Source organism: Lissotriton helveticus, chromosome 3_1, assembly GCF_964261635.1.
Source record: "Lissotriton helveticus chromosome 3_1, aLisHel1.1, whole genome shotgun sequence".
NCBI lineage: Eukaryota > Metazoa > Chordata > Amphibia > Caudata > Salamandridae > Lissotriton > Lissotriton helveticus.
In genome coordinates this window covers 1,001,431,649-1,001,720,006 of record NC_136061.1, presented here as the reverse complement: position 1 = coordinate 1,001,720,006, position 288,358 = coordinate 1,001,431,649, and the positions used below count along the sequence as shown (strand labels likewise).

General features: G+C 44.1%; 1 protein-coding gene across 2 annotated transcripts; it reads right to left on the bottom strand.

Annotated features, from left to right (window-relative positions):
• Positions 1-75,866: 75,866 nt before the first annotated feature.
• NFE2L2 (NFE2 like bZIP transcription factor 2) lies at positions 75,867-248,236 on the bottom strand. 2 transcript variants are annotated; one of them, XM_078681515.1, is made up of 5 exons: positions 248,043-248,236; positions 122,515-122,784; positions 104,412-104,507; positions 101,873-102,064; positions 75,867-77,630 (listed from the first exon to the last, which is right to left on the bottom strand). In XM_078681515.1, the coding sequence occupies exons 1-5, from the start codon at positions 248,082-248,084 to the stop codon at positions 76,431-76,433; spliced, it is 1,800 nt and encodes a 599-aa protein (XP_078537641.1). In that variant the 5' UTR covers positions 248,085-248,236; the 3' UTR covers positions 75,867-76,430. The 2 variants fall into 2 exon arrangements, with proteins under 2 accessions (XP_078537641.1, XP_078537640.1); XM_078681514.1 differs by having other exon boundaries at positions 101,873-102,091; positions 248,043-248,231.
• Between the last annotated feature and the right edge of the window lie 40,122 nt (positions 248,237-288,358).

Below are 288,358 nucleotides of genomic sequence, written 5' to 3'. Positions count from 1 at the left end.
CAGGCGCTTTAGAAATCGCTAAATAAATAATAAATAAATAAATAAGAAATTATTAAATATTAATAAATGTTCGAAAAATGATTTTAAATTGAACAATTAAAAATCAGGTATATTTTTATTTATAAATCTTTTATAAAATAAAAAATGTTTTATGTATATTTAATTAAAAAAATTATTTTATTTTTTAAATAACAAATTATTAAAATTAAAAATTAAAAAATAGAAATATTTAAAGAAATAATACTCTGGTTAATTTTAAAGAAGAAAATAGAGATTATATTTGAATGTTAAATTTATTAATAATTTTCAGAAGGAAAAAAAAAATAATTATAATTAATTATATAAATGTATTAATTATTACAATTATTTTGGACTCTTAAAAAATGATAGAAATATTTTAAGAAACATTATTAGAAATTTTCCCACGGTTTAACATTGATTTCAATGGACGGTTTAGTCCTTCGTTTATTTCAATGAATACTCTATAGTAACCCGCGGAACTGAATAGCAAGGTCCAAAAACAACAGAAGAAGGAGGGAGAAGATGGAAGCAAGACTAGCATACTGGTAAGTGATAATAAACATAATTTATAGTAGTCTTAAAAATATTTTTATAGTAACGATAATAAATTTAAAAAGTACAAAGACCATGACGTTAATGTTTTAGTTTGCTTTATTATATTAAAAAAATGTCAAAAATTAATATACATTATTATTAATATTCTCCATATTTTTATAAATCTTTTTAGAAATAATACTATAATAAATTTTAAAGAAGAAAGTAGAGATTATATTTGAATGTTAAATTAATTACAATTATTAATAATTTGCAGAAGGAAAATAAAATTAATTATAACTAATTATATAAATTTATTAATTATTTAAATTATTTTGGACTCTTAAAAAATGATAGAAATATTTTAAGAAACATTATTAGAAAATTTCTCACGGTTTAACATTGATTTCAATGGACGGTTTAGTCCTTCGTTTCTTTCAATGAATACTCTATAGTAACCCGCGGAACTGAATAGCAAGGTAAAAAAACAACAGAAGAAGGAGGGAGAAGATGGAATCAAGACTAGCATATTGGTAAGTGATAATAAACATAATTTATAATAGTTTTTAAATTATTTTTACAGTAACGATAATAAATTAAAAAAGTACAAAGACCATGACGTTAATGTTTTAGTTTGCTTTATTATATTAAAATAATGCCAAAAATGTATATACATTTTTATTAACACTCTCCATATTTTTGTAACAATTTATATATAAAAATAATATTTATAATAATTAATAACTTGAGAAAAATAAATGTTTAAATATTAGTCCTTTTTTTATCTTGGTAGATTTTGATCACGTCGTTACGTTAACGTCGACGTTACCGGCCATCTTGGATAGCATCGATTGCTGGAAGCAGCTGGAAGCTGATCTGCGCTCAGGTAGGAAACTTAAATAACTTTATTAAAAGTAAAAAAAATAACAAAAGGTATATATATTGTAATGAAAGGATAAAGAGAGGTTGGGATGTTAAAAAAAGTTATTTAGTGTTTGTTTTTAGCATGTCGCCGAACATTTTACTTGTATATGCCAACGTCGGGTTATGTTAGGATTAAAGTAATGGGTAAAGATGGAAAAATAAATAAGTGTTTATTTATTAGAAAAGATTTTGAACGTTTAGGGGTCCATTAGGATGTCGGGCGGATTTCCTCCGCCAGGCTGGCGGTGGCTACCGCCAGCCTGGCGGAGGAAATCCGCCCGACATCCACAGCCCAAATCCCCCCGGCCATATTAGTATGGCGGGGTGGACCGCGGCGGTGAGAAACACCGCCCGCATGTTTACCGCCCCGGTCGCCTGGGAAAGGAATGCGGAGACTCCCTGCGGGGGCCCGTTGCGGGCCCCCTGGGAGTCCCTGGCTTGGGGGGTTGCACATGGGGGGTACCTATGGTACCCCCCCGCATTTCAAAGTGCATCATGGCAGGCACCGCACGGTGCCTGTCATGTTGCACTTATAAATGCACAACGTGCACGTTTAACAAGGCGGCGGGCGGAGATTACTGCTCCGGCCGCCGCAATGGCAACAATACAGGATGCGCCCGCCTGTGTGGCGGGCGCATCCTAATGCACATTTCGGGACCCCCGCCCTCGAGGCGGGCGGTCCCGTTTCCCGATTGGGTGGCGGGCGGGCAAAGCCCGCCCGCCATCCTAATGGCCCCCTTAATGTTTTGTGTAGAGATAGAAATGTATTGCGATTGAAGTTTTGTAGAAGAGAAATAGGATAGTTTTGTTATTTTAGCAAAATGATTGCTTTTGGCTTGATTGGTAATAAATTAAACAGTTTTTTTGAATTGCAAGCGAAAAAAAAAAAAAGGAGGTTGATTTGTCATTACATTGTTGTATTTTACGTTTTTGAGGTTTGATTGGTTGCATTGGTTTAATATTTAATAGGCCAGAAATTTCAAGGATTTATTTTGCATTTTCTTTTTGGGAGAAATTGGAATGAGATACAATATGATTTAGTTAGTGAGAAAATATACAGTTAGGATGTGATGTTACATAACCAAAATAAATTACTTTACAGGTTGGGAAAGTCACATTTTGCTGCAAGGGATTTAAAGAAAAAAAAGAATGCAAAAGGATTCGGGCAACGAAGACGGATTTGCTTACAAGAATGAACATTTTCTGTTTGAAAAAGTACAGAAAAAAGAAAAAAAATGAAAAAATTAAGTTATGATTATGGATGTATTTTATGGCACGTACATTATTTTATTACTTGTAAAGAAGAATGCATTACTCAGGAAATGCATGTCAAATACTTAAAAATAAATCTTTAAGAAAAAACCAGTTTTTTTTATTACAAAATTCAAAAAAGCATCATTTTGGAATAAATAAATGATAAGGAAGGTAAAGATATTTTTTAAAGAACGTTCAAAATGTTTTCAAAAATAAATATAATCCATTTTAAATGCAATGGATAAAAAAAGTTATTTAAAAAATAAAAAGGAGAGGAGTGACTTATCTTTGGATTGTAATGGTTTTTTTAAGAAAAAATTACTAATGGATTTGTCTATATTGGAAAATAGAGGAACAGAAAAGAAGAAGACTTCTTAAGGTAAGGGATCCCGACGAAAATTAATTTAAAAAATGTTTTAAAAAAATGCCAATTGAATTAAATGTGAAAAAAATATTTTTAGGCAAAAGCAGGAAAGTAAGTTTGTGAGAATTGGTTAGAAATGTAATATGTTAGCAACATTTTCAAGGTAGTCTAATGCCACACTCAACGAAAATTGTTGAAGTACAGTCAATAGTCTCTCGGACATCTCCTTAGTTTGCTTAGAAGGTCGTGGATTTAGGCTACCTGTTAATGCTTGTGCAAGTCTCATTTCTTGAAAACTTTGCTCCTTCTTCAAAGTTTTCAAAAAAGAGTAGAAATTTGGATGATGTTTTCCAATTGTATGACCGAAGGAGTTGTGCCATCCCTCTATGGCATTGTTTGTTTTAGCACCTCCTTCCAAGCAGGTTGAGTAGCAGTTCCACCACTCCACATGGAAACGTGGCTTCCTCCTGCGACCCGATCGGCTTAGATGCCCAATCCATGTGTCTTCAAAGAAATTTAACAAGGGAGCCAATTTTTCTTCATTTTCGACATAATATTCTGATTCAGAAATTGCAGTGTAGTACTCGTCTACACTTTCAGGAGGTACAAAACAAAGTGCTGTTCATTTTTTTAATTCTACTTGTAGTTTGCTATCTGAGCAGTAATCTGAAACCAGGGATGTTTTTTTGTAATTTACGCCAATATGCCTGGGAAAAATGAAAAAAACATCCCTGAATTTGGGTATCCACGTACATTTTGTTGATCACATTGATCATAGTCAATTCAAAATCTATAATGATTTCCTAGGACTTTTCCCGGATGTTTTCTCTTTAATTACTGACAATAATTCAGTGTAGGTTGCAGATTGCTTATCTGGTAGCAAACTATACACTAAGGGAACTACATTATTGTTAATCTGTGCATGAATGCTGTAAATTTGAGTGAAAGGATGGGGCGTACATTTAAACGTCCCATCCATCATCCAAATTTCAGTATTCTCTAACTTAAAAAGGTTGCGGGGAGTGCTAAATATTAGAATACGTTTAAGAGGGTTTTGGTTGTCATAGAGTAAGAAAGGTTCATTAGAGAAAGATAAAGTAAGTTCTTGAGGAATATCTATGTCTGCAAAAGTTTGAGGGGTAACTGTCTGAGTGTTACTTGCCTGCTTTTTACGTTGTATAATTCTACGCAAATTGGGTATAATAGGCATATTACAAGCAATATGACCAGGGACATGCTGTGCAACCTCTCTTAAAATTCTACCAGGAGTTTCATTGGAGGTGGATGCAATATCTTTCATTTCGTTTATTGTTTCACGTATTTCTATCTCCATTGCAGAGGCAGAGTGGTTATGTTCAGTTGTTTTTATTATGTTGTCACCAACAGTAACCGCTCTGCCGCTGCAACGGGAAGAATAATATTGCACACACCTCCAATGTTTCCTTGGTGCACTTATCCTTTCATTACAATATATATAACCACAATGTTTGAGAAGTCTGTTTCCTTTCCTGGATTTAATGTAAGATGCTGTGGCCTGGCTTGACATTATCTGTTGAAAAAATGAAAAAGGGAATTTTTTTTAGAAATGTATCATTATTTTCTTTAATTATACAAATTAATAGAGTTACAATAGTAAGTAGCAACCTTACACTATCCAGCACTTACCCTACTGATGCACTTTCCTGGAGTTATAATAGTAAGTTGCACCCCTACACTATCCAGCACTTACCCTACTGATGCACTTTCAAGGAATTAGAATAGTAAGTTGCACCCCTACACTATCCAGCACTTACTCTACTGATGCACTTTCCTGGAGTTAGAATAGTAAGTTGCACCACTACACTATCCAGCACTTACCCTACTGATGCACTTTCATGGAGTTAGAATAGTAAGTTGCACCCCTACACTATCCAGCACTTACCCTACTGATGCACTTTCCTGGAGTTAGAATAGTAAGTTCCACCCCTACTCTATCCAGCACTTACCCTACTGATGCACTTTCATGGAGTTAGAATAGTAACTTAAACCCCTACACTATCCAGCACTTACACTACTGATGCACTTTCCTGGAGTTAGAATAGTAAGTTGCATCCTTACACTATCCAACACTTACACTACTGATACACTTTCATGGAGTTAGAATATTAAGTTGCACCCCTACACTATCCAGCACTTACCCTACTGATGCACTTTCCTGGAGTTAGAATAGTAAGTTGCACCACTACACTACCCAGCACTTACCCTACTGATGCACTTTCATGGAGTTAGAATAGTAAGTTGCACCCCTACACTATCCAGCACGTACACTACTGATGCACTTTCCTGGAGTTAGAATAGTAAGTTCCACCCCTACTCTATCCAGCACTTACCCTAGTGATGCACTTTCATGGAGTTAGAATAGTAAGTTAAACCCCTACACTATCCAGCACTTACCCTACTGATGCACTTTCCTGGAGTTAGAATAGTAAGTTGCACCCCTACACTATCCAGCACTTACCCTACTGATGCACTTTCATGGAGTTAGAATAGTAAGTTGCACCTCTACACTATCCAGCACTTACCCTACTGATGCACTTTCCTGGAGTTATAATAGTAAGTTGCACCACTACACTATCCAGCACTTACCCTACTGATGCACTTTCATGGAGTTAGAATAGTAAGTTGCACCCCTACACTATCCAGCACTTACCCTACTGATGCACTTTCCTGGAGTTATAATAGTAAGTTGCACCACTACACTATCCAGCACTTACCCTACTGATGCACTTTCATGGAGTTAGAATAGTAAGTTGCACCCCTACACTATCCAGCACTTACCCGACTGATGCACTTTCCTGTAGTTAGAATAGTAAGTTCCACCCCTACTCTATCCAGCACTTACCCTACTGATGCACTTTCATGGAGTTAGAATAGTAAGTTAAACCCCTACACTATCCAGCACTTACCCTACTGATGCACTTTCCTGGAGTTATAATAGTAAGTTGCACCCCTACACTATCCAGCACTTACCCTACTGATGCACTTTCATGGAGTTAGAATAGTAAGTTGCACCACTACACTATCCAGCACTTACCCTACTGATGCACTTTCATGGAGTTAGAATAGTAAGTTGCACCCCTACCCTATCCAGCACTTACCCTACTGATGCACTTTCCTGGAGTTAGAATAGTAAGTTCCACCCCTACTCTATCCAGCACTTACCCTACCGACGCACTTTCATGGAGTTAGAATAGTAAGTTAAACCCCTACACTATCCAGCACGTACCCTACTGATGCACTTTCCTGGAGTTATAATAGTAAGTTGTACCCCTACACTATCCAGCACTTACCCTACTGATGCACTTTCAAGGAATTAGAATAGTAAGTTGCACCCCTACACTATCCAGCACTTACCCTACTGATGCACTTTCCTGGAGTTAGAATAGTAAGTTGCACCACTATACTATCCAGCACTTACCCTACTGATGCACTTTCATGGAGTTATAATAGTAAGTTGCACCACTACTCTATCCAGCACTTACCCTACTGATGCACTTTCATGGACTTAGAATAGTAACTTAAACCCCTACACTATCCAGCACTTACACTACTGATGCACTTTCCTGGAGTTAGAATAGTAAGTTGCATCCTTACACTATCCAACACTTACACTACTGATACACTTTCATGGAGTTAGAATATTAAGTTGCACCCCTACACTATCCAGCACTTACCCTACTGATGCACTTTCCTGGAGTTAGAATAGTAAGTTGCACCACTACACTACCCAGCACTTACCCTAATGATGCACTTTCATGGAGTTAGAATAGTAAGTTGCACCCCTACACTATCCAGCACGTACACTACTGATGCACTTTCCTGGAGTTAGAATAGTAAGTTCCACCCCTACTCTATCCAGCACTTACCCTAGTGATGCACTTTCATGGAGTTAGAATAGTAAGTTAAACCCCTACACTATCCAGCACTTACCCTACTGATGCACTTTCCTGGAGTTAGAATAGTAAGTTGCACCCCTACACTATCCAGCACGTACCCTACTGATGCACTTTCATGGAGTTAGAATAGTAAGTTGCACCTCTACACTATCCAGCACTTACCCTACTGATGCACTTTCCTGGAGTTATAATAGTAAGTTGTACCACTACACTATCCAGCACTTACCCTACTGATGCACTTTCATGGAGTTAGAATAGTAAGTTGCACCCCTACACTATCCAGCACTTACCCTACTGATGCACTTTCCTGGAGTTATAATAGTAAGTTGCACCACTACACTATCCAGCACTTACCCTACTGATGAACTTTCATGGAGTTAGAATAGTAAGTTGCACCCCTACACTATCCAGCACTTACCCTACTGATGCACTTTCCTGTAGTTAGAATAGTAAGTTCCACCCCTACTCTATCCAGCACTTACCCTACTGATGCACTTTCATGGAGTTAGAATAGTAAGTTAAACCCCTACACTATCCAGCACTTACCCTACTGATGCACTTTCCTGGAGTTATAATAGTAAGTTGCACCCCTACACTATCCAGCACTTACCCTACTGATGCACTTTCATGGAGTTAGAATAGTAAGTTGCACCACTACACTATCCAGCACTTACCCTACTGATGCACTTTCATGGAGTTAGAAGAGTAAGTTGCACCCCTACACTATCCAGAACTTACCCTACTGATGCACTTTCCTGGAGTTAGAATAGTAAGTTCCACCCCTACTCTATCCAGCACTTACCCTACTGATGCACTTTCATGGAGTTAGAATAGTAAGTTAAACCCCTACACTATCCAGCACTTACCCTACTGATGCACTTTCCTGGAGTTATAATAGTAGGTTGCACCCCTACACTATCCAGCACTTACCCTACTGATGCACTTTCAAGGAATTAGAATAGTAAGTTGCACCCCTACACTATCCAGCACTTACCCTACTGATGCACTTTCCTGGAGTTAGAATAGTAAGTTGCACCACTACAGTATCCAGCACTTACCCTACTGATGCACTTTCATGGAGTTAGAATAGTAAGTTGCACCCCTACACTATCCAGCACTTACCCTACTGATGCACTTTCCTGGAGTTAGAATAGTAAGTTGCACCACTACAGTATCCAGCACTTACCCTACTGATGCACTTTCATGGAGTTAGAATAGTAAGTTGCACCCCTACACTATCCAGCACTTACCCTACTGATGCACTTTCCTGGAGTTAGAATAGTAAGTTCCACCCCTACTCTATCCAGCACTTACCCTACTGATGCACTTTCATGGAGTTAGAATAGTAACTTAAACCCCTACACTATCCAGCACTTACACTACTGATGCACTTTCCTGGAGTTATAATAGTAAGTTGCACCCCTACACTATCCAGCACTTACCCTACTGATGCACTTTCATGGAGTTAGAATAGTAAGTTGCACCCCTACACTATCCAGCACTTACCCTACTGATGCACTTTCCTGGAGTTATAATAGTAAGTGATACCTCAAAAATTTTCATCACTTATTCTACTGAGGCTATTTCTTTGCATTTTATAAATTTTTCTAATCAACTTTTGCGTTTTGTTTTGCGGATTAGATGTGTTTATTTTTCTAAATTACCTTTGATTTTTGGAGTTTCCTTATTTGTCTTCTTCCTGGTCTTCTGATTTCTTTTTGTTTGGGCTTCTTACTTGATTGCTCTTTCGAGTATTGCTTTTCAGGCTTGGCTCTAGAAAAACAATTGGACAATGTTTTAAATGTATTATAGATGTTTCATATTATTTACATTTTAGAAGTTTTTGAAGGTGTGCTAAATTACTAAATTAATGTGTTTTATTTTAATTTTATCCAACTGTCGCATGTTCCTGGAATTAGAATACTCAGTGGCACCACTACACTCGCAATCAATTAACCTACTGATGCACTTTCTTGGATTTAGAATGCTACGTGGCACCCTTACACTATCCAGCACTTACCCTACTGATGCACTTTCATGGAGTTAGAATAGTAAGTGGCACACTTACACTATTAAACAATTACCCTACTGATGCACTTTCCTGGAGTTAGAATAGTAAGTTGCACCCCTACACTATCCAGCACTTACCCTACTGATGCACTTTCACGGAGTTAGAATAGTAAGTTGCATCCTTACACTATCCAGCACTTACCCTACTGATGCACTTTCATGGAGTTAGAATATTAAGTTGCACCCCTACACTATCCAGCACTTACCCTACTGATGCACTTTCATGGAGTTAGAATATTAAGTTACACCCCTACACTATCCAGCACTTACCCTAATGATTCACTTTCCTGGAGTTAGAATAGTAAGTTGCACCCCTACACAATCCAACAATTACCCTACTGATGCACTTTTATGGAGTTAGAATATTAAGTTGCACCCCTACACTATCCAGCACTTACCCTACTGATGCACCTTCCTGGAGTTAAAATAGTAAATTGCATCCTTACACTATCCAACACTTACACTACTGATACACTTTCACGGACTTAGAATATTAAATTGCAACCCTACACTATCCAGCACTTACCCTACTGATGCACTTTCCTGGAGTTAGAATAGTAAGTTGCACCACTACACTATCCAGCACTTACTCTACTGATGCACTTTCATGGAGTTAGAATAGTAAGTTGCACCCCTACACTATCCAGCACTTACCCAACTGATGCACCTTCCTGGAGTTAGAATAGTAAGTTCCACCCCTACTCTATCCAGCACTTACCCTACTGATGCACTTTCATGGAGTTAGAATAGTAAGTTAAACCCCTACACTATCCAGCACTTACCCTACTGATGCACTTTCCTGGAGTTATAATAGTAGGTTGCACCCCTACACTATCCAGCACTTACCCTACTGATGCACTTTCAAGGAATTAGAATAGTAAGTTGCACCCCTACACTATCCAGCACTTACCCTACTGATGCACTTTCCCGGAGTTAGAATAGTAAGTTGCACCACTACAGTATCCAGCACTTACCCTACTGATGCACTTTCATGGAGTTAGAATAGTAAGTTGCACCCCTACACTATCCAGCACTTACCCTACTGATGCACTTTCCTGGAGTTAGAATAGTAAGTTCCACCCCTACTCTATCCAGCACTTACCCTACTGATGCACTTTCATGGAGTTAGAATAGTAACTTAAACCCCTACACTATCCAGCACTTACACTACTGATGCACTTTCCTGGAGTTATAATAGTAAGTTGCACCCCTACACTATCCAGCACTTACCCTACTGATGCACTTTCATGGAGTTAGAATAGTAAGTTGCACCCCTACACTATCCAGCACTTACCCTACTGATGCACTTTCCTGGAGTTATAATAGTAAGTGATACCTCAAAAATTTTCATCACTTATTCTACTGAGGCTATTTCTTTGCATTTTATAAATTTTTCTAATCAACTTTTGCGTTTTGTTTTGCGGATTAGATGTGTTTATTTTTCTAAATTACCTTTGATTTTTGGAGTTTCCTTATTTGTCTTCTTCCTGGTCTTCTGATTTCTTTTTGTTTGGGCTTCTTACTTGATTGCTCTTTCGAGTATTGCTTTTCAGGCTTGGCTCTAGAAAAACAATTGGACAATGTTTTAAATGTATTATAGATGTTTCATATTATTTACATTTTAGAAGTTTTTGAAGGTGTGCTAAATTACTAAATTAATGTGTTATATTTTAATTTTATCCAACTGTCGCATGTTCCTGGAATTAGAATACTCAGTGGCACCACTACACTCGCAATCAATTAACCTACTGATGCACTTTCTTGGATTTAGAATGCTACGTGGCACCCTTACACTATCCAGCACTTACCCTACTGATGCACTTTCATGGAGTTAGAATAGTAAGTGGCACACTTACACTATTAAACAATTACCCTACTGATGCACTTTCCTGGAGTTAGAATAGTAAGTTGCACCCCTACACTATCCAGCACTTACCCTACTGATGCACTTTCACGGAGTTAGAATAGTAAGTTGCATCCTTACACTATCCAGCACTTACCCTACTGATGCACTTTCATGGAGTTAGAATATTAAGTTGCACCCCTACACTATCCAGCACTTACCCTACTGATGCACTTTCATGGAGTTAGAATATTAAGTTACACCCCTACACTATCCAGCACTTACCCTAATGATTCACTTTCCTGGAGTTAGAATAGTAAGTTGCACCCCTACACAATCCAACAATTACCCTACTGATGCACTTTTATGGAGTTAGAATATTAAGTTGCACCCCTACACTATCCAGCACTTACCCTACTGATGCACCTTCCTGGAGTTAAAATAGTAAATTGCATCCTTACACTATCCAACACTTACACTACTGATACACTTTCACGGACTTAGAATATTAAATTGCAACCCTACACTATCCAGCACTTACCCTACTGATGCACTTTCCTGGAGTTAGAATAGTAAGTTGCACCACTACACTATCCAGCACTTACTCTACTGATGCACTTTCATGGAGTTAGAATAGTAAGTTGCACCCCTACACTATCCAGCACTTACCCTACTGATGCACTTTCCTGGAGTTAGAATAGTAAGTTCCACCCCTACTCTATCCAGCACTTACCCTACTGATGCACTTTCATTGAGTTAGAATAGTAAGTTAAACCCCTACACTATCCAGCACTTACCCTACTGATGCACTTTCCTGGAGTTATAATAGTAAGTTGCACCCCTACACTATCCAGCACTTACCCTACTGATGCACTTTCATGGAGTTAGAATAGTAAATTGCACCCCTACACTATCCATCACTTACCCTACTGATGCACTTTCCTGGAGTTCTAATAGTAAGTGATACCTCAAAAATGTTCATCACTTATTCTACTGAGGATATTTCTTTGCATTTTATAAATTTTTCTAATCAACTTTTGCGTTTTGTTTTGCGGATTAGATGTGTTTATTTTTCTAAATTACCTTTGGTTTTTGGAGTTTCCTACTTTGTCTTCTTCCTGGTCTTCTGATTTCTTTTTGTTTGGGCTTCTTTGTTGATTGCTCTTTCGAGTATTGTTTTTCAGGCTTGACTCTAGAAAAACAATTGGACAATGTTTTAAATGTATTCTAGATGTTTCATATTATTTACATTTTAGAAGTTTTTGAAGGTGTGCTAAATTACTAAATCAATGTGTTTTATTTTAATTTTATCCAACTGTCGCATGTTACTGGAATTAGAATACTCAGTGGCACCACTACACTAGCAATCAATTAACCTACTGATGCACTTTCTTGGATTTAGAATGCTATGTGGCACCCTTACACTATCCAGCACTTACCCTAATGATGCATTTACCTGGAGTTAGAATATTAAATGGAAACTCTACACTATCCAACACTTACCATACTGATGCACTTTCCTGGAGTTATAATAGTAAGTGGCACCCTTACACTATACAGCACATACCCTACTGATGCACTTTCCTGGAGTTAGAATAGTAACTTGCACCCCTACACTATCCAGCACTTACCCTACTGATGCACTTTCATGGAGTTAGAATAGTAAGTGGCACCCTACACTATCCAGCACTTACCATAGAGATGCACTTTACTGGAGTTAGAATAGTAAGTTGCTACCCTACACTATCCAGCACTTACCATACAGATGCACTTTCCTAAAATCAAAATACTAAATGGCACCTCTACACTATCCAGCATTTAAGATACTGATGCACATTACTGGAGTTAAAAAAATAAGTTGCACTTATACACTATCCAGCACTTACCTTAATGATAATCCTAGTTTTTGTATATGTTTTTCTTTGGCTTTATTTGTCGACTGGTATTCACAGTTTTTGTTCTTGAATGAAGGACTTCAGAAGATAGATTTGAGTATCTAAAATGTATTCAAAACATTCCATGAAAATCTGATTTTTATTGTTTCTGATTTAATGATAACTGACAAGTTTTAAATGATAAATAATTGTTATCTTCAAAATATTACATACTTTCTTAGTGGCGCATTTTTAATGTGTAGGAATTATAAATAATTTTCCAAATTTAACTCGTGCTTTCTCTAGAATGGCATTGTATTGAAATAGTTTTAGTAATAATTTATTATAAACCGTCCCACAATTTTTTCAACAGCTGCACTTTGTAGATGTTGGATTTGAATTAGAAAATGTTATATTATGTCACAATTTATGTACTGTTGCATTTCAAGTAGTAAAATCAATATTTAAATCCGTTTTTTCGATGATAATTTCTTTATTATTTATACTTTCATTAAATATGAAAAAAATTTACCTTCTTAAAATCTAGACGAATGTATTGCGAAAATGAATGGATTTTTTCGTAAACCAATTTGGTATTTCTGTGTGAAAAAAATAAATTAAAGGTATGGATTATTACATCTGAAGGCGTGTAAACTATCTATTAATGTGTTTTGGTAAATATGAAAAATAGTACCTTATTTTAAATCTTGGTCAGAAGTGTTGCTCTTTTGAAAAAAAAAATATTTTGAAAAACTGGTTTATTCGTCTAACTTGGTTGGAGAACTGTTACTAAAAAAAATAATATTTTTTGTTGCTTAAAAAAAAATATAATATTTTTCAGAATCGAATACTTTCTTTAAAAAAATTACGTTTTAATATTAGTAACGTTTATATTTTTATTGGATTATTTAGAATTATTTGTAAATAAATTCAGGTATTTCCTTAGTTAAAGGTTAAAGTTGTATTATTTATTGTATTTAAAAAAATATATTTATTACTTATTGCTGTTTAAACGCTATAATAAAACATTTCTTTACTTCGTTTTCTTAACTTACTTGAATGTCATGTAAAAAATGCTTCAAAGTTGTCCACTGTTGATATCACGTTGAAGAGGTCAGAGAGTCCGCTTTTGATGTCTTGTCAGTCTGGGAGTTGATAATCAACTGACTTAAAAATGGTGTCTTGCTCGTATTTATATCTTTTACTCAGTAGCATCAATATTTCTTTAAATTATACCGTTATTTTTCAAAATGTATTTTCTTTCATTCAATGTGGAAACGTATAATTTAAAATGTTGTGTATTGAAGTGATGTTTTGACAGTTTCGTTTCTTTTTGGCATCCATTTTGATAATAATATTGATCTTTAATGTCATGGAAATGGTAGATGGACTTCATTTTAAACTACAGTGCATAAAATGGCGGATCTCTGTATGTAAAATGTTATTGTTTTTGAAAAATGTATATTTTTCATTTATTTTATAAACATTTACACGTTGTTTTTAAAAGTAAATCGTTCTCTTGGTGAAATATGTGAATTTTCTTAAATACGAGTATTAATTTTGTTACTCGAGTATTAATTTTGTTACTCGAGTATTAATTTTAAAATCTCTGTGATTTCGGGGCATTTCCGTGCAGTTTATCTCCACATTTTAAAACACTTCCCCACCCAAAACCCCTAATTTCCCTGCATCCCGTCCCAGATTTTATATTACAAAAAAATATATATATTACTTAAATGCGTTGTAAAAGTATGCGTTTTAATGGATTTCGTTGTAATGGTACTTTATCATCAGTAATACTATATTGCGTTGTAATAGTATTCGTTGTAAAATATTGCGTTGTAATATCTTATGCGTTGTAAAAAATGCGTTGTAAAAGCATGCGTTGTAATAGCATGCGTTGTAACGTCATACATCCAGGCGGTTGCGTTGCTCTGCCCATGGCCTATTGGTGTCTGTTACGTGCACCAAAGCCCATGTGGTTTCAATTATCGTTCCCAGACACGGGCGCGATAATTGAAAGCACATGTTCGCTGTGGCGCGCGCGCACCACTCGCGGGCATGTTTTTTTTTTTAACAACAGCGATCGCGAAAGCGATCACTTTCAGTGCCGCTTGTTTCACTGGTGACGTCCTCCTTCGCTGCAGTCTCCGTCTCATGGGAGTGACTTGTTTCAGTTACTCTGTGGGTTTCACCCGCCTTTCGCCAGAGCACAACGAAACTGCTGAACAGAATTGGCGAGTGCGCCCTGATCTCTTCATCAGACCATGGAGCAGGGAGGAGACCCGAAACGATCGGAATACACGACTGTGACCGTCCAGGAGTTGCGGCCGGGACTCAAGGGTCCCCGGTTTGAGGAGTTCCTGCTGCCCCTGAGGAATCTTCCCCAGAGCCAGGTCTGCACTGCTGTAAGTACACCGGGCCCTTAAGGACTCTACTCCTGTACTGTGTGCGCCTCGGGAAGGGGGGGCTGTGGTGACTGTTGTTTTTCTTATAAATAGTGCGCTAAAGGGGCAGGGGCAGTCTGGTACTAAATGCCTGCACTTCTTTATGAAAGGAGAGTCCCCGCACTTTTGCATGGTTTTATAAGTTTGTAATCCTAGTACTCACTCAATTTAGTGCATCTGCAGACATCCCATAATAGACTTCCTGCTGGAAAACATCTCAGCTCCTTGAGACACCCCTTGAGTACCTGCAGGGACCAGATGTAGCATCCCCATAACAGTTACAGACACCCCAAGCACCAAAACCAACCCCCATCCTTCCGTCCCACCGGGAAAACACATCAACAACTCGTTGTGGTGTAAAACCGAATTTCCATGAATGCTGAAACAAAATATTTCAACTTTCAAATTAGTAGTATTGTGTTGTACCTTGTCTCAGTAAGATATAACTATGTAAGGTGTCTAGTTTGAGCTGGTGAATCTGACTCTCCCCAGTTACTCTTTTGGGATATTAACACCATCTTGGTAACATTATCACCTGTTGATTTTTAAATGCAGCGATCACCAGCAGATGTCCAGTTAACGTTTGCAGAGTGTTTGGCGCAGCATTGCCTTCATTATTTATTCTGTTTAGCAACTTTTGCTCTGCTGCTACTTGAAATGGTTTTATTGGTGGAACCTGCTTATTATTTAGCAGATGGTGGATTATGTGGCAAGTGTGGAAAATCCATAATGCTGTGGATAGCCTAGAGGTATTGAGGAATTACAGTGATTCTGGTTAAGTTTTAGGGTTATGCTTGGGCTTGGTGTTTAACCAGATCTTTGCCCTGATGTTCTCTTTTCTAAGATTAGGAATACTAGGTGCATAAACTTTGGCCACCTCTTAAATGTGTTTTTTGTCAGAAATGCGACGTGTTCTTGTTTTGAATAGATTTGTGTGGCTGTCTTCCTCTGGTGCTGCAGGAGACAGGAATCTACTATTAGCAAACACTAGATGGGTCTTTCAGACTGTATATAAACATCTGTATATAATCCACACTGAAGCGCTGTCACCGCTTCCACACGCTTTTTGCATGTCAGTGTGCGCCCTTCTTTCGCTACTGAAGTTGTGCTCCACTTTGCACGTTTGCACGTTTGCACTACTGATGGGCCGGGAGTCCTGTTAATCCCTTAACAGATTATGGTGCTTTTTGCTAAACTTGCTTCTCTTTAAAACATTCTAAATTACAATTTCAATTAAGACACATAGAACCCATTTGGTCCGACAAAAAGAATAGACAGGAAAGGCTTAAATGGTTAAATGTTTATTTTCATGTTTTAGTTGTACAGAAAACGAGTAATATAGTCAAATCAATTTATCAATAAATCAGAGGACAAAGTAAATTAAAGTACAGAATCAAAGAACGTCTTAAAGCCCAGGATAGCAAAATACAAAGTATATAAAGGGAGAAAAATCCTGCAGAGACTCGCCTCCGAAGGTCAATATTAAAAGGCCTACTACACATCTAAAACAAGCATTTGCAATGCAATAGGTCTCGCATTACTGAATGTTTGAGCTATTGGTGTTGCATTATAATTATCAATGCCAATAGCTCAAACTTTAATAATACGAGACCTATCACATTGCAAATGCTTGTTTATCATGGTGGCCACCAGTGTTTGATAATTCCAAAGCGCGCTTGATGGGTGTAATTATTGTCACGCGATAGAGTATCATGTAATACCGGGGATTATCATACCCATGTTTGGTCGTGAGACATGCTTGCAGATACGTGAGGCATATTCACCCATTGCTCACACACATTCATACAATATTTACATACTGATTACCCCTTTAACCCCTTCGATGCTGATGACGGAACAGTTCCGTCATCAGCATCGGTTGGGCTGTGCTGATGACGGAACCGTTCCGTCATCAGTACAGCCCTGGGGGGAGCGCTGGCGCTCCCCCCCTGGGGCATCGATCCTGGTCGTTTTAGCAGGGGTGGCAGCGGAAGACTTTCCGCTGCCACCCCCTGGCCCCCCCACGCTTCCTGGTGACGTCAGCGCACACAGCGCGCGCTGACGTCATCAGGAAGCGCTGGACGCGCTGGAAGCCATTTGTTTCCAGCGCGTCCAGCAGCTAGGTGAGTGTTTGCGCTCCGGTGGGGCGGGGGGGGGCGTTTTTCGGTGCCTTGAGGCATCGGGGGGGGGAGGAAACTGTGTTTCCTCTCCCCTGATGTCCCAATGCAAGGCATTCCTGGTGCACGATCGCGCACAGCGTCGCGATCGTGCACCAGGAATGCCCCACTAGACACCAGGGATTGTTTGTTTTGCCGCAATATTGTGTAGGAAGCGACCCCTTGGGCAAGGGTCGCTTCCTTTTTGGGCCCAATTATTTTTCAGACTTTTCTGCCCCCCCCCTCCACCCCCGGGGCAGATCGGTCGTTTTTTTGGCCCATCTGCACCCAGGGGGGGGGCAGAAAAGCCCACTAGACACCAGGGATTTGATTATAATTATAAAGGAAGCGACCCCTTGGGGAAGGGTCGCTTCCTAGTAGCCCATAATTTTTTTTAGACTATTCTGCCCCCCCTGGGGGCAGATCAGCCGTTTTTTGGGCCACATCTGGACCCGGGGGGGCAGAAAAGCCCACTAGACACCAGGGATTTTATTATATTTATAAAGGAAGCGACCCCTTGGGCAAGGGTCGCTTCCAGGGGGCATTATAAATATTGTAGACTTTTCTGCCCCCCTGGGGGCAGATCGGCTGGTTTTTGTTACCGTTTCTGGACCTAGGGGGGGATAGAAAAGCCCACTAGACTCCAGGTTTTTTTTTATAGGGAGCGACCCCTTGGCCAAGGGTTGCTTCCTTGGGCCCATTTGTTTTCAAAAGTATGTTCTGCCGTGTCTTTATTTGGCCTCTCTGCCCTCCGTAGGGTTGCTTCCAGGGGGCCCACGTTTATAATGATTTATATTCTGCCCCCCTTGGGGACAGATACCCCATTTGTGACCTACCCTGTGACATAGCCTGTTGTAATGTGTGTTGTTTTTGTTTCTTCTAATATGTATTTTTTTTGTCTCTTTAGATTGTTGCAGTGTGCGGTTCCGTTACTGGTGGTTCTGTTGTTCTGCTGTTTCTGTAGTTGCATGTGTTTGGTAAGAGACCTCTTTTTTGTTCAATTGTAATGGAATTGTTTATTTTGCAAAGTGTGTAGTAATACGAGTATGTTTGGTTTCTGTTTTTTGTGATTGTAAAACATGTTTTGCATTTGTTTTTGATGTGTCCTTCTGTAGATGTAAGTTTTATTTTTCTTCTTTCTAGTGGAATATCGTTGCCTATTTGCTGTGTCTTTGCAGAGTAGGTCCTGGTGAGTGTAGTTGTCTCTTGTAAGTGAATTGTATATTTTTTCTAAATCTAGATATTTGTGATAAAGGCTTACATTTTTTATCTTACTTTGCACAGTGTTGGGGTTGTTGAGTTGTTTGTGCAGACTCCTTTATTTGTAAGGATAATGGCTAGCCGCCGGATTACTGCTCAGCAAGTTGTTGGAATGCTTTTTGATTCTTCCTCTGACCATGGTCCAGAGACTGACTCTGATTCTGAGCCAGAGGTGGGAGGTGAAGATTCAGGTAGTGAGTTTTCTCTACACATGGCTTCATCTGATGATGAAGACACTCTGAGTGCTGATGAAGCTACTTTTGGTGTGGATGAAGTGCCTGTGGTTGCGGAGGACATTGCTGTGCCAATAGTGCCGCAAGAGACATCTGGGCTGCAGCTTGGGGCTGCTAGACTTCCAGTTGGTATAGAAAGGAAAGAGGCAGCCTGCGGCTGCAAGACTTGACGTTGAAAGTTCTGACCTCTGGATTGCACCAGGCATGGTGCAGCCGGCATTGCCTGAATTTACTGGTGTTCCAGGGTGTAGGGTGAACACTGAAAACCTTTTGCCTATTGAATTTTTCAAGTTGTTTATAGACGATGTGTTTTTGGCAGAGATTGTAGAGCAGACTAATTTGTATTCAGAATTTTTTTTAAGGGTGAACAGTGCCAGCCTTAAGCCCCATGCTAGAGCTACCCGGTGGACTCCCACAAATTTGGAGGAGATGAAAAAGTTTTTGGGTTTAACTTTTTTCATGGGCTTGCTTAGGAAACCATCAATGGCTTCATATTGGTCTACTAGTCCCTTGATGGCAACAACTATATTTCCGGCAGTCATGAGTCGTGATAGGTATTTGCTTCTGCTTCGGATGATGCATTTTGTTGACAATAGTCTTGCTTTGCCACGAGATCACCCTGATTGTGAGCGTCTTTTCAAGATTCAGCCTGTCATTGATCATTTTGTTGATCGATTTCCTGAGATCTTTTATCCTGGTAAAGAAATTGCAGTGGATGAGTCTTTGCTGTTGTTCAAGGGCCGCTTGGTATTTCGGCAATACATTCCTAGTAAGAGGGCACGCTATGGAATCAAACTGTATATGCTGTGTGACAGTGAGATTGGATATGTCTCTAATTTCAGGGTGTACACTGGTAAGGAATCCAGGATTAACCCCCCTGGTTGTCCGTCGACTTTTGGAGTGCCTGAGAAAATTGTGTGGGAACTTGGTCGTGGATTTTTTAACAAAGGCCATCATTTGTTGTCGATAACTTCTACACTGGTGTGCGGTTGTTCAGGGAATTGGCCAAAGTGGACACTGTTGCTTGTGGCACAATCCGCTCAAACCGTAAAGGTTTCCCAAAAGAACTTGTTTGTCGAAAGCTTGCTCGGGGACAGTGCAGTGCATTGCGTTGTGAGGAGATTCTAGCTGTGAAGTTTTCAGACAGGAGAGATGTCTACATGTTGACTACAATACATGATGAAAGCACTGAACCGGTGACTGTTTGGGGTCAGGTTGTAGAAGCGCGCAAACCTGTGTGCATAATGGACTACAATAGGCACATGGGTGGTGTTGACAGAGTAGATCAGAGGTTGGAACCGTATGCTGCTCTTCGTAAAGCTTACATTTGGTACAAGAAGTTGGCTATCCATCTTTTCCACTTGGCAACCTTTAATGCTTTTGTTGTGTTCCAGAAATCTTGTCCCCAGTCAAAGATGACTTTTGTAAAGTTTCAGGAGTCTGTAATAGTCAGCCTTGTTTTAGTGGAACAGGCAAGTGTTCCTAGAGTTGGAGTGGTGGAGGATGTTGCCAGATTGAAAGATCGCCACTTTGCTGATCAAATTCCTCCTACAACCTCAAAAGACTTTTTCAGTCGGAGATGTAGAGTCTGTTGGTGAAGAGGTTTGCGGAAGGAGGTTCATATGTACTGCCCCGACTGCCCTTCAAACCCCGGGCTGTGTGTACCTGCTTGTTTTAGATTGTACCACACGCAAAATAATTTTTGGGAGCATCCATGAGTGGTAAAGTGAACTGGTTGGTCTTTATTCTTTATAACTTATTGTTCAGTTTTAAAGTTGGCATTTGTGTAGTCTTTTTAGATTTAGTTGTTGAGTTAGTAGATTTGTATCAATTTGCAATTTGTTTTTGTTTCTCTTTTATTTTAAAAAAAATCTAAAGTATGATGTTGGTTTGCGTGTAGTGTCCATTGTCTGACGGTGTGCATGGTTTGGCGCTTGGCTGCCGGTGTCTGTGGACTGGTGCTTGTCTGGCGGTGTCTGTGGACTGGTGCTTGGCTGGCAGTGTGCGTGGTCTGGCCTTTGGTTGGCGGTGTGCGTGCTCTTGCGCTTGCCTGGTGTTGTGTTTGGATTTGTCCTTGGCTGGTGGTGTGCGTGGAGTGGCGCTTGGCTGGTGGTGTGTGTGGAGTGGTGCTTGGCTGGTGGTGTGCGTGGAGTGATACTTGGCTGTCTGTGCACGGAGTGGTGCTTGGCTGGCAGTGTGTGTGGAGTGGTGCTTGGCTGGATGATGTGCATAGAGTGGTACTTGGCTGTCTGTGCACGGAGTGGTGCTTGGCTGGCGGTATGTGTGGAGTGGTGCTTGGCTGGATGGTGTGCGTGGAGTGGTACTTGGCTGTCTGTGCACGGAGTGGTGCTTGGCTGGTGTTGTGTTTGTGGAGTGGCGCTTGGCTGGTGGTGTGTGTGGAGTGGCGCTTAGCTGGTGGTGTGCGTGGAGTGGTACTGGCTGTCTGTGCACAGAGTGGTGTTTGGTTGGCGGTGTGTGTGGAGTGGCGCTTGGCTTGCGGTGTGCGTGGAGTGATGCTTGGCTGGTGGTGTGTGTGGAGTGGTACTTGGCTGTCAGTGTGCGCTGAGTGGTGTTTGGCTGGCGGTGTGCATGGTCTCGTGCTTGGATGGTGGTGTGCGTGGAGTGGTGCTTGACTTGCGGTGTGTGTGGAGTGGCGCTTGGCTGGGTGGTGTGCATGGAGTGGAACTTGGCTGGCGGTGTATGTGGAGTGGCGCTTGGCTTGCGTTGTGCGTGGAGTGGTGCTTGGCTGGTGGTGTGTGTGGAGTGGTACTTGGCTGTCGGTGCGCGCTGAGTGGTGTTTGGCTGGCGGTGTGCATGGTCTGGTGCTTGGATGGTGGTGTGTATGGAGTGGTGCTTGGCTTGCGGTGTGTGTGGAGTGGCGCTTGGCTGGATGGTGTGCATGGAGTGGAACTTGGCTGGCGGTGTATGTGGAGTGGCGCTTGGCTTGCGTTGTGCGTGGAGTGGTGCTTGGCTGGTGGTGTGTGTGGAGTGGTACTTGGCTGTCGGTGCGCGCTGAGTGGTGTTTGGCTGGCGGTGTGCATGGTCTGGTGCTTGGATGGTGGTGTGTGTGGAGTGGCGCTTGGCTGGATCGTGTGCGTGGAGTGGTACTTGGCTGTCTGTGCACGGAGTGGTGCTTGGCTGGCGGTGTGTGTGGATTGGCGCTTGGCTTGCGGTGTGCGTGGAGTGGTGCTTGGCTGGTGGTTTGTGTGGAGTGGTACTTGGCTGTTGGTGCACGCTGAGTGGTGTTTGGCTGGCGGTGTGCATGATGTGGTGCTTGGATGGTGGTGTGGGTGGACTGGCGCTCGGCTGGCGGTGTGAGTAGTTACTGTCTGTTGGTCACTACACACACTGCTAGTTGAGTGACACTCCACGCAGTCCATCATTTTGTGTAGTTGCAGTGTCAGAAATGTGGGCGTGTGAAAGTGATGGGCCCTTGAATGGCGCTGTCTGCTAGTGTGAGTGTTGAAATGTGATGGGTCCGCGGCTGGCGGTGTGAATGTTTTGTATGTGTCACACGTACGAAAGGTGTATGAATGGCCTGTAAAGAGGTTGGTGCCTTGACGTGGCTTTACAGCTCACAAGCTGTGAGTCAGTGGTTCAGTTTATCATACTTTCAATTATACGCAGTGTATTTCATTTTTGTGAAATTACTTGCGAATACAATTGTATGTACTGAATCATCACTCACCCTTGTGCCAAATCCAACCAGTATGTGTGTGTGCTTGCGGATTAGATGGCTGTGCAGTAATATTTGTCTTTTTTCTCTTTCTGAAGTGGGGTGTACCTTGTCCCTTATTTTGATTGTTGTAATGTGTTGCTTTTCCTTCCGGATGGTGTCAATGGTCTGGTTTGTATCAGGTATGAAAGGTGCATGAATGGCCTGTAAAACGATTGGTGCCTTGTCGTGGCTTTACAGCTCACGAGTTGCGAGTCACTGGTTCGGTTTTTATGCATATATTTATTGACAGAGCATTTCATTTTTTTGAAATATCTTGTTAATAAAATTTTATGTACTGAACCATCACTCGCCCTCATGCCAAATCCAACCTGTATGTGTGTGTCTTTGAGGAATAGATAGCCATGCTTGAATGTTCGACTTTTGAGTAACTCTGTTAAGGTGTACATTATAGCTATAAATAACTTACTAAATTTAGATATTATTGTTTAACCATGGGAGTATATGGTCATGTCTTTCTGGTGAATTCTATTGTTGTTTTTTATCCACAATCTCCTGCAAACTTGAAATTGTCTGTCACAATTTCCATGCAATATTGTCCCAAGAATCGCACACTCTCAAATTGAAAACTTAATTCATTCAAAACAATTTGGTTTGCAAGGGGGTTCCCATGAGTTTTTGGCCCGGGGCATTGCGGGCATCTTTGGAAACTACCAAACTCAAACAGTTCTGAAAACTAGACACCCGGGGAAGTCCAGGGAGGTATGGCATGCGTAGGTCCCCCAATGTTTTCCTACTCAGAAATCCCTACAAACCTTAAATTTAGGTTAAAAAAACACTTTTCCATACATTTTTGGGTGGGATCTCCCTGCCGGCACAAATGTCCTACCACCCAGCGTTCCCCTTGATCTCCCGAGTAAAATGATACCTCACTTGTGTGGGTGGGCCAAAGGCCTGTGACTAAGGTGGGGTGCTTAATTTGTCAAACCTAAATACTACATTTTTTTTAAATTCATTTTTAGCCTGTTCTGCTTTGGGACATTGTCACCATTGTCAAAACCACCAGCTTTTGCAAGAGGGGTTACCTGGATTTTTGGCCCCGTGCTAGACGGCCATCTAGGGAAACCTACCAAACCCACACATTTCTGAAAAGTAGACACCCGGGGGCTTCCAAGGAGGTATGGCTTGCGTGGATCCTCCAACGTTCCTTGACCCAGAATCCCTTGCAAACCTCAATTTTTTGCTGAAAAAAATCCGTTTTTTCACCCTTTTTTGTGTGGGAAAGCGTGGCATCACTGGGCTCACACAAATTACCTCCCACCCAGCGTTCCCCCAGGTCTCCCGATAAAAATAGTACCTCACTTGCGTGGGTAGGCATAGTGGCTGCAACAGGAAAAAATCCCAATTCGTACGGTGGAGACTTAAAAATTACCTTTAGTAAAACTATCTTATTTTTTGAGGGGGTCACCTGAGCTTTTGGCCTGGGGCTTGGTGGGCATCTTTGGAAACTACCAAACCCAAACAGTTCTGAAAACTAGACACCCGGGGGAGTCCAGGGAGGTATGGCATGCGTGGGTCCCCCAATGTTTTCCTACCCAGAAATCCCTGCAAACCTTAAATTTAGGTAAAAAAAACACTTTTCCATAAATTTTTGGGTGGGATCTCCCTGCCGGCACAAATGTCCTACCACCCAGCGTTCCCCTTGATCTCCCGAGTAAAATGATACCTCCCTGGACTCCCCCGGGTGTCTAGTTTTCAGAACTGTTTGGGTTTGGTAGTTTCCAAAGATGGCCGCCGAGCCCCGGGCCAAAAACTCAGGTGCCCCCCCCCCCCAAAAAATCAAGGTAGTTTTGCTATAGGTTATTTTAAATTCTCCACTGTACGATTTGGACCTTTTCCTGTTGCAGCCACTATGCCTACCCACGCAAGTGAGGTACCATTTTTTTCGGGAGCCCCGGGGGAACACTGGGTGAGTGGAAATTTGTTGATCCACGCAGATTCCAGAACTTTCCACCACAGAAATGTGAGGAAAATGCAATTTTTTTGTCAATTTCTTAGCTTTGCAAGGGATTCTGGGTAACAGAACCTGGTGGTAGGCAGTCGAGTCACCCGATCCTGTAATTCCCCTGGGTGTCTACTTTTCAAAAATGTATAGGTTTGCTAGGTTTCCCTAGGTGCTGGCAGAGCTAGGGTTCAAAAACAAAAGGTAGTCTATTTGCCCAAAAAGGGCACGATTTCACTGCGAAATTGGGGTGCGACCCCGTTGCGTTTTGTGCTGTTTCCTGTCGCAGGCACTAGGCAGACCCAGGCAAGTGAGGTACCATTTTTTTCGGGAGACCCGGGGAAACGCTGTGTGGGTGGAAATTTGTTGACCCACGCAGATTCCAGAACTTTCCACCACAGAATGTGAGGAAAATGCGTTTTTTTTTTATTCTTAGCTTTGCAAGGGATTCTGGGTAACAGAACCTGGTGGTAGGCAGTCAAGTCACCCCGTCCTGGATTCCCCTGGGTGTCTACTTTTTAAAAATGTATAGGTTTGCTAGCTTTCCCTAGTAGCCGGCAGAGCTAGGGTTCAAAAACAAAAGATAGTCTCTTTCCCCAAAAAGGGCACGATTTCACTGCGAAATTGAGGTGCGACCACGTTGCGTTTTGCGCTGTTTCCTGTTGCAGGCACTAGGCAGACCCAGGCAAGTGACGTACCATTTTTTTTGGGAGACCCGGGGGAACGCTGGGTGCGTAGAAATTTGTTGATCCACGCAGATTCCAGAACTTTCCACCACAGAAATGTGAGGAAAATGTGTTTTTTTGTCAATTTCTTAGCTTTGAAAGGGATTCTGGGTAACAGAACCTGGTGGTAGGCAGTCGAGTTACCCCATCCTGAATTTCCCCGGGTGTCTAGTTTTAAAAAATGTATAGGTTTGCTAGGTTTCCCTAGGTGCCGGCAGAGCTATGGTGCAAAACCTACATCTAGGAACTCTGCCATAAAAGGGTCAATTTGTAACTGCAAAATTGAGGTGTGACCACGTTGCATTTTGCGCCGTTTCCTGTCGCAGGCACAAGGCCGACCCACACAAGTGAGGTACCGTTTTTATCGGGAGACTTAGGGTAATTCAGATTTGTAAATCAACTGTTATTACCAATTGAGTTTTCATGCATTTCTCCCTTCCCAATGAAAGACATTGTGTAAAAAAAAAAATCTTTTTAAAAAATGACCAATAATTCTCATGCTAGTATGAGTATTCCTAATTTTGAAAATGTGCGATTATATACTGTTTATAAACTCTATAATCTGTACCCAATCCAGAAATACATAGGTGTCTTTCATACAGATTTTTCCATGTATACATTTTTCAAGAAAAAGTGCTCTATAACCAGTAAATAAAAAAATACCATTGCAAGTTGCTGCTCAGTTTTTGGATCTGGGTTCGTCGGGTTCTTGGTGAAACCACAAGTCCTATATATCCCCACAACCAAGAAAGTCTGACGGATGTAACGGTATATTGCTTTCCAAGAGCTCAAAATTACAAAAAGTTATAGGTGAAAACGTTGAGACAAAAGGCTGTTTTTTTCAACAAATTTTCAATTATTCCAATATTTAACTGTTAGTTTCTATAAAGAAACCTTCATGGATTTAGACAAATGACCCCTTTCTGAATTCAGGATTTTGTCTACATTTCGAAAATGTATAGCTTTCCAGGATCCATTATTGCTTTCAAACTCATTTCTACCATTAACTGGAAGGAGGTGGAAAGCTCTAAAAATAGCAAAAATAGGCTGTGTCCCAGAAAAATGCCAAAACTGTGTGAAAAATGTTGGTTCTCTGACAAAAGACTGTCATTCCCTAAAAGCTGAGAAAATGGAGATCAGCCCCACAAACCCTTTTTTGATAACATTTTCAGGGAAAACTCCAGAGGCTTTCATTTGCAGCCCGTTTTTCCCATTTTTCTGAAAAAAACAAAACTTTCACTATATTTTGGTTAATGTCTGGGACCCCTCCAAGGGAATCCACAAACCCTGGGCACCTTTAGAATCCACATGATGTTGGAAGAAAAGGACGCAAATTTGGTGTGGATACCTTATGTGGTCAAAAAATTACAGGGGCCTAAGTGCGCACTACCCCAAATCGCCAAAAAAAGGCTTAGCACAGGAGGGGAAAAGGCCTAGCAGCGAAGGGGTTAAAAGTAAAGTTTTGCCTCATCGGCTGTCCCCGCGGTCTCGAGGGGGAATCTCTGTGGATATAGAAAGTTACAGTGAGCCCCGTTCGCGTTCAACATACCTTGTGTTGTGCATGTCGAAGCAGCAGAGGAATACTTACATTCAGTCCCCTTCGTTCTGGCCTTTTACCTGCTCTGCCGCAGGATGGACGCCAGAGTGGTGTTAGGCGGCGTCCATCCGGTTTAAAAGTGCTTGCATGCGGACTCGACTGGAGGGGGGGGGCGTGAGGTTACTTTGACAGACAGCCACACAAGGGAACAGAGTCTCAGACAACTAGAAATACTGCAGAAAGAATTCCTGTTTGAAAGACTAAATGCGCCAAAGCAACATTACCTGCCAACATAGAGGAAGTGGTAAGCTTCTCTTGCCCTGACTTAGTTGAAGGGAAGAAGCTAGATGGGTTAGGGAAGAGGCAGATGAAAGGGGGCTGGGATTACACGGACCTTGGTGTAGCACAAACATTAGCTAAATATTATGAATAACAAGAGCGTCAGACTGGATGTGAGAGAGGAAGACATTAAAACCTTCCTGGAGAAACTAGACATCCCCACCCTGGGGGAAGTTGAGAGGGAGGTACTAGAGTGTTAAAACTCCAGGCCCCAAATGATTCCCAGAACCGCTCTACAAAAGTCTCTCCACAATAGTCGGACCTTATTTATTAAATATGTTTAAGGAGGCTCGGGAACTATGGACTGAGGGGCATATTATCAAGACAGGCGATAAAATGATAGCTGTTTTAGCGGCAGATAACTGCCGCTGTAACAGCGACAATGGGCTTGATAATATGCTCTATAGAATTCCAATTGAAGCCCATGTTAGATGTCCTTCACATTTAACATGGGCTTCAATTGGAATTCCATAGAGCATATTATCAAGCCCATTATCGCCGTTTTAGCTGCAGTTTTCTGCCACTAAAACGGGGATAATTTTATTGCCTGTCTTGATAATATGCCCCTCTGTCCCCAGATTTAAGACACATGACTATTATAGTGATGCACAAAAAAGATAAACCAAAATGAAATTGTGCCTCATACCACCTAATCTCCCTACTTAGAGTAGAGACCAAAGTGTTGGCTAGCATCCTAGCAACAAAATCAACAAAGAAATATCGGTCTTTGTGCAGAAAGAGCAATCTGGATTCATGCCCAGAAGCTCTACCAGTCTTAAACTGGAAAGTTCCATAATTGGCTAGATAAGGCAAAGCAGGCAAAGGAACACCTGGCTATAATGTCACTACATGCCTAAAAAGTGTTTCTTTTGATTCACAGGTCATACAAGTTTGCCTCAGACACCTCCTATATTGGATGATGTTTTTACTCACTGTAACAATCTGGCTGAGTTCTTTCAAAAGAAAATTCAAAACATCTAACTGGCTTTTCCGTGTTCTCAGCCCACCATTTCCCTGACTGCCCCAGTTGAACCAATTGTAGGAACTCAAACCCCCTCTATCACAATTTCCTCTCCTTGATCCTACCTCACTGGACTTAATTATGGCAAACATAAAATCGGGCTCTCCCATAGATCCTGCTCCCCTCCAGGCCCTTACCTTAGTCGCAAATACTAATCGCCCTGCAATTCTTGACCTGGTGAATTCCTCTGTCTCCTCAGGTGTAGTGCCATTGGCCTGGAAATGCGCAATGGTTAAGGCTCTTTTGAAAAAACCTAATCTTGACCAGGCCAATCTGGCCAACTATCGTCCCATCTTCCTCCTGCCTTGACTGAGTAAGATTCTAGAGAGACATGTAAACAATACTCTTGTAGCCTTTCTGGAATCTAATCATTTACTGCACCCCTCCCAGACTGGGTTCCGTCCCAGCTTGGCACTGAGACTGCTCTCCTTGCAGTGACAGAAAAGGCAAGAAGGGTTCTAGACCAAGGGGGCACTGCAGCTATTATCCTTCTTGATCTTCGACACTGTTAACCATACCACTCTGCTCTTCAGACTCAAGAATTCTGGAGTGTCCGGCATGGCAATAGAGTGGTTGCAGTCTTTTCTCAGTAATCGTTCCTTTAAGGTTTTAAGGGAGATGCCGTCTCCAACGAGTTTCCTCTCAGCTGTGGGGTTCCTCAGGGCTCTGCCCTGAGCCCCACGCTGTTTAATGTATATACGAGACCCTTGGCAGAGATTGTCCATCCATTTAGCATAAATATCATCACCTATGCAGATGACACTCAGCTCGTGGTGGCACTCAACCACCCTGAGGAGTCATCCAGCACCCTAGGCTGTTGCCTAGAGGAGGTTGCCAAATGGATGGAACTCTCATGCCTTAAACTTAATGGCAAATTTGAAGGAGTAAATGGTCATCTACAGTATTAATTAGCAACATCTGACCTTTCGATGTATTGGTTTCATTAATTGAACTCCTTGTTGGCTTACTTTGTCTATTCATTTATGGAATTCAAGTGTATATAATGTTTTGTCTTGTTTAAAAATATTTTAGTTTGGGATGAATGATATTGATAATTCATTTTTTGATTTAGTGTTTTGTTATATGTATATCTTTAATGGTATTGTACAGTATTGTAAATAGATCAATGTACAGTGGTCTTTTTTTGCATTTATGAACTTTGAAAAAAATAGTCTTTAAAAGAAAATATAAAATTGGATGGTATAAATGAAAATACTTTGTCAAACTAAAGAAGTTGTGGTTTGACCATTCGAAATAGGTTTTAGTAAAAATAAGGGTGGAGTAGGCATCTCTGTTTTTTCTTGTTAAACTTAATGGGGAGAAGATGGAGCTTATGCTCCTGGGTACCTCCCCTTCCTTCAATACGGCATCTCTTTGGCCAGATTGCCTAGGCCCGGCCCGGCCCCTAAAGACTAGATCAAGAGCCTTGGTATCTGGATTGACCATTCCCTCACGTTCAGCGAAGCTTTCTGCAACCTGCTTTGGGCTACTAAGGATGCTTTGTAAGGTTCTTCCCCTTCTCCCTTTCTATGCTAGAACGATCATGGTTCAAGCTTTGATCCTCTCTTGCCTGGATTATGGGAATGCCTTATATTTGGGAGCTCCACAGTATACCATCAGCAAGCTCCAAATCATTCAGAACTGTGCCGCCCGTAGACTTCTTCAGATTCCTCGTCGGCAGTCCATTAAACAAGTACTAAAGAGCTTGCACTGGCTGCCGATCAGGGAAAGGATCCAGTTCAAAGCTATGTGTTTGGTTCAAAAAGTCTTCTGGAAGAAAGGCCCGCCCAAGCTCCAATCTCTCATCACTCCCTATCAACCAAAGAGAGATCTACAGGCATCTGTCTCTTTTCTTGCTCTTCAACCCAGAATAAGGAGGGTCAGATGTGGCGGGCGCTCCTACTGATATAATGGGGCCATCCGTTGGAATGCTCTTCCACTTCAATTGCGGAAAGAGCCAAATCCTATCTCATTCCGCATGCTTTTGAAAACTTGTCTGTTTTAGTTCTGTATTCTTCTCTATCGTTATGTCCCCTGTACTTGTCGGCAGTGCTGGGAGGCCTCCAGGTAGCCATCGTGCTTTATAAATGTCATTCCATTTAACATGTTTAACACCCTGCAATGCTACATCTTTGGCCCGAATGTATGTAAATGGGCAGGGCTGATGTACAAGGCCCCAACAGCCGCAGTTATAGTAAATTATGTGATGTCCTTGAGTGCACTGGAGCAGGGTATGAAGCAGGGAAGCCAACTTTTTTGCATTGTGTATTGACCCTTTGGCCTGCTGGGTTTGGCAAATGGAGACAGAGCAGGATGCACCACAGAAATTGATAGATAGGCGGAGATCTTACTGAACACAGATGACATACTTCTCTACAGCACTAATCCAACTCAGACATTATCCAAATTATTTACTCTGTTCGAGAATCCTTATTTCCACTCCTATCAGAGGAGCATGGACCAAGCTCAGATTAATTCCACTAAATTAGTGCCCATCTGCTGCAATGCAGGACTATTTCTATGTCAGGAACGGAGGCTTGGATTATGCTTCTCTTTCTATGATGAGAATTTCACAGCAGCCAATCAAAACATATCAAATGTTAAACTGCATATCCATGAGCCCCAATAGCCCACTGTCCTATTCAATCATAGGGTTCATGTATATGTATGTATATGTATATATATATATATATATATATATATATATATATATATATATACACTTTTCCAAAAATTGCTCCGTCTCGCTACAAGTGGCCCTGTGGGAGGTGGCGCGCACTCCGGCCGAGCACGCCGGTAATTCAATTCAGCAAAAAAGTTCCAACTCGCAAACGCTCTCACAAACTGACATGCCACGCCAGGATTCACAGTCCAAGGGTGTTTATTCACACCTACAACATGTTTCGGCTTGAGACAAGCCTTGTTCACGTAAGTGTGGATGTGTGCAGAAAGTGTTGATAAAGTTACAATGTATGGACATGGAAAAAGGACAAATGTCCCAGCATCTAATGGCAGACATCTTGGAACGGTAAAAAAATAATATATATAAACTTAATGGTAACATTTTGTTGAATATTTAAACTAAAGCAAAATTGCATATTTTTGCATACATTTTTTTGCATATTATTGTAGTAATGCTGTTCCAAAGTTGTCATGTGTGCTAATCACATGTTTACATCGTGAATAGTGTACACATGGTCACAGGAGGGTCAAGTGACTCTAAAGAGAGTTGGCAGTTAATAGGTCAAATGCCCCATTGCCAATTGCAAAATCGGAACCCACGAACAATGTAGAACGTTGTATTGTCCAGTAATTAGGTAAAATACCTTACAACGTCAAAGTCGGAACAAAGTCCTAACTTGCCAGGTGTCAATAAAGTCCTGCAATGTCCCATTGCTTGTAACAAATGCCCATCTGGGCGTGCTCAGTGCAGTGACGTGATAATAGTAGAAGAGGACTAAAACAGGCCGTGAAAGTGAATGTGGTGACATGGCCCTGTTCCCCATCTGTATTCCTGTTAACAAATTTATAAAACACAATGTGAATTAGAACACTACAAAAAGACATTTCATAAATGTATACACACCATCAACAAACAAAATATAACATTAAAAACATGGAGAAGACTGTGCTAGAGGAAAACACAAATCAAATTAATTCCTGACAGTACATAGAAGGGAACTAGGACTTTCAGTTGCACTGTCTGGTGAGAGATGGGGGCATGCAGATGTGACCCTGAATAGGACTAAGATATTGCTTATCATTAAGATTCCTTAAGATGGACTGCCAGCTCCTCATCCTGATTCAGGCCCCCGGGTACCTTGGACTGGAAATTAATGATATGTTTGGATTCAGTCTGCCTTAACCTCAATACTCTGTTCCCACCCCTGGGGTTCCTGTTGATCTGTTCTAAAATGAAATAACTCAACAGTGCAGGGTTAGAGAAATGCTTGTCACGAAAATGCCTCGCCACAGGATATTTCTCATCATTGTGTGCAATGGCACGATAGTGTTCCAAAATACGTTTCTTGGCATGAGCAGTTGTGCTACCAATGTACCAAAGCCTGCAAGGACACACGATTACATAAACCACGTACATGGTACTGCAAGCGAGAAACTGAGTAATCTTTCTCTCAACTCCGTTGTATTCAGCTTTCTTCACGTGTGTGCTATTCTTACAGGCTTTGCAGTGGCCGCACGGAAAAAGACCAAGGCCTTTGGTAGTAGGGTAGATGGTAATATCACTGCGCACGCACAGGTCTCTGATGTTTCTCCCTTTTCTATATGTGATACTGGGTCTGTCCGGAATAAATTCTCCTATGATGTTATCACTTTTTAATATGTCCCAGTTCTTTCCCAGTATTTTGTGTACCTGTTGTGACTCGGTGTTGTAGGTACACTATGGGAGAAACTCAATACGTGGAAAGATAAGGCATTCTCGAATGGGAGGAATATAGGTATTTTAAAAATGACCACCCGATCCTTCCTGTCCTTTATTTCCTGCCCCAATTACACAAGAGCAGAGACAAGCCTCCGGGAAGACCTATTGTGTCTTTAAGAGGAAGTGTTTCTGAACATGTGTCCAAATATGTGGACCACTATTTACGTGACTGGGTCCACAATGTGCCCAGCTACATAAAGGACACTAAAGATTTCCTCACCAAATTACAGAATTTGAAGTGGGATGTTGAATGCCATCTCATCACCATGGACGTCCAGGCCCTTTATACCATCATTGACCATCAACAGGGCCTGGAAGCATGCAAACATTTCTTAGATCCCCTTCCCCTCGCTACAAAGAGCACAGCAAAATGCTACTTGAGATGGTAGAATTCTGTCTCCTGAACAATTTCTTCCTTTTTGATGGCACCCTCTACAAACAGGAGACCGGGACCGCGATGGGTTTATGCTTTGCTCCCAGTTTTGCAAACCTCTTTATGGGGTACTGGGAGCAGAAGATCTTCATGGACCCATCGTGGTCGGAACATCTAGGTCATGTTGCCACCTGGTGGCGTTACATAGATGATCTCTTTGTGGTGTGGAGAGGATCAGAGGAAAGAGCTAATTGCTTCATTGACCTCCTGAACATCAATAATTATAACATCGTTCTTACCAGCAACATAAGTAAGGTCATGGCTGAGTACCTTGATGTCAGAATTGACATCAAGGACAATCTAATCCACAACTCACTTTTCAGGAAAGCCACTGCCGGCAACAGCATTCTCCATGCCCTTAGCAGTCACCCTGAGACCTTGAAGTGGAGCATTCCATTTGGTGAGCTGCTAAGGGCAAGAAGAAATTGCAACACTGATGAAGGTTACCAGCGCGAAAGCACTGAAATGCTGGAACGGTTCAAGAGCAGAGGATATCCAGCATGGGTTCTGAAAAAAGTGGAAGTCTGAGCAGATGCAATCCCTAGAAGTACCACACTGGAAAACAAAATATCTGATCAAGACGAAAATAATGTGAACAGTACACGTCTCATTCTAAGGTTTTTTTCGGCCTTGGGGGTCCTTAATGGACCCCCTGAGAATACCTAGGGGGTCAGGGAGTCTCCACCCTGCCCCCTTCCCATGTTCTGCCCCTTTGGCTGTCCAGGCAATAGTGTCTTGCAAACGTGTGCAGCGAGGCCCATGTAGCTGCCTGGCAAATGTCCTGCAAGGGCACTCCTCAGCCCAGGGCCGTGGTAGTCGCCGTGGCCCGTGTGGAATGAGCACTTAGTCCAACAGGGGGCTCCTTCTTAGACAAGGAGTAACACGCCTGGATACACAAGATGATCCACCGCATGATGGTCCGCTTGTGCACCGCCTTTCCCTTCTTAGCGCCCACGTAACCAACAAAGAGTTGGTCATCCACCCGGAACTGGCTGTGCGATCCAGATAGTAAGAGAGAGCACGTTTTGGGTCCAGACGGTGGAGCCTCTCTTCCTCTTTTGAGGGATGCGGAGGCGGAAAGAAGGTGGGCAAGGTAATGGACTGCCCGATGTGGAAGGCCGTGACAACCTTGGGCAGGAAAGAGGGTCTCGTCCGCAACACAACCTTGTCCGGATGGACAGAGAGGAAAGGAGGTGTAGAAGAAAGAGCCTGGAGCTCACTCACTCTCCTGGCAGAGGTGATGGCAACCAGGAAAGCAGTCTTCAAAGTAAGAAGACGGAGAGGACAGTTATGGAGCGGCTCAAAGGGAGCACACATCAAGTAAGTAAGTACAAGATTCAAGTCCCACTGGGGCATCACCAAAGGAACAGGAGGAAACATGTGTGTGATGCCCTTCAAAAACCCATTTACAATTGGGGACTTGAACAAGGAAGGCTGATCAGGTAGCCTTAAGAAGGTGGAAAGGGCAGAAAGGTACCCCTTGATAGTGCCCAGAGCAGAGCCCTGCTGGGCAAGAGAAAGAAGGAAAAGGAGAACCTCAGAAAGGGGTGCAGAGAGTGGATCCACAGCCTTTGCTGTGCACCATGCCACAAATCTGTTCCACCTGCAGGCGTATACTGACTTTGTGGAGGGACGCCTGGCTGCCAGAATGACAATACAGACTTCGGGAGGCAAGTCAAATGGCCTCAACTGTCGCCGCTCAATCTCCAAGCTTGTAGGTGGAGACTGGACAGGTTTGGGTGGAGGACTGTCCCCTGCTGCTGCGACAGAAGCTCCTCCCGAAGAGGAAGACGAATCGGGGGATCGACTGACATGCTGAGTAGCTCGGGATACCAGTATCTTCGTGCCCAGTCCGGAGCCACAAGGATAACCTGGGCCCGGTCGCGCCTGATCTTCGTCAGCACTCTGGGCAGAAGTGGTATAGGTGGAAAGGCGTACAATAGACCGCAACTCCACTCGTGACGAAAAGCGTCTCCGAGCGAGTGCCGCCTTGGAAACTCCAACGCACAGAACTGGTGACATTGCGCGTTGTCTTCTGTGGCGAATCGATCTAACCAAGGCTCTCCCCACTGCTGAAAGAGACCTTGCGCCACGTCTGAGTTCAGACGCCATTCGTGATCCATCATGCACCGACGGCTGAGTTCGTCCGCCCTAGCATTCAGAGAACCTGCCAGGTGTTGAACCACAGGGTCACGCCCTGATGTTCCAGCCACTGCCAGAGTCGCAGAGCCTCCTGGCATAGGGTCCACGACCCCACCCCGCCCTGTTTGTTGCAGTACCAAATGGTGGTGGTGTTGTCCATGAACACCTGCACTACACTCCCCCGGACAGAGGGGAGGAATGCCTTCAGTGCAAGTCGGATCGACAGCAGCTCCATAAGATTGATGTGGAGCCGGGACTCCGCCAGAGACTAGAGGCCTCTGATCTCCGCCTCTCCCATGTGGCCCCCCAGCCCAGGAGGGATGCGTCAGTCACAACCACGTGCTCCGGGTGGGGTAGGGAGAGGGATCTGCCACTGACCCAATCGCGGTCCGTGAGCCACCACTGCAACTGTCTTGCAGTGCCCTCCGAGATGAAGACATGATCGGACAAGTTGCCCTGATGCTGGGCCCACTGAAACTTCAGGTCCCACTGCAGAGCCCGCATCCGCCACCGGGCGTGATGCACCAGAAGGATGCAGGAGGCCATCAGCCCCAGAAGCGGTTAGGATAAACCCGAAACTGCGCCGAGTCTAGAACCGCTCCGTTGAAGAGGAGCTTCTGAGAGGAACACAGGTGCGACTTCGGCACGTTGATGGAGAACCCCAGCAAGTGCAGGAGGTCGGACGTAGTCTGGAGGTGGCTGACGACTGTCTGGGGCGAGCCCGCCTTCAACAACCCGTCATCGAGGTAGGGGAAGACTGACACCCCTAACCTGCGCAGATGAGCTGCGACCACCGCCATCACTTTCGTGAACACCCATGGGGCGCTGGTAAGGCCGAAGGGGAGCACGGTAAACTGAAAGTGCTCGTGGCCTACCGTGAACCCCAGGTAACGCCGGTGGGCTGGCAGGACGGGGATGTGAAAAGTCCAACGCTACCATCCAGTCTCCAGGATCCAGGGCAGCTAAGACCTTCATGGACTCACAGTGTGGAAAGAAGACTGATATCGAAAGAAGCAAGATGGATCTTTCAAGAATCTAGCGAAAAAGAAGGACTTAATTAACTTCTTGAGTGGAATAAAGTTAACTAATCCCTATGCCTGTGTAGTCTCGTTGTCCATGAACCACTGCACTCCAACCACGATACTCCTGCACTCGTGATGTAAACACACTCTTTCCACGCTATCATCATAAGTTTAGCTAAACTGTTTGGTAATTGGCATTGGTGATGTGTGAGATCCCCTCAATTGGTAAACCATACAACTAGAGGGTTTATGGTGCATATATAGGCCTTCAGACCATATCTGGTCTATGCCCCCATTTTTCTTTTAAAAGTTCAGATGTAGCCTGATAGGAATAAGGGAAAATATCTAGTTGGGGTATGAGAAAAACCAAAATAGGACTAAACATCACAGTCGAGTATAGATGTGGCCACAGCAGCCTTGGTATGAGCACGAGTTGTATATACTTAAAGATGGCGACCATGCAGTTTGAAAGGGAATGAGTGGTCTTCTATGTCGAGATCAGACTTGTATAGGAAAACCCTTAACAATACTCTTGCTAGTCACGGGAATACCTAGACACTTGAGCGTGAACGTCTGTCATGATTATTATTCCCAACACAGCATTTTGCGAGTTCCCGGGGTTTTAATTATTTTAACTAGCTTATCGCCACGTTTCAATCTGTGAGCACAAAGTCAGGGAGTTACACAGACACTCTATTCTGCCACATGTGAAAATGTATAAAACGACATAACTTGATAATTGTGATACATGTGAACCATTGTGTTTGAGACATTCCAAGATGGCTGCCATAAAATCTAGAAACCCCTGTGAATGTTGCGAAGATCTGACTCACTGTAGGAAACACGTGACAAGGGACCGGACACGCCTCTTGGTTGACGAGCGTCTCTCACTTCCCCTTTTTAAATTTGTCGCGAGTGATGGCATCTCGAGACTGAAGAAGATAACGCAGGCGTCTCGTGGTGTGTCGGTAAGGAGAGGGGGTGCTGCATCCAACGGAGGAAATATGTTATTTTGAGTAGCAACCTTCTCATGATTATACTTTTGCTAGAAGTAGCAGCAGTGGGTCCTAACATGTAGGAACTGTTGTTTATAATGCTGTTCTCACTTTTTTAGAGAAAATATCCGATTCCAAAGGGCGACTCACAACGAGGGGTGCAGCTCAGAACGAGAGACTTTTTCCTCAAATTTTTAAACAAAATGACCTACTGGCCGGTATGAGAACCCTGGGCTCTGCATGGGTAAATACTAATTGATGGTTTCTGTGCAATTGTTGTGTGACATGAGTAGTAGTGCCAAGAGCAGGTTTGTTCAGACGACTTATACACAAATTTGTGTTTTTATTGACAGTCTCAACTTTGGTGTGTTTAACAAACTTTTGCAGTGGTAAAACTCTATAGCCCTGAAGAAATTGCCTATAAAGTCGTGAAAGGCAATGAAACATGTCGGCTAGGTTTAAGTGGTATGCATGTCTAGCAACCAACCCTGCTTTTTAACTGGGGAGGTGGCAAGAAAATAAAGAATAAAAGCAGTAGTAATCGTGCACGCCTTCACATTTTTACTTTCACTCTTATTGTTTTTGTTTTCACTGCACCCTTATTATTCTTTGAACACACTCACCTTTGGCTTGATGACCGCCAATGATGAGATCAGGGCATACCTGGTGAGTACCTATCAGGTATCCCGTTGGTGGTTCGCTCGTGAGGGGTCATCTAGCCTTTGCACATTTTTCTTTGCAGCAGTATTCACTACTGTGGGGTTTTTTGAGACTGTCTTAATTGGGTCTTGAGCGTCATATTAAGAGGCAATACACGAGGTACTCTCTACCCCAATGGTAATTAAAAGAAGGGGAGAATCATTTTTTGCAAAATTGCAATAAGAGTGATTCGTCGTAATCAATGTACAATTGCCTGTGAGTATATTGTTGTATATGTAATTACATGAGTGGAGGACGACCTGGGTTCTAGCTTTTCCCTCAAAGCTCCTTGTTGAATATATGGTTTGGACGGCGGCAAAGCCGTGAGAGCATTGTCACAGCTACATCACCCAGTTTTTTAGTTTTTAGTGTCTTTTGTACCAGACTGTACCTCTTGACACTACATTGCACAGAAACTTTAAGTTGCCAAGAGAATGGATAAAAATTGCTTGGCATTTACAGATGAACAAATAGCTGCCATACTTGCTGGCCCTTCGCTGTTCTCTGACACTCCCTTGCTGAACAATCCTTCAGCAAGGGATGAATGGGAAAAGCTTAGCAATTTAAAAAAGAAACAGGTCAGGACTGCCCTGCATGGGGCCTTGATGACCGAATATTACAGAGCAGGAGCCTCCCCAGTGAGCCTGATTGTGAGAATAGATCCTAGAATTTTTCTTGACAACAATAAATTCAGGTTGGACTGGAGCTATATCTCTAATTAAATGTACGAGAGATTGGCTCATTCTCATAATTAGTACAGCACAGAGATTGAGTGAGGAACTGCTTAAGGAAATTCTAGTACTCGAAGAGAATATTAAACGGGATACCACCTTCACCAATGTCAAAGAGCATCTGAGTAAGATCCAAGATGACCTGAGTGGTTATAAAAACTACATGGTGACCCAAAAAATCAAAGGACTTACACGCAACCTTGAAAAATATACACGAGTGGGCCTTTCCATACGTTAGTGATACTTACTACCAATCAGGCACAGAGCAGTACAACTCGAGTGGCCAACGTAGGGGGAGAGGGGGTAGGCAACAACAGAGACGCACTCCGAGTAACTGGACGTTTGATAACACGTCCAGTGAAGACGAACCAGACGTACCACCACAAAACAACGAAGACCTGGGAGTTCTACTGAGATCTTTTTTAGGTCGGGCCAGCACAACAACAGAGGGGGAGGGCATCAAGGACGAGGGAGGGGACGAGGCAATTCAGCACCTCAATGGCAATCACACTCCCTGAGAGTGACTCGGAGCAGAGGGAGACAACAATTGTAAATGGCATCGTAGTAAATCTCTCAGACTATACTTTAACAACCAAAGAGAAAAAGGTGTTGAACAAAGGCCTGGGCTTTGTCCCCACTCCTAGCCATGATGCATTTAAATGCAGAGTTGAATTCCACGACACAGTCAGAAAAATAAAACTGAAAAGTTCTTCTCTAATAAAACACAAGAGAGCCCAGATTTGTTTCACACTAATCGTAGAAGACCCTCCCAGTTTTGTCCCCCCAGTGGTGCCATTGGGCCTGAAGTGGCAGTTTTTGAATCATTAGTACTACAAGACATTGCAAACTTCAAGGAAAACAACATGAATACGAAGTTTAAGAACATGTCCAAAAATGACTGGGAAGCGGTAAAAAGCCTCCGGAACAATCCGCTTGTAACGATTAAGAGTGCAGACAAGGGTGGAGCAATAGTCGTGTTGAACACAGCAGACTATGAGGCTGAGGTCTACCGTCTCCTCAACGTTCGAACCAATTACCAACCATTAAGTAAAGATCCCACACAAGACCTGTTGAAAACTATAAGAGCAATGGTTGGTACTGCCAAAGAGAAAAAATGGATAACGGTGAAAGAAGCGGAGTTCCTGATCAATGACAAACTCAGGACTCCAGCGTTCTATATACTCCCCAAAATCCATAAGGCTACATGCCCCCCCCCCCCGGACGCCCAATTGTTTCCGGGATACAATCGGTCCTTGAGCCTTTATCCCAGTTCGCAGACTTCTTCTTACGTGAATCCGTGATCACTCAAAAATCGTTTGTTAAAGACACCATGGACATCCTCAACCTAGTTGGTGGGATGGAATTCGATCAAGAAAAAGAGTTTTTGGTAACGATAGACATCGAATCTCTCTACTCCTGTATCCCCCAAGACGCTACCCTGGTGGCAGCAGCGCGTGCTCTTGGGGAAGAGGAGTGGTTTTATGATGTCCCCCAGACTTTCGTACTTCAATGTATAGAACTAGCCTTAACCAGAAATTACTTTGGATACAAAGAAAAGCTGTTCTTGCAAACCACGGGGACATCCATGGGGGCCACCATGGAACCGAGCCTGGCCTGCATTTATGTAGGCCAGTTCGAGGAGAACGTCATCTATCCTCCATCTAACCCCTTCCAGAGGCATCTCCGTCTCTGGAAGAGATATATTGATGACGTGCTCTGCATTTGGACAGGTGACGAACTTGGTCTCCTGGAATTTCTAAACTGGCTAAATAGTCAAGATTTGAGCCTCAGATTTACATGGAATTACAACCAACAATCTGCTATATATCTAGATTTAGATATAGAAGTTGAGGCAGGTTGGCTCCAGACCCGGGTATATCAAAAACCCACCGACAGGAACTCACTCCTCTTGTATGAATCTTTCCACCCGAGGGCGTTGAGGGATAACCTGCCGGTGGGTCAGTTCCTGCGTTATCGCAGGAACTGTTCATCCACGGCGGCATTTGTGGAGCAATCCGAGGACTTAAGCAAGAAACTGCAAGAAAGAAAATATCCAGCTAAGATTATTAGACAGGCCAAGAAAAGAGCTTTGAACACTCCTAGAAGTGCCCTCCTGGAGAAAAACCATAAAGAAAGGGAAGAATGTGTCTCTGTAGTGATGACTTACGACCCCCTAGCGACCAAAATCAGGCAGTCCATTCAAAAGCACTGGTCTTTATTGTCAAACAACGACTTCAAGATGCCTCCCCGAGGTTTGCTTTTAAAAGGTCTAGCAACCTCAAAGACAAATTGGTCCACACACGAGCCCCCACAGTCAAATCCGCTAGGGAATGTGCCCTTCCTAAAGGCCACTTCCCACGTGGGACATGCTCTGTATGCCCTTTAACCAAAAAACAAAAAAAACTTGAGCGTCACCTTAAGATCAGGGAAAGAGTGGTTCCTTGGCCAATACAGTAACTGCAACACCACTAATGTGGTCTACAGATTACAATGTGAGTGTGGCGAACCCACACCCACAAACCGGAAATAAGCGGAAAAGACGGCGGCGGCCATCTTAAGTGGGGCGCACGGATGCACAAGTACACAGGGGGAGACCGCAAAGAAGGAAGGGGCGCTTCGCATAAACTAGCCCCCCCCACGGTGCCTATCTAAGCAACCAAAGTGAATAAAACTAATAGGCAAGGACCAGGGGGCACACGAGCGCCACTGCCGAAGTTCGTCGTCATCACCGGAGGCCATCTTAGGAGAGGCCAAGACGAAGATCAGAGCTATAAGGAACCAGGAGCCAGGAAGCAGAAGGCAAATCGCACATACAGCACAACAAGCACAAAAGGAAGTTTGCTCGGAGAGGGAATACCCGAAGAAGCAGCATTCCGAACAAACAACCAAGCAAGTAAGCCGGCGGCGGCCATATACGTGAAGCAGGAGTGGCGCAAATAGCGAATAGGTGGAAAAGACAAAGCACCAAGCTACAAACAACAAACAAAACAAACGATAAAAGGGCGTGTGGCAAGGCATCCACACACACCCAGCGGCGGCAAACACACATCCATTCCCAAAACCAACAAGCAGGGTGCCAGGCATATCAGCCTCTCTCCCACCCAACACAGCTGCGAGCAGCAGAAGTCCTGGCGTCCGGGAAAACAAGAACAAGGACAGTGAGGTGGCCAAGCAGGTTCGCCTTTGGGGGCAGCACAAAAGACAAAGATGTAACACCTACAAAGACCAGCCCACAACAAGGAAGCCAACAGGTAGACCAACAAAAGAAGGACAGGCTATCCATCTACCTGGAAAGAAGAGGTTTTGACAGGATGCAGGGCAGAGAAGGCAAAGTGGTCAGCGACAACAAAAAAAATAAGGAAAGACCTGGTAGACTCGCCAATCAAAACAAAGACCAACCACAATACTGATGCAGCAATGGACATGCTCCTCAAAAAAAATAACGGAAGCCAACGACCTGGCCAAGGCCACCAAGAACTCTATGGATAACGTCCAGCTAGAACTCACCGCAATACGTGCAGACCAGAACAGAATCGCCAGCAAAGTAGGAGAGGCGGAGAGAAGAATAAGCGACATAGAGGACAAAGCAGTCACCACAGACAGAGACGTACGCTATATCTCCAAGATATCTAGCGACATGCAGAGGATGCTCGCGGAACAGGAGGACAGAAACAGAAAAGGGAACATTAGGATCCTGGGGGTGCCAGAAGATGAGGAAGAGGCCGCAGGGTCGTGTGCAGCATTGCTTGAAACCCTAATCCCAAAACTGACAGACCTCAATTTCGAAAGAGCTTTCGAGATAGATAAGGCATACAGGGTACCAGCCATGAAGCAGCAGCACAGGAAAGGACCAAGAACAATCATCTGCAAGCCCCTACGAGCAAATCACACCGACGCCATTTTCGCATTTGCGAGGAAAGGTCAAACACTCAAATGGAATGGTCAAAAATAATTATCACCCAAGACTTCTCGAAAGGAACGGTAGAAACCAGGAAAGGCTTCCTGGCACTGAGAGACACACTGAAGAAAGCCAAGATCACGTGCAGCTTTGCAGGGCCAGCAAAAATGAAGATAACTGACAGAAGAGGCACGCGCACTTTCGACGACCCTGCCGAGCTACACAGATACCTCCATGAACCAGAGCCGGAGGAGATGGAACAAACTAGCCCTGAACAGCAAAAAGAAGGGTATCATCAGATGGCCCGGAAACTGGGGAAAACGCGGAAGCAGGGCGTCGATGAGAGACTCAGACATAAACCCGAATACCCGAACAACGTCTACCTCAATACGTCAAGCGCAGGGGCACTAGGGACAATCACAAACAAATACCTACCTCAAGACCAGCAGAAGCAACACACCCGCGATCTGATCAGCACCAAACCTCTCTGCAGCAGCGCAAGGGCACAACGCTCTTAACAACATATCCACCTCAATGAACACTGTACTCTGAACTATCTTATTATCCTTTGAACTCTGAACTAGAGACTACTACCTACAGTATTATGCAACTCTCAGGATGGAACCACTGATGGGCAGGCCCCAGTGATCTGTAAAGAATATCCTTTTAACCAACGCACAGCGCATAAGGGGGCGGGGGGACTAAAGAACCCGGGGGGGTGGGGGGCCGAAGACCGTTGCTGTCGCACGTCTACAATACGTTGACGGGGGGGCGGTTGGTGGATGGGTATGGGGGGGGGGCCGGGGGGGAGGCCATGCAGCACAGACAATCACATACGTGTGGAGTTACCTATTCTCTTTTTCCTTCTTTTTCTTGTCCCGACACACATCCCCAATCCCAGCCACACCCCGGGGGGGGGGGCTTGACTACTCGAGATGGGAGGGAGCATCTGCGGTCCCACACCGGGAGCGATGCACCAACCTAAGCACCAGCTCAGAAAGCAGCGATGTACCCACAGAACCATGACCACACCCGCCACACAGGGCCTAGCACAAATAGCCGCAGACATCAAGATGGTATCCCTGAACGTCAAAGGCCTCAACCACCCCGTCAAGAGACGGAAGACATTAGAATATTTAAATAAGCTAAAAGAGACAGAAGACATTAGAATATTTAAATAAGCTAAAAGCAGACATATACGTCCTCCAAGAGACCAGAGTCTCCACAGAGGACGCAAACCGGCTCAAGGCAAACTGGAAAAGTGAGGTAGTATGCTCACCAGCCGTGAATAAGAAGGGGGGAGTGATCACTATCATTAGCAAGAGAGCAAAGTTTAGGGTCCACAAACACCAAGCTGACACAAAACCCAGAAGGCTACTCACATGCATCAAAAGAGGGGAGGAGACAATGCACATAGCAAACATCTATGGACCGAACGCTACAGACAAAAAATTCTGGGAAGAGATAGAAAGCGAGCTCAGCAACATTCCACTGGGGGAACTGTTAATCACAGCTGGAGACATGAACCTAGCTATGGACAACGCCACAGACAGACACCCACACAGACCGAGCCATACAACACAAGAACAGAACATACTCAAAAACCTATGCGCCAAACTTGCACTGTCAGACCCGTTGAGACTACAACACCCCAGCGCCAGAGAATACACTTTCTACTCGAACCCACACAACTCATATAGCAGAATAGACTATATACTCATGTCAGCCACACACACACACCTGACAGACATAACAGATATAGGCCCCATAACAATTTCAGATCACGCTCACATCTCCCTCTCCATAAGCGGGAAACACAATGGAACACCAAGCCGTAGCTGGCCCCTCAACAGCGACATACTAGAAAACCCTACAAACGTCACCGTAATAGAAGAGGCTATTAAAGAATACCTAACATTTAACGACACAAAAGACACCGAAGTCACCACCCTGTGGGAAGCACTTAAAGCCACAATAAGGGGGAGACTCCTGAGCATCAAGGCAAGGATGAACAGAGGCAGGAACAAAACAATTATAGAACTGGCAGGGCAGATAAAAGAACTAGAAAGGAACCACACCGCAAATTTGTCAGATAGGAATACTCTAACGACACCCACAAAGAAGAAGTACGAACTGAACAGGATACTAAGTGAGAGAGCATCCATATGGATTTACAAATACAGATCCATAATCCTATGCTCAGCAAACAAAGCAGGAAGGGCTCTAGCAGGGTACCTAAAAGCCAAACAAAGGCAGCACTCGGTCGCAGCAATTACGGACAAAAATAACAAAACACACACGGTAAACAAGCAAATCCTTGAAACGGTCAGGGGTTTCTACAAGGAACTGTACACAGCAGACTCATCACTAGGAGCGGACGGTGGGGCAAGCCTGCTAGACAAACTAGACCTGCCCAAACTTAGCAACGAACAGAGAGAGGCGCTAGAACAAAAAATAACCAGTGCGGAGGTAGGTATGGCAATAGACGCTCTGAAAGCAAACAAAGCCCCAGGGCCGGACGGATTCACGGCGCCATTCTATAAACAGTTCCAACCACTGCTAAGAGATACAATGGTTAGAGTATTCCAGAAATGCGCGGAGAGGGGCAGCATGACCAACTCAATGGCGGAGGCAAACATTATTGTCATCCCCAAAGAGGGAAAGGACCCTCAGTTCCCGCAAAACTACCGGCCAATCTCTCTAATAAACGTTGACTGTAAAATCTACGCTAAGGTTATGGCTGCAAGGCTAAACACATATCTCCCCCTTCTCATACACAAATCGCAAGTGGGATACCTGACAAACAGACTCTCACAAGATAACACCAGATTACTCTGTCACCTAATAAACCGCACCGCAAACAGCATGGAGAAGGCAGTCATGATTGCGCTTGACGCGGAAAAGGCCTTCGCCAGAGTCTCGTGGCCATTCCTCGACCAATGTATGCGCAAATTCGGGCTAGGGGAGAAATATAGAGGCATGATCATGTCACTATACAAGAACCCCCGTGCACGAGTGGTGGTCAACGCATCCACGTCGGAAACATTCACCCTAGGCAGAGGGACTAGGCAGGGATGTCCACTATCACCGGGACTATTCCTGCTAGCCTCAGAGCCGCTCCTCCACATGATCAGGATTAACCCGCGTATAACAGGAGTGCGAGTAGAAGGACAGGCCTTCAAGCTGGCGGTGTACGCCGACAACATCCTGATCACCACCTGCAACCCAGAAGAATCAATAGAAGCCCTGGTACAAACAATCGAGGAGTACGCACATGTCTCAGGATATAAACTTAACCGGGACAAATCCGAATGCAAGCCTATGAACTGCCATACAACGAGGACAGTCCTAGGAACGTCTGGATTGGCGTGGCAAACAAAACCCCTGAAATATCTGGGCCTCCTCTTCGGAAGGGACCTCAGATCTACCTTAGACCACAATGAGGAGGCAATGCTGAAAAAGATCAAGACCAAGCTAGAGACATGGGGCACCAAATTCATTAGCTGGTGGGGCAGAATCGAGGCGTTCAAGATGATGGTCACACCGATGCTAAATTACTTGCTGAGCATGCTGCCACTCACCCTAACCACAGACTTTCACAAGCATATAGATAAAGCAATCAACACATTCCTCTGGGGTGGAAAAAAGGCCAGAATCAGCTTAGCAAAGCTCAGACTAAAGAAAGAACAAGGAGGACTAAACCTCACGAACTACAAGGCCTTCCAAATGGTATGCCTTGCCAAACAGGGAATACACTGGGTCGCCCCTACACCAGAGTACGTGCCGGTCTGGCTCGACCTGGAAAGGGGCATCCTGGGGGGGTCAGACCCGATCATGGCACTAACGGCCAACAGACACCCAGAAGCAAAAAACGCGATACTCCGTAACACAAAAACGGCACTACTAAGAATAGACAGAGAACTAGAAGTCAGCATCAAAGGTTCCAAATGGGAATCAATATGGCACAACCCCAATGTAATGTACAAAGGGAAGACTCTAGACAACAAAGAGTGATACAGCAGAGGAATCATGGTGCCGGCCCAACTAGAGGTGGGAAGCAACCCACTCACTTTCGAAGCACTGCAGCAGACGCACAAATTACCAAGCAAAGAATTCTATGAATTCCTCAGAATCAAAGCGGCCATCACCAAAGCAAACCTCTCGAAACACAAACCCACCATCATACAGTACTCACAGAATCTAAACAAGACAGGCCACCAAACAGCGCAGATTTACAAACTCATCACACCACGCACCACTACTCTAAACAACAAAACAATAGCTTTCTGGGAAGGGGAAACACAGAGACCACTAAATGAAGAGGAGAGGGCCAGACTATGGACATCGGCATCCAAGAACAAGATAACCCCACAACTAGCACAAACAAAATACTGGATACTACACAGGCTACACTGGACACCAGCGAAGCTAGAAACAGTGGGTGCGAGCGAAAGCGACACCTGCTGGAACTGCCACAAAGAAAGGGGAGACCTAGCTCACATGCTATACAATTGCACCAAAGTCAAAACCTTCTGGAACAAAGTCTACAACCTCATAGACACGATCACAGGTTGCCAAACACAACGTGGCCTAGCAGGCATAGCCATGGCCTTCCAGGCCCCCCAGCTTGATTCCAAGGAAAACCGCGAACTAGTCGATGTGCTGCTGACAGCAGCCGTTAAAACAATCCTGAGGAACTGGAAAAACACTAGCAAAGCCACTTTCAAACGCTGGTTCAACTGGGTAACATTCCTACGGGGGGCAGACAACATCACAGCCAACCACCAGGCGGCGAACCACTCAGCCAGAGGAGATATGTGGGATGCCCTCGACGCCCATCTGAGGCAGTAAGAACCCCCCCCTTCTTTTCTTTCTCTTTCCTTCTCTTCTCTCTCGTGCTCCACTGTAAGCCAAACGGTACACATTTGTTGAAACTGCCAAGAATTGTGACAACTGTTCTTTTTCTGTATATGTAAAAATTTATTTTCAATAAAAATCTTTTGAAATAAAAAAAAACTGCAAAAAGAGACTTGCTGCAGATTTCCATTCTAACCCGCTACCATCCACCTTCCATTCTGCGCTTTTACTCCTCCCGCCTCATTTGTTCCAGAGACCGTTTTCACGTGATGTTTTCCTTTTTCTCTGTTTTCTATATAGTTTCGACCAGACGCTATTGGAGCCCTTAAAAAAAATAGCACTTACATTGCACAAGGGCACGTTCATTTTGCTTTAGGTACAGGGAGATTACGTGACTTGCCCACAATCCCACATTGGTTGTACTGTTTTTTTCGGGAGGCGGCACATGTTCCACGTCCCTCCGTGCACAGTGCCTGCCTGCTGGCCAGACAGACTGCTTCATCTTCTGCACGGCACAAGTCCTAAAAAAAGAATTGGGGGGACTCTCCAAGTTAGGTGGTGTCACAGGAAGTGACATCACAGCAGGAAGTGACACCACGACAGGGAGTGACATCACGGCAGGGAGTGACATCGCGGCAGGGAGTGACATCACAAACAGGGAGTGACCACATATGCAGCAGATATATCATTTGCACGTATTGCAAGATTTAACAATTGAAGCTGCTCAGTACTTAGGCCTGTGACTTAAGGTCCCTGTATGGAGGAATTTAGAGCCCAAATGTGGATGAAGTTTGACATACAACTACATTAGTCAAGCCATTAAGTGCTGTAAGCGAACCATACTGCCAAGTTTACAGGATGCTTATGTGTAAGGCTCCCCATTTTCACAGATTTTTACAGATAAATACAGACAGAAAACAATATGTTTCCTGTCTGCATTTATTTTTAAAAGTTGATACAGAAAATTGTTCCACTTTTAAGTGACTCTCCGTGCTGTCTTTCATGAATTATAGGCCAGCAGCTGGACAGTATGGAAAATTGCAACACCTCGTATTATTTCTCTTCACAGTTCTTCTTTCTCGTTTCATCTCTCGCCTCTCTACATTTCCCTCCTCGCTGCATTTCACTCGCCGCATTATTTCTAGTCTCACACGGGCAGATTTACAAGGCTCTTGCGCCAATTTTGTATCACATTTCCCATGTTAAAAGTGACGCAAAAGTGGGGGAAGGTGCTTGTAAATCTGCCCCAGTTTTTATTCCTCCCTCCTCAATGAATTTTCTTCCTCGCTGTATTTTCCGCCTCTTTTGATTTCCCTCCTCTTTTTATTTTTCTCGTCGTTGTATTTCTCCCCCCGACCCCACCCCGCTCCTGCCACAGATTCCTTGCTTTCTAATCATCAGCTCCCTCTGTGGCGGATCTACCCAGGCTCACGCCCTCTACTTCAGGCCTAAATCTCTTCATCATGAAATCGGAATACTTTCAAAGGTTTTATTGTGGTGCCGAGGGTCTGCAGCGCAAACATTAAGCGCCCTTTTTCAGTTCCAGCAAGGTGACTGCTTCGGGGAATCATAGGTTTCCTGCACGCGCTGGCAGTTTATCACCAGTTTATTTAAGCGTCACCTTGTGCTGACTTGGAGCATCTGTGCGATCAGAGAAAGTCGTCTGCAGGGCGTATTCACGTTTGTACATCGCTGTTTGGGTTTTTCCGGTTCCATTCTTTCCTCAAAACTGAGCTTCAAAGAGTTGCTAGGTATGCAACATGCAGAGTGGAGATGCAGGGGCTCCAAAGAGTGAAAAAACAACAAAGCCACATCCACAACTAAATGGTCTTTTAAAGACCTGTGAAGTGCTCAGGTGCAGCTGTGTGGCAGCCTGCCACACATGACAGGGAGGGGGGGCGGGTGTGGGACAAGTAACTCACCATCTTAGATGGTCCAGCTTTTGAGCAGGGGGGGACAGCGTCCACCCTGTAAAATAAGTGGGGGGACGCCATCCACCCGCATGGTCCCCCGACTCAAGCCATGATCTTCTGCCATTTTTCTTCAGTCAGCACTCGTTAAAGCAGCCGGCTGTTCATGGAGCATAGCACATGCTGCCTCTGTGCACCGTCTGGCACTGCACTCCTTGTTTCACAAGGCATGTTTATTCACTTTTTGCAAGTTTCTGCAGTCCCTAATTCAGCCCTGCCATTGCTGCTTCATCGATTGTTTAAACTGCAATGTTCTGTGAGTTTCCCAGAAGGGTTCGAATGCCAGAAGATTGGCGCAGCTGTGCCAGGCTGGAAGTTGCTGGCACAGGGGTTGTCCTGATAGCACGTACTGCCCACTGCACTTTCCTTTTCTCCTTGAAATCAGCAAAGAGCTCAAATGGAATGATCTCCAAGTGCACTACCGCCCGGCCCCACCCCACACGCTGCCCAACAAGGTATCTGCTTGTTTTATTCATTTTTTTAATGCAGTTTTTTGTAGGGTGGTTGGGGGAAGTAATGAACAGCAGAGGGGCTTTGCGGCCCGGGGAGCAGCTGCGCAGTCACCTGTTCATAACAAAAGACCCCATGATCTCTGGAGGGAGTCAGGCTGTTGGGAAGGAGGCTGACAGATGGTGTACGGGGTGTGGCGAAGCGACGGACATGTTTTGTCTTTTTTTGGGGGGGTTTGTTATTGCGTGGAAGTGCTTTTTTAGGTCTCGACTACAGCATTGCTTTAGCAATGCTTGTTTGTTTGAGATTATAGTAAGGCTTTCAAAAGTCTACCCAAAACTGCGGATCGGATACAGTTCATGTGAGCCAGGCGCGTGCACATCTCCAGCCACATCCCACACCATTTGTCTGAGCCTTGGCATCAGACTTCAAAGGAAGCCGCTCCCCCCCCGCCCAATGCCAGAGATTGTTTTAAAAAGAGCTGGAGTGATCTTAATGTAGAGTGACTTTAAAGATTGCACAAGTGCATAACTTTACACCAAAAACCGAAACGGACATTGATCGAATCCTTGAGCCAGAAAATTATATGTGGTCCCTTAATCCACAGCCTTGTCCCCAAAATGCAAAATAATCACTGCTGGTCTCTTCTGTGGCTAATGAATAATTCTGCTTTGATCATCCCCTTTTAGCCTCTTGCAGAATAGGTCTGTGTCTCCTCCGACCCCTCTCGGCCGCCGCGCTCTGCTCGCAGCAGGGCCATGCTTTGTTAATTGACTGTGGGATTGTTCGGCCTGGTTCCCAGCTAGAGGTATTGACAAAAATGCATGTCAAGGAAGGAAAATGTAACCTTTCACGGTTGCTTATCAAATGACGGTTAAAAAAAACCCCCACCAAAATGCTTCAAATTCCTGAGCGGCCTGATCCTCTGTTCGCCAAGTGAAAGGTGCAACTTGATGAAGCCGGGCAGGGGACCTCCTGCACGCCACCAGATAATGCCTTTTGTTGCTTGAATACCCGGAAATCTCAGGCGGGCAGTTCACATTTCCCCCTCTGCTGAACCTGAGAAACCATACAAATGAAAGTTCACGCTTGTTTGTCCGAAACAGTGGTTTCTTTCCTTTCTCTTGCTTACATGTTTTTTTTTATACCATTTTTTTAAGACGGGTGATGTTCGGAGATCGGCTCACGTCTATTAAGAATCTCATTCTCAGCGTTTATTTAGGTGGGTCATAGGAGGATTACTCACAGCAATGTCTATTTCCGCCCATGACAGACAGACAGTCTAGTCTCTCTGTCTGTCTCGTTCTCTCACACACAAACACACACTCTCTCTCTCTCGATGGATTTTAATTTAACTGCAATGTAAAACGCCACAATCTCGCTCTCTGGGCATGACTTAGTAGTTCGATATGAAACTAATAAATACATTGTTAATCGTTCTTAATGCCGGCTTTTTCTTTCTGTAATGTATAGTAGAAGTCTCCCGTGGACCCGGACACCATACTAATAGTGCCACTTGGCGGTATGCACACTCACAGAGCCACGTGATGGGGAGTATACATTGGCTTACAGTCTGGTCAATTTGATCCAGCATTTGAAACTGGTTGTCGAGTGGTATTTCACCATGATGATAAGGCTTTGATTGGCAGATGGAAGAGTTCTGAGGCAATGCACAGCATCAGCACGGTTCACTCCTGACCAGTCTGGTCTTTTACTCGCTGAACCTGAGGGGTACCATGCCCATGAAGCCTTATTATTGCTGTATTTTATCATTCAAACAGCAGACTGGAGGGTAATTTCTTTCCATGTACAGACCCCCTGACACATTTGCTACTCCACTGATGCCAATGAGGGTTCACGTCCACAACCACCACGTCCACAACCACCACGACCACCACCACCACCACCACCACCACGTCCACCACCACCACCACGTCCACCACCACCACCACGTCCACCACCACCACGTCCACCACCACCACGTCCACCACCACCACCACGTACACCACCACCACCACCACCACGTCCACCACCACCACCACGTCCACGTCCACCACCACCACCACCACGTCCACCACCACGTCCACCACCACCATGTCCACAACCACCGCGTCCACCACCACCACATCCACCACCACCGCATCCACCACCACCGCATCCACCACCACCACATCCACCACCACCACCACATCCACCACCACCACCACATCCACCACCACCACCACTACGTCCACCACCACCATGTCCACCACTACCTCCGCCTCCACCACCATCACAAGGCCACTACCACGTCCACCACCACCAGGTCTACCTCCACCACCACCACCACATATCCACTACCACCACCAAATCCACCACCAAGTCCGCCACCACTACATCCACCGCCACCACGTCGTCCACCACCACCACCATGTCCACCACCACATCCACCACCACCACGTCCACCACCACAACGTCCAGCACCACAACGTCCACCACGTCCACTACCACCATGTCCACCATCGCCCTCACACTATCTATCGCCCTCACTCTATCGCCCTCCCTCTATCTATCGCCCTCCCTCTATCTATCGCCCTCCCTCTATCTATCTATCGCCCTCCCTCTATCTATCTATCGCCCTCCCTCTATCTATCACACTCACTCTATCTATCTATCGCACCACCACAGCATCACTCAGGGGCACCACAACATCACTATGTGCTACCACAGCATCACTGAACGCCACAACATCACTTGTCGCCGCCACAACATCATTCGTCGCCGCCACAACATCATTCGTCGCCGCCACAACATCACTCGTCGCTACCACAACATCACTCAGCGCCACCACAGCATCAATCTGTGCAACCATTCAACAACAACTGGTTCATGCTTTATTACAAATGTCACAAAAATATGTTAATATTTTAATTCTGTTCTTGGATTTTCATCACAATAAAATACACTGAACATAATATTTACAAAAGTTTAAGCTATTGCCATTATAAATTACAATAGCTTTTATTTAAGTATTAATTATTTAAAAAAATTAAAGCCATTGTTATTTGTAATATCAATACATCTAAGTCACGTAAATACAACACATATTGCATTACAAATGCTATAGGTGTCACATTTGCGAAAGTTAAAACTATTGGCATTGTAAATGACAAAGCTATTAATTTCGCTATTTTCAAAACCAACACATAAATAAAAAATGTGTCATTTACAATACCAATAGCTCAAACTTTCCTAATGCGAGACCTATTGCATTGCAAATGCTTGTTGTGACTGGGAGTGCGATAACTTGGTGTGAATACCTCAGCTTGAGGCTCAAAGGCTTTGTTCAGCTTGGCCGCGACCATGTTTTAAGTGGAGGTGTCCTCTTCAAACATGGCGGCGCCCCGATCACAGTTTCTAAGCAGGGTGGGTTGTTTGTCTGGCACTTGCTCAAAGAATTCTTTGTTGGAAGATCACAGCTGCTAGAACAGAATATAATGGCAGTATACATAGGCACTGACTCCATGTTATTGTTTCCCCCTCCATCTGATTCGAACATGGATTACCAGGACTGAGAGTTCATCGCAATCTTCATGCTTCTGTTAGCCCGAAGCAATGAAATTCGATTCCATTTGTCTGCGTTCTCCTCAGCAACAGCCTGTGGAGACTGCCTGAAACCGTGACTCCTAACATGAGGGCCTGAGGCCCCCTACAGGGCCATGTGCCTGCATCTTCGACTGCTTCTCCACAGAGAATGCACTCAGGGTGATAGAACGGACTTCATTCTAATACTGTCCCACAGAACCACGGCAGATATCAGTGGTCTGATCACCAGTAGGTGTCCTATCTCTGCCTCTAAAACTGACTAATACGATACTATGTGCCAAGCCTCCCTCACCATGTGCCCGAAAAAGACCACCTGTTATCGGATAACAAAGGTGGGCCGACCAAAAGATGGGTTTGCAAGCCTCCGACCACACCAATGGCCTCTTCCGATAGAGACCCTGCTCGACTGTTGAAGAAGGTGAGGACTCTGGACCCTCGGGCGTTCCACCGATTCAGACACCGCCCAGCCTGCCTAGAGGCGGTGTTTCCCCCAACTGTGACCAGTAGGAAGAGGAACAAGGGGCTTCACCATTTTCGGGTTACAGTCCGCTCCGAACAGCTTTAGAACTGACTCTTGTCCCTGCTCCGGGCTTTGACCCTCTTGGGTCACCGAGACCCAAGGTTCTCTACAAGCTTGGAGACCTTTTGAGCAGGTACCCTAGGTGCCGGCACCAAGGCAAACCTCCATGCCGAACCCGCAGTCCAATCTGAGGTCGCCACTGATGCTGAAACTGTCATCGGCACTAAGGCGGACTCGGACGATCAGGAGCAACCATACCTACAGAGACTGCAGGAGCAGCTGGATGCAAAGTAAAAGCAACTGTTCATCCATCCACAGATAGGGAGGATCACCACGAAGCTCCCTTCAACAACACCCTTGGAGATTTTATCTCAGAAATAAAAAAACGGACTTTTTCAAAACAGCTGCCATTGGAGCCGTCTCCAGCTCCTAATCCTAAAACACAAGGATAGGCACACCATCCTTCTCCCTTATGTTCCAATTCTTCCTCCTTTTCCATCTCCTTCACAGGCTCCACCACCTCCCAGGTTGCCATCTTCATTGCCTTCCCTGTCACCAGTGGGGTACCTTACTCCGCCTCGCATTAATGAAAGTTTTAACTATTGCTGTTGCATTACTATTTGCAATCACAATAGCTCAAATGTTTAATAATGCCAGACCTATTACATTGCAAATGCTTGTTATCACTAGCATTCACGATTTTACTTGAGTGGAGTTTCTCACTCAGGAAACCATTTTTGGCGATTACTACATTTCACCCCGGTCTGATTTTGGTTTTACCAACCGTAGCTATTGTCTCTTAATGTACTGGTCCTAGTTGGCAACACAGTGTCTCCCACAATAGAACCGCCTCAGCATATAGGCATGTGAGAGGCACTAGGTGCACAGGTTCCATTTGAAAAAGTTACTTATACATTCTATTGATATTACAGCCTTGAAAAAGTTGCCTAAGACAAAAGACATGTCTTCCAGTGTACAAAATGCAAGCAAAACTGGATCATTTAACTTTCAAAAATAAATGGACCTGCTCCCACCCATTAGCAGACCTTTGAAAGTCTTTTTAGTGTTCCGGCTGTACTTAGATCTACTCTACTGATTCGGGACAACACATGAAGTCATTGCTACAAAAGTTATTTATAGTATATTGTTTATCATACTATACTGTGGTCACTAATAAAGCTATTTTAGGGAAACAACCGCTGTGGTGTGTACCCGGTAGGCAAATACATGTAGTACCTTCTTACGTATGGCTTGGAGGCACTTTTAAATGTCTTGCCAGCCTGATGAAACCAAAAATAAATCATAAATAAAAATACATACCTATATAGAGGAGCTTTCGGATAGCCCTCCTTTTGTCTGTTCAACTGTCATTTATATTTTGCTTCCACAGCGACTTCAGTCGTTGGCTGTCTTACACTTAGACTAAGAGCATTGTTTCCTTAGTACATGTTCACACCTCAAAAGAAGTTATCTTCAGTGCCATGGACAGTGGGCCAATTCTGCATGCACATGGCCGCTACGTTTAAGCAGCAGCAGGTTTGTTTTAATTATTTTCGTATTTTTATAGCATTTGCTTGCAGTAAAAAATGTAGTCACTGCACCAGCTTGCCAAGGCCAACTTTTAGCTTTGTTGAATATGGATTTCCTGCACTTATTGGCAGTCACTAGGAACAATAACAAACTAACCATGTACATCATCAGGAAATAGAATAGGCATTGATTTTATATACTGAAAGCACAGTAAACCCTGCTCATACAAACGTGATGGGCAAGTATGTCAAAGAACTCACCCTTTGCAAAAACCAAGTTTACGATATCTACAGGAAATCTGAAATATTTTACAATGACAATTCAAAACATGCTCCTATTTTAACAGCTTGAGCCTTCTTCCGGTCCAGATTGGTGAAGCATACTAATGCCCAACTCGTATACTTTGCTTAATATGTCTCCTAGGCTTCTTTGTGGCCTGGAGCTACTTGTGTGCTACATACGTTTCTTTATGGGCAGCACAGACTTATTTAACCTGCCCCACTAGCTTTGTTTGATTGATATTTAGGGGCAGTTTTTGTTTCTCTGCCTTTAAGCACTCACACATTATTTAGAAGTCAGCATAAGGTGCATTAGTACTCAAAGGATTAATGAGGAACTCTGTCTGTCATGCCTCCATTTAGAGGTATTAAAAGTTCATTTAGAATGCTGTCCTCCAGGACTTAACAAGTCAAGTCATTATACTTTTATTCGACACATGTATCATAAAAAGTACAAACATATAATACACACAAATATAAAAAACAGTTCATTATTTACAAAAATACATATAAGAATTATGTGGAAGACTTGACTTGATAAACATTTTTTAAAATCTTAGTCCTGATGATCCATGCACAAGATAAAAACTTTGCAACTCCACAAATAATAACCATGGAAGTGGTGTTGGAAATAAGAATACGTAAGGCTGATTTGTAATCTCTAACACCAAGATTCTTTAGAGCTGGTTTTAACCATTTCTTCCTAGGTAGAATGTATGCCTTACAGGCAAAGAAAAAATGGCCCAATGATTCTTCGGGATTTGCACACCCTGGACATTTTATATCCTCTTCCCTCTTATTGTTCCATCTAGATGTGAAAGTTTTGAGGGGCAATGTTCCATGTCTAAATTTGAGATATAAGGTCCTTTCCCGAGGAATTTGAATAAAATCCAGGAACAACTCCAGTTTTAAGGTGCATTTATGGGTCAAAAATGTCTCGGTCAAATGGCCCCAGTTTGGGTTTTGTAATGCCCTGGCCTCTATCCAATCCCAATATAATTTTTTCACCACTTGTTTTGGTGGGGGTGATTGGGATTCCCAAGCATCTCTTAAACCCACATTTGCTGCAAGGTGTTTTAGGGCATTTAGCCACTTGATTTTGCCTGAAGTATTTAATTTTAGCATTTCATCTAAAACCGAGGCATAATTAGCTAACTCTGGGGTCCTCCTCAAACGGACCCAGTATAAAAGAGGGCGAAGCTGGAGGATATCCCGAATAGATTTTCTACCTAGGTCTAAAAATAGCAGTTTAAGTGGTGTGGAGGAAGGAAGTGATACCAGGTCCATCAAACTTATTCTCTGATCGAACGTGGTCTTTGGTATTCTCATTGCCCCACAGTTCCGAGCCATATACAGCTGAGGCAATAGCTTTACCCTCATAAACAGATAGGGCAGGGGAAACTGGCCTACTCACAGAGAGACGTTGGTTTTTTAAAATAGTGCCGGAAACCCTCTTAAGATTTAAAAGCATTTTATATATATGGGGTTCCCATTTCAAGTGATTATTAATCCTAACACCAAGGTAATCAAACTCTTCGACCACCTCCAAGGGAGATCCATTCAAGGTCAAATGGATATTCCTATATTTCCTCTTGGTGGTCATAACCATTAGTTTAGTTTTAGTTGTGTTTATTGTGAGACCCCGTTCCTGACAAAAAACACTAAACTGATCAAGAAGGGTTTGGAGGCCTGTGGGGGTTTTAGATAAAAGCAGGGTGTCATCGGCAAAGAGGAGCGATGGCATTTTCTCCCCAGCCACAACTGGGGCGTCGGCTGGTATCTCTTGCAGATGTTTCACCACCCCATTTATAAAGAGGGAGAATAAAGTGGGGGCCATCACGCACCCCTGCCGTACCCCTCTATTAACAGGTATACTCTTGGTGAATTGCCCCTGTGTCCCCCAGCGTATCTTCGCATAAGTTCCCTCATGGAGTTTGATGATAAGATTTAGCAAATAGAGTGGGAAACCCATATCCAATAGGACATTCCAGAGTTTAACACGGGGTATTACATCAAAAGCAGTTTTAAGATCAATAAAAGCCAGATAAAGGCTCCCTCTGGTAATTGACACGGTTTTCCAAAAAACTGCACAGAATCTAAAAACTTGGTCAATGGCCCCTACATTGCTTCTGAATCCTGCCTGAAAATGGGACAAAATGTTTTCTTCCATAAGCCAACCCTCAATCCTATTTACAATTACCCTACCAACTACTTTTTGGACGACATCAATTAAACTAATTGGTCTGTAATTGGCAGGGTCCTCTCTCTCACCCTTTTTAAAAACAGTGACAACTTCTGCACCCTTCCATGAATCCGGTACTTGCTGGCCCAACTGGATGAGGTTCAAAACATTTACAATAAAATCAGCCCAAACCAGTGGGTTAGACAACAGTAAATCACCCGGAATTCCGTCCGGGCCAGGTGCCTTACCCGATTTTATTTTAAGAATGGCCTCCTGTACCTCACGGGACGTGAAGAATACCTCTGTAATGCCATCTTTCCGATGGACCGAAAGATCGGTGCCAATTATAGTAGATGCTAGATCCACTTCCAAGGAGTCTACGCCATATAATTTCGAGAAGTGGGAATACCACTGGGTCTCAGTAATATGGTTGGAAATAGGCTCAGCGCCTCGTCTGTCAATGACGTTAATCAGTTTCCAAAATGCAGTAGCATTTTTCCCATGCGCCGCTTCCTTTAAAGCCTGCCAGTGATCCTCTTCCCAATCCTTTTTGGCTTTCGCAATACTAATGCGATACTCATTTCTAGCTAGTCTAGCAGCTAAGGCATCCTTATTTTTGATAGCTAATGAAATTGCTTTCCTTTTCCCTCTACAGGAGGCAGTATACCAAGGGTTCCCCTTTTTTTGTATACATTTAATCAGATCACCACCCTTGTTTTTTTTAGAAAAAAACATACTGATCACCCATATCAGGTATTTATACTTGGTTGCCATCTCCAGCCCCTGAAGCTGAAGTACAGTTTGGTTCGCTGGTGCCAGGGCAGATGAAGCAGCTGAAACTAGAGCCCTAATAATCTCAAGTGTCCCTTCATTACACTGAACCACATTCCACTTAATCCTGCGATTACAGTTAGAGGGGACTAGTTCTTTAGTGATCAGCTCATTTTGAACCTCTTCACCAGTATTGTTTCCCCAAAACATACCCATGCAGAGGGGATTATGATCACTATCAGCCCTCTGGCTGACCTCCATATCAATTAGATTGGCCCATGACCGTACATCCAAAAGGATGTAGTCAATCCGTGATGGGCAGCCTATTCGATTAAAGGTCATAGCGCCCATACGATCAGATGTGGTACGGCCGTTTAGGGCCCATAGGTCGTAAGCGGACACCAGGGCATTCAGCTGAATGGCTCGAGCCGACCACTTCTTAATTGGGGCCAAAGATAGGGATGGAATTACCTGGTTTCCTTGTTTCATAAAAGAGCCCAAAAATTCATCCTCATCGAGAGGCTCAAATGTACAATTAAGGTCACCTCCCACTAATACTGATGATTTGGAAGGGAGAGCTGAGAGTCTACTATCCAGCAACTCCAGTATTGGAGATGATTGGCCCCCTGGGAGCCCCCTAGCATAGATACAAAAAAGTTCAAAAACATTCCTGGCGGACTGCCTTTTAACAGTTAGATGGAGAATATCATTACAGGGGACATAATTAACTGTAACCTCACAATTCAGGTCTAGCCTAATCCAAATAAGTAGACCACCTGATGGGCGCCCTCTCCCAAGCTGTGTTGCAGGGACAAAAAATGTAGAATAACCCTGCTTATATTCTGGCTCTACACACCAGGTTTCCTGGAACATGCAGATATGGAAATCTTCTAAGAAAGTGTTCCATTCCGGATCGGGCAAGTTTTTCTTTAGGCCCGCTATGTTCCAGGACAAGATTTTGACAATGGAAGGGGACAGCCTAGGTGTATCCAGGACGGCATGAGAAGCAACATCCACTGTCAAGGGGTCTGGAATAGCGCTGTCCTGAATGGGTACTACCTCCCTAGCAGTAACAATAAAACCTCCATCTACAGGAGTAGGTACCCCACTGCCCATGGCAACTTCAGTACTGTGGGGTGATGGTCAGTCCACTTCTTCCAGCCCACTAAATCGATTATAACAGGGGAATAGAGGGTAGTTGAGCTGTGGGCCCCAAACTTCTCCATAGGACTGTGTAGCTCCCTTCCACTGATTCCCCCTCCTCCTATGGACTAGATTCCATCCTTCCTCTACAGGCATTCCCCACTGTTGCTGATTCTGGTATGTACCACCTCTACCTAAACCTTTCCTAACCGGCCTCATCCAACTCCATCTAACGTCCTCCTGCCCCTCTTGCACATAGAAAAAAGACAGGGGTTTAGGTGATACCACTGACTTGCTGTCACAGGGAGGAGAGGAACAAATAAATTCTACAAGTCGCGGGTCCTCAAACGTGATGACGACACAATCACCCTTTATACTTTTCTTTTTCCCACCTACCCAAGGTGCCCGTTCTACCATAAGTATATTCTTATTTAGGCTAGGTGGTGGAGGGTAATTTTTGTCAAGCCAGTGGCATATTTTATTTTTAATCGCCCAGAAGGGCTCAGAGGTGGACATTGGCAGCTCAGGAATCCCTGTCAGAACGACCACATACGGGCATGCATCAGGTGGTAAATTGATGTTACGTCGCAATGTGGTTTTTCTGGGCTGTGGCGGGGCAGTACTGGGGGCTGGGCTGTTAGGGGTCTTTCTGCTCACTGCACTAGGGGCAATTCCATTCGCTGCACTCGAGCATGTAGAAATGGAGGGTTTAATATTATTCACTGTGCATGATACCGGTAGAGGGGAAATAGAGGGGGTAGTTGTAGGAACCGGAATACTCCTCGTAGGTGGATTTAAGTTGGTACTCCTAATATTAACAATCGGTGGAGCAGCCACCGAAATAGGGGGACCAGGGGTAGTCAATCTAGGGTCTTGAAGCGCTAGAATGGTAGCTAGATGTTGTTCGATGTTGGAAAGCCTATTCTCCAGTGGCGAAAGCAGGGATTTTAACAAAGTAGACATAGACTCCATTAAGGAGTCAAGCCCATCCCCTGAGCTGGATAGTGTATCATTAGATCCACTAATGTCCAAAATACTGGCCAGGCTGCTATCATGAGTTATATCGCCTGGGACCCCTAAAGATAATAAATGGGGAGTGGAATCTAAAGGATCAGACTCTCTATGATCAGTGGGGGCCTGAAGAGTCCCATCATTTACTATCGACATACCTGTAGTCTCCCCCCTAGGATTAGAATCCATAGATCCTTCTGAGAATATAGCGGGATTGTCTGTTAGAGGATTTGTTGAGTTCAAAATATTTAAAGTTGCCATAGTAATGTCTGGCCCACCCGTCTTCGAAGAAGCTGTATCGTCGTGATTAATTATTACGACTGGTTGGGGGATGTTAGAAGGTGGTATGCTAGTAACGGGGGCATTGCTGGAAATTAGTAATTGGCAACTAGCAGGAGTAGGGTCAATAATGGGCAACCCAGCAGGAGCAGCAACAAGGGTGATCAAACTTTGCGGTGGGGAGTGTATCATGGCAATATTGCCCAATGAAGACCTTTTTGCGTGAGCAAGGTCCAATGAAACCCTCCTTTCCATTAAAGAGATACCCTGGTCTATCAGAGAGTTTGTTCGAGAAATAAAATTATCTAGTGTACCAATAACTTTTTTGGTTTTGTCGTTTCCCGCTCTCTGACTCCTAGTTTTGCGAGTGGACATCTCTAACAGCGTAGAAAAAGCAAAGAACAATAAGAATATCACAACAAGTGACCCACAGGTTACAATGAGCACAGAGGAAACAGATTGGCTATACAAAGAAAAATAACCCCAGAAGCGTCAATCCAAAAGGTGAGGGTAAGAGGTAAAATTAGGGTGCGCCCAGACCAGACACTGCAGACCACGGAGGGCCACAGAGGGCCCGCCCTTTGCCCGGGCTTAGCCCCGGGCGCTCCCGCGCAGCGAGGGACTCACCAATATATAGTCATAAATCAATAGGGCGTGGTGGGGCGGGGCGGTCAGGGAGAGCGTGGCCAGGTGTCTCGGCCAGAGACACCGGGACTCCTGGGAAAGCGAGTCCCGGGTCGCGCTCGCAGCCCTGCCGCCTCACAGCCTCACAGGATCCCACAGGAGCAGATGGGTGCAGGGAACACCAAAGAGTCAGGCAGGTCAGTTCACAAACGAAGCGGGACCCGCGGAGCGGGTACCGCAAGGTGTGGGTCGGTGAGCCTGGGGCAAGTAGCAGCGCCGGATTCAAATCCCAGTTTCAGCAAAGGAGTGTCCCCAGGACTTAACCATGTATGTATCTCTGTCAAGGACAGAAGCAAACACAACGAACAGAAAGAAGCGAAACAGAAAGAATGAGCCGCGCTCAGAGAGAAGACGGCAAGACAGGTCCACAGCGATCCCTGTGAACCCCCCTCCTGCAGAAATGTGCGTGGGTGCGACCCTCAAGTGGCATGCGTGGGCATCCGCGCAGCCGCCGCGGTGATCTGCCTTTCTTTTTCGTTTCACAAGTTTTGGCCGCCGGATCAAAACTGATCGGGTCAAAGCGCCTGTTGCAATGCCCTAACCTTGAGAAGGCATCGAGATAACTCGTCGGATTAACCCACCTGCTGCAAAGATCTGTGCGACTGTCGTGTCATAGATCAGATACCTTTTAGGGAAGCTCATGTGGTTGTCGCACCTGCTGGGGATCTCTTTCGATCTCCTGCAGAGCACAGCGTGGTGGATCGCTGGCACAGCACGTGCTGCAGAGATAGATCCGCGAGCAGGACGCACTGCCACGATTGACGGAGTCTAAGAAAGCCAGCCGAGCGGGTTGGAGTTCCTGTTGCTATTGCCTGCGTGTAGGCTTCAGGCCAGGGGTTCAGATCCCAGCAAGTTGGTTCAGAAGGTTAGCATAGGTGTAGGTATGGGTAAGATCATCAGGTGAAAGGTTACGATCCAGTAAGACAGCTCGGTCTGTTAAAGGTCCTGTTGGACATATCTGGGTCTAGCCTCTGTGTCGCACGTGGGGGCTGCAGATTGCTAGCTGAGCAGGTTAATGAGCCTGCTGTAGAGACCTCCATGTAACTTCCAGGCCCCTGAGATGCCTCGGCTGGCAGTGCCTCTTCTCAGACGAGTGCCTCGGTCGTAGAACTACAAATTGATGCTTGGGATTACCACATATCTAAGTGCTTGCAATATTGAAAGATAATGAAAAGGGAAGTAAGTATGTAAAGTGGTAAATGTGTTATTGGAAACCAAAAGCCGGTCTCCTCTACCCACAAATCAGTAAGCCCTCTCCACCCCAACTCACACACTGGTTTTCTGACAGTCACTCTTTTTATGAATTAGTGTTTTCTAGTCATGACTATGAAAGAGGGGCGAGGAAAAGAGGGGTAAGGAGTGGAGTTTGAATGGAAAGGGAGCACAGACTGACGGATTACAGCTAACAATGCTTTTTAACAGCCAGATAGCGAGCCTACACTTTGTCTGCAGGATGATTTCAACTACGCAATGTCATGCTCACTGCACTGTGTCTGCCCTCAGCTGCAGCATGCACTGCTCCACTCGCTGCACTCTCTCACCCAGCATCTCATCACTACCTTTGCCCTAACATAGTCACACTGGATTTACCCATACACACTACCCTTGAACCCAAAACACCCTTGCTCCAACCTTATCGCATTGCGTCTTCACCAGTTCATTCACTTACCTATTTATCCATCAGCCCATCCATGCATGCATTTACTCGCACAGTTATCTGTGCATCCATGGGCTTTGCCCCTCACATTGCTGTTGCCACCTACACACTGCCCTTCTTTTTAGGCTTTGAAGCACTTGCCCATTCATCTAGCCTTCCATTATGCACTCTCACACCTATTCAATCATTCATTCAATCACTGAAACATTCTTGTATCCACACACTCCACTGCCATCTTAGGCACACAGTTAACGAAGAGGCACTTTCACTTCTAAGCCGGGTCTAATGGCGCTTTCGGGGTTTACGTTTACACTCTGACAGAGAAGAGTTGCATAGCTTTGCTTTGGAATGGGAATGTAAGGAATAGATGACAGGCACTGCTGGAGATTAACCCCTTCCAATGGTGGGAATGAATCCCTATCCACGGTGGAAATTGAGAAGGGGACATCCTCAAAATGTAATAGGAGCATAGGACAGGAGGTTTCTCCTTGTCAAAAAGAAAAGTATTTTAAAGTATAAATGTGTATTTCTAAGCAGTTAGAGCTGCATAGTGAAAGGTACGCCTTGTAAATGTATACGTTTAAATGCCTATGCATGCGAGCACCTCTGAAAAGCTGCAATTGCAGCTTTTCTGAAGTATGGCTGGGATTTACCACAGCCCTGCACTACTTGTGCTGCATGTCAAGACTGGGGGTAAACGGCAAAGAACTCCAAACCACGCAACCGGCCTGCCGCCTCACTGCCCACTGAAGGGACCCACCGGCCGTGCCCCTGCCCTGCTGGCACCTCCCTGCTCCGGAGTGTGGGTGAGGCAGGGCTCGGTCATCGGACAGCTGGCACTGGAAGCAGGACTCAGGCTGTCCAACGGCCAGACACCTGGGGTCCCCTCCAACACCACTGCGCTGTTACCCAGTGAAGTATTCTAGGTTACAGCCCTGCACACAGGCACATCCCTGCTGCTCAGAAGACACTCTGCACCTCAGCAAAGGGAAAAATCTGGAGAGAGGTGAGGACAGGTGTGTGCAGCCAGAGTAAAGTGACAGCAACCACACAGAGAGAGAGAGATAGAGAGAGATGACCACCATGCCACCCACGCAGTGACCTGAAGTGCTTGGTTTGTTCTCTCCATCTCCCCGCAGCCCACCCACACATGGACCTGAAGTGCTTGGTTTGTTCTCTCCATCTCCGTGCAGCCCACCCACGCATGGACCTGAAGTGCTTGCTTTGTTCTCTCCATCTCCCAATAGTTGTACCTTTGCAAATGTAGTTGCCATTTCAACAGAAAATGTACTTTCTGTAAATAACAGTGCGCTACCTCTCAAGCGCTCCAAAATGCACTACCAGCTTCATACCACACTCAAAACATTCTCCTGCTGAACGGGCATGGCACATTTGCCACACTTGTTTTTTTGTAGGACACTCGGATTTTTCAAAGTTCCTAGCGTGCGGACCGGGGTCATTAAAGCATGGGGGAGACGGGCACAGCATTGGTGGGAGCAGACAAGGTGCTGGGACAGAAGGGGTTAACTTAAGGTCATAGATTGTGTGACATTGCACCTGGCGGATATAGAATGAGCAAGGGCACAGAGGGAGTGACGGGACAGGATGTCCTACCGACCTTGGAGCTGGGGAATCAGGTTTGGGTCTCGGCTTCGGCTCAACAACCTGTGATTCTGGGCAAATTACTTAATCTCCCCGTGTTTATCAAAAATTATGTGTATTGTGATTGGTGTTCATGTAAAGCGCTGCAATACCTTCTGGTCGAGTTCGCGCTATATAAAAACTGCAGCAACAAAAAAAGCGGATGATGGGGTTACAAGTACAAACCGAGTGGTATGCGCATGGGGGAGTGTGACGCAGTGGTAGACGGTGCACAGGGCAGGGGTGCCATAGAGTGCAGGAGGGCAGAGAGCCCATCATAGCTCAGTGAAAGTGGGAAACGTCGCAGAGTGGGCGTTTTGTTTTGTTCTGCTTTAGAATATGCTGTAGAACCTTGCATGGTCATTCTGTGGTTATACTGAATAAGCAGCTACCTATGTTATGCCATCTATTAATGTAATAACTGCACTTTCACAATTGCTTTATTAACCTTCCTGCTTTCTCAAATTTGCTTGAAAATGCACGATTTTTCTTCTTTTTTTTCAAACTTTTCTTTGGGGGGGGTAACCCCCCCCAAACCGCCCTTTTGGGGTTCGGGATCGCTCGCTGGCTACGGTGCTGTATGCAAATCACTTTGCGCCCCATCACTTTGAAACGTCACCCACCGCCCCTGAAATTAAGTTCCCTTGGTGGACACTTACACTTAAAAATCAATCTGTGTAAACCTTACACAGATTAGATCCCATGTGTTAGAATTTACACATTCCTAATCAAAACTACATTCATTAAAAAGGTGGGTAAGAAACTAATATTTTATTTTAATAAAACATTGAACATCCTGCTAGTGTGCATTAACCATACAATTTTTCACTTTCCAAAATACAGTAAGGGACTATTACCCTTCTATGTTTTTGCTGTGTATTAGTTTTTTTTTTTTTTAAAACACATACACTTTTATCTGTTATATTCTAGCAAATGGGCTAAACCTCATTTCTTTTATATCCACTCCCCATCACTTCAACTAATTGTATTAACTCGGGGATAAAGAAGGGGGAGAGGGGAGGAGATCATGACCAACCCCTCACTATTGACTTTAATTAGTTGAAACTGAAATTAGTTGAAACTGAAAATTTCAAAAATTAGAAAAATAAATAAAGACTACAGTTCCGATGTGGAGTTACCTTATCTCATGTTATTCCATCCTCTCATATGTCAATCTGGTGGGCATATCTAGATCCCTATACGTAGTTCCTTACTGAATTTCGGAAAGTGAATTTCAGGACTTCTGTTTAGTTTGCAGTTGGAGAAGCCAAGCTTGCTTTCTGTTAAGTTATGATGAACATTAGTTGATATGTACGGGACAGTTCGATTTCCCTACTGTAAAACAATTATTTAATTGTATTTGCCAACAGGAACCAAGAGAAATTGGCAACCAATCAGTGCCTTTAAATAAGAGAGACGTATTTGATTGTCTTGAAAAAGATGGAATATTATATTATGGAACGCGTCAACGCTTCATTTTGCACAATCGAGGGGGAACAGCTCATCCTATAGATAAAAAACATTAAGTACATCAAGGATCAGCCAAGAAAAATTGTCAACCCAGATGTGTGACTCTATGACAAATTATACTGTCTGTTTTTTGTCTCTCTGTGTTTGCTTGTCATTATATATTTTGTGCAACCTTGGTATAGAAATGCCTTCTATTGTTTAACAAAAGTATAGATATCTGGTTTTTAATTCCTTTTTTGATGAGATATTGTTCTGTGTATTGCCAAATCATTGTACATGTTTTTATATTGAAAATGAATTTTTAAAATTGTATGCTTAATGCGCACTAGCAGGATGTTCAATGTTTTATTAAAATAAAATATTAGTTTTTTATCCACCTTTGGAATTAATGTAGTTTTGATTAGGAATGTGTAAGTTCTAACACATGGGCTGTAATCTGTGTAAGGTTTACACAGATTGATTTTTAAGTGTAATTGTCCACCAAGGAAACTTAATTTTCTACTAGAAGGAGGGTTCGATCAAACAGTTTTATCACAGCTGTTTCCAAACTAATAAATATTTGAGTACTTAAGTTCAGTATGGCAGGGCAGCAGGCCCATTCGCCTAAGTTTAGAAATACCGGTACAGCCCGCAGTGCCTGTCGTCCCGTCGAGTCAGCAGGGTGTGATTTCTGCCAGTAGGCAAAAATAAGTGTCGGTGGTATCCACCAGCAAAAATGAAGTAGTCTCCGACCCTTGAAAGCAGTAAATCACAGACCACTTCCATAACAGAAAGGGGATGGAGAAGGGTTTGTTATTCCAAACTTTCCATGGCGTTCTCATCTTGGAATGCCCACTTCCCATCCCGAGGAGATTAATTCACCCAGAAAACTTTGTAAATGCTTTTAGAATTGTAAAATTGACATGTTAAATAGAACGAGTAGTGCATGCGCGCGTGCCACAGCGAGATATCTGGTTTCAATTATTGCGCCCGTGTCTGGGCACGATAATTGAAACCACATGCCGGCCGTGCGGGTAACTGACACCAATAGGCCATGGGCGGAGCAATGCGCCCGCCTTTGGCCAATTGCGTGCTGTCTGTTAAAAAGACGCACGCAAAGGCCAATAGCGTGGCCAAAAACGAAAAGCACATGCACAAGCATGTGTGATTCTTAGGTTAGTTTTAGAAGCCCCTACATGAGGTCTTTCGCCAGAACAGCGCATGCACGCTGTTACAGGCTCGATCTAAAAAACTGTAAACACAAAAAAATATAAAACTATCCCAAAAACCCAGACACAACAGCCCAGTTGATTAAGTGCACTCATTTTCAGGCAGCTGTGCACATGTGAACAGGAAAAATGCTATCACTCATAGTGCAAGACAGCCAATGGATGGAGTGGGCTGACCCACTGTCCCAGGTTGTATGCCATGTTGCGCGAAGCAAAATGTGAATGGCCCATGAACAGATCAATGAATGAATATGTTTAACCAAAAGTCCCTGTATATATGTTATACATATATATTTATCTGAAAACGTGAGGCTGATGAAACAGCTTAATGGGTCTATAAGCCAGATCTAAAGAAACAACAGTCAAAGGTAAACTACATACCTAGGGATAGGGTAAGGATTGGGTTATGGTTAAATGATTGTCTCAGTTTTACATAAGTGTTAGGGTCAAGAGTTAAGATGGAGACTAAGGCTAGAGACAAAGTTACCATTAGGTAAGAGACAATGCTAGGGTTGGGGTAAAGGAGAGTGGCAAGTTTAGGTCAGGGCATGGGTAAGGGGTATGGTCATGTTAAGAATAAGGTCAAAGTTATGGTTGGAAATAAAGAGTGGATGAGGTAGGTTATGGTTAAAGTTTCTAATCTGGCTCAGAGAGTTAAACCCTCATTTCCCGTCTACTATGACCTTAGTTTGAATCTTGGTAAAGCCAAATCAGCCTCCCAAGGTCATTAAATCGAATTCCAAGAAAGAGGGTTATAAGAACCGAAATAATAAAATGTTATTTAAATAGAAAAACGTTAAACATGTAGCACTACAACATTAACACGTTATTGCTAGTGTTATTAGTATAGGGGACCTATTACAATGTCAGGAGACAACGTCTTGGAAAAGTGACGGTCCGATCTCCGGTAGGCGGTCCCAACTGCCTCATTATGATGGGACCGCACCGACATTTTCATATGACAGCATGTGTTATGGCCGTAAACCGGCCTTAGTACATGCTCTCATTGGGAAATTTGAGGTGGTGTTAATCACTGCACCCTGTGCCTGCCAAGGGGTGCAGGGATTAACAGGGGGGCACCATATGTGCCCCCTCGGCTACCAACCGGAGGCCGCAATGGAAAGGTGGCCTGCTAGGGGCCCCCAAACATGCTTGCTGACAGGGTATCCATGTTGGAAAGGCCGGCATGGTAACCCTGCCGGAAACCATGCATCATAATCCGGGCGGTGTTACACTCCGTTCATTTGGACTACAAGCCGGGTACGAAGGGCCGACAGGCTCCTTGAGCCCGTTAAAAGCCAGTAGGAATGACCGGCAGGTTTCAATTTGGACCGACTCAATCTAAATCAGCTGGTCGGGATTGAAACCGAAGATGTTGGTAGTAAGGCCTCCGACCTGAGGTCAGAGGTCTTATGACAGACATTGTAATAGGCCCCATAATGTTTAGTGATCAAGTTAGGTTTCTGACTGTCACAACTTTTCAACTAAAGAAATAATTATCCAATTTGTTTTCACTGAAATGTCAATTTCTTTGCAAGCCTAAGGAAAATCTGTCTTATCTGGCTTTATAAAAGGTTTTCATTGAAAAGATTTCTCTGAAATAGTTAATACCTGAAATGTACTAGATGGAATGACATAGATCCTCGATCCTCGCAGATGTGCCCCTTTCAGTCATTTCCTCATTTGTGCTTTGGTTTTCCCATCGTTATTTTGTACACATACGCTAAAGGGTTTCACTCTTCATCACCTCTCCACCCATACCTACCATATGTAATCAAAACTTCTTTTTAGGTTGTACTGCCTACCTTTTGGGTCCTTTACCAAAAAGAGAACATCCCACAATGGCAGTTCAGTTGGGGGCCTATGAAGAAGCACATACTCATCAGCTGTCAGGAAGTAACTGACAAACATTTTTCCACCTCACCCCTACATTCTAACTATACAGTCCAAGTTAGACAGTTCTACACTCTACCCAATCTCACTAAGGTAGGATACCACACACCTTCCCCCCTTAAACTTCACAATAAAATATAAGCATATAAACATTTATGTTACAATTTGATAGTAAAAATAATGGGTGCACACCAACATAAAGACGTTTCAAACAAAGTCTTTCATATGTTTAGGAGGCAACATGGCCTACCCACTTCTTCTCAAATCAGAGAAGACATGTTTCTTACACCCAATACCATCAAGACTTTTGGTACCATTAGATACAACCGCCACTCCCCTCAAATTCCAGAAGCAATTATCACTCAATTTGACAGCGTTGTGAAGTAATTTGAACACTTTGAAAGGTGCAGAAAACTTGGAAGAGCCTCCCTTTTTGGGGAAGCCTCACCCTCACCCTCACCTTCACCTCCCCATACTTTTACCTTTGTTGGCGAGACGGCATGTCTCGCATCAAAATTGAACTTCCACCTGGGATACATCATAGTGATCGACTTCCGACCCCTGAACAACTCAAAACGCATCTTATTACTGAATGAACGAATGAGAAGTGAGTCAGTACAGGTTCCCGCTTTCCTCAATTTCTAGACATCCAGTCCCTGTTCTGAGCTTCTAATATTTTCATGGACTCCTTCAGAACTATGTTAAACCTCTCCACCATCCTGTTAGTCCCGGGATGATAGAGAGAATATCTTTTATGTCTGATACCGTGTTCAGACAAAAATACTTCCAACTGAATACCATTGTCTGTCAAAATGCATTCAGATAAACCTTCACTATTAAACAGAGCACTAAGGAATACAATAAATGTCCGCGTTCTACACTTTTGAGCTACAGAAATCTCCGACCACCTTGAATACATGTCAATTAAGACTAGAACAAAATACTGTCCATTCTTACAGTTTCTAATATATCCAGAGGTACCTCTTGCCAGGCGTTTACTGGTTTCTCTCTCACAATCATAGGCTGAACTCTGGTCTTACACACCTTGTCGCTTGAGACATACTCGAATCTTGTACTGCTCTCTCGACATGCACGTCAATCCCAGGCCACCAAAAGTACAAGCCAATTCTCTCCTTCGTTTCGGAAATCACCTGGTGCCCTTGATGTCCAAACTGGACAATTTTTCCCCAGACCTGCCTTAGAGGTACCAATCTCCTGCCTTGCCAGAGAAGGCCATCCTTGACAGAAATTTCATCACTCACATTCCAATATTTCCTGATTTCATCACCCACAACATTCCTAAGGGACCAACCACCAGAAATGTGCGCCATGATAGCCTTTAACACCATATCTTCAGCTAGCAAAACTTTCCAAGTGTCTTCACTAATCACCCCTTCAGTGATTTCACAAACGCTTCAGTCCTCCAAGTCCCACAGGTCTTCCTTTGAATCACGTTCACTTTTGGTCTGTATAGTAAGAAGCTGAGACAAACAGTCTGCCACTTTGTTCTCAATCCCAGGAATATACACCACCCTGAAGTCGTTCTCCTGTAAAGGGACCACCCACTTGCAGATGTGAGAGGAAATAGCATCCAATCCTTTTTTAGAGAAGACTTATTTTAGTGGTTTATGATCAGGTCTGACCACAAAGGTTCTACTCTAGACAAACCTCTTGAGCTTCCAGATATCTCAGTATATACAAAGAGCCTCCTTCTCAGTTACAGAATATTAATTTTCAGGCAACACTACAGCCCTGGACAGAAACATTTTAATTTCCTGTCTTTCCTCGTTAACTTGTTTGAAGACTGCACCCAATCCCTTGGCACTGGCATCCGTAACTAGGATAGATTATCTCCCAGTGTTGAAGCTTCGCAAAGAGGGAGCATTGCACAGTGCGTTCTTGACATCTTGGAATTCATAATCACAACGTGGACACCAAGAGAACTGGACACTCTTCTTTAAAAGTGCTCTCATTGTGTACGTGCAACTAGCAAAAATAGGTACAAATGTTATTTATTATTCAGCCATACCTTAAAAAGTGATAAAGTCATCTCTGCAATTAGGAGTGGGAAATCCCTCAATCGTTTCCATCAATTGATTCTTAGGTTTGAGGACATCCTTGGTAAGTTTGTGACCAAGATATTCAATCTTGGAGAGCTTAAACCTGCATTTATTCTCCTTTAATTTAGGTACCTTCTCTTTAACCTACTCAGAACCTGCTTGACTCTGTCATCATGATCCTCTTGCGTAGCACCAAACAATAAAACATTGTATCTTTAAATCTTCACCCCAGAAACACCACCCAAGACATATTCCATGGCCCTCTGAAACACAGAGGCAGCAGAGTTTAACCCAAAAGGTAACCTCGTGAATTTGAACATACCAAATGAAGTAATAAAAGAAGTCTGATTTATAGAGATGTCACCTAATTTAATTTGAAAATACTCTTCCTGGAGGTCTAGGATTGAGAGAAAACACAGTGCCATCAAGTAATGCAAGCATTCCCGCACTGTTATGGAGCAGACACTTACCTGCAACCATGTTCTTTTTAAGACCCCTGAGATCCACAGAGAGCCTTATTTCCCCAAAAACTTTGCGCACAAGGATAACTGGTGCAAGACACTCAGTCGTCTCTGTTTCAACAATCTTACTCCTCAACTTGTTAAGCTCAGAAAACAGAGTCACAAAAAGTCAAAGGCACACCCCGTACCTTGCAGGACACTGGTACGCCCCATCTTTGAGAATGATCTAATGGGAGTAGTCACTGAGGCAACCTCATTTTTCACTGAAGACATCTTCAAACTCTCTGTGCAAACATGTGTTCATGACTTCATTCTCACTCCCCAAAGTGTTAAATTCCACCTCAGATTAAGTCTTCTGCATGGAAGGCCTTTCCTTCACAATGATGCTGGGCTCACCACTAGGATCTAACAAACCTTCCAGGACACCTTGGTGAACCCAACTAATGATACTATCTCCTTTACACGAGACATAAAACGTTCCTGCGGTCAAACGACCTTTATACTCAAGATCACTCCAGAAATATCCTCACAGCTTTATTAGCTGACCGCCAAAAGCTAGGGTTCTAATGTCTGCCCTCAATAACTGAACCTTTCCTTTAAGTTTCTCTAGATAAAATGTATTGGTTACCAGCGAGATCTTGGCACACAAATCAAGCATACTGACAGGCTGGCCACTGACCAACACACTATCAATGGGGTCTTTGTTTTTGTGAAGTACCACCTCACCACAATGCAACTCATCATGTTAACAGACACAGTCATTACTCTCATCAAATCCCACCTCCTTCACACGTTTGGTGTTTTTGGTATGATTTGCAGTACTTAGCAAAGTGTCCTGTCTTGCCACAACTGTCAACGGAATAGGAATTGCCTGGTTTATTACAGGAATTGTCTAATGTCTTTGTAGAGGTCACAGTTATAGCTTGCACCTTCTCAGAGCAATGTACACCGTTATCTTTCTTCAGCACCTCAACACAGACGAGAGTCTTCAATACAGTTGGCCACCAGCAGAACCTTATCTAATTTGGGGTTGTCTTTCTGCCACAGGTCATCTTTAATTCATTCTATGTTGCAACCCAACATAAACTGGTTGCGTCTTTAAGGGGATAGTGAGTGTGTTGACAACAGTTCTTTCATATCATTAGGCTGAATCCTTGCTCATATGAATTTAGTCGAAAGTCCATTTTATGTAGAAAAGGCTCTTTATAAATTTTTAGTAAAAACATGAACATCCAACACGTGTTTCGCCCCCCACTGGTTGCGTATTCACTCTTGCAACAAGCCTCAAACTTGCAAGTAGCACCCAACTTACACGAGTCTGTGACATAAGACTCAACCGATTCCTGTGCCTTTTGCATACATCTTCCGAATAATTACTTAGCCAAGCATATGTCAAACTCATTAAGATTGTCAGTATCTCCACCACTTAGGTCTGGTAAATGTTTGAAGCCTTCTTGTCCTTCAGGTCCCAAACACTGCAGCAATAAAGAGGTCTACCTCTCAGCACTTAGTAAGACACCACATATATATGCGTAATGCAAAACAACTTGCTTCCACTTAGCCCCCCTAATGGATGGTTCCCCAGGATTAGACAAAAAGAAAGGTTGAGGATTAATGTTGTGCATTCTTACAAACAAAACAGTCATTAGATACCAGGAGAAAAGCCCAGGACCTAAATAACAGAACACCGGTGTGAGACTTCTACACCCAAGACTATACACAAACCATCACTCTGGTGTGTGGCTAACACCCGATATCTACCTGAAAAAAAAAAATCATGAAACGATCCTCCCGCCTTCAAGGCAAAAGGTATAAATACTTGTACACTAACTAGGATTTCTTTAAGGAAATAAAATGTTCAGAACACGCAATATCATCAAAGTTCACTGAAATGAACAAATTGATATGCTGGAATGGTGTGCATATCACTGCTAAACCACTTGTACGTGTTAGATGTCGATAAGGATTTGATCAGTAAGCACAAATGATGGTGTTCATATCACCGCTAAACCACATGCAAGATATGCAGTAAAGGTGTGACTATCACCGTATAGAAAATGGAGGTTTAATTCCGAAAGAGCAGCCTTTACGTTTGTTGAAGGGAAAATGGATGGTGGATGCCTTTGGAGGCATAAAACTTAACTACCAAACTGTGTGAGAGGATATGCAGCAAGGGTGTGGATATCATTGTACAACCACCTATATAGGCGTGTGGCTTAATTTAGGAACACCTGCTTTACTCAAGTGAAGCTCTCTACAAACTGCATGAGGAAACAGCAATAGCACATGAAGAGTTGTGAAGGCTCTATACTGGATCACCCTCATTGCCCCGCAACAAACAAAAGCGCACATGATGATGTACCTGCGTTTCACAAAGTGTCCATCATGAAGAGACTTCCACATGTTGCCCCCAGCAACTAACAACAAAGAATGACGGGATGCACGCACATGATGACGTGTCGGCACTCAGTCAGCGCTCCACTGTCCCAAGAAAAGAATCCCATAGGCCCGCAAACAGCACGAGATAGCTGTGCAAGTCAACCCTCAAGTGAAGGAGGCGTTCGAGCACGAGAGTGGGTAGGAAAACTGCAGTTCCCACAGGGAACGGGTATAACCCCAAATAGAACAGTAAAGTTCTGGAACACACAATGAGGTTACTAGTGTAGTTGGTAAGTGTTGAGACATTTCTTTCACACGTGTAGACAGCAGTTCTCCATTTCACACACCCTTCTCCAGCACAGAGATGGGAAATCTTCAACTTTAGGGCTGGGTGAGGCCCCCAAGATTGTCGCAAATATGAAGAAGCAGGTACTCAAGCATAGGGTAGAGCAGGCACTTTATCAAGATACAGCTCTACATGACAAACGTCCTATCTACAACAGCTGCCAGGAAGTAACTGACCAGCATTATTCCACCTCAGCCCTACATTCTAACTATGCACTCTAAGCTCTACAGTTCTACATTCTATCCTAGCTCACTAAGGCAGGATACCACAGGGCCTCTTCAGGTGGATGAAGGACTTAGCATGCACCAAGTCTGCACTACCATATTCCTCTACCAGGGCAGCTTAAGGCACACCGGTGGGCAAGTGACGAGCTAAATTCTATAGAGGTTTTAAGGTTTCTAAACTCTAAATCCTACACGACATGAGCAACAAATCCACTCTCCTAAGTGGCTAACATTGATCCACTTAACACTATGCCATGCACAAGACATTTTATCATTCTCTCCTGCCATACCCCTATCTAGTAGGCTGCTAAAGAAGCTTGAAACCACTATACAAAATCTAGCTACTTTGGCATGAGCTCCGCCTCAGACAATACTAAAATTAAACCATGGCTACATTGCAGAACAACTGTACTAGGCCACACTACTTGCCAAATGACCCATCTACTGCGGATTTTACATTCTCTTCTAAATCTGTTGATACAATTCACTCCCTCTTCATCTAAGCTGGCAAAAGCAGGAGGCCCTTGTCTATTGGCAATTATTTCTGGATTAATTTGTAGTCGAGTAGGAACATTAGAACAACAGTTAAACAGCAGTTAACAATAAACAAAATAGCAATGCATTTTTGTGCAAGTTATGATAATATGCGTACTAGAACCTAACAATGTAATAAAAATGAATGGGGCAAAAATGTCTTTTCTCCTTTATTTGCACCACTGTCTGTACTAAAACAAAGAAAACATATTTTTTTCAATTTTACATATATAAAATGAAACATTCTACATACAATATCTTGCAAAAAATTATGCTAAAGCTTTGTAAAGATCAACTTTCTTTAATAAATCTTTGAATATAAGAAAAGATAGGAAATGTATATAAATAAGATGCATTGCGCTATTTACACTTTTACGGCAACTAACCAAAATGGTCCTTTAAGTACTGTTTTTTTAACGGATATAAAAGATTACAGATTTTGCATACATACATATCACACTACTTTATTGCATTTGTAGGTTTACTTCAGTATTTATCATACACCTGTTAACCTTGTTATTTCTTGTGTTGCATAGAATCTTCTATAAATGCGTTATTTAGCAATTGACAGCACAGTGAAATCTACTGGTGCAGCACTACAAAGCACTTGGTCTGAAAAATCAATCCCTTCGGCATACTCATTCAATCTGCTTAACAATTTTACCCCTTACACCTCTTTCGGCTTCCTAACACCTCACAAGCACCAAAAGCACACAAAAAATCAGTCTCTATTATTTTCGGTTTTCCTGGTTTTGGGAACAAGAAATACATTTCCGTCTTTTGTTTGCTGCAAGGAGTACTCAGCAGGAGAGTATGGATTGCCATCCTCATCGCGAAGTTGGCTGAAGACCTCAATATATAGGACACTCAGCTGCTCTTTCAGAAGTTGAAAGTTCTTGCTGTACTCTCCTTTTTCAGCAAGCAATTTATCTTTCTCATCTTTTAATTGATCCAAATCTTGCTCCAGCTCGACAATGTTTTCCAGTTTCCGTTTTCGACAATTTTGAGCTGCAACTTTATTTTTGCCTCTTCTGCGTATGTCGCGTATGAGTGCAAGCTGGGCATCATTTAGTTGGTGTTTAGACATAAGATCATTGAAGTCATCGACTGGAAGGTTGATTATATGGTCTACAGAAAAAGGTATCTGCAGAACTTTTGCTCGTTCAGAATCTCTTGTAAAACGAGCTTCCAACCGACTTGTATATTTGTCTTTTGTAAATGGAGATCTGTTCGGACCAGGACTAGCTGGAACTTCTTTTTTTGGTGAGTTTTTTAACTTTGCACCCAAGAGCTGCTTCTTTACCATCTGAGATGGTGATGATGGATAGGCTGAATCTTCTGCAATTAGTAATGGGTGCATTTCAGAGTTATTTTGCACCACGCTTGGTGGAGCACTGTCCATATCTTCCATTTCAGAATCAGTGTAGTTGTAAGGGGCATCCCCATACAGAGATGAACCGCTAGAAGGCCCCGGTGAAGCTCTGTTCGGGCTTTCATTCACTGAAATGCCTGAATCTGAATCATTAAATGATGGTGTGTCTGCTGACTTCTCTCCATTGAAGGCTTTACACAAAGAGAAGTCTGAAATGTCAACAGGTTCATTCATAAATTCAGTGAGCAAATTGTTACTGTTTGGGGTTGACATGCTCCCACTTGCTTCTGCTTCCATGAAAGGGGTGTACACCTCGTCACAGGGGTTCAGTGGTTCACTTTTCAAATAAGTCACCTCTTCTACTGTCATGGTGCTGGTGAATGAGCCCACAAAATTTGATTGAAAAACGGGATCAGAGTCAACAATTTCTTTCCCAACCAACCCCATGGGATTGTAGAATGAATAGTTCTCGTCAGTCTCTGGTGGCTCGGCTTCTTGAATTGGGAATATGTCGACATTAGCCAGGTTATCATTTTCAATATTAAGACACTAAATGAAAGAAAAAATAATACAGATTAAGAACAATATATCAAACACAAGATGCAAAGTTTATCCCTCAGTGATACCAGTTAACTTCAAAAGTATATGCCATTAAAAGCAGCGACCCTCTGAGTTAAATGTTCTACACTGAATAATCACACTGCGCAAACAACTTATTTGGGCTAGATTGTTTTGGAAGGATCATTGCAATGGACATGTGACCCACCCACACAACTACGTAAATATTTGTGATTATAGAAAAAAATCTAATCTTCAAGTGATGTCAACAGTGCAGAAGTCAACGAAAATACCAATTTACATTTAACATTTAACATTCATCATCTTTCAAAGTGTGTACAATGAAGGAGAAAGACAGAAAGGCTCACTGAATGGTTCTTGCTCAAAAGGTGCCACAGAAGCATTTTTGCTTACAATCTATTGACCTGTAACTGAAGAGGCGGGTCTACATAGAGGAACATGAAAAACGTGCTGCTGCAGGGATGACAGTATTTGACAATCAGTCACTCCTCTTTTGTAGCCAAAACCTAGATCTCATCTGAATTGGGAATTCAGGATAGCACACCACAGAGACACCTGCAGAGCTGATCGCCCTGCTTCTTGTTTTCTGGATAGATCCTCTTATGTTCTACAACTGTCACATATGCGATGCCTATACCTGGCTACTGATGTTGCTAGTATGGATGTAACTATTATCAAGGACTCAAACATTTCCTATCCTACTCAAGCAACTTCTCGAGCGCATATGACACGTAAGTTGACCTAAGGGGAAGAAATGCCCTTATCTGGCATTGTACAAGGCGGGAAGGAGACGGTGGCAGTGTCTCCAACCCGCTTGCCGGTCGCCTCATGTAAGGAGAGCGTGTGGGGAATTGGTACCAGCATAATTTTTAAAAACAAACAAATGTAATTTGAATTGTGGCATTATTTTACTGACATAACACGAAAGTGTATTTTTAAAATTGGAGCGCATTGCTTACACCGCACACACTCACCAAGAAGAAACTCAGCTTCCAGATATCCTAGCGTGATCCTCGGTGGGTGAAAGCGCTAGGCTGCCGCCTCCCACGGTAACAAGGGGGTGGTAGGCTTTCTACTCACTTCCTGTACACTTCCTGGTCCACTGGGAGCGGTTAGCGCTCTAGTGGATCCACGCAGCGGTATATAGGCGGAGCGCCTGGAGGTGCTCGCTGCGGGAAGGAGACGGTGGCAGTGTCTCCAACCCGCTTGCCGGTCGCCTCATGTAAGGAGAGCGTGTGGGGAATTGGTACCAGCATAATTTTTAAAAACAAACAAATGTAATTTGAATTGTGGCATTATTTTACTGACATAACACGAAAGTGTATTTTTAAAATTGGAGCGCATTGCTTACACCGCACGCACTCACCAAGAAGAAACTCAGCTTCCAGATATCCTAGCGTGATCCTCGGTGGGTGAAAGCGCTAGGCTGCCGCCTCCCACGGTAACAAGGGGGTGGTAGGCTTTCTACTCACTTCCTGTACACTTCCTGGTCCACTGGGAGCGGTTAGCGCTCTAGTGGATCCACGCAGCGGTATATAGGCGGAGCGCCTGGAGGTGCTCGCTGCGGGAAGGAGACGGTGGCAGTGTCTCCAACCCGCTTGCCGGTCGCCTCATGTAAGGAGAGCGTGTGGGGAATTGGTACCAGCATAATTTTTAAAAACAAACAAATGTAATTTGAATTGTGGCATTATTTTACTGACATAACACGAAAGTGTATTTTTAAAATTGGAGCGCATTGCTTACACCGCACGCACTCACCAAGAAGAAACTCAGCTTCCAGATATCCTAGCGTGATCCTCGGTGGGTGAAAGCGCTAGGCTGCCGCCTCCCACGGTAACAAGGGGGTGGTAGGCTTTCTACTCACTTCCTGTACACTTCCTGGTCCACTGGGAGCGGTTAGCGCTCTAGTGGATCCACGCAGCGGTATATAGGCGGAGCGCCTGGAGGTGCTCGCTGCGGGAAGGAGACGGTGGCAGTGTCTCCAACCCGCTTGCCGGTCGCCTCATGTAAGGAGAGCGTGTGGGGAATTGGTACCAGCATAATTTTTAAAAACAAACAAATGTAATTTGAATTGTGGCATTATTTTACTGACATAACACGAAAGTGTATTTTTAAAATTGGAGCGCATTGCTTACACCGCACGCACTCACCAAGAAGAAACTCAGCTTCCAGATATCCTAGCGTGATCCTCGGTGGGTGAAAGCGCTAGGCTGCCGCCTCCCACGGTAACAAGGGGGTGGTAGGCTTTCTACTCACTTCCTGTACACTTCCTGGTCCACTGGGAGCGGTTAGCGCTCTAGTGGATCCACGCAGCGGTATATAGCCCTCGCGCCCTTTCAAGCGCGCAGCGATCGCGCGCAGCCCCGCCGAAGACCCGCCAAAGAGCTGCCCGTCTGCGCCCGTCCGCGACAGGACGGGGCCAGGGGCCACAGCCGTTGCGCCTTCTATATTATCACAATCAGGTATGAATCCACACTTTGTCACCTACTCTACTCAATCCTTATTAGCCCTAAAACCGCTGTCCGCATGCAGCACGAAAATACCATGGCATACTGTGGAGGGAGCCTTTTCTTGTTTAGAATGTCATCATCGATTGCTCTGTAATCACAGTCCATCTGAAGTAGAAGCTCCCGCAATAAGGTTGAAGTCTTTCCTTCTTAACGTAAGATCCCTGCCCAAACACCAGCATGAGGTATGGGATCTGATACACTCTATCCAGCCAGACATATGTTTCATCACTGAAACCTGGATGAAGCCCCACACCATCACTGCTGTAACAATGGGGATCCCAATCGGATATAAACTCAAACACCTAGATAGAGAAGGGAAGACTGGCGGTGGCCTAGCAATCATATATAAGGATGACTTAAGGGTCACTGTATTTTCGCAATATCAAAGTCCACTACTTGAAATCATGTTTTTCAAAATTGATCTTAAAAGCCACACATTTTGGAAAGGAGCTCTGGCTTATCGTCCCCCAGGATCAAACCCAGACTTCCCCCTCCTCCTCCAAGAGTTGCTAGCGCCCCAACTAAAATCCAACGAAGATTTTATCCTTCTAGGGGATTTTAACACTCATGTAGATCAACCAACTCTACCTGAATCTCACTCCCTTATCACCGACCTGTTAAATCTAGGTCTAGAGATAAAAAACACCGGACCCACGCACAGTGGTGGCCACACGCTAGACCTTGTCCTCTCCAACTGTTCAAAGATCAACTGTCTTCCAGCAAGAGAGATCCTATGGACAGACCATTTTCTTCTACAATTTTCATTCTCAATCCCCAAAAAACTTAGTAACAAAGGACCCTTTCCTCAGACCTGGCGCCGCCAATGGCACAAAATCTCCTTAAGTAACCTACGGGAAATTTGGGTAGAACCCACCATATTAGCAGAAGACACAGCAGACACAGCACTGGAAAAATTCACAGGCTCAATTAAGCAAGCCATTGACACCCTGGCCCCTTTAAAGCTATACAAAGAGTACCCCTCTTCTAAACAAGAAAGTTGGTACACTCAGGAGCTAAGGGAGCAAAAACAGAAATGTAGGCAAGCCGAAAAAAAATGGAGGAAGCATAAGACTGAGGAGATTAGAGCGGTCTTCCGTCTTGCTCAATCCATTTACTACAAAAACATCAGAACGGCCCGAAAAAAATCGTCTTCTGCAACAGCTGGAAGAAGCTGTTAACTGCCCTAAGGAGCTCTTTAAAATCCTTCAAAACTTCATCAAACCCGCCGCATGTGAGAGCCCTGAGGAGTTCTCACAGATTTTATGCGACGACATATCATCGTTTTTTGAGAGTAAAATAAACAACATATATGAGAAAATAGTGGCCGCCAATAACAGCATGAACAGCATGAGCGATATCAATAAGATCACATCTCTAACTCTGCCTAAAGATAACCCACACCCATTGTAATTTTTTCCCCCCATTGAAAGTACAGATCTTCCTCATCTCATTACTCACATTAAATCAGGATCTCCAAATGACCTCCTCCCTGCCAAGATGGTTCCACCCCTGATCCCTCTCCTGGGCCCCTTTATACAAAAGATTATTAATATCTCTCTTACTAAAGGACGTGTCCCGGCAGAGTGGAAAAGGGCGGTGGTAAACCCAATACGCAAGAAAGCTGCATCCCCATGGACCGACCTCTCCAACTTGCGCCCCATCTCGCTCCTGCCACACATCAGCAAAATAGCTGAGAAGCATGTGAACACCTATCTGTCACAACATCTCGAAGCGACGGAGGGCCTGGACTATTCCCAATCTGGTTTCAGGCCGGACCACAGCACCGAATCAGCCCTCCAAACAGTGACCAATAACATCAGAATGGCACTGGATGGAGGTAGCTCTATGATCCTGGTGCTGTTGGATCTCTCCGCCGCTTTCGATACGGTGTCTCACAAAGTGCTTCTTGAACGACTAAAGGGCGTAGGACTGGAGGGAGTGGCACTGACATGGATGGAGAGCTTCCTGTCAGGCCGTTCTCAAGAGGTCAGGCTGGGCTCCCACAAATCCATCCATAGAGAGCTCAACAAGGGAGTGCCACAGGGCTCTTGCTTAAGTCCTACACTCTTCAACGTGTACGTGGCCCCCTTGGCCACTTTAGCAAGATCATTTGGGTTTACACCAGTGTCGTATGCGGACGACACCCAACTCCTCTTTCCCTTTAAAGATCTAACTCCTGCAATACAAACATCTTTTGCAGAGGGGATGAAAGCAATATCCACATGGATGTCATTAAATTGCCTCCAATGTAATATCGGAAAAACTGAGGTAATGTTGTTTGGGCATGCAGCAACACACTGGACACCGGATTGGTGGCCCCTGGAATTAGGCCCTGTTCCCAGCCCTAAAAGCATGGTGAGAAACCTTGGAGTGTTATTAGACCAGACACTCACCTACAAGGACCATGTAAACCAGGTGGCGAGCACCTGCTTCCAAGCTATTGGAATGTTAAGAAGAGTGTTCCCCTATCTGCCAGACTGCCATAGGAAAACACTCGTGCAGGCATTAGTCATCAGCAGAGTGGATTACTGCAACGGCCTCCTTCTAGGAGCGAACGAAGGGCAGCTCAAAAAGTTGCAAGTGATTCAAAACACGGCAGCGAGGGTAGTCCTCAATGCCCCTCCTAGGACTCCCTCCCTCCCTCTGCTGATTAGGCTCCACTGGCTGCCAGTGAGGGCACGAGTACATTTTAAGACATTATGCACTATCCACAAAAGCATGATAGGCAAAGGCCCAAAATATCTGGCCAACATCTTCCTGCCCTATGCCCCTGGACGCACCCTTCGTTCCGGCAGCCAGCAGCTTCTGCAGGTGCCCAGAATAAAGAGGTCCAGACAAGGAGGGCGAGCTCTGGCCCATCTTGGACCAAAGCTCTGGAACTCCCTACCTTCTGAGATGAGAATACTCACTAACCATCTGACCTTTCGTAAGGTCTTAAAAACGTACCTATTCCCCAGCATTTGATCCCTCTCTGTTTATATGTACTACCCATATCTATCTGAGGATATTCTTACTGGCAAAGCGCGGAGATACCCCTTCGGGGGTCTATTCAGGCGCTATAGAAGAATATAAAATAAATAATAAATAAATACAATCATGGAATGTGGTATTATGACTCCAGAAACAAAATGATGACTATTAATGGCTAGCACTGTTTCTATTACTGAAATGGACCATGCAGATGACAGTGTAAGAGTCTCCCAAGTCTCTTCTAAGAAGACCACTGATATTAATATGGCTCATGTATCGTGATAAATATTGATTTATTCCGGTGTACAAGACAGCAAATTTGTGAATTATCCGGCATATTTAAGCAAATAAAATTGCTGTCCTTTGGATTGAAATTATTGTTCTTAATAAGTAAAAAAGCTTTTTGGCCTACGCTAGATCTTCCTTTTTATAGTACTGGAAAATATTACAATGGGACGTCTTATTTTAAGGATGTCAGACAGTTCTATAACTGTATAGGATCTTATGCCAGATTAGGGAGGGATGTATAAGACGAATGGATGGAGTAGACACAAAAAAGGGAGGAATGCCCATAGTAAACCAATTTTGCTGGTACTGGTGGTAAAACTACCAGAATGAATCCTGTAAAACAAGTTTGAGAATCTCAAAGGGAACAGAAATAGAAGGTAATAACCATGCAGAAGCATTTCGTCTACAAGAGCCCCACTGGCGAGTATTCCCCTAGAAGAGTGAGGCAGATTTGGGATTGTGTCCATCTTATAGTTCAAATTGGACAAATCTAACTTATTTTACGTGGAAAGCTTGGCTGGAGAAAATGGCTCACCAATAGAAAATCCTCCACACAGTGGGCATCCAGTGTGTTTAAATACAGGGAATAAGGAGGGCTGGCACTTATGCTACAACTATCTCAGATGGTCTGCATGGATTTGATAAAGTTGTTGTCCCTTAGCTACTTTACTTTTTCTATTGTATTTGTCTTGTATCTGTTTGGGCGATATATTTTTCAAAAGCCTAGATGGACATCCAAGTAGTCTAGCGTTGGGTGGAATCAGTACAAGAAGAGAAGAATCAAAATGCTACAGTATGGGGGAGACGTTTTCAAACCTTGAGCTATATTTCATGGTTGCACGGTTGCAACATGGAATGGAATGGATGGCACAGAAGGAGAATTGAGGAAAATGCATCCAAAAGAAATTAAGGAACTCCCTCTCTACTACAATAACCTATGTCCCACAGTCTCAGAAGTGGTGCATTTGATCTGGAACAGAGTGGGCAGGAACATACAATTATTTTAAGACGTTTGCCTAATGGCCATTTTTTAAAATGACTTCGGGAAAGCTTATGGAGGTAATAATACTGGGCACTAAGAAAGAGAAAAGGAAAACACAGGAGGAGTATATCTTCTTGGTAGACAGGATGAAAATATTAATTGTAATAAATAAATGTGAGGAATAAGTACAAGAAGAAGTGCATGTCGCTAAAATATTATACAACTGAAGTATTTGAAAAGGGCATCTCTAACACTAGAAGTATTAAAGAAAATAAACTAAATTTCTAACAAATCCCAAAGGGTAACATACCCCAAGAGCAAACATCTATCATCTACCATAGAGGATGGAGCTGTAAGATTACATGGAAATTAGGGCAAAAGTGGCTTGCTGTAGAGTTCACAGACCTTCAGAGCAAAATTTGACGGAAGATTTGTATTTAAGATTAATACAGAAGAAAAAGAAGGAGAAACATTTAGCTTCATTTACAAATCGGAATCTCTTAGCAGTAAAAAACCTAATAGCTTTGGTATGGAAATGAATGGTGGGTCTGTCTTCTGCAGACTGGATCAAGTGAAATGGACACCAGGAAAGCTAACTTTGATCACAAATATAGCAAAGTCCAGTGCACCAATGTTAACCCCTGCTGGGTAATGTTTACTGGAGTTATCTAAGTTAGATGCGTTACTGAAGTCAACACATGACCTAAAGAAGCATGAAATAAGCCTTAGCCTCAAACACTGCCATCTACTGGCCTCTTTTCAGGATGCACACACGATTGTACAATTTAAGTTTCTGGAGAACATACATTATGTATACTTATTTAATGCAGAACTGATTAACGAATCACTAAAGTTGCATTAATTAACAGTGCTCGGACAGGCGTCTTTCTGGGAAGGAATACTTTGTTTCTCTGACGTCCTACAGCTCCTCAAAGAATGACTGCAAACAAACTGCTGTACACGCACTTCATCACCACGAGGAAGATCGGGTTCTTTCCAAATGACAGATTAGAATAGTTTACCCATGTGCTCTTATCAAACAACAAACAAATGTGTCATGCGCATGTGAAATCCCTATTTTTGAAAAGCAAGCCTATGTAAAGAAAGGATAAAAACTGCATTAGCTTCCTTTAACTCCAGAGTTTGATACGATGTAACATAAACTGAAATGATACATCTAAGTTTTCAGAGTCATTTTCCTCAGATGGCAGTAAAACTAACAAACAACCTTCCCACAAGTAAGAATAGACTTCGAAATAAATGGAAGTCTCAATACAGTAACAACATAACAACGTGCATTTATGACACTAAGAAAAATAGTACATTCCTGGACGACACGGATTCGATGATTAAATATATCACACATCATCTAAATTAGTATATTTTAATGAACAGTAGCACAATAGTTTAGCAGCCCAATAAATCGGTCTTAAATTAAGTACAATTACAGCCAATGATACCTTATATAGCAATTTAATACACCGGAAACGGACTCCTGATCTAACAGAAAGAACTGTAGTGATCCCCAGAAGCAGCAACAGGATGAGTTACAGAGGTGTAAATTTCCATCACTTCATTGAAATACGGAACACTTTAAGCCAGATCCATGTATATCCCATTTGGAAAAAGATCACCCAAAAGGTCAGTTTCCATTGCTTATTTCCGGAAGGTTTTTCCAAGTGTAAGTGGGAGGAGAGTATTACATTCTTTATTTGTTACAGGGGTGTTATGTAGAATAGCCCCGGCCCTTCTTGCTGTATCCCATCAAGCCCAGGTAGGTACTCCTATCACATCGACATCGTCCCTCTGTGCATTAAGCTCTTTACATACCGCTTACAGAAGCAAGCAGGGCTCAGCTTCCCTGTGTTTGGCCCTTTCTTGCATAAATGGGTGTCTCTGCACTGAAGTACTTTAATGTCTGATATTCATGTTTCTGCCGCAGTCAGACGAATGTTATGTTTATCAATTATTTCCTTTAACTGGTCTGGTCTCGTGGGTGGTTAAAGGTATCTATTTTCTGATCAATAGTCTGTAAGCTCTTTTTAATTTATTTGATTAATGTGGCTCCTATGTTATCTTGGGACTCGCCTTACTTCTGCTGCTGCTCTTACAACTTCCTGGCCCCTGCAACTCATCAAATTGGTGATTGTTGTGTTGCCCATCTCGTCTAACATTGATTAAGTGTGTCCTCCCATCAAACTAGTCTGTTCTACTGAGTGTTCTTTCTATCAGGTGCTTTGAGCCACAGAGGCACAATATATGTGAGAAAAAGGTAGTGCCATAGCCAGCCAACTCCTGTTCAGCCACCATGTCACTAGCCACTGTGAGAGTTTTTGCAGGGCTAATGATGCACAAGTTAAAGGAAAAGCTTTACCACTATTCAGATGTAGGAGTATGAGGGCTTGAACAGCAGTTTTGCAATCGGTTTTTGGAAGAAACGGGTTGACTTTCTTTAGAAGACAGAGCTAGTACTAGGAAGCCTTTGCTTTTTTGGCACTGTGTTCCTTAAGGGTGAAGTTGGTGTCTGGGGTGAATGACTTAAGCAAAATTGACAACTGATGGACAGAATGCTGAACAATGTAACCATTCACCCCTAGTCACAAAGATCTGGGTTTGCTCACCACGCCACCCAAGTTTGGACTCAGCCATATGAAAATCAGTCTTGACCCTGTTCCTCATGGGGACAGTCTAGCACGAACTGCAAAGCCAGGTACTCCCTGAACCAGAAACAAGTATCCTGGGACCGGTTTCGAGTGGACCTGGCTCTACAGTTCGGGCTGGACTATTCCCATAGGGAACAGGGTGAAGACTCATTTGCATATGGCGGGGTCAAACTGGGGTGGCATGGTAAGCAAAAGAGCAATGGATTTAACCCAGGTTTTTGTAACTGAGGGTGAATGTTCACATTGTTTGATTCATAAAAGGGGGGTGGTGATGGACAGAGCATCTGAATTAAACAGAACACTCATACCCAGTCAAAAGATCAGGGCTTGATCCATCACCGTTTTTTAGCACATTGAAACACTGTCATACGAAGTCATGCAAAATTGTGCACGTGACCGTAAAATTCTGAGCAGTATACTTAAAGCCCTCAAGTGATATTAGCCATCTAATGACTGTACATGCAGAGGAAGTGAAGGGGATTGCGTAGGTGGTGACATGCGATGGCGAGGGGGATTGAGTAAGTGGTAACAGGTGCAATAGCCAAGCAACCGTGTAGACATCAGGTTCGCATCCAAGAGTGAAATGATACCATAGCTGCGCAAGGAATGATTAATCCCGTAAGAATTGGGAGGGCGAAGGACAGAAAAGAAAGATGGGCAAAAGGGGCATGCAATTGTTCGCATTGAACACAGCTTACCGCGGGACGCCGTATAGGCTTAGTAGTTACAATTATAGATTATGGCGTGTTGCCACACCTATGAAGAAACATAACACGGGATTAGCCAATAAGCAGGAGATACAAAAACACCATGCGGGCTAAAAGAATATTTTTTTACCCGGGAACCGCTATTGCGGTATCACAATGTCAGGCAGTTCTACAAGGAAGCAGAAGGACGTAGAGATAATTAACGATAAGCCCAGTGGGTACTGAAGGGGTGTAAGGATATAGGATCAGCGACACGGCAAATTGGGCTTACCGTATCCAGTAAGGGTACAGGTCCTCAATGGGGGTCCTTGTCCGTCGTGGGAAACACCTCGCGATCAAAGAGAATTCATGCTGACGACAGAAATGGAGGTATTCCTTGTCACGTGATAACAGTATAGCCAATAGAGTTACAGGTTGGGAATTGCGGCCATATTAGCGTAGTTAAGAAGTAATGGTTAGAAAATTGAGAACGATCAGCCAAGGCTGAATGATGTAGGTACGAAGGGGAGTGACTGTATTACTTCTGACCACTGTTGCGTGGCAAACCAAAAATGGGGGCCATAACAGGTAAATTGTATCAATTACCCCAATAAAATTACAGATAAAAATTGGCGGTCATATTAGTAAAGTAGGTGAGGTGCAAAAATCGGCCAAGGCTGAGTGGTGCAGGGGAAGTGAAAAAAGGGGGAAGTGAAAAAAAGGGAAGCAGAGCGGTGACAATTAATCAAATGACAATATGACATATGGCCACTATTACAAAACAAGACCCTAATACAAGAGGACACATCATTATTTTAGTACATCATAGCAACACAGAATAAGATTTCTAGAAATCAAATTAATGAAGTCCAGTCCTCCATCCTGTTAAGGCCACTGTGAAGGCTTTTAGTTTTCAAAATCCAAGAGAGTTCTTCCTTATTGAGGAGACGTTGTAGATCCGCCCCATGAGGCGGCAACTTGATCAAGGAGATGATTGTCCACTTGAAATCCAACTCAGTATGTGAAAATTCAGTAAAATGTTAAACCAAGGGGGCATTTGGAGTCTTGCAACGTATCCTACTCCTATGTTGACACATTCTCAATCTGGCCTTCTGGGTTGTCTGCCCTATGTAAATCTTTGCGCAAGGACAGATGATTGCATATATGGCATTTACGATATTGCAATTGGAAAACTGTTTCCGTACATGCTTAACATCATTGAAACAAAAATCTTTGCCCTTCACAGTAGTGTCACACATTGAGCAATTACCACACTTAACATGCCCAGTCAGAGGGGGAAGACCCCATATGTTATCCAATGTACCACTCTGGGGTGGGATAGGCAAGGCTGCACGAACCAGATGGTCCTTAATATTTTTGGACTTTTTAAATGCAAAAAGGGGTTTTTCAATTGAAGACGCCCTGCATTGACCACCGGCCAATGTTTCTTGATACTCTTGGTTATAGAATTCGAGGCAGGGGAAAAAGTGGTAACACAGACCAGCCGGTTCTGTGTCCTCTTGGTTTTAGGTTCAAGTAGTACATCCCTCGGGCAATACCACGCCCGTTTAAGAGAGGAACGGATTAACTTCCGTGGGTAGCCTCTTGCCCTTAACTTGGAGCTCAGAATTTCTGCCTCCTTAAAATAGTCCTCCTTCAGATAACAATTCCTACGTAGTCTGAGGAACTGAGAATATGGCAATGAATCTCGAAGGGCACGTGGGTGGTGACTTTGGTAATTTAAAAGAGTGTTCCGTTCGGTAGACTTTCTGTATAGACTCGTGATACGGTGACCATCCTTCTCCTGTATATTTAGATCTAGAAACGGAATATTGGAGTGACTGGTGGATAGCGTGTAAGTTAAACCACTACAGTTACTATTCAGCCAATGTAGGAATGAAGGAAGTAAATCTTCAGAATTGATCCAGATCATAAAAATATCGTCGATATATCGCTTCCATAGTGTGATACCACTATGGAAGGGATTAGTAGACGTCAGAATACGTCCGCATTCCAGACTGTCAATGTACAGAATGGCCAGGTTAGGGGGAAAATTTGCCCCCATAGATGTTCCTTTGATCTGGCCAAAATATTGGCCATCAAACAGGAAATAGTTTTTAGTCAAACAAATTTCGAGTAATTGTAAGATAAACAAAGTGGGAATTTGATGGGGCCTAGGGCGTTTGTTAAGAACATCCTGAATGACATGGATAGAGTCATTTTGAGGGATATTGGTATACAATGACTCCACATCCAGAGTACAAAGTACACTGGACGTGGGGTCAAAAGGATACTCCTCTATTATATTAATCATATGCATACTGTCACGTATGTAATATTCTAGGAAGAGGTGTGGCGCCGCGGCCAGGGCGACTGACTCCGGAATCTGGGGATCACGGTTCGATCCCGAGCACCGGCGGCAGATTAGCCCAGCACCATGTGACTCTGGGCAATAGCTTGATTAATCTTCCTGATGGCCCCCAGCGCCTAGAGACCTTTACGGGTGATTGTGCGCTTTACAAATGTGGATTTACTTCTGTTGTTGGTACACAGTCTTTGATGAAATGATTAACAAATAAGCCTAAGGGTTCTAACGCCGAACCACAACCGGACACTATGGGCCTTCCAGGTGGATGCTCGGCGTTTTTATGAACCTTCGGGAGTGTGTATAACACCGGAATCCTTGGTGATTTAGCATTAAGGAACAGATACTCCTTTTTACTGAGAAAGCCAAGGTCCAAACCTTCAGTGGGAACCTCAGCTATCAATTTCTGTATGTCTTTAGTTGGATTTTTTGAAAGTTTGACATAATGTTCTGGATTATCAAGTTGACGCTTAATTTCAGTCTTGTAAGTGTCCAAATCCTGCATAACAATACCTCCGCCCTTCTCGGCAGGTTTAATGATAAAATTAGGATTGGATTTCAAGTTTAATAACGCCTTCTTTTCTTCCAAAGAGATGTTATATGGAATGAAAGAATGGCGTTTTTCAAGGTTGGTTATGTCATTCAAGACAAGCTTCTCAAATGTGAGAAGCTCAGCCGGGACCATATTGCCCTATACAAATAGAAGGTATACTGGCCCTCAAAATCATAACTTGAAACCTTGGGGTCGCTATAATAAAAGACAAACATTTGTTGGCTTTTCCGATACCTCGGCTGAGTCATCTGACAGCTCAGACCAAAGTGAAACACCTGGCCCTTCCAATAGGGTTCCTTTTTTAGCCTGAGGCCAGTCAGACCCCCCAAAGAGAGGGAAAGCCAAGCAACCACAGCGGTGGCCTTATCCACCTGGCGAACGCAACACCAGACGACAACACTACCAATGGTAGATTTAAACATCCCGCGGATGGCTCGGTCTAATGAAGGGCTTGAAACTGTACCCTACAATAATACGCTCCCAATTTTTAATCTTACACAACATCTATTGTCCAACAGTGAGCTGTCCTTGTTAAGTAAAGGACTTTCATTTGTCACAACTACTCGTCCGAATTACCTGGAAGTTCAAACCGAACTGCTTAGGTTTTTCCGCAAATTGAGTTTGCATGCCTTCTTCTTGTTAAATCCTCAACCTTTACCAATCTCAAGTACTCCTTTCAAACCACCATCGACTTTCTCACCAACGGGCAATATGGTCCCGGCTGAGCTTCTCACATTTGAGAAGCTTGTCTTGAATGACATAACCAACCTTGAAAAACTCCATTCTTTCATTCCATAGAACATCTCTTTGGAAGAAAAGAAGGCGTTATTAAACTTGAAATCCAATCCTAATTTTATCATTAAACCTGCCGATAAGGGCGGAGGTATTGTTATGCAGGATTTGGACACTTACAAGACTGAAATTAAGCGTCAACTTGATAATCCAGAACATGATGTCAAACTTTCAAAAAATCCAACTAAAGACATACAGAAATTGATAGCTGAGGTTACCACTGAAGGTTTGGACCATGGCTTTCTCAGTAAAAAGGAGTATCTGTTCCTTAATGCTAAATCACCAAGGATTCCGGTGTTATACACACTCCCGAAGGTTCATAAAAATGCCGAGCATCCACCTGGAAGGCCCATAGTGTCCGGTTGTGGTTCGGTGTTAGAACCCTTAGGCTTATTTGTTAATCATTTCATCAAAGACTGTGTACCAACAACAGAATGTTACATACGTGACAGTATGCATATGATTAATATAATAGAGGAGTATCCTTTTGACCCCACGTCCAGTGTACTTTGTACTCTGGATGTGGAGTCATTGTATACCAATATCCCTCAAAATGACTCTATCCTTGTCATTCAGGATGTCCTTAACAAACTCCCTAGGCCCCATCAAATGCCCACTTTGTTTATCTTACAATTACTCGAGATTTGTTTGACTAAAAACTATTTCCTGTTTGAGGGCCAATAATTTGGCCAGATCAAAGGAACATCTATGGGGGCAATTTTTGTCCCTAACCTGGCCATTCTGGAATGCGGATAATATTCTGACGTCTACTAATCCCTTCCATAGTGGTATCATACTATGGAAGCGATATATCGACGATATTTTTATGATCTGGATCAATTCTGAAGATTTACTTCCTTCATTCCTACATTGGCTGAATAGTAACTGTAGTGGTTTAACTTACACGCTATCCACCAGTCACTCCAATATTCCATTTCTAGATCTAAATATACAGGAGAAGGATGGTCACCGTATCACGAGTCTATACAGAAAGTCTACCGAACGGAACACTCTTTTAAATTACCAAAGTCACCACCCACGTGCCCTTTGAGATTCATTGCCATATTCTCAGTTCCTCAGACTACGTAGGAATTGTTATCTGAAGGAGGACTATTTTAAGGAGGCAGAAATTCTGAGCGCCAAGTTGAGGGCAAGAGGCTACCCAAGGAAGTTAATCCGTTCCTCTCTTAAACGGGCGTGGTATTGCCCGAGGGATGTACTACTTGAACCTAAAACCAAGAGAACACAGAACCGGCTGGTCTGTGTTACCACTTTTTCCCCTGCCTCGAATTCTATAACCAAGAGTATCAAGAAACATTGGCCGGTGGTCAATGCAGGGCGTCTTCAACTTGAAAAACCCCTTTTTGCATTTAAAAAGTCCAAAAATATTAAGGACCATCTGGTTCGTGCAGCCTTGCCTATCCCACCCCAGAGTGGTACATTGGATAACATATGGGGTCTTCCTCCTCTGACTGGGCATGTTAAGTGTGGTAATTGCTCAATGTGTGACACTATTGTGGAGGGCAAAGATTTTGTTTTCAATGATGTTAAGCATGTACGGAAACAGTTTTCCAATTGCAATAGTGTAAATGCCATATATGCAATCATCTGTCCTTGCGCAAAGATTTACATAGGGCAGACAACCCAGAAGGCCAGATTGAGAATGTGTCAACATAGGAGTAGGATACGTTGCAAGACTCCAAATGCCCCCTTGGTTGAATATTTTACTGAATTTTCACATACTGAGTTGGATTTCAAGTGGACAATCATCTCCTTGATCAAGTTGCCGCCTCGTGGGGCGGATCTACAACGTCTCCTCAATAAGGAAGAACTCTCTTGGATTTTGAAGACTAAAAGCCTTCACAGTGGCCTTAACAGGATGGAGGACTGGACTTCATTAATTTGATTTCTAGAAATCTTATTCTGTGTTGCTATGATGTACTAAAATAATGATGTGTCCTCTTGTATTAGGGTCTTGTTTTGTAATAGTGGCCATATGTCATATTGTCATTTGATTAATTGTCAACGCTATGCTTCCCTTTTTTCACTTCCCCTGCACCACTCAGCCTTGGCCGATTTTTGCACATCACTTACTTAACTAATATGGCCGCCAATTTTTATCTGTAATTTTATTGGGGTAATTGATACAATTTACCTGTTATGGCCCCCATTTTTGGTTTGCCACGCAACAGTGGTCAGAAGTAATACAGCCACTCCCCTTCGTACCTACATCATTCAGCCTTGGCTGATCGTTCTCAATTTTCTAACCATTACTTCTTAACTACGCTAATATGGCCGCCATTCCCAACCTGTAACTCTATTGGCTATACTGTTATCACGTGACCAGGAATAACTCCATTTCCGTCGTCAACATGAATTCTCTTTGATCGGGAGGTGTTTCCCACGATGGACAAGGATCCCCATTGAGGACCTGTACCCTTACTGGATACGGTAAGCCCAATTCGCCGTGTCCCTATATCCTTACACCCCTTCAGTACCCACTGGGCTTATCGTTAATTATCTCTACGTCCTTCTGCTTCCTTGTAGAACTGCCCGACATTGTGATACCGCAATAGCGGTTCCCGGGTAAGAAAATATTCTTTTAGCCCGCATGGTGTTTTTGTATCTCCTGCTTATTGGCTAATCCCGTGTTATGTTTCTTCATAGGTGTGGCAACACGCCATAATCTATAATTGTAACTACTAAGCCTATACGGCGTCCCGTGGTAAGCTGTGTTCAATGCAAACAATTGCATGCCCCTTTTGCCCATCTTTCTTTTCTGTCCTTCGCCCTCCCAATTCTTACGGGATTAATCATTCCTTGCGCAGCAATGGTATGGTTTCACTCTTGGATGCGAACCTGATGTCTACACGGTTGCTTGGCTATTGTACCGCTCCTGTTACCACTTACTCAATCCCCCTCGCCATCGCAGGTCACCACCTACGCAATCCCCTTCACTTCCTCTGCATGTACAGTCATTAGATGGCTAATATCACTTGAGGGCTTTAAGTATACTGCTCAGAATTTTAAGGTCACGTGCACAATTTTGCATGACTTCGTATGACAGTGTTTCAATGTGGCTATAATTGGTTACAAGCATAGATAGGTTGACATGCTTACAACTATTTTAATCTGCTTTTTTTGTTTTTTGTTTCCCTTCCCTTCTTATTTTGTTCGTGATTGATCCTATTGCCAAAATAATCCCACAGTGTGGGCACTATGTATAATTGTGTTAATTAGGCAATTTATTGTTGTCCTGAGGATGAACCTTGTATTTTAATTGGGTTCGAAACGTAGTCGACCTTAAATACACTAAATGCATAACCATCATGTGATTTAACAGTTGCATATGTGTATAGTTTGCATTGTCTGTCTATGATTTATGATATTCAGACCACCTGAGATTTGCCTAGAAATTTCCCCTGTCCCCTTTCCCTTGAGTGTGTTAGTTTGGCACCGGCTGGTGTCCCACTTTTATCACACTGATTTTTATATGTATTCTTCTTAGTGGAAATTAAATTGTCCGGCTGGACATATGATATAGAACTATTTAGTCTATATTTATCTGGATTCATCGTTTCTTGCTTAGGGACCATTGTCTCCGTTGATACTGTTCATTGTTCTAGGCAAATAAAAGGAATTCTGTCTCTGTTGGGTTCATCTTCAGGCAGGTCTGGATGACGTGCAAGCAGTACAGCGATGAGTTTTCAGATGACCAGCCAATGGTTCAATAATATCTGCTATTTAGTCTTGGATGGCAGAGCAAGCTTCTCTTGTGGCCGTTAGGATGTACAGCTTTGTGGTGCCCACAACTCTCAGAAATGTAAAAACAAGTCCTAAACAAAAATTAACCATATGCTAAAACGATTAAAGTAATTTGCGAAAGAAAACGTGGAAGGTATAAGAAATCCGAGAAAGACAACACACTAAAGTAGGCTTACATCAACACAGATTGTCATAAATGGAAATGGCAAAGAAAATATGTAGAAGGTCCTACTGAAAGTCGATGTTTAACACAAAAACGTAATGATCTAATAAAGACTGTTTTTACCCTAAAATGTATGGCTTTGAGAATTCTTGCTTTCACTTTCACTAATAAAAATTCTTAATATGAACCACCTGGAAAATGTCAAGAGGCCTACGTTCTAAATTTGATGGATAGTCAAAACAGGCAACGTTAAATATAATCCTATGCCTGGGAACACGTGTTACAACATGGCAGTTGACCTAATGGGCAACCATTGCAGCATCAGTTTTAATGTTTCCAGGACTGCAGGAACAATGCACTACAAAACTGCTCTAACCCGATATGTGAAGAAGCGACATACCTGGTAAGATCAAGAATGATGAGCTAGTCGTTCACAGCAATTCTAAGAAAAAGTTACTTACCTCCAGTAATAATTGCTCTGGTTGATACTCTATCAAACTCCAGATTCCTCATCTGTTAAATAATCCCAGGCGTCAGACTGGATCCAAACACTTAAATGCTCTCAATGTCGATAGGGGGAGCGGACTCCACATTGGCGACGGCGCCAAGTTCATATAGCACCCACCCACAGTGTACCAACGCTAGTTTCCATCGTTTTTTGCTGCCTTTAGACGAATAGATTGAGCAACATCCATTGAATAAAGTGCAGTGCATTGCACTAATAGCACCCTTATTAAACTGTCTCTGCATAACCATGCATCAGTGGGGAAGTGGATGGAATTGGTGAGGAACATGCAGGTATATGGAGTATCCAGCAAAAAGATCATTACCGTAGTAAGCAAAGCTTCCTTCTGATGGAAGCTTCTACCTGTAGATTCCTCAACTGTTGAAAAGATTTTCAAGCAGTACTGAAACGAGTTGGGTCGATGGCTGATTAGATGAGGAAATCTTGCAGCACAGATCTGGCATAATGCTCTTTCCCATGCACCTCTGAGTCCAAAGTATAGTGCATAGTAAGGGTGTGTAAGAAAACACATGTGATTGCCTTGAATATCTCCGTAGCAGGAACCCCACTTGCATGAGCTGAAAATGCTGACTTGGCCCGAGTCAAATGAGCCCTAATTCCCCCAGGCAGTTTCTTTTTAGCAAAGGCGTTGCACATCTTGGTACAAAGACTTATCCAGCAGAATGTGGACTGCTTCTGGACCGCTTTGTCTTTTCTACTGCCACAGTTCATAACAAAGAGCTTATTATCTACTCTGAAGTCTCTTGTGCTGTCAACATAGAAACTGGCTGCCCTCCTAGGATCCAGGCAATGCAGTCACTTCTCCTCTTTTGTTGGATGGGGCATATCATAAAGAGATGGAAGGATGATGGACTGACTCAGGTGAAAGGGGGTAAGCACCTTGGGGTGGAAAGCAGCTCTGGTTTGTAACACTAGTCTGTCAGGGGAAAAAAGTGTGAATGGCGGACAGGCACATTGTCAACAGGGGCTTAAATGGAGACCCCTTTAAAAAGGGGAGAAGACAGTAGGGAGATGAGGATACACATTAATATTAGTCACTCCCTTTGTATCACAGACAAGGCGACAAAAAAGCCCTTGACGAAGCCCACCACACACCCTCTTTGGGCTGAGATGTAATGTAGCAACCTGAAACTTCGGGCAAGAGAGACTACAACTCCCACAATGCACTGGACCACCTGGATTTGGGCAAACCCTCGAAGGGCTCGATGGCCAGCGATTCTTTATATCTGGAGCATCAGGATTCTTTGGATCCGGCAAGTGTTTTTACCTGCAGGTTGCAGAGGACTAGTGCCACTAGTCCAGGGGAGACTCAGGGTGCTTCTGGCTTCCACAAGAGTCCCTCTCTTCAGAAGTGTTGAGTTTTAGCCAAGGACGAGATTCGTTCACTCAGTTCCAAGTCTGTTGCCTCAGAACCAAAGTATCCCTCTTTTGCTTTGTGCTGGCGGGCAAAGTCCTGTTGTCGGCGACATGGCTCTCCTCTTGGTCCTTCTTTGAAGTAAGTTGTTCAGATCTGAGGTTCTGGTATTGGGGGGAGGGGAGCTGAATAAGGGGTGTGGGAGCTATTAGCCAATTAGTAGCTAGTTCATGAAGCGAGTCTGCCCCAGAGGTGTTCTCATCCGGTACTGTAGGTCACCTTTTCTATCCAGAACTCACCATTTCTGCCTTCTAAAGATGGCAGAATTTAATTGCAGGTATACAGACCAGGCTGCCCACCCGATAGTTGTGGCCAGACTTCTTGAGGTGTACACCTCCTGCAGAGCTACTTTCCCTCCTTACCTGGGTGCAAGCATGCCTAGGGGAAGCAAAGGGCCGTTTCTTCCCCCGGGGAACAGCTCAGAAGCATATCAGAGGCAGGGCAGCCTTTGAAACTCACTGCTCTTTCACTAGCCAGCTGGGGAGGAGGAAGGTGTGGCCTTCTTCTGGCCCAGCCTTTGATTCTGACTCCTGGGAGTGATCACACTGCCTGGCAAGAGGTCAGAATCCCGCCTTGCAGCAGCAGACGAGGGACAACATTGCTTGTCAGCCAGAGCACGGTACAGCTGGGTGCAACCAGGGGGTAACCTCCAAGATGCCACCGGGATGCAGGCCACGTCACCCAGGACATGAGAACCATGTCACGGGTGAGAAGGCACTTTGTTTGATACCAAACATGACAGATTTTAGTGGTACCATAAAGGAGCTGCCAATCTCGAGAGTGCCCGGTTGGCAGCACGTTATCGTATGGACCACTAACATATATAGTGGTTTTCAATGGGGAATGCCAATATAGGGACAAACAGGTTTGCACTTATATGTCCACACCTTTAATATAATGGACCCTGCCTCCTGGGCTGAGTAGGCCTACTGTTGGGGTGCCTTACATACAATAACAGCAGTTTAGGTGACTGTGCAACACATGGTGGAAGCACAGTGGAGTTTGAACCACTGCTGAATTCCGCAATGGCAGGCCTGCTGTGAGTAGATTTCATGGGTCGCCTAGCGTGGCATAAAACCACCGTACTGCAGCCCTGGGTAGCCCTGGTACCATATACTAGGGACTTATAAGGGGGTAAACCTTTTCACAATTTGGGATTACCAAGTCAAACATAACAGCTTTAGGACAGAGTATAGGGTGGTAGGGTCTGGGCAGCAGACTCCAGTGCACTATCGGAGTCATAACCATCAGCATTTGGAGCAAAAAGTGCAGGCTCCCCATACAAAAAGAGGCACTTTCCTACAAACATCAAGGCAGCTGTTGACTGCAGATGGTGTACCGCCATCTCTGGCAATCCGTACTAGATCAGCCAGAAGTCCAGGTACGAGAATAATGGGATCCACGACTATCCGAGATGTACACAACCAAAGCCCTCACCTTGGCAAAGAAATGGGGTGCCAATGTCAAGCTGAACAGAACTACTGTAAACTGTTAGTGCATGGAACCCACCACAAAATGCAGGTATTTCCGCTGCAACTGCAGGATTGAAACATGAAATAAACGTCCTGCAAATCGAGTGACACAATGCAGTCTCCCATTTCCAACACTAGCTGGACCGAGCTAAGGTCAACATTTTGAACTTTCAAATAAAAATGAAGAGGAGGAGAAGGAAATAATAGAGTGCAGAGTAACTCTTCCTTTAGTTTTGCCTCTTTCCGTCTGAAGAGGGGATTTTGAGGCTGCTGCTACTGGAACCGAGCTGGTCACTGGCTGAAATTGAAGCCCCAGGGAAAGTCTTTCGAAGCTATGAAGCTGCCTGTAGAACCTAGCTGCCGCCCTGCTAGCCTTGAAGTGTTCGAAAGCCTAACTCGCTTGATCACTGAAGAGCCAGGTGCCGTGCAGGGAAGATCCAAAAGGGTAGCCTGCATGTCAGAGGAAAACCTTGATGCACGTAACCAAGCAGGCCGGCCGCCTACGATAAAGGACCCAAGGCCCAAGTCACCAAATTGGCAGTGTTCAGTCCGGATTTATTTAAATGCCAGGGGATATACTGCCATTCTCGGACAACCTCAGTGAAATGCCATCTGAGGTGTTCAGGAACATGAGACATTACGAACGGAGCAATGCCCTACAGAGCATGTGTACACATGGCAAGATGGCACAATGTGTTCAGGGACTTGAGAGCCATGCTGTCAGCCAAGAAGATTTTCTTTCCCTATGCTTCTAGGCACTTGGATCCCATGTCAGAGGGGTTAGTAGCAAAGGGTTGCAAAACTTTCCCAAAGAGCAAGATGCCTGAATCACCAAACGTTCAGGCTTTGAATGGGCTGACAGGAGGGCCGAATCATAAGGGGCAGGTCGATAATATCTTGCCACTAACCTTACTTACAGCTGCAGGAAAAAGGTTTCTCTCAGAATGCAAGCACCAGTTCTAGCAAAGAGTCATTAAAAAGTAGGAGTAGTTCATAAAAGAGACCTTAACACTGCAGAACCTCAAACACGATATTTGTCTTCACCTCAGTCAATTGAAGGGGAAGTTCAAACACCTCTGCAGCTTTTCGTACCACATAATGGAAGGATGTGACCTCCAGAGGAGGAGGGTCAGAATGAAAATCCACTTGTAAAAGTAAGGCCAGTAGACTCTAGCGCTGAGACCGTAGTGTCCAGATTCAGTCTAGCCTCATGCATACTAAGGAGGTATATGTCTGCCCCAAAAGACTTGTATTAGGGCTGACCGGATGAAAGAACAACTTCTTTGTCGTATCTCTATTCCTTAAAAAGCCTCGAAGTCTCCCATCTGGACCTATGCTCTTCTGAAGGATGCACTGGGTCTTAATCTTAAGGGCCCTACAGTGGCAGAGGCACCGAGATTGGCACCAGCAGTGGCCGGGAAAGCAGAGGAGATGGCATCTGCAGCCTCGAAGCTAGAGCTATGATCGGTGCTGTCAGCTGAGCTATATAGCGCTGCACTAGAGAGCAGAAGTGATGCGGTATGGCGCCAGAGGCTGACAGATCGGGTTGAATGACACCAGGACCAATGCAAATGGAATGAACACAGAAATGCCACGAGGTCCCATCCCATGGGGCCTGAGAGGATGCCACAGGGGTCTGCACCCTGGAGACAAGTCTGAACATAGCGTTGAGGAATGCCACTGGATATGACCCAGGAGGTGGGAAAGTTGGAAATGCTGGTATTAGCACAAATAACCTATCGAGTTGGACCGGTGCGGCCAGTGGCTCTGGGGGCAGGGTCGGGGGGAGGGGGGAGAGTGTATAATCAGCCGGTTCATAGGGCTGTAAGGACTCCAACTCTAGTTCAGAGGGTGACCATCCTTTGGGAGTTAGATGGTGCTGAGGTGACTCACATTTGGAAAAGTGTTTCCTCGGTTTGCCCACAAAGCATGCAAAAAGAACAATTGATGGACAGAATGGAGAACAATGTCATACATTCACCCCAGTACAGAGATCTGGGCCTAAATCCATGCTTTTTTGCTCACCATGCCAGTCCAATTTGGACCCAGCCATATGCAAATCAGTCTTGACCCTGCGCCCAATGGGAACAGTCCAGCCCGAACTACACGGCCAGGTCCTCCCTGGACTGGAAACAAGCACCCTAAGGCCGGTTTCGGGCTTTTAGCCCTCATCAGGCAGGATGGCTTGACTCCAGTGGCATGGAGAGCACGGGACCCACGTCTGGGCATACCAGTCCCACTCAGGGTGACAAATGCAAAAAAGAAATTGATGGAAAGAATGCAGAACAATGTCATACATTCACCCCAGTACGTAGACCTGGGCCTAAATCCATCGTTTTGTTGCTCACCATGCCATTCCAGTTTGGACCCAGCCATATGTAAATCAGTCTTGACCCTGTGTCCAATGGGAACAGTCCAGCCTGAACTGCCAGGCCAGGTCCTCCCTGCATGACATCGGTGAACTCGAGCAGGCCCAAGATCGATGCCGGCCAAGTTTGTCCTCCTGAACCTGCACCATGAAAAGCTTGTTCTACCTCTCTTTAATTGCTGTAGCCTGCATACTTCGGCAGGACTCGCTTGACTTGGCATCATGGTCCAAAAGCAGGCAGATAGAGTGAGGGTCTGTGATGGACATCTGTCCCTCTCAGTACCTCGAGGGCCTAAAGTAAAGCCTGTGCACTTTGGGGGAGATTATTTAGCACTGCACAAAATTGAAAAAAACAGAAGGATTTTGAAGCGCTGAGGCATGAAAACTTTAGAAGAGTGAGCTTTGGATCAGTGCAAAAGGTGCAGCAAATAAGGGAACAGACATTCATATGCCAGGATGAGCGCTATATGGACTCTTTAGTGTTGCCGGATGTCACATCCGGTGTCAGTGCCGACATGGTGTCAATGACCCCTACATGCTTTGAGAGCTCTGAAGTTTCCGGGTGCAGTCTGACGCCTGGGATTATTCAAGAGGTAAGTAATCTGCAGGTAGAAGCATCCATCAGAATCAAATTTACAGAAGTGTCAAGATGAACGGTGGACATTTTTATTTTATATTCATGGAAATTAAGTTACCTGTAGCTCAGGAATGGACAAAAGTTCTTCCCAAACTTGATCAACTTCATTCATTGCAGCCTCCACGACAGTAAGAGGATCCTGAAAAATGGGGTCGGGATCAATTGTGACCGTTTGATTAGGAGTGATGAAGACTGGCTCGCTTTCTGGACAGGAATCGAGAACCAATGGTTGAAACGTGCTAGCAGGAGCCTGCAAAATATGATGCAAAAAGCTTTCCTGTAAAACAAAATGACCAGCATACTTTCAATCAGCCATTTAACATCAACTATAAATGAATAACAGTAACCGTTGTCGAATACCCAAGTTACTGAAATGTTGCAATTAAAACTTATTTAAAACCAAAAAACCTACAAATTAATAATATAGCAGCGTGATGTCAGACACCCTTGATCACCCACAGAATCTTCCTCGAAAAACATGGGACAGGAAAAAAAATTCTCAACACAAAGACGAGCCTGCGGACGGGTTGCACTCACCTACCACGGAGCAATACCACTTCTGCACACGCCAAAAAACACGTTCCTATCCTTGAACTCTTATTAATGTACAGCAAAAAATGCACATAAGTCTTTAACATGGTGTTATTTCTAGTCCATTGATCTAGTAAGAAACTGCTAATGCCCTCAGACATACACATTCTAAAATGAACTATCATGAATTGAATCAGACATTTTAGATTTGACTCTAACATTTGACAATGGGCCTACTGCCCCTTTATGACAGCATATTATTCACTTTGGCTTGTCCCGTAAGCAGACCAGTGAAATCGCACCAGATGTAAAATGAGCTTAACCTCGTAGGCCCTCGTTAAGAGTCAGATGGAAAGGTATCCCACCTGGCGATATAGCCACGCCTGATCACCACTAGTCCGATGTTTCCACACACCAGTTTTCCAGTTGATGGAAAAAACCAAGAACCAAGTTTTACCATCTGGTAACTTCAATGAGTAAAATCGCATGAAGCTTTAGCTCCAATGGAAGCCATGTCCCTGACCCGAGCATTTATTTTCAGCATGGGGAGGATATGTATTGCTTTTTCCTTTGGCAGGGAATCTTTTCCCCCTTCCCTGCAAATCCCCATTACCTATGTAGAGTCTGCATCCTGCTAGTACCGTGCAACTTGTAATGAAGCCCACAATATCCTCCTGAAATCCAGAATGACTTACTCCTTCGCTAATCCAAGCTACACAAAATGAGACAATTCAATAATAATCTGTAAAGCAAAATAGAGGTGAGGAAATTGTGATATCAGTTAGGTGGGTTACACTAAAACCCAGACAAACATTGCAAACCAAGGGTAAACTGGAGGAGATCAAATTTTCATTTGACTAAGACCTGAAATCGGCGGAAATTCTTCTTGCCCCACCACACTGCATTCACTGAGTCTGCTGATCTATTATGAACAAAGTGATCAGTGCAGGACATATACCCGCCGAATGGAAGGTGGCATCCATCCTGCCCCTACTGAAAAAAAGCAATCGTGATCCACAGAAACCGAGTTGTTACAAGCCCATCTCCAGAATTCCTTTTACGGCCAGACTACTTGAAAAAGCACTAAATAACGAACCGGTGGCTTGCATGGACAATCACAATTTGATGGATCTTTCCCAGTATGGTTTTATAAAGGCTCATAGCACAGAAACAGCCTTGCTTGCCAACTCAGAGGAACTCAGATGGATCATGGATAATGGCGGTCAAGCCGTCTTGATCTTACTCGATCTCTCGGCGGCCTTTGACACGTTCAACCACACCATTTTAATCAACCGACTAATGGAGTTAGGAATACGTGGCGCAGCTCTGACCATACTTTCTAACTGACAGAAGAAACCATGTGGCTTTGGGCAACTTTAAGTCAAAACAATTCAGCTTGCCCTGTGGGGTACCGCAGGGCTCGTCACTAAGCACCACCCTTTTCAATCTATACATCACCCCTCTGGTCAAACTAATAAAGCCCATAGAGGGCCTGTGTGTGCCTTACATGTGCCACTTTTTTTTAGGGGGGCCTTAGGCACCCGGGCATTACCTAATTTACCATTACCAATTAGGTAATCGAAATTTAGCTAATGCAAGACCATTCTCACCAATGGGCCTTGAGGCCCATAGGAAAGAATGGAGTCATAATTGCAAATAGCGATTCCCTAATTGCATTTGCGATTCTTAAGGATTCACAATTAGAGAATCACTATTTGCTCTCTGTTTTGTTGCATTGTATTTTGCGATTACCAAAGAGCGATTTTGAGGGGGGAAAAAAATCGCTATTTGGTAATCGCAAAATTAAACTTTGATGCATGTGCCCATAAAACGCTTAAGGACTTTTACCGCCAGCTGGCAATTTCAGGTACCCTCTCTATGCCAATGTTGGTCCGACATATACTCTCTCACATTGCTACCTTTGTTGGAAGCAGACTCATAATGTTAGCGAGGCTACACGGACAAAACAGAAAAGTTGTAGAAATCTCATTCCAATACTAGAAAGCAAATATAACAAGTTAGATTATTTTTTTATTGTTAGTGTTCTAAACTTTAGTAAGATTTACCTCTTCCTCAATGACAAATGGGAATGAGTCTGCTAAAAGTTGCATACACTCAGCAAATGACAAAGCACCATCGCTTTGTTGCAACGGTTGTTTATTCTGCAAGTAAATAAAGAAAAAGAAATTTAGAATGGCAAAACCCAAACACTCATTCATTTTTTATTTTATGTTAAATTAATGTTCTGAACAAGTTTCAATTAGAGGAAGTAAGTTTTCACCAGAGAATACATCCAGAAGATTCATCATGTTATCTTGATGTTTAGAGAACATTCCATTCCATTTTTATTTGCATGTTTTATATCAAACCTAGCATGAGGAAGGTTCACGAGAGTAGTTTTAATAAACGGAATTAAAGAAAGTGGTCACATTTTGTAACAATAGCCTATATTGTCTTCAGCAAATAATAAAAAAAAAAGTAAAGTGCTTATTACACAGAGCTACAATGCACCAGGGTATCTGAGCACATTTGAACTGTGGATGTTATTCTGAAACCGGTCATGTAAAGCGCACTACTTACCCGCAAGGATTTCAAGCCGCTGAGAGAGGGGAGTGGGGGGAGGGGGGTGGGTGCTGTTGTTACTGGTCGAACAGCCAGGTCTGGAGTCGTCTCCTGAAGGTTATAAGGTCTTCGGTTTGTCATAGGTTGAGGGGGAGGGTGTTCCAGGTCTTGGCGGTGCGGTGAGAGAAGGATCTGCCTCCGGCTGTGGTTCTACAGATGCGTGGGACGGTGGCCAGGGAGAGGTCTGCGGAGCGGAGATTCCTGTTGGGTACGTAGAAGGAGAGCCAACTGTTGAGATAGTCTGGGCCGGTCTTGTGGAGTGCCTTGTGTGCGTGGATCAGGAGCTTGAAGGAGATTCTTTAGTTGATGGGGAGCCAGTGCAGGTTCCTCAGGTGAAGGGTGATGTGGTCGCGGCGCAAGACGTCGAGGATCAGGCGTGCAGAGGCATTCTGGATTCTTTGCAGTCTGTTGATGAGCTTGGTCGGGGCTCCGGCGTAGAGGGCGTTTCCGTAGTCGAGTCTGCTACTGACTAGGGCCTGGGTGACTGTTTTCCTTGTGTCTGTCGGGATCCATCTGTAGATCTTGCGGAACATACGGAGGGAGTTGAAGCAGGTGGAGGAGACAGCATTGACTTGTTTGGTCATGGTGAGTTTCGAGTTGAGGATGACTCCCAGGTTGTGTGCGTGGTTGGTAGGTGCGGGGGGTGTCTCCAGCGATGCGGGCCACCAGGAGTCGTCCCATGCGGAGAGGGTGGGCCCGAGGATGAGGATCTCAGTCTTGTCTGTGTTCAGCTTAAGGCGGCTATCCTCCATCCAGTCGGCGACGGCCTTCATTCCCTGGTGGAGGTTGGATTTGGCGGTGAGGGGGTCCTTGGTGAGGTAGATGATCAGTTGCGTGTCGTCGGCGTAGGAGATTATGTTGAGGTAGTGATGTCGGGCGATGCGTGCGAGAGGCGCCACGTAGACGTTGAACAGCGTCGGGCTGAGGGAGGATCCTTGTGGGACGCCGCAGATGATCTCGCAGGCTTCGGATCGGAACGGGGGAGGCGGACTCTCTGGGTTCTGCCGGAGAGGAACGAGGAGGTCCAGTCCAGAGCCTTGTCTCGGATCCCTGCGTCGTGTATTCGTGTGCGTAGTGTGCGGTGGCAGACGGTGTTGAAGGCGGCGGAGAGGTCCAGAAGGATGAGGGCCGCAGTCTTGCCGTTGTCCAGTAGGATCCTGATGTCGTCTGTGGCGGCAATGAGGGCGGTCTCGGTGCTGTGGTTGCTGCAGAATCCTGACTGGGAGGGGTCCAGGATGCGGTTGTCTTCGAGGTAGCGGGAGAGCTGGATGTTGACTACCTTCTCGATGACCTTAGCTGGGAACGGAAAGTGAAAAGGAAAGCCAAATAAAATCACATTTTACACATATTGCCAAGTTTCACCCATAGAGAAACTTCCCTTCACCAAAATCCTTGAAATGATAGAGAGGAAGGGTTGGACAGACAAGCCCCCATAGGCTGCCATTATGTCGATGTCAATGTCAAACGTTCTTATATAGCGCACATATCACCGTGAGGTCTCATTATGTGTCTGGAAAAGGGATAACGTGCCTTTAAGGAACTCCCCAGAGACCCTCGGTATCCCAGGATGCACAGCCAAAGTCCTTTTACTTTCAGTTCTTTTTGAAGGTGTATAAAGCAAGGCCTGTAGCAAACATCATTTTCTCCACCGGGGAGGAGGGCGGGAGCTTATGAGTATAACAGAGATACCCCTACTACAGAACTGGAGTTACAGGTAAGAAACAACTCCTTCTGTAGTAGGGGATCTCTGTGTATAGTCATAATCTAGTAAATAGAATGGCAAGCCCATCCCAACAACCAATCCGGCGATGGAGGAAAAAAACAACATCACTACTGTGCAAACAGATTTGTCAACGAAGCCTGTCCAACCTGAGCATCTGCCCTGGCATCAGAGTCCAGACAGTAGTGCTTAGCAAAGGTATGGACCGACTTCCACGTGGCAGCCCTACAGATATCTGCAATGGGAACATTACGTAGCAAAGCCGTTGTCGCTGCTTTGCCCCTGGTAGAATGAGTCTTTGGTTTACCCCCTAAGGTTTTGTTAGCTTTCTGATAACATGACTGGATACAGGACACAATCCACCTCGAGATGGACTGTTTTGAGGTGGCAAGACCAGTCCTGACCGACCCATAATTGACAAACAATTGGTCTGACCTACGAATGTCCATGGTCTTATCCAAGTAGAATTTCAACACCCTTCTGACATCCAGGGAATGCAGAGACCTTTCCGCTGGAGTGGAAGGATTTTGGAAAAACTTAGGTAAAGTTATAGTCTGACTGACATCGAAATCAGAAATCACCTTAGGAAGGAACTTAGGGTGAGTACGCATCACAACCTTAGCAGCATGAAATACAGTATAAGGTTCTTGGCAACGCAATGCCTGAATTTCACTCACCCTGTGGGTCGATGTAATGGCCACGAGGAAAGCCGCCTTCCACGATAAGTGCTGCAGTGAAGCCTTATGAATAGGTTCAAAAGGTTCCTTCATCAACCTGGACAGCACCACATTCAGCTCCCATGAAGGCAAAGGACGCCGAACAAGAGGAAACACTTTCTTCAATCCTTCCAAAAAATCTTTCATCACGGGGATCTGAAAGAAGGATGTCTGTGAAGGGCATTTTCTATACACAGTTAATGCTGCGAGGTGAACCTTAATAGAATGAAAATTAAGGCCAGACTGAGACAAATGCAAAAGGTATGGAAGAATTACATCTTCCTGGCAGGTTGTCGGATCATAGTTCTTGGAAGTGCACCAGATGCAGAACCTCTTCCACTTGTAGGCATAGGAAGTCCTAGTGGAAGGTCGCTTAGCCTCCTTGAGTATATTCATGCAATCGTCAGGCAGATTCAGGTGTCCATATTGCACTATCTCAGGAGCCATACCTCCAAACTCAACGAGGAGAGGTTGGGGTGCACCATCTGGCCCCGGGACTTCGTGAGAAGGTCCGGCCGACACGGCAGCCGCAGGTGGGGTAGGAGAGACCTGTGAAGCAGGTCCGTGAACCACCACGGTCTGAGCCACTCCGGAGCAATGAGGATCATCTGTGCTCTGGACTGAGACAGCTTGATGAGTACCGCCAGAATCAGGGGAATGGGTGGAAAAGCGTACAGAAAGCTTTCGACCAGCTGATCCATAGCACGTTCCCCAGAGTCCCCGGTTGGTAATACCTGGAGGCGAAGTCTCTGCATTTTCTGTTTTCGGCGGTGGTGAACAGATCTACGTCGAAGATGTTTCCTAGCACTTCGTCGTTTAGAACCCACTCGTGGTTTTCTTGCACCAGCCTGCTGAGTGCGTCCGCCTGAGCATTCTGCACACCTGGCAGATGGGTAACCGTTATCATTAGTCCCCTGGCTAGCAGCCAGTGCCAGATCGCCGGTGCTTCTTGTGACAGTGTGCGCGATCTCGAGCCCCCCTGCTTGTTGAAGTAATACATTGTGGTCGTATTGTCCGTCTGTACAAGCAAGGAGTTGGTCTGGAAGGACGGATGAAAGGCCTTCAGTGCCAAGTGAACAGCACTGAGTTCCAGGAAATTGATGCGATACGTGGATTCCGCTGGGGGCCACGTTCCCTGGATCTGTAGATGGTCTGGATGCGCTCCCCAGCCGTGGAGAGAAGCATCCGTGACGATAGTCTGAATGGGAATGTCCTTGTGTAATGGAACCCCTTTGAGGAGATTCTCTGCTGAGCACCACCATCTCAGGACTGTTGAGCGTGAAGGGACAGCCGGATCCGGTCGTCCCAGCTCCCCCGCTTCTGGTCCCACTGATCCTCCAGACATTCCTGCAGCGGCCTCATGTGGAGGCGTGCGTGTGGCATGAGGAAGATGCAAGAGGTCATCGACCCCAGTAGAGAAGACACCGTCCTCACTGTCGTAGATGAAACAGCTATGAGAGCCTGAGCCTTCCGAAGGATCGATAAGCGTCGCTCCTTCGAAGGAGACACGCTTGCTGAAAGAGTATCGATGGAGGCTCCCAAGTACTGTAGGCACTGGACAGGAGTCGGAACAGACTTGGACATGTTTAAGTGCAACCCCAGTTGGTTCAACAGAACGGCCGTCCTGTTGAATTGCAATTGCGTTTCCTGGAAGGTGGAGGCTTTGATCAACCAGTCGTCTAGGTACGGGTAGACAAACACCTTGTTCTTTCTGCCACCACCGCCATGCACTTTGAAAAATTCCTGGGTGCAGACTTCAGTCCAAACGGTAGTACGGTGTACTGATAGTGATTGGCGCCGAATAGAAACCGCAGGAACTTACAGTGTTTTCCTGCAATGGGCACATGGAAGTACGCATCCTGTAGATCTATTGCGCAATGCCAGTCTCCTCTTTGTAGCTGAGGATAAATCTGGTGCAAAGACAGCATGCAAATCCAGAATGGGCCAGAACTCGTTTTTGTCCTTCTTGCGCACCAGGAAGAACCGGGAGTAAAGGCCCTTTCCCCTTTGAGACAAAGGGACGTCTTTAGTCGCACCTTTTTCTTAACAGGGTATCGACCTCCGCTTGGAGCGCGCGCAGCTGGAACTGCAAGCGAACCGGTGGAATTGCTGGAGAAGGGCTGACAAAACGAAGACTGTATCCATTGCAAAAAATATTCAGCACCCACTTGTCCTGAGTAATTTTTCTCCACTCTGCCAGGTAATTTTGCATGCTTCCCCCCCACCGGAGCGGGTAACAGACGAGGTGGAAGTAGCACCTCAGGGCTTAGACCTAGCCGGGCCCTTGTTCGCCGAGGAGGACTGCTGGCCGCCTCTGCCCCTCTGACGCTTCTGGAAAGGTGCCGCTGGTACTGCTGCTGCTGTTGCTGCTGGCCAGCTTGACGACCTTGTCCTCGCTTCTGGGAACCATATCTCCTCTGGAACGGACAGAAGGACTTCCGTTGTTCCTTTGGTTTCTCCAAACCAACGGCCTTCAATGTCTCTACTTCCGCCTTCATGCGGGCCATCTCATCCGCATGCGTCCCGAAGAGGGTCAATCCAGAGAAGGGCAAATTTGCGACTCTCTGCTGCGCCTCCGGTTTGAGAGAGGTAAGGCGCAACCAGGAATGGCATCCTACATTAATGCCATGGCAATAACCATGAGCCGTCAGAGGAGAGGCGTCCACCGCAGAGCTGATGACTTGATTGGAGACCATCATGCCCTCGTTCAATAGCTCCTGGAAATCTTCCCTCCTATCCCTCGGGAGGAGCTCGATAAACTGTTGCAGAGACTCCAACAAAGCACGGTCATAGCGACCCAAGAGCGTCGAGGCACTCGCCGCTTTCATTGATGTGGCAGCCGTACCGCAAACCTTCCGTCCGGCTGAATCCATCTCACGGCTCTCCTTGTCCAGAGACACCGTAGAAGACGGAGTAGTAGCATGCTGTTTCTTGGCTGCTGTCACGATGACAGAATCCGGTACAGGATCTGACCTCAAGAACGCCGGATCAGAATCCGGGGGCCTGTACTTCTTTTGCAGCCGAGATGGAGTCGACTTCACCGAAGCCGGGGTCAGAAACAGCTCCATGGCCGATTCCTCCAGTCCTGGCACCAAGGGCAACAACGATGCTGTTTGTGCAAAGACTCAAAGATCACAGAGGTAGATGGTGTGGGTACCGTCAATGTGATCCCTAACTTTGCTGCCCCCCTCAGCAGCACCTCCTGAAACATCACGATGTTGTCCACAGATGACACCCTCGTAGGAGGGGAATCCGATAATGTTTGAGAATACCTCCGGTCACTCAAAGAGCCCGTGTACCGGGACCACGACCTGTCTCTCCGATGGCGGTGACGAGACCTTGTGGAGGAGCGGTGTCTACTGCGAGTGCGATCCCTTCCTCTAGACCATGATCTAGATCTCCTGGGCTTCGCCGGAGCTGCCGGTCTTAGAGGAGGCAGAAGCGGAGGAGTTGGAACCGGAACCTCAGGCCGAGGTTGTGGAGGTCGGGGAGGCAGTGGAAGAGGAGGCAGGGGCGGTGTAGGAGGCGGTCAAAGTGGAGGAGGAGGACGAGGAGGAGGAGGAATCGTTGCTGGAGGAGGAGGAAGCTGCGGAGGAGGCATCCTCGGAAGCAGCGGTGGAGGTGTAGGCGTCCTGGGCCTAGAAGGGGAGTAGGTCCGTGAATACTCCGATTCCGATGACCTCACCACTCTCCTCTTCTTCTGAGCAGGCCTCAAAGAAGATGTTCTGGAGGCAGACCTCTTTTTGGCCGAGCGCCGGCGCCACCGCGACCGGGAGCTCGCCGATAAAGACAGACTGACCACTGAGGCCGGGGACACTGTCCTGGTCCTTGAATGTCTCCTCGACGTCGATTTTTCCTTCCTCGACGTCGACCTCTTCGACTTTCTACTTCTCGACGTCGATCTTCTAGACGTCGACGCACTCCTCGACGTCGAATGTCTTCTCTTCGACGTCGACCGTTGTGTCGATGTTGAACGGCGGTACAGCCTTGACGGCGAACGCCACCGCCTCCTGGACTCATCTCGACGTCAATGGTGTGTCGACGCCGGTGAAGTCCTCGACGTCGACCTCGTCCAAGGTCTCGACGTCCTGCCCCTCGATGTCGAGCGGGACGCCGCTTGGACCCAGAGCCCTGGGTCGACGGAGAGCAGATGGTGGTCATACCTCTCAACGCAGACGTCGAAGCTATCGACGTTGACCGGGATCTGTGCCTTTTCTGGGCCTTTTCGTGACTGGGGAGCCCCCCCACGGGCCAAAGCACGGGCAGAGGATGATGACTGAGTCCCTCCATGCCCAGAAGGCCCACCTAGCAGGAGCCGGAAAAAAGTACTGAAAGTAAAAGGACTTTGGCTGTGCATCCTGGGATATAGAGGATCTCTGGAGAGTTCCTTAAAGGCACGGTATCCCTTTTCCAGACACATAATGGCAGTCTATGGGGGCTTGTCTGTCCAACCCTTCCTCTCTATCATTTCAAGGATTTTGGTGAAGCGAAGTTTCTCTATGGGTGAAACTTGGCAATATGTGTAAAATTTGATTTTATTTGGCTATCCTTTTCACTTTAAGTTGAAGTACTGGCCAGTGTAGCCTTGTAATTATAGGCTGCATTATTTGTCTTTGATTTTCTCTTAAGTGTCTATGCAGGACTGCAAAGAAGACAGCTTAAGAGATTATTTTTGATTGCTCCGGGGTCCCCGCACATGGGTGGGACTATTCACTAGATTATGACTAGAACAGAGATCCCCTACTACAGAACAGGGGGCACGTGGTAGAGAAGGCAAAACAGACAGCGGGGCACAGAGGGCAAAGCTTCCCTAACTACAAATCCTACTAAAACAAGCGAAATAAAGTGAAAACGGGCACCGAATAGGGGTTGTAGAGCACAAACTACCAGACACACTGCGGCGGGATGAGGACACCAGCAGGCTCAGGAGGGCTCGAACCCTGCGGTGAAGGGCTGGCAGGCTTCGGGACGAGGAGAGCGCCGCAGAGCACTCTGGGAGAGTGAGATCCTGGGACCGAGGTCCGAGGACTCACCAACAAAAGAACAAGGTCAACCGTGATTCAAACCCAATCGGGTTCAACCAAGCCCTTGCATTGCTATTGCAGCTACTGTAGTATTTCATATGCCAGATGAAGCACTAAGTGATTTCTGAGAACGCATAGCATGCTACTCTTCACAAAATGGACCATGAGTAAAGGCCCAATGAGATGAATATGGACACTGATGCTCTGCCCACCTCGATAACAAATTTCACAGCAGGCAGCCCCATTCCCAGTCTTCACTACAAAGTGTTAGTAATGTCATGCATAAATACACATTGTGTGCAAAATCAACCGTTAGAATGCATATATTTTTTTAACTTTTAGATGTAATGCTTCTTGCGCAGATGCCAGGATGTCATTGTTTGTTTGGTCTGGCTTGACAGCACAGCTCTCTGCAAAGTCTTATTGATACCAACTCTTTAAAATAGACACAAAAAGAGCTTTGGCGCTTTCCAGATAAGTATTACTGTCTCTTCATGCTATTGGCTGTTTGGTTGACCATTCTGCCTCCCATCAAGTGCGTGCACTGTCCTAAATGAGGGACCATTTTATAACTTCAAAAGAAAACTGAATCAATTCACTTAACATTTGTATCTCACAGGTGCACTGCATACAGAAAGTAATGGGTTGTTATTTTGTTTAGTTTCACTGCAGCAGGCTTTTGTTAAATATTTTAGTCAGAACTGAAACTGCAAGCCAGAAGTCTTGGCTCTGCTAATGCGTGTTTTTATAATATACATTCCAAGCACTACTTATAAATCAGTACAATTATGTGTTTCTCTGACAATTCAACAACATTCTTAGAACTCCATTACTAAATCTCAATTCCAGGTTTTGTTGATTCCCCCTATACATTGCTTGCTGTTCACAGAAGGCAAGCAGCAATTTCTTGCGCCTTAGCAAGTAATTGATGGCTGAAAAGGAACCAGTCACGAATGACTACAGAGAACCTCTGTTATTCTTACAACAGGAGTGCACAGGGTATCTTCGGCTATTTTGCAGATCCCTGCAGTTTATCCAAAAGTAGTGTTGCGGTAAAACAGTCATGTGAATTATGCCAGTGGTGACTACACTTAGAGATACTTTTCTTTAGGACCACTTCGCCTATCGTACAGCAACTTAATGGAACACAGAGGTGTTTGTTTTTTCAAAACTCTACTTTCTGGCTAAATAGTATGCAATGGCCAACTTAATATCACACTATGCATAAAGCACTATCTAAGATAAAAAGGAACGGGGAATAAACATGAGCAATAGAATAGTATCATATCAAACTTAAAACCTCCATCAAATTCTCTACTTAGATAGAAGACTGTACTTCTGCCCATTCTATGAAGCACTATAAAAAGCATCGAGGTCATGAAAGGGCTGCAGGGTGATTTCCAAGTATGATGCACATCAGGGTCGCTGGACCAAAGGAACAGATTCTTCAAACCTTTCAAGTTATATCAAATGGAAAAGCTCTCATGTAGATGGATGTCTTCCTTATGCTATAAGCGTGGGTAGTAAAGTTCGACTGAACAGGTCTGCATGTACAGCATACGAACAGGATAGGGTGAACGGCAAAAAGAAAAGGGTTGTACATTTTTAATATGCACGCTCCAGATCCATTTCATTCGAATAAAAAAAGATGCTTCCAAGGAGGAAGCCTACATTGTTATGTGGATTTCAATGTGGAAGTTCAGAAGCAAAGCTGCGTTCAGAGACGGTATACAAATATAGCTGTGTCTCGTGATCTGATTTTTTTCAGACACCACACACACAGTGATCCCTGTAACAGTGGTTTTGGAGCCTGGCAGGTGTTTGCTTAGCATACTCAGTCATCAACTGATTGGATCTAAAAAGATTTCCCTGAGCTGGTAGCCAGAACCCAAAACCTCTTTTTATTCAAAGTTCTCATTAGATTTTCACGCTAGGGTGTTGCACAAAAGCTAACTTCTCATCTATATTTCAAGTGATGGATGGAGTGGACTGAAGCAAGTTTATTAAAGGCAGATAATCACAAAAGGTGTGCTATGTAAAAACAACTTACGCCCGAGCATGACTAGATGAACAAGTTACTTACCTTCGGTAATGCATTATCTGGTTATCTAGCCACAGACCCCAAACCTTAGAATACTCCCCAGGCATAAGACTGGGTCTAGAAATGTTAAAGCAGTTCCCCTGTGCGCCAGTAGGTTGTGTAATTTGGCTCCAAATCAGCATCATCTGCGTCGGGAGTGACGTGTGCTGTGCCTATGTAGGCGCAACCCCAGCGTGCTTTTCAAGACTTTTCATGCCAGAAGCACGGAGGCAAGAGGCACACTGGCGTACAGTTCTTAGGCCCTTAGAAGGGTGACCTTACACTGTAATCTCAGAACAAAGAGGGCAGGATGGTCGGTAAGGAATCTGCTACTAGATAAGGGTTTCTACCAGATCAGGTCTTACCTATAGTAACTCATTCATCTCATAGAGACTTCTAGGAGCAGATTCTTTACCTTAGAATAGATACCCAATCAATATTTCCCTGGAGGTGGGTCTGCGAAACATATTTTAGACCAAAAAGTCATGCAGGACCAAACAGGCAAAGTGTCTTTCACGACAGACCTGACCATCCAGAGTAGTGCTTTGCAAACGTGAACAGAGATGCCCACGTAGCAGTCTGACAGATATCCAGACATCCAGGACAGGAACTCTGTGAGCTAATGCAATGGTCGCAGCCTTGGCTCTTGTAGAATGTGCACGCAATACATCAGAGGGTTGCTTCTTGGCCAATGAGTAGAAGATCTTTATGCAAAGCACTATCCATCTTAAGATGGCCCATTTCTTCACAGCCTTCCCTTTCTTGGCTCCAACATGCTCTACGGAGAATTGATCGTCCATCCTAACCTCTTGAGGATGGTCAATGTAGAACGACAACACTCTTTCTGGGTCCAGGCAGTGAAGTCTCTTCTCCTCTTTAGAAGGGTGGGGCGGAGGTGGGCAAGGTGATGTTTTGGCCTACATAAAAAGGTGTCACTACCTTTGGAAGGAAGGAATCACATGTTTGAAGAACCAGTTTATCTGGGTAGAAGGTGGTTTAAGGAGGGTGAGCAGTGCCTGCACTTTGCTGACCTTCCTGGCCGATGTTATGACCACTAGGAAAGCCATCTTAATGATTAGCAAAAAGAGTGGACAGTTGTGCAGCAGCTTGAAGGGAATGCATATTAAAAAGATCAAGACTAGATTTAATTCCCACTGGGGCATGATGAATAAGACGAAACGTGTTGAAGTCACAATGGGTGACTTGAACAAAGCAGGCTGGTCTGGTAACCACAAAAATGCTGAAATGGCTGACAGACAACCTTCAACTGTGCCCAGAGAAGAGCCCTGTTGGGCCAATGACAGAACAAATAACAAGTCTTGAGAGAGGGGTGCAGAGAGAGGGCTGATGTTCTTAGATGCACACCATGCCATAAATGTGTCCCAATGGCAGACATATAGTGTCTTGGTGAAGGGTCGCCTGACTGCCAGAAAAACAATCCAGACTTTGAGAGGAAGGTTGAATAATGTAAATTGTCGACGCTCAATCTCCATGCATGAAGGTGGAGGGTATGCAGGTTCGGGTGGAGAACCCTCCCCCAATACTCTGACAGGAGACGCTCCCGAAGATGCAGCCTGACCGGAGGACCAATGCTTATACTCATGAGCTCAGGAAACCAGATTCTCCGTGCCCAATTACTTGTTCCTGATCGCCTCGAGAACTCTGGACAGGAGTATTATCGGCAGAAAGTTGTACAGGAGACCAGAGCACTACTTGAGATGAAAAGCGTCTCTGAGTGAGACCTGCCTTGGAAACTTCAGCATGCAGAACTCCGGACATTACATGCCCTCAGTGGTGGCAAACCGATCAAACCAAGGCTCTCCGCATTCTTGAATGAGACCTTACACTACCCCCGGATGGAGACACCATCTGTGATTCGCTAGGCAGCGACAGATTAGTTCATCCGCCCTGGTGTTCAGAAAGCCCACACAAGGAGATGAGGGACGGAGCGCTGAAACTTTTCAGACACTCACCACCTGTCACAGATCTGGGTTGAATCCATCATTGTTCTTTAGCTCACTTCACCAACCCCGTTCAGACACTGCTACATGCAACAGACTTGACCCTGTGCATCATGGGAACAGTCCAGCCCGAACTGCTAAGCCATGTCTTCCCTGGACTGGAAACAAGCATCCTGGGACTGGTTTCAATCCGAAAGCCCGCCAGGTGATGAATCAGCAGGAAAATGCCCTGATGTTCCAGCCATGTCTAGAGAAGCAGGGCCTCTCGACGAAGGGTTCACAACATCACCCCTACCCTGCTTGCTGAAGTACAACATAGTGGTGGTGATGTCCGTGAACACCTGCACCAGCCTTTCCCTTAAGAAGGGAAGAAAGGTATTCAATGCTAATCTAATCGCCCAACGTTCCAACAGGTTGACATAGAGCCCTGACTAGGCCAGAGACCAAAGTCTTCTAACTTCACCTCTCTCAGGTGGCCACCAAAGGGTGACACGCTTGTCACTACGGTCAGCTCTGGCTGGGGCAGGGTCTGCCACTGACCTAACCACAGTTCATCAGCCATTACTGCAGGTCTTTTGCAGTTTTCTCTGAGATCTGGACCATGTTGAACAGACTCCCCTGATGCTGTGTCCACTGGAACATCAGGTCCCACTGCAGAGCCCACCTATGCCAACGGGCATATGTCAGTAGTCGGATGCAGGAAGCCATGAGGCAGAACAGCCTTCGAGGCAGTCTCACCGAAATCCAGGAAAGAGGCTGAAACATCGGTATCATAGCATGACTATCCTAGATCTGCTTAGATGAAAGGGATCATCTGAGAAGGGAGTCAGGTGTGACTTTAGGCATGTTGATAGTCAACCCCAGCGAGTGCAGGAGGTCTGCCATAGTCTGGAGGGAGTCGGGAGATGACTGCCTGGGTCAAGCCTGCCTTCAAGAGCCAGGCACTAAGATAGGGGAAGACTAGAACTTCCAACCTCTGAAGATGTGCTGCAACCACTGCCATCACCTTAGTTAACACCGAGGGGTGCTGGTATGGCCAAATGGGATGAGGGAAAACAAAGAGTTCCTGGCCCAACATGAACCGCAGGTAATGTCTGTATGCAGGCAGGATGGGGATGTGGAAATACGTGTCCTGCAGGTCCAACGCCACCATCCAGTCTCCCGGGTCTAGGGCAGTCAGGTCCTGAGCTAGTGTTAGCATCTTAACCTTCTCCTTTTTCAGGAAGAACTTGAGAAGGTGCAAGTCTAGCATCCTACTTGGGCACCAGAAAATAGCGGGAATAGCAACTACTGCTGAAGCCAGCACCTTCTCGATGGCTCCCTTGGATAGGAGAGCCAACACTTCCTGATTGAGCAAGGAGAGATGGTCCTCCTTCAGCCGGTTATAAGTGGATGGTATTGGTGGAGGGTGTCCAGAAAGCAGAAGGAGTAGCTCCTTTGTACAATCTGTAAAACACACTTGCTGGAAGTTATTGACTGCCAGTGGTGCATGTGATGGATTATCCTGCCTTCCACTGAATGTCCATGTTGGTATGAGGGCACACTAAAGGGATTTGGAGTTTTTAACTGCCGGGGGAGATGTGGACTGAGGCAACCTCTGGCAAGGGGCCCCACATGGTCTAAGGGAATTGCATCCACAACTCCGAAAAGACTAGGAAGTCTGTTGCCCGTGGTTGATAGGTGGGCATAAACGTGGCTGGGGGCTCTTCCGTAGCCACGAAAAGGGAGGAAGGTTGACTGGGGTTGGCGAGGGGACATGGAAAGGCCCAAAGACCTGACCGTAGCTTTCCTATTCTTAAAAAGCTCCAGCGCTGAGTCCATCTTCTCACCAAAAAGGCGAGAGCCAAAGGGCATGTTCATAACCGAAAAATCAGCAATTTTCAACCAGGCATGGCGTCTAGCGGCAACCAGTGCTGAAATTGCTCGGCCCACTGAGTCGGTCGTATTCAACCCGTATCTGATGCTGAACTTTTCTGCATCTCCGTCATCTGCAATTGCTGGTGACAGTATTGCTCAGGCCTCCTCTGATACAGCCGGCAGCACTTGAGCAACCAAATTCCAGATTGTATTTATCATATTGGCACAAGAGCACGCTGTGTTCAAGCACTGCAATGGTAGGCTGGTGGAAGAGAACATACTGGAGAGGGTATCCAGCCTCTTGGATTCCCTATATGGTGAAGTGGTAGGGAATGTATGGGGTTGACTCGGGAAGTGGAGGCTTGGGCCACCAAGCTTGCTAGGTTGGAGTGCTGGGTGAGGAAATGGGGGTCCAGAGGAGTGGGGCTTCGATGTCGGGCTATCGTCCTGTGCACAGGAACCCCTGTCCATGGCTTGGACCAGGCCGTTGCCAGACATCGGGAAGGGCTTTATTAAATGAGATTAAGGATTCGGAGGGGGGCAAATCCCGGTTAAAGTACCTCAGTCAAGATGTTTGTATCGACTGCCACTGAGGGCAACTGAAGGTCCAAGACATCTGCCACCCTTTGCACCATCATTGTGAACAAAGCATAGTCATGGAAGGGGGTAAAGACCAAGCCAGTGTCCCATGAGGTGTCTAATCCACAGGTATCCACCAGTTCCTCATACCAGTTGTCCTCTGTGTCATCTAGGGGATTCTGATAACCATATAGGTCATCAGAACCCTCCCATTTGTCTACCTCTCCAGGCCTATGGAATGAAAAAGGCACTGGCTCCAACTCAGAGGGCACAGTCCCGGTCAGCGTCAGAGCTGGCATCAGACAAAGCCCATTCAGCTCTGTGTCAGAGTCAGGCACAAAGATGGGGATGATACCACCTAGGGGTGTGGCCGCACCAGGAGTGCTGATACAGGAGCTGGCGTTGAGGAAGGTCACGATTTCGTAGGTGGTGCCTCTACAGATCCACCACCTGATCCAAGGGGCCCGACTGACACTGAGGGTAAACTGGGAATCCAGTTGGGCGCCCTCCCAAACCCACGGGCGCAAATGCACTACAAAGGGGTCAAACAGCCCAAATATGAGGTTCATGGCCTCATAGAACTTTTTTTAGTTAGGCTGGGGTCGCCCCGGCTCCAGGATAGTCAGTGAGGCGTGGAGCAGACCCTGGCAAGGGCTCTGTCAAAAATAGCATGATGAAGTCAAAGACCTCGTCAACGTCCTTTGACTCCTTCTTTCGGTGGGGCTTACCCGACGACTTGGATCCACAAGACAACTGTTGGTTTTGGCTCCGTGAGCGGTCCCAGACTTTTTGCAAGACTGGGATCGTCCATTATTGGGCGGCTAGGAGCTTGAGAAAACGCTCCTCTGCGCTTTTAGGTGTATGGCACAGCAGTCCTAGCAGGCATTATAGTCGTGGTCCTGCTCCAAACACCAAAGAAAAGCGTGGGTGTGTCACAGACTTCTGCCTGTGACTGGCAACACATGGTTGTTTCTTAGGGGAGATTCCTAGAACACAAGGAGAAGAATTCTTAAAAAATTGATGACAAAAAGTCTATAAATAGCTAGTAAAATTTTGATGAGGGGGTAGTGCTTCACATATCTGTGCTGAGTTGCGCAGAAAAACAAAGAAGAGATGTCAGCAAACTGGTATGGCGCATGGTCCACGCAGACACAGAGCTGAATGACTCCACCTACCGGCATGCAGGTGTACTGCTCGAAAATGTTCAAATCCTATCTGACACCTGGGGAATACTCTAAGGTAAGGAATCTGCAGCTAGAAGTCTCTATCCGTTTAAAAAATGTCTTGCATGGATACCAAGTTTGAATAGAATGAGGAAAACATACTATTTCTACAGCAATAGTCTCATAACTTTAGAACCATTTACATCTGCAGGCAGTGCTTTGAAATACTAAAATGTATTTTGAGGGTTATATTTCAGGTCATGTGTAATCCATCTTTGACAGTCGCCTGTCAATCTACGAAATGTGCAACATTCAGTTCTCCTTTTAGCTAGCGAGGAGTGATGTCTTTGCTCTACTGGGCAGTGATGAAAAGACTACTTATCAATGCTCCAAGTGGCTCAATGCAACAGCTAAAACATGAAAAGCATAAATATTTAAAACGTACTGTCCCAGGTGTGGACACGAAAAAGTTATGAGTTCTGTTGTCTATGCGGTATGTCACGACCTTTGCAAGATTTCATGATTTCCAGTGTGCTGCTAAAAGGTTAATAGGATGCTTTGTCATGGATTTTTCGATAGATAAAAATTGAAAGAGGACTGTCTATTCAGAGGCAATATTGATTCAGTCAACCTCAAAGTCTGACTTAATAAAATTCGAGAATAAAAAGTACTGAAACTTACAAAGAGTTTAAACGTTTGTTAAATGTACCTGCCATTAGAATATTTGGATGTGTCTGCAGCAAGCTGGCTGATAGAAGAGAGAAAAAAGCTGAAAAAGGTCATTGATATCCTTTGCTGCCATATGCCTACCATGTCAAGGCAAATATCCCTAAAGTGTTGGTATCTTGTATCTGCCTAACATTTAGGAGTTGAGGTTTAATGTAACTTGCTAAATAGTTATTCAACACAAACTTTCCTTCTGATGAGAGGCCTCAGAAATAATAAAGGATCAATAGAGAATGGGGGATGTTTTTATCTAATAGTTTGACTAGGGGATAGGAGGTTTTGGGCAGGAATCTTGAGTCCATATGAACACCTCAAATGATCTTTTGCATTGAGTGCATGAACTGCTGGACGTATTTTACGATAGTTGTTCTTGTCTAAGACTATATGCAAGCTAATCTCTTCCTTACTAGCGCTCACCATGCTCTGAGTGTCCTAGATTAGACCAATTCAGGGTATTCTCTGTTGGTCATAACAGTGGTTCAGCAGAAGCATCACACCCAGTAACTGGAGTGAAGAGTTAACAAGTGCAATTACTTAATTTGTAGTGTAGGGTTCTAAACCGCTAAGAAGCAGGGAATGCGCAATTTCAACCATCAAGTCTCCTACCCATGTGGAGTTAAAGAGGAAGGTCCCAATCGGTTCCCACAACAGACAACATAACAAGAAAACAAAACAAGATCTTGATCAAAAGCTAAAGCCCTCATACTCAGGACTCTTATTTGTCCACTATTATTTGTCCACTGCACAGGATTTTGACTGCATCTGCAGAACAGAAGGGGGAGAGGTATCATAGTAATGGGGGCATGGGGTGTGCCACAAAGGAGTCTGGGTGTATTCTGATAATTTTCTTCCACAAACAACTCCATTATGACATGCAGGTGCTCAATACTTTATAAAAACATCCAGAATGATTTGGTAGGTCTCTGTGTTTCTTGCAAGGCATTATAGTTTAGATTTTGGGGTTTAGGTGTTGTATAAAAACACTCAAACTTCTGATATTTTATGTGAAAATTGAACATGAACACCATCTGTCATTTGAAAACCAATCCGATTTCAATTCATGTTTTTGGAGAAAAAATATTTAAAAAAAGAATTTGGAGCAGATCACACGAAACTTTTAACATTGACTCCATTCAACTGCATGGCGAAAAAATATAAGGCTCTGTGACTCTTAAGAGACTACCAGCCATGTGCAGCTCCCTTGTGAAACAGTGCTATTAAGCCAAATGAGATTGGGAAAGGAGAGCCATTGCCTGAAAACACAATTCGGTTGAGGAGCTCACATTTTTTAATTGATTTCATCTGGTTTATCTTCACTGCTATGAGGAGTAAAAAAGAATAAAATGAACACAAAAATGAATTCTAAATCAAGGGAAAACAACTCAAGTGAAAAAGTGATATGAAGAAGATGATCAGTGTAAGAGAATACGATGGCCACTTAAAAAATAGCTAAATCTAATCTAAGTCTGTACGTCACAGTTAGAAGAATGGGGCAATTTGAGAAGCTGGAGGAGAACTGCTGTGAATGTGTAAGGTGTTGAAAATGACATTGGAGGATGATTTTACTACTAAAATATTAAAATCAAACATTATAGATCTCGAGGATATGTATAAACAAAAAGATGAGTACATCTCTCCTTGCCTACCTCAAAAATGAAAGATTTAATAGTTAGTCGCACACTAAGACAAATGGAGATCCAAAGAAACTTTGCTTATGTTACCTGTAAAGAACTGTTCGAAATGCTGTCAGTATCCGCTTCAATATGCTGAGGTGGCAGGATGGGAACAAATTCCCCTGTCTCTTCATCTAGCTGAAGCTGAGCCAGTAAGGCTTTTTCTTGATCTCGTTGAAGTGCTTCCAAACGCTCCCGCTCAAGTTTTTTCTGCTTCTCCAATTCATACTCCTTCTGTCGATGACAGTAATCGAAGACTTCACGCCTCGCTCCAAGATCTATATCTTGTCTCCAGAGAATGTCAATCAAATCAATTTCCTGTGTAATAAAATGAAGAAAGAATATAAGAACATACAGATCTAGAATATACTGGACATTTACCAAGCTGATAGTAGTTATTTCATCTTATTTCATAGACCTGCTTAAACGATCATAACTATGCAATACTGCAGAAATGTTCCTAGTTCAATATATTGAGATGTAAAACTATAAAGAACATAAAGAGGAGAGCAAGAGGTGCTAAAACAGTCAGGAAAGAAGAGGAGTGTTGCAACCGATATTCCCCTGTCTCTCATAGTCAACCCTTGTTCACCGTCACTATTTTGTTTAGAGAAATCATCAAAAGGGTCCAAGACAACTTAGACAGATTCATGTTACGAGAGGCCATTACAATGTGACCAACGAGCACCACAGTACTAATTTCACATGTAGCGGATAGTCAATATTTTTAGGTCGACCCTATAGCGGCAGCAAGCATGCGCTGCTTGCCATGCGAGGCATTTAGTAATGAAGCATGGAGTGAAAGTTCTGCCCACTCCCCCGCCCATCTTTTTCCTTGGCTTGTGTCTTTGTCCTTACTAAATGCTGCCTTCTGAATGGTTTTTAGGCCGTCAGTCTCTCCTTATGACACCCATATCGTCATTTGTATCCTTCCATGGCTACTGGCCTCTTTACTTCAAGTGTTGCATGGTATGTGGTACTTAGATTGTGAGCACTATTTTCTTACCATGCCTTCCTGCCCTCCCACCTACCTGCACTCCCGTTGTTCCATTGTTCCTGCCTTCTCGTCCCCCTACCCGCACTCCTGTTTGCAATGCAATAGGTCTCGCGTAAACGCGAGTCCTATTGCATTGCAAATGCTTGTTTCTACAAGTAGTCATTTATCCTTAATCTAAACACAGTGTGTAGTTTACGAGAGAAGGGATTGAAGCAAGGAGGCGTGGTTGTGGTTCTGGAAAATCTTAGATTTCTTTTCGGTATAAAACTAACCTTTTCTTTTCTGCGCTTCTTACACAACTATTCTGCAGCAGTGGTTTAACCCTCTATACCAACTTATCGGGGTTGAATGGGCACACACACAACCGCCCCTTCCAACTCCCATCCTTCGTTCCTGTCATGGTTGCATGACACCGCAACCCCCCCCACCCCCCACACCTCCCCCTTCCCCATCTCTATATATAACTTGCTGGGATTGCGACTTGCAAATTGCACACAAATACCTGCACTAACACCCCCCCCAATTAACTTGTTCAGTTTGAGATTTACAAATAATATACACCGGTCATGCATTAACCCATTGATCTTTTGTGTAGGATTTAACCAGAAATGTGTGGCATAAACACATAGCTACAGGAACTTCATACACATATGATTTCATTGTGATCTCCGCCTGCCAACCAACTGTTTTCCTCCCAAGACCACAACTCCCAGTGTTCAATTGGTATTTGTTCCTGGCACGTGAAGGTGTGGGTGGCGTGTTCCTAAACGTGGCCAGTAGGAACGATGGTGGCGTAGCCCGTGCAATGAGCATGTGCCGTATTTATGCAGCTTCAAGTCAATCGAGCTAGGCTCCCAACTCCATGAATGAAGCCAGTGCCAGGGACCGGAAAATATAGGAGTCATTTCAAGGTAGTAAGGACACCTGCGTAAGTGTATGTACCTGCAGCTTTATGGGTGTGATTCAAATATAGCTCAGCAGGTTAGTGTGCCTGCTTAGTCATTCTGTGTGAAGGTCACAGTGAAGTATGAATGAATGATGGGGCTGAAGTGTGCGCGGCCTCTGGAAGGTTGCGGTTCGTAGTGCTGCAAAGCTATTCTTAAAAGAGTTTACTGCTTGGCGAGCTGACGTTATAAAGGGAATGCTACAAGGCCAAGAGACATTGCCCTTTGTGGCGGACTCTGCATCTCCATGTGATGGCACGTGCCGTAGAGAAGCATTGTGTTAATGGCTTAAGATCACCAAGTCTGCCTGTAGATACAATATTGTCATCTATTTGTGTGACACCCGTTGCTCACCTGGTGGCGTTCACTGAATGGCCACTGGTATAGCCACTGCACCATTGTTTGCCGTTTTCCACATTGGAGGCCATGTAGCAAAGATGCCGACTGATCTGTAACAACAAACTGACTATGCTGATACATTTGACTTTTGTATAGTGCTTGCACTCAGGCACAGTGTACGTGAACTAAAGCACATCCAAAGCCTGGGCAGAGATCAGTACACCTACAGCCAGCTGCTATCATTTGATCATCCTCTTTAGAATCTGTGAACACCAAAAGCTCAGATGCATTGGGGGACCTGCAGCACATGCCTTAAAAACATATTTTCAACCGTCTGGATGTTATCAACTCTTATGTATCCCCATACCTCACTAAAAGTCTCGGAGACACACTTGGCCTGATAAACCTTAATTAGGGTTCGTGGGCGGCCAGGACCCCAGCCTCTAAGCAAAGCTTGCAATGACAGCATTGGCCTTAACAAACTCTCCTTTCTTATAAGAGATCTAGGACTTCAATTTTTATTGCAATCAAGCAATACCCCAACATAAGAGAAGGCCGGGAATTTAGCCACAGTGTGATTATCCAACTTAAACGTTTTTGATCTGGTAGACCATGGTCGCACTACCATCACATATTACATGGTGAAGTTAACCGCATGATCCAAACTGGCCATAAATGCAACAAACCTGTTCAGTAACAACTGTAAGCCGACGGCGGTCCTAGCCATGAGAACCGTATCGTCAACATACAGTAGCACCGGAACCGGTCTCTTCCCCACCCGTGGCCAATCGCTCTCCACAGAAAGGTGGCTTGCTCCAAACCATTAAGATAAAGAGGAAAATGAAAAAGTGCAAGGATACACCCCTGGCTAGTACTGAAAGGGCGAGTGCAAGCTGAACCCTGAGAATACTGCACAGATGCTGAAGTATGGGCATGTAGATCTCTTAAAAGAAGCAAATATCACAATATTCCCCCATCGCGAGAAGAAAGCACCATAGCTTTTCAGGAATAGACTCAGAGCAGGCAACAGTATACGTGTTTATAATGAAATAAAATTCAAGCATTGGTGAATTGTGGATCTGCCGAGCCTAAAATTATATTGTACATTAGAGATTAGATTAATCTCATCCGCTCACAAAACAGCATATCTCTAAAAGCACCCTTCCCAAAACCTTTGCAACGGCATCAATCAGGGATATCGTCCGATAGCATTGGGGATTATCTTTGTACCCCTTCGTGAATACAGAGGCAATTACAGCAAAGGACAACAAGGGTGGGGCCCTCCCTCACTGCAGCATTTAAAACCATTGTCTAAGCAGGATCCCAGATCTTAAGTTCATCCAAAAACAAATCAGGGGGATCCCATCAGGACCTGGGGCGCTAGTTCGTGATAGTGCCAAAAAACCCCGACTGCCTCTTCCTCCTTTTGTATTGAATATGCATCGTCTTGTGCTTAGACAGCTATTTATAATGCAAGAACAGGCACAAGATATTTACTCTGCAATCTTACTTTTATCTCCATATCTAAAAAAATTATTTGCACTTTAAACGGCATCAGAGTATTGGGAGCTCACCTGTCTCGATTCGTAAATAACTTTTAGTCTTTAGGAAATTCTCCACCCCATTGGTGTTTGGAATAAAGATTCTCTTTACATAGCCCGTGTTAATCTTACCAAACCGCATTTGACATTATGGGGGTTTCTTTGATTTCCAATGTACCATAATCACAGAGAGGCTATTAATATCGAAATGAACCACCAGATAAGGGCACTTCTTGGTCTAAGCATCAAATGCCTATAACTGTCCAGAAGAATAGAAACTAACATCCTGAATTAAAGCAACTCAGAGTATGATCTGTGTGCATGAAAGAACCTTTTCCCAAAATTCTTTTAGCCCTGGCATCTCCAAATTATATGGACCCATGTTCCAGGTTCTAAACATCTAGGACTGTGATTGGAGATATTTGGTTCCAATTATGTAATATTGGTGGAGTTTAGTATTCCAGCCACTGTGCATAGATTTGCATTTGCTGGAAGTTGGATTCGGTTATCCTTGCTTCTTTCAGCCATTTATTCTGTGCTACTCAAAACAGTTTTTCAAAATCATTTCGGGAGATTCGCAACCATCGTACCCGTCTCGAGACGTTAGGTAGATTAAACAGATACCCAACTATTACTCTGGAGGCTTTAATTTGTAAAGTAATATGTTAAGGTATATATTTGATTTGTGAATAGGGAAGTTTGTAACTTGAGAAAGTTGTAGTTTAGGTCGACCAGTTTCCCAGGGAATTAACTCACTATTTATGAAACAGTCCCCTAATTTCCTGAGATCAGCTTTCTCTCATCTCATTTCACCATGAAGATCTTGAGGGCATAACAATTTAAGCGAGTTCCTGCACGAAAAGCAAGGGTTTGCAAAAATCTACCCAGTTGGGTTTGTTTTCGCATAAAAAAGACGGTTGTGCAGTATCTTACCAATTTAGGATTTTGCACTCGGAGAGTTGGGGTGGGGGGTACATATAGGTGAAAATCCCACTCTTCATCCCTTCTAAAAATAAATTTGAATATATTAAAGTTGACTAAATTGTCAAATCTAGCATTTATTATTAAGAAGGTTGTAAGATAATATCCCTTTCCATCTGGAGGAGTCAGCCCTGCTTCTTCCTATGTTAAGTTACATTTTCGCAGGCTTAGCCATGATATAGGTTTGTTACTAATGAAACTATTGATCTGAGCGCCAATTTTAGAGAATAATTTTATTAGTTAAGTTGCTTGGAACTGCCATGAATAACAATTTTAAAAGAGAGAAAATTAGCATTTTAACTACAGTTACTCTGCCTTTAATGGAAATTGCCAGCTTATCCCACCTGTCTAGCATAGCTTTGATCTTATGTATAAGGTGGGTATAGCTTAGTTTATATAGATCATCATATTGGGTAAACACTAACCCTAAAGTACTTTTATGGCTTCCTGTGATAGACCGATTTAAAAAATAGAGGCAGTAATTTAACATTCGTATTAAAAAAGTAGGGCTGAAAGATGAAAATGAAAATGCGTCAAAGATTATTTAATTATGCTACAATCGGATTGAAGGTACAGCACCAAATTGTCGGAGTACAGGTTCAGTTGAGGAGCACCTCACCTTTTCTTGAGACACAGACAGTGGTTCTATAAAGACTACAAAAAAGTGAAGGTCTGGTGCCTCTGGCGAGCCTTATGTTGTCTGCAGCTCCTCGATTCAACACCAAAGACTTAGTTGACCCCTCATATATAGAAGTAATTAGCCTGATGAGCTGGTTGGGAAATGACATTATCTCCAGTACTTTAACCTTTCTGCTTACAATGTCAAACGCCTTCTCTGTGTCTGCAAAAATACTATTGCTGGAATTTTATTTGCTGTAAAATAGTCAATGGGTTCTACCAATAAGTGTGTATTGTTATATAAACAGTAAGCAGGGATAAACCCATACTGGTCCTCATTTATCAAGTTAAGAATTACCTCTGAGATCCTTACCATTAAAATGATCATACAGATTTTATAGCTTGCGTTTAACAGAGTTATTAGGCTAAAATAATTCACATTTTCTAAATGTTTCCAGTCTAATTTCAGAATTTGATTTAACAGGTTTATTAGAGGGATTTTTTATTGTTGAAACGGAAGCTTGATTCACTGTTATCGGAAAGACATCTTCAACTGCAGCTTTAATTGGATAAGCAAAGGGATTTCGGCTTGAGCTAAAGGTTTTAGATATAGATCTCTGTAGGATTTAAATATTCTTTTAGATTTGGAAAAATGCTGAAAGTAGATTGTTTCGATTTGTCAACTGTGTGAGACCAATGTTCCAGTATTGGAGTCTCTAATTTTAGAGACCACATTCTGGGTTTTTCCAGGCTCTAGACAGCCAGGCCAAGAGTATCCCACTTAACTCTTTCTCCTCATACATCTGTTGCCCAAATCTTTGGGCATTAAGAACATCTTTTTCCAAGTAAGAAATTCTGTAAATGCAATTTTGCGGATTCTCTAGCTAGGTAATTCTGCCTGTGGTAGTTGATCAAGTTTGGCCTCGGCTAATTGGAAAGCATCTGACAGTGCTTTTTATTTGATTATCTCTAATTTGTCAAGATTAGCTTGGAAAACAATTATTTCTCCCCTCCAAGTTACATTATAAGCATCCCAAATGTTTCAAATTGAAGCAGAACCCTTATTTTCATCAAAGGAAAGTCGAGTTCAATTGCCCAGGTCTTCCCAAAAAGATCTATTAAAGAACAAACTCTATTTAAGGACCATCTTGATGAAGGAGCAACTGTGAAAGGGAGCTCTATCTCTAAGTAAATTGCTGTAATATCAGAAAAACAATTTGGGATAAAATAGGTTATAGAATTTGTTACTGTACTGCAAATAAGAAAAAATCAATTTGAGAAGCAGACTGATAGTGAAACAAAAAAAAGTGTTTGTCTATCATAGGGGCTGACTGCTCGCCTGGGAGAAATTAAGCCGAGTTAAGCCTTTAAAGAGCCCTAGCAGTTTTAAGATGCCCTTCCTTTGTACCTGTTTGAACTTACTTATATCTTATTCCGCTGACTAAATAACATTAAAATCATCTCCAATTAATATATTCTGTCAAGAGCCTACTAACTGAAGTATTAAATCATAAATAGTATCTGGGTCATCTACTATATGACCGTAGAATGAAACAACAGTAAAAGTAGATTGATTCAGTGGTATTTTCACAATGGCCCACCTCGTCCGCTGCTGTTTGGACTACATTGTCAAAACATTTCTTGCGGCCAAGAACTACAACACCTTTATGTGCGGCAGAGACACATGAAGTTGCTAACAAATGAAATGGGGCCCAATTAAAGTACTTTCCGTTTGTTTCTTGATATGGCTCTCTTGAATAAGCATAAGGGTAGGTAGCCCTTTGCTCTGCTTACCAGGCTAGATTTATTTTCTGTTTTCAAAAACTGTTTAGGCCATAGACACTTAAAAAGATAATGTTAAACTTTAATGATGACATAAGCGTAAAGTTAATTGTACCTTATGGTCGAAAGGACGGAGCACACATCTTAAGTAGCAGATCTCAATGACTGCTCTATTATTCTATGAACCATACAAAGATTAAACCATTCTTGCAGGAAATCGTCCTTTCTACCTTCTGTGACACAAATTGCCAGCATAAAATCGGCTTGATTAGATGGAGTTTTATCTGGGACCTCAAGACAACGGCAATGATTAAGTGATTAGATCCCAGGTGATCATAGTGAACTAAAATCTGATAAAGTTAAACTCAGCTTGGTTAATTGTAAAACCATCCAGGACTCATAGAGCCTAACAGGGGAAGTGAAAAAGCACTTGAATAGCATAACAAACTACATTTTTAGCTGTTCACCAAGAATTACATTTAAAAGTAAAGCGCAATGAGGAATAGAGCCACAAGCAGCACTGTAGATACTCTTTGGTGTCAGGGAACATGAGAGGAATGGGGAAGTCTATTTTTGGCTCACCAGGAGAAGCAGGTGGAGACCATGGAGGGAGAATGAGAGGAGTCCTTTGGGAAAAGGCAGTGAATGTGCCAGGGTACCTTAAGGGGTGCAGGGTAAGGAGTGGAGGAAGAGGGGCAGGACCTGGGCACCTCATTTTTTGGGATCATCAGACACATCCATTTTCCTGAGGCTGGTCCAACACACCATTTCTGGATTAGAGACTGGTTGTAGTGGGGATTCTTATTTGAATATAGCATCACTTTCATTAAAAGAAACTTCAGAACTACTGTTGATCCCCCTCTTTCACAGCAGTGCCCCGAGAAGATAATGCATAGATGAAGAAAGAACCCTCAACAGATCTTTTAATATGCATTGCACAACTCTAAATTGCACCTCTCTCAGCATCAGGGTTCCTTTCACAAGGCTATGTTACAGAGAGTGTTACTCTATTGAATGTGGCCTCATTCTGTTTAATCAACAGAATGAGCATACTGGCTGTTGAGTTGACAGAAAAGATGGCTGTTGCATCAGTTTTATGCTTTTCAGGAGATCCACCAAACCAGGAATAAAGGGCCCTCCCCAAAGATTTACAATTAGTACTTCTTCAAGTTATCCCTATCCTCTCCCTCACATGGAAGATAAACTAAGATACAATTTAAGCGGAGACCAAGACCGCTACACCCACTGGGTTCCTTTCATCATCTCAAATTTTTAATGATGCTGCATCACAGCACGGGTGCCACGCCTCGTAGAATGGTTCAGGTGAAGAACAGCATGCTTGAAACCAAGCCTCGCTATTTGGTTCTTTACAACAAACTTCTTCCTTACTGCCCATTTCGTAGCAGACACGAAAACAGTCTTGCTTGTTGCCAATAACTTCAGGAGTGTGGAATTCCTATAGTACGAGGCCCAGGATATATTGTTTGGGTTCAAGGACAAGTTTTCAAGTAGGCCCAACCCTCAGCAGCAGCACACCCTTTGGCTGCCAGTTCACAGTACCACATTATGAATCTGGGAAGGTCATTTTCTGCAGTTAAGGTAATAATTGTGTCCATTTGTTAATGCTGTTCGAACTTGTATTCATGGTTCATTAATGCAAAGGCTTTATTGTTAGGACGGGCGCACTAAGGAAGCGTTTTAAGCTCAAACTACACTGCTGACAGTGGTTCCAATATTAAAATGTGCACGCACGACTGCCAAGTTCAAAAATATAAGGCTAAGTATGATGCTCCCAGAATGCTCTCCAATTAGATGCAAATATTTGAAGAAGCTTGAAAGCAAGATCGATGAGTCTTTGCTTTCAAAATAGAATGTTCACAAAAAAATGCAACTAGGAAGACGTTTTAATAAACTACTGTGAAATTTTAGGTACCATTTCTTTAAAGCATCATTTAGTAAAATGTGTTGATGCATGGAGTATTTCCAAAAATATTCCTAATGGAAAATCAGTGCAACCAGTTTCTACAAGAGGATGTGGTCTAACGACTTGAGCGGTCGACCTCGAAGCTGGGGAACCGGGTTCGACTCCCTGCAGGGATGCTCAACATCCTGTGATTGTGGGCAAATCACTCCCCGTGCCTAACAAAAAAATAAAAATAAAAATGTGTCCGTCTGTAACGCAACTGGTGCTCATGTAAAGCGCTCTCATACCTTTGGGTCGAGTTCACACTATACAAAACAAAAACAAAAAAAAGAAGATTATGGGAAACATAACCAAAAACAAACAGTGGCAAAGCCAATAATTACAACATTGTTGGTCAGCATTTTGGTTTTACCAGTTTGTTTCTTGTTTTTACATGGTTTTTGTAAAACTTTATTGTTGTGGGAGGTGCTGGGCCACTTAACAGGCACAGCTTGGAGGCGCTATATGCGTAACTTCGCATTTCAGTGCGGTGATGCGGACCACCACACGGAAATGTGTTAGTCTAACGCCCTGAAGCGTGATACTTGGCAGAGCTGTATTTTTGTCATCCATATCTCAGTGAGAGGCCCGGGCAGAGAGGATTTCCTTGCAAAGTTAATGCGGCTTGCTGACTCCCGCCTCCAGAGTACTCCACGGCTGCCATCTTCCCAGAGGTTGTCCTTTTATTAAAAACTGCACGCGTACTCTCTTTCCCGCCTTCATGCGTGCCTAAGCAGAGGAAAAAGTTTATAATTCTATATAACCATTGTAGGACGACCATGTGGTCAGCCAAGCTCAAATAGAGATTTGTGAGTGTATAAATAAAAGCGAGTCTAAAGGCAAAGTTGTTTAGCAGTCTTACAGAACTGTCAAAACAAAATTCCGATAGTTTGTCTATTGAACAAGCCCAAATTATGTTCATATAAAACAAACGCAGAAGAAACAGCACTAAAACATTTCCTCATTTTGGCCGCATGACGAGTAATGTTATTTTTGAGTTGCCAGATTGTTATCTGCCAAAGGAATCGGGAATGATAGGAAATTATTCAAACTGAAAATTCAGCTGTGTTCAGTTTTGCAGCAGTTACGAACCCACTTCTGAAGGATATCTCGCTAACTTTCAAAAGAATATGCACTGATTCTAGTGCAGTCTAGCACGGACGAGTGGTCAGAGGGCTGAACTCTTCCTTTTCCGAAGAATGCAAAGTTCTGTAAAGGAGTGTGTAGGGCTTGGGTGGGTGTCCTGACTTGGAGGTTGCTGACATGAGGAATCAAGAGGCAAGGTTGTGAATGGCTGATGTCAACCTAGGTAAGTAGTATTATGGTTAGACGTTCCAGGTCTTTTATTAGGTGCTTTAGCTCGCTTAGTCATAGCTAAATCTGTGTAGATTTGTGATCAGAATGTTAATATAGCTTTAGAGCCCGATGTAGCAGACTCTACCAGCCATTAACTCGTTGAGTGCTCATGACGGCTCCCGGCCGTCATGAGTCATAATAGGCATGTGCTCATGACGGCCGGGAGCCGTCCGAACGTTGCCGCTCCGCCCACGCGGTATTAATTCCCTGCCTGTGCGAGAGAATTAATCAGTGGGCGGAGTTCGGACGGCTCCCGGCCATCATGAGCACACGCCCACCGTGATTTATGACGGCCAGGAGGCCGTCCTGAGTACTGGAGCGCCACGCCCAACCCCGCACCCCCCTCGCATCGCGGCAGAATTTGCCCCGCAGCAAAGGGGTTAAAGGCCTGCTCCAGCATTAAAGGCCCAGGCCGAAGGCAAGGGTCTTCAAGAAGGTAGCAGGCCTTTAATGGCCGGTATAGCCTGCTATGTCAGGCACTAAGGCCAGTAGAGCATTCCGCCCCTAGAGGGTCGAATGTTCCAATTTGTTAAACAGGGGCCTCACGGAGCCCGAGGGGGTTGAAATACCCTTGGGCTCTGTGATGCCTTTCTTCACAGCAACAGCTGTGAACAAACATTGGAATGGTGATGCTCAGGGCCTCTACCGGCCATTATAAGCCCGGAGAACTCCATTGTTTTCAATGGAGCGCTCAACATTCCAATGTTCGAATGGGTGTTTATTGTTTGGAAAGAGAATTTTCTCTAATGAAGTCAAACACAAATGGTCTTTTACATCCACCCAATTAATTTCAATAGGGCCTCAAAAAACCTACAGTACTGAAAGATTGTTTACGAGCTAATAATGTAGAACAATGTACAGAATCAATTTAACGTGTTATGATGTTCAAGATGTAAATGGATTATAAAGCAATGTAGGCCTCATCATTTTCATCATTCCAAGAAAAACGTCCCACTAAATATGGAGGTAAAGAAGCAAGTATTACAGTGAAGGATCCCATGTCTATCCCTACAAACTGATGCTAGGCTGCTGATATTATTACAGTACTAAAAAGGACTCATCTTGAGATGGAAAATTAATGTTAATTCTATCTAATTTCTCCTCTCCCACGTCATAAATTTCGAACATTTTCCAGCCGCTCAAGAGGGTCCTATAACATTTCTTCAAAAGGAGTTTTCTCTGAATTAAACTACATGTGGCAGTATTTAGACTCTCATCCAACTACATTTGTATCACCTGTCAGCGGACTTCCCTTCAGGGATTCCCTGGAGAGCAATTTATGAGCAGGCAATCACCATCTCCAAATAATGGGTTGTAAAATACTGGAGGAGAGAGGATCTCTTGTTGAATGAGAACCATGACAAATAAGTAACTATTTTGGCAAGGAGTTCGGCCAAGAATCTCAAGCTTAGACTAGATTGCCATAGGGTATCAAAAAATGAAAACTACCTTAAGGGGTGTGTGCCTCAGCAGAATTCAGTTGGTACATCAGAGTTCAATGAACAGTATATGAAGAAGGTATGGATGGACTTCAAAGCTGATGTGTGAAGATTTGCACAACAGATACACTCACTAAGAGAGACACAGCAGAGAACGATTCGATTTCTGATATCATGTACTAACACGGTAAATCCACCGTGGATGTGTCTCCTTTGATAGAGCTTGGACATGCATACCACAGCATTGTAGGCAAACACTGACATTTCTCATTAACGTTAAGCTAATCCATGCTCTGCTAGGAAAGACAGAATTACACACTCACATTCGGATTTAAATGCAAATCAGTGCCACCTTGGATTGAGAAGAATGGTGGAGACTAAACACCACTTTGCACCTATTAAAATCAGTACGCAGATCATCTACCAACAATGATTTGACTTTCCTAGAAAAACACAAATTCTCCTAGATAATATCAGAAAGGCTACCACATTAGTTCAAAAGACATTCATCAATATGCATTAAACTAGCTCTTATTAGCAAGGGCAGCATCAAACTATTCAATCCAGTCGACAGCCAGGGGCCGATGTAATTACTGGTGGAAATATTCGACTGAAACCATCCTACAAAGGATAACCTACAATATACTATCTCTGTCTCGCAATAGACAAGACAAGAACACTTGCAGAGCAATACTGTAAATCTGACTTTCCCTAAGAAGCTTCCGTTTGTAGCAACATACAGTGTTTTGAAGCGGATTTTCCATGTCTTGTTTGAAGCTACTAAACACCTGCAATACAGTAAACCAAAGAAAAGGCCCAGAGCTTTCTCCCGAAAATCAATAGGATTGACCTGCTCCCGAAACATCAAACATAATATCCCTTTTGTAATTAAGTTGTCATAAAAGGTTGCCTAGCCTCCCACAGGATCTCTATGAGGTCTGGAAGCAGCTTTCAATATATGTTTGGTATGACTTCAAGGACCAATCCGTCTATATCAGTAATGCTGGTTGTGATGACTTACCCCTTCATCCTCATGTAAACCTGATCTGAAGTGTTCCGTGAAGATGCAGAATGTCTAAAGATCATATTTGCCTGATCTATATTAAATGCCATTAGATGAGCTATCCTGAAATACCAGACAGTTGTATCAATGACTATCCTACACAAGCTTATGGAAAGAGAGTTGCTTAAGTACTTCTGATTCTGGACGTGAAGCATATCAATGAGCAGATCTGCACCCAACACACTCCACTGATAAAACATGAGTTTATCACCACTGTAATGTATTTACTTTTTCCCAATAAATCTGTGCTTCGGGCATCCGACACCTTACTGCCACAGCAGAGATATTCCGCAGCAGAGGAAATGGGCATGAGAAGTCCTCAAATAAAAAGAAATCGGGCTTCACAAAACCGGTTTTGGGAAATCACCCTAACCGGTTTTAGGAAATCACCCAACACAGCTCTCGCCGGGAATACAAAATGAAATGATGTGGTCTGTAAGGACGAGCCCACTGAAGACAGTGAAATCATATCAGCCGGAATATTTAGGGTTGGTAGCACTAAAGCTAAAAGTACTAAAAAAATTAAATCACAGAAGTGCAGCACATAATCTACCGATGTTCATCATGCAGTGATAATGGGGCAATGCATGGGAATACATCATCTATGATTATGTTTTCATGAGCATATGGATATGCAAGTTAACTTAGTCCAGCTGTAGCTGATTGGACTCTTGACAAGGCTTGTGATCATTAAAGGATCCACCGACCAGTGGCAAAACAGGACGCCCCTGTCATTGGGGCAGAAGAGATTACCCCCTTGGTGACTACCAAAACAGAGGGTGGTCCAAAACATGTTGTGCACGCCTTGTAATACACAATTGTGTCTGCATTGCACCCTACTTTGCAAGATCTTTAAATGTCAATTTGAAGAACCACTTTTGGCTTTGGTGCTGAAGGTCCACAGTCCACTGTCTCAAAGCTGCAATACACACAATTTTGATTGGAAGACCAGACAGTCACTAGGAGCATTTAGAATAAAACCTATATGGAGTGTTGCCTCTCTCTGATGATCTCATTTTCCCCTCTCCTGCCACATGGATTGCTACAGTAGGGAATTTAGGAGCTAGTGCACACTACGCAGTAGTCAGAATGAATGCGATACTGCTGGAAAGGGACTTGTCCATGCCATTCTGGACTAATAATCTGTGTAATTTTACATAAGAAAATAAAGAAACAACGTTATTCCCAGATTTGGTTTTGTGGTATCTATCACTTTAATTTCTGAATTAAAGCTGCTGTGTAAATGGAGGTGGGCAGGCCTCACCAAAACTGAAGGACCAAAGTGCCCGTTTGAACCCTATGAGACGATTTCCTCATTTGTTGGTGTGTTCGGCGTTCCGGCAACAATGATAACAGCCTTGCGGCCTGGAGCAAGATATAGAGCAGATCATGGTATAATGCACTTTGGCTTTAACCGCATGCGTGCGGCGGTTATTTTTGCACTGTGCGGCAATTTACAAAAAGCCGCGTTACATGACGAGCGGAGCTCGTCATGAGCATGCGAGCGGCGCAACTCATGACGAGCTCAGCTCGTCATGAGCATGGAAGGGGTTAAGAGCCTCGCTGCTGGGGTCGCTTTGAAACCAAGGTTACTGCATACGTCGGAGGTTTCTCTTCATGAGTGCTTGTGAAGGTCTCTACACAACAGGCTACTCCACTGCACTAACACTGAAGGGAGAGAAGAGGGCTGGCGTGGTGTGTCTCTACTTTAAGGGGTGCCTGGCAATCATACAGCCCTTGAAGCACAACTATTCAAAAACAAAAATAAAAGTAAGAGACTGAAGATGACAAGTGTTTATAAGAAAAAAAGGAAGCAAAACTCACCACAAATAGGGGGAAAATCACAACAGTCCTTCAGCTCATAATCAGTTTACAAAAACAGGAAATGAACAAGAGGGTTAGATGTGGGTGTGCAAGCGGGGGCGTGGGGTCCCAGTATGTTCGCTCCCTGAAATCACATGATATTGGAGGATGAATCAGTTCCCTACTGTAAACCAGGGGGCAGCTAGGTACCCACGAGGTGGCACCATACAGGAAAGTCTTCTCTGGTACTCTGTCTTTATTCAAGTGAACACACTGTGTTGTTCTCTTTTCCACTTTACTATTTTCCTTAATCAGACCTTAAAGCAAAACTAAGGTCACTGCCGCCTTCACAAAATCAATAATTGTTTAAAAATGTGTATTAACACATTGTTGAATTAATTCTTAATAACAATGCAATAAATAAGGCTGATCTCAAGTGAAACAGCGAATCCGCTACAGAATTTCAACTAAGTTTGATCAGAGTTTTGTCTCTCACTAAACACAAGATGAATTTATGACGCAAATCTTTGTGGCTTTTGTCATGCGACTTTCTCAACAATCCTAGCATCTGTAGTTTCCTCAATCGTGTGCAGTTTTGCAATATACAATAAACCTTATATTCGGCAAAGAGGAAGTAACAAAATTAAAGAGGGAAAATTAGTAACACACAAAAACACTACATACGTACACGTCAGGATCTATAATTAGTTGTCTATATGTATAAAAAAAACAGGCAGTCAGACCAATCAAAACCACTTTTAATTTGTAATAGTCTTCTTACATCATTTGCAAAAGGTTCTCATCATTCAAAATGACCCCCGAAAACATTAAAGGAATTATGAAGAAATTATTTCTAATGGCCCACACAGAGAACCAGACTGGAAATCTTACTCTGTTCCTATTGAACGTTCTGCATATTGGCAGACTGAGTTTATGGTGACTAACCTGTTCTTGTCCTTCGGCTATCAGTTAATACCAACTGTCTGTTATCACAAACTATTGGAAACTGCTGCCACGGGACCAGAAATCAACACCTACGTGGCAAACAATCGCACCAGGTACCATGTGTGATGAACTTCAGTTCATTCTCTGGGGACCTTGCAAATTTCCATAGTTTCCAGATGCTCTTGGGAGCCAACAGCTGGCGAAAACTTGCCGTGTCGAAAGGCACACAAGCGCTCTTCGTAATAAGAGAGAAGTTTTAAACAAAGATAACATCTTCTAACTCTTATGCCCATCTCTCTCTTCTTCCCAAGGACTAGATACTGATCATGTTGAGGAAGCCTTGAGAGATTTTGAGTCCAATTACGACTCAGGCAGTGTGGGAGCATGCCACCATGCCACCATGCCACCATGCCAGCCCCCTGCTCTCACACTGCAATAGCCGTATTGGCACTGCCTGCAAGATTACAAGTTTCCTTGTGTCTGTCGGGTGGTGCTTTGGCAGAGCTCATCAAAAAGGCACCGCAATGGGAGCGCAAAAGGCAGTTCCTGCACGGCGTGGACTGCGCAGTCCATGCCGTGCAGGAAAGGGGGTGAATGCACACAATGGGACCCAACATGTGCCCCCCTGCAGGCACCCCAGGGCCCTGAGGAAACAGAGGGCCCCATTTGTTTCTTCACGCCACAGTTTTCATGGCAGCCTCACAGCTGCAAAAACCGTGGCAGCGAGGAAACTCCTAACATGTTTGGCGGTGCCGCAACGGCACTGCCAGCATATTAGGGCATCTCACTGCCGCGAGATCCATGATCCCCGGCGGTTGTGGCAGTCCCACTGCTGTTAATTGTAATACAGCTGGTGGACCGCCAGTCTGGCGGTCCGGTCCAGGGACTGCCAACACTGGTTCGGCAGTCCGATGGACCGCTGAACTCGTAATCAGCCCCTTAGTGATTTGTGTGCTTTGTTAAAGAGGACATATTCTGCATCAGTCCTGGATGAAGCATCTCCATTGAAATGCTCACAAAAGACAACCAGAGTCACTCAAATGGATGTCGACTTTCTCCACTTTAACATGCTTTTGGAAAAGGAGGATATTGCCTTGGCTGTGATGGGAAGAACACTGGTATAATCTGCAAGAAGAGCTGCTTGGATTTCATAACAATAAACCCTGCAGGACAACATAGGCCTGCATTTGTGGTCTGAGATGCCGATTACCAGTAAGGTAATATGCGACTAAAATCTAGTGAAATATTTTTATTTTCTGGGCTGTATCAAGACAAAACCTTAGTGCTAGACTCACGCATGCTGGCTGCACACCTTAGAAGCAAACCATGTCTGGTGGTACCTTGCTAAACAAATCCAGGTGGATGAAGCAAGAAACACTAAAATACACGGGTCTACAAATCTATAAAAAAAGGAAACTATTTTTGTGTATATTAGGGGCAACTCTAATCAGGTCTCTTTAGACCTTTTAAACAATTCTGGTGTAGGATAGGAAAAGCACAAGAGAGACACACTCCACCCTTTGTGTAAATAGGTCCTGACAGGGTTCCACTTTTAACCCCTCCGAGGCGCCGAACGTTCCGCGCTGGTGCGGAACGTTCTATAGCATGGGCGGGGCCGGAACATTCAGCGGACGTGCGCAGCACTACCGAGGTAGTGCACGCGACGTCCGCTGAACGTGCGCCGCATTGAGGGGGTTAAGAACCAGTACAAAGAACAAGATATACCATTACATCTTGTGTTGTTTGTAGAGAGACACGGTGAACCACTTTCTTCAAGACCGTAGAAAAATGGTTCTTTACTTGTGGTCCGGGGACCCATTGGGGTCTATGAAACCTACTCAGGGGTCCATCGCTGCTTAGAAAATTAATTATTAATAGATTAGTAAAGCGTATATAACTAAAAAAGAAAAATGTACAATTAGAGGCTAGGATTTGAGTTAGTATCCTCAGAATGATTCTTGGGAACATCAAACAAGATATAGTATAACTGATGAGTGACCTCATTTGAATTTAGAAAAGCTCCAACTTTCCAATTAAAATTAAAATGTTGATTTGTTTTATATTTGTTTGTGAATTAAATAAAATATTTAACCATTTGTTTGATGAATACTTGTTTATGTGTTGTTTTGTGGTTCAAATAATTGAAAATGCTTAGGCCGGGGTCCCTGGATTCCAGTTATGACTCAGTGGGGGTTGGGGGGGCCACTGGATACAAGTAATGATTCAGTGGGGTCCTGTGGATCCAGCAGTGATTAAGTAGGGGTCCACAAAAGCTGGGGCGACTCTTCCATGTGGGTGGAGGAGCGTCGCCCCACCGCTTTCTTGCAGTGCGAGAAGCAGAATCATAAAATGGTATAAATACTATTTTATGTTTTTGCTTCTAGCACTGTGAGAAAGCAGAAGAAGGGTTTGGTTGAGGGTGGGCGGGTGGGTCTGCTGGAGTCCAGGGGAGGAGTGGCTTGCCCAATGTTGTGGGAGCTGACTGACTGGTCGGCCCAAGGGCCGACCAAACCAGTATTGCACACTCTCCCTTTTCTCCATGTAGAGTGCATGGAGCCTACATGTAGAAAACGGCCTCTCCGTAGACACCTGTGTGGTCGGCGTTCCAGCCAATCACAACGCTGCCATAGCAGCGTTGTGATTGGCTTAGGGGAGGTGAGGGAGGCTGCCTGCGGCTGATTCCTGCGAGGACGATGAGACGCGGGACCGGACTGCCGAAAGTATGTTTTTTAATTTTATTTAAAATGAATAACCCCACGCCCCCTCCACCGGCGACTCATGCCGTCCGCGACTGCATAGAAGTAGAAAGGTTCAGAACCACGGCCCAAGGACATTCAGATATTAAAAGAAGTTCCAATCATGGGGGCACTATCTTTTGCAGCAATCGATGGAAGAACTAGTTTGGATGATAGAAACTGCCATGGATGAAGGGTTATAGCAGTGCCCATTGTGATTAGAAGGACGTTTGCCTGTATGAGGCAATTTTGCTTCTCTGAGAGGCTATTTCTTTAGAACGCCTACAGCCCAATCAGCTACCTGGATGTGCAACCGCCTATTCTCAGAGAAAAGGGACTGAAAAGAAGTCTTTGGCTTTAAGACTGACAATACAACGGAGACTGCGTCTTAACATCTGAAAGCCTAAAGTATTTTTCTACAACTGAAGGGGGGGGGGTGAATATATAAAGTAATTGGTTACAGAGTTCTAATCCATGGCAATTCAGGAGGTAAACTGATCATAGTTTAGATGAACCCTTTACCCAAATGAATGGACTGCAAAGACCAAATACTTAATTATCTTCTAGAGGAAAAGAGCAAGTGCTCTCAGCTCCTTTAGACATAAGACAGCCATCACACTGTGGGTATGAGTGGATCAAAAACACCTTCTGATGGAAGATAGCCAGGAAAAATGCCAGTGCCAGGTACTTGGTTTGTGCAGGATGGCTGAAAGTAAAAAAAAAAAAAACAAGACTTCATCGTAGCACCTTTTTAGGTCTTCCCTAGCGACGCAGCGCATGCGCTGCTCACTTGCGAGATCTATTGTCGTCGATTTTTCTTCCAAACAGGGACAGGAGATGTGCACGCGTACGAACAGGAGATGTGCACGCATACAGGTCACGGCGTTTTTTTCAGCACAACTTGCGATGTGCACGCGTACGGGTCGCTGCGTTTTTTTCAGTACAACGTGCTTTCGTTTTTGCTTGTTTATGTGGGTCCCAAGATGGCAGCAGAGGCAAGTAGTACTTGAAAAAAAGGTCTCTAACTTAGGGAAAGGCAGGACAAGTGCTAGAAAAGCAGCGTGACCCCACCGTGATGTGTGCCGCGCCCTCGCCGGGACAAGAGGTGGACAAAAGACGTCAGGGCCTACAGCAGCAGCTCAAAGGATCCCAGTGCCAGCTCGACATAGGCTTGACGACACTGCCAGCAAAGGAGGCACCGCAAGAAGCGTCACAACAGTAGCGAGGACTAGAAGCAAGTCATGCCCAAGTGTAACTAGAGCCCTGTGTAATGTTAACCCCTCAGCAGAAACACGTCACAGCGAACAACCACGGCCCAACCTTGAGTCAGAGACCCGTCACAATGATCAACGACCGCCAGAGCCCGAGTCTGACACACTTCACAGTGAGCCCCAAAGGCTGCCACAACGCGAGTCAGAGACCAGTCACAATGAGCAACATTTGGCACAGCTACGCGAGCATAAGGTATGTCATAAGGAGCAAGCACGGTTGCAGCCACGCACGCTAAGAACACGTCCAGTTCAAGTGCAGCAAGGAACGACGTCCAGTTCACGTTGCATGGAGCAGCACCAACTGCCTGGGACTCAGACAGAGCCTCAGTCCAGGCCCCCCTCTAAGAAACAGCGGACAGTGCGGCTCTAGCTAGCCCTTCGGGACCCCACGGAGGAAAGCTGCGCCGAATACAGATATCCCGAGTTACTGAGGGCAGCCCGTCTTGGGGGCTCGGGCACACCACAGCTAAGGGATTGAACACGTCAGACTTATGAGCTACAGGCTCAGAGTGGGTGTTGGAAGTAGTAGCAACTTGAGTGGGTTCAACGGGTTTCGCAGGAGGGCTCTCTTGGGTCTGGATGCAGTGCTCTCCGGGTTTGGTGGGGTGCTGTAAAGTCCTTTCCTGTTCAAGGGCTAGAGGCAGCTCAAGCGGGTTGTTGGCCAGGCAATGCCCCTTCCATGATTTGCAAGCATGAGCTTCTGCTTTTACTAGGCGCATAGGTGGGTTTTTGCTTTTTTGTGATGTTTTTGGGAATTGTGTGTGTGTGCCAAGAGCTGCGGTTAGTAGGCACTGTAAAGTGCAGTAACTCAGTGTGTATCTGTGGTATAGATTGACGCAATAATGTGACTTCTGTACAGAGAGGGACCAATGTCCTCTCACAATATTGTAAGGTATTGCCAGAGGTGGCAGCCTGATTTATTACTAGAAGGGAGCGGAGTCCCTTTACTGATACCTGAGGTGAGTGGCCTATTGTTTTCGCCCTTGTAAAGTGATAAGTACAGCTGCACTCTACATTAATTTTCTGTGTACCCATGTGTAGCGCTTGTATGTTGGCATACCGTCCGTGTATGTCAGAAATGTTCAAGGAGTTTGTGTGCTATTTTAAACCAATATGTGATGCAGAATGTATTGTGATATAGCAGCGTAGGTACCGTATATAAAATGGAGAGACAGGAGTCGTCTTCCAGATGGGCTAAGTGAATTGCAGATCCCTGATAAAGACTTAGCTTTTTGGTAATTAATGAAAGCAGTGTGCGTTAGGATAGGTAACAGGGGTATCTTGGAAGGACAGTGGTGTTTCCTCTCCTGACTTATGATCCGCTAATGGTGCTACATACAAAAGCTAGCCGTTTTGGCAAGTGTGAAGGTTGGTCACCCAGTATTAACAAAACATATCTGAAAGAGCTGTATGAAGTATGGCTCTAGATTCCATTCAGTGTGTGCGAGGTTATCCATGACAAAAGGAGTGCACCCAACAGGGTGTAGGAAGACTTCTGTGATCCAGGGCTAGAGCCTCTGACTACCAGTTTCGCCAAGGGTGTGAGGGACTATTTACCCTAGACTGCATCCTGCTGTTGAGTCTGCCTAGAAAAGTGGACTGCTGATCGAGACACACTGGAGTTGTTACTGCAAGTGTCTGCCCAGCTGAGCAGGATAGGATATCTGGGGTCGGCTGTATCAGGGTCATGGAGGGGCTCACTACTGGTACCACTACACAACAAGCATTTGCAATGCAATAGATCTCGCATTTGTGAGAGTTTAAGCTATTGGCATTGTAAATGACAATGCCTTTTATTTATGTTTTAAAAACCAACACGTAAATAAAAGGCATTGCCATTTACAATGCCAATTGCTCAAACTCTCACAACTGCGAGACCTATTGCATTGTAAATGCTTGTTTTGATTGCTGGTGGAAGCAACAAAGAGGACATGTAGTGGGGGGCACTGACAACAGATGTTGTGAGGGGGGGAAAGGACATGATGTGTCACTTTTTCTTGTTTATTGCAGGTGGGAAGAGGCAACACGGAGGGTGGGGAAGTTTCAGTCAAGAGGGAGAGCGAGTCAGGGCAATACGGATAATGGGTGGAGTGAACAGCTGCGAGGCAGCACAAGGACAAAGGAGGGCAGGAAGGGAGCTAGCTGAAGGACAACGGAGGGTAGGGGCAGCCAACAACATGGACTACAACAGAATGAGGAACAGCAAGCAACAACAAACACAACAACGGAAAGAGGGAGGGCGGATGGTGACCAGGACCGACAAGAACAGCAACAGTAGGAGAGAGGGAGGTTGAGGGCAAGTGACAAAAACGGATAGAGGGAGAGCGGGTGGGAGAGGCAACATCAACGAGAGAAGGCGGGTGGAGGGTAAGTAACATGGAAAAGGGAGGAACACGTGGGGGGGAGAAGTACATGAGAGAGCCAACTGAAAAAGACACACTTTGGTAGAGTACTTAAACACAAAGAAAATAGTAGCGAAAAAAGTGAGTGCTACAATCTTTAAAAGAAGGGTTTACTTTGACACTAATAGCCGTACCCATTGGGTACTCATAGTTCTTATCTATTACAGTTTGTCCTTCATGCAAAGCGAATACTGAGATGGGGTCGGTTGAGGCAAGGGTACACTAATTTCTTTCGATTTATGCAAAGCTTGCAATATCTAAGAAACATTGAATGGCTAAGCCACATAGGGCACTAGAGGGCCTGCCTTCAGTCACTACACTATTTTGGGCTCTGTGGTCTTTCAAGCTAGTATAGTAGCTACGGGTGAAAAGAGGACCAGGGTGCAACTCTCATGTATCTATCCTTCAGTTTTTATCTTGGTACATACCGTTTATGCCAAGGCCACCAACTCCTTCCTAACAATTACCTTCACATCTGTAGATTGCTACTCCTACTCCTCAGGACCCCTGGGAGTTACAATGACTCAATGAATTCTAAAGAAGTACCAGTAATATTATGATTGACTGAGAATATTCTCTCTCTCTCTCACTGCAATTAAAGGATTTGTCCAACTAGTCACGTAGGAGATGTGATTCTGCAGTCCTTTACAAGTTCTCCAAGGCACTCAAGAAACTAAAAAGTATGTTTTTCTATGAGGTTCAAGTGCAATATTTGAAAATACAAGTTGGATGGGGAAAAAGAGGGACATAAGGAGTGCAAGCAAGTTGCTAGTAGGTAGCTAAAGGCAGGACCATGTTTCCATAGGAAAAGCGTTTTTTGACTTGCTGATAACGTTGGCTCTGTTTGACGACGCTTCACAAAATTTCCCCCAAAAAGTGTTCTAGTGATTCTAGTTGTGCATGTAAAGTTGCGGGGTGATCCATGAAGCAAGGGCTGAAAAAAAGGGGGTGGGGTAAAAAAAAGTGGGTTTCCCATGTTAATTCCCATAGCTTAGGGATTTAAAAGTACAGCCCAAACTGCTGGACAGGATTACACCACATTAGGCAAAAAGGTAGATTTTGTTCAAGAGATCACCCTTTTAAGTTATTTTGTGTAAATCCATTCAGTAGTTTTGGAGATATTAAAGGAAATCCAAATTTGGATGTCTAGAGGTGCCGATCCTCCGAGGATCCGACAGTCCCTGTGCTAAAGTCGGAATGGCTTCCAACACTTCAACCAGGAAGTGTTGGCAGCCATCTCGGGACTTGGCCGAGTTCCCCCCAAAAAAAGGTTAAAAAAAAACAGTGAGAGGGTAGGAATACCCTGATCTCTTAGCTCTGGTCCTCGTGTCCCCCAGGACAAAAAAAGACTTAAAAAAATATATATTGCCAAGAAATCGAGTCGCAAATCCACAGCAAAAGAACAAAAAAACACAAGCGCACTCTTCCACGCTTGCTTATAGCCCCCAGGAGGGCCATGTCCCTGGGACATATGGGCATTAAGAAAAAATTACGAGGTGAATGCATGGGGCCCCACTTCTAGGGTTATTTTTAGTCCCAGGTACCACCACCTCCCCAAGGCTTTATTTAAATATTAGAGGGGGCCGCACAGAGCCCCCTCCTCCTGCTCCTAAAAGCCCCCGGGACCACCATCTCCCCAGGATTTTTTTTCAGCAACGGCAGGTGGCCATGTGCCCCCGCCCCGCCCCCCCCTTACTGGGTCTTTGGTATGGTGGGGGCCGTGCGGACCACACGGGCCACAGGGAACACCACCTCCCTGGAGAAAATTCAATTATAGTAACGGGAGGAGGATCGCGCACCCCCCACACCTCACCGGTCCCTATATAGCCCCGGGGACCACCACCATCTCCCTGGGGAAGGCCTGTGAAAGTAGGGGGTGTTGCGTGGCCCCATCCTGGAGCCAATAATGGGCCAGTGGACTGCCACCACCTAGGGCCGGCTCCTGCTATGTCCACCCCCGGTACATAGCGGTTTGCTCTGACTTGGCGGGAGCTTTGGCGGGAGCTTTGACGGCTCCTGTCAAGTCAGAGCAAACACTAACTCGGCTCCCAGTAAGAGGGAGCTGTCAAACAGAGTTTTTGTCTGTTGCCCTGCCCGCTGTCATGTGGACAGGGAAACAGACGAAAGGATTGCTCAAACACAGAAGGAGATGCATGTTTAGCAGCTCCCTGTGTGTGGGAGAAATGCCGGCTCCCGCTGGAGGTGGGCGGCAGCGACCGTGGGGATATTCAACCCCTCCATAGTCCCAAATGGTGCAGACTGGGTGCCCTGGTTGGACTCCAGAGCACCCAGCATAGCATATCGGGCCTCATGGGATGGGATCCCATGGACAAATTCAGCCTGGGGAGGGGCACTGCACGGCCCCCCTGCCCATATTCTTTAGTAGTATGCAACGGTTTTCCTGCCTTTTCCCCAATCGATGGACAACTTAACAAAAGGACCCCAAGCGCGTTTCCAGACAATTTTGGTGACATGTTGTTGATCCAGAGGAATACGAGGACATCTCCATCAAGCGAAGAAGCACTTACTTCATTTAGTCAAGAGGGAGTACCCTTGTTTGGTGGCGATTCACTTCTTTGTATTCTCGTCGTCTTCTCAGGACGAAGATTCACATTATCACAGATTTGTGGGTAAAGACGCTCAAGGAATAATGATATCGCTAAAATTACATGCACACAAGGTTACTGGAAATATTAACTTGTGGTCCTTGATGCAGCTACAGGGCAGAATATGCACGAGACATTTAACCAACGAGGTAGCACTCACTAATTAACCAGATGAAAGTACAAGTTTTCGCCAAAATTGGGAACTCTTCTGGGAAAAAATTCGGTTCAATTCTGGCCCTGGTGTGCATTTCACAGAAATAAACCCTCAACTGTAAGCACTTGCAAACATAAACGTAGCAGGTGCCCCAGCTGAAGCTTCACTGCAGTTCGGCACAAAAACTCCTAGCTTCTTGGGCTTGGCAAAGGCAAATCAAATGCGTTTCCCCTCGTATTTCACGTTGAAAAACAATCTGAAATACTTAATGGAGGTGAATGGATTGTTGACCTAATGGAGGGCAATCCGATTTTTAGTGACTGTGACGAGTCGTTTCTTTCTTGTCGTCTCCTGGTGAGAGCAGAGTCCCTGGTTCTCCCTTTTAAATAACCTCAGGTCCTTATTAAGGCCATAGGGCAGTACAGGGGAGTTTCACCGATGTCCAGCAGAAATGAACGATTTGGGGTGCGTTCTCAATCTCTTCCTGTTCTTTCGGTTAGACTTTGATGTGCATCCCTTTCTCCAGGTCCCCCCTTCACAGCATCATCTTCACCCTGAGGATTACGACCCTGTTTGTGGTGATGTACGGGTGAGTCCTTTTTGTACCATACACCTATTGCCTGGACTGCCCACATATTGGCTCGACTCAGGCAAAGGGTAGGCAGTATTTTTCCACATATATCATGCATAATTGTGCATCCGACACAAATGCAGTCAAAATGCTCACAAAGGAATGGATACATATGGAAAAGTAATCACCACCGCTGCAATATCCCTGCAGCCACCTCACTTGTAATACGGCAGTCGGGAGACCGCTGGTGCTCTGGTCTCCTGGCAGCCACAGTGTTTGGGCGGTCGGACCGCCCAACTCATAATAAGGGCCTAAGTATGCACCTGCCCAAAATCCATAGTGTCACTCACACACCCACTTACACACATAGGCACTCACAGACTCATACAGCCACTCACACATCCCCTCATACACACACTCACCAGCCTATGTAGCCACTCACACAAGCACTATCAAAGTTTACAGGTTACAGTTAGAAAATAAAATTTAAAAACATAGAAATTGACTGAAAAAAAATTAAAGTTACAGGGACGTTATAGTTAGGAAATAGAATTACAAAAAAACATAGAAATTGACTGAAAAAACAAAGGTTATAGGGCCGTTATAGTTAGGCTCAGATTTCACTCATACAAAACCATAGAAATTCAGAATTACAGTTACCAGAGCCAACTATTAATTACGCCCCAAATGACATCTCTGATGACATCATCCACAGGACCTCTCACACACACACACCTTTAGAATGTCTCTTACATCCCCTCCCACACAATCACTCACATACCCATTCACAGACCCATACAAGCACTCGCACGCCCACTCACTGATCCATTGGGCCACTCACATATCCACTCACCCATATACCCACTCACACAACCACTTACTCACCCATACAGCCACTCATGCACCCACTCACTCACCCATACAGCCACTCTCTCACCCATGCAGTCACTCGTGCACTGAATCAGTCACCCATACAGTTACTCACACACTCATACATTTACTCACACACACTCACTTATTCATACATATGTTACCACGTGTTCACTCACTTATACAGTCAGAAATACAAGTACACACTCACCCATTCAGCCTTTCTCGCATTTACTCACTCAGTCACACACACCCACTCACTCACCCATACAACACTTATGCACCACTTCACTTGTACATCCTCACATAGCCACTCGCTCACCCATACCATAGCTAACACACCCAAACACACACCAGTACAGCTACTCACTCACCCACAGTCACTCAGACAGCTACTCACACATGGATACACAAAGTCACTCACACAATATGTATTACAAATGGTATCACTCATTAGTAGTACACAAACCCCTAGATTCATCAAAGTCCCCTTTTGAGAGTCTGTAATAGCGATTATTAAGGAATCGCTATTACAGACTTGCAAAACGGGATTCATGTAAAAATCGAAATTTTTATTGCGATTCCTACAGCTTCCTTGTTTGCGATTAGCTAATTGCTCATCGCAAATAAGGAATAACTCCCCATTCATCCCTATGGGTCTAAAGGCCCATAGGAATGAATGGGAAGACATATCAATGTGCGAATCGCTATTAGTGATTCGCCTTTTGAGTTTGCGATTTCAAGGCTGCAGGGGTGTCCAAAGGACACCCTGTTGCACCCCTGAAATGACATTGGATGCTGGTGTTACGCACACACATGTCCCAAGGACATGCGTGTGTGTAACATACAACTTAGAAAAATGCACTTAAGTGCATTTTTCTAAGTTTCCGCTATTTACCACGAGGTTTGACTTCGCGGTAAATAGTGGCCCAAAATTGCGATTTAAATGTTTCATGAATTGCATTTAAGGAATCTCAAATAGTGATTCCTTAAATGCAATTCCTCGCACAATTGCGAATTCTATAATAGCGATTTTTGCATTTGGGATGATGAATTCCAAATTAAAAAATTGCGCTCGCAAGGGGCCAGATTCTCAGAATCTGGCCCTTTGCTAGCCGATTTTCGTTTCATGAATCTGGCCGAAAGTTTACTAACTTAACATTTGTAGTATTTTACTACACATCTTTAACACTCAAACTTTCAGAAAACACTCGCAATCACTGGATGATGTCATCAGTGATCTCCTTTGAGAGGTCATTGGTGAGGTCACTGAGCATGTCATGAGTGATGTAATATGTGCGTTCATAAGCAATCCATTGCAAGGGTGCAAGTTATAGTTAGCTCAGATAAGTATAACTGTTGAATTTCGATGGTTTTGTACGAGTGAAACCTGAGCCTAAATATAACATCTCTATAAGTCTTGTTTTTTTCAGTGTATATATATATATATATCACACACATTGTTCGCTTAGTAAATGCCGTAATGGGTTCGGTAAGTTTTGGGTCGCTATTTACTGCTTTCAGGCTTAGAGCGAGGTGAAGAGCAGAAACTACAAACGTAAACATGAGTCTTGTTCATGCTCAATTCCAGCCTCTGCCTACTTGACTGATGTGACCAGGGCGTGCAAAGGCAATCATAGGGCAAGCCAGGGTACCAGCTTTCCTTCCCCAGCACACAGCCAATGAGAGAAATTGATATCATCTTTTTTGTCTATTGTCCATTTAGGGGGAAAAATACACAGAAAATGGGATATGTTCCCCAAAAAGACACCCCTATCACCCCAAAAAGGACCAAAGGGGACAATAAACATCACAGAAACACTTTGGCTGCGTAAGGTTATATATGGGCATGCACTTTTGGATGTTTGTGGGTATGCTAACCGCCCTCCTTCACAATAGAGGTGCCATTTGTCACTACTGCCCAAAACTATTTGCGAAGGGGAAATCAAAGCCCATTTACAACACGGTTTTTCCAATGTTACTGACCCAACATGCTGTTAAATATACTATTTCCCTTAGAACAACTTTAGGGAAAGAACCAGTCCTTTATCGAACGTACTTTTAAACCACGTGTTTTAACAACATTATTGGACCAATATGGCAAATATCAACTGCAGATATTAGCGCATGCACCACTACAGCAACATCGACTTAGTAGGGCCAATAGGTACTTACCAGATCAAAACTGAGGGGTCCCAGGGGCGCTAGAGGGCGCACAGCGGGATGGTTGACTCGTGAGTCAGCTCCGCCGGACGGGTGGCAGAACAGCGGCCTAAACCCGCGAAAAATACCGCCGGAACTCCGAAAATGAACACATGATGTATCGGAAAGTGCTACCTAACGACTGATGTAGCTGAATCTGGGAAAAAAGTAGAGGCGGCGGACATATCACAGTGAAACGGTGCAGGAAAGCGATGTGTGCCAAGATGGCGGACCCCGATGCTTGGACCTACTGACTACCGTGGTTGATGGAGGACCGGGCAAGTGTACTGTCCCGAACTGCCTGCAGCATAAAAGCGACACGAACAACCTATGCCCTATCACGACTGCGCCGAGGAGCCACGGGCTTCACAAACACTGAATGCCGGTTTGCGTTCCAGGAACCACAAGATGGCGGCTGCAGTGGAGCGCAAGATCTGACGAGCATACGTGAGTAAGCATCGGGACCTCACCGGGACCCAACAGCGTAGCCGCTTCGACAAGCAGGTGCATGTGGCCACTACCGTTGGGAAAGAACGTGCATGCTGGCTGGTGCAACACAAAGCGCGCCCCTCGATGCACCTTGAGGACCGACAGGCGAACCGCGACGCTGATGAGGCACCATCAGAGGATAGGAGGCGAACTTTCCTGGGCGAGGCTGCAGAAGGTGAGGCGATTCAGAAAAGGGGGTGGTGATGAACAGAGTGTCTGAATTAAGCAGACCACTCTTACCCAGTCCAAAGATCAGGGCTTGATCCATCACCGTTATTTAGCTCACTGCCCCATCCCAGCTCAGAACCTGGCTATATGCATATTAGTCTGTCCCTGGCCCAGTGCATCATGGGAACAGGGCAGACCAAACTACCAAGCCAATTCTTCACCAGAAAGGAGACAAGCTTCCGGGGACCGGTTTCTGGCATTACAGCCGTCGTCGGCAGAAGGTGAGGCTGCACATGTAGACTAACACGGCAGGCTACTGAATGCGAACTACACCAGACGGCGCGCAACTATAAGTTAGGCGCCACGAGTACAGGAGACGACATTTGCTGAAGATGCATGCGAGAGCTTACACTCTGGACCCTACACTGGCACACATAGAAGTTCCCGAGCTCATGTGCTGAAGGATTCACCCCCAGCATAACAAGCACAGAAGGAGGTCCTATAGTGGGAGACGCGAATCCACGGAGAACTACCGCGCGATTCTACTGGCAAACCGTCACAAAGTTCCGGCGAACGTGTTGAATGCCTGATGAATAAAACAGGACCTCAGTGGACAACGAACACGCCTCACGAGATTCGAACACTGTCACTGCAGGGAAAGCACGGCGTAACGCCCTATCGCGCTGCTGTACCATGGGGAAACCAGAAAAGCAACTAACTAAACTGCAGTTTGAGGCGAGAAAGCAACCAAAAAACACTGCGATGACGTCGGACACGGAAGGAGACAGCGAGGCATGCGATGGGACAGGCATGGAGACGGTCCTACGAGCTATAAAACAAAGCCTACAAGAAATGAATAGTAAATTAGACAACGTGGTACTGCGTGTGGACAACATGGCCGCCAAACTTGATAAACATGGCGAGCGACTGGTGGAGGCGGAACAACGGATATCAAAGGTGGAGGACGAGTCTAAGTCCACAACTAGGCTATGTGGCGGTATGGAAAAAACTCTGGAGATATTGCGCGCAAAGGTGGAGGATCAAGAAGCTAGGTCCAGGCGCAACAACGTCAGAATAGCAGGCCTGCCGGAGTCCACAAACACGGGCAAAATGGAAGACTACATCGAGAAGTTGCTAAAAGAACTGTTCGGCGCAGAGCAATTGTCATCGGTCTTCCTTGTGGAACGAGCGCATCGCTCCTTGGCACCTACGCCGAAACCGGGAGCACCACCGCGTGTGATAATCGCCCGTATGCTCAACTACAGAGACAGGGACACAGTTCTTAGGCTGGCCAGGGAAAAGGGTGACATCACATATCAGGGAAACACCTTACAATTTTATCCTGACCACACCATGGCTGTGCAACTAGCACGCAAGGAATTCGCGCCTGTAAAAAATAAATTGCGTGAACTAGGCGTTGAATACGCAATGTTATATCCAGCAAAGCTCAAAATCACCAATGCGGGAAAACCCGTGGTCCTCCTCACTGTCCAAGCAGCACATGAATACGTCAAAACACTGGGACGACGACGAAAAGCACGAGACCGAGAGGACCGAGGCAGTGACAACGACTGAGTTGACAAAGGGCTCAAAATCACGCCGATGTGAAGGACTACGCTCTGCCAGACACGCCACAATTTTGGTATCGGTTCTGACAATTATTATTATTATTATTATTACGAGTTTTAATATAGCGCCTGGTTACCATAAGGCATCCCCGCGCTTATCCAGAGAATAGCAGCGTCACATCAGCACCAGAAATCAGGCGGGGAACAAAAAAGTTTTCAGAAGTTTACGAAAACGTAAAAAACTTGCTTCCGAACGCAGGTACAGAGGGAGGGAATTCCACAGGGTGGCCACCTTTATGGAGAATCTACGTCCACCAGATCTTTCTTTCCTCACCCTCAGAACCTGCAACAGGTGTTGATGGTCGGAGCGGAGAGAGCGGGGGGCCTTATAGGATTGGACCATATCCTCAAGGATAGGTGGCCCTTTCCCCTGTAAAAGTTTGTGGGCTATACAAAGTGACTTAAATTTAACCCTCTCCCTAACGGGAAGCCAATGTAGCGCCTTCAGTGCAGGGCGAGCAGACTGACGCCTCGGGACGTCCAACAGAAGCCTAGCGGCCGCATTCTGCACCTGCTGCAGTTTATTTAGTGTACCTTCCGGGGCACCCAGAAACAAGGCATTACTAAAGTCCAACCGCGAGATGATAAGCCCCTGAATAAGTAACCTCCTAGAGGCTGCTGGCAGTAGAGGCAAGATCTTCCGGGCTGAGCGGAGCAGGCCAAAACACACGCCTGAGGTCTTTTTCGCGTGAGTTTTAAAGGAGAGGTCCTGCTCAAGCCACACCCCGAGGCTCTTGATCTCCTGCTTAGGGGTGGGCGCGGGTCCCAAACAACTGGGCCAGCTGCTGGGAGATAAAGAAGGTGATGAGTTCCCCAGCAGCATCAGTTCCGTCTTCGAGCCGTTAAGCTTGAGGGCTGAGCTACACATCCAAGTAAAGATCTTCTCCAGGCATGTGTGCAACCGGTCGGGATGGTGGGTCGATTGAGGGAGGCCTACTACCAGCTGGGTATCATCAGCATAGCTGATGATCTTAATACCCAGAGGCAGTACCACCCTCTTCAGGGGGGCCATGTAGATGTTGAATAAAGTAGGGCTCAACGAAGAGCCCTGTGGCACACCGCACTGGAGAGGTACTGAGGATGATTTCTCCGGTCCTTCCCATACCTCAAATGACCGGCCTTCCAAAAAGGAGACGAACCACCTGAGGGCCATCCCGGAGACCCCCACCCCTGACAGCCGTCGGAGAAGCACCTGATGGTCTACGGTGTCGAAGGCAGCACTGAGGTCCAGGAGGATCACTGCCACTGATCCCCCTGAATCCAAAATGCTCCTTGCACTCTCCACGACTGCCAGCAAGGCGGTGTCGGTCCCCTGACCAGGACGGAACCCAGTTTGAGAATTGCCCAGAAGGACGTTAGACTCCAAAAAGCGTGAGAGGCGACTATTCACCAGCTTCTCGGCCACCTTACTGATGCCGGGAAGCAGGGATATAGGCCTAAAATTGGCAAGGTCGGCTGGGTCCAAGTTCGGCTTCTTTAAAAGGGCCTTCACGACCGCACCTTTCCAACTAGGGGGTACTACTCCTTGGGCAAAAGACAGATTTATGAGGTCCGTCACCGGCCCGCCGATGGTATGAGCCACCTGCTTCAGGTATTTCATGGGAGCAGGATCTTTAGGAGAGCCACTTTTCATAGATGTTAAGACTGTGAGAACTTCTTCCACAGTAACCGGACCAAGAGAATCCAGTTCCACCAGACGCACCCTGGATTGAAACCCTGGACTGTCCCACGAGGAAACGTCCTCCGTTAGTGGAGGAAGGGAGGCAAGGATGTTATCTATTTTGGTTTTAAAAAAGGTGGCCAGCTCTGAGCATTTCTCAAGTGGGTCCTCGTGAGTGACCTGAGGTTCGGGAGCTTTCAACAGTTCTTTGATGACCCTAAACGATTCCTTCGAGGAGTTGGCCGCAGAGCCAATTCTCTCCGTGAAGAATCCAGTTTTAGCTGCCTGAATAGCAGACTTGTAGGTACTAAGAGCCGCCCGATATTCTCTACGGCTCGTTTCGCTCCAGTCTTTCCTCCAGGACCGCTCCCGCCTCTTGCAACCCTTCCTTAACATTCTCAGTTCTGGTGTATACCAGGGTGCCGATCCTACTCTCTTACCCTTAACAAGTTGGGAAGGAGAGCATCCAAAGAGTTGGTGAACCAGATGTTAAGGTTCTCGTCCGCAGCAAGTGGATTGAGCCCCGGGGGAGGTCGTGACGCCTCCAAATATGCCGCCCAGGTGTTCGCTGGGAGCCTAGACCAGGCTCTGTTCCAGATGGAGGCCCTAGGGGCCAGCGCAGCTGAAATATCGAACTGCCACTGGGCAGATACCATAAAGTGGTCTGTCCAGGGTAAAGCCATCGACGGAAATGCACTGAGGCCCACTAAATTGGAGAGTAAAGGGTCCAGCAGGTGGCCCTTAACATGAGTAGCACCCGAATTGGCAAGATAAATCCCAAATGCTTTGAGATCACCTAGCAGATCTACTCCCAGGGGATTGAGAGGGTCGTCCAGGTGAATGTTGAAATCGCCTAACATAACGAAATTACCCGTGGACGAGGCAAGGAGAGCAGTAGTTTCCAAGAGGGAATTGAGAAAGTTACCCAGAGCGCCCGGAGGTCGATAGATAAGCAAACCCGCCAGAGATGCGGTAGGGCATAGGCGAAGAGAGAACTGAAGGCTCTCGCAGTCGCTCACCCCTCCCTCCTGGACCTTACAGACTAATGAGTCCCTATAGAGGATAGCAGCTCCTCCTCCCCTCCCAACAGGCCTATCCTGATGTAAAATAAGATAGCCAGGGGGGAGTGCTCTAACTATATCGGGACCCGAGCTGGAGGAGATCCAGGTCTCGGTTAAGAATAACACATCCAGCTCGTGGTCCAATATAAGGGAATTAATCTCAATAGCGTGGCTAGGCAACGACCGACAGTTCAGCAGCGCGATGGAAAGTGCTGATTTAACGGAGATCGTTTCCAGACCCACACTACATGCTCTGCACGTCAGAAATGGTGGTGACCCTTCCCGGGCATATTTACAAGAGGTCGGGTGGCGAGTCCGGCGTGACATGAGGTCTTCCCTGCCATACCTGATACGCGAGCGTTGTGGCTCCAACGGATCTTGCACAGGGACCAGCCCTGAGCCCGTCTGGGCCCGGACGGGCACAGACGGGCTGAACTCTGGCGTAACTCCGGCGTCAGTACGGCGTCCCCGCAGCGCGTACCCGCTGCGCGTCAGCATGGCTACCTAAATACTTTCCTCCAGAGATCGAGGAAGGACTTCCACACGCGCTGCCCCACTCACCCAAGATGGCCGCCACAAGTTAGGGCAAAGGACCCGCAAAGCGCGGTGCTTCCACAATTAGAGTGTGAGTGAGGGGACAGAGGAGGGGGTGTAAGAGGCCAGGCGATTTAAAATCAGGGGGTAAGTGAAAAAATAATATTTAACCCAAATAGGCAAAACAGGTAGGTTAAAAACAGAGGAGCTGCCACAAACAAGCGCTGCGTGAAACGCGCTCTCGCCAGAATAGCATACTTGAATCTACAGCGACACGTGGCACACGGCGAGAAAACTGAGGTATTTGGCCTACATAGACTGCGTATAGTGGTGCCTTATGAGCGGATCCGGACTGCGCTCTGGCACCACGCCCGCGACTTGAACAGTGAGTAACCTCATGGTCCGCACCGGACAAAGGGTGATGGAGGGAGGAAGAGATTGGGGCACGCTTCCTTGATAGATTAGCTGCGAAATACTGAGGATACACTGCGCTTCATGACAGATAGTTATGTGTTGTTGCATTGGCTGCCAAGAGCGATTGGCGGGAGAAGTGTGGGTTAGGCACACATAAATTCAGAGAACTGCATATGCACCTGTCCACATTCACTATGTGGGTGGAGAAGTGTGTACCTGGCGACACCCCCAAGCGGGTGTGCCCCTATTACAGTTCTATTGACTGTTCTGTTACTTTAAGGGGATGACTTTGGCAAAGTTTGGGTGCTGAAGTGGGTGGGGGGAGGGAAGAGGACTTGGGGGATGTTCGAACTAATTCACTGTGTCTGAGAAGCATTGCGACCTCTGTTATCGCCACGAACACTGCGAAACACTGTACACTGCAACCTAGACTTGGGCATTACCAAATAATTGCACCCACAGCATTTTGTCACATAACGTATCAGGATAACTTCACACCATTCTGACATGACACGATCCACCGCACTGAAATTCATCACAGGGCATTACCAAATAATTGCACCCACAGCATTTTGTCACATAACGTATCAGGATAACTTCACACCATTCTGACAAGACACGATCCACCGCACTGAAATTCATCACATGGAACATTCGAGGGCTGGGAAATCCGAAGAAGATACGTCAGATTTTTGCCTACTTTGATAGATTACATGTAGACATAGCCTTTCTTCAGGAGACACACTTGGCTGCTAATACCGACCCCACCTTGGGCGCTAGATGGGCAGAATCTGTTACCAACTCACACTACTCCACGTACTCTCGAGGTGTCAGCATTTTAATACGGAAGGGGGTACACTTTGAGATCTCGGCCGTACACAGGGATGCCGAAGGGCGAAGCGTTATTGTCATTGGCACGGTGAGACATCGTCAAATTGCATTGGTGAACACGTATGGCCCCAACACAGATGACCCGGGGTTCTTTGCGAAATTATGGCAAACCATAGCCCATCTCCAGATCGAACACATAGTATGGGGTGGAGATTTTAACATCGCACTACGAGATGGGTTAGATAGATCACCGAACACGTTAGAACCGCATACACGCGCGAGAGCGACACTACTTGATGCACTAACTGATTTACAGATGACTGACATATGGAGAGTTCAACGCCCAGGGGAGTTACTAGCGACACATAAAACTGCGGCACACAATAGCTGGTCTAGGCTGGATTACTGGATAGGCACGCGGGAGGTGGTGGCATGGAGCATCTCTGTAAGCCATTTGCCGAGAACACTATCGGACCACAGCCCTGTGCTCTTGGCACTGCAAATACCACACTATGAACCTTCGCCCTTCACATGGCGGTTTAATGCTGAAGCTTTGCGAGACCCGCTATACACGGACACTATCCACAAAGCAATAGTGGAATACTTTGATCTAAATTACCTACGACGGAAGATCCGTGCCTCCTATGGGAAGCTTTCAAAGCTACATTGCGGGGAGTATGCATTAGTACTACCACGGGCATTCTGTAGATATACGGCAGCAATTGAGCAAGCGGGAAAAAGCTATACAAGCACTAGAACAGCGATATGCACAGACTAGGGACATCACATTGTTGGGGAATATCCAAGCGCTCCTGCAGGAACACCAGCAATTTGCAAGAGATTAACTAAATTACATAACCAAGCGCAAGACTGCCAGAGTATATGGAGAGGGAGGTAGACCGGGCAGGGCACTGGCCGAGAAAATATGCAAGGGTAGACCGCCACAACATATCACCACGCTCAAAACTCGAGAGGGAGCAATCACACGTGACATTAAAGTCATTCTGGGTGAATCCATGACCTCTTATGGTCAGCTGTATGAGGCACGTCCCTCGATGCCACAGGACGACATGCTGACATACATGGCAGATGTAGAAATCGCGTGGCTGTCGAATAGTCACAGAGAATATCTGGCTCGCCCTATCACGGTGGAAGACGTTGTAGACACTATCAAACATTTGCCAAACGGCAAGGCTCCAGGGCCTGACGGATTCACAATAGAATTTTACAAGGCTTTTGCGGATCTATTGGCCCCGCATCTGGTCCGGCTTTACGGTGCGGCACACGAGGCGCAAACTCTACCGGCGTCTATGAGGGAAGCCATGCTGATTGCATTACTAAAACCAGGGAAAGATGCGGAACGATGCGACTCTTACCGCCCCCTATCCCTCATAAACGTGGACACGAAAATAATAGCGAGCCTCCTGGCTGCGAGACTCAAACCACTAATGCCACTACTGGTGAGACCGGACCAGTCCGGCTTCATACCGGACAGGTCAACTACACACAACACGCGCACACTTTTTGCACTAGCCCATTATCTGGCACCAGAGGTCAAAGCTGTGGCGGTACTTTTAGACGCTGCTAAAGCGTTCGACACGATAGACTGGAAATTTTTACACACAGTAATGATACGGATGGGATTTCCTCCTATATTTACACAGTGGGTCTCCATGCTTTACACGAGCTTATCAGCACGTATCCGGGTTAACAAACATGTTTCAGAACCGATTGCAATATGTCGCGGGACGAGACAGGGATGCCCACTCTCCCCGATGCTTTTTGCTTTAGTATTGGAGCCGTTGGCTTGTAAAATTAGACAACATCACCACTATTCGGCCATACAACTCCCGACACGCCCCATACACATATCATTGTACGCGGACGACATGGTAGTTTATGTCAAAAACCCGGAACAGCACCTCAACCCATTATTGTGTGAATACATAAAATATGGCCACTACTCTGGACTACAGATAAACTGGACAAAATCCCTCGTCCTGGCGTTGACGGACAGCACTGCCCCGTCCAAAATGGATTACCCACTAGAGTGGCAAGATGAACCTACCAAATACCTGGGAGTATGGTTTCATAGGGACCCAGAACTAGTCATTAGAACTAACTATGGTAGAGTGATATCGTCTCTAGAAGATAAAATCAAACGGTGGAATAGCTTGCCACTGTCATTAGCGGACAGAGCTGCTATTGTGAAGATGGTGTTGCTGCCCAAGTTCCTATATCTATTTGCTAACATCCCCATTAGACCTCCGGCAGAGGTGTTCCGCAACATTAACAAATTAGTACTGAGTCTACTCTGGGAGGGTAAGCAAGCTAGAATAGAATTGCAAACGATGACGCTACCGTATGAGCGGGGAGGTTTCAAGGTCCCAAACATGTATCTATATTATCTCTGCGCCCAGGCGCAATTCGCGCATTATTGGTTTCACGAGATCCCCTTTCTAACGCATGTAGCGGTGGAAACGGGCGATGCTGACCCAATCCCATTAGTCAACATATTGACACATAAGCGACCTAGAATACATGACCGAGACATAAATCCAGTGAACACCACCATTGAGGCTTGGAAACTGAAGGGTAAGGCAGCTGGCAAATTACCACTGTATGCACCGAAGCTCCCGCTGGCAAATCACCCAGCTCTGTCGGTCACTCAGGAACCGGTGGGGATGGACTTGCTGCGACATGCTGGCATTGACACAATGGGGGATTTGTACAAAGACGGGGTTTTTCAAACACTGGACAAACTGCACTATATTAATCATCCGACATTGTTATTTAGCTTTAACTATTACAGACTACAGAGAGCAGTAAGGGACCATTTTACTACTTTCCCGGAGGAGCCTCAAACTCTGGCCACACTGCAGCTGATCCTGGCGACTCCTACCGCCACACACCTGGTGTCCAGATTATACATAAGTTTGCAGAGAGACATAGGGGGAAACACTGAAAAGATGAGAGGAAAATGGAACACACTATTGAACGACACGCTGTCTGAGGAGGACTGGGAAACGACCTGTTTACTCACCAGTATGCTAACACCTAATGGAAACCTTAGGATAATTCATTATAAATACAAACATCAGATGTACTACACACCTGAGAGACTCCATAGATATGGTTTACGTGAAGATTCGAGATGTGTGAGATGCCAGCGAGAACACGCGGACTTCATACATCTAGCCTGGCAATGCCATTTGGTGACAGAGTACTGGGTGCGGGTGGTGCAGGCAATCAGTGCAATGCTTGGGGAGAAGCTCGACTGCACGATTAAAATCTGTTTGTTAGGCCTTGTCCCGCAGCTCAGAGCGAAAAAGCGAAAGTTTTGTGTGATTGCTCTTTTAATGGCTAAAAGGAGGGTTGCAATGCATTGGAACGGGAAAATGGGGCCAAAGATGAAAGATTGGCTAGAAGACTTAACATACTGCCGGGATACACTAGCGACTTATGAGGAGGACTTGCCGGCTGGCTCACGTCCTAAAGACTACTGGACGTATCTGAGGGATTATCTGCAGGCGCACTCAATGGTCAGTGACGAATGATACCAATAGAATGGATTGTCATATAGATGCTTCAGGGGTGCACAGTTTTGCCATCATTAGACTGAGGAGGGAGAGTGCTGTGACGCAGTGATTAAAGTTAAAATGGTTCTTGTTCGTTTCTTGTTCTTAAGGTTCCAGATAATGATAAAAAGTAAAATGTAAGAGAAATGATATGCAATAATGAATGTGATGCACTGCATTAACATGTAAATGCTGATTGATACAACGCCGCCGGTCCTATGGATGTCGGCTAAATGGCTCTGTACATCTAACACTGCCCTACACGTACTGTCTACGAATGCAGCCGGCCTGTAGAGGTTGTAGGCGTGACCTTGTGAATTTACCTGCGAAATGTGCAATAAACGACTTGCACCAATAAAAAAAAACAAAAAAAACAACAACAAAAACTGAGGGGTCCCAGTGTATTACGCTCATCACTACTAGTGGCTATGACTATCTCGTGCTGAGATCCAAGTTTGCCCTCATACAGCGTTACTTTGACATCTCTGTCATGTCCAGAGTATTTCTACCTCAACCTTACTGCGATTATAGGACTATGCACACGCCTTTATTTTGTCTTTCTAAATACATGTACAGCACTGGGCACAGTCGGCCTATATACTCTTATAGGTGTCAGACGATCTTGTTTTGCAGACTAGGTAATGCCATTTATTCAAGACATGTAACTATCACCCTTTTTGCCAATTCAAAGCTATATAAACTGTATTTTACTTCTCCATAGCCCTGAAGAAATCCATGTATCTGAGGGACGAAACAAGAGTTTTATGGCTGTGGAGGTTTTTGCATTGTAATGTGCCATCAAAAAAGAAACAAAAAAAGAACATAAACAATCATTAACACTCTAACAGAAATGTTGTATATTTCAATTTTTAGGCATAAAATATATTTAATTGTGAACTTCATAATTTCCAAACGCAGGACTATTAGTAGCTGCTACAGGCCAGTAGTGGAGGGGCAGTTTAAAAAGAAAGAAAAAATGGGGGGAGAAGAGATTAAACATACTTTACCAGCAGCCGCCTCTACTCCGCCCTTCTTGCTACAACGCAGGAACCAGGAAGCACACAGGCACTCAGACGCCCTTAGCCAATCACGACCCTGCTGATTGGCTAAGCTTCGTGATTGGTCTGAGCTCCATGGTTCGACGCTCAGATGGAGTCTGGGGGCCAGTGCAGTGGCGGCTGGTGACTTTTGAAAGAGGTGGGGCATAAAGGTTGTGCGTGAGTTACCGGCGGCAAGAGAGACTGCCGCCAAAAGAGTGGTTCAGGGAATTTCCCCCTAAGAACATTTTGAAAAACAGAGTGGCCAAATGGTGCATTTTCAAGCAAATTTGAGAAAGTAAGTTGGTAAATAAATCAATAAAAAGATTTCATATGATAATGACATAGTAGCTGCTTATCCAGTATATCTACAGAACTTCATAACAGACCTTGCGATAACACCTCTGAATATGCTAGTGAAGCATCTTACATCTGATGCTGCGATGGCAACAGTACCTCGTTACAGGAGCAAGACTTACTATGTGTCAGTGGTGGTTGGTGAAGTCTGACAGTAGTGAGCTGAGAGGGGGGGGAACAACATTTTTATGGAAGTCCGTGGCGATTTACTGTACATTTTTTTATGGGGTTATATTAGTTCTCAGGCTGATTGACAGAACGGAGTTAAACATGTGGAGGCCAGGCAAAGTTATATTCATTTTAACAGCAAAGTGCACTGTTTACAATATATATTTTGTGAATGGGGGAGAACAACGCTGGCTCCTTCATAGGCCTAGCAAAAAAGAGCCACATGCAGGCAAGTCTGCATCTGTAGTGTTTAAAGAGGAGACTCCCTTGCCGTTACCATAAATAAAGTCAAAATCCGTGGAAGTCTGAGACTTTTGACACATCAGCATGCTACCATAAGGGCCTGCACTTACCCCAATTATAGAGCATATGTAAAGTGACAATAAAGACAAAAGAGAGTTGATCAGGCCTCATAACCACAGAAGCTTGAAAACACTGGAGTTTACAGTACCCTTTGATTTATAGCGAAGCGAGATTCCCTGCTCTTCACAAGGGCGAACAAAGCACACTTTTTTACTGTTCGCTCCATTGAAAAAATTAAAATAAATTCAGTCACACTTCATCCATAGGACAGGCCAGACATTCATTGTAATCTAAATAGTTTATGCAGTGTGTCTGAGTCACAGCCAGCAATTCGTGCCCTACTGCCTAGTAGCAAGAAAAACAAAAGTCACTTTTCATAGCAAGTTTTAAGATGGTAGTAGAGTGCTTTACATGAGCACCAGTTACTTTACACAAAGACACATTCATTTATATTTAGGCACGAGGAGATTTAGATTTTGATTTGCTCAGGATCACAGGAGGTTGAGCAGACGCCGAGACACAAGCCTGGTTCCCCTGCTTGTAATTTATAAATATGTTACAAACACAATATATTATTAGCAGCACCCTTAAAAATAAACTCCACTAGCCTACAGCCGCATATTTGAACACTGGCGACGGTGGCATTGGCATACCATAGAAACACTTAAACTTAAAATAAACAAAACAGAGTTTACCTTTTGTTTTACTCTGTGGCCCGCCGCTTCTGTGACTTGGAATGTGTTTGTAATTTCGGCCGGCCCAGGACAAGTCCAGAGGCGAGGGGACTCACGAGGTGATGTGCAAAACCGGCAATGTGCACGAAGTGAAGAGAAGAGAGGCAAGAGCAGAAATGGCCAATCACAGTATGGCTATGATAAAGCCATACGGTGATTAGTCATGTTACATTGCTGGCCTTTGCAGAGATGTATTAATTGGATTACATGACATCGAAGCCTGGCAAAGGGAAAATAATTATTGCCAAACTGCACCAGGTGCCGAGGTAAATTCACTACGGTTAAACCAACCATTGCTGGCATTACTAGTACCCCTGCCCCTTTAATCGCAATTTCTCTTTTAATTGGTTACATATTTTAGAACTCCAATCCCCCATTGCATTTATTCACATGATTGAAGCTCTTCAGTTTTCACACTCGCGCGAAGATGAACATATTAACTTTCATTTAAAGTGCACACTCCTTCATTTAAAAAAAAAAAACACGGAGTCCTATAAATTGACTAAACAAAACTGTAATAAAACCTACCTTAACCTTTCATTTGCAAGATGATTTGGAGGGGTCTGCTAGAGGCGAGTTTTAGCTGCACAGGCTCCTCTCTTGAAGAATTCGGAAGGCCCGGACCGTTAATCTCTAATCTGTTGTAGCTCCCGTGCTGGGCAGAGCAGCTCAGGCCGGCACTACAGACCGAGGCTGGCAGACAGAGAGCTTGAAAGGCCCGGGCAGCAAAATGCTCAGTTCAGGGCGAGCGCCATCAGTAAAATCACTAACACCTCTGTTTCTAGAGGAAGGGGGAGCGCGCGCCATCACTCTCCTCGGGACTCTGGTGTTCTTCTTGAAGCAGTCCTCCTGTCCACGCCAGGGCGTGGTGACGTCCCCACAGCGCCGGCCAATCACTGACTGTATGGAGCAGGGCTAATATTGCCCATAATGAGACCCGGCTCCCCCGGGTCTCTGCCTGTGTAAATGCAAGGAGAGGAGGAGGAGGGAAGGGGCTACTGCGTGTGTGCGCATGCGTGGGCAAGTCATAAAAATGACTTGTCCTAAATGCGCACACACTGCTGCTGCCCCCTGCCCTCCCTGCCACGCTGCTGCTATCTGCCAGGCAAGCGCCTGCCACTCACTGCCGGCGCAGGCCCGCCCCCCACACCTCCGCGATGAGCGACGTCACTATAGTTAGTAAGACCGACCTCAAGGAAATATATGCATGCATTATGTGACTCGGTAATTGTATGTATGCAGTGACGGTCGTCCATGGCTAGTGGGGCAACGCCCCAACGCCCCCAATGGACGAACCGCCACTGGGCCAGTGTATGTTCTCCACCCAGGCTGTGCATTACAGCCGGTGCAGAACATGCAAAGAGTGCATGACTGTTTGGCCGGCCAAACCATCATGCGCACTTGGAGAGTGCCTACCACTCCTCCCCTCCTCTGTGGGCAGCCCAGGCCCACCCAGCATCTACAGAGAGCTAGGGAAGATAAAATGATAATAACATGGCGTTATCATTTTATTTTTCTTGTAGCAAAGGAGCTGCCACTGCGCAGGACACGTACAACCCTCCTGCTAAAATGAAGTCACTGCGCAGCAAACGATCCTTTATTGCCCTAAGAAATTATCGGAGGGAACACCCGATTTACAGTAACAATTATTTATTTTAAAACAATCATTACATGATTATTGTTTTACACTCATCATTTATAGGTTTATTTAGCTGAATTATAGCTCGCGGGCACGTCGCCAAGGCCACCTCGTGCAAGAACTGAGTAGGAAACAACAGAAGGCCTGAAACCGTCTGTGTAAGATGTGTCATCCAATGAACAAATCACTTCACACCAACTCTCCAAACATACTGGATGCTTTCAATGAAAACCTGCCGTTAGGTCAAAGATTAGCTTTTGAACAAAAGGACACACCTGTCAAAAGCACTTACAATTGAAAGCGGCCCTTGCGAATAAGCTGAAGCCAAGAGTAACTTTGCGATGTCCTGGGATATCAACTAACTCTTACGGATATGATTTTTCATGACATGTTCTTCAATGGGCATTAAATGGAGAGTCGTGGATTAGAGAGAGTCCTTCATGTCACCAAACCAACTCTCTTCACCTGTAACGTAAACAGTTTAACGTAGTTATTTATTTGAAGCTAGTGGCACTACACTTGTTTGGTAGGTCACTGACAGGGCCGGTTTTCGGGCGGTACGACCGGGCCGGTTTTCGGGCGGTACGACCGGTGAGGCCGCACTGGGCGCTGGCCTGGAGGGAGGGGCACTGACCTCAGGGCGGGGCGCTGTGTATAGCAGCAACTTGCCATTTAAAAGCACCTGCTGTAGAGTTCTTTGTGCGTCCAGCTTTCAGACAGCAATAAAAATGTCAAGATAACTCTTGTGATTGATGTTCCTGCTAAAGAGAGATGGGAGTTTTTTCTAGTGACAGTTTTGGCTGCCATAAAGTAGCACAGATGGTTAATATGACTGCTGCAAAGAACAGATCTGTTTTATGTGGTTAGCTGAGTGGAATATTCAAGCCAACGCTTTAAAACGAATGAAACAAATTTGAAAGAGGGACTGTGGAGAGATGATTGGCAATTTTGCCCGGGTGGTAATGAGGGAATCCGAGTAGGAGGTCATACAGGGGAGGGGCGCCAAAAAAGATTATCGCACTAGGCGCCACCAGCGGTAAAGCCGGCCCAGGCCACTGACTTTCGATCTCAAGGGCACTAACTGATAACTGAAAGCCACCAATGCACTGTAGCTGTTGGCAGCATTTAAAGCAAAGAGACGACTCAAAATGTGACGTGCCTTTTAAAAAGTGTCTAACTGCAGAGCTTGAGCAGATTCCCAGGCCCTCTCTGGCCGATGCTCTTATATTTACCATGTTGAAGTGCCAAATCTTCGACTCCCAATCACCATGCGCGTCTGTGCCCCCTCCCCCAAAGTAAACAAGTTACCGTGAGTGTTATGGACCCTCAAGTCACGTTAGTGTCAAGAACCCTCAAGTCATCAACAGCACCATAAGCGGTCTACAGTGCTTCCATTCACCATCATTGCAAACATTCTTCCAAGTCACCATCAGAGACCAACTCACCATCGACACCAGGGTCCCTCAAGAATCACCATCAGTTGACCAGCCTCTCAAGTCAACATAAGTAGCCAAAGTCACTTTGGCCCCAACCACATCACCCAACCTTTAAACCCTCATCATCCCTGGACCTAAATTCGCCAAAAGCAAACTCACCATCAGTGCTAGGGTACCTCAAGTGACCATCGACTGCCCGTCTGTATCCGTTTCAGGTTACCTCTTAGTTATCAACTTCAACAAGGCCTCCAAGTCACTATCAGCGCCCCTTGTCACCATCAGTAAGTACTAGGGTCCATCAAGTTACCATTAGTGCCCGGGCCCCCTTCCCAAGTCGTCACCAGGAGTCAAAGTCACCTTTTGTGCCAGGGCCGCAACTTGCCAGGACTGCTAGTTATGATTTGGTGGTGATGTAAATAGCAATTAATAATAAAATCCGTCAACTTGTAGCAAAGGACTTGGAAAAAAGGGTATAAAGCTACAAAGCTTCAGAAAAAAATGGACTGTCAAACATTGGCAGCTAGAGTATTAATTAGTTACCATGTCATGAGCAGTTGCCCAGTGTGTGTGCATTCTAACAATGCAAGACTCGAGTTCATTAAACAAACAAGTTAGTACAAATAAAGATTACAGCACGCTGGCTAAAACTGGTTTTTGAACCACATGTTGAAAATTAACTTACCACACCTTAAGTTCAATGTCTGAATTACATGGATAGGAACAAGTATCAAAATGATATTAAAAAAAAAACAAGGAGGGAAGAGTAAGACTTTGCACTCTGTTCTGTGGGTGATTTTGATTTTCACTGTACTCGCAAACAATCTAAACTGCTTGAAAAGTACAAATGTATACAAATTTGTTGACATTTTTAAGGGGGAATCGCCAAGCTGAAGATTGGGGAATAGACGAAGAATAGCACTCAGATGTCAAGCACAAGGTTTGGCAATATCAAGAGGTCTGTCCCTGGCAAGCTGGAGTTAAGGTTTTAAAAACGTGTTGTTCCAAGCACATGGTACTGAAATAAGAAAAAAAGAAAAGGTGGGGGACACATTGCTTAAAGTGGCGACCATATACAAACAATAAAAGTTTTTAAATAAAAAAAAAAAAAATAACAATGGTCTTTAATTTTAATAGAGTAGCATTGAGGCTTCCTTGAAGGCACGTGTACTTATTACATTTACAGGAATCATTTTAGTTTTAATGTGCAGCACTGAAAAAGATGTTTCTAAATGGCACTATGAAAATATACTATCATCTTTGGATTGCAGTAACCTGAGGACATTCTTTAAACACATATTTTCAATACGCGAGGGTCACTAACAACCCAAAAAAAAAAATAGATAAAGAATGGAAAGAAAAAGGATTTGGCAAAGTATTGGCCCACAAGCCCTGCTGCTAAAATGCACTACCTTTTAGCCGCATGTGCGCATTTGAGCAGGCAAATCACTGTCACTCACAGCATAAGAGAGCCAATGGCTGAAGTAGGCTCACCCATTGCCTTATGCTGTGGTGGGTCGAAACAATGGGCCTCATTATGCTGTCGGTTGGATTGCAACAGCCACCGGTTGCGGTCCGACCGACATCTGGTGCTGCGATTAGACTACCGCCCACAATCCGCAAGGGAAAAATTGATGTTTCCGTCCGCCTCATGGGCGGTTGCATCTTAATTTGTCGGATGGAACCGCCGACTACTGGTTGGGCGGTTTCCATTCCGAAACGATGTCAGTTGGACATTAGTGCGACCCGCATTATAATAAGGCCTAAAATGTGAACCTAAGTAATAAAAAAAAAACAATGGATGGGGTAGGCTGACCTACAGTCCCTCTAAGTATATTTAAGTGTATGTATTTTTAACAATTATTTTAGGTCTAGCGTCAGCAAAAACCTTTTAATTTTACAAACATTTTGTAAACAATGTGCTTACTTACAGAACTTTTCAGCCAGTCCTCTTCAGTCCTGGTCAGTTATTCATATTTTAATTCCGCTCACTACAGCATGGGTAAATGAGTTAGCCCTCTTCATCTATTGGCTATCCTCATAATAAGTGATGGCATTCTGTTTTTTTACCAGGGGCACGTTTGCACATAAAGTAGCTCTCTTTAGTGACAGGCACTACTATGTGATTAAGACTTCTAAAGTGTAGCGAATACACGGAGGTGTCTTGGCGCTAGCTAACAAGGCATTGAATGACACAGAGGGAAGAAAACCGGAAGGTTAAGAAGAGTCAGCCTATGGAGACAAAAGAAATACTTTTGCCATTATCCATTTTTGTAAAAAAAATATTGGTGAGGTTCGGCAGCTCCCCCACCAATAAAAGTTTTAGAAAAAACATGTCAAAATAGAACAAGCATTGACAAACCCAAAAGGCTGGCACTGCCAGACAGATTTATTGACTTTGCCAATGCTCGTTATTAAAGGAAGCTGGCTAAATAGCTAGACCAGTTCTGAAATATTGCGGCAAAACCAAACAGCTTTCATTTTATTTCAAGGGCCAGTACAGCTTCATTTTATTTTGCAAGGTAGAAATGCCCTCCCTCGCCGCCCTGAGCAGTGGTTTATTCATTGCCTCGAGAAGTTTGAAAACCTCGATCCAACCAACATTCAATTCCAGTAGCAAGCAACGCTTTAGCAGGAAATTATTCTACGCTCCCAGCGCCTGGGTTTTTTCTCATCGCAAGGGGATTTCCGGCATCAGTCATACTACCTATGACTGTAAATCTGAATTACGAAATAGTAGCGGTGAGATTCCGTCGGTGGGGATGTTTTATATAAAAAGAAAAAAAAGAGGCCGGAGTTCATTCCTCTTTTAAAGTTCAAGTATTTATAGTACTGCGCCCCCCAGATTTCCACTGCGCCAGTCACCACAAGTGTAAATATGCTCAATTTGTGCACGTGGCTACAATCAGCGCCAGCGTACCCCACATAACCAATCAATGTTCACCAAACAACGCAATTCCAGAGCTCCCCCATCAGTCTAAGCTCGTGCCAGACATCAGCTCCAGGCAGACTTATTCCTTCACCTCTCGGATCAGTACAGCCCCCAGTAACCAGTGTTGGTGAACTCTTTTGAACAAACAGCACCTCCAACACCCACTCAAAGTCACCATCAGGAACAGTGTTATCCTACTTATCCTGATTCTATTCACAACCACACCAATGTCAGCAGCAATACCTCAGACCCAAATAGTGCAGGGCTCCTTCAGTCATCAGCTTCAGGCCCACCAGTTCCTTCCTCTTCAGTGTCAGTTCAACCCTCAGTCACCGGTGTTGATGGACCCCAGTCAACATTCAGCACCTTCAACCCTCATGCAGTCACCGACAGCAACAGTGTTATCCTACTCACCCCGATTTCAATCCCACCCACACCGCTGCCAATAACAATAAGAAACAATACCTAGTGCCGGGGCCATCACCAAAACCAGTACACCAGTATCCCAGAGCACCTCAATCTTCCAGTCACCATTAGCAACAGTGTTACCATAATCCCGCTCATTGCATTCACCCCCACATCACCGTCCGCACACACTCCCCATCACCACTAGCAGAGCTGCCAAGCCGTCAGTTCACTCATGCGCAACATTTCCATCATCAGAGAGAGAAATGGGCAGGAGGTGACATTTCAATGTCAGGTGTGTTACTCCGTGAGTGGCACTTTTTAACAAACTCAAGCAAGGGCTTACGCCCAATGCAATACTTTTAATGCCATAAACTTCCCCTTTTACTGCAACAGGATTTTCTAGTAACAACCCAAAAGTGATAAAGTATTGCACATGTCGCACACATTTTGAGGAGCTCCTTCCTGTAAGCGTCCAATTATCTATGAAATATGTGGTTCTTGGAACTTAGGAGAAAACATAAATGTAGTACTAGGGTTCAGTGACCATTATTTAAGGTTCAGCAAGCACACTGGATTAGTTCCACCACTGAAGACCACATCTACACGGAGCCCTTACTCCTACTCCACAATACACATATGGCTCCTATACAGCCTGACTGACCACCAAAGTACATCCCATATCCAACATGGTGCATTTTGGATCATCACCAGTCACAGTTAGGGACATCTCCCAAACACAAGCACACTTTAGACTGCTTCTTGCCCAACATACACATTGATAGATTAAACCGCCCTACTAACGTGCTGTGAACCAACACTGGCAAATGTCAACCCAAAATGACTTCTTGAAAAACACCTGATCGTAAGTGATCGTTTCTTTCCTGTGCTCCCTCTGTAATAATAATAGTAATAATAATAATAATAAAAATAATCCACATTTGTAAAGCGCGAACAATCACCCGTATGGGTCTCTAGGCGCTGGAGGCCGTCGGGAAGATGAAGCAAGCTATTGCCCAGAGTCACATGGTGGATGGGCTAATCTGCCGCCGGTGATCGAACCGTGATCCCCAGATTCCGGAGTCAGTCGCCCTGGCCGCGGCGCCACACCTCTTCCTCAGTAGAAGAATCAGTGCTGTTTCTTAGTGCATTTCCTGTTGTCTCTATCACTGCCTTTGTTTTCCTCGATGATCACTCTACCCTCTGTTCCCTGTGCCTTTTACTACTTCCCTCAATGATGGTGCTCTTTTTTGATTCAGTATTTCCTTTCTCATACTGCTCTGACTCTCATCAGTGCAGTCTTTCATGTCCTTAGAGTAGTCCCTCCGTGCAGTCTTCCATTTCTTCAGTCATCTTTGCTTCTTCACTGTTGTCCTTAATGCAGTCTATCCCCAGTGCTCCCTTACTTATAGTCCGTGCTGTCGTTCATCAAAGCTCCCTCTCGGTTTGCCAGAGTTCACCTTAGCCCCCCAGTATAGTTTTTCATTATCCCTTAACTGCTCCCTCTTTTGTTTGTACTGTGGTTTCTTGTTATTTTCAGCGGTCTCTCTCTTGTTCTGAGTGCTGGGTAAAATGTTGTATTCACTTCTCTACTGTATCTTTTGCCAGTATGGGCTGCCATTTGCTCACCAGCGCTCTCTTGTCCTCTTTGCTTTATTCCCCCTCTTTTCTCTTCAAGGCAATTCAATGTGTTTCTCACTGCCTTTCAGTTACCTTCTTCGTCTCCTCTTTCTCAACAGAGCTCTCTTTTCTTTTCCAAGTCTTCTTTTGTCTTTTGTTCTCCAATCCCAGCTACCCTTTGTTCTCTGGTTCTTCTTGTATTTTCACCCACGTACTCTCTTGTCCCATGATGCTCTGGTCCCTCTCTCATCGCCATTAACCCCACTATCTACGTTCTCATTTTCTCTTCTCTCCGTACTCATTTTATACCAGTGCGTTCCCTATCTGCCTTTCTTTTTTTATTCTCTCGTTTATGTTTTCTCCGCCCCACTTCACGTCTTTACAGTGTCTCTATTCCTTCCTTCTTCTCCTGTCAGTGTCTCACTCATTTCCTGTCATGCCGGTCCCTTGATCTTCTGCTTCTCCCATGCCTCTTTCTGCATCACCTCTCAGTGTCTCTCTTCCTCCTGTTCCATCCAATCACCTTTTATCTTTCTATAATCTCTCCACTGCCTACATGTTTATTCTCTTACTCTCAGGTGTTTCTCCCTTACATCTATGCAATCACCCTCATTCCACTCCAACATGCCTCTTATCTCTTCTCCTATCTCTACTCTCTCTCCATTCCTCCTCCATTTTCCCAGGGTGTTTCTAGTCCTTTGTTTTTTTCGTCAGCCCTCTTGCTCATTGCGATGCACTATCGATGCACTATCTACAGCATTATTCTCTTTCCTCTTTCCTTTTCTCCTCCTTTTGCAACATCTCTCCTTCTTCTCTCTCCAGGGCCTGGTCTTCCCTATATGTCTACTGTATTTCTTTTCTCACATTTATTTATCCCCTCCTTTTTCAGTCCCTTTTCCTGCCATCTCTCTCACTCTTACTCTGGCCAGTTTATGCCTGTATTTCAGTGTATATCCCTTCTACCTCTCTCAAACTGGAGTCCAAATCCGGAGGAGCAGAGGTGGTTTTTATTAATGATTAAAGGTCCGACTGACTGGACTAGATACAAGGAGATCTGGCTTGCCTTGGCAGCAGGGGTGGCGAAAAGGAATATTACCCAGGGCTGGGGGCAAAGGAGGCCCCACAATGGGACCAATGGAGGCGAGACTTGGATTGGTGCCAGAGGGCGGAGGAGGCAATTTACAAGGCGAGGGGGTGTGTGAAGAAGTGGAGGAAGGTCTGGGGCCCCTGGCGAAAATATCGAGGATCCGGGGAGGGGGGGGGGGACCTCTGTAGAAGAATCAGCGCTGGGGTGCGAAGCGTGGGATGGTCGTTGGGAATGTTTTGACCTGCCTACTGTATGAATCAATGTTCGCTGACTATTTCCTGCTAGATGTACGCTGCTATGTTTTTTGTGTACCTGCGAGCAAGGTTAATAAAAAGATTTCCAAAAAAAAATAAAAAAACAAAAAACTTGAGTCTGAATTTTTTCCATCCCGGGGTAACAAGTGCTATATGAATGCAAATCTTTCTTACCCTTTTATCCCTCCGCTATCCTTCTCACTCCAAGTAACTGACTAATATCCACCACTAGAATTACTTCATATTTCACCATATTAATTCACCACTAATCCTTTGTAGGCTTCCTGAATAGCGTGCGTCAACAAGCGCTATATAAATACAAGCCTTTGTCCTCCTCTATCCTTCTGCTATCATTCCAAATTCAAATAACTGACTAACCTATCCACCACTTAAAATGTGCTCGCATGTTTCACAATACTAATTCAACACTAAACCTCTATGGGTCCTAGAGTAGCGTGCTACTCGCCGAAAAAGCGCGTCGACGCCTCTTCAGGGGTAGTAAGCGCTATATAAACGCAATTACAATATAATAGCTGTTTGCCAGCTCCACATTCCCACAATCACTCTAACTGTCTCCCTACTCCCGATTTTCTTGAATCCTTCCCTCCAGTGTTTAGCTTTCTTCCCTTCCTCTCTCAATGCCTCTTACTCTAACTCTTCTCTTAAATGCAATCTCTTTCTCCGTTTTTTCCTACCCATCCTCCCACACCCCTCTTCTCTTTATCGCCCTTCTCCAGTCCCTATGCGCTCTCCCTTTTATATCTGATGCTCGGGAATCACAAGTTTCCAGCATTACAAATACAACGCTCACTCTGGCACTAGTAACGTTTTTTTTGCATAATCAGCCTGATGACGAGAGGGGACAGATGCCGCAGGGAGACTCCCGGTGTGAAAGTGAGAGAACTTGCAAGCTCAGGGACCGCAGACATACACTGCAAAGTGCCAGCGTGCCAGACAATGGAAAAAACCCACTGCCTACAAGTCAAACGTGGAAAGCCTGAGCAATAAATAGCTTTAGGATATTTATTACTCATTTTCTAACGCTTCTGGAATGTGTGACATTTGCCTCTGCTCTCTGGTATGCGGCAGTGTGCACTGAAATGTGTTACTGTCACAGGTGATGCCACTTGGCATGGCTGCACCAGTGCCAAGTGCCCTTCAGCTGTAAGTAGCTACAAGCTCCTACAATCCCATCGACCATCAGAGTCAGTCAGCAGAAGTCCCTCGACCCCAGTCAGTTTTCCCTCTCACCATTGGTGCATCCAACGTACCAAGACCGGAACCTTGGTCGCCACATCAATGCCACATCAATGTTAGCGGTAACAACAGAGCAGGTGCTCCTGTCATGGTTCAGACTCACAGGCCAGGTCTATTGGTGAGCACCAGAGTCCTCTGTCAACATTTGAGGTCTGGATTATTCTCAGCACCGGGGTACGACCAGTGGTAGTCCGTCATCCAGTTTCTGTCAGTGCTAAGGAACCAAGTGAATACCAGATACTCCAAGCACTGCTAAAGCTCCTGGCCACTGTCACAAACTGGGTCTACCAGCCACAGTTGGTATGCCTTCCTCCAGCTGCGGCTAGCACAAGAATAACCCAGACGCTATCGGTACCAGCAATTCCAGCATCTATCAGAGGAAAATTGCTGAGATACCATCAGCGCATGGGATTATAAGTCACGGTCAACACTAGAGCTTCAATGTTATCAGCCCAAGAGCCCAACTCACCAGCAGGCAAGTCCAACTCCCCCCAATACGCCTCGGCCAACAGTGACCATCAGATCTAAGACCATTGTTTTTCATGAGTGCATCATCCCTAATCACCCTTAGTGCACAGTCTGACCAGGTGTTGCATCCTGTTATTGGTGGGGTACTTTCAAATGTGATACGGTGCTGCTATCAATCTGTATGAAGATGTTGCTTTTAGTCAATATGAGAGTGCTGTTCAGCGTACCATGCGATGCAGCCTAATGTTCCAAAACTCAACCACCACAAGCTAGGACGGCATAAGCCACCAGGTCTTCCTTCTCATCCTGGCAATCAGTACGATCTACTCGATGGCGCCAACACCACTCGTGGTATCGTGCCCTCTTCTACCATAATTATGCCAGAAGGGGCTCTTGTCCCAACAACAAATCCACACACTGAATGTCATTTGAGGAAAAGCCCTCAAATGACGGTGCTCAAAAACGTTTTCCCACCCGATGAGGACTTATAAATTGGCTCATGGTCGAAACGCCATTGACGCGTACAGCTTTTAAGAAGAACTCTAAACACACCTGAGCAAAATGTACACTGACAGCGGTCACTCATAGCACCGTACACTGCATGTGAATCCATAGAACACTGCGGTTTTATTCTTTTGACCAATCCTAGGCAGTTTTGTTTTATCCATCACCATTGCACGGTCTTCACTTGTGTTTACAATGAACATTGTATTCCTTATTGATTTATCTTTATGATATACTTGATTTTAAAAAAGTTGAATATTTCATATAAACATGGTACATCTTCATTGTCTTCTTCATGGATCGTGTTTATGGTACAAGTAAAAGTACTTAAAGTTGAAAACATTGTGGAATTCCACCTTGTTGAAACACTGTTGCTTTTAAATGCTTAATGTTCAAAGGCGTTGCTGCCAGTCGCAAACAGCTTCTCTATAGTGTTGTGCACCCGTGCAGGTGATCATAGGTTTGTGTAACCGTGCAAGTAACCATAGGTTTGTGCGACCGTGCATGTGACCATAGGTTTGTGCGACCATGCAAGTGACCATAGGTTTGTGCGACCGTGCAAGTGACCATAGGTTTGTGCGACCGTGCAAGTGACCATAGGTTTGTGCGACCGTGCAAGTGACCATAGGTTTGTGCGACCGTGCAAGTGATCATAGGATTGTGCGACCGTGCAAGTGATCATAGGATTGTGCCACCGTTTAAGTGGTCACTACTCTGAATTGCCTCTCCCACTGCCCTTCTCTCCACTGTCACGAGACAAGGCCTCTTACATTCGACATCCAATCCAACGTCCTATTGGACAATAACCACTGTCTGCGGCTACATCCTGCCCCCCCCCACCCCGCCTCCACCCAGTGCAGCTCAGGCACCAACAGTTTCCAACCTTTAACTACTTGTAGGGTCAACTGCAACAGAGTAAAGTGCAAAACTGGGTAGGTGTGAAACACTTAACTGGAATACAATATTTTAGTGCGTAAGAAAACTAACATAACTGCCAACTATTCTCATCATAGAGACATATATATTAGGTAGTGACCAAACATTCAGTAATTCCTTAATTCGAAAGAAACACTTTTTGATGGCATTCGTCAGCCCTCAAGTTGCAGTCTGGCCCTCCGTAAATTAAGTGGCTACATGGTTTGAATGCAATTCAACAGTAACTTTAGTAACATTGGTTTCATTCTACCATTCATGCAGGCACAAAGAAACGAACCGATTGCAGCCTTTGTCACCATCAGGCACAGCAAACCCTACAAACTCAATAAACAACAGTGCATCTAACTGCAACAAAACCCACAAACACCTCACTTGAAGGCTGTAAAATAACCTAATTCCTATACAGCACCCCTCTTTCCTGCAGCAATCATCATCCATCAATCACCCTACATACACAAACACCGAGCTGATTTAATTTGGCAATCCATGATTGACCAACTCTCACAAACACCTGACTAATCCATCGCACCACGGCACAGACCCAGGGTCGGACTGGGACAGAGAGTAGGCCTGGGCACCAAATTAAAACCCACCCATTAGCTAATCTGGTAGCTAAAAACGTGCCCACACTTGTAAATCAGGGTGAATTTAAACTTGTATAGACAAACTTTATGAGCGTTTTGCAAGGTATGGGAGATTGCATGCATTTCTGCTTGCAGCAAGCAATGTTTGTGGTAATATCAGGGAAACCAACTGTAAAAACCGGCCAACATAAAACAGGCCCACAAACAGTGAAAAAACAAACCCACACACAGACCTGTCAGACCAGCCCATCGAGAACGTTAATTGCCATAGATGCCTTCTGATCTTGCACAGACTCCTTTCCTCCACAACCATCAATCGGAATGAGATCAGAAAGATTACGAAAGGAAAGAACATTGGTAGAAGGAGAAACCCTCAAACTAAACCAATTCAGGTCAAGCACACAACACCAGGGACTGGAGAGGCAGAACCGGACCTCTGAGAAACACAAATGCATCCCGGGTAGAGAGAAACAGTGGTTCAGGCACAGGCAGAATCACAGCTTAGGACTGCAGAAAGGAGTGACAGAGCTAGACAACATAGTTAATAACATGAGCAGAAAGGCAGTCTTATTAAGAGCCAAGCTCTAGGCTCAGCCGGAAGCACAAGTACACGAGGGTTAGCAGCAACTCACTCTACCCTTAGAACACCAGCATAATCATTTGGCCAACACACAGGAAAAGGTAGGGACCACCCTGTAATGTTGGGATACTCACGGTACAGCCCTTTGCAGACAAAAACTAAGGGGATATTTCCAAGCCCCGATCGTCGCAGCTTCGCCTTACTTGCAAGGCAGAGTTTAAACCACTTAGTGTGGCTTAACACTGCCTTGTAAATAAGCACCCTTTCAAAGAATACTTCGTGTGAAAGGGGTGGGCAATGGGTGCTGCGGTGGGCGTTCAGCTGCAACAACCATTGATTTTGACGCTGCCCCATTTACAAGGGTGGCGCAATATGGGGCAGCGCCAAAATTAAGACAAAAAAAAAATGGTCTTTACATGACGCAACGAGGAGAATTGCTTTATTTCTCCTAGTTTTGCTGTTTCTATGTGTGCTGCATTGTGTAGCACACATAAAAACAGCAAATCGCCTTGAATGATTGTTTATGTACAGAAAGTTATTCCTTCCTGCACTTTTAACAATCATTTTAAAAATGACAAGTTGCAACTTCTGTGTGCTGCACAAAGTAGAACCCATAGAAGTTACAAATCGCCATTTAACATTGATTATGTGTAGTAAGGGACACAGCTGGCAAGATAAAGCTCACCGCTATTTCCTGTGACCTTAAAATCACAAGTTCAAATCCCATCAAACCCAAATAAGCCTTCCCTCCTTCCAACATCAGAAAAATGAGTACCAATAATTCGTTAACAGTAAAACCAGTTACGTATAACACACAGAACCGGTATGACGTGCTATGTAAAAATCAATTCACAGTTCTTGACACCCTCTTGATCCATGAGACAGGCCACATGAAGCGCCCACCCATTGATTTCTGAAAGGGTGACATTGTTTCATTGGCTGCAGACCGCTATAAGGCTGAAGCTTTTATTCCCAAAGAGATCTTCATCAAGGAGATGAGAATGACATTTCTGTGGGGAAAGAAGTGGAAAGAGGAGGGGGTTGAGTAGGATCCAGTCATAGTTTTGGCTTTGTCCCACTGTATCAGAAGTGCTTAGTTTGAGCTGGTATTTGATTATGATCGGGTCTGATTTATGATTCCCATGATTTATTATATAGGGGGAGTCCATGATATTTGATTCTTTGTTGCAAACCCTCAAATGAAAGAATGAAAACTGCCAGCCTCAAGGTATTCCTGCTTCAACTCAGCCAAGTGCTACTATAGTGCTGAGTGGCAAGAGTTTGCTGCTGGGCTAGCCCACACCGCCATGCTGCTCGAGGTCTTCTTCCACTAGCTTGCTTAACAATCTGTGTTAAAAAAAAATACTTACATCATATGTGGGCGAGGTTTTGGGCTGGGATTCTGGGTACTGGCGCTCACGGCAGGGAGGGCGCTGGTAACATGCTGCAGCCTGCACGGTCTCCCTCAGGCTGTGCTCCTCCATTCCAATGGCTGGTTGGGCTTTCTCTTCTCCGCTGCCAACCGCATTCTCCCTCTTGTAGTCTGGGCATGGAGGGAGGATTGGAGACTACGGTTTATCCCATTGGAGCTGGTTCACAAATGGCCGCACAGGGCCTGTGAATGCTGGTGCCAAAAAGAACAGACTGGTCTTCGAACTCTAGCCACAAAGTATCAAGCATATCAGAAGCAATCATTTAAGAATTGATTTCCCGAGCACTCTTGCTCACTCAAATGAGCTCTTAGACCAAAGAGGAATTACTATGGGTATGGAAAATTTGTATAATTAACTTTAGTATCATTACTCAAAGTGTGACTGAAATTACGCATAATTAAGCGAACTACAAACCCATCACTTGTCGGTTATGCTTGAAGCTCTGAAGATAGAATTTGAGGCCGCAGGGGGCCCGCACAGCAACGAGCAAGGTCTCTTAATAAAAGACTCTAGGCCCTGCCTGGGATATTCTTTATTATAAAATAAGCCCTGGTGGTCAGCCACTCCCCTCTGGTCTTCATGAAGGTGGTATGAGCGCTTCCGCGTGGTCTCAAAGTAACCTGCAGGTTGCTGATGTGGTGGTTAGTGTGAGACACACAAGATGTTTGGCTTAAAGACTCTTCGAGTAGCCATTTTTAAGACCTCTATTGGCTCCAAATAAACTCCTGGAATGCTCTGCTGGTCGGTTCTTTAAATGCAAATATTTACAAAAATGCAAGCACCTGCAGAATTCGAAGGCACCCCCTTACAGGAAAGCCTTTCTCCAGGTCTCATAAGATTAAACGGAGTGCAGTGTAGTTACAAATTAATTTCATTGCATAGGCAACGGCCAGATATCCAATGACTTTTACCGTTTAACATTCAAAATGGCAGGCAGTGTGTAAGCACTTCGATGTCTCTGTTTAACTGCAACTTTAAAAGAGAAAATAGTTGTTTTCCTAAAATGTGAAAATAACGGACCAATATCTCGACCGATTTATAATCGTTACTTCCAGAAACTGCCCCATGATGGTTTTGTTTGCCTAAAAAGGCAGGCACCAGTTTATGAATGAAAAAAAATCCACCTACTCGGGACCAGATTTGGCAGTTCACTCATTCACTGCGTCTAGGTTTATAACCACAGGACACGGGTACAATCAGAAAATCGCCCTGAGATTGTTTAGCAAAATCCTACTGCAAAGAATACATACATTGAATGTCACATCACCTCTTGCACACACCATTACGTGTCGACGTGTTCGTTACATAAAACGTTCAGAAAATGCGTCAGTCCAACCCTTTCACACATTCACAAACGCCAATTTTCTTCAATAGCCACGGCCACCGCCCTTGTCAACACTCGCCTCCGTTAACTCCTTCGTTCCAGTCCAACTGGAATTGCTTGTCCAGCTGGAAGAACAACCTAGTTACACATTTCGGAGCCGACATCCTGTGGGACGTGTTTTGACTGCATTACCCAGCAGTCGCTGCAGCACAGGCCCTGCTAAGGCACACATGTTGAAAGGTGTATACTAATACTCCAATTATTTTTCTTTATTCTCCCGATGGAAGGCAATGTTCCTCTTTTTTCACAATACTTACATACCTTGTGCTTTATTTCATCCCTATATATTAAATCTAGTGATGTTCCAGTTATTTGATGGATGTAGGTACATTTTTCTATGTTTGAATTAAAAATGATTAAAAGTCTGTATTCTCCACAGATCGTACGCCTTCCGAATGGTGCAATTCTGTATTGGCAATTGTGTGTCTGAACAGTGCGCGAGAGGGCGCGGTTAGAAAGGGTCCTTCTTTCACATTCTGTGGTCCTGCCCCAAGATTCAAATGTACTGGGAGGGTCTGATGCGCATAATGGAAACAGTGGTGGGAGAAAAGGTCCCGTTGGAGCCGGGATGGCACATTTGGGAGTAACGGGATAGATCACATGGCCACAGTGGGCCAAGACCAGGCTGGCCTAGGCAGGGGGGGTAGCCAAAAGAAATATAGCCCGAGCCTGGGGGGCAACAGAAGCCCCAACATTGGAATACTGGATGAATGATACGGATTGGTGCCATAGGGCGGAACAAGTGGTTTATCAAAGCCGAGGCTGCCCACGTAAATGGGAAAAGATATGGGGGGCATATGGGCACAGTACAGAGATCAATGAGAAGGGCCATGAGGTGGGCCTTGAAGTTTTCCAGAGTCATTATTAAGCACACCATCACCCTCAACTGTAAAGACATTAGCAGCAGGCATTTGAATTCGCTAACAGTTGCATCATGGGGTACTGGAGGAATTTGTTTATCCACAAAATATGTGCCTATGTATGTTGTATATCTGAAGCGTGTTCCTATGTTTAATAAAAATGTAAAAACCTTTTTATAAAAAAGTGTAGGAGTGAAATAATGTACACTGCCCCCTGCAGTTGGTTTGAAAGGACAAAGCTTTATATCACCGTAGTCAGATCTTTAATGTTAGACGGCCCTTTTGTAGGGTCTATATAAAGTGGTTGCAATAAATTCAAAACTCAACAACATTCCCGGAGTGATGTATCAATTGCATGTTCTTTTGATGGATCCATGACAGGAGATATTAATGTTAAACTTAAAGAAATCGGAAGGCGGGATACTGGGAGGCTAGCCAGAACAGATGCTCAGTCGATTAAACTAAGCATGCATTACACAATGAGACTCTTACCACATACCTGCTTGGACACCTTACCCTGAAACAAGCATTGGCAAAGAAAATAGTTCTGGCCTTGGCAGGCCTGCATTGTTTTTTTGCAATCATATGTATGAGGCATTAAACGTAATCAAAAGTAACAGAGCTGCAGCCCTTCAGGTGGCGTACATATTTTTTGCAAAGAATAAAATATTAATAATAAGCAAAAAACAAAAAAGCCACACAAATAAATAACAAAAAAATAAAAGCAGAAAGTAGAAATGAAAGTAGAGTTTGAAACGCATACCCTGGCACTACAGAGGGACTACCGTTTTAGGCAAAGGGGCGGATGTGCACAAATAAAATACTGTCCTTCACAGTGAAGAGAGCCAATGGCTGAAGTGGGCTTTCCTATGGCCACATGCTGTTTGCTGCATGCAGTGTGCGAAGGCAAAATATGAATGAAACATAAAACAGGACAACACATAAAGGGGTCAGATCGAAAGATACTCTGTGTTTATATACTTAGGTATTTATTTTATCACTATGTTTTTAAAACATAAACTGGCGGGACAGCCTATCTCAAGGCCAGATCCAAAAAAACCTGGACTTCTGAAGCAAATTTACACAATCCTCCAAAGATAACAGCAGTACTGTAAATCTGATGAAAACGGTGGTGGGGCCCCAAAACAGATATAGCTTGATAATGTAGCTTAGTAGCCTTTATACGAGGTGTGGCCTATATAATTAATTCATGCACAAAGGAGTCATGTGTTTGAGAATGTCATACATTTAATCTACCTGGACAAAGCAAGCATTATCAAAATCAGCCGGATATTTTATTTAACTGGTCATTCAACACCTTTTACCAGGGCCAGCCGCAAAATCAAAATAAAAATTACATGTAAGTGGCAACACATTGGTTGTTATTCAGTTGGAATGAAATAATGCCATTGATCCTGGACCACCAAAGGTAAACAACAGACTCCTCCTGTCACTTAGTCCCTGTGTCATTAAGGGGTCTTGGGTGGTTATTGTGCTGCAGCACTAGCATGTAATACAAAAGGACAATGGGCCCCTCGGAGGTAATGTAAGCCTAGACTAGAAAGGAAGAACTGAAAGTCTGGGGATACACTTCCTCCAGGGGGACCACGGTCCTTTAGTATTACTGATTTGATCGGGTGCCCAGAAATACAGGGCAGGAAGGTATAGGATTTTTCTTCAGTCGGCGAATAACAAAAATCGAATGCAGCACAGAAGCATTATTCAATGTCCATTTTTTTTGCTCTGCCAGGGTCCAGACCTGGCCCACTTACAGCACTGGTTAACTGGGAGTGATCCATTGTGCATGTCAACTTCTTACTGTACTTACAACCAGGATATTGCACCTGTGGAAGATTGTATACAATAATAACAAATAGCTTGTTTTCCACACAGCGTTTCATGCCACACCTGCTGTTTCTACTCAGTGTAGATAGCAGGTGCTGTTATTACATAAGTGAATGGTGCTCAATATTGTGACTCCGAAAGGAAGGAAGGTTGAGTAGGCTTTTCGAGTCTTAGAACTTCAGACCTTCAAATCACACTACATCTCGACAGCGAGAGTTTAACTTTCTACGCCATCCTCTCGAACGTATGCGATTACTTACATTATCTGTTGCGTTGTCACCAACTATAAATGCCAGCACAAGTAGAACTGATGTGAAGAGGCGACATCCAGGGTCAGGCTATAAGGTAATCAGACAGTGCCTGATAGATCAGTGTGTAGGCCGCTTTGTTAATAGTTTGTGTGCCTGTTTTATGAGCTGGTGGGCCGGTATTTACTATTGATTTCCCTGATATTACCAGAAACCGTGCGAGCAGCGAATACAAACGCAAGCCTTCTCACATGCCTTGCAAAACACCCATCTATCGTTTCTTTACAAGTTCAAAACTGGCCCAATTTGCAAACGTGGGCCATCTTTTTAGATATCTGGTTTGCTGATGTGGCTGCTTTTATTTTGGTGCCCAGGCCTATTTTTTTGTCCCAGCCCAACCCTGGTGACTACTGTTTGAGGATAGTTGTCTAGATAGATATTACTAACTAACCTAACCACTGAGATTGATTAACCACTTGTTTGAAGACTTTACTTTCCAGCCGTTTAGTTCGGCTATCGTCTTGTGGATGGATTAAACGTATTCCGGAGCTCCCTCCCCCTTACTACTAAACACTTAACACCAGGGCACAAGTCCTAAAAAAATAAGTGGGGGGACGCTGACGTCACGACAGGAAGTGACGTCACGTAAGGGGGCTTGCACTCAGTTGCAGTTTATAATAATCGAGCTCCCGGTAAAATAAGTGGGGGGACGCCGTCCACTCGCGTGGTACCCCGACTCGAGCCCTGCTTAACACCCACCAACCGCCGCTGCAGGTAAGAGCGGTGGGATTTCGAGAGACGACCACAAGGGAAAATTAAATAAAGAATTAATTTTCCTTGCGGTCGTCTTTCAAAATCCCCCCTCACCTGGCCCTACCACCCCCCTCTCTTACCTGCAGCGGCCACGGCTGCTAACACCCCTGTATTATACCAGAGCTCACTCCCAAAGCAAGTAGACCCCTCCCACCATTGTATTATACTGTAGCGCTTCATAACCCTGACGGTTTCTCGAGGCACCTGGCCCCCGGCTCGGGGGACTGGTTCAGCAGTGTATTCTTTTAGTTACACCTATATGCAGGTCCATCGAAATGAAGCGATTCTGCGACTGCAGTTTTCCCTGCATAATTATGAATTTACTGCATTTATCACATATCAACTGCTGCATAATAAGCAGATTTTTAACAAAAAAAATATTTCTAGCCTAAACGGATCAAAAGTTAATGACAATGCTGTGAAATGTGTTCCCGCTCAGTGGAAAGCTCTTCGCTAAGGAGTACTGGCCTTCTTTCAGTTGCTTACTGCTCTAGCGGGTTGTTAAATTGGTACAAAGGAGATGAAATATTTGCCCAAACAGTGTTAACATGTGGACAACTGACAACATTTTAAAGTAAACTGTCACAGAAAACTGTCACGCTACATATTTTGCCCTTTCTTGACGCATAACGTAGTCGACCCTGCCGCACAGCTTGGCCTTCCCCTGCTGCATAGTTTAGCGGCCCTACCTACATGGAAGGCGCTGGCTGAAGTGCAGGAGGTTTAGAGAAATGGTGTAGAGCAGCACACAGTCAGTCATGAGGTGTACAAGAAAAGTGTGAGAATAGGTGCAAGCGGTTACTTATCACCACGTTTTAGTCAAACCCAGATTTAAAACTGGATTGTGAAAAATGTCTTTACAGTAAGTGCAAACACTTCACGAAAACAAGACTGAGGTGGAAACAAGCACCGCAGGCATTCGTATCTGACAACAAACACCTATCATGGTAATGTAAGAGCGCTCTCTCATTAATTACGGTGTTCTCAGATGTGTTAGCAGGCACACACAGAAAGAACAGAAACCTCAATGGTAAGCCGATCTACCTGACAACCAGCAGGTCGAATGTACACCTGAGAGGGCTCCGCGCGCACTGGGGCGCGGCCTATGCCTGTTTACATACTACACAGAAACTGGGGAACAAAGCAGCAGGTGGTGGTGGTCAAACATATCACTACACTACACAGCAGCCAATCACCAAGTGCATCAGTGCCAACTACGTCAAGCATAATTATACTGCAGAAACCATCAGTGGATAAAATAAAGGGGATCCAGCAGCTATTACCGAGCATGACCCGGGATCCGAGCTGGACTCAATGAAATATGCTGAATTTGTCCCGGTGTAATTTGCTGAGAACATGATGCATTCAGCAGCACCCGTATGTTGTATGCATTCTGATCGGAGAAGCAACCGGCAAGCAGTGAGGAGGGTTTCTTATTTCCAATTTCAGCTCGGCACAAAACAAACGATTCAGAAAAGGGGGTGGTGATGAACAGAGTGTCTGAATTAAGCAGACCACTCTTACCCAGTCCAAAGATCAGGGCTTGATCCATCACCGTTATTTATCTCACTGCCCCATCCCAGCTCAGAACCTGGCTATATGCAAATTAGTCTATCCCTGGCCCAGTGCATCATGGGAACAGGGCAGACCAAACTACCAAGCCAATTCTTCACCAGAAAGGAGACAAGCTACCGGGGACCGGTTTCTGGCATTTCAGCCTCTTCGGCCCGGCTTGCTTGAATCCTGATGGAGCAGTGAGAAAGGGACTCATGTCTGAGTATACCCTGCCACACCTATAGTGGCCAAAAACGATTCAGAAAAGGGGGTGGTGATGAACAGAGTGTCTGAATTAAGCAGACCACTCTTACCCAGTCCAAAGATCAGGGCTTGATCCATCACCGTTATTTATCTCACTGTCCCATCCCAGCTCAGAACCTGGCTATATGCAAATTAGTCTGTCCCTGGCCCAGTGCATCATGGGAACAGGGCAGACCAAACTACCAAGCCAATTCTTCACCAGAAAGGAGACAAGCTACCGGGGACCGGTTTCTGGCATTTCAGCCTCTTCGGCCCGGCTTGCTTGAATCCTGATGGAGCAGTGAGAAAGGGACTCATGTCTGAGTATACCCTGCCACACCTATAGTGGCCAAAAACGATTCAGAAAAGGGGGTGGTGATAAACAGAGTGTCTGAATTAAGCAGACCACTCTTACCCAGTCCATCACCACCCCTTGTTGTAAATACGGCACAAAACAAAGGCCGAAGTTAAGGCCATCAGTCCTCATTTTGTTTGAGTAAGACCCTGGCTGGGAGCTACTGGAAGTCTACCACTTTGATGCCAATACAATGGAGAGAAGCAAATGCACACAGCTTGTTATCACTTCACAAGTGCTTAGAAGAAACTATGATTTGAAGGCAGGCTTTTGACTTTGTTTAACACCTGTCTATAGATGCATGCAGTTCAATAACTCGGATGTATCGGTTTACATATTCTCACAAATGACGGTTCACATATATTTGTTATTTAAGTATTTTATAGCACTACTCATTCCAGTGCAGCGTGTCAAAGTGCTTTACATCACACACATTACACATTGATGTTCATACATAGGAGTGTTTGTCAATGTACAGGATGTGTTCCATAAAACAACAGGGATTACAAGTGTAGGGGTAACATGTCGTCCTTTCTGGTAGGCACTTGCATTTTAAGAGTGCATGGTCAAGAGAAAAATAAAGCCAGGATTTAAAACTTAAAGCAGTGGTCAGGGTTATCTGTACTAATAAGACGTTATCACTACCTAAAGAAACCATTTTTAGCAGCCTTACAATAACGTAAGATTGAGAAAAAAACAATAAGGTTCTAAACCTATGCCTTGCAGTGCGCATGCAGCTCCTTAACCCGCTAGCGCGGCGCAAAATCCGCAGCACTGCAGGCGTTCTTTCGGGCGGGGCCGCATCGGCCAACGGACGTGCGTAGCACTACCAAGGTAGTGCTAGCGAAGGCTGTTGGCCGACAGCAGCAGCTAATGGGTTAATGCTGGGTTTTAGCTCACTGCGCTATATAAAACGGATTGCAATGTATGAAATACAAGTAACAAAAGGTTCTCTGTGTCACAAGCACTCACCTATCTTGTTAAAATAAGTGTGTGATCTGCATTTTACACTTTGTGCTTTGCAGGAGACACATTGACTCCTAAACTAGCAGAGAAGGTGAAACTGTGACTACACAAAACACAGATGTCTTCTGAAGACCATTAACCACCAGTTATCTTGCCATTATTTTTATTCCCTGAGATTTGCACAGCACACAAAGATCTCTGCCACAGAAGCCTTAGTACCAGGCCATATTTTTAAACGACAATTAAGACAAACCAGAATTACTGTCACGTTTTCTTTGCGACAGTTTGTATAACATAAATCTATAAACTGACTCTGCTTTTCATGACTTCACCCTTGATAACTCCACCCACTTTCAATTGCCAAACCTTTACCACCAATTTATAGGTTCGCATATCATGAGCAGGAAGGGTAGGATAAGAGAAACTTTATAGAGCCACACCTCAAAGCGGCTCTACGAAGATGCCGTTAGGGCCAAATTTCACAGATGCAAAGGCAAACTGAGAGATCATGTTTTTTCCTCTCAATGACCCGCCCTTGCCGCAGAGCAGTTGTGAAAAAAACAGACTGCTCACTTTATCTGTTGCTTGTTTTAGGATGTCCTGTTCTATAGAGATTAAAAACACATAAAATGTAAGGAGCTTATTTTTGGAGGATGTTGCGATCTGATATTGCAAATGTAAACAATCTAAAAGACAGTATTATTTAGCCCGCTCGGACTAAAAATAAAAGCAATTGTGGAGAAACCTATACCAAAAATGAAAAGGGGGGGCCCTCGGCCCCCCCGCACGCATGGCGGCGCGGCGACCGTCGCCCCCACTGTCTCCTTTGTCGCCACTCGGCGGTGGGGGCGTGCCCTGGGGGGCGCGGCCCACCGCCGATTGGCTGGCGGCCTCCCTGACCCGGATCCTGGGAAGTGGGTCCGGGTCAGGGGGGGCGGGCTATAGGAGGGGCCACCTGGCCCCTCGGGAATAAAGAGATAGGGAGCGCCCAGGAGACCCCCTTGTCCCTGGACGCTCCCTCGCCGAAACGGTGTGCCCCGCGCTCGGGGCTTCTTTGTTTTCTTTAAATTTTTCCCGCTTTGTTTTTCAGGTCCTAGCACAGGAAATACGCGAAGGATCACCCGCGTCGGGTAGGAGCACCCAGGAGATACGGAGGGCAGCGCGGGGCTTCTTTGTTTCTTTAAATTTTCCGCTTTGTTTGCAGGTTCTGGCGCCGGAAATACGCGAGGGATCACCCGCGTCGGGTAGGAGCGCCCAGGAGATACGGAGGGCGTCTCTTTCGTGTGCGTGAACGATCGTTTTCTTAACCGCCTCGTGTGAGCAGCGGGAGGCGCCAGGCACAGAGCATCGCTTCATCGGTTGCCGAGCATCGAGTGGAGACCGGTAGTAGATTGGTGGCGAGGCGGCCCATTTCCAAGGCCTGCAAGGTATCGTGGGGGGGTGGGAGCGATCGGCACCAAGGAAAGGGAGGTTGCCGGGGGAGAACGGGCACCGAGGTAAGCGCCGGCCTTGGGCAGACTGTCTTATATGCTGAAGGAAAGTAGCGTTTTGGGCATCGAGTACAGGCAATGTTGGCGCGCGTTGGGTAACGTAAGGCTGATTGAGCGCGTGCTACGGATCTATGATCTATGTTCATTACTTTCAGGGTCATTTCTTTGCCTAAAAGCGCTTTATTGATTAAGTCGGTCCAGAAAGTGCATCTATCTGATTGTTTCAGGCGACACTGCAGTGTTTGAGCATAATTTATTGTACTAGGTGGGACACAAAGTGTGCAATTTACTGAAAAGAAGGTGACGTTTTGGAAAGTTTTGTTTTTCAATGATGTAATGTGGTTTTTTCAATAATGTACTGTGGTGATTTTACTCTTTGAGTAATTTAGTGTGCATATCCCTACAGTTCTGGAGATTGAGGGCAGGATTGTCATGCTCTAGGAAGGAGTGTTATTTTGAATCTCATTTATTCACGTTGATAACAAAATATTTTAATTCTAGGCAATTGTACTACATTATTGGGACCAGTCACTAGCAGGCAGGACGTAAGAACATCCGGCACGTAAAGGGGTGTGGACCGGAGCCGCGGACTGATATCGCAGGCGAGGACAAAGGACTGGTCGGTAAGAGGGGTACGGGGGGCTAGCACTCATCGCTCCTGGTGGCCGCCGGGTGGGTCTACATTAGGTTTACTCACCCCCTTACATAAGCGGACAAGCCGCTAGTGTTGCGGTCGCCGTTGCATGGTGCTGAAAGCCCCCTGGTGACCCTCCATCAGAAAGGTACACAAGGTCGGCTTGTTGTGTTATTAGGAGAGTAGGCTTGCTGTTTTTGGGGGTTGTATCATGCCAGGTCCGCGGGGTGGAAAAAGGGGGTCCAGCATGGAGGCTATGATGCGGGCCATGATGCGGGACATGAGTGACATTAAACAGCAGTTAAGGAAAGTAGATGAGCTGGAAGCGCGGATGAATGAGGGGGATGGGGATGCCCCGGGTCCATCGGGTAGGCCTATCCGCAAGAGGGTGGCACCAGTGCCAAGGGGGGATTTTGTCAACCCATCCGGGAAGTCTAGGTCCAAAAGACCCAGGGATGCGCCCCCCACCCCAGGTCCAGTAGAGCCGGTACCTGCCGCGCCGCCGGCGGTCGTCCCACCCCCGCATGTACCTGTGCCTACACCCATTGCCCCCGTGGTGCCGGTGCCAGCAGGTCAACCAGTTGACGCTGGGTCTGCTCCCTCACCGGTGCCCACAATCCCGGGCACAGGCTTGCCACACCCGGCACCCGCCTTGCCAGCCGCGCCAGTACCACAGGGCATAACCCCAGTGGTACCGGTGGTTCCGGGAGGTAACTTAGATCCAACGCCACCTGAACTGTTAGCCCAGATAACGGCCTTGATGCCATGGCTCCAAAAAGGGGGAGCTTTCCCGAATTCTGCAGACCATGCAGCAGAGGCGGCGAGGTTTGTGGAAAAAATCAGATCGGCAGCGGTCGCCGACAGTGTTGTATTGCCAATATCTTCTCCCCTTGCAGGTCCAAGTGTTCCTCAGCTGGACGGAGCTAAAGGGCAGCTGCCCACGGTGCCCGCAATTGGTAAGGAAGTGGCATTGCCACTCTTGGGGGATGGTGTTTTACCTTCCAGGAGCGAGAATTTGGCTCAGCATGTGTCATTAGCTGTGAAAGAGATGATTTGGGCAGACAAATACGTGTATATTTATTCTTTGTTGCTAGATAATAGGGAAATGGAACAGGCGAAAACACTGAAAGAGTGGATGCTCCCAAGCGAATGGAGGGCGCAGTGTGCCAGATTCAGGGTTGAAGAAACTCTCAACAATTGGATGAAAGCATGGGCTGTATTCACTGCTATTAAAGCTGAGCGTCCTCCAGATTTGCAGGCAGCATTGGCATGCTACTCGAGCAGGATTGTGGGGTGGAGTGAACAATATTCCGGGGAGGCATGGAAAGGGTATGATGTCAATTTCAGGAAGGCATTGGAATTTAATCGAACATTGCCATGGGACACGGTAGATTCCATGGCTTGGTACAAACAGTTCTCAGACACTGCACCTCCTCCCCAGTTCGGTTCGGTCAAGGTGTTTTCTAGACCCCAACAGCCCTTTCGGCCCCCCCAAACGAATGAGGTACCTGGGAAGTTTAGGACCAGTGGGACAGAGAAGAAAGGGGTGTGCTGGGATTTTAATAGGCGCACCTGCACAAGGGCCGCGTGTAAGTTTAGACATGCATGTTCCTCCTGTGGGCACCCCTCTCATCCAGAAACGGCCTGTAGGTCCAAACAAGGAAACACGGGTCAGAGGGGTAGGGGAAAGCCACTATGAGACGAACAGGGTAGGCCCCCCCACTCCAGTGGATGTGGTGGCAATGATTCCATGGTTGAACAGATACCCGGACCACACATCGGCCACCCTACTCCAAGAAGGTTTTTCTAAAGGCTTCAGGATCCCGGCAGCGGGATACACAGGCAGCGCCCACTGTAGGAACCAATTGTCAGTCAGGCACAATCCGGCTGTGGTGGCCGCCAAAATTGACAAGGAACTATCGTTAGGTAGGATAGCTGGCCCTTTTACCGGAGTGCCAGTACCCAATTTTGTGTGTTCCCCACTAGGAGTTGTCCCCAAAAAGGAGAAAGGGCAATTTAGATTGATACATAACCTATCAGCACCTAAGGGGACGTCACTGAATGATGCCATTGACGAGGGTATCTGTAGTGTTAAATACGCCTCTTTTGATCAGGCTGTCAACTTATTACAGGGCACGGGACCCGGGGCGCTGATGGCAAAATCAGACATAGAATCAGCCTTTCGCCTCCTCCCGGTCCACCCAGCGGATCAGCATCTTTTAGGTTTCACCTTTGGGGATATGTTCTACATGGACAAATGCATGCCTATGGGTTGTTCTATATCTTGCGCTTACTTTGAGATGTTTAGCTCTTTTCTTGAATGGGCCATGAGACAAGTGACGGGCCATCAGCGGGTCATGCATTATTTAGATGATTTCCTCTTCCTCGGTACAGCGGGATCTCAGGAGTGTGCACTGGCATTGCAGGAATTTTGCGTGCTCATGCGGGCTTTTGGGGTCCCGCTTGCGCCCGGGAAGACTGTTGGCCCGACCACCTGCTTAGAATTCCTCGGCATTGAGATTGACTCACTAGAGGGGTGTTTTAGATTACCTAGGGACAAAGTGGACAAATTCAAGACAGCGCTGCATTTATGCCTCCGCAAGGAGAAGGTCACTCTGCAGCAACTACAGGAGGTGGTAGGTCAATTGAATTTCGCACTGAGAATCATCCCCATGGCTCGCCCTTTCTCTCGCTCCATCGCTCACGCGATGAAGGGGCTGAGGGAAAAGCACCACCGCACTCGCCTGTCGTCTGAAATTCGCCAGGATATGCTTATTTGGATGGCATTCCTGGAGGATTTTAACGGTAGGGTGGTCTGGCCCGGCCCGCTCACAACATCAGCGGAGTTGGGCCTATGGACTGATGCGGCCGGTAGTGTGGGCTTTGGCGCCATCCTGGGGAACAGGTGGGTCGCGCAGCAGTGGCCGGAAGAATGGAAGACATGGGGTCTGACCAGTAACATTGGCTTCCTTGAACTCTTCCCAATATGGGTGGCACTGATGGTCTGGCCCGAACACCTATGTAACCAATCAGTGGTGTTTTGGTCGGATAACATGACGGTGGTAGAATGTATCAACCAGCAGGGGGCGCGGTGTCCTTTCATACTTCGTCTGATCAAAGAAATTGTTCTGCGGTGCCTTAAACTGAATGCTAATTTTAGGGCCAAACATGTCCCTGGTGTTCTAAACAATGCAGCTGACTCCCTCTCTCGCTTCAAAATGCAGGTTTTCAGGGAGCATCTTCCCACAGCAGATCCCTCGCCAGCACACTTCCCAGCAGTACTTTGGCAGATTGGTGCCCCAGATTACAGGACCTCGTGGTCGCTAGCCTAGCCCCCAGGACCAAGACGGCTTACGAAGGGGCGTTTCTGTCTTATTGTTCTTTTTTGGGGCAACAATGGGAAGCGCTGTGGGCGGAAGAGGATGGCTTTGCAGCCTATTTAGAATGAATGCATAAGGAGGGGCGCTCGGTGGCAGCTGCGAACAGACATAGGGCAGCGGTGTCATTCTTCGCTCAAGCTAGGGGCTTCCGGGATCCCACTAATACCTTTATGATACGTAAGGCTTTAAGGGGATGGTGCCGTATTCAGGGACATCAGAAGGATAAGAGAAAGCCCATTGGATTGGCCCGGCTGACAGCCTTACTGGGCACGCTGGAGACTGTTTGTAACTCGGAGTGGGAGGTGCTTCTTTTTAGGGCGGCATTCTCCTTGGCATTCTATGGGGCGCTGAGAATTAGCGAACTTGTGGCAGGTTCTAAGTCAGACCTTCTGGGCGGCTTGCAAAAGGCTAGTGTGACGATAAGGGAGGACACCATGTGGGTGATTATCCAGAAGTCAAAGACCGACCAGGAGGCTAGGGGGCACACCATAGTCCTGCAACGGGCCCCCGCCAACCCTTGCTGCCCGGTGAGGCACGTGGAATTATTCCACGGACTGTTGGTAGGCTCAGCGGGCAGGGCATTGCTCTGTCACGCCGATGGGAGCCCCTTGACCAGGTATCAATTCAGGAAAGTATTAGAGATGGGGATTAGGAAAGCAGGTCTTGACCCTAAAGAGTTTGGCTCTCATTCCTTCAGGATTGGGGCAGCAACTGAGGCGGTGGCGGGGGGCCTCCCAGTGGAAAGAGTGAAGACAATTGGGAGATGGTCTTCAGAATGCTATAAACGTTATGTTTGGATTGACATGCTATGATTACATGTCACTCACGCTTGGTTTCTTTCCGCTCTCTTACAGTTTCTCAGACCTGTTACGCAGGGGAGGAATTTGTCGTCGGGCACCGGCAACATACATCAGCACGGAGCGGCGACCAGGAAACAATGAAGAATAGTGTTTGGATTGTGGGTCATTCATATGTGAAGCGAGCAGAATGTGTCTTTATGTCAGGTGACAGGAGGAAAAGGGCGGCACAACTAGGGTTGGACATCGCGTTCTTTGGCAGAGGGGGGTTGTGTCTGCACGAGTTTAGGGGATTCTTCCAAGGGCTTTTAGCACGCCAGCAATCTCCACCGTCAGTGGTGATACTTCACCTCGGGGAGAATGATTTGGCAACACTGGGTAGGCGCATTCTGATTGAGGAGATTATCTCAACGGCGGGTTGGTTGGCCAGGACCTGCCCCGGTTGCACACTAGTATGGTCACAACTCATACCTCGACTACAGTGGCGGGGGGGACATTCGGTCAGGGCGTTGAATCACTCGGTAAAGAGGATCAACACACGGTTGGATAGGTTGTTTCGAGCCCCCTTGTTGCAGTCAATACCTCATGGGTGCATCTGGGGCGACAAGTATTACTTGAAGGACGGAGTTCATTTAACAGGGGAGGGGAATGTCTTGTGGTCTGATAATATCTGGGCCTGGTTAGAGGGTTTTGCAAGTAGGAGGGTTTCCTTAGGTAGGGGCGAGAGGGGGGAGGCCAGATCGTCGGTTAACAATGCTGGCCTGTGGCGGTAAGGTCATTATCGGTGAGCACATATTTGAGGTCTGAGGGGGCGGGCATCATCCTATGGAGGTTCCCGCCCAGGGGGAGGGGCCTGCGGGCCACTCCCAGAACTCCAGGGGCAAGGTAATAGGCAAAGGAGCGCGGGTAGGAGTAGTTCACGCTTTCCTTAGGCTGGTAGCCACCCCGCGCGCGTGGACTCATGACGCCACCGGCGCAGAGTAAGGGCCCTCCTTTAGTGGGTAAATGGAGTTCAGGGCGTAGACCGGACAATTCCCGGGGTAACACTGCGCATGCGCACATCCAGAGGGGAGGCGCAGCTTGTAGGACCTGACACCGGTAGTGACCCTGCCATATGGCCAGAAATGTACAAAAATTCTAGATGAGGATGTTTAGTCTAAGTTAGGAAACAACATGTATTAGAGTTTTGTTAAAGTCAGGCTCTCAAACTTGTTGCTAAGAATTATGTACCTAAATGTCCTGCTGAATTTTTGTATAAATTGTTGATTATGCAATTAAAACCTTTTTTAATTTCATACTTTAATAAATACGGCCGGGCGACTAGCGCCCGCCTTCCAAAAAGTAAAGACGTCTCGTGTCCACATTCCTGGGTATTGGGTGCCGGATTGGGGGGGGAGGCGGCAGCTAGTCGCTGACCATGTGAAAAGGGGGGGCCCTCGGCCCCCCCGCACGCATGGCGGCGCGGCGACCGTCGCCCCCACTGTCTCCTTTGTCGCCACTCGGCGGTGGGGGCGTGCCCTGGGGGGCGCGGCCCACCGCCGATTGGCTGGCGGCCTCCCTGACCCGGATCCTGGGAAGTGGGTCCGGGTCAGGGGGGGGCGGGCTATAGGAGGGGCCACCTGGCCCCTCGGGAATAAAGAGATAGGGAGCGCCCAGGAGACCCCCTTGTCCCTGGACGCTCCCTCGCCGAAACGGTGTGCCCCGCGCTCGGGGCTTCTTTGTTTTCCCACCCACCATCCCTTGGAACAAAAAGTTTTGTAGCAGTTATTATGTCTGGTTGAATGGTAAGTTTTGAAGGTACGGTCCACGGGTCTCACAGGGTAATAGAGATGGAACTGTTGGTATATTTTGTTGATGCTTTTGTCTAGGAATTTTTCCCCTTTTAGCAAGTCATGTGTGAAGTGAATTGTATTTGATGCTAAGTGTCTTTAGGCCTTTTTTCCCTTTGTAGCTATACGTTGATACTGTTATTTATTAGCCAGTGTAGCTGTCCTTTAGAATTTTTTCCCACAGGTCGTCGTATTTATTAGGTATGGGGCAAGCGGTAAGGTCATTATCGGTGAGCACATATTTGAGGTCTGAGGGGGCGGGCATCATCCTATGGAGGTTCCCGCCCAGGGGGAGGGGCCTGCGGGCCACTCCCAGAACTCCAGGGGCAAGGTAATAGGCAAAGGAGCGCGGGTAGGAGTAGTTCACGCTTTCCTTAGGCTGGTAGCCACCCCGCGCGCGTGGACTCATGATGCCACCGGCGCAGAGTAAGGGCCCTCCTTTAGTGGGTAAATGGAGTTCAGGGCGTAGACCGGGCAATTCCCGGGGTAACACTGCGCATGCGCACATCCAGAGGGGAGGCGCAGCTTGTAGGACCTGACACCGGTAGTGACCCTGCCATATGGCCAGAAATGTACAAAAATTCTAGATGAGGATGTTTAGTCTAAGTTAGGAAACAACATGTATTAGAGTTTTGTTAAAGTCAGGCTCTCAAACTTGTTGCTAAGAATTATGTACCTAAATGTCCTGCTGAATTTTTGTATAAATTGTTGATTATGCAATTAAAACCTTTTTTAATTTCATACTTTAATAAATACGGCCGGGCGACTAGCGCCCGCCTTCCAAAAAGTAAAGACGTCTCGTGTCCACATTCCTGGGTATTGGGTGCCGGATTGGGGGGGAGGCGGCAGCTAGTCGCTGACCATGTTACTTTTATACACATTTCTTACCACAAAGTGCAGGGCTGGTTTTAAGCCAAGAACACAGAACACTACTAGGCGCTGCTCGGGGACTAGGATTGTCCTTGGAAACAGCACGAAATGAACACACTGCTGGCATACCCTACATCCAGGGGTGAAACAAGCATTGGTAAAGCCAATGGGTCTCACCTTAATAATGTGAATGCCGAGCTGTTGGCTTTGACAATGTTTATCTGTATTGTTTTCAAAAATAAAAAAGATGCTAAAGAAAAAGCAAGCCCACGTGTTATGGTATCTCAAAATTGTAGACTGAATTCAATTTTTTCAATTTTTATAAATGGCATGGATCATTTTTTGAATACTTTTCACTCCGGAACCTCTGAAAAGAACTTTAAATGATTAAGATACTGCCAAAACGTAAAGGGAAATGATTGCCATAAGCCCACTGTAAGTTCACAATCAGTCTTTTGCACTGTTGCGTAGGTGAGACCTAATTGTTAAAATACAAGCGTCAGGAACAAGGGCACAGAGGCTGCCAGAGACTGCAAGCAGTGTTCCTAGACTTGGGAATCCACTAGCAGTACTTTCAATAGGCAAATAAAGTAGGCTAGATTACCCCTTCAAGAGCAGGGACAGTCTTAGGTAGATGCCTTGAACAATACTTTTTATCAGCTTGCCCAAATTCAATCAATATTTTCTTTATTCGATTCAAGTATTAAATCATAAAAGCACAAGAAGGATCATTCAACATTTAAAAATAAGCATAATTTAAAAGTTTATCAAGCTAAAAACTGATTAAAATCCATTACAAGTACCATAGATATGAAATAACGGACAGATTTCAAAGTGTTAGCCGCATGCTCAGGTAGTAACAAAATCATCATGTGAATCAGTTAGTTTCAACAAGCGTTGGACCTTGCATCAATGACCTTGTTCTGACCACCCCTTTCAGATATTTTGCAATTTGACTAGTGACATTTTCATCAGCTAGAAATTAAAGCCTTATAAATGCAGGTCGACATTGCCTCAAGCCTAGCATCTTCAAATAAGGCACAATCCATCTTCTCCTAAATACAGTATAAAATTTACAAAAAAACAATGTGGATTGTCGACTGAATAAATACATTGTCACAGGGGCAGGGAGAACGTGACCAGTCGTTTAATTGGGGAAAATCAACCAGCGCCCAAAATGCCTCTGTTTCAATGAAAAATACTTTCGTATATTTCCAGGAGTGCTCCTGCGATTATTTTTGAGTCCCTTACAACTTCAGGAATCGGTTTAAAAAATAGGCAGAGTTAACACAAATAAGGATCTTCTGTCTTAAGGAACACCATTTTTGAGTGATAGCTGTACAATGGCCGCGGTTGTGTGAACCAACCATTCTCAAATAGCCCTTTAGCTTTCGCTCACTGAGGTAGTTCAAACCCCAGCTCCTTCAAAGTAATAATTCACGGCGTTAGACATTTATTAACATTCAAGTTTCACAATCTCTTATCCAGCACTGGGCACTGAAGAAACTCAGATTCTAATTTAAACTTTTCCTTAAGTTCTACCTTAAAGCATAACAAAGCCAGTAAATAAAAGTAGTTTGCTTGCGCTCTTATTAACCAGATCTGTGGTTAACAGGAGGACAATCTCACTTTCATATTAACTCAGATATTGGTCAATAACATCACGATTGGCTGCACCTTCACTGGTCTCAGTAGTGGTTTCTTTGTAGGCCCAAGAAATTAGCAGACCGTAGTGGTTTCTTTGTAGGCCCAAGAAATTAGCAGACCGAAGAAAGCAGTGAAGTTTGTAATTAATATGACTGCGCTTAAATCACAACTCGGGGCAGGTCGAGTGCAGTGTATCGAGAATTCCATTTATCGCGTTGTTCAAAGCAAGTTTCCACGATAGGTTGAGGAGTCTGTGAGCCGCGTGACCATGCAGAGCAAGCAAGTATATACATCCATGCGCTTCCTCGGATTCAAGAAATGGAACTGCATTATTCGGTGCTGTCCTTGAATAGGACATAGGTCTACCGCACAGGCAGCCTCGTCACACATCATCCTCATCTGGGCAAAGAACCTTCCTCTACATCTCACTCATTTTCACCGACTACACTGACCATACACATACAATGAGCATGGGCCTACCAGGGAGGACAGACTATCAAGCTGTAGTCCAGATAATTCTAACATAAGAAGAGGGCGAGATCTGAAGCCCTCATTCGGGACTCTGCTGCACACAACAAACGCGTTATTCAAAACAGCACTAACAAAGGCAATTGCTTTGACTTATGTACAGAGCATATGTTGGCGCACACACACTACAAGTCACACCACTGCAAGCACCCACAGACACATGCACACCATTAGACATATAAAGACTCCCAACAGAGCATATGTTGGCGCACACACACTTCAAGTCAGGCATCCACAGACACATGCCCACAATTAGACATATAAAGACTCCCAACATAGCATACGTTGGCAAACACATACCACAAGTCACACCATTGTGGGCACCCACACAGAAAAATGCACACAATTAGACATGTTAAGACTCCCACGCAGAATTTCCACCAGCCATAATATTTATTCCTCACCTATCATGTCAGGGAAATAAAGCCCCCCCACCAGGCAGCATTTATGCTTTTTTTTATTAGGCAGTACAGGTAGTAATGTCTTCATGAGGCAGTACAACCATGGCTCCCGCTAGCCCTTGGTGTAACAATGAGCTCTACAAATCAGGATACATACAGGGCCTTTCCGCAGTATCGGTATGGTTCCATTGGGCAGTACATGCAGGGAAGGTAATAACGACTTACCACAACAGACACTGCTATATCAGAAAACACGGGTAACAATATCCCCAATAGACAGTATCAGTAGAGCCTATCATTCAGTATGGATTGAACAAAAAAAACCATTACAATATCAGTACATTTAGATAAGATCTGCATAATTTGAATGTGTAGATACCCTCGTTAAATGCATTTGTTGTGACAAAGACTTTAATCACTCAAGCAGCACAATGGCATCAACATTGAAGAAAAGGGAAGGAGACAAGCATTCGCAGATCTAGGCAAAGCCCTACAGCAATGGGTTAATTAATAACCATCCCAGTCACGCCAGAACAAATAAATCAATTCTGGCTCTTCGTGTGTCTGTAAAACATTATCTGCAGTAAAATCTTATGTGGACAAACTCTTTTAGTTCATCCCGTGCCTACTGCTACTCCACTTTCCCCACCCCAGACCAGTCATTGGAGTCACTTCAAAGCAGGGAACCAAGTCTCGTATACAGGCTACGGAATTCACAAGAGCACAACATTTCTGGATTACAACGTAGAACCCTGAAGTATTGTGTAGTAGTTTTACAAGGGCAACTGTAAACCACGGAAACCGTGCTGCCTGCTTTCAATGAAAAATACTCACAGCAGAGCTACAACTAAGTTTGTAAAAAAAAAAACTAGGCATTAATTTAGTGTATAACATTTGTATTCAATAGAACTTTGATAATGGTTCTTGCACGGCGTAATAAAGAAACACTGTCCTCCAGTATCCGTACCCTGATGCATGCCTACAGACAATGTAAAGACAAGGCATCCTAAGCGGCTACCACCCACACTGCTGTGCTGGGCTGCATTAGGAGTATGTCATCACATGGGCCAAAGAGGAGCGCAACAGTCGCAACCAAAATATGTGTTTGTCCATTATCTCAGAAGTGAAACTTTTTTTTTTTTTTTTTTTAAATTAAAATCAGTTTTACTCATGGCCTTCTGAAGGCATGCTTATTCTAAATAAAGACCGATTTTACTCCTGCCTTTCTGCAGTTAAAATTTTTTTCTTTTCTTATTTTCAAAAATGTCATGGACATCATAGTTGAACTACAAACATGGTAAAAACTGTCTCACTCATCAAACTCTTTGGTAGGTGTGTCTTCTTTTGACAGAGTCAAGTCAGAATTGAATATTGCCTTAATACAAGTTGTTACTTCAAAAAGTATTTGCTTCTCAATTTAAGTGTGCATACTTTGATTCTGTGATGAAATGCCAGAATTTCATGGTCTTCCGTACTTTGGCCCGTCTTGCAACACGTAGTACACCCTCGCATCGCAAAACCCTATTATATTTCACCTCTAAAAGTGGGTTCCCATTGTCTCTAGACCCTCCCTGTAACTGTGAACCTAGCACACCAAGTACTCTAATCCATCTTTACAATAATAATTGGGTAAGCTGGTGCTCACCAACAGCGCAGCCCTCAGCAGAAATCTGAAACTTAAATTCTGAAAATGCACACCATCAAAAAACAACTGACTGTGTGCCCCCCAATCCAAGGCTATGCCACTCATGTGGGGATTTCCTTGCCCCTGGATGTCTGCTGACTGACTCAGACTATACTTTCAGGAAAAAAAACATAACTTCTAATTAACCGCCATCTCTGCCACACCATTCTCCATTTTGCCACACATAGCTGCATCCAACCTCTTCTCTTTCGCATATAGTGACAACCCATACTCTTACAACTGAAGCACTCCTTTCACCTCGAATGATCATGCTTTGTCCTCAATAGTCCTTTTGTCCAATAAATAGGTGTCTTGTTGCCCGTCCAATTACTTTGTATAAATAAAAAGTTGTACATCTTATTTGTTTTGCACCACTGTATTGTTCTTCCCACTTTGCTACTCTTAGCATTCAACTTCTCAGGATACTACTATTTCTGCCTCTCTCTGTAATGTTTTAGTGGTGGTGGATCCTGCCGGCCTTACTGCACAGAACTCTGACACCGCTTGGTCTGTTTGCACTACATTAAAAAATACACACAATGAATAAAAAAAAAATTTATACTGGTCGGGTAATCAGAATATCTTTAAGGTCTGGCATTATCCAAGACCTTTTATTTTTCTTAAAAATATGTACACTATATTTAAAGGGCCTTTAAGACAGATTTTTTCATCCATTGGTCTGTTGGTGTGTCATTCATGTTTTGCTCCCACACACTACAGCATACAAATGTGGTAGAGTGTCAGCCCACTTCAGCCACTGGATAATTTCACTTTGAGTGGCTGCATTTTGCTCATCCACACATAAGCTAGTTCCTTTCTAAGACAATTTTTTAGGTCTCAGCTGGCGTGGGCTGCGCACATGCGTAGTCTCACTGACGAGATTTAATGATTTAGAGGGCTTTCAGTATCGGGCTTTAAGCCCCGCCCCTCTTTCCCATTGGCAGGGGTCACCATTTATTCTAAACGGTGGCCAGCCATTGGGAAAGAGCTTTTCCTGACGTAGACTTTTCTCTCTTTTAGACGGCCCACTTGGACGGGCTCGTCTGATTTCCGTTCATCGCAAAAGCTTTCTTATCTTTATGGGGCCATGTGTTTCAAACACATGGCCCCATAAAGACAAGAAATAGTTTTGCGACGAACGGAAATGAAAGCGGACCGTGCTTGTTTCAAGAGAAGTTGCGCTTGTTAAAATGTCTCCTGCTGAATCCATTCGTTCATGCAGAACGGGGCTTTATAAAATGTGTCTCAGAGGAGAATGGAGCACTGAGGCCAGTGTTTCTGCAACGTGCACAGTAACAGCTTGCTTGTGTCTTTGCCCCTACTACAATGTGTCTTCACCAGATACAGTGTGTCTTCACCAGATAAGGCCTCGGCCTCTAACTCGTCACAGTAAAGTTAAGCTGCCCCGACTCCTTGCACAAAAACACTCAGCGAAGAGTAACTTTTGTGCATGTGTGACTTCACCTCAACAATGGCGTCCGCTCATTCTCTGGGAGTTCAGCTTTGGGATAATGAGCTGGCATCTCTCGTTCGTCTGCAGTTGTTCCCACAGCTTGCTGAAAGCCAGATGAAGATACATTGTTGCAGGGTTTTCCAGCAAAGTCCCTGTTCCACTCGGCCTGAGATGACACATTTTATGTGCTGAGTCATCCCTTTCCTTGTGCACAGCCGGCCCTATCAGACGCCACTTTAGCTGCTGAGTTCATCTGGCAGAGGGTTATTGATGGAATAAGCAGATTTGTGAATCCCAGGGCGACCCGTCAAGGTTAAATATTCATATACCCAGCTTGGAGCATTGATTGAAGGGGTTCACTTACATGGGGTCACTCGGTCTGCCCGGAGAAGGGAATTGCCCTATATTGCACTGCAACGGTTATCTTTCAAAGATACGAGATAGCTATTGACTTTGTGTTGATTTTCATTTATCCTCTTAAATTACGACTAGGTATTGGAACTGCCTCCGGGAGTGGCGGCAATTTAATGTGGGTGTTTCAAATAGAGCCGGCCAAGCTCGCTGGGGCAGAGAAGGATTCATTTGATAAAGGACCATCTCACCCAGGAAGTGGTGGGGGAAAGCAGAGGGGGTGGATGGGGTGGATGGGGTGTGTTTTAAACCAGATCACAGGCGGCAACATTCAGGGGGTGAGAACATAGTTTGTTTCAGTACTGGTCAAAAGTTCTTTAGCTGCGCTCACCGTAGTGAAGCCTGTTTTCCCGGGTTGTGGGGCAAGAGACAGTGCTGTTGGTTGGGGACCCAAGGACTGGTCGGGCCCGGCGATTTTGCTGGAGGCCTGGGCAGCCTGCTGAGCGAACAGTCAGCTGGCGCCCTGGGAGGGGCAGAGGTTATGCGGCTGATGGGAGGAGGATTGTACTGGTGGTGTCCACGGTGCTTTGTGGACACGCTAACCTCTCCGCACCGCATTGCATCCTTGCAGCTGTAGGCAGCGTTGGTGTTGTAGGCGGCGAGTCCGGGGCACTTTGGGACAATTTATTGAGCCTTCTACGTGATGTCGACCTGCTCGGGTGGTGAGATTGGGCGGATTGGTGAGCTTGACCTTTGGTACCGGTGGACTTCAGGAACGGTAGTCCCCAGCATCATTTATTTTGGGCCCGCTCGTGGTGCTAAAATGCGGCATTTAAAAAAAACCATTTCATGCGCTCTTGCTGGCACTCTTTTCGTAGCCGTGCTAAGCGTTGCAGCTGCCAGGGAGCTTTCTGGTGGGTACGTGATTTAAACAGTGTGCTTGGCGTATCCTTCCATTTTTGCCCGCTCGTGCATTATTATGGCTATCTACTGCTTAAGCCTTCTACGGCCAACGAGAAGTCTGGCGCGACAGTCAACGCAACATTACAATGCAGGGCGTGGAGTTATGCGCATACATATGTCTTTCAGTTTTATGACGTTCTCCTACCACGGTTTGCAATAAAACATTAATTGCGCTCGAAGATGGTCTATAGCGCGGACTGCATTCGTAGGCAGACTCTTCTTTATGATGTGGCTTGTCTGACTGGCGCCGCATCTCCCAGCTTGCTTTCCATCACTGCTCTTGAGGATGTTATAAGGTTGCACGTTCCTTTATTACACTTGCTCATCGTATGTCTCCTTCTATGGTTACCCCTCTATCTCCCAGGAAGTGCGCTATCTTTCCATCTGGCCTAGTGTATTGTCGCCGCTTTCAGGGATACAGTAATCGACCAGTTACTAATCAACATCTCAAATAATTTCCTTCGTCATTTTTTGCAGAGGGACTGAGAATCTTGTATATATTGATATAAGATTATACAAACAGCAGGGCTGCGGTCATCGAGGGGAACATATTGTGAGTTGGATGCGGAAGGCAGCTCCCGTGGGACCAGTCCATGTGTAGCCCTGACTCATTGTGTTGCAGTGCCTCATTGTGGGGAGGTAGATTGGGTATTTTCTGGTGCTGCAAGTGACTGGAGCAGGTTTTGGCACCGCAGGGCAATGTTTTGCCCACTAGCAACTGAGGCGGAGTACACGTGGCTCGTTCTTTTGGGTGCTTTTGAGCACCAGACATGGCGGCTCGGCATTAGGGTCATGGGTAAGTGTACATGGTTTGCAGTAGGGGTGAAGTCCCTCTTCAAAAAGACTACAGAGTCATGCGTGCTCTGATAGGCCTCAAGTGCTGCGGCAATATTGGAGGCACTGGTAGAGATGGGATCAAGGGCCTGAATTTTCTTTCAGAAACTAGGCCTGCGTGGAAAAGTCTTGGGGCAGGAGTAAGAGGTGTCAGTATGGGGAGGTCAAATGCGGCGGGCAGGACAGAAGCAATAACTTCCCGAATGAAGGACTAACAGACTCTGAGCAAGCCTCGCTGAGTGTTCAGTTGTTGCGTGGACTTTCTGTCTTTTGTCCGGCTTTCTGCCCTTGCCATGCCGGTCGCGTCGCCGCTGTGGGCTGTCCCCACGTGCTCCTTAAAGCCATGGCCTATTGTGCAGTGAGTTTGTCATCCAATCCTTTCACTGTTCCTCTGCGCTGCGGGTCATGCAAACAGTTATTCTAAGATGTCCAAGCCACTTACGTGACTACGTTCCCAAGTTAGGCGGGTGGCTCACATTGTACCGAATAGACAACACTGTTAATGGCTGTCTCGAGGCTCTTGCAGCGCCTGATGTCGAAGATGATATGTTGCATCTATCTATCAGGTTTTCACAGAAAGCACGGGGCCCACCGCGGGCCAGCATTTATCCTCTCCCCAACTTGAAATGATCTTGCTTTGTTCCCTGTGTAACTCACTCAGATATCCATTTGGATACAAATGCATATTTTAATTATGTTTATAAAGCTCAGTGCATTGTAATCATTTGATTATTTTTTTTCTGTTCATGGTTTTAAACGTTCCCTTATTCTAAACCTATCGCCCATCTTTTGCCATTGGTTCTTTACTATGCTTGTCTTAAATGCTTCTTTTTTATTGGTACATTTTTGTAGACACTGTCTGTGAGAAATGCTGTATTCAGTCTATGGCTGCATGGGTAAATACTTATAAGGTCTCAAAGGCGAGACCAATTGCATTGCAAATGCTTGTTTAAATGTATTACTTCAATGCTGCCTTTCTGTTTAGACTGGTGTGACAGCAATATGTTATACAAGATGTGAGCACAGGCCACATTCCGCTCTTTATCAGTTCCGGTCTCCTGCCAATGTGGTTGTAAATTCCTTTTGGAGTGTCCTTTTTTTTATTTATTTTTTTATTGTCCTTTGTTTACTGTTTGACTGCTGGTATTTAACAGCATAACAGACTGGTCCATTTAAAAATGGTATGTATTAAGTTATCAAAAGCTTCAATATTATACATGGAAATTAATAATTGAACAATTCTCCAGAACACGTTTTTTCTGGACTCAATTTCACCGATTTTTTTTTTTAAATAAACTATGTATAGGAAGAAAACCAACTTGTAGCTTGTTTAATTTGCAGCACTTGTAACACCTTTTTTATTGCCTTCTTTCTATTCTTCTTTATTTATTTTCTTTGTTCTTGCTTCTCTTTCATTAATTCTTTCTCTCTTTCCTTTCATTCCTTATTTACTTTATGGATTCCTTCTTTCTTTTTATTCCTTCATTCATTTTCTTGCGTCCCTTTACTTTTCTCCCTTCCTTTCTTCTTTCTTACTTTCCTATTTTCTTTCATGCTTTCATTTTTTCCCCTCTTGCTTCCCTTTCTTCTTTCATTCCATCCATTTTCTTTCCTTCTAGCAGTTCTCCCTTCTTTCTTTTGTTTTTCTTTCATTCCGTCTTTTTTAAACCCGTTTTTTTATTCCTTTTCTTGCATTCCTTTCTTTTATTCTTTTATTCCTTATTTCCTGCTTTGTTTCTTCTTTCATTCTTTCTTTCGCTCAGCTTTTTATTCTTTCCTTCTTTCCTTGCTGGCTTTATATTTCTCTGTTATTCTCTTTCTTTGCCTTTCATTCTTTCTTTTCATCTGCTTTCACTTCTTTCTTGCTTTCATTCCTTATTTATCACTCATCCCTTCTTTTTTGTTCTTCCTTTCTTTCACATTTCTTTCTTTCACCTTACATTTCTTCCTTCGTGCTTGCTTTCTTTTTCTCTCCTCCTTTCATTCCTTCATACTTTATTTTTGTCTTTCTATCCTTCCATCCTTTCTGCCAGTCTATCCTTCTTTTCTGCGTTTGCTTTCCTTCTTGCCTTTTCTTTCCTTCTTTCTTTCGTACTTTCTTGTCATCCTTATTTCTTACCTTCTCTCTTTTTGACTTTTTTCCTTTCTGTCCTTCTTGCTTTCATTCTCTCTGAAAGGCAAGGCTGACTTTTTAACGTATGTGTTAGCAAAGACCTTTTGATTTTACAAAACCTATGTATATGCCATAATTACTTATAGGGGTTTTCAGCCACACCTCATCCATTTGTCTAAGGTTGTGTCATTCACATTTTTCTCCAACCCATTGGACTATGCATTAAGAAACAACACATCACCCCTCTTCAGCCATTGGCTGACTACACTTCGAGTTACAGCATCATTAGTCAATGTGTTTTTAGATTGACAAACTCCCAGCAGCTTCCCAAATAATAAAGTTTTGCAAAGACAAGAATTGCCAAAAGGGTGGAGGACGACGCCAGACCTATTGGCTTTGCCAATGCTTGTTTTTATTTTAGCTCCTTACCAGGAGCATTATTTTCGGACTTCCAGAAAAGGCCCATGTTCCCTAAAAAAAACAACGTGAATTACTATTAACAAAACATTTTCAATACTCAGTCAGTGAAGCATTAAATGGGTAAAACTTTTTAACTTAGCAAATTTTCCCCACGAATGAGTGATTTTGTGGTAGGCTTGTTTTACATCTGCGATGCAAGAGTCCTGATAAAAAAAAAGAAGCATAATTTGTGAACCACAGACACGAACCAAGTGTCGTAAGAAGGGACAGGAAATCAAAAACAAGAACTGTATAAGAAAAATATCCACGATCAGAAAAAAATAGGGCAAAGCTGAAAAAACCTGTAAAACAAGGAACCTGCTGTACACAAACTGAAAAATACACAAAACAGAACTGAGGTGGAAAGTTTGCAGAAATCAAAACCTTCTCGTGAATGGTGGGGACTTTGTGCCTACTCTGGCTTGTGCTGGAGCTGTGTGCTTGTTCTTTGATGGGTCTCTCAAAAGTTTTGCCTGGTAATGCTCTATGGTTGGCAACACAGGTCAATCTTGAAACAACACTCACAGAAATCCCAGCCAGTGGTACGCAGATCTTAAATCTTACAATCCAGCAGAACTCTTCTTCTTGGGCCACTATGTCCTTTATTCGGACTTTAGTGAAGTGAGGCAATTTCAGAGGGAAGCAATTTCCTCCCTCCACCAGGGTCCCGCCACCTGGCTGCCAGTTTCAATGTGGAGGCGAGGATAGCATCAATCAAATGGGAATTTTTCCATCTGTGTTACAACCAGCAGTCTCTCATTCTTGCCACCTGATATGGCCTGTCGAGATGGAAGGATAGCGGTGGGAGAGGCCTTGTTGCTCACAACTGTCCATAGCACCCATCCACCTATCCTTGGTGATCAGAAAATACCCAGGGATGCCAAGGCAGGCCTACAATACATGCATATATGATTGCATGAGCAGCAGGGAGTGTGAGACTGTTCTCATCAGACATGCACACTGAGCCACACTGGAGTACATGGGAATTCGCTGCCAAAAGGGAGATCCCAGCAAAGGTACACCTGTACCACAGGGTAGGTACTCATTGGAATTAGCAGAGTGCTTTGTGGCTACTGGGCAATGGGGAATCCCTAGGGATTTCCCTGATGACATTGCATGATGTGCATTTCTGGCAAGAGGGCCCTTGGATATTTCCCAGGCTCCCGGAATCACCGCAGGTACTATTCCTGCCAGGTGGCCCAGGATCAACACTATAGTGGTGCTTGCACCAGCTAGCCGATGTGCATGTCTCTGCCCCAACATCTACCAGCCATGGCTTAGCTTGCCTTGTAATAAAGAGCAAAAGGTTTCCAGCCTGTGTAGAGGCGGTGCCTGAGTCAAAGTTTAAATGAAGGACTTGATCACCAAGGCCCAGCACAGCACAGCACATGGCACTTGGTGTCCGGTCTTCGAACCGTCCGATTCTTTTTTCACGTGTGCCTCGGAGTCCTCTGAACTCCTGGCTTCACGTGTACTTCTTGTTAGATGGGGCATTACTGCAGGTAAATGTAAATGCCAGCATTTGTAAAGCGCACAGCTACCTCCGGAGAGGTGTCCCGGCGCTGGGGGCCGTCAGGAAGATTAATCAAGCTATTGCCCAGAGTCACATGGTGTTGGGCTAACCTACCGCCGGGGATCGGACCGTGAACCCTGTGGTCCGGAGTCAGGCACCCTGGCCGCTGCGCCACACCTCTTCCCAAGAAGGCACGATGTTAGCAAAGACAGATTACCCACTATCCCTGGGGTAAATCGGAAAGCTTGTTTCTCCAGTGCAGGTTCAGTCAAGAGAATGCAAATGGTCAAGAATTCAGGAATTTATTTTTTATCTAAAACTGCGGCTAAAAGTATTGACGTCATACTTTGCATTTTATATGGGAAAGTCCTATTTAATTAATGCTAGTTTCAACGTTTTACCACAATGTTGCATGTACAAACCTTGAAACATCTGGCCTGGGGGGTACCATCTTCAGCCTATTTTCAAAATGGCACAGACCTTTAACTCAATTGGGAACGCTTCCTCCCCTTTGGTTCCCTCATCACTACATGAAATATAATATTATTTGTCAATCGGAGCAGAAGGGAAGCAGTGTCCAATGTGTTTGGACCCAATGGTTGAACTGAACAATATGCATAGTACTTGCGACAGTTATCACCGTGATGCATTTTACTGGGTGTATGTACGGTTTCTGTGAGGAAGGTCCCAGACAAGGTAAATAACTGAATGTCCTGTTCAGTGCTTTTGCAGTAAGTGGACGTTTCGCAGCCCGGCTGCTAAAATTAATACAACTATCTTTAATCTCAGTTAAAAACATTATTCGCAACAAATACCTTACAAAACTCATTTCAGATATACAGATTAGACCTAAAATGACACATGCCTTTGCATTTTGGTGTGAGTAGCTACCACCAGGAAGATATTAATATACACGTAGCTACCACCAGGAAGATATTAATATACACTTAGAACTACATTCAAAGTTTAACAGGCATGATGATTTGGAGGCTTATGTAACGACCACGAAGGAAAGTCCCCAAACAAAATTGTTATTAGATTTAACATGGGAATTCCCATAAGAAAAATTGCGGTGCAAAAACGAGAAAAAAGAAAAACTGTAAGCTGCTATTGTACACCCGTTTAAGTGTAGCACATTTTCGCTCATCCGTTTTAAGGTTGTGTTAGTATCTTAACATATGTCTTTAAACGTTTTGTGTTAAATATGTTTTTGACACTACCACAGCCTTAACATAAGTATGTTCAAGGATAGAATGAAAGAGAGAATGCGCCTACAAACAATGGGGCTTATTTACAATACATGCCCGTTGCTCCGCCGGTGCGCAACTTTCTCCCATATCAAAAGTGACGCATCGGAGGCGCAAGGGGCTTGTAAATAAGCCCCAATGTTTACATTCACGCATACCGTCTACAAGATTCCCTAACATATGCTGGCATTCATCAGTTATTACAACATTAACGTAAGCATCTGTGAATGCCTTATTTTCACTGCAGGAATCTAATGAATATCAGTTGGGTCAGAGGGTATGCGTGAAAGATGGTGGCATATAATTTTGGACACTTTCAGCTTTACTGCAAACCATAGTGTATAATTTGACAAGCAAAGGGTTGCATGTCCGGAGTATTAATCATCTCATGATGCAACACAAAGACCAACCACTAGCTTAATAAAAACCAAACCACTCAGGATTCACCACTGCACTAGTCCCAAGAGCAAAATACCTTGGCTTCCGAACTCATTCACTACTCTGTTTTCAAGACTAAATAGCCAAAATATCGAATTAACCTGTATATCAACTACATCTGAAGAAATAAACCTATCATCTCTGTGGATAATATAGAACCAGTGGTTCAAACGCTGGTATGTTTGCTTTGGAGGAAATATTCTACTTACTGGCATTCTCAAAAACTCTCTAGTCTCATTAAATGTAGCCTTCCATGGGGTAAAGTCTCTTATCGAAGCAAAGAAAAATAATTCACTGGCAACTTTTAATTTGAGTAGGACTATCAAATGAAAGAATCAAGAGCGCGTTTTCAAGATGCACCAAGTGACAAAAAAATATCATTCAATAATACTTTATTCGGCCAGACAGGTCATAAAAGACATGAAAACAGCAAAACACAACATATTGACATAGCAACATTAAAAGAGAATTTCCATAATTCGAACATCAGATGAATAAAATTTATCAGAACAAAAGAATATCTCAAACAATAAATATCAATTTCCAAACACTGCAAGCTCTTGCAAATATATGAACGTGCGAAATGTTAACACTAAGATCACTAAAAATAGCAAAAAAGATAAACATATTCGAGCGAGGCAAATATGCCAATCATTAAAAAAGTCTGTCACTGCCTTAAGTAATGTATTCGTCCTCCATCATTCTCCTGGCTCGGATAGCGGCTTTTAAAAGAGAGCATATTCTAAAACAAAAATTCGGGGTGTTTAACAATTTCAAATGGTGTAACGCTTCATTGCATCTGCGAAAACTAAGCATTTTTAACAAAGGCTTAAGAAGGTGCGTTCGTGCATATTAATAATAATTATTCGCAAAAATAAGGAAGATATATTTCTATATGCCTCACACTATGATAAACCCCTTTCAAAAAGTCAAACAATAGTACAATGTTGGCATCAGCCAAGCATTCACTCCACAGTTCACGCGCAGATGTCAAGGTGTGATGTTACCCAGGATGGTTTTGATGAAACCCAAAGAAGTAACATTAGAACTAGAGCAGTAACACTAGGGTGTGGTTTGTTCAGTCATCTGTGGGTAATTTTGAAAACACCACGGTCCCCGTTTGTGACATACAAGTCACCAGGCTTGAGTATTTGTTAATATACAGTAAGGACTTACATTTCTATACATGCTTTTCTGCCCATTTCTTGTTTTTGTTCCTATTTCAATCAACAAGGATGAAATGATCCCGGCTTTTCGGCAGCTTGATAAGTGCACGTTTTAATCCATAAATAGCAAGTTAACATGTGTGTGCAGTCGTTTTTCCGTACAAGATGTAAACTTGATGCAGTTTAGAGTGCAAATGATAATATATAAAAGATACACAGGTTTCACAGCGGATGCACAGCAACTATATGACTTCTGTACACTGAAATGAGACAAACAGTAAGCATTCCACATATATAATTTCGCCCAGCTGAATAATTCATTCAGTACTCAATGCATACAGTAGTGGTTCTGATGAAGCAAAGCTTCGCATATTTTGCGGCTTGCCGAAGTCATGAACCTCGTTTATGTGTAATAAGGTAACATAAGTATGTTCTACTAACGTTTATTTTTGTTTAGGCAAAGTTTATGAAGCTTGCCTACGTGTATTTCTAATACACTTACCCCGTGTACTTTAACATGGCCGCTGCTTGTATTTTAGTTACTGCGCATGCGTCAGCCACACTCACGTGTCCTGACGCGTCTGCAGAAGTGGAGGGAAAGTTATGCGCATGCGTAATTCATAGCTGTGCTTATCATGTGGTACTGCTCGTGCCACTGCTCTTGTGCCGTATCAATATAGCTAACATTTAGAACGCATAAGTTTATTTCTTGATGATGAGTTAAAGGTACAAACCCTGTGATGTGTTTTCATGATGACATTATTATGTATTAATTTGTTTTCGCTTACTTTTCATGTACCGCGGGGAATGGGGGTCTGTCTATACTGAGAGCCATCTTGGAGGTCCCTTCTGCGCAGATGCGACTTTCCGGGGACCTGACAACCTTGGCTGATGGAACTTAGCCAGCTGGCAGTAGTGGGCAAGATGCTCCTGAGAACTGACCTGCAAGCTCGGCTGAACGGAGTCACATGACCCTACTACGTTACATTGTTAAAATGTCATTGTGTTTCTGGACAGTTTCTCCTGGGAACCCCAAACTAGCTAGGCGGTACCCAAGTATGCTAATGAAGGCTTAAAATCTTGTATTGTGATTGGTGTGTTACCCAAATCCTACCTTAGGACCAATCGAAATTGAGGGATTCTGACACTTTGCAACATTGGGGGGTGGTACACTGTCCCCAAACTGTATATCTACCCTGGGTTCCCCTAGGGAACCGTCCGACTTGTCTGGTTTAGCTGACCTGTCACTGACCCATCGTACTCAATAGGTGACTGAAGATACAGAGCGCTGCGGAGCACTCGGTCCGAATTTGACCATAGACTAAGGTTCTACTGAACCTTAAAGTGCTGGCGAAGCACTTAGCTGGGAGTTCGTTGACCCAATCGGGGTCTTGATCGATAACTGCAGAGCGGGTGGAGCGCAGGCGTTGCTTCCAACTGTGGGTTCCGGTCCTGTCCTGAGCGGTCCTGTCCTGAGGGTTTGCTGTCCTGTCCTGAGGTCCTGTCCTGATTCCTAATCCGAGGGTATCCTGTCCTATCCGGGGTGTCCATTCTGCACCTGCTGTCCTTTGAGGGGTATCCTTCCTTGAGGGTTTCCTGTCCTTAACTGACCCGTGGCCAGGGTTTGGTTATCACATCTTTCTAGGTAAATATTGCTCCGAACCTCTTAAATCTTGCACCTTCTGAATTTCTAACTTTTGCTTTAATAAAGTTCATCATTGCATATGTTATATTTTTCCATGTCTTTCCGCAACTACTGAAAGTCAATTACATATTTCCATAAGTTTGTTCCTATGTCTTAGCACTTGTTAGAAATTATATTTTGCATTGCAGTTTGTCATTTCCTGATATGGTCTAGAACTTCATTGCCTAGACTGTTTAAAGGCCCCTTTACCTTAAGCGAAGCGTGTTACTCTTTATAGGCCCTCCTATAGTTACACATGTATAAACTGTCCATGCTTAAACATTTCTGAGATTATATAGTATTTTTCCATTTTGCATTCCATATTACATTTGAATGATTACCTTGACTTTATTTCTTTATGGCTATATAATTTACGTTATCTTGGTTATTGATTGCCTTATTTTACTGTACCTAATGCACGAAACAAATGAACTTTAGATAAACATTTTAAAACTTTCAGTTGTCCGTGGTCATTTCAACAGTATTTTGAAAGTTATTGGTTGGGTTTGTATTTTGCTGCCTTTCCTTTACAGCTAGCTCCCTGATTCATTGTGGTCATTAGGTACCCGCATCGGTGGATGGTAAGTCGGGTGCACTGAAAAACAATAGTAGGGAACACACACACAAATTGGTAGAGCTCGTGAAGTCACCTGATCGATGTATATGGTGATTTGAAAGTATATGGGCCCTGAAGCCGGAAACGGCGAAAACTATTGGTCGGGTGGCCTCGCGCGCTCTATCAGTTTTACTGGTAGCCAGAGGATGGTTAGGGACTAGTTGAGAGTAAGGCAGGGATTAGTTGGACTAGTTGAGTCGGAAGCTGCTAATATATTGATGCTGCTAGAAGAGCGGCTGTTCTAAGAGACCTGATCATTCTCTTGTGAATACGCTGTTTTGGAATTCATGAATTGCTGTATTGTTATTATTCTTGTTCTTATATTGTTATATGTACTAATCCATGCATTTGTCAATCGTTTAGTTTCTTGTTGTCCGAACTCCCCGGGGAATTGAAAGGGCAAGTGGTGAATAGAATCCATTGTCCTGAGGTCACAGGCTCGAGGAAAGTTAGGTGCAGGTTAGGATAACCGGGAAGCACTAACTAGGGTTTTCTGAATACATGAGTGAATAAATGTCAGTAACGGGGTTCATTGGCAAAATTCCCATAGTGGCGTAACCTAATAAGGGTCACATCGGAAGAGTAGCAGGTTCCTCGGAGCTTGGGTGAAAGCAAAGGGGTCCGCTGAGAAACCTTAAACTCGGAATATATCCCGGAAAGAAGTGGATGAGTTTAGGGGAATAACAGGTTCACCGATGCTAGAGTGAAGGGTAGGCGGAAGAGATCTACCCGCAGTGAGTGAAAAGTAAATGGAAGTAGTTTACTTGCAGTAAAATAATTCTTTCTCTATCTAGACACTTGAGCACTGTGGCGAATGTGTATTTGTTGTAAAATAACCAAGCACTGAGCACTTTAAAAGAAAGAAAGTTTCCGTTACCTTGTGAAGGGAGGGAGTCAGTCGCGAAGCGCCTCTGACATCACTCTGTGCCGCGCTGGGATTGGTAGAAGCAGCGGGCGGGTAGCGGAGCTGGAATTGTAAAGGAGGGGTGAGCGCCAGAGCGTGGGAACTATCTCACGAAGGGGTCGCGCACCCATTGGCGGAGAATATTCAGAGTCGCGCACCCATTGGTCGCACGGATTTCCGAAGCGCGTTCTGATTGGAGGTAATTTGTAAACAAAGTTTAGCGTAGAGGTCGTATGTGGCACTCGCAGACTACAGGAACTCGACCTGATCCAAGGCACCTAGGGTTTGAAAGGGATCAGTGGAAGACTAATAGATACGATATTATGTACGGAACCAAGAGAAAATTGTCCCTTGTAAGTAAGGTGAAAAATTATTTCAAAACGGACAAACGGATTAAATCTAGGGAAGGTGTTCTTGTCCCACCACCCAATACTCCTGCCTCATTCATGATGTTTGACCGAGGGTACAATACCTGTGTGTGGTTGGAGAATTGGGTGAAGTACACAAAAGATGACGGAGTATTGGCTTTTCCGTTAGATGGTACTTTCAATGGTAGGATCTTATTTAATTTAAGAACTCGGATGAATGAACTGCATCCCAGACCGAGACTAACGCAGTATGAGGCATTAGAGGAATGGGAGATTGAGGCTTTTGAAAGAGAAAGACCCCGAATGGACAAGGGTTTGACCAAGTGGTACCCCAGGCTGAAACAGGAGTCCAGGGATAAAAGGATGAAACAGTGGAGGCAGAGCATGATTGTTGAGGGTTTGTTTCCCATGATGCCGGCATGTCATAACCCTGTAGCGGGTGAGAAAAGTACTGAAAAATGTAAACATTGGGGGGCCCCGGGGGAATCAGATGATGAATTGATAGATGACATCTGTACCAGGAGTCCGCCACCTTATAATGAGGGAACCCGACCTTCCAGTGTAGGAGATGCTCCCCGACGCCACTTCCTCAAGGAAGAAGACAGATTCCTAGGACTGGGAGGGGGTGGTCAAGGGTTACCCTACTTTGAGAAACCCGAACCGACGGAAACAAGGGATATATATCCCAAAGTGCCCGCAAGTCAGGAAGAAAAATACTCACGTACAAAAATGTTCCTTCCCAGACCACTGTATGAAAAGGAAGAGAAACCATTGAATTCAGGACTGCCTTTTGTTCAACCTCCATATGAGGACGAACGCAGGTCCTTTAACACTGGAACTTTATTCCCGAAACCAAATTATGGTGGGGGACCAAGTGAAACGCATCCTACTGCCCCGAGTTTTACTCCTCCCTTGACCCCACAGATATTACATGATACGACTTTAAGAAGGATACTAGTGGAAAAGGAGCAAGAGGCTCTAGCTAGACAAAGGACAGAAATAATTCAGAAAATTTCCCAGTTAAATACCAGTCCTGAGGCATTGACTATTCCAGTAACTATTGGACCAGTGGTCCCGTTATACGGAAATGGTCAGGGAAATCCGATTACTCCAGTTATGACCCCAGTCATGGCACCCCCGAGACAGGAACCGATAATCATAGATGATCAGTCCAGTGAGTGCGAGTCTGAAGTTGCGTTCTTGGACTTGCCAAACAAACCGACCGGAAAGGGAATGCAGCAGAGGCATAACCCTTTTAATGCGAAAGAGATTAAATTAGAATCAGCAACAGGCACTAGGAATGTCTCTCTGGTAACTCCAGATGAAATTGAGAGTTGGAGTCGCGAATTAGAGAAACAGACTCCGCAAACGAAACCTTTAGACCTCTACAAGCTGAGGGTAGAAAGAGAAGAATTAATGGCAGGAAATGTGGGGTTGGATCGATTGAATACCTACTCTGAAGAAGAATTGTCGTTTATATGTAAAAGCTTTACAAGGAACACCAGAGTGCTCCACGAAAAACTGACCGAAACAGCAGTTAGTATGGGGGTAGATATTACAAAATCCAAGCCCTTACAGAAACCGTACAGAGCAGACTTCTCAGACAAAGATATAGAGCACCTGAATGTGGCGGGGAAAAAGTTGCAGATTAAAGAATTAATGGGGGTACTACAGAAATGGGGAGATGTGGAAAGATGGAGAAGCAGGTGGGCGAAAAAGAGGGAAGAGGCTCGCTCCCGACAAGTGACTCATGAATTTGCTTTAAGGGAGGTAGAGAAACCTGAACAGTTATGCCCCATGCGCGAAGTTCCAGGAGGGAAATATGTGCATGTCCCCTGGTCTAGACAGGATATTGTGTCCTTTACGAACGATTTTCCAAAATTACGAGAGAAACCAGTAGACTGGTACAGGCAGGTGGAGAGGTTCGTGAAGGTACAGAAATGTCTGTGGAAAGACCTGGATGGGTTTTTCGACATTGTGGTTCCGGTAGATTTATGGACCCAGTGTAAAATAGCCATAGACTGGCCTACTGAAGAGTACCCAAGAAATAAGGAAACAGGGGAGCCATCAAAGGATGTCATGCGAAAATATGAGCAGGTAATTCAGCATTTGAAAGAAAAGGTGCCCGCAAAGGAAACTGATTGGACAAAAATAGATAGAACAACACAGGAAAGGGACGAGACAGTGCACTCCTTCTATGAGAGGTTATTGCAGGTATTTAAAACATACAGTGGTATTGATAACATCGATTTGAAGGACATGACGCATTTTATTTACAGGTTTGTAAATGGTTTAAGACCTGAAATTTGTCAGTGGATAAAAGATAATAAAATCTGCTGGCATATAAAGAAAATGGATGAGGTCCTGCGGTACGCTAAGTACTGCGAGGACGAGATGGCAGAAAAGAAAAAGGCCCTTAAGGAAAAAGTGATGTGGGCTCAGGTGAAGCTCGCAGAACAGCAGGAAAAACAATTGAGTAACATGGTTAAAAATGCTGAGAACAAAAGTCCTGGGGGAGGGGGTGGAGGAAAGCCCCGGCCAAAATTTAGCAGGGAAGAGGCTATGAAGAAATTTCCCTGCCATCAGTGCGGCGAAATTGGACACTGGCGAAACGAGTGTCCCCAATTAATAGATGATAATGCAAAAACTCCTGATTTAACTCCACAGACGCAGAAAGAAAGACCAAGAAAGACTCAACCCCAGGTAAAAACAGTTCAGGTGCCTCGAGCACCCAAGCAGGTATACAGGGGAAAACAGGCAGAGGGTGAGGAGATAGAAGTTTGGGAAAGCGGTGAGAACAGAAATACAGCAACTTCGCAGTATCTGCTAAATGATACCTTCCTTTGTAATGATCAGGACTGACGGGGCCTGAGAGGGGAGGACGAGGAGTGCGTACTTGGCGCTTCCTTGCCGGTAGACCAGTCTGGACCATACATTGAAGGAAAGGTTGACGGAAATGATGTCACCTTTCTGTTGGACACTGGCGCTACCCGTTCTACTGTAAGAACAGTGGACATTCCAAACCTACCCCTCTCGGGAGAAAATATCCAAGTAGTGGGTGTATCTAATCAATTGATTAGTACTCCTGTTACCGAACCAATGGAGATTTCAATTGGAAATTTTAAACAAATGCATAGGTTTGTCGTCTGTGACACCAGTCCAGTGAATCTACTGGGTCGTGATTTGCTGTGCAAAATGAACTGTACCATCTTTTGCACACCAAAAGGTGTTGAAATACAGACCCCAGATGAAGATGGCATTTATAAACTATTGTTACTTAGACCTGACTCAGAAATTAAAAGATTGACCCTGCAGGACTTGCCCCAAGAACTCCAGGAAGCGGTAAAGCCAGAGGTGTGGGATTTCACTGGAAAAGATGTGGGACTAATGAAAGATGTGGACCCCATACAGATAGCCATCAAGGACAATGCAGTATATCCTAACACTAAGCCCTACCGAATGAATGCTGAAGTGAAAGCAGGTGTCACTCTGGAAATACAAAAATTATTAGAAGGAGACATCATACAGGAAGTGATGAGCAGCCCATGCAACTCACCAATTATGGGCATCAAGAAGCCTAGTGGCAAGTATAGGGTAGTGCAAGACCTAAGAAAGGTAAACAAAATTGTAGTTCCTTGCTGCCCTATTGTCCCGAACCCAGCAGTAATATTGTACCAGATTCCTTGGGATGCTGAGTGGTTCACTGTGATTGATTTATGTCATGCATTCTTTTCGATACCCCTGCACCCCGACAGCAAATTTCTTTTCTCGTTTGCCTTCGAAGGTCACGTGTATTGCTGGAACCGGGTCCCTCAGGGGTATACAGAGAGCCCCTCTATCTTTAATCAGATCTTGAAAAAATGTCTGGAGACTTTGATCTTACCTGGGAATTCGGTCTTAGTACAGTACATAGACGACCTTCTACTGGCGTCTAAAAGTCATAGGGACTGTGTAGTTGACACCATTGCCCTCCTAAATCATCTATGTGAGAAAGGGCATAAAGTGGCCCCTGACAAACTTCAGTTCTGTGCAAAATCAGTAAAATATCTAGGACACCAAATAGAAAAGGGTGTCAGAAAAGTCACATCAGAAAGAGTGAGAATAATTCAAAAGATGCAGTTGCCCGTACTCAAAAAGACGTCAGAATGTTCCTGGGTGTACTAGGCTACTGCAGGCAATGGATTCTGGGATTTGCAGCCTTAGCCCGGCCTTTGATAAAAATGACCACGAGAGGAATGCCAGACATTGTAGAATGGGACGATGAAAGCCTAATGGCTTTCACAAGACTGAAAAACTGTCTGTGTACAGCCCCTGCGCTGGGAATGCCTGATTATTCCAAAGAGTTTGCCCTATTCTGTGACACTCGCGATAATTGCGCAGTGTCAGTCCTGACTCAAGAACATGGCACGACCAGAAGGCCTGTGGCCTATTTCTCTGCCACCCTGGACCCAGTAGCTGCTGGGTTACCAGGCTGTCTGAAAGCGGTAGCTGCTACCTGTGCAAGTTTAGAACAAAGTGAGTCCATTGTCATGGGACATCCTGTGACTGTGTATGTTTCACATGGAGTAGTAATTCTATTGACCAGAACTAAAACACAATATCTCACCCCTAGTCGGCTGACTAAATACGAGAGGATTCTTGTGGGTGCAGCAAATGTAAGCATTGTTAGGTGCGGTATTCTGAACCCTGCCACTTTACTCCCCGACCCCTTGGAAATGGAAGGTGGGGATGATGATGAACATGATTGCATTGAACTGACAGAGTTCAGTACTAAACCACGCCCAGACATAAAAGAAACGCCATTGCCTGAACATGATAAAGAACTATTTGTGGATGGTTCCTGTCTAAGACATGAACTAGGAGGCCTGAGTGCTGCTTATGCAGTAGTCTCTTTAACAAAGATTGAAGAAGCAGGTTACCTATATAACATCAAGTCTGCACAAGTAGCCGAATTGATTGCTATGATAAAAGCTTGCAAAATTGGGAAGAACCTACGCATAACAGTGTATACTGACAGTCAGTACTGTTATGGAGTTGTGCATGACTTTGGCCAATTGTGGCTACAGAGGGAATTCATGACTTCCTCAGGTACTCCCATTCGGAATGCAAAGGTTGTTCATGACCTTTTGGAGGCCATCCAGTTACCCAAGGAACTGGCAGTGGTAAAATGTGCTGCTCATAAGAAGAGCATGGACAAAGTATCACTGGGAAACGATTATGCTGATCGAGTGGCCCAATGGTGCGCCAGAGATCACTATATCGTAAATCCTAAACGAGGGGGGATCGGAGCCAGCTGCCAACTTCAAGTGTTTGAGGAAGTGCATACTTGGGATGAAGTGAGAGAGTGGCAGGAATCGGCCCCTTGGCAAGAAAGAGAGAAATGGAAGGAGGATGGGTGTAGACCGAGACGTGTGGATGGTGTGATTTTGGGCCCAACTGGTATGCCTGTGTTACCCCGACACTTGCTTGGCACAATGGCAAGATTAATACACGAAGGATCACACATTGGTAGGGATGCCATGATTCTGGTATTTCAACAGACTTGGTACAGTAAGAAATTCAGGAAGGTAGCAGAGTCCCTCTGCCAGAGGTGCCTGTCATGTCAACAGATGAACCCAGCAAGAGGACAATGGTTGAACTGAGCAAAATTGGGAGATCAGGGGGTCCCTTTGTAAAGATACAAATTGATTTCATCACCATGCCCCGTTGTGAAGGAAAGCGATATGTCCTTGTCATTGTGTGCGTATTTTCAAAATGGGTAGAAGCTTACCCTACTCCCCAAAGTGACGCACTGACAGTAGCGAAGTGTTTACTAAAAGAACTGATACCTAGATTCGGGATACCATTCATTATTGAATCAGATAAGGGTGGACATTTCCAGAATGAAATACTGGCTGAACTCTGTAAGGCCTTTGGAATAAGGCAAAAACTTCATTGTGCATACCACCCAGAGGCTTCTGGAATAGTGGAACAAGTAAATGGAACTATCAAAAACAGACTAGCAAAGCTGACAGATGCTACTGGCATGACCTGGGTGAAGGCCCTGCCCCTGGTCCTGATGGGACTGAGAAGTGTTCCTGACCGCAAGACAGGCCTAAGTCCCCATGAAATCATTATGGGAAGAGTGATGAGACAAGCATGGGTGCCAGGAAGCAAACTGTTGAGTATTACTGATGATTTGGTGCTTGAATACTGCAGAAGATTGGGTGACCAAGTGCGTTCTATCTCTCGCCAGATTGGAGACGACGGCATCCTCAATCCAACGACTCCTCTCCACAGCTTGGTTCCAGGAGACTGGGTCAAAATAAAGAAGCACACTCGATCAAACTGTCTGGCACCAAGGTGGGGAAAGAAACGCCAAGTAATCCTGGTAACAACAACTGCAGTGAAGGTCGCAGGTATTCCCCAGTGGATCCACGCTGGACATACCCAGAAGGTATTACCAGACAAAGAATTTGCAGAAGAAGGGCAACCAGCAGAGGACTCTGCAGGAGCCAGACCAGAAGCAGCTGACAACGAGCAGCCCACCACCAGTCAGGCTGCAGGAACAGCAGACGTTGGCTCAGAAGTAGTTGACTACGAACTGCCAAGAATCCAGCCTGCTGAAGAGGTCCAGGAAACTGAGCCAGGAATAGCTGAAGACGAGCTGCCAAGCATATGGCCAGAAGAATGGATACCGATGATTGATCTGACCGAAGATCCCATCAGAACAAGAGAACGACTTTGTGAAGGTAGGGAGTGGACTAGTCAGGAAAAGCAAGGCACAGGCGAAGAACCTCAGCCGCTTGAGATTCACATCAAAACTGAGGAAGGAGAAGGTCAGACAGGGACAGAACAGGTGTTCGATACACCACCGCTAACTCCGGATGCGGATAAGGGACAGCTTAGACATAGAGTGATAGTTCGAGCAGAAGAAAATCAAGAGATCGAAGTGCTTGAACAGGATCAGATAGGGTTAGAAGAACGGGTTCAGGAAACAGAAACAGAAACAGAGACAATCGAAAGCAAAAAACAAAATATTCCTGAACTAGGCCAGATTAGTAACCAGGCAGAAGAAATTGATGCTAGCCCTGGAACTAGCGAGATAAGGGAAGAAGAAGAAGAAAGTGAAGCAGAATTGCCACAAGCTAAAGAGAATAAGAGGATAAGAGAAGAAAGTGAAGTCCAAGTACCAACTAAGAGACTAAAGAAAAGAAACAACCTTGAGCCTAGGTTCGTAAAGAGATTGAGGCTAAGGATAAAGACAGTGGAAGAAAAACGTGCAGAAGCAAGGAGAAGTGCACGGATAGCAGAGCAAGAAGAAAACTCTTCCAAAAGAAGGAGTGAACGAATAAAAAGACAAAACAAGAAGTACAAGTCTCCTGAATGGACACTCGTTTTGGAAGAACTTGAAGATCTTGATATAACTGACGTAAGCGACGGAGAGCCCGTCCCTGAGTACTCTGCTGAAGAAGAAGACGAACCACCGTGAATTTGCACAAAGTAAGCTAGCTGTGTAGAGACACAAAGAGGGGTCGAGAAACTTCTTCTGAGCCGAAATGTCTGATTCAACTGTGAATGGTAGACCAAGTTGCAGTCGTTGCAAGACGTGCTGCAAGGTGTGTATATGTAGTATAGTAGTACTGACAGTAATATGGATAGGACTAACAATCTTTATACCCTTTACTGTAAGTAAAGATACTAACATTGTCCCTACTGAAACTGTAAATACTGACAGTGAGGAGTTGACAACACAGAGTGTAGCAAGACATGAGAGAGCACTGAGACAAACAAAACGTGACTTAGAAGCATCAGATGAGGGAAGACTACATTATCATGGAATTAAGAACAGGACACACTTAAATGTTTTTGCAAACTTGTTAATACACTATGTAGAGACTATGGAAATTGAAGATTGTTATGTCTGCATGAAGCTACCTACCTCTGTGGCTGAAGGCGTGACATACCATCACTTGCCATTGACATATGGAATTTCTTGTAGCATTTTAGCTAGTTTATTTTACAAAAGAGGACCATTACAGTACTATTACTCTAATAATGACGTGATCTTTTCTGAACTTCCTATACGTGGGAACTTAAATCCTGTACATACCAAAAGCGACACCATAAGATATATGGGAGACTACTTTCTGACTATAGGTAACATTGACATAGCTGATTCACACAGAGATAACTTGACTTGTTCTTTGCGTGAACAGGAAAAGATGTTCCTGAACATGGCAGAGAAAAGAAGAATTAAAATACAAAAGAAGGCTAATGACGAAAGTCAGAAAAGGCCAAAGTGGGCAGAGAACATGGAAGGCGCCTCAAATGGTGGGGCGGGACCTGCTCTGTTGCTGGATTTTGAAAAGAAAGGCAAGCTATGTCTTCACCGCGAGAAGACTAGCTATTATAATAATGTTTTCATTGGTTCCAGTGAATGCGAACATAATTACAAGGTAATTGGAGGTTGGGGTTTCAAAAATGGGTCAGAGCCTGTGTTTCCTGGAATTTATTATATTTGTGGGGACAAGGCTTATTTCAAACTGCCGGATCACTGGTATGGAAGCTGCTATTTTGGCATTGTCTTCCCGAAAATATACCATGTGAATGGAAAAGCTGGAAGCAATGAAGATACTAATGGCTTAGTGCGTAGTAAAAGAGAAAGTATAGGTGAAATTATGGGTAGTATTTTCAGTGCACTGATACCTGGAGTGGGAGTGGTTCTGAACACTCACAGAATTTGCAAATTGTCTACTATAGTGGATGTGCTGTCTACTGAAACAGCTCATGGATTTCTACTGGTCAATACCGAAATGGTTGCGATCAGATCAATGGTTTTACAGAATCGACTTGCTCTTGACACCTTATTAGCGAAAGAGGGCGGAGTCTGCCGGATGTTGAAGGCGCAACATTGTTGCACTTATATTCCGGATAAAAGTGTACAGATCAAAAAATATGTGAAAAACATTACTAATTTGACAAAGGAACTCAAACCACTCGAGGTTGATAGTGCCTGGAAGAGACTGGTAGATGGTCTCTCAAATGTAGGTCATTGGCTTGCTAGTGTAGGTAAAAGCTTAGTATTCAAGATACTGATGCCAATTGGTATTATAGGTCTTATTATATTTCTCATTTTTATCTGTTGTAAATGCCGCAAGCGCACCAAGAAGCATGAGGTAAATGCAAGAGGGTTGAAACGGAGTGTGGAGGAGATTGAATTAGAGGAAGTGAATGATCAGATATACAAAAAGGTGAAGACTTCTCACCCTACTAGAACTGAGAGAGAAAAGTTAGAACGATTGCTGGAAGAGATAGAACTTTATAAAGTGTGAAAGAAAGTTGGCATCTGGTTCCATATTTTTTTGTGATGATAGTAAATATCATCAAAGAGGGGATTGATGAAGCAAAGCTTCGCATATTTTGCGGCTTGCCGAAGTCATGAACCTCGTTTATGTGTAATAAGGTAACATAAGTATGTTCTACTAACGTTTATTTTTGTTTAGGCAAAGTTTATGAAGCTTGCCTACGTGTATTTCTAATACACTTACCCCGTGTACTTTAACATGGCCGCTGCTTGTATTTTAGTTACTGCGCATGCGTCAGCCACACTCACGTGTCCTGACGCGTCTGCAGAAGTGGAGGGAAAGTTATGCGCATGCGTAATTCATAGCTGTGCTTATCATGTGGTACTGCTCGTGCCACTGCTCTTGTGCCGTATCAATATAGCTAACATTTAGAACGCATAAGTTTATTTCTTGATGATGAGTTAAAGGTACAAACCCTGTGATGTGTTTTCATGATGACATTATTATGTATTAATTTGTTTTCGCTTACTTTTCATGTACCGCGGGGAATGGGGGTCTGTCTATACTGAGAGCCATCTTGGAGGTCCCTTCTGCGCAGATGCGACTTTCCGGGGACCTGACAACCTTGGCTGATGGAACTTAGCCAGCTGGCAGTAGTGGGCAAGATGCTCCTGAGAACTGACCTGCAAGCTCGGCTGAACGGAGTCACATGACCCTACTACGTTACATTGTTAAAATGTCATTGTGTTTCTGGACAGTTTCTCCTGGGAACCCCAAACTAGCTAGGCGGTACCCAAGTATGCTAATGAAGGCTTAAAATCTTGTATTGTGATTGGTGTGTTACCCAAATCCTACCTTAGGACCAATCGAAATTGAGGGATTCTGACACTTTGCAACATTGGGGGGTGGTACACTGTCCCCAAACTGTATATCTACCCTGGGTTCCCCTAGGGAACCGTCCGACTTGTCTGGTTTAGCTGACCTGTCACTGACCCATCGTACTCAATAGGTGACTGAAGATACAGAGCGCTGCGGAGCACTCTGTCCGAATTTGACCATAGACTAAGGTTCTACTGAACCTTAAAGTGCTGGCGAAGCACTTAGCTGGGAGTTCGTTGACCCAATCGGGGTCTTGATCGATAACTGCAGAGCGGGTGGAGCGCAGGCGTTGCTTCCAACTGTGGGTTCCGGTCCTGTCCCGAGCGGTCCTGTCCTGAGGGTTTGCTGTCCTGTCCTGAGGTCCTGTCCTGATTCCTAATCCGAGGGTATCCTGTCCTATCCGGGGTGTCCATTCTGCACCTGCTGTCCTTTGAGGGGTATCCTTCCTTGAGGGTTTCCTGTCCTTAACTGACCCGTGGCCAGGGTTTGGTTATCACATCTTTCTAGGTAAATATTGCTCCGAACCTCTTAAATCTTGCACCTTCTGAATTTCTAACTTTTGCTTTAATAAAGTTCATCATTGCATATGTTATATTTTTCCATGTCTTTCCGCAACTACTGAAAGTCAATTACATATTTCCATAAGTTTGTTCCTATGTCTTCGCACTTGTTAGAAATTATATTTTGCATTGCAGTTTGTCATTTCCTGATATGGTCTAGAACTTCATTGCCTAGACTGTTTGAAGGCCCCTTTACCTTAAGCGAAGCGTGTTACTCTTTATAGGCCCTCCTATAGTTACACATGTATAAACTGTCCATGCTTAAACATTTCTGAGATTATATAGTATTTTTCCATTTTGCATTCCATATTACATTTGAATGATTACCTTGACTTTATTTCTTTATGGCTATATAATTTACGTTATCTTGGTTATTGATTGCCTTATTTTACTGTACCTAATGCACGAAACAAATGAACTTTAGATAAACATTTTAAAACTTTCAGTTGTCCGTGGTCATTTCAACAGTATTTTGAAAGTTATTGGTTGGGTTTGTATTTTGCTGCCTTTCCTTTACAGCTAGCTCCCCGATTCATTGTGGTCATTAGGTACCCGCATCGGTGGATGGTAAGTCGGGTGCACTGAAAAATAATAGTAGGGAACACACACACAAATTGGTAGAGCTCGTGAAGTCACCTGATCGATGTATATGGTGATTTGAAAGTATATGGGCCCTGAAGCCGGAAACGGCGAAAACTATTGGTCGGGTGGCCTCGCGCGCTCTATCAGTTCTTCACTTTTTGACTTCTGTTGACCCCCCACTTAAGAGTTAGGATATTCTACAAGAATTTGATAGCGCACGTTCACCAATCGAATTTATGGCGCGGATGCTCAAGATTATGTATGTAGGAGGACTGACCAAAACAGACAACTGAGGAAAAGATGGTCTAGTTATAGGCTTGTTGGAAAAGCCAGGTTTTAAGAAATTGTCAGAATTTATTATAGCATGGGGCTATTGGTATCTCGGGAGGAAAGGAGTTCCAGATGTGGGGGACAAGGACAGAAAAACTGTAACCGCACTTTTTTTTTTTAATTCAGTCACCGACAAAAGGTTCTTAAAGGAAAAGCGTGGTGTCCAGTTGGGTGTATATTTCAGAAGTTGAGAGGTGATGCAGGCAGGACTTTTGCCTTCAAGAGTTTTGAAAGATAGTCCTTTTTTCCATGGGAAGCCAGTGGAGATCACACATAGTTGAGGACTCATTGATGACTCACCGTAGATTAGAACGCCAAGGCTTTTTACGTATTTCTTAGGGGACGGAGGGTCCTCTATATGAGAAGACCATAAAGAGGTATTCCAGAAATTTATCTTGCTTTTGGTGATGACGATCTCCATTTTGTCCGAAGTTAAAGATGGCTAATGCTCATCCAATCACGGATGAACACTATGGTTTTTTAAAGGTTTCATTCGATATAGAAGAGTCATCAAGCTTAAAATAAATTGCATATCATCGGTGTAAATTATGCAATTCATGTTTTTAAGAGAATAAATGAGGGAGAGTATGCACATATAAAGAGGTGTTGCTAATTGTTTCATGTGTATAGTGGGGACGAGGGCTTAGAGGCTATTTTTAATTCAGAAAGAGAATTCTGGCTGTGTCGAGTGCTTGATTCCTGTTTGGACCACTAGAGTTGCAATTTTGGTTAGTGATCTAGTTGTCAATTCCAGCCCGGCTATTTAATGAACACCGGGGGGCAGACACACTAACACTTCAGGTCCGCATAGTTCATCTGGACAAACAATGAGAAACTATCATTCTGCTGCTAGAAATACTACACTTTAGTGGAGAGAGTGCTTTACTGAAGTGGCTTCAAGTGATCCAAAATGCTGCAAGCACAGATTCTTTTAAAAATCCCAAAGCATCAGTCGGTCACATAGGCCTTAGCATCTCTGCCCCGGCTACCTGTGCATACGAGAATCTAATTTATTATCCTCTGTTCAGCACATCAAGCTATGCATATGAAGGCCCCACAGCTGATACAGTGATTGTTGAGTCCCTTCAATCCCAAGAGATACCTGCGATCCGGCGACCAAAGACTGTTTTTCGTCCCCAGGATTAGGACAGCAAGGAGTGGTGGGAACTCCTATGCCTACGTAGCCCCCAAACTTTGGAATGTACTCCCTGTAGAGCGCAGAAAGAACCAGTCGGAATTTTGTTTTAGAAAACACTTGAATATCTTCCTTTTTAGGGCTCGTGCACTGCACAGCAGTGCCCGTGCAGCGCGAGTCCTTTAGTAGGTGAAAAACGGAGTTTGGAAGCTGCCCTAGGAATCACACACGCTCATGCGTGTGCGTTTCCTTTTCAGCTACCCCATTGGCCCTAGCGTGCGCCTTTTAATGAAAGGCTGCAGGCTATTGGCCAAAGGCGGACGCGTTGCTCCGCCCACGGCCTATTGGTGTCTATTACGCGCTTGGTGCGCGTAATAGACATCAATAGGCGATGCCTCGCTGTGGCGTGCGCGCACTACTCGCCGGCTTCTGTGTTTAGATCCATTTCACCGGGAAGCAACGAAATGTTCAAGTGGAGAGTTTTGTCCTGCTTGCTCCCATACTTCTCTGCAGCTCTTCGGATCACTTGATTGACGTTCGCCTGAACTTACGCTGCGGTGTCCTTACTGGAAGCAAGGATTGGCTCTTAGTTCCTCTTACAAGTTATTTATTTCCGTTGTCAGTTAATGTTGTTTATATAATCAGTGAATGGCACTCGCAGCGCTAAGATAGTGGCTTCTAAGAAGCGTATATTTATTTTCTTAGAGGCAACTGGTGGTAAAGGGGGTGAGGGAAAGGTAAGATACAGAATTAGCCTGGGAATCATACATGAAAACTTTTACAGATACTTAAGATGATGTATTATGTTTGCTAAATTGAACACTTTGTTAATCAAGCAATAAAGACCTATATTCAGGTTGAAAATGTGGCTATTTAAGTAGGGAGAAAACAAACACGTTGAAAAAAACATCACGCTTTGCGCGATGATATGGAGACTTGTCCTTAATTAAAGTGGCGGTGAATCTACATTAGAATCGCATCACTAGCCTTGTTATGCACCAAAACCTCTGACCTGTGTTTGTGCATCAGTCAACATTATATTTATGTGCTGCAATAGCTCAGTTCATCTAACTGACCTGCTAAAAAAACATCTTAGAGGACAATATCCCTCTTTCCAAAGCCTCGATCCTCGTAGTCCCTCATAGTATCATATTTGTACTCCATTTCCGGCGTTCCTTGTTCTCATTAGTTAATATTTGTTATATTCGGTTTTTTGTAGTGCTTGTTCCTTTTGAAGGACGTCGCCGGTTTACCAAAGTCTCCCACATCCTTAGCGACAGGAAAGCCGCAGTCTCCAATACACATCTCTTTTAAAAGTCAGATATTTTACACCTTTACATCCAGAGACCATAAACGCATTACTTGCTCCTAACACGCCTCCGACGAATCCTCCGGACATAAACAGCACCCTATACACACCCTTCCCAACACACATGTTATCAGATAGCTCCTAAAAACAGCTCCATTTTTAGACAACGAGGGGCTTTGGATTCAGCACAGGAGTTCTACAGACAACTCTCCCACACTGCTGGGACACCCGTCCTCTCCCCCTCTCTGGATGCTCCTGCTGCAAGCCCTGTTCTGTGACCTTCTGTATTGCAGAGCCCATGTACCTAGTAGTCACAGATGCTGCACCGCAATTTTGGAGTGAAACCAACTTTTAATAATGCGAGACCTATTGCATTGCAAATGCTTGTTTAGTTAGTCTCTCGGATGTGCATTGATCCTTGCAGCTGATGTGTTGCCCCTAGAGCTGGGAGGCCCATTGGGTAGCCAAGCACTTTAAATTTCCTCCAGAATAGAATAGAATAGATTTCGGTGAAAGGGAAGAGCGCAGAGGTACTCCACAATCCAGATGGACTTTTGATGCCCTGAAAGGAGTGGGACATAACTGACTGTTCCTTTAGGATCCAGTCAAGCACCAGGCCGCACGACCCTGTACCTTAACACAATCCACTAATAGGTCATGGTCGACCACGTCAAAGAACGCTGGGAGATCTAGGAGAATTAATGCCTGCGTAGAACCTTTGTCGCATTCCCAACGCATGTCATCAACCACAGAAAACCTGACAGATTCTGTGGAGTGGGGGGGTGGAAACCAGCCTGACATAGGTCTAGGAAATTGGATTCTTCAAGAAAGGAACAGAGACATTGTGCCACATGGTCCTATGAACACTTTTGCCAGAAAAGGCAGCAATGATATAGTGCGGTCATTTTTCAGTGGCAGGGGGGTCCTCGCCAACTTTATTTTTTAGAGGAATGACTACAGCCTCCTTAAAATAGCTAAGTATTTTGCCTTGACAGAGAGAGGAATTAGGAGAGACAAAGCTTGACCAGGGAAGGTAGAAAAGATCAATTTTAAAACTTTAGGGGGGCAAGTATCATTGGGTGAGCCCAATTTTACTGTGACCAACAGTTCCATAGAATATTTGTTACTAATACTAGGGAAAATGGCCAAGGCAGGCGGGTTTCAATCTTCGTGTGTAGCAACATTTTCAAATGTGCTGGCTGCCATACTATCTTGGAAGTTCTGAGAAGATGAAATGGGTATTGTGATTCTATCAGGATTACATAATTCTGATACAATTTTAAAAATCTCCTTAGATTTATTTGTAGTGAGAAGAATTTTGTTTAATATAAAAGGAGGACTTTGCTTGCAGGAGGCGAGCTCTGTAATCTCTGCGTTGGGTTTTATAGAATTCTTTCTTTCCGGGGGAGTAGTTCTCAATTGCGCAATTAAAACTTGGCTGACTTTAGATCATCTGTAAACCATTTAACTGCATCATGCTCTCTGGCTGGTTTAGACTTGCCTAGGGAAGCATGGACATTACTTGTTGCCAGTACCCAGGCAGATAGCTCCTTTTCAGAGGAATCAATATTGTGGTTTATGTCAGGTGTGGAGACTGCAAGAGAATTACAGGTGTTTATATCAACACGAGACGGATTTCTTGAATGTGGTCCAGGGTGAGGTATGTGTTTTTGGGGAAGAGAGCCTGGCCAGTGATAAGGCAGTAATCAGTTCAAACACAAGGTGATACCATTAGATTAAGTAACTGTAAATTAATCGACCAAACTTGGTCAAGCGTGTGTGGCTCTGTTGTGGGTAGGGACAAACACATGCTGTTCTCAGTTAAGGCTACTAAGGTGGTCTATAAGGTCTAATGATTTCTGACCACCATTGTCATCAGTAGGCCAGTAATGAAAGTCACTGACTATTAAGATTTTTGCATGGTCAATTAAGATAGGGGGCTCGGGGGGGGGGGGGGATTAGTTCATAAAACAGTTGGGGGGAAATTCTGCATATAATCTGGTCAGTAGGTAAGAATACATTTAACGGACACGGTCCGAGACTCCATTGTTATCAATAAGCTATCAACACCAGTAATATTAAGGTAGGTTAATTTATAAAATTTGAAATTTTCCTTATTTAAAGCGTTACTGGAATCTAGGGGCCTTCACTGAGTCATTGCTAGAAGTTATTGACTTTATCAAACAAATACAAAAATTATATATTTTATTTAATTCACAAATGCACTGGGCTGCTCCCATGAGTCAATATCAGAATATAAACTAAATTTTTAACCTCTAATTTCAAATTCCTTCACGTTTGCAGAACATTTAAAAATCATTTTTTTACATTTTGCTCATTTAATTATGTACAATTTATTAATGTGTTAACAGTATTTAATTTTCTAAGCAGTCACGGACCCCATGAGTAGGCGTTGCAGACCCACAGGGGATCCCTGGATCACAGGTTTGAAATTTCTGGCCTACGGAAAGTACGCATTCGATGCTATGAACTCTAAACAAGTTACCTGCAAGTAAGATGAACTTGTTTCACCCTCTTTAACTCCTCCTCTTCCCCGCCCTCTGTACACTGCTCCACTTTGTTATTATGATCAGGGCGGTGAACACATACACACAGCCGTTTAAAGAAAATAGGTCAGCCTTCTCCATGCTCATGGAGCAAGTCACAGGTCCCAAGATTGGTAACAGAGAGCTGCTTGCCTTGAAAGACGGCCTGAAGGAAAAGCACACCATGTTTTCTTCAGCATATGTATCAGTTGCTGATATAGAGGAATGTTACACTGGAAGAATTTGAGTATTCAATATCGTGCTATTGGGAACTGTCACCATATATAGCATATTAATGATGCTGTAAAATGGATTGTTTTAACCAATTAAAAAAAAATCTGTGGGGAGAACGGCACCAAACACAGTTTTGGGTAAGAAGGGATCAGTATTGAAAAGATGTCCTAAGGTCCAGCCCTGGTCAAGATTCCCTTAAATGAACAAAGGTAGCAACCGATCTAAAATTGTTAACCACAAAGCACACAGAAAGGGATGTATGCCAAAAACGCTCGAATATCTAGAATAGTTCATGAAATAAAGTGTTTTGGAGTTTATAAAGAAATTGCCTAACACACATGGGAACATGTGGTCGCAGAACCCTAATAATATCAAATATTAACTTTCTCTTTTAAGAAATACTAATCAGAGTGAAGAATCTGGGTCAGGATAGGATAAAAATAACCACAGCACAATGGCAGTGCCAACATTACATAAAAAACCCCAATTGCCAAAATCAGAATGCTTCAATAGGGTGCGAGGTGTATATTGCACAACCATTGCTGTGTTGGTATTTGCAGATGAATGCTACAGTGTGCTTTAACTAATAGTGCTTGTTAACTCCATGCTACCATTTGCTCATGTGTCTACTTATCAATGTAAATAAAGACTCCTGGTGACTCTTTAATTTGTGCTGAAGGGTTATTTAGTCCCATAACCTGTTCTTACCTATTGTACCTTCCAAAACATTAAGTAACTTTCCACAAAATAAAGTGTGCAGTTTGGAGTTCGGACAGATGGTCCCCACTAAGAACTGTGCCTAGAGAAAGCAACTACCAGCTACTGACAGTAAGGGCGTCTTAACATTGCAGCTGCTCAGCTTGAGACGTAATTTTCATCACCAGTCATTTTACCCAGAGGAAGGTAAAAGAAAGGCAGAACATGGAGAAAGGTGGAAGAAGAGGAAGATATGAAAACAGTGAAAAGGGGTCAAAGCAGTGATCAACCAGAACCTGCAAGAGAGAGATAAAGAGAAAGTGTGGGGTGCTGGAAGAAAGCGGCATGAGGTGGAATCAAAACTAGGCATCCTTGGCATTCGTCAACGCCGTGGGTAGGCTCCAAGGAAATACGCTGGGGGTCCATTTGACAAGAAGAGATTATGAAAACCCTTCTCTTCAAATCATAATCACTAACACATCAGGTTTTTAACCAGAGGTGTGTAAAAACATTCCTTCAAATGCTACTACATTCTCGCCCTTCAAGTTCACGAAAATTTTAACTCTATGGCAAGGAGACAATGTATTTGTATTTTCCAAATGTTACACTTCATTAAAAGACTTATCTTATCTGGAAGTTGCTTTTCTGAAAATATGTTGGTCACACGCTATCACTTACCTAGCAGCTGAACAAGTACCAAAGAAGAAAGCCTACACATTGCAAATATATGGGCCAACCTCCGTGCAAACTAAACATCCACAATCCTGCACCGCTTGTTCACTAACTGCCAATAGGAAACTTCCAAACAGAGACTGCCTCCGAGCAAAGGGCAGACCACACCTGCCCGTCAGTTAACTGAAATGCTATTGTGTCTGTTAAATAAGTGAAAGGTCACTAGGCCGGAGGTTGAACATGTCAACCGGAGTGCAGAGTAAAGTAAAAAGTAAAGTCCACATTTGTAAAGCGCACAATCACCCGTAAGGGTCTCTAGGCGCTGGGGGGCCGTCGGGAAGATTAAGCGAGCTATTGCCCAGAGTCACATGGTGCTGGGCTGACCTGCCGCCGGAGCCGGGGATCGAACCGTGGTCCCCAGATTCCAGCGTCAGTCGCCCTGGCCGCGGCGCCACACCTCTTCGACAGAATCGTTCATTAAGGCACATAGTTTATTCCTCTAAAGCTTGCAATACATCCAGTTACACTTCTTGGGCTTAGGCAGACTAGCAAAAAATCCCTTCTCAGTGCAGAGATTCTGAAGAGTCCACAGAGATCATACACTTTTTTCCTAGAGAAGGTCCATTTGTTTCAAGGCGCTATGCTATGGCTTTCATATCATGGGGAATAAAGTTGCTGGCTGTCTCGTTGTCCTTGTATAATTAATCCGGGCTGTTTCTTTGCCCTCGGATATATTGTCTTATGAACAATTGGTTAAAATGCATTGTATTAAATGCCCGGTTTCCATATTTTCTGGGAACATAAAAAAACAGAACGTAGTGTGCTTTATTTACATCCTCAACCTGACGATGAGGTGATTAATCAAAGTGTTGACTGAGGATGCTGCATTGTCCACACCATGCGTAGGTGTTACACCGTTTTCAGAAACCCCAAATTTGTGTTTTAAACATTTTTGTTCGACAGTCTCAGTCAAACATGCTCCTTTCATGTCAGCTCGCGACATGCTAAAAGGCTCGTATGAAGTGAGCCATGTTTCTAACAACGACCTTGCATTCTGACCTCCACGCGTTCTGTAAGTGTTTACATTCGTATGTTGGAGCGCTCGCTCTTGGCAGGAAGCAGGAGCCTGGCTGGCTGCCCAGGAAACATTGCACAAGCAGCTACGGGTGCCAGGAAGGAGGGGGCGTGACTGGCCTTCTCACGCAATGGGGAAGCAATTCCTTGCAAAGATGCCGGTCCTGCTGCAGCAAGACCAAGGCGCCACTTCAAAAACTACTACATGCTGGGATACAACTAGACATAGAGGAGCCAACTAATTAACATGGAGAGCTGAGCCAGGGTCGAACCAAGGGTCACAAGCCAAGGCCTGAATCTGTTTGCTATGTAAATCATACATCAAAATATCACGTAAAATGCGAGAAAGGGTCTTCAAACAAGTGTATTTCTTTAACATGTGGAAGCTTTGACATTAATACATCACGATATAGCACTGGACGGAGAAGTACTTATTAAAAGTGATAGTTTTTAAACACGAACCAGTGAAGAACTAAGAGGCAAAACAGTTGTTATGTAAACTCTGTGCAGCCGAGACTATTCTAGAGCAATAATATACTCTATTAAATCGCAATAGGTTCTTGTACAATTGGTATTCTGAACTCACATAGTTGAAGGTGCTTTAATATGCGATTCTGAAGAAAAAGAAGTATTGGTGAAATAAAAATATTTGCCTACTATCGCACAATGTTAGCAAGGAAGCCACGATTTATCCAGGCTTTCTGGTTTGACTTTCTACAAATTAGACACTACATGGGAATCTATTTGTCCTTCCTTTTTTATGTAAACGCTTTGTTTTTCCCCCTCTTTGCATTTTCTGCCGTTTATATATAGCATGTACTCAACTCAAATGTATTGGAGCGCTTTAGGTGAGCACCAGTTACATTACACAAGGTCACATTCGTATTTTACAGGTATGGGGAGATTAAGTGATGTGCCCAGAATCAGAGGATGTTGAGACTAACCTGATTCCCGAGTTCCACATTCTGCATCGATGGTGCAATGCCACACCCTCGGAATAGCCACATAAAAGCTTGGCTTGTAATGGGCTCGAGGTTCCAATAGGACCTCAGACTGAACCAGAGCCAGGTTTCAGGCTGAAGCCTGGCTCGAGCTTTCAGTGGCTCGCATACCTTCAAGATACAACCATTAAACACTGGCCCTCATTACAAGATAAAGGCTACATTCTGAGCCCTGTACACACACAAATTTCCACAGGGATCCAAATTATGGGTTGTGGAATTATTCTAGGCTTTAATTAGGAGCAGCTCAGCTAATTGCAATATGTGCGATAACTTCTCTTTCTGCACATATCGCAATTATAACTCTTGAGATAAATATTGTGAGGTCAAGAGTGTCGATATTTTTTGGGGGCAAATGTCGAGCGTTTACCAGAACATGCAGATTTTGGTGCAATAAGCACCAATAACCACATGTTATTCTCCAAAACTCATGATATTTATTGCACCCAATACATTTCAACTTGGTGGAGTAGAATTTTATCAGTTATGATAAATATCATAACAATTACTGGGCCACTTATACTGAGGGCCATAGAATCAAGAAAGTCAATGCTGCCAAAATTTATCAAAAAAGCTGCAAATGTGTTGGAGTGAAAAGCCTAAACAAAAGTCAAAACATACAGAATTCTGTGTTAAAAAATAATTCTACAAGTTATGCCGCATTTTCAAGATGAAAACTCAGAATAGGAGGTTTACCACATATGGTAAATCACCCTGGGGCAATGGTATTTACCATGTGTCCAATTTATAATGAGGGCCTTTATTCTTTTCTAGAACTTAGTTACTTTTTCGTTCACAAAAATGCTATCAAGAACCACGCCCACTCATCTCCTGATATTCTCCATGCAAGAAGGCTCAAAGTCTCTGTCAGAACTAGAGGGTGTTCTTCTCCATCTGTATCTTTCAACAGACCCTCCTCTGCAGGAAAAAAAAAGTGAAAGTCGCAAACTAGCACAAAGGTCACTGGAAACCATGCCTGTGATCCCCACAATGGAATTATTAGAACATGTGAGCGTCTCTCCTCTCTCACCTTCTGAAGAACCCTCTGTATCACTGCAAAGGGTGAGAATGCATAGGCGTTGCTACCCTTACAAGCTTGAAGGAAGACTTTCACTGCTAGAGCACCCAGGTCTGTCATCCAACTGTAGTACCTCTTCAGTTGAAATGTTAGCCTCCTGCAAAGAGATCCAAATCCAATGAGCCCCAAATCTGAGACACTTCCTTTAAATGGACCCTGCTAAATTTCTAGTCGCTGAAATCCAGTGAAAACCTTGAAATCCAGTCTGGAGACATTTGCTTTACTGGTAAGCAAATATTCTCCTTTCAAACTGATCTTGTGCTCCAAGCAAAATAGCTAAAGTTTCTTGGCTAAGTCTGGCAAGTCTGAGGATCTAGTCCCTCCTACGCGATTTATATATGCTACCAATAAAACATTGTCCATCTTTAACAAAACCGATCTGTCCTGCAAGCAATGTTTGAAACTCGTAAGAGCATAAAGACCTGTTGTCAACTCCAAAAAATGTATGTGATGCAGCCTCTCCGTGTGTGACCATAATCCACCAATGTCCAGTGCATCCTCCACCCCTTGTCTTTCTTTTTCACAAGGAAGAGTGTACTTACAAAAACCCTGCGCTCTAAAGGGACTTCTAATGTGGCGTCCTTCTCAAAATACATTTACTCCCTCTTCTACCACTTCCTGCAGGAATGTGGTCAAACTTAGATGCTTTAGGGGAACAGCTTGAAAGAATTTCTGCAAAGATATATTCTGAATCCCTGGACAGTTTCTAAGACCCAAGGATCCTGCGCAATTGTTTCCCAGGCCTGGGTAAAAAGTCTGTGACGATCTCCCACTCCCAGCCCAGATGATGAAGCATGACAACTGAAAGGGTGTGTGAGGGCATTATGATCCAACAAAAGGATCCCAACTACTACCCTATGTAGGGAAGAGTGGGATCCTATCACTTGGCTTCTCCAAGCAGCTACTTTATTAAGAGAGGAACAACATAGAACTCTTTTGTATATTGCTTTTGTCGAGGCACCTCCTATGTTGGACCTCCCCTCTCCTCCTAAAGTGGGAAATAGCCTCTAGTCCCTTCCCTTTGTTCTTGACCTCCCACTCTTCCCAGGAAAGGAGGAGAAGATATCGTTGTACTCACCCTGGGACGCGGCTGAGACTTATCCGCGTGACATGTTCCCTCTTGGGTGATGGAAGCATCCCCTCTGGGGGTAGAAGCTCCGGTTGCTCCAACGTTGTAGCCTATACCAAACTCTCTTTGTCTGTAGTTTGAGAAGTGGGACCTCTGGGAGCCCTGGCCGGCAGAAAGTCCCATTCTTCATGCCAGTCCAAAAAACACCTGGGCAGAAAATTCTGCGCATATTGGATTGGGCCTTCTCGAGGGCAGCAAAGGTTGCTACATACCTGCCTAGAGTTTTGATCATAGCTTCGTCAAAGAGAGGACCCTTGGGGTTCTCGGAAGCTTCTCTCACCGCTAGATCTCCAAGTTTGGAATGTATCTTCATGAGCACTACCATACGCCTCTTGGCATTGAGACCAGGGTTTGCATTTCCCAGAAGAACAATGGCCCTTTGGCTCCATCCCCTGAGGAGGTCTGTAGCCAATGGGAGTTTATTGACCTGAGCCTCTTCAGCCATGTCAACAATCCTTGCCAGGGGTCAGACCACGTCAAGGAGGCAGTCCTGGCATGATTTAAGAGATCTCTCAAGCTCCTTCCTAGGGTCCCTACCCAACTTAAAGAGGAAAGTGATAAGCTCTGGATCTAGGTTTGGGGTAAGGTACACCTTCTCATAGAGAACAGGCCTTGAGCATTCTGTCTTTAGGATGTTCCGGGCTTCCTTTTTCAAGAGGGTTTCTGATCCATTGTTTAATGAACTTGCCTACATGGTCCAGGGGCCTCCACTCGGCGCCCCTGGGGTGCTTAATATTGAGCGGCAAAAAAGTTTCCTCTAGTAAAGGATCTTTTACTATACCCTTGGAGGCAGAAGGGGTTTCATCCTTTAAAAAGAGATTGTCTCCATCAAGGTCCACTGCTTAAGATCTAACACATACTCGTCCGAGGGAACTTCGCTGTGGTGTTCCTCTTCTCCCAAATCAGTATCTTGGGAGCCACTAAGGGCACTTTATTCCATTGTGAGGCTTCAGGCACCTCTCAAGTTTGTAGCACGTAAGATTCGAGGCCAGTTGTAAGTGGTCAGGTACACAGACCAATTTCACGAAAAAATACAAGATTTTTTCAAGAAACCCTCACTCACCCTAGTGGTGACATGCTTCATCATCGGGTCCACCGGGAGAGATCGAATACCTTCCCGGTGTGCTGCGACGCCAGGAGACTGCGGAGCAGGTTCTTGTGAGGGTAAAGTGTGAAAAAAGTTAAGTGAATTTAAAAATGTCCAAGGTTGTACCAAAAAATCATTTATTGGCTGGTCAACCTGACATATTAAAAATTAACTATGTGTAGGGAGAACTAACCAAATAGAATATACTGGTGTTTCCCTATTAAAAGGAGGTCAACATGTTTCTGCCCGTGGTATGTGTGACTTTACAGGGCTTTCTTCAGGACCAGTTTGTGAGTGTCACCTTAACAGGTGTGGGCGCGCTAAGGCCCACCCTGCCAAAGGCGGTGAAAGTTAAAAATAGCACTATGTATAAAAAAGGTGCATTAAAAGAAACAAACTAATAAGTCTGGGGAATTACCTCTGTTACGAACGATCCAGCGAGGGAACAGCTAGGTACCGAGAGGGTGCAGAGCGTTGCGGGCGGTGTGCCATTGTCGCTCCCACCCCCCTCCTGAGTTCTATGGGGCGTGGTTCACTTCTTGTACAAACTTCTAGGTTCCTCGTAACAGAGGTAATTCCCCAGACTTATTAGTTTGTTTCTTTTAATGCACCTTTTTTATACATAGTGCTATTTTTAACTTTCACCGCCTTTGGCAGGGTGGGCCTTAGCGCGCCCACACCTGTTAAGGTGACACTCACAAACTGGTCCTGAAGAAAGCCCTGTAAAGTCACACATACCACGGGCAGAAACATGTTGACCTCCTTTTAATAGGGAAACACCAGTATATTCTATTTGGTTAGTTCTCCCTACACATAGTTAATTTTTAATATGTCAGGTTGACCAGCCAATAAATGATTTTTTGGTACAACCTTGGACATTTTTAAATTCACTTAACTTTTTTCACACTTTACCCTCACAAGAACCTGCTCCGCAGTCTCCTGGCGTCGCAGCACACCGGGGAGGTATTCGATCTCTCCCGGTGGACCCGATGATGAAGCATGTCATCACTAGGGTGAGTGAGGGTTTCTTGAAAAAATCTTGTATTTTTTCGTGAAATTGGTCTGTGTACCTGACCACTTACAACTGGCCTCGAATCTTACGTGCTACAACGCTTCTCTCAGGGACACTCTTCTTTTGTTTATCTGATAACTGACTGGGGTCTAAGAGTGCCCTATAACCCTATCTCTCCTCTTGTTGATTGACCTCTCAAGTTTGTGCTACGTAGGACAACAGCACTTGAGATGCTTGGACCTCCCATTCTTTTTGAGGGGCTTTGACCTCTAATCTTTTTAGAAGTGCTTGGACCTTCCATTATCTTAAGGGGTATGGATCTTTGCTCAAGGTGCTTAGATTTGTCCCCGTAATTGGAGTCTACCTCCGGAATGGACCAATTATCATTATCTGACTATTTAGGAATCCTCTTAACCATAACCTGATCCATGGTTTTGCGTACCCAAGTACGCATTTCATGCTGTATCAGTTTATTAATCAGCACTTCATTAATCTTCCCCTACGAAATCTCAGGGCTCTCTCTCTCCTGATCTGACATGTTAATAAAAAATGGAGAGATGCAGAGTTAAAATAAGCCCTATAAGGGTTTGTATGTCAAGGGGTGGAAGCAAAGCCGCTCCGAGAAGTATGCCACACTTCGGAGATAACTTACTACAGGCACCACTACAGGCTGAATGCTAAATGTTAAGATCATAAACAACCACATTGAAGAGACGCACTTGAGAGGAACGTGTAAACTAAAAGAAAGATTACGAACACATTATATAAAAAAACATAAAGGTGCTTCCGTAAATTGGAAACAGTTACTAATAGTAATAGAAAGGTACTTTAGCGCTGGTGGCGCCCTGTGCGACATCATTTTTTGCACCCCCGCCTCCACCCCATGATGACCTCCTCCTCGGATTTCCTCACTACTACGGGGCAAATGTGCCCATCATCTCTTCATAGCCCTCCTCTCACATACATTTTATTTGTTTTAAAGCACTAGTAAAGACTGGCTTTTTTAATAAGAATTAATATCTATCCAAACGAACCCCTTTTAGCAAGATTAGGAATAGGTAATAACATTCTAGGGAAAAAAACATAACGTCCTAACCTATTTTATGCAGCTTGCATGCTGCTCTTTGATGACAGTTCTTAACGGTCACTTTTCTATATTATGGGTGTTTCTTAGGAACTGTGGTAACAAAAGGATCTCTGTGACTATGTTATGTTATGGGGGGTGCTTCTATAGCGCACGGCTACTCCGAGGACTAAAGCAGTAATCAACTCACCTCTCCACATAAAATAGGGATCTGTGATATGCACGGTATGCATTATTTAGAGCAGGCATACTAACCATCTGCGCTACTTTATGGAGAGTCAAAAGTACTAATAGACTAAACTCGGATTGCTCTCTCTGGCAGGAACATTAACCACAAGTGTTATATTGACATTTTTATTGCTGCCTGAAAGCTGGACAGACAAGGAACTCTGAAGCAGGTGATTTTAAATTGAACTACTGCTAAATAAAGCACCCCCTCCTCCCCAGAGGTCAGCGCCCCCCCCGCCCCCGGGTCAGACCCCAGTGCGGCCACACCATTCACACTCCCCTAAAGCCGGCCCTGCTTATCTGCGAGGAGCAGCATTTAAAAGAAGCAGATTCTACTGTGCATGGACTTGTATGTTATGGATGTTCTGTTGTAGAATGTTTATTTTATGATGTAAAGTTCCTTCAAGTGCTGTTGGGAGTGGCATTAAAATAATAATGTTTAATGGTAGCATCCGGACTTGTAATAAAATTACAAAATACAATCTGCTTTAACTTAAAAAAGGCAAAGTGTGTTGTTGTGAGAAAACAAAAAGGCAAAGTGTACATGAATCGTGAACATAGAGCGAATAACTGCAGATGTTTAAGACAGTGACACACACATTTACAATCGGCAATCGCTTACATTTGTCAATGGTTATCTTGAACATCTGGCATCGCTTTGGCCTCTCTGGCCACACCTGATAAGGAACGTGTTCTCAGAGATGTCCAGATTTGTAACTCCTAAATAACTTGTGCCAGTTTTACACCCACTAAAGACTAACATTTTCTTGCCCTCAAAAGGATGGAAGTCTGAGTGAACCATTGGGGATTGAACCAGTGACTAAAGGGAGCAATTGATTAGTCTTTTAAGAGGTTTTTCACCATTGTGGTAATTACAAATACAGTGACGAAACAAAATAGGAGGCAGAGAGCAGCAAACACTAGCAGAGAGGCAGGAACGGGCAGGTGTGAAAGAATTGGTCGGTGGGTGCTGGACACATGGGCTTCAAGATCGTCGCCAATTGTGGTATAATGAAGAGACAACAGGCCATTCAGTAAGTTGCTTAAAGATTTAAAGATTTATTAATATGCTGTTGCACCCACGACCGAACGCTCCTGCTATGTACCAGGATCTCTGCCAACTGAATAACGTTCGCAGAATACTGGCACGCATCGTTCATAGCCTGATCGTGGAACCTTGTTCAAACAATGCATAACCACGAGGCATCCTCGCGCAGTGCACAGCGCGGGAAAGGCGCCAAATATTACACACGCCGCCATGCAAATGAGGGAACGCTCTCTGGAGATAGCGCTGGCGCTTTATGTGCGCCAATGCTATTGATATTACAGAAGGGGCTGCAAACGCTTCTGTAATATCTAAGTGCCCTGGGGACGCGCAAAGCGGGGCACCTTGTGTAATATGACCACAGGTCTCTAAATATATATCACACACTTCATACACATAATAAAAAATATCTACCCTAAATCCAACCACAACACGGGAGATTCTAACTCTACTCTTTATGGCAGTCTTACCAGTATTAAATTGATATAATTCATGTTGTGTACACATATATATACATATATATCCCAACTACTCACCACGGGAACGCCGTTGCCTGCCTTATCAGCGGATGTGTCGTCCTGGAAAGACCTCCGTAGTCAGGTCCTGCACATTAGCACTCAAACACGCAGCAAACACCTCGCTATGACGACACCATGTTCTGGCCAAATAGCTTATTAAAGTCAGCCCAGCTGACTTTAATAAACTATTGGGCCAGCACATGGTGTCGTCATAGCGTGGTGTTTGCTGCGTGTTCGAGTGCTAATATACATATATATATATATACTGACGAGTAAATATCTTTTCCCTTTCCATCACACTAATTGACTGACAGGCGCAGGAAAAGCCAATGAAACACAGATAGCGTGAAAGGAGGCTGTAACACAAACACAGCACAAACACAAACAACATAGATTAATGCAGAATGTGTTGTGAAAATAATGCAGTTTTTCTGCCACAGAGTGAATGTAATTACCCAATACAATTTTTAAATGACTTGAACTTTTGTGGTTAAAACTTTACTATGTTCATCACCGACATAAGAGTTACCGTGACAACAATGGAACTATCTTCATTTTTTTATTTTTCACGAACTTCTTTTCTTTGTGTCACATGGTATGATTAACATCACTATATAATGATCACATAACTGGGTGGAGGTAGATGTAGTGACCAAGGCGGCTGTGACCGTCGAAACGCGTCTAGCTCAGATTGGAATAAACGATAATCCTTGAATATCATCCCACGGAGTCGGTGCCTACTTTGTATGCTGTAAAGAAGGATCGTTTGAATATATATATATATATATATATATATATATATATATATATATATACACATACATACATACACACACATTGTCCAAACCACTTTACCGCGATATTCCTCTGCCTCTTGATGGCGGCGGGCTACGGGCAAGGTCGCGAACCTTTCCAAAATCCAGCACCATGCAATCCTTTTTACTTAAAGGAAAACGCCGAGCCCCAATTTTGACCAAGGAACCTGTGTGTTCCAAAACGCGTCGGGATTGTTTGCCATAGCTTTGTGAACAAGCATTTGCAATGCAATAGGTCTCGCATTAGGAAAGTTAGAGCTATTGGTATTGTAAATGACAATTTTATTATTTATGTGTTGGTTTTGAAAATAGCAAAATTAATAGCTTTGTCATTTAAAATGCCAATAGTTTTAACTTTTGCAAATGTGACACCTATAGCATTTGTAATGCAATATGTATTGTATTTACGTGACTTTGATGTATTGATATTACAAATAACAATGGCTTTTATTCCATACTTTCCAAATCACTCTTTTACCCAGTGTCCTGCAAAGCCAGCTCAGCTCCTATTGTCAGTGTTGCACAGAATCAGTCACTTTGTTATGCCGTACAGTCACCTCACTGATTGAGTGTGTATGGCTAAGGCTTGTAATTTGCAGGTCACAGGTTCGAAACGCAGGAAAGATGCAGTATTTCACCCATCTGTGTTTATTAAAATGAGCACCGCCGAAATAGGGTGACAGAGAATCCTGTTCTTTGCCAGAAATGGCAACACTAAAGCACCAGTCCCTATGCAAACAAAGTTGGTACTGATTTCTTGACAGGATTAAAAGTGACATTACTGAGGTCATAAGGAACGGTGAATAATGAGCCCATTGCACATATTAGGTTTCAAAATTGAAAGAACATATATGGAGAGAAACCTAATCACTGACGGCTGACAGATTTCTAACTTGCTCGAGCGCTAAGTGTAGATCTTTAACAGTCCGGTCTTGGTTCTAAAAACCAACTCATCCTATTAGTAGCACGGACACGCACTTTATCCATGCCCCAAATGAATCCTTTGGTCACAGACTGCTATTAAAATATGGGCACTATCTTAACCCCCTTTCCCACCACGTTATTCTTGTAAGGTAAATAAGGAAGTCCATTTCACTATGGCGATGATGTTGGCCTGGTAAAAACATCAGCACGGTTTTACGTAAAGCAACTTCCTCCAACTCCCTTTAGGTTAAACAACAATCACAACCAATACAAGATGGCACCCAAGTTATATATCCCGCAGGTCCCTCTTTTTCGATTTAATTATGCTAATATCCCTCCACTGCCCCAAGATGTATGCTGTGGAGGTCGTAAGAAAGGTGAATTACAATAACAGAGCAATAGATATAGAGGGCTGCTGAAATAAAAAGACATTATACATATAATTTTAGTAAAATCAAAAGGTCTTGTCTGACTAGACCTAAAAAGTGGAGGATTTGGGGGTTGCCCAACCTCGTAGTACCCCATATTGAATGGGTTATGCGTTGTTATAACGTGAAAGGAGAAGCGCGCGGAGGTAATTACTGTTAGGGATTCTGCAAGACTTAAGACTGTAATACAAAGTAAAGTCCTTCATGCACCCTTACTGATACCTTTACCAAGGAAGCACCTGATGAGTTATTTTCTCGGAAACTCACTGGAAGGAGACTCAACAACACTCCCTGCTGCGGACTGGCGAGCCTTGTTGGATGTTGCGAAAACACAGTTTTGAAATCATTGTTTCGTCTCTATCCTCCACAGAACACGTCTTCCTAGACTTCAAAAGTGCACCAGCGTCAGATCGGCATTTGCATAACTCATCACATAACTTGGGAACCTACAGAATGGTAGCAGGATATCGAAATACGAACAGATCACTCAGACCCTACAAGTGTGACGGTGTGTAAACACGCAATTTCGCATGCCACCTTTGCAGTGGGCTCTCTAGTGTTGTTTTTGTCCAATCTACAAACCAGTGTAAACAGGAACGAAAAAGTGCAGAAACGCTACTTTGTTCCTGTTTTTGCGCATCAGACTATCTATCATGCGTGCTGCTGCTGTTACCGCCAGCTAAAAGCCAATGTTAAATAGACGACAAGTTGAACACTTATGCAAAAAAAAAAAAAAAAACGTAGTTGCCAATTCTAATGGCTGCAAACACCATATGAAAAACTTTCACCCATACCTCGGTTGGTCTCAACAACTCGAAAATAGAAAAATCAAATAATTTCGTTTATCGTACAGTCAATTGTTCGCAGTTAAATTCACTTATGCATCTTAAGGCATTTCAATGTAAAATTCAAGTTGCTCCAGCATTTTAATGTTAGAGCATTCTCACGAGGCCTTCGATAGCTCAAGAGCCGCGGGGGGGGGGGGTTGCGTCTGGGTGGGGGTCATATATACATTCATGATTCAGCACATGCTACTTCGCCCAGGTCTATTTACTACGCCCATTCTATATACAGCGCTCACAAACCAACAGGCAAAAAAATGAGACCGGCGTCCAATGAAGCTCATAATAAACAAGACTGTGCAGCAAAAGCCTCCATCCTGGTCTCTTAGTTCTGCCCTTCTCTAAGTTTGGGTAGTAACTGTACTTTTTTCCTAAGCACTGGAAACGAGGGTGCCTACCCCTCTTGCCCCCGAAAGAAATCACTGCCGCAGCCCTGCTCCGTGAAAACCGGAAGTCAGGCAATCCGGCAGGAAGTCCCGCCCGCCGCCGCCGCCGAGGAAGAAGTGAAGCCGGCCGACTGATGGCCTCTCCGCAAGCCGGGGCTCCCATGAGTTGAGGAGAGTCCCGGGGCTGCCAACAGCAAAACAGCCACAGTGTTGCGGGGCTCCCAGGTGCTGGAGGGAGCCCCGGAAGTGAAGTCCTGCCCCCTGGTGCCGCGACGAGACGAAACTGCCGCAGAGAGGAGCCCGATCCCCAGCAACAGCGGTGAGGGGGGCCAGGGGGCACATTGACGGTGCCCGCCCCCCCCCAGTGATGGAAGCCCTGCGTGTGCCCAGTGAGCGGGGTTGGGAGTGTGTGTGTGCGCGTTTGTGTGTGTATGCAAGCGGGGGCGGCGGCGGGGGGGGGGGCGGGTGCGCTTGTATGTGCCTGAGTGTGTTGTACCTGTGTGTGTGCCTGCCTGTGTGCAGGGGTGTGGGGGCTGGATGTGTGCGCACGGGAATGTAAGGCACGAGAGGGGCACGGCGCCGTGCGCGCTCACGAGGTCAAATCTGGGCAAATCTGCGCTCGTGCACCCTCTCGTGTCCACATTCCCAAATACGGGTAACATTAGTTGTCTTGCTGACAGCATTCAATGCTTTCGCATTGAATGCTAGGGCAGCTCGACCTAATAAAGCTTGCTTCGTAAAAAATTGGGGATCGGCTTTCCTTCAAGTAAAAAGGATTGCATGGTGCTGTATATATATATATATATATATATATATATATATATATATATATACATACACATATATACAATATAGAAACACTTCTGACAAAGGCTCGAGAAAAAGAGAACACATTTCCACCTACACAGGTCCACCCCAACAATGGTCCAATTCAGGAAACAGCTGAAGGCACAACACTACATCACAATGCAGTAAGAATCCAATACCCAACTACAGTGCTCTGCTGCTTTCTTAGCTAGGCTTTTGTTATAGAAATAAATATGGTTTAGGGCACTATCAACATTGATAAGAGTTCAGCACCCCACATATTGTTTGTAAGGACAATAAAATTGCTATAATACAATACATGTGAGAATACCAGTTCATATCACTTACAACATTTAACATTATTTTTATTGAAACTTAGGTTGGCGGCACATTGCATAGCATTGAATCCATCTGGGATGAAGGTACCTTGAGATTATACCAAGCCGCATCATCAATTATAAGAAACAGTCTCGACGTTATGACTCGATGACTGAAAGGCATAGCAAAGCTTCAGGAAATAAAACACATGCAACCTTTACTACACAAAAAGCACAATGGGTTAATAAAGCACACAAGTGATCGAACAGCACTCAAGTTGGCACATTTTAGACATGAGTTCATAAACCTGGACGGCGTCCACTTCTATCTCAGATTAACAAAATACGAAGTACGAATGATAGAAATCGAAAATCTCTACAAAAGCCTGGGGGCAAGGTCTCAGTGGTCAACCCATGAATGGAATGATGAAATCCAACCTGTTTTGCACGTGCAACTTCTTTATAAGCCTCTGGGCAAATGCAAAGAGTTAGACAGAGCGCTGCCGACAGCTCACCGAGCTCTCATCTCTAGGTGATGTCTATGTAAAGATCAAACCAATCGAATTCTTGGTTATACCCTATTCTGCATCCACTGTACATATGAATTATTGTCTAAGATTATACTGTTGCGTGACATACGACATTCATACACTCCTCGTGATTCCGATGAGTGGTTGTCTTTAAAGCAAATACTAAACAATTATAGGATGTGATACAAAGTGCTCTGACACCTTCGGGTAAAGTCCGCGCTTTATAAAAATGCATTAAACAAATAAATAAAAATACACATTCAGATCGATTACAAATACAACTACTCATTTGTCAGGTAAAGTCCAAAGTAACGAGAATCTCGGGCCCTCCAAATGCGGGGATGACTCGACAGACCGCGGACAGTAGGACTACACGCATGGCCGTCCAGCCCCAGGTTACTCAGCAGGATCGACCAGAAAAGAGAGGGGTGAGGTACAGGGCACGTCTTATAATGTCGGGGGTAGGGTAGGAGAGTCTTCGTGACTGATCACCGGTCCCTCACGAAAAATGGGGCTAAAAAAAGTTCCTTAGCCTGAAGTGCGCAAGCGGAAGTGAAAAAGCAAGTCACGCGCACTCTGGTCTGGGAAAAGGGGACGGATTAAGGGGTGATAATCTTTTACCCGAGGATGGTATAATTTATCTAGAATTTAGGACGTTCCCCAACCCTTCTTAAGCCACCCGCCCTCGGGCGGGGATGAGTCTCAGGTCCAAGGTCACACCCCCTTACCTGTTGAGTGGGCTGGACCAGCGGGTGCTCGAGCGACATCATATTTAACTGCGGTAGATGATTCTCGGTATTATCTATGTAACAGGCACTCAGTTCTGTACCAAGTCGCTACTTTAATGCAGGTAGGTCGTACGACTCGATCCCAGCGGTATACTGACACTATCTCCCGCACTGGAGCAGAAGGGAAATGGATCGCAGGGACAGACCCCGCCCATTGGGGCTGTCATCCAATCACAATGGAGTGTGATGCCTCATGACCCGTAGAAGGGGCGGGGCAAACCGGGTCAGGCGCCTGCCAGTGGTGACAGCCCTGACGTCACCAGAAAAGGGCGGGGATTGGGCACGTGCCAGTCACTAAACTCCCTTGCTGTCAAGGAGGGACGCATACTGCTTTAGAACAGATCGCTGCTGCCCTGCTTCCCAGGGATTCGTTGCTTGTTGTGATGATGCACACGTCACGTGAGGCTGAAGCCGGGCAGAGTGCTTCAGAGAGCTTTCAGTCGAACCATTGTATAAAGAGCACGCTTGTGTTCTTTGAGAATGGCAGAGTTGGCTGAAGAACAAGCATTGGCAAAGCCAATAGGTCTAGCCCTTGTAACATTATCTTTTGGCTTTGTTGTAGTGGCGTGAAGTGGCTATAAGGGGAGTGGCTAAGAGTTGAGTGGCATTGAGCGGAGTGGAGGTGTAGTGAGTGAAGTGGTATTGAGTGGGGTGGAGTGCAGTGCCGCCTTTAGGTCAGAGTGACGGGTGCGGCTGCAGGACTGGGGAGGTGGGGGCTGACTGGGGGGGGCTGGGAGGGGGGCGAGGGAGGGTGCTGTGTTAAGCAATGTGTCAAGATAGCACTTCTGATTTGATGGAGCAATGTTTATCAAATAAGCAACTTGCTTGGACGTAATCCTCTCATATAACCTTGCAATAAATTACTAAAAACGTTTGTAATATTAATTTTACACAACATTTTTACACTTATTAGAAAAGGGGGAAGCTTGCCTATGTATTTTACTAACAGGTAACCTGAGTGCAACTCAAAATGGCTGGTAACGCAGGAAAACATACTGCACATGCTTCAACTGCATGACGTCTTAACACTTGGAGGGAAAGCTTTGCTTCTGTGCAGTGACATTCAAGATGGCCGCTTAAAAACTCAGGTGCTCAGCATCTGCTTTGCCTGAAACTAAACCGCAATATATATATACTAAGTGCTAATGCACAAATAGTCTTTTTAATTAAATGGGATTAGAGTAGAGATAAGTGGTATACAGTGAAATCATTTTATTTGAATCTAACATCTTGTCTTTTTGACTTCTCTGTTAGTTCATATTTGGACCTTAAAGAGAGCTAAGGGTTGACAATCACGTGACCCCCATACCCATGTGCGATACAGACAACTCAGGAGTCATGATCTCAAGTCTTGGAAACCGATCAAGGACACCCCTTTCTCATGTTCTGGGAACCGGCAGAACATCCTGAAGACTCAATGGACAAATGTATAAACTGTATACAATGGTATGAATATGGGTGGGAAATAAAGCTTGGGAGTAAAAATGTAATGGGGGGAACATAAGACAAAGGTCTAAAGAAAAACTATTAAACTTAGCATGGTGTGATGATCATCCCCTTGGGTTGTCCAATCAGAATTCAGAGTTTTCATAAGTTTGAAACATTTAGGGGTGGAACATACCATCAAAGTGTATAATTGGGGTAGTTAGTTAGATTAGGAAGCATTATCGCTGCCAGAACGCTGAGAGATAGAGATGCTGTCCGAATGCTGATCGAAATACCTGAAAGCAGACTTAAAATTTTTCAAACAAGTAGAACTAGGAAGGAGATTTGCGGAAGAATCGAGGAGGCAATAGAACTAGGAAGGAGATTTTGCAGAAGAATTGAAGAGGAATTTAGCATCAAAGAGGGGATTTGATGGAGGTGTTAAATCCAGAAGAGGTTACCTGTCCTGTCCTAATCCTGTCCTGAACCTGCTAACCTGAAACTTTTCTCGAGGGGCCCAAACTCTTGGCCAGAGGGATCTGATCTATAACCATCCTGGGTAAATATAAATCTGTGTATTGTGTAAATGTGCCTTTTCTGTCTATCCTCTCTTCCTGAGGTACAAGTCACTAAATTTTATAATCGAATTTCTTTTTTTTTTTTTTTTTTTTAAGTTTTATTGTTTTATTGCAAGGAAATACAGCAAGGCATATTAATAAAATAAAATAAAAAAAAACAGAGTATCTTCAAAGAAGAACAAATTATATAATAAATTTTTAACAAAGTACAAAATGGAAGAACAAATATAGAATACATAAAGATTAGATCCACTCGGCAATTGGTGCCCAGATTTTTTCCCCCATGGTTCTTTTTTTAACCCCCTTGAGTTTATAAATAGCAGATTCCATATTAAACATAAATAGAAATTTTTCCCGCCACATGAAAAACGTGGGGGAATCCTGGCTAATCCATTCTTTGGTAATACAGGATCTAATTGCGGCCATGCATAAAAAAAGAAAATAAGAAATTGGTCTAGGCCGGGTAGCAGTATGATCTATACCAAGCAATACTAGTTCATTAGTTAACTTTATATTACATTTCAAAATAATAGACAAAAAAGTTTCAATTTGTTGAAACAGCAATGATAATTTAGGACAAAGAAAGAACATATGCAATTCATCAGCTGCATACAATCCACATCGGCTGCAATTCGTGCCTACCGACGTGCTCCATTTAACTACTTTTCTAGGAGTATAATAAAGATTATGAATGCACATAAAGTGTTGGGATTTCATCATCCCAGTTATGAGACATTCTGCAGCCATTTTAATCGACAATAGAATATCGACATCAACTATACCTAGACTGTTAGCCCATTTAGTCTGACATTGGCCTAAATCATCCCCGTATTCATGCATTAAGCTTGAGTATATAACACCTATCCGAGGTTTTTTTTGTAAAAGCTCTAATAAAGGATTTTTAACCGGTGGAATTGAAGGATGGCCCTGTAGGAAGCTACGAAGTTGTAGGTATTTAAAAAAATCATTTCTTCCCACAGAAAAGTGGGTCATTAAATCCTGAAACGAAATCATTTGCCCATTACAAAATAAATCACCCAGGTGCTTTATTCCTTTCTGCTGCCACTTATACATAATTAAATCAGAAAAAAATTCTGGAAATAGCTCAATTGATATAAGAGGAGTGTAGAAATTTAATTTCACTAATTTAATATGTTTTCGAATTTTCTGCCAGACTCCACAAGCTGATTTCAGCGTCTTATATTTGGGTTTTTTTGTAATAGCTAGGTTCTACTATTCTCAAAAAGCTACCCTTAACTTTCTCGCCCAAAATCATTTGGTAAATTGATGGAGTCTGACATTCTGCAAGTTCAATTCTTTCACCCAGAATTAAGGGGCCAATGTTTTGTAAGACAGCAGAAAAGTAATAAAAAAGAAAATACGGTACATTCCATCCACCGCATTCCTTGCTAAGGATCATTTTTTTAGCAGCTTTTCTATGACGTTTATAACCCCAAAGAAAACGAAATGTGGTTCTTTCTAAATTTTTGAAGAAATGTAATTGAAAATCCAGAGGAATTGTGCGGAATAGGTATAAGACCTTTGGTAAAACCAGCATTTTTAAGATGTTGGTTCGGCCAAACAGGGACAACCGTAAGTGATCAAGACGCTGTAATGAGGTGTTAATTTGGGTGATAATAGGGTTTAAGTTGCGCTCTGGTATCTTTTCTATAGGTAGCGAAATTTTAATTCCTAAATATGTGACTTCCGAAGTGGTAGGGATATTTGCTGGTGGGTTTTCTCCTGAACATAAAACTTGAGTCTTTTCCAAATTAAGTTTATAACCCGAAAAAAACCCGAACTGTTTAGCAATCTGGTCAATAATAGGTAAGGCTGTTTGGACATCTGCAGTAGTAATCACGATATCGTCAGCATAAGCAAGGACTCGATAGTTAATATTAGATAACTGTATGGGTTTGATATTGGCTTCCGAAAAAAAACGATTGATTAAGGGGTCAATATAAAAAGCAAAAAGTAAGGGAGAACAGGGACATCCCTGACGGGTACCCCTGGAGATTAATAAAGGTGAAGATAATTGTCCGTTAATTCGAATATAAGCTTTGGGGGTAATATACAAAGTTTTCAAAGCTTTAATGATCCCCTGACCTAATCCCTTCCTGAGCAGAATTTCCCAAAGATAATCCCAAGCAACCCGGTCAAAAGCTTTTTCAGCGTCTAAAAATACAAGTCCAATATTAGACCGAGTTGCTTGGGACCAATCCAAAAAGGAAATCACACGTCGAATATGATCGGCGGTGTCTCTAGCTGGGATAAACCCATGTTGGTATTTAGAGACTAAAGGGGAAATAATATTAGACAGTCTAACCGCTAAGATTTTAGAAAAAATTTGCTATCAGAATTTATGAGTGAAATAGGGCGAAAAGATGAGGGTAATAACGGGGGTTTACCTTTTTTAAGAAACACCGTAATAATAGAATCGTGCCATGATTGAGGGGAATTACCTTGCTGTGCATTTAAACATAAATCCAATAATTCTGCTTTTAATGCATTCCTGAAAAGTTTATAAAATTCTAACGGAATGGCATCAGGTCCCGCAGCTTTGCCTGAGGCTAGGGACATTAGGGAGAGTTCTATCTCCTCCCAAATGAATGGTAGATCTAATTTCTCCTTCTCTTCAATCGATAGAATGGTATTCAATACTGGATCAACAAATTGATTAATCTGATCTAAACAATCAGGACGATCATCGTCCGCATACAGTTTGGAATAAAAATCACTAAAGACTCTCAGAATATCTTCCAGTTTGCTAACTGTCATCCCTAAATGGTTATCTATTTTGTTGATGCTAGCAAAAGCTGCTTTCTGTCTTGCCCTCTTTGCCAATATTTTGCCCGAATTTTCTCCAACTTCATATAGCTCTGTCCTGAATGCAGAGACTTGTTGTGCAAATTTTGTAGCGAAACGTTGGTAAATCGTATTTTTTAGAGCTGCTAGTTTCTTTATAATGGTTTCCGTAGGTAATCCTCGTTTATATGACTGCATAAGTTGGACCTCTAAAGATCTTAGATTTATAAGTTCAGAAGTTACCTGGACTCGGATTTCTTTTTGTTTGCTTAATGAGTAGCTAAGTGTTTCACCCCGTACCCCACATTTGAAAGCATCCCAAACTATTTCTGGTGATGCAGTGCCTTTATTATTAAGAAAGAATTCCGGAATCCAAGCATTCATGCGATCAACATAGGCTGGGTCATACAGTAGTTTACGGTCAAAAGACCATGAGCGAATAGTATTAACAATATTCAATGCGAACTTGAGTATTAAAGGATTATGGTCTGAGATAACCTTTGGAAGGACCTCATATTCTACTTGTGCTAAATCATTATATAATCCCTTATATACAAAAAAATAATCTAATCTAAAAAATCTTTGGTGCGGTGCAGAAAAAAAAGTGTGCCCAAACATACCTCCTCTTTTCTCATGGCCTACATCAGTTAGTCTGTACTCTTCGATGATCCCTTTAAGTGCTGTAAATACCTTCTTCTTCCTACCCTTATATGGAATCCTACTATGAATATCAAATGTTTCTTCCAGATGTAGATTGAAATCTCCACAAAAAATAATATTGGGTGACCATTGTGCAAGCTCTACACTTAAAAAATCAAGTGCACCAGAGTCATCCAATATAGATCCATACAAAGAACATATGGTAACTACTAGTCCTCCAACTTTGAGTTCAGCAATCACCCATCGTCCAGATAAATCCTCTTTAACTCTTTTAACCTCCCCCATTCCACGCCTCTTGAGTATTGCGACCCCTCGTGTTGTGGAACTCTGGCGAGAGCACCCCACCACTTCCAACCCAAGATCTCTTAGGGTCCCTCTATTAGACCAGGCAATGTGGGTCTCTTGAATGCAGACTACATCCACCCGCATAGTTAATAACATCTGGGCCATTATACCTCTTTTTCTTTTATCGTTCAAACCACATACATTGATAGAATATATCGATAATTTAGCCATTATAAAGCATTTTTAAATGGACTTGACTTAAACACAAACATATGAGCAACAACTGCCGAAATTCGATTTCTACCGAAAATGAAACTTAAACAAAAAACAAATACTTCCAGCTGTATGACCTTGCACCCCAAAAGAAGAGCTTCTTCCCACCCACCAACCCCTTTATTCCCCCCCACCCCTCCCTTCCCCCACCACCACCCCACCAGAAGCGTAAGGGTTATTGCCCTCATTGATGGTATGTGAGTATCAGCTGTGAGCTCCACCCGGGTCTGACCCTCCCGGCAAAATAGCAAAAGAGAAAAAAAGAGTGCATCTGGGACTAGAAAAGACAAAAGGGAAAAAAAAGAGGAGAGCAGTTAAGTAACTAAACATATTGCTAAGGGGGTCAGCCTATTCAAACTAACTGCAATATTGAACATAACCTTGTTCCTATAACACTTATTACATAGTCTCTAAATATTGTTGCGCTTTTATCTCCGATACAAAAAATAAGGTTCTTCCTTTATGCACAACTTTAAGTTTAGCAGGGTTAATTAGGAAGGTTTGACCCCCCTTAGCTTGCATTGGTGCCATAAGCTGTTTTAGTCTCCAACGTTGTTGAACAGTTGCAGCACAAAAATCTGGTCTAACAAAGAATTCGTGCCCCAGGCCTTTTCTAGGTTTAGAAGGTCTTGCCAGATCATAAAGGATCTCGCGGAGAAGATAGTTCTGGACACAGATGAGAATAGCTCTTGGATATTTATTCCTCCCTTCCTGATCTGTTTTTTGATTAAATGGGAACCGATGGGCTCTTATAATTTCCTTATCCCAGTCCCATCCAGTGAGATCCTGAAAGGCATCCGAGAACAAGTCTATTACAAAACGTCGAATGTCTTTCCCTTCTGATTTTTCCCCAACTCCCAAGATACGCAGATTATTGCGCCGAGCACGATTCTCCAAATCCGTTAACTTCCAGTCCACATCTTGCCTAGTACTGTCCAAGTTTTTGATTGAGTTCTTTTGTAGCGTTAACTCATCCTCTACCGCCGATATACGTGTTTCAGTCTCTTGCACTCTCAAGTTAGTGTCCGTACTAGACTTGGCCAATCGTCGAACAACATTTTGAAGTTTACGTACTGCTCCCTGAGTCCGAAGGCCCTCTGCCTTGGTTTCTTCTCTGTGAGTTAGAATCATACGATACATTGAGGCCTGTAACTTATATATGGACTTTAAGGTGATCTCCTCAGTTTCCTCTAATAACTCAGGAATTTCAAAATTTTCATGATCAAATTCATTATTTACACCAGCCCCATCCCATTGAGGTTGATTCATTGCTGTTAAATTCTCCTTAGATTTTTCCTCTATGACCTTGCGGACTGTATTAGAAGCTCCTTCATTAGTTAGAAAGTCAGGGCCGAACAGGTCTTCCTCTGTGATTTGATTACACTCCTCCGCCCAATCTTTTACCGGGGAGTGTTCCTCATTTAGGAGCTCCTCCTCAAGATCACCTTCTGATGCGACTGATAAATCAGACATTGAAAAGAATTGGCCCCCAGATTCAACAGAATCTGCATCATGTTGTTGTTGTAGGTCATTCGGTCTAGGTGAAACTCTAACACCCTCTACAGCCAGGCAAAGATCAGATACTGCATCATCGTCGTTGACCTCCCCTCTTACACCAACATCTTCATCAGCTGGAACTAAAGCAGCATCAGTTTTAGCTAATTGGTTTAAATTGGTTTTATCGGGGTTAGAGCGTGCTGTAACCTTTGATGGAGACACTTGAATTGTAGTGCTTTTATTAGGGATAGTTGTAGGCTTTTTCTTAAATAACTCAGGTATTGTAGGCTCTTTAGAAACTCCACCTGTTTGTGAATTGCGGTTTTCTGGGTCTACTGTTGTAATACTGTTTGCAGCATTTGCAGCATTTGCAGAATTCGCAGCACTTGTGGAGTTAGCTAAATTGGTGGTATTTTTTTTTGTTACTCTGCCTTTGGGAGCCATGTTAAATGGTAACAATATACCAAAAAAATAAGAATAGGAGGAATTTTTTTCCAGTCACTTAAATCACCTCTGAGAGTTCGATACTTTTTAGTTTTCAAGCACCACAATGTAGCAGATTCCAAAAAAAAAAAAAAAAAAAAAGATATGTTTTCCACTCACCAAAGGTGTCTTTGATTATGCGTTGCAACAGGAAGAAAATCTGCTACAGTTACTAGCTGCAAGCGATTTAGAAATACAACCGTTTGTCTGAGGACCGCTGATAACGCCTTTAATCGCGTCCTTGATCTCCACAATGTATCCGAAACACTGGCAGTACCTTCGAGACGAAGTTGCAACAATGTAGCTAGGCAAAACACACCGCCAGCACTGACACCCAGCCTGCGTCCTCCATACAATGTATCCGAAACACTGGCAGTACCTTCGAGACGAAGTTGCAACAATGTAGCTAGGCAAAACACACCGCCAGCACTGACACCCAAGCTGCGTCCTCCATACGCCTCGCAGCTGCTTGCCTCGCCTCACAACAGACTCGAGTTTTGCAGTAAATCGCGGTTGGAACCGCCGCGGACGCGCAGAAGCACCTGGGCCTCCGCTGACCAACAGGGAAAGGTCAGCTCAATCCTGCACCTCGGACCAACGGCGTGAAAGCAAAAACGGAGAACAAATCAATCTTTTCTCCTTGGCGCCTCGGTGAAAACCGCGTAGCCTCCAGCTCTCAGCTCACAGACGAACGGTAGCAAGCACCACGCTCACACCAGGTAGGGTCAGATCTCCGGAGAGAACACGAGCAGCTCCTCACACGGCTGCAGTAGCGGCCGCCATCTTGCTTCTCCTCTCGATCAATTTCGATAAATTGAATCTTACCTCTACAGAATGATGAGGTTAACACTGTAATTTGTCTTGATTTTCTTGAAAATTCAGATAAAACTATAAATCTAAACCGAGTCTGCGGTCATTTAATGAGTAAATCAAGTAAATACTTCATTGTAAAATTTATCAAACCTAATCAACTAAAATAGATCCATGTGTAAAGAAAGGGCTTAGTAATTGAATAGGCTTAGATTTTAGAGGCAAATCAGACACATAGAATTAGCCCTAAAATTGATCCCCGCAAGGTTTAATCAACCAAACTATTAAGTGAGTGTGGTTTATGGGCCCGAATGTGTGTTTTAGTGATAATTGTCCGCAGGTTGGTGTCCTGCTGGATCAGTTTGCTGGTAGCAGAGGTATGGTTTTTATTATTGATTAGTTTGGTGAATATTGATTATAGATTTCAACATTAACAAACCTGTTTGTATATTGTTTTATGTTGTCTGGAAATTCCCGGGAAGTGTATAGCGGGTGATGCGGGTGATGAATGGAAATCACACTGCAGTGAGGTTACTCATCGGTTTTGGAAATGTATTTGTGAAACAGTGAGAGCAGGGCTCGAAAATTCCACTCGACCGCTCGCATAGTCGAGCTAAATTTAACAGGGTCGAGCAGTTTTTAGGTCCTACTCGCCCTTTCTGGCGAGTAGGGGAAAAAATAAAACTTTTGTCCTCTCTGTGAAAATGGAGCAAATGTGATAAGATAACAAGATTTAAAGACATTTTTATTGCTCACAAAGTTAATGAGCAATAAAGATGCCTTTAAATCTTGTTATCTTGTCACATTTGCTCCGTTTTCAGAGACGGAGGTCAAGTAGGTTGCAGTTAGGTCGAGGACATTTTTTAAGGTACTAGTCCTCCAGGACTAGTACCATTTTTTGGAATTTTCGAGCCCTGGAGAGTGATTGTTAGCAAAGAGTTCGCTGGTGACATTTTGGTGTTATATCACCTAGAAAGGGTAACAATAGAAGAGTAGCAGGTTCTTCTGAGCTTATGTGAAGAGAAAATGGAAGGGTTTTACTCACAGTGCATGAAGAGTGAGCAGAAGGTTTTACTCGTAGTAAAATAATTTAATCATTGGTTTTGTGAAACCGACAGGGTAGCAAATGTTTTTATGTTATTAATGAAAATTTTGGTGAAAGATTAAAAGAAAATACGTTTTCATATTACCCTGTGAAGGGAGGGTCAGCTGCCGGAGTTGCACCGACATCACAGGGTGCCGCGCTGGGATTGGCCGAGTCAGCGGGTGAGGGTGACACGACAGGGAATTGAAAAGGAGGGGTCAGTTCCTGTGCTGTCCTCATCAGGTGCCCCGGTGGGATTGGTCGAGACAGCAGGTGTATGAGTTACGGAGGAAGGAGGGGTCAGTAGTAAGGAGTGGATACTGACATCACACTAAAGCAGCGCAAGTACTGGATAAAAATAATTTAATAAAATTAGATTTGATTGGATTAAAGAATAAAAGCAGCGATAAGATTGTGTGATGTATTCCTATAGGTACTGTATCGATTCCCCTATTCCTGACCCTGGTCTGGTTAATAATTAACTAGCAGCCATCCAACGGTGCAAAAACCGTTATCTGATTAAGCCACACCACGGCACAGAAGCGCGTTATCTGATTAGGTCATAACGCATGCCATCTAATTAGACAAGCGATATTCCTCCAGCCCCTGATAAGGCATACGGAGTTCTCAAAACAAATCAAACCTACAGCGACCTGGGAAATTCCCATAGCCATTGTTTTGATTTCACCGAGAACTTCAGCAAAAGAATGTGCGAACAAGCCCGTTCATATGACATCCTTATTGACGTATATATGTCCATCCTTACGTCAATCTCGGCACCTTTCAGGTATAAATATTACCGACATTGCCTTAAGCAAACACATGCGGTGGTGACGAGATCGGAGCAGCGAGACATGCTGAGGAGCCCAGCAGAGAGCGAAGCCCACAGACGCTGCCCCGCCTTCCTGACGCGCTGAGAACGAGACGCTGCCTTTCTCCTGCCGAGAAATCCAGGTCCGGCGCTTCCAAGCAGCCCTCGCAGGCAGCTGGAATATCAAGACCTGGGATAAGAGATACCAGCCCTCCATCATTCTAGATCTCAGGTACAGAACTGAATAACCCCTTGCAGAGAATTCTCGAGTCAGTCCCTTGGCAAAACAAACTTAACTTAAACTGCTACTTATCTACTCCCGCCCACGTATTAGGCTTAGGTCAGGTACATTGGGGTAGGCGTGGTTAGAAGCACCAGTTGAGTACGATTAGTCAAATGTATATATGTATGTATCTATTTTATCCATTTTAAAGTATCATAGGGCTCAGAAACCATATCAATGCTTTTACAGTATTATTTTATAATTCTGTCTCTAATGTATGCACTTTACTTAACTACAAGTATTGCAATATTAGCGATTCATTTCTCTTGTATGAGAAAAGAGACTGATCAATAAATAACATCTTTTATTGAACCACGCCCATCTCTTATTTCTCTACAAACTGGTGAAACTAAGAATGCACGTACTGACTGAGTAAAATAAGTTGTCTATTGTTTTCACACGACTCTAGAGATACACTCTTGATTAGGGGAGAGCAAAGTTGTCATGTTCTATGGTTGTCAGAAACTAAATCCCTTCTTGTCTATCCAGGGAGGTTAAAATCCTCCTTGCCTATTCGAGAAAGTTTCTAGTGAACTCTGAGCTAGCTGGCAAACACAAAACTTTAAGTCTAATATCGTCGGTAGAAGACCTAGTTAACCTCTGCCCTAGGTCTATACTATTGAAGATATTATTCCAATGCGCAGGGCCTATTGGGATAATAGGAACTACACTACAATTGGAGAAACGGAGTGTAAACAAAGGCACAAATTATTTAATTTAAAGTGAAATTTGTATGTGGAAACACAATGAAACTTTAATAGGGAAGCGCCCGGATAGAAGATATTTGGGTTTTACTAGACAAGAATTCATAAGAAGAAGAACTTATAAAATGTACGGAGAGAATAGAAAAATGTCATTTATGCAGAAAATCAATAATTATCTAAAAAACGATAAACCTATTAAAATTAGAGAAGGAATTTTTATCCCACCGCCTAAAACTCCTGCCTCATTTATGATGATGGAAAAGGGATATCATATACTTGTGTATGGTTAGAAAATTGGATCCAATATACCAAAAGTGATGGAATATTGGCCTTTCCAGAACATGTTACATTCAATGGTAGAATCCTTCAAAATGTAAGGAATAGAATGAATGAATTGGAGCCTAGACCTAGGTTGACCCAGTATGAAGCCCTAGAGGAGTGGGAAATGGAGGCATTTGATCGAGACAGATCTAGAAGTACTAGGGGTCATGGAAGATTCTATCCTAAAATGTTGCATATAAAGTGAGAAGATCAAATGAAATAATGGAGACAGGCAATGGTTGCAGAAGGATTGTATCCTGTATTAATGTCAGATGAGCAGTCTGGAGGCAAGTGTACCAAGAAAACAAAAAATATGACAGGTTGTGGAGAATCTGAAGATGAGATTATGGAAGACATTTTAACAAAGAATCCTCCACCATATCAGGAAAGACCCAATAGAAGTATACCAAGCGGTCCAGCTTTAGAAATCCCATTAGTTCCTCAAATTTTGCATGACTCGTTAAATGAAAGAATAGTAAGGGAAAGGGAAAGCGAAGCGATAAATAAGAATAAAGATTAATTAATCCAGAAAATAACCCAATTAAGTATAAACCCGGAAGCATTAACTATACCAGTGACTATAGGTCCTGTTGACCCACTATATGGGGATAAAAGAGGCTATACAAATCCACCAGTTCTGGCCTCTCCTGTGATAGAACCCCTAAAGGAGAATATAATAATTGAGGATCAAACTAGTGAATGTGAATCAATAATATCACTAATTGATTTACCAATAAGAGAACAGATAACTGAGACCCCTAAGAAGAGTTACACCTAGTTGTTCAAAAGAAATACGAATGGAAACCTCCACAGGAACTAAAAGTGCTACAATTGTGTCCCCAGAAGAATTAGAAAGATGGGCACAGGGAATGAACAAAACAGTTCCACAACCAAAGATTTTGGGCATTTATAAATTAAAAGTAGAATTGGAAGAAATGATAGCTGGAAATGTCTGAATAGACAGATTAAATACGTCCTGTGAAGAATAATTATTATTCATATGTAGAAGCATAACTAGAAATGTAAAAATATTTCATGAGAAATTAACAGAACTTGCTTAGGAGATGGGAATTGAAATAGGGAGATCCAAGGTACTAAAGAAACCTTACAGAGTAGAATTTACTGACAAAGACTTAGAAAATATGAACACGTCAGGAAGGAAATTACAGATTAAAGAACTGATGACAATTTTTAAAAAATGTGGGAATTAGATAGGTGGAAGGTAAGGTGGATGAAGAAAAAGGAGGAAGCACAGGCAAACAAAACTGCATCAGAATATGTATTAAGAGAATCCAAAAAGACAGAGAGATTGTGCCCTATGAGAGATGTACCCAGAAGGGGATATGTACATGTTCCATGGACTAGGCAAGATCTTTTATCATTCACAAATGATTTCCCAAAATTAAGAGAGAAGCCAGTCGAATGGTATAGACATGTTGACAGGTTTGTGAAAGTTTCAAAAGTTTTGTTGAATGATTTGGATGGTCTGTTTGATATAGTGGTACCTACTGATTTATGGACAGAATGTAAAATCACAGTTAATTGGCCTAGTGATGAGTACCCAAGAGATGAGAAAACAGGTGCACCTTCAGAAGAAATAATGAAGAAATATAACCAGGGGATTACATTCTTGAAAGGAAAAATCCCCCCATAAGAAACAGATTGGATAAAAATAGATAGAACAACACCAGAAATACATTCGACTGCCCATGCTTACTATGAGCATCTGTTGCAAGTGTTCAAGCAGTATAGTGGATTTGAGAATTTTGGTAATAACAGTATGGGACATTTTGTATATCGATTTGTATCTGGATTGAGACCAGAGATTTGTCAGATGATCCAAACACACATGATGTGCTGGCAAATGAAACCCATAGATGAAGTCTTAAAGTATGCAAAATATTGTGGAGATGAAATAGATAATAGACTAAAAAAGTTAGAAGCAAAAGTAATGTGGGCCCAAGTAAAATTGGCAGAACAAGAACTCAAATTAAATAATGAACAAAATAAAGGATCAGGACAGAATGAAAATAATGGGGAAAACCGAGAGGGAAAATTAGTAGAGAGGAAGCAAAGCATAAGTTTCCTTGTCATGGGTGCGGAAAATTAGGGCATTGGAAAAACAAGTATAAAAATATCCAAACTAATAATGGCCTAACTCAAAATTTAAATCCACAGACACAGAATGAGGTGATATTGAGTATACCGCAAACAAACAGAATAACCTTTCTGTAAAATGACAGAAAGTGAAGACGAAAGGGAGACAGTTAGACTAGCAGCTGAACTCCTAGAAGCAGACAATACTCTGCTGGAAAATGACCCAAATGCAATACTCATCCCGGTCAACATAAGGAAATCTATAACTTTAAAACTTATAGAAAATGGACTGACACCAAGAGGTGGTACAGTCATATTCGTAATTGAGGCACACGAATATCGGCAGACAGAGGTATTCTATTCATGGATAAACTTTCCAGCAGCAAACGCTGTAACAAAGGACTTCCACTATTACAAAATAGAGGAACCTTCTAATGAGTACACTCCTTTCGAGGAAGTGGAAATACCACTCAAATTCCAAGAGCACCTGCTCTTGTTTCATGGCGCCCTAAAACATAATAATCACATCACCAGGCTCGGTCCACTAGGTAGACCAGGAGCAACGTGGCCGGTCCTAGCCGGATATACACCACATCCAGACATTGAAGAAATGCCTGCACCAGAGCTTTTAACACAGCTAAAACAATTAATAAAAATACATAGACAATTAGTCCAATATGTAATGCAGACTTCAACAATCCAACCAGCAATTAAAATTCCACAGCTGACCAGTCATCAGGGGAACACAAATAAAATTACACCACAGAACATACAGTCCTGTCTAGGTAAGGTACCCGCAAAACGGGAACAAATTCCTTTCTGGCTAGCACAAAAAATCACTCAAATAGAGGCGGTGTTTCCAGATACCACCCCCGTTGAGAAACATAGGATTCTGACTATCTGTCTTCCAATGGGAATCGCACCACATGTGGAGGACTGTGACACTTGGGGAACAGTCTTTGCTTCCATTTACACAAAAACACATGGTGTACCATCCATGTCAGTAATACCAGATGTGCTAAAACAGATTCAAGATGAATACGGTCCAGAACCCGCCTTAACTCTCGGTACGAAATTACTGAAAGATTTCAAGCAGGTCTCTGCAATATTATTAGCCAACATAAAGGGAAAAGCAGCAAATGTGGCAATTCGCCAGAGGTTAAAAGAGACAAATATAGCAGACCAACCATCTGAAATTGCCAGAATCATAGAAAAATCCTATGAAGAACTAGGAAGAGATAGTTTGGGTGGAATACCAGTGAAACCCCAACTAGTTGAAAGTCCTGAAAAGGTGTTTATAAAAAATAATTTAAACAATCAAAAAAAGAGCTGGGATGGAAATAAACAATCCAATCCTAAAGAAAAAAGATTCCAGTCCAGAGGAAGGTCTCCTTGGCAGAGAGAAAGATCTCCCGACCAAGGACGCAAGTCTCTCCAACGGGAGCCCTCTGTGAAAAAATACAACCTTAGAAATAGGGATAATATAAAAAAACCTGATAGATATCAAGATATTGATACACGTCCCTCTCAATCTTTTCAGACTTCCTCGCAGAAATCGGAAAGAAGAGGACGATCAGAACAAAGGAAAGAGCACGTCAAGTCCAAAGACAAAGAACCTGCTCATCTGAATAAAAAATTACAATTTCCAAAAAAGAAGGTAGCCAGTATTAAAGTAATTAACAATGCCGAGAATACTGAGGACACAGCTGAAAAACGGAGAATGGGCTCAGACAATGCTAGACAGCGCAGCAGAAGTGAGCATAGCTCGCAAAGTCCTTATGAATCATCTGGAGACAGTGGACACGAATGAATACATTCAGGTGGAAACTGCAGATACCAGAGTTAGCAAACCTCATAAAATATATGAAATAACATTGCGTATAGAGGGGGATAAGACTAGAAAAATAAGGGGACTATTTTGGGATAATCTGTCCAAGGGCTATGGCATCCTTCTAGCTGAACAAGACTGGCCTCCAGAGTTTGTCAGGGAGTGCCCACATGGCGAAGAAATAATTATGCCTGCCTTCTCAAACCATATTCCAATTCATAAAAAATATACACTTGCAAGAAAGTGGGCAGTAGCTCAAGCCCCTGCCTTATATAAAAATCATGTGGGATGGGATGAGGACTCTCTTCCTCACAAAATCCAGTTAAAATCACAACCTACTGCCCAGAGGCAGTACCCGATTAAGCAAGAAGCTAAAAAACAGGTAAAAGAGATCCTAGATCAACTTGAATACCAGGGGGTGATTGAACTTGCACCTCACAAATGAACAACCCTTTGTTTCCTGTCTCCAAGCCAGACAATTCATATCGTCTTGTTTTGGACTACAGACACCTTAACTCATGTTGCAAAACATTTGCAGTACAAAACTCGCACAGTGCTGCACTAATGAATAACATAGTGCGCAAAAAATACAAAACAACCTTAGACATTTCTAATGGTTTCTTTTGTCAAAATATAGCACCAGAGAGCAGATATTTGACGGCGTTCTCAATAAATGGCACGCAAAAGAATTTCTGTCGTTTGCCCCAGGGGTTCAAGAACAGCCCAGGATTATTCTCAGCGAGAGTAACAGAATTACTACAAACATATGATGACGAGGCATTATCTTATGTCGACGACATCTATCTAACAGACGATGACTTGGATACTCACTTGAAGAGAGTGAACACCATAATACTTGGGTTCGCAGCAGAGGGTTACAAATTCAACTTTAAAAAGTCAAGAATTGCCCATCTAACAGTCCTGTTTTTAGGATATGAACTATCAAGTGAAGGCAAAAGCCTGGCTGACAATTTCCTAGAGAAATGTGCTGTAATCCAAGCACCCAGAACACTAAAAAACCTACAATCAATTCTAGGCTTCCTGAATTTCGGAAGAACTTATATTATAAATTATGCAGAAAGGGTCAAACCCCTTTATGATCTAATAAAACCAGATTTTAAAAGAATCAATTGGACTCAAAAACACATAGAAATTTTGAGATCTTTACAAACAGACATGTTAGTTAAAACAACATTACAAACACGTGACAACACACGCAACCTCGTGATTCGAGTCATCCCAGGAAGATGCGGATTCACATACCTGACCTCTAATGAGGGAGAGAAGGTACCAATAGCATACAAATCACATTTGTACACAGAAGCTGAAAAAAGGTTCAGCATTAAGGAAAACATTGTTCATGCGGTTCAAACAGCTGTAGAAAAAGAAAAATACCAAGCAGACGGTAGACAGGTTACAGTCAGAACAGCAGAATCAGCTTTTGAGGCATTAACAACACCATGTCATTTACCGACAACTGCACTAAATCCAGAATGGATACAATGGGTAAATTCTGTTGCTACAGACAAAGTAAAATACTATTTTGACCTGGAAATGAAAGAATTAAAATATCTAGAATATGAGAAAGAATACCCTCTGCCAATCGACATTCTGCCTTTACGACAGTACGCCTGTGTAATATATACCGACGGGCATGCTCAACCCTCAGTTTGGGGAGAGCTGGCTTACAAGGCCACATGCGAAATTGTAAAAGAAATGTGGCGCGGAGGTAAATTAAGACCTCTACTTACAAAAACACACTCAGTGGAAAATAATTCAGAACAACAAACGGAAATAATTTCATTAAAAATGGCGCTAGATAATGCCGATCGCGAATTCCCGACACTTATTGTGTGCGATTCGTATTACTGCGTCAAAACATACAATAACGATTTGAAAAAATGGATTCAGAACGAATACAAAGATGACACAGGTGCAACAATAAAGCAAAAAGTGCTTTGAGAACAAGTAGTTCTTTTACAGAAAGAACTACCTAAAACTCACGTGATACATTCACTGAGTCATCAGCGTGATGGCGTTCACGTTGCAGGGAATTCATTGGCTGAGACAGCCACAGCGGTAGCAACTAAACCGGCTTCCGTAGCTACAAAAAAGCGTACAGAAAAACACATTGACGGTGAAACTGTGCTGGCGGTGAAAACGTCATCAAAAGGCGACTGCTCGGCGCTACCGATCAATTATCCACTCAATTATACATACATAATCGATGCAAACTCCGTTCCTTTTGCTCGAATCCCTGGAGTGGGGGATAGAGTGATTCCAAACACGGACAGGAGAGGCTTGTTAATAGCAGACGCACATATGGGTGAGGGTCTCAGACACCTTAAGCTAAAAGATTCTCTGGAGGAATTACAATCAGTGTACTGGTGGCCAGGCATGAGCCTGCATCATCACATTTTTGTAAAAAACTGCCCAGACTGCAATAGAGATCGCAGTTGCGAGCGAGGAGGACTATTACCATGGCACTTCACTCCAGAAAAAGAACAACAATAAGAAAGTAGCCATCGCGAAAAATCGTTATATTAACATAAAAAGACTAATTTTCACTTATAATGTAGATCCCAGCGCTCGGCTGACGTCTGGACTGTTATACAAAGATTTGCGAGTCTAGAATGGCATATACGCTAGGAGCATGCTACGTTTTGACTAATGTATTCCCTTTAGCCCTCAAGCTTATGGGGAAGCATGGCCAAATGAGCATAGCATAGCGGGACTCTTCTCACTTCCTTCCTGAGGGATACGGGATGGTGTAAAGAAAAAACCAAGACATAAAGCAATCTATAACGGAAAAGGTATTAGGTTCGGGTACTGGGTGGGTCAAACATCTAATAAGTGTCCAACGTAGTCTAAATAACCTGCCAAGGAATTCTCTGAAAGGGTTCAGTCCGTACGAACTATTGTTCGGGACTAGAATGATAATCCAAGATCTTGATAGTCAGACTTCAGTGGTTAAAGACAAAAGCTTTGATATCAAAGATCGTTTGGCTATTTTGCAGGACTTAAATGAAACAAGAAAAGACCTGAGCAACATAAAACTGAAACAACAGCCAACAACCACTGAAGAGAAACCACCTGTCCCAGCAAGGCCTGTCTGGATTCCAAAAGTCGGGGATCTAGTCAGAGAGAAGATCGCGGTAAAGAAGGAATTTGGGCCTTCTTACAGAAAAGCAGTTCCTGTCTTGTCTGTCAACGGGATAAGATCAGTAGTACTACCACCCCTTGCTGGTAAAAGGAGAACCGAGTTGTATCCATCGACTTGGTTAAACCACAATCATGTGGCCGATAACAAACAGTAGGCCAAGTGGACTCCCAAGAAGTAGCAGAACACCAATGTTTGCTACGAATACAGAGGCTCAAAATGGAAGACTGATCACACTTGGGAAATCTACAGTGAATCAACAAGGACTATGCAACGAAGCAATGGAACTTGAACCTCTTAAAACCCAAATTAAAACTTAACATCAAGAAATAACAACCTATGATGATGTAACTGCAGACTTTGCTAATGAAACAAAGCAAAATCCAAAAGCAATTGGAACAATTGACAGAACAGCATCCGGCTACTTCATCAACTTCGATGATTCATCTGAAGACCTGAGTGAAGCAAAGAAACAGCCATCAACAAAAACTTTTAAAGACAAAGCTAAGGAACTTTTTCAACAGCTGAAAGAAACCTATCTGATCTCTCCATGGATTGAATTTTGGGTGGCCTTCGGTGCATTTATCCTCATTCTTTGGCTCATCCTAGTACTATGTTTGGGACATTTCATTGAGGGGAAATATGCTAAAATGGACACAGCAAGCCAGAAAATCAACTTGGTCCTTAAACCACACACATCTTCACACATCGAGAAAAGAGAACTTTCTTCAGTAAACTTCACAGCCAATCCTATACCAGGCGGTGTAGCATGGGACAAAACTGATTATGAAATCTATGGTCCGGTTGAAATCCTGAAGTATCCACACCAATTCAAGATCTCATTGAGTGACTTTGTAAAACCAAGCTCATTTGCAGATGATTGGGACTTTGAAAGTATCAATGATATGATGTCTGATCTTGTTATGTCTGCTAAATTCACAGAACATGATTATTTGCAGGGTTCGTCTAATTATGATCAGATGTTCTGCTACAACCATTATGGTAACCATTATCTACATAAATCTGCTCAACCTAGAAATGTTTTAAATTATAACCAATGGGAACATTGTGCTACTCCTCCAAAAGATAGCTCAAAAACATTTTATGATAAATATTCATACTTTTCAGGGTTTAACACAAGTAATGCAGAAACATTTTATTTCAAATTGTCAAATAAGACAGGTATGAAGACCATGCTTACAAACACAAAATTGATATATTCCGATTCATTCTTTGAACAAATGAATACATTTGGGTTTGATTTCTGGAACAATAATATTGAAGCAAAAACTGTTTGGGGTACAAGAGATTGGCAAGTACAAGGTATAGAATCATTGTTTAGAGCCTGCATGATCCCAGAACAAATTATATTTTTGAACGACACTATTCAACAAACTACCTGTCTTGGCTTAGCCAAAATCAAAGATTTGAACAAACCGTCTATTCCAAAGCCAACAGTGAACAGTAATAGCTCTATAGATGTTGAGATAGACGTAAACCATATATTAAACCAAAACAGAACACATCCTGAATGGAAAAAATGGTTGATCTGGCCCACAGATACAAATAACTGTCAAGACAGATTCCTGAACAAAGAACAGGGGTTCACATTGACTAGGCCAGACCCTAGATATTCCCAAAGACAACATCCAGGGATAGTAACAACCTACAGCGTGGGCAAGCTCTGCCTTCAATGGCTACAAACGTCCACACTGGCTGAAATTAAGCAACACCTAACTTTACTTACAGAAGGTGCTGACTTGCGTGATTTCATATTGGGACCACGCAAACAGCGTCAAAAACGCTTCATAGCGGCCTCTATATATGCAGCTTATAACGAAGTCTGGAAAGTAACTCAAATTGAGACAGCAGAAAAAATACGGGAAATTGACCGTATTAATTTGGAAAAATCACTTTCTGTGGTGGACAATGGGTTAATAACTCTGTCCTCCAGAATATATTCTCTGGACAGCATTGTGTCTTCAGCAATCGATATAATATCGCAAGACTTACTGATGTTACAACACGGTCAGTCCCAATTACGTTCTATTGTACAGCTTGGCTGGACGTTACAAAATTTGCGTTCTGGCTATGTGCCTTGGCGTTTAATCAACACAACGTCATTATTTAATATCTTTAATCTCACTGATAAACAAATCAGTTTGGCACAGAAGGGTGCTGACTATACAATTCTGAGCATTGAAAAACTTGAGAGATTACCATTGACAATGTCAGAACGACCTGTCATTGAATGGATAATACATGGAATAATAAATATTCCGATAACTACTTTCCAGTTTCAATTCTGCCAAAAATATATACCGGCAGGCCAGTATGAAAGGTTGGGTAAAGGATACATTAAGTCAATATGGAACTTGCCCTATACACACGAATGTGTCAGCAATAAAGGCCAGAAAGTGTTTCTCAGTGGCGATAATTGTGCAAGATCACTGAGCGGTACACTTCTGTGTCAGGGTATTAGTTTGCACGGAGCCTGTGAAGGGACTTCAAATAACCTTTCATGTTACCAGCTAGGCACACCTGCAACACGAATAGAACCATTCTTTAGGAGACTCTCGAACGGGAGTTACATTCTAATAGTAGATCGCAGATGTTGTAGTTTGCTGCCCGGAAAACCTTATCTCATAAATGTGACTAGGAAGGTCATGTGCTGTGAACATGTATTGTTCCCCAGCGACTCTGCAGACAGGGAGGCAAGGTTATGGCCCGATTTGAAAATTGCTTCTATTCGAATAGATACTTTAAGCAGAATGAAGACTGTGCTCCTACAGACGCCGACGAGGCTCACGTCATCAAAAGAAACGTATGATCTCCAAGTTGCAAGGACAACAGAAGAGATTCATTCATTGTTATCAACTAATTCCCCCATACATTTAGCAGAAATACTGAACGAAATCTTAAATATTTCTGATACCACTGGTATCTCCAGTGTATTTAAAGCAGTGTTTTCGGGTGCTTTAACTCCATTCAAAGCCATCCTGGGTATTTTTCCAGACTTTGTCCATTCCATTTTTGGCGGACTTCCTCTCCTTTTAGGACTAGTAGCGGGTATTCTATTTTTGATCCTGTTATTTCGCTATGGCAAACCATGTCACAGACAAAACACCTGCGACAAGGGAAGAAATGATCCTAGCCATTGGCTACCGGGACCGGGTAACTAAAATCCTTGGACTATCCCGGCTTAGAGACCTGAACATGACTTGGTTTCTTTCATTTAGACCAATGTGGCAAAGTTGTGTTATGCCTGTATTAAGATGCTTGCTATGCGGCGAAGAATGCGTGTTGGACACCTGTCTGGCACTACAATCGGATGTGCCAATGGACGCAGATACCTTGTTGGGTCCGGTAACGGCTCATGCATTGTGCTGTCCCCAGCGGCTACCAATCCTGATGACGGCATTCGTGGAGTCTTCACCACTACGATTGAGGGGTAGTGAAGTACAAGATGAAAGCAGCATCGATCAGGTACGACCTTCAGTCAGCTATGCTGATCAAAACATCAATGGAGGCAATCATGCTCAAGCTCATGAATGCATGGTAACAACCTTTTCCGAATAAGTGGAACTTACGCAAGAAGCTGTTGACAGTTTTTTCAACAGTCTAAATGATATGATGTTTTCACCAGAGCAGCAGGAATAACTTTGAGCAAATTGGCACTCGGAGTTCCCTACATGCTGAATTTGGCCTTCAACTTTTAAAGAAAAGCGATATGAAAAATGTTCTCATAATTTTTTCAGACTGCAAGAACTTTTCCCCAATTCCAAAATATTTACGATTTTTGGGACACTTATCTTCTGCTTAAAGTAGACGTTATTCTTAGAGAACTAAATTTCTATTTTTAGGTAGTCACAAGACATTCGCTATGCTAACACTGTTATACATAAATTTATGATTGTGATGAAATGGTCTCGCACTTTTTTTTCTGTATTTAGAGCCATTTCATGTGTAATTTTCGCGTTTATTGATGCTGAATTTAGAAATATGCGTTATATGTTTAGCATTATTAGACAGCTTGTGCATATAGTATACGTGACAGTATATGTGATTGTGTTTCATATATTCTATAAAATCCAATTTCCGGAATGCATATAAATGTATTTTTGGGGTGGTACGGTATACACAAACGCTACTGATATTCACTATGCCTAGATTTGTAAATATGGACATAGTCTACGTGGAGTGGGTGTGATGTATTCCTATAGGTACTGTATCGATTCCCCTATTCCTGACCCTGGTCTGGTTAATAATTAACTAGCAGCCATCCAACGGTGCAAAAACCGTTATCTGATTAAGCCACACCACGGCACAGAAGCGCGTTATCTGATTAGGTCATAACGCATGCCATCTAATTAGACAAGCGATATTCCTCCAGCCCCTGATAAGGCATACGGAGTTCTCAAAACAAATCAAACCTACAGCGACCTGGGAAATTCCCATAGCCATTGTTTTGATTTCACCGAGAACTTCAGCAAAAGAATGTGCGAACGAGCCCGTTCATATGACATCCTTATTGACGTATATATGTCCATCCTTACGTCAATCTCGGCTCCTTTCAGGTATAAATATTACCGACATTGCCTTAAGCAAACACATGCGGTGGTGACGAGATCGGAGCAGCGAGACGTGCTGAGGAGCCCAGCAAAGAGTGAAGCCCACAGACGCTGCCCCGCCTTCCTGACGCGCTGAGAACGAGACGCTGCCTTTCTCCTGCCGAGAAATCCAGCTCCGGCGCTTCCAAGCAGCCCTCGCAGGCAGCTGGAATATCAAGACCTGGGATAAGAGATACCAGCCCTCCATCATTCTAGATCTCAGGTACAGAACTGAATAACCCCTTGCAGAGAATTCTCGAGTCAGTCCCTTGGCAAAACAAACTTAACTTAAACTGCTACTTATCTACTCCCGCCCACGTATTAGGCTTAGGTCAGGTACATTGGGGTAGGCGTGGTTAGAAGCACCAGTTGAGTACGATTAGTCAAATGTATATATGTATGTATCTATTTTATCCATTTTAAAGTATCATAGGGCTCAGAAACCATATCAATGCTTTTACAGTATTATTTTATAATTCTGTCTCTACTGTATGCACTTTACTTAACTACAAGTATTGCAATAATAGCGATTCATTTCTCTTGTATGAGAAAAGAGACTGATCAATAAATAACATCTTTTATTGAACCACGCCCATCTCTTATTTCTCTACAAACTGGTGAAACTAAGAATGCACGTACTGACTGAGTAAAATAAGTTGTCTATTGTTTTCACACGACTCTAGAGATACACTCTTGATTAGGGGAGAGCAAAGTTGTCATGTTCTATGGTTGTCAGAAACTAAATCCCTTCTTGTCTATCCAGGGAGGTTAAAATCCTCCTTGCCTATTCGAGAAAGTTTCTAGTGAACTCTGAGCTAGCTGGCAAACACAAAACTTTAAGTCTAATATCGTCGGTAGAAGACCTAGTTAACCTCTGCCCTAGGTCTATACTATTGAAGATATTATTCCAATGCGCAGGGCCTATTGGGATAATAGGAACTACACTACAATTGGAGAAACGGAGTGTAAACAAAGGCACAAATTATTTCTAATTTAAAGTGAAATTTGTATGTGGAAACACAATGAAACTTTAATAGGGAAGCGCCCGGATAGAAGATATTTGGGTTTTACTAGACAAGAATTCATAAGAAGAAGAACTTATAAAATGTACGGAGAGAATAGAAAAATGTCATTTATGCACAAAATCAATAATTATCTAAAAAACGATAAACCTATTAAAATTAGAGAAGGAATTTTTATCCCACCGCCTAAAACTCCTGCCTCATTTATGATGATGTAAAAGGGATATCATATACTTGTGTATGGTTAGAAAATTGGATCCAATATACCAAAAGTGATGGAATATTGGCCTTTCCAGAACATGTTACATTCAATGGTAGAATCCTTCAAAATGTAAGGAATAGAATGAATGAATTGGAGCCTAGACCTAGGTTGACCCAGTATGAAGCCCTAGAGGAGTGGGAAATGGAGGCATTTGATCGAGACAGATCTAGAAGTACTAGGGGTCATGGAAGATTCTATCCTAAAATGTTGCATATAAAGTGAGAAGATCAAATGAAATAATGGAGACAGGCAATGGTTGCAGAAGGATTGTATCCTGTATTAATGTCGGATGAGCAGTCTGGAGGCAAGTGTACCAAGAAAACAAAAAATATGACAGGTTGTAGAGAATCTGAAGATGAGATTATAGAAGACATTTTAACAAAGAATCCTCCACCATATCAGGAAAGACCCAATAGAAGTATACCAAGCGGTCCAGCTTTAGAAATCCCATTAGTTCCTCAAATTTTGCATGACTCGTTAAATGAAAGAATAGTAAGGGAAAGGGAAAGGGAAAGCGAAGCGATAAATAAAAATAAAGATTAATTAATCCAGAAAATAACCCAATTAAGTATAAACCCAGAAGCATTAACTATACCAGTGACTATAGGTCCTGTTGACCCACTATATGGGGATAAAAGAGGCTATACAAATCCACCAGTTCTGGCCTCTCCTGTGATAGAACCCCTAAAGGAGAATATAATAATTGAGGATCAAACTAGTGAATGTGAATCAATAATATCACTAATTGATTTACCAATAAGAGAACAGATAACTGAGACCCCTAAGAAGAGTTACACCTAGTTGTTCAAAAGAAATACGAATGGAAACCTCCACAGGAACTAAAAGTGCTACAATTGTGTCACCAGAAGAATTAGAAAGATGGGCACAGGGAATGAACAAAACAGTTCCACAACCAAAGATTTTGGGCATTTATAAATTAAAAGTAGAATTGGAAGAAATGATAGCTGGAAATGTCTGAATAGACAGATTAAATACGTCCTGTGAAGAATAATTATTATTCATATGTAGAAGCATAACTAGAAATGTAAAAATATTTCATGAGAAATTAACAGAACTTGCTTAGGAGATGGGAATTGAAATAGGGAGATCCAAGGTACTAAAGAAACCTTACAGAGTAGAATTTACTGACAAAGACTTAGAAAATATGAACACGTCAGGAAGGAAATTACAGATTAAAGAACTGATGACAATTTTTAAAAAATGTGGGAATTAGATAGGTGGAAGGTAAGGTGGATGAAGAAAAAGGAGGAAGCACAGGCAAACAAAACTGCATCAGAATATGTATTAAGAGAATCCAAAAAGACAGAGAGATTGTGCCCTATGAGAGATGTACCCAGAAGGGGATATGTACATGTTCCATGGACTAGGCAAGATCTTTTATCATTCACAAATGATTTCCCAAAATTAAGAGAGAAGCCAGTCGAATGGTATAGACATGTTGACAGGTTTGTGAAAGTTTCAAAAGTTTTGTTGAATGATTTGGATGGTCTGTTTGATATAGTGGTACCTACTGATTTATGGACAGAATGTAAAATCACAGTTGATTGGCCTAGTGATGAGTACCCAAGAGATGAGAAAACAGGTGCACCTTCAGAAGAAATAATGAAGAAATATAACCAGGGGATTACATTCTTGAAAGGAAAAATCCCCCCATAAGAAACAGATTGGATAAAAATAGATAGAACAACACCAGAAATACATTCGACTGCCCATGCTTACTATGAGCATCTGTTGCAAGTGTTCAAGCAGTATAGTGGATTTGAGAATTTTGGTGATAACAGTATGGGACATTTTGTATATCGATTTGTATCTGGATTGAGACCAGAGATTTGTCAGATGATCCAAACACACATGATGTGCTGGCAAATGAAACCCATAGATGAAGTCTTAAAGTATGCAAAATATTGTGGAGATTAAATAGATAATAGACTAAAAAAGTTAGAAGAAAAAGTAATGTGGGCCCAAGTAAAATTGGCAGAACAAGAACTCAAATTAAATAATGAACAAAATAAAGGATCAGGACAGAATGAAAATAATGGGGAAAACCGAGAGGGAAAATTAGTAGAGAGGAAGCAAAGCATAAGTTTCCTTGTCATGGGTGCGGAAAATTAGGGCATTGGAAAAACAAGTATAAAAATATCCAAACTAATAATGGCCTAACTCAAAATTTAAATCCACAGACACAGAATGAGGTGATATTGAGTATACCGCAACTGGTTGTAAATCCACAGAATCAATTACCACCTGCCCCTATGTCAAATTTTGTGAACAGAGCAAGATACAGTGTGGACACCAGATTTCAAGGATAATGTGGTAAGCCAAATTCAGTAACTTCACAATTTGTTTTGAAGAGGATGGAAGAGGAATGCATACTTGGCGCACCCTTACCGGTAGATCAGCCAGGTCCATATATTGAAGGAAAAGGAGAAGGAAAAGATATAACTTTCTTATTGGACACTGGTGCTACCCATTCTACTGTGAGAAAAGCAGACATCCCAAACCCGCCCCTCTCAGGTGAGGCCATCCAAGTAGTTGGAGTTTCTAACAGACAGATCAGAACCCCAGTAACAGAACCCATGGAAGTGTGTATAGAAAATTTTTAAAGAAATGCACAAGTTCGTAGTTTGTGATTCCAGTCCTGTAAATTTGTTAGGCAGAGATTTACTATGTAAGATGAATTGCACCATATATTATACACCGGATGGTGTGACAATCCAAACCCCTGATGAAGACAGTATTTACAAATTAATGTAGCAAAACAAGGAACGGAGGTAGACGAAATGTACTTCATGATGGCAAAAGATGACCTACCAGATGAATTAAAATTGAAAGTAAACCCAAAAGTGTGGGATTTCATTCACTAGAAAAGAAGGAGGGGTAATGGCCGATGTAGACCCAGTAAAAGGGACTGTAAAGGAAGGTGCTAATTACCCAAACACGAAACAGTACAGAATGAGCCCAGAAATTAAATCAGGTGTCATAGCAGAAATAGAACGAATGATTCAACAAGGCATTTTAAAAGAAATAATGAGCAGTCCTTGTAATTCACCCATAATTGGCATTAAGAAACCTAACGGGAAATATAGGATAGCACAAGACCTAAGAAAGATAAATAAAATAGTAGTACAAAAGGGGGTGGTGATGGACGGAGCATCTGAACCAATCAAACACTCACAACCAGTCAAAAGATCTGGGTTTGACCCATCACCGTTCTTTAGCCCACTCTGCCACCCCAGTTCAGACATGGCTATATGCAAATCAGTCTGACCCTGTGTCTCATGGGAACAGTCCAGCCCGAACTGCCAAGCCATGCCTTCCCTGGACCGGAAACAAGCTTCCGAGGACTGGTTTCTGGCATTACAGCCATCTTCAGCCCGGCTTGCTTGAATCCAGTGGCAAAGTGAGCAAGGGACTCACGTCTGAGCATACCCTGCCACACCTATGGCGGCCAAAGCGGTACAAAAGGGGGGGGGTGATGGACGGAGCATCTGAACCAATCAAAACTCACACCCAGTCAAAAGATCTGGGTTTGACCCATCACCGTTCTTTAGCCCACTCTGCCACCCCAGTTCAGACATGGCTATATGCAAATCAGTCTGACCCTGTGCCTCATGGGAACAGTCCAGCCCGAACTGCCAAGCCATGCCTTCCCTGGACCGGAAACAAGCTTCCGAGGACCGGTTTCTGGCATTACAGCCGTCTTCAGCCCGGCTTGCTTGAATCCAGTGGCAAAGTGAGCAAGGGACTCATGTCTGAGCATACCCTGCCACACTTATGGCGGCCAAAGCGGTACAAAAGGGGGTGGTGATGGACGGAGCATCTGAACCAATTAAACACTCACACCCAGTCAAAAGATCTGGGTTTGATCCATCACCGTTCTTTAGCCCACTCTGCCACCCCAGTTCAGACATGGCTATATGCAAATCAGTCTTACCTTGTGCCTCATGGGAACAGTCCAGCCCGAACTGCCAAGCCATGCCTTCCCTGGACCGGAAACAAGCTTCCGAGGACCGCTTTCTGGGATTACAGCCGTCTTCAGCCCGGCTTGCTTGAATCCAGTGGCAAAGTGAGCAAGGGACTCACGTCTGAGCATACCCTGCTATACTTATGGCGGCCAAAGCGGTACAAAAGGGGGTGGTGATGGACGGAGCATCTGAACCAATCAAACACTCACACCCAGTCAAAAGATCTGGGTTTGATCCATCACCGTTCTTTAGCCCACTCTGCCACCCCAGTTCAGACTTGGCTATATGCAAATCAGTCTGACCCTGTGCCTCATGGGAACAGTCCAGCCCGAACTGCAAAGCCATGCCTTCCCTGGACCGGAAACAAGCTTCCGAGGATCGGTTTCTGGCATTACAGCCGTCTTCAGCCCGGCTTGCTTGAATCCAGTGGCAAAGTGAGCAAGGGACTCACGTCTGAGCATACCCTGCCACACTTATGGCGGCCAAAGCGGTACAAAAGGGGGTGGTGATGGACGGAGCATCTGAACCAATCAAACACGCACACCCAGTCAAAAGATCTGGGTTTGATCCATCACCGTTCTTTAGCCCACTCTGCCACCCCAGTTCAGACATGGCTATATGCAAATCAGTCTGACCCTGTGCCTCATGGGAACAGTCCAGCCCGAACTGCCAAGCCATGCCTTCCCTGGACCGGAAACAAGCTTCCGAGGACCGGTTTCTGGCATTACAGCCGTCTTCAGCCCAGCTTGCTTGAATCCAGTGGCAAAGTGAGCAAGGGACTCACGTCTGAGCATACCCTGCCATACTTATGGCGGCCAAAGCGGTACAAAAGGGGGTGGTGATGGACGGAGCATCTGAACCAATCAAACACTCACACCCAGTCAAAAGATCTGGGTTTGATCCATCACCGTTCTTTAGCCCACTCTGCCACCCCAGTTCAGACATGGCTATATGCAAATCAGTCTGACCCTGTGCCTCATGGGAACAGTCCAGCCCGAACTGCCAAGCCATGCCTTCCCTGGACCGGAAACAAGCTTCCGAGGACTGGTTTCTGGCATTACAGCCGTCTTCAGCCCGGCTTGCTTGAATCCAGTGGCAAAGTGAGCAAGGGACTCACGTCTGAGCATACCCTGCCACACTTATGGCAGCCAAAGCGGTACAAAAGGGGGTGGTGATGGACGGAGCATCTGAACCAATCAAACACTCACACCCAGTCAAAAGATCTGGGTTTGATCCATCACCGTTCTTTAGCCCACTCTGCCACCCCAGTTCAGACATGGCTATATGCAAATCAATCTGACCCTGTGCCTCATGGGAACAGTCCAGCCCGAACTGCCAATCCATGCCTTCCCTGGACCGGAAACAAGCTTCCGAGAACCGGTTTCTGGCATTACAGCCGTCTTCAGCCCGGCTTGCTTGAATCCAGTGGCAAAGTGAGCAAGGGACTCACGTCTGAGCATACCCTGCCACACTTATGGCGGCCAAAGCGGTACAAAAGGGGGTGGTGATGGACGGAGCATCTGAACCATTCAAACACTCACACCCAGTCAAACGATCTGGGTTTGATCCATCACCATTCTTTAGCCCACTCTGCCACCCCCGTTCAGACATGGCTATATGCATGTCCTGTAGTGCCAAATCCAGCAGTAATTCTGTATCAAATACCATGGAATGCAGGATGGTTCACAGTAATCGATTTGTGTCATGCATTTTTCTCCATCCTGTTACAACCAGATAGTCAATACCTTTTTTCATTTAAATTTGAAAATCGTATCTATGTGTGGAATCGTGTTCCTCAAGGGTACACCGAAAGTCCTTCAATCTTTAATCAGATCCTGAAAAAGTGTCTTGAAACATTAGTAATGCCCAGAAGTTCAGTTTTGGTCCAATATATAGATGATTTATTGGTTGCCTCAAAAACACGAGAACACTGTGTCCTAGATTATATTGCATTGTTAAACCATTTGGCCGATGGAGGTCATAAGGTGTCACCAGAAAAACTACAATTTTGTCAAACCCGAGTTAAATATTTGGGACATCAATTAGAAAGAGGAGTGAGGAGAGTGACACCTGAAAGGATTAAAATAATAAAACAGATGCAGTTACCACAGACGCAGAAGGAAATCAGAATGTTTCTTGGTGCTGTAGGATATTGTAGACAATGGATTGCAGGGTTTTCCTTAGTGGCTAAACCACTGATACAAATGACAAGAAAACGAGTATAAGATCCTTTAGAATTGGACAGTGAAAGCATGGGAGCTTTTGTAAAATTAAGAAATTGTCTATGTTAAGCCCCCAGCTCTGGGAATGACAGATTACACAAAAGAATTTGCATTATTTTGCTGTGAACGAGATAATTGCGCCTTGTCAGTATTGACCCGAAGACATGGTTGATGAGACGTCAAGTGGCATATTTTTCTGCTACTTTAGATCCAGTAGCCTCTGCATTACCTGGTTGTTTAAAAGTGGTAGCTGCTGCTTGCACAAGTCTTGAACAAAGTGAATCCATTGTGATGGGACATCCTGTTAAGGTATATGTCCCTCATTCAGTTGAAATTCTTCTGACCAGAACTCAAACTCAGTATCTCACTCAATGTCGAATGACAAAATATGAGGGAATTATTTTAGGAGCAGAAAATGTAACAGTAATCAGGTGTCCAGCTACTTTATCACCTGATGTGTACGGAGAAGAGGTGAGGGATGATGTTGATCATGACTGCCTAGATGTAACAGAATATTGTACCAAACCTCACCCAGTCATACAGGAAGAACCCCTGAACAATTGTGAAAACAAATTATTCGTAGATGGCTCGTGCATGAGACTTGAGGAAGGAGGGTTGAGTGCTGCTTATGCTGTTTGTACATTGGCTGGAATAGTCAAATCATCTTATTTACCTGGAGTCAGGTGTGCACAAATAGCCAAATTTATTGCTTTAATTAAAGCATGCAGAATCGGGAACAATTGGAGAGTAACCATTTACACTGATAGCCAGTATGGTTACGGGGTTGTGCATGACTTTAGCCAACTTTGGATGCAAAGGGATTTCATTATTTCTTCAGGAACCCCTATTAAAAATGAGCAATATGTGAAAGAGCTTTAGAAGCAAAACAATTGCCAAAAGAAGTAGCTGTGGTCAAATGTGCTGCACATCAGTCAGGAAATGACTATGTGACTGCTGGTAATCGTTATGCTGATCAAGTTGCTCAACACTGTGCTAAAACTAAAATGGCAGTAAACAAGAACATTGAAACTAGAGGAATCAGATGACAATTTATGCCTATGTCAGCTCTGGATACATGGGATGAAGTGAGAAATTTACAAGATGAGGTAGAAGTAAGTGAAAAGGAAGAGTGGATCAAAATAGGATGCCAAAGGAGAGAAGAAGAAGGTGTCTGGATTTATCCAGATGGCAGACCAGTCATGCCAGATTGTTTACTCTCACAGCTAGCAAGAATGTACCATGGAGATACCCACATAGGTAGATATTCTATGATCAGACTTTTTAGACAGGATTGGTGCAACTCAAAGTTTAGGACTGTTGCAGAGAGCCTTTGCCAGAGGTGTTTAATTTGTCAAAAAAAGAACCCAGGTTGGAAAACAGTGGTCAGTTGGGGAAGAATTGGAAAGGCAGAGTGACCATTTGTAAGGCTGCAAGTTGATGTAATTCAGTTACCACCATGCAGGGGACTAAAATATATCCTTGTCATAGTGTGTTTGTTCTCACGATGGGTGGAAGCATATCTGAACAGGAGAAATGACAGCATAACAGTTGCCTAACTATTGCTGAGGGAACTTGTTCCGCGTTTTGGTTTTCCAGTAACAGTGGAATCAGATAGAGGATCTCACTTTAATAATGTAATCATTCGATTGATCTGTGAAGCATTCAAGATTGAACACAAATTGCACTGTGCTTACCGCCCAGAGGCTTCTGGGGTAGTGGAAAAAAATTAATGGCACAATAAAATCAAGATTGGCAAAGGTGTGTGCCTCCACATCACTGTGTTGGCCAGATGCATTGCCTCTTGTTCTGATGGGACTCAGAAACAATCCTGACAGAAATACAGGGTTGAGTCCCCATGAAGTACTCATGGGAAGAACAATGAGACTATCTTTCATACCTGGACACAGATTGTTAAGCATAACTGATGATATGGTATTGGACTATTGTAAAAGATTGGCTGACCTAATGCGTTCTGTCTCTCACCAGGTTGGAGAAGACGCAGAGGCCAGGCAGCCAGATCAAACACAAGATTTAAATCCAGGTGACTGGGCGGTAGTGAAGAATCACACCAGAGAGAGGTGTATAGCACTCAGGCGGAGTACCCCAAAACAGGTCATACTGGTTACAACAGTAGTGAAATGTGCAGGATTGTCTAACTGGATACATGCCAGCCATACAAAACGAGTACCAGCTCCTGATGAGGGAATTCAACAACAAGGAATCGAAGTTGAAGGTGCAGAAGGTTGTGCAGCTGAAGAGCCTAGAATAACAAACTCTGAAGTAGCTGATCAAGAACAACCAAGCACTAGTCAGGAGGATTGCGTATCAGTGATAGACTTACCTGATGTGGAAATTGGAACAAGAAGCACAACAAAATTAGAGAAGCTAGAGGCTAGTGAGGACCAGACAAATACAGACAATTAAGTTCAGGAAACAGAATACGAGATTGTTGAAGATTCTGAGCAGGAACAGATAGGGATAGAAAAATAAACACAGACTGAGTTGAGCAAGTATTTTCACAAATCTGAGGAAGAAAAACATGAGCAGAATAAGATAAGAATAGGGAAACAGGAACAGGGAGAAGAGCAGGCTAGAGAAGAGTCTGTTCAGGGACAGTTAGAGAATGCGGATCATGTTCAGGTGAAGGGTAGTACTTCGAAAAGTCCTGTATTCGTTCAACTAGAGAGGGATTCAGAAGACAAAGAAAATCAAGTTGTGCCACAACTAAATACAAATTAAAGAATACCCGAAAGTGACGAATAAAGTGAAGATACAGGGCAACCTAAAAGGGTTAGAAAAGGTGATAATTGTCCCAGATATGTCAAAAGATTAAGGCATCACCTAAAGACCATTGATGAAGAACCTGATCAAGTGAACGAAGTCACTAGTCAATCAGGACAGACCAAAGAGAAACTTAAGCGAAGGAGTCAAAGATTAAAAATATTGAATAATAAGTTCAAAGGACCTGAATGGACTTATATTATTCTCAAAGAACTTGAAAATTTAGATTTAAATGAAGAAAGTGATGGAGAAATAATTGCAGAAGGAGAGGTGAGACCTCCTTGAAGAGGAATCAAGAAAACTTAAAAATGTCTGAAAGTAAAGAAAGAAGAGAGAACTTCTTAAAATGGCTAAAAACAAAGTTGCTGAAAGACTAAAACGAAATTGTTTAAAGAAATATTGTAGAATATGTATATGTAGTAGCTTATTAGTGATTATAGTATGGTTAGGACTAACAATAGCGATACCAAATTTCATGAATATAGAAAAGAAAAATACTACAGATACAAATGGAAAACTAGCTAACATAAAAGGAAACAAGGTAGAACTAGAAGAATCAGATGAGTTAGAAATACATCACACAGTAACAGATAATAACACAGATTTAAATGTTTTCACGAAGCTATTATTTGGATATGTAGATACCATGGAGGTTAGTGATCGTTATATATGTATGAAATTACCAGCTTCAGTAGCAGAAGGTGTCACATATCACCATTTACCACTAACATATGGCATTTCATGTAGTGTATTAGCAAGTCTGTTCTACAAAACAGGACAATGGCAGTGTTTTTATTCAAACCTAGATGTAATATTTTCAGAAGTTCCTGTTAGAAAGAATATGAATCCAGTGTTCACTAGTTTAGCTGCACAGTTTATGGGAGAATTCTTTTTAGCCCAAAATGCAATAGATATAGCAGAAGCTCACAAGAATTATTTAACATGTTCACTGAAAGAAGAAGAAAATATATGTTTTAATTTAGTAGAAGAAAGGAGACAAGATTTCCAGAAGAAGGCCAATGAAAAGAAACCTAAAATTCCAACATGGGCTGAGAAAGAAAGAGTTTATACACCTGGCGAGGCTCAGGCTGTGATGGCACTAGATTTCGAAAAGAAAGGGAAGATTTGTCTCCATAGGTTGAAAACTGACTATAATAATGTATTTATTGGTTCCAGTGAGTGTGAACATCATTTCTTATTTATTGGGGGATGGGGACTAAAAGGAGGTACAGATCTAGTATTTACTGGAGTCCATTATATATGTGGGAACAAAGCTTACTTTAGGCTACCTGAAAGATGGTATGGGAGTTGCTATTTTGGAATACTATTCCCTAAAGTTTATTATGTAAAAAGAATCACTGGAAGCAAGGAAAACAATAATGAACTAATACGTGATAAAAGAGCTAGTTTTGCAGAGACAGTAGGAGATATATTTAGTGCATTGATACCTTCAGTGGGAGTAATTCTGAATTCATGAAGAATTTGTCAATTGTCCACAATAGTTGATCGCTTATCGACTGACACTGCTGGAGGGTTTATAATGATCAATACTGAATTGGTTGCGATCAGATCTATGGTTTTGCAGAATTGACTTGCCCTTGATATTCTATTAGCAAAAGAGGGTGGAGTCTGTAAAATGCTGAAAGGGCAACATTGTTGCACTTACATACCTGATAAAAGCATAAAAATTGGGACATACATTAAGAATATTACTAATTGAGAAGAATAATTAAAACCACTGGAAGTTGAAAGTGTATGGAAAAGATGAACGAATAGTTTAACTTCAATAGGATCATGGTTTGCTAATTTTGATACAGGAGTTGTAGCTACAGTAATACTTGATCTGGTGCAAATGTGTTAAAAGGAGAAGAAAATATGAAATAAATAAACTGGGAAAGAAAAGAAAATATGAAGAAATTAGGCTTGAAGAATTAAAAGGTGAATTATATAAGAAAATGAAGAGCATGGAAGGAAAAGACGATAAAGAAATGGATAAGATAGAAAAGGGAATGGGAATATGCTAAAGTTGGCATTTTATTTGGGTATGGGTAGTTGTTGATGGCATAAATGCCATCAGAGAGGGGATTGATAGAGCAAGGTTTTGTAAATAAGAAACTTGCTTGGATGTAATCCTATCATATAACCTCATAATGCATTACTGATAACATTTGTAATACTAATTTTACACAACATTTTTACACCTATTAGAAAAGGGGGGAGCTTGCCTATGTATTTTACTAACAAGTAACCCGAGTGCAACTCAAAATGGCTGCTAACACGGGAAAACATACTGCGCATGCATCAACTGCATGACGTCTTAATGCTTGGAGGGAAAGCTTTGCTTCTGCACAGTGACACTCAAGATGGCCGCTTAAGAACTCACATGCTCAGCATCTGCTTTGCCTGAAACTAAACCAGGATATATACTAAGTGCTAATGCATAAATAGTCTTTTTAATTAAATGGGATTAGAGAAGAGATAAGTGGAATACAGTGAAATCATTTTATTTGAATCTATTATCTTGTCTTTTTGACTTCTCTGTTAGTTCATATTTGGGCCTTAAAGAGAGCTAAGGGTTGACAATCACGTGACCCCCATACACATGCGCGATAGAGACAACTCAGGAGTCATGATCTCAAGTCTTGGAACCGGATCAAGGACACCCCTTTCACATGTCCTGGGAACCGGCAGAACACCCTGAAGACTCAATGGACAAATGTATAAACTGTATACAATGTTGATAAATAAATTATGCAAAAACAACAATTGATGGACAGAATGCAGAACAATGTCATACATTCACCCCAGTACAGAGATCTGGGCCTAAATCCATCGTTTCTTTGCACTCCACACCACCCCAGTTCATACATGGCCATATGAAAATCAGCCTTGACCCTGTGCCTCATGGGAACAGTCCAGCCTGAACTGCCAAGCCATGTCTTTCCTGGACCGGAATCAAGCATCCCAGGACCGGTTTCTGGCTATCAGCCGTCTTCAGCCAGGATAGCTTGACTCCAGTGGTGTGGAGAGCATGGGACTCACGTCTGAGCATACCCGTCCCACTCGGGGTGACAAATGTAAAAACAATCGATGGACAGAATGCAGAACAATGTCATACATTCACCCCAGTACAGAGATCTGGGCCTAAATCCATTGTTTTTTTGCACTCCACACCACCCCAGTTCAATCATGACTATATGCAAGTCAGCCTTGACCCTGTGCCTCATGGGAACAGTCCAGCCCGAACTGCCAAGCCATGTCTTTCCTGGACCAGAATCAAGCATCCTAGGACCAGTTTCTGGCTATCAGCTGCCTTCAGCCAGGATAGCCTGACTCCAGTGGTGTAGAGAGCATGGGACTCACGTCTGAGCATACCCATCCCACTCGGGGTGACAAATGCAAAAACAATTGATGGACAGAATGCAGAACAATGTCATACATTCATCCCAGTACAGAGATCTGGGCCTAAAGCCATCGTTTTTTTGCACTCCACACCATCCCAGTTCAGACATGGCCATATGCAAATCAGCCTTGACCCTGTGCCTCATGGGAACTGTCCAGCCCGAACTGCCATGCCATGTCTTTCCTGGACCGGAATCAAGCATCCCAGGACCGGTTTCTGGCTATCAGCCGTCTTCAGCCAGGATAGCTTGACTCCAGTGGTGTGGAGAGCATGGGACTCACGTCTGAGCATACCCATCCCACTCGGGGTGACAAATGTAAAAACAATCGATGGACAGAATGCAGAACAATGTCATACATTCACCCCAGTACAGAGATCTGGGCCTAAATCCATCGTTTTTTTGCACTCCACACCACCCCAGTTCAATCATGACTATATGCAAGTCAGCCTTGACCCTGTGCCTCATGGGAACAGTCCAGCCCGAACTGCCAAGCCATGTCTTTCCTGGACCAGAATCAAGCATCCTAGGACCAGTTTCTGGCTATCAGCTGCCTTCAGCCAGGATAGCCTGACTCCAGTGGTGTAGAGAGCATGGGACTCACGTCTGAGCATACCCATCCCACTCGGGTGACAAATGCAAAAATAACAGTTGATGGACAAAATGCAGAACAATGTCATACATTCACCCCAGTACAGAGATCTGGGCCTAAATCCATCGTTTTTTTGCACTCCACACCACCCCAGTTCAGACATGGCCATATGAAAATCAGCCTTGACCCTGTGCCTCATGGGAACAGTCCAGCCCGAACTGCCAAGCCATGTCTTTCCTGGACCGGAATCAAGCATCCTATGACTGGTTTCTGGCTATCAGCCGTCTTCAGCCAGGATAGCTTGACTCCAGTGGTGTGGAGAGCATCGGACTCACGTCTGAGCATACCCATCCCACTCGGGTGACAAATGCAAAAATAACAGTTGATGGACAAAATGCAGAACAATGTCATACATTCACCCCAGTACAGAGATCTGGGCCTAAATCCATCGTTTTTTTGCACTCCACACCACCCCAGTTCAGACATGGCCATATGAAAATCAGACTTGACCCTGTGCCTCATGGGAACAGTCCAGCCCGAACTGCCAAGCCATGTCTTTCCTGGACCAGAATCAAGCATCCTAGGACCAGTTTCTGGCTATCAGCTGCCTTCAGCCAGGATAGCCTGACTCCAGTGGTGTAGAGAGCATGGGACTCACGTCTGAGCATACCCATCCCACTCGGGGTGACAAATGCAAAAACAATTGATGGACAGAATGCAGAACAATGTCATACATTCATCCCAGTACAGAGATCTGGGCCTACAGCCATCATTTTTTGGCACTCCACACCACCCCAGTTCAGACATGGCCATATGCAAATCAGCCTTGACCCTGTGCCTCATGGGAACTGTCCAGCCCGAACTGCCAAGCCATGTCTTTCCTGGACCGGAATCAAGCATCCTATGACTGGTTTCTGGCTATCAGCCGTCTTCAGCCAGGATAGCTTGACTCCAGTGGTGTGGAGAGCATCGGACTCACGTCTGAGCATACCCATCCCACTCGGGTGACAAATGCAAAAACAACAGTTGATGGACAAAATGCAGAACAATGTCATACATTCACCCCAGTACAGAAATCTGGGCCTAAATCCATCGTTTTTTGCACTCCACACCACCCCAGTTCAGACATGGCCATATGCAAATTGTTCGCATGAGGCACAGGGTCAGACTGATTTGCATATAGCCATGTCTGAACTGGGGTGGCAGAGTGAGCTAAAGAAAGGTGATGGATCAAACCCAGATCTTTTGACTGGGTGTGAGTGTTTGATTGTTTCAGATGCTCCGTCCATCACCACCCCCTTTTGTACCATACTTGCAGACACACCTTCAGTGATGCTTACATCTGTGTTTGAATAGAAATTATGTGGAACCGAAACTGAGAGAAGGAATTTTAGTCATCCAAGTTAAACCAGCTTTTAAATTTCTGACATTTGTGCTTACCAATTTCAACTGCTTGTTCAGGTATCAATTTAACTAGGGCTCTTTTACTCCTCCAAACTTTGTCCTGCAGCAAAGCTGACTTTTTGGAAGTTTTCTCAATTTGAACTGGTTTAGAAAACATAGACTCTCCTTTTTACTCTAGTGGGTTGTTTAACCAAAACCCAGTCATTTTCTTTGAAATCAACACATTTCACACCACGAGTGATGTCATAATACAGCTTGTGCTTTATATGAGCAGCATCCACTCTGTTTTACCAATCTGGCTATGCCACATTGACGCGTTTTGTCTTTTGGCATTGTATCCTTCACCCATTCTGGACACACTTCCGATTTTGGTTTCTTCTTTCTTTATAGAAGAAAAGGAGACACACCTATAGTAGAATATGGGGTGAGGTGATATGCCCAGACTTTTTGTTGCAAAACTTCTTCAGCAGCTACCCTACTTGCCAAAGCAGACTGTATACCTTCTTTCAAAAACATATTCATTCTCTCTACCAGACCAGTAGAAGTCAGTGAATATAAAGCTACTTTGAAACATCTGATGTGATGTGTCTGTACAAATTCTTTCATGTGTGAAGAGATACAATTAGTACCATTATCAGTAACTAAGTCCCTAAGGGGTCCTTCATTTTGAAAGATGTTGCTTAAAAACGTTACCACAAACAAAGTGTTTGCTACTGGAACAAAATTTAAAAAAATCAATTTTTAAAAATAATCAACAATAACTATCAACATTGTTTTGTCTGATGGTAGTAAATGAAATGGGCCAGCAAAATCTAGAGCTACTTTTGACCAGAGTTCTTTAGGATAAGGGTCCATGTGTAATGGAATGTTAT

Bases quoted from the DNA above. Each gene is read 5' to 3' on its own strand.
- NFE2L2 (XM_078681514.1), bottom strand. From the start codon at position 248,084: ATGATGTCGCTCGAGCACCCGCTGGTCCAGCCCACTCAACAG. The intron at 122,785-248,042 runs GTAAGGGGGTGT...TTTATTACACAG, and splicing joins TGGTCCAGCCCACTCAACAG to GAAATTGATTTGATTGACAT. The intron at 77,631-101,872 runs GTAACTTAATTT...TCTTTCATTTAG, and splicing joins TGTCCATTCCTGAGCTACAG to TGTCTTAATATTGAAAATGA.